Raw genomic sequence first — 273,360 nt, 5'->3', positions numbered from 1 at the left:
GCAGAGAAGAGATCGTATAGGGAACTTCTTAAATGGCCTTCTACCCTAGGATAGATGAATTAGTGTAATGATGCCCTCCAGTTCTGAGCATGAGACGTTCATGGCCAGGTTTGTGAGAGAGGTCAGAGACCATTCAGAGCAATATTTGATCATTCCAGTTTCAGGAATAATTCAAGAGAGGAGTTGACAAATCAAAAAGAGTGTGGGCAAAGCTACAAGGATAATAAAAAAAAATCTGCAAGGCAAATCACATTACCAGAACTTGTGTAAACTTTGCATGTTTTGCTTGCTGGAAGAAATCCTAGGAGATGTAAGTTTACAGCTTTCAAAATATTTATAATGATGTCAAAAGAAAAAGGAGAAACATTTGTCCACTGTGTGCTGCTGCTGGAATAAAAAAACAGGAAAAAAAAACCAAAGTAGATTTGCAAACAAGCAGTTCTTCATTCTCTCCTATTTTAGAGATTCTTCTATTGACAGCAGTTTGGAAAGGAAAGGTAAAAACGTCCTTATAGTTACATGCACTGATCATACACATTTATCTGAGAATATAAAAAGATCTGACTGAAATGTAGTTAGTTATTTATCACATTTATATGGCCACCCATTTCACCAGAAATGACTCTGGGTGGTATACAGCGGGTAGTGTACAATCATGATTTAAAACATAAAGAAACATATACACGTAGTTCTCGACTTACAATCATAACTGAGCTTGACAAATAAGTCATAAAGGTCATAAAGCAAGACATCATGTGGCCAGGCCTGATTTTACAACCTTTTTGCAGCGAACACCACAGTCATTAAGCAAACCTATTATTTTTTCATTATGGCCATTTTTTTTCTTGGAAACTGGAAGCAAACACCAGTTTCTGGGGAAAAAAAACCTCATAACAAATTGTAGTCATGTGACTGTGGGGGTGTTGTAAATGGCCATAAATTCAATACCCAAAATATGACCAAAGATTACCTGTAAAGTCTTTCATTCTATACTTTGTTACATGGGGGGAAATCCATTGTACTCAATGGGACTTTGTTCTAAATCCCACTGGGGATCAGAAACAAAACTACAAAACTGCTATTTCAATTTTATATGCACATTTAGATGAAAATAAAAACTACTGAGTTATGGATGCTCAGGGAGTTTCCAAGTTTGAAACAGAAAATCTGAAAATCCTAAAGCTGTTGAGATACTAGTCTAGGGACCATATGAATGCATCCTAAACTAAGTAAGAATGACTTGTGAGAAAAAGAGGGAACCTAACAAAGGGGCAGTCCACATTTCTCTGTAAATTCTCAGATTGAAATAATAGAAGAGATATACAATTATGAACTCTGGGTTCTTATTTCTATTCTTACCAATTAGCAAATTGACTGCCATGATTTTAATATTTGTTTAAAGTCAATCTGAATCTTGTTCTTTTAAGAACAGAATTTAGGACTGAAGGTACTGGTAATAAACCCTGTGTTTAAAATTTCTTAAAAGATAGATTCATAAGTTATTATGTTAATTCCATGATAAATGTGCAAAGAAATGCAAGAGTTCTTTGCATGAATAGCCAGCCCAATGGTTTTGTTTGCTTATGTTCCATGGAATGCCATCTGGCTTTTCAAGGACATCTTGATGTGTGTCCTCCAAGCCTTTGCATGTACACTCAATCTCTCTGCTGCTTATGATTGTTTATTATCCCATATTATAACATTCAAGGGCAAAAGAAAGATTATCCTGCATTATCTTCAATCTAATTATTATTAATACAACATAATTGGGGTACATGGCACTTTCCAGTTACGTAGCAAAATAAACAGAGCTGGGTGTTACTATTGGGAAGGACAGGAAAGTAACCTGCTTGGGAATTCAAATGCTTTAAAAGTGAATGATGTGTTTTTGCTACAATATAATCACATTGCTACTTGTAGCTGGTTTCAGTAGTAGGCCAATCACCAAAGAAGAATTGTGGCATTTTTATTTATGGCATGTATAATCAAATTATACACTTTCTTTTCTTGGGTGCTGGTCATAGGCTCTAATAGGCAGGGCTCAGCTCTGGGACCTGTTCCATTTTATTTTGCACAGCCAGAGCTCAACACAACTCAACACATGTGGGCCAATGATACAAGATAAATGCATGAGCTTCCCTTGCCTTCCCAACCAGTTTGAATCACAGACTCTAGAACTCCTGTATACTTCTGATAAAGTTTGCTCCCAACTTCCAAGTAGGGATGGGAAGATAATCTTCAGAATAGAGGCCTGAACTCTGAATTCATACATTTAAAATTAATGTTGACTTAAAATGCAATTGAAAGGTGATTGATTTAGAGAGCTACTTAGGGAACCTGTGTAAAGTGGCAGCTGATTAATTTGTTGCTTTGGAAAAGTCAGAGGCATTTTAAAGCAGTTTATGCTGTAATTAAAAGTGCTCCAATTAGGAAAAGAAGGGCCACCCCTCATTTTGTGGTGGCATTTGCAGCTAACTTTAACATGAGTTTTTCTAAATATGTCTTAAGCTCTAAGGGGAACACTGAATTTTAGTCTCTTTCCCTTTTCCTCTACTATTTCAACATTCAAAGGCACCTGAATAAGAAACCGCCCCCCCCCCCCCACTTTTATTTAAGCAGTAGGGGAACTACGGTGCGGCTTTCCAGAATTTTTACCGAGTTCCACCGAAAAGCACGCATATAAAAATATTGTATCAATCCGGGTCCATCAACGTGGCCCGACCTCTTTTCTCATTATCTGTTTATTTATTATATTTTTGTCCCGCCGTACTCAAGAAAAAACAAAAAACTTCTAGCAGATCTTCCACCGGGTCTTTCAGAAACCAAAGAAGGCAGCAGGGGTGGCTTCGCCAGAAGGTAAAACCCCGATCCTCAGATCTAAGGGAAAACTAGCGGTAGCGGCCAAGCAAAGGCAAAAAAAGGAGACTCGCCGGGACTCCCCGGATCCTAAGCTCAACCGAGGAACTGCATGGAAGTGAATGGGAGGCGGGTCATGTGACTCGCCGCCGCGCCGGGATGTGCACATGCATCCTTGCGATGGGCAAAGGGAGGGAGGGAGGCGAGGCTTCGGAGGGGTCACGTGTCTTTCCCGGCTCTCCTCCTCCTCCTCCTCTCCCCCCCCCGCCAGCTGCGGAGCCAGCCAAGCAGCTGGCTGGGAGGGCTTCTTTCACCATCGTCCAGCGACTGCCGCAGCGCAGCTGGAAAGAAAGGGGAAGGGACAGGCCGCCGGCTCCGGATCGATTGCCGGGTCCTTGCAAAGCCTCTGAAGGGTCGATGGATACCCTCTCCTGCTTGTGAGGCACACGGCGCAGTGGCGCCTTTGGAAGTGCCGCGAAGCCAGCATGTGGACTGGGTAGGAAGTCTTGAGTCTGCAGTGAATTTCCGACTGGGGTGGCGATGCTGGTCACAGTGGCACTTTACGTGCCTTTTGCCCCTCGGGGGAGGATTGTATTCCCGTAATCTGCTTTTGCAGCTCATCCGCGGGAGAGACTCCCCTTCTTAGGTTCAGGAAGCCCCGGCTGAACGTTGCGGAGGCAGCGGCGGGATCCGGAGAGGAGTCCCCGAGCGCCGGCTGAGAAAAACTGACTAGAGGGGAGGGGATGCGGTGTTGACTAGCTTGCATTTTCCGGATAAGAACTTGTGTGAGTCTGATGACGGGGAGTAGTCCCTCCAAGACAGTTCCGCGGCTGACGTGTAAATTGGAATGGTTGTGCACCGTGGTCAGCGAGGGGTCTAGATTTGAACTGGTGTAAGGTTCAGTTGGAGTGATCCAATTTTACTCCCTAAAGCGGAATATTCTGATGAATTCCAGAGGTGCTTAGGAGCCTTAACTCCCAGAACTGCAAAATCTCCATCTAACAGGGGGTTCTGGTGCATGCAGTCCCAGTGATAAGCCCTAGGTTTGAAAATGGCAAAAGTGTTGCATTCTGAAATTCCACAAATTTCCCTGCAAACATACCCAAAGATATACCTGCAGGTGTATGAAATACCTGTCCAAGGACTGACAACAGTGAGATGGATTCATGTGTGTGTGCGCGGGTGTGCACACATGTGAATGGAAATGTTGATGCATTTCCAGGTTTGGAGGAAACAGAGAAAACATTTGGGATGCCTCCAAACCCACCTGGCTACCTGATTGCTATACTTCCTCTGCTTTTTCCTCTTCCTTGTTCCCATTACCTCACAGCCACTATTGCTTCCTATTCCTTGTACTAACTAGCCAGCCACCCAGCAAACAACATGGAAAGTAAGTGTTCTGCTGGTCATCCACCTATGGTATTGCTGTACAATTTAAAGTGCTTGGATGCAGTTTCAGCCACTGGTTGACATGTGTTCTTTTGTGGGGCCCCAGACGTACATCTCATTAGACTTGATAATTGTGCATTAGACTTGATATTTGTCACTTTAGATCCAAAATCACTCTCTTCCAGAGATCCAGTTCTGCACATTGTGCAGAAGGGTACAGTACTTCTTTCCAGCCTGTTAGCTAAAGGTTCATCCCATGAACTGAAAAAAAGAGTGACAGGGGAAATCAAAGGTGGGCTGATGACATTGTCTGGATGCATAATAAAAATCTGATATTGGCATCTCTATGGGGCAGAGCTCAATTGCTAGCTTCCAGAAACCAACAGCTTTGACATATTCATATCTTCGTGCTCAGGGCCATAAAGGAAGAATTAAAGTCAGGTTGAAACTATCGGGGGTAAAGACTAGGAAGATTGATTCTAAATCTAGCACTTTGGGCTCTTCAGTATCTATTTTTGCCTGCTTACTATCTTTGAAAGGGTAAAGGACCATCTCAGGTGTGATGCAGAAAGAGAAATAGTACGCAATTGGACTCTTTTTCCTTGCAATAATGTTTTGATGTTTCCATGGGCAATGGACGTGCAGAACCACATTTATCTTGGTTCAATTGTTGCTGTGCCCTTGAAGTCCTAAGAACATGAGTGATGTGTGTATAGATCTTGAGACAGCCAGTGGTTGTAGGCTCTGCTGCCAAGGAATATGTATGTTATTTCAGGAATTCCTATGCCAGAAATCCTACTAAGTCGATCGTGTATAAACATTTTTATATATATTGTCCAGCACTTTAGATTATGTTCCAAAAAAGCTTTCTAGTATTAGTTAACATGTCAGCAGATTTCCCATTTACAATTGTGGCATCAGGTTGATGATGTGGTATTGCAGTGTGAGAAATATTATGGAAATCAAAGAGGACTTCATGAAGTGGCTTGATTCTCTCATTAAAGCAAAGCAGAATACCAGAAGAATAATAGCCTTACGAGTGTTATTTTTGTGCTAATAACCAGTGTTGTTTCTTTTATTTGTTTATATATTCAGAGAGCTTTAACTAGTCTGTGTGAAAGTGGGGGGGTGAGGGAGGGAATGATGAAGTTGTCTTGTAGTTTCCCAGTTAATAATTCCTCTCCAGGTAGGAGGAAACAGTGAAACATCTCTTTATTCTGGTGTCAGAGGAAATTTCTTTCACGGAAGAGGAAAGCCCTGCAGATTTCTTTCTTGGGCATATTCCTTGCAGAATTCTACCAGAAGTCGTCTAAAGGCATTTCATACAGGAAATTGCTCTGTCAGACCAGCTCTGCAGGGAACTCATTGGGCCTTTTGCTAAAAGTGCAGATCCGGCACATTTCTCTCTCCCCTCCTCCTGTTTCGGTAGAATTAGATTTTTTTAAAAAGATCTTGCTAACAACTTCCCATTGTGAAGAGATTTTGTGAGGCAAAGGTTGGCCTTCCTCACTAAATTGGAATGGTGGATTGCGGCTCTTTACTCGGTCTGACAGTTTCAGGGAAGAGCATCTGTAACCTTGAAGCCTGGATTGAGGACTGTCTCTTCAACAGCTTCAAATTAAAAGTCTGCTAAGAAAATGACTCATGATACTTATTGACATTTATCCCAACACTTTATTGTGTCATATTATCTTGTTAATTTCATTTAAATTTGGGAGGGAGGAGTTCCTTCACCAAAAGCTTCTTCTTGAAAAGAGCAGCTACGTTGGATTACTAAATAGCAACTGTTCTTGAAAATAAAGACCAGATGGCAATTTTAATCCAGACTAACAGCGGCAACTGCACTGATTAATGATTCTGAAATTTACCCTCAGTGTGGTTGCTTTCAAATAATTCAAATAAACATAAAGTGCTGGGATTGAGCAAAAATAATTACTGGACGGTGTAATATTCCTAGATATTGATATGGCTGAAAGCCTATTTAACTCCATGCAGGTCAGAAATGACATCTGCAAAATAGGAAGGAAACAGGATGGACTATTATATAAGCTATTGCAAGAAATGGTCAACAGACAGCAAAGACCAGAGAAAAGAGCTGTGGCCAATTTTTTTACATTGTTAAAGTAGAGGTTAAGTTTTAAACTCTTGAGTGTTATGTATATGGGTAATATAGATGGTTAGAGTTCTAGACTTTGGAGAAGCTGCTCTTTGCCAGGACAAAACTAATGTCAGATCTGCAATAATAATTATTTACCGGTTCAGGTCTTGTCTTTTATTTCCCATGATTGCTCTTGTGGGTGGGCTGTAGTTGGGGAATGAGGTTTATTGCAATGGCCTGAATGTACCGGTGTCTAGATGATGTATTTTGAAAGCCAGGAGGAAGTTCAGTACATGAGAACGTGTATTCAGGATATGGGAGCATTTAATAGACATGTTCATTCACCCCTGCTACATCCTGTAGGATACCAGTTGTACTGTTGACTGCAACAGATAGGCATTATAGAAAGGCAACTTTCCTCCTTTTATCTAATGTTGGTAGATTACCTCAAAGGTGCTTTTTCAAAAGGCAGCTGACCTTTCTTTGTTTTTCCTTGAAGATATTTTGCTTCTCATCCAAGAAGCTTTATCAGTTCTGACTGGATGGTCATGGTGGTGGGGAATGGAAGGATTTGCTCTAATTCTTAGGGTTTGGGGCCAGAACTAATCCTTCCATTCCCCCCTACCCCCATCATACAGTCAGAACTGGTGAAGCTTATTGGATGAGAAATGAAACATCTTCAAGGCAAAACAAAGTCCATTTGCCTTTTGAAAAACACTTTTGTGACAACCATGACCTGAATGACTGAGAATCTCCATATAGTAGACTATGTCCCAAGTTTATTTCTCAGCATCTCCAGAAAGGACTATGGAAAGTCTTTTATAAAGAAGTTGGAGATTTATTCATACATGTTGCAGTTCCCATGGATCTGAGCAGAATCTGGTTTTGGGCAGGGAGTGATATTGATATTGAGCTAGATGGACCAATAATGAATTGACGAGTCTTTGAAGTTTGAACTAAGCATAAAAGGCAAAGCTAGAAGAATATTGTTTTTCTTTTGTTCCGTTGTGTCTGATTCTCAGAAACTGCCTTGCACAAGTTCTTGCAATTTTCTTGACAAGGCTTTTCAGAAGGAGTTTGCTCTTATCTCCTTCCTAGGACTGAGAGAAAAACCGACTGTCCAAGAACACCCAATTGATATAGTCTCCTGGTTTCTAGCCTGATGCCTTAAACACTTCACCAAACTGGGTGTAGGGAGAGGGAAAGTGGCATAGAAAAAGTGAAAAAAAAGAAAAAGAAAATCAGTGACCGGAAAAAAGTATTTGTAAAAATACAGGAGCATTTTTAAATTTTATTCCTTTTTGTTACATAAAGGTTTCCTACTTCCTCCTGTATCCTAAGGATTTGTGAAAATTAGTTTCTTTGTATTCCCAGAATTTTTATAAATAAGCTACCCAAAACAGGAAACCTTCAGTTTGCTGCCTTAAATAAAATAAGGTTCATACTTCTACATTTTACTAAGGGTCAGATAACTGGAAATTTTCTGATTGCTGTTCATTTATCTTTGCTGAGTTGTCACTAAACAACTCTTTCTAACAGAATGCCCAGCCTTGAACTATTTGTAAATGTCTGTTTTCCTCATGAAAGCATGCAAGCGTAGTTACAATTTCTATACAGTAGGTAAATAGCAGTTCATAAGCACTTCAAGAAAATTGACAATAAAGTAGTATTTGTGGGAATAAAAGATTTTTAATATAATTCACACCTTTCTTCGTCTGATTTAGGAAATGATTCAGGACCTGAACTATTTTGCTCAACTGACAGTTGTTTTTAAAGAAACTCTTGCTGACTGAGCTCCTTTTAAACTAGACAAGCAGAAGTTTAGATGTTTCTGTTTGTGAATGAATAGTTGCCTTTTTCTGCATGTAAACTGTATATGTCAAACGTGAGTGAAATTTCATTGCACATCACATCACACTGCATTAAGTTTTTAATTAGCTGTTACACATGGAAGCAAAACAGCCAACTGGTATGTCCATCTTATAGAATGTGTGTGATGATAGAAAGAGAAAATCAGCAGTTTTAAAAAGATTTTGGATATCTTGAGCTTGAGAAGCCGAGATATAGATTCCCAGTTGTGCCATGGGTTAAATGAGACATTTTTTCTATGTTCTACTATGGCCTCTGCTGTTCCAACTAGCCTTAGAATAATAATTACCTAAGAATGTTTTCAAATGCGCTGTAAATGCTGACTCAGTGTGTTTTTTATCTGTTAGCCACACAGGAACCAAGACTTGCTGATTCATTTCTACTTTTCCAAGGGGCAGTGCAGACTCTTGCCAGCATCACCTGGCATCATACTGGAATGCAGGGCATAAATAACAAGTTATTTGGTACTTTTCTGCTCAATTTTCTGTTTTTAATGCAGCACACTAAACTGATCATAATGACATGTCTTGGACAAATATTACTTTATAGAATCTTCTAAAACATAAAAAAAATACGGAAGGCTTGTTCTGCAATTATTTAAAAAGAACCTGTTGACCACTAGTGATAGATGACCATCTAGTAAACTTCCCATAAATTTAAAAGGAAGTAATGTTTGTTTTTCTTGAAGTTCTATTAAGTCTCTTCTTTTAAATAATGCAATCCTTCTTTTTAAAGATCATCTATTTTACTCTAGACGTGCATATTCAGTCTATGCTACAGAGTGTGCTAGATGGCTCACAGCAGTTAAATTCAAGTCCCAGCTACAAAAACAAAACAAATCCCTACCATTCTTCATCTTCAGAAGGTTTTTTTTAAATGTTATTTCAGTTATTTGTAGATTTATTTCCTCCAGGACCTCAAGGCAGTGTACATAACATTCCCTCTCTTTCCCACAACAACCACCCTGTGGGGTAAGTATATTTATTTATTGAAGTTCCCACATTGGGAACTTCAATAAATTCTGCTGCAGAATTTTCTCGAAACCTCTCAAGGCTTTAAATAAGATAGCAATGGGCAGAATTTATTGGTTTGGTTCCAGAGAAGTATTGGTAGAAAGCAATTTTTCACCTCTCTTTCCAACAACAACCCAAAACCTCTCTTGAGAATTGTTGATCCCTCAGTGATAACATGGGGTGATTGAAGAGAAAAGTTTCTGAAAATCTGATGCAGGCATCTTTTGTGACTAATTCTTATTCTTCAGCATGTCCTCATCCCCAACCTCCCTTCCACCCATGCCACATATTCTGTAGCCCTAATGTTTAGGAATTTTTTTGGATAAGACAGAAGCAACCCCTTCCCAGGATAAGAGTATTACTTTCTCACCAGGGTACCAAGTTTCAGTTATGTTAGACTTTGTTTTGCTACTTATTATTTTATTTATTTGTTAAAGTTGTATGCTATCCATCTTGCTAGAGGAGATTCTAGACAGCTTACTGACATTCAATTAAAACACATTATTGAACATTAAAACAATAAATAAGAATCTTAAATTTAAAACTCAATTAAAACTAAGCAGTGAATGAGGGAGCAAAGTATGCACAAGGAGCAGGTGAGATATTATTTACTCTATTAGCCACGTCCATCCTGCCATACCTGCATGGGGCCCCAGGCCAGTTGGCACAGCTATGTCTTCAAGGCCTTTCTGAAAGTCAAGCGTGTCGGAGCAGATCTTACCTGTGGGGCATGTTGTTCCAGAGGCTGGGAGCCATGGCAAAAAAGACTCTTCTTCTGGACCCCAACAGCTGAAATACCTTGGCTGACGGGATCTGGAGCAAAGCCCCTTCTACCGGAATGGGTGGGATGCACTAATCCCATCGGAGTTAATCTTTCCATTAAAATATCCAAATACTCTTTACATGTTAATTTATATTGGTTGTACAGGTTTAATTCTGACAATAAAGTTCTAATATTTTAATTCTGACAATAAAGACTACACTGCACTCATAAAAGATTATTGTATCTTTTCTTTTATGTATACTGAGAGCATTTGCACCAAGACAAATTCCTTGTGTGTCCAATCACACTTGGCCAATAAAATAATTCTAATTCTAATTAAGTCCAAGGCAAAATCTGGTATGGAATAAAAGTATTTCTAGAGATAGTCCCATATTTCTTCTATGAGAGATGGAATAATTTTGTCCCACATTCTCTGTTCTGCTTATTACCTGGGTTGGAGCCTGCATCCTATCGACACAGACAATTCCTGAAATTCCCCAACCCAGGTCTGTTTTGAAGGCATAGGGTAAGTATCTTGGGACTCTTACTACTTCAATGTATGCTAAAGCCTCAGGGGCATCTAGTCCCAGCAAGAGCAAAATCTTGGCTTCAGGATCTAGGGCGGGAAAGTGATGAGCCATATGCTTCAGGTGAGGTATTTTGCTAGCTACCTCTGGTGTTGCAATGTGGCTGCGGTCATCTGGTATCCCGCCCCATTCCAACACGGGCGGCAGTAGAAACTGGGAACTTCCATCTAATGACTCTATACAGAGTCCAGTAGCGCTCCTCCCCGCCGTGCGTCTTGGTGTGGTGCACGTTGATATCGTGAAGTGTACTTCTTCCTTCTGAACATCAAAGAGGTTGAAGAATGCGGACCTGGCTAGTGAGCGATTGCTCTGAGGATCCAGTATTACATACATCTTCACTGCTTCTTCTAGGCGTCCATCGGGGTAGACTTTGGCTAAGCAGATCTGGTGACACGAGCGAGGGGCTGGTGTGTTATTGCACACTGTCATGCAATTGACACTCACCACTGGCTTCGATTGTGCTTTCGCGGCGCATTGAGGCGCATAGTGTGCTTTCGCAGCATGCTGAGGCTCCTTGTTCAAAGGAGGGTTAGGAGTTGTCTGCTGTGGTGGTTCAGAGTCTGGATGCAGAGCAGTTTCTCAGGATACCTTAACTACATTTACCATGATGCATTCCCTTAAGGGGACCGCTCTCAATTTCTAACTAACTATCCCAAATCCCATTAATTCTAAACTGTCTGGACAGCACATTCTCTCCTTCCCCCACTTCATTGAATACTAAAAGTCTTTCTAATGGATTCTTAATATCTTGTTTCATTGATTTTTGAACCAAGGTTTCATTTATTACTATTAAATCAGGCCTTTAACTGTGCTAATTGGGCTGCTTCATAACTGAGCATAAAATTTGGGGTTGCTAATATCTCATTAGGCTTTTCCATTCTTTTTCATGATCAACTAATTTATTCTGAGTCTTCTACTGCAAATAAAAGTATTTAGCCATTTTCTATCTTCTTATTAGCACACTTCTATTAATCAGAAAGTGGATATAATTCTTTTAATATTTCCTTGTATTAAAGTAAATACTTATTGTTGTCCCTGTTAATTCCCTCAGGCAACTTAAAACATATGAAATGTTTAATGCTGGCAGTCTGCAATATTGTACAGGCTAGGGATTATCTTTTTTGTTATCCAACAGATGATGATTAGTTAAGGATATTTGTAGTAGCTATTTATAATATCACCACAGCATCATTTTGTTAATAAAGTAAAGGTAGCTGGACAGCATGAATAGCTTGATTTGCTCTACTGTGCCATAGCGCAGGTGGGATTTGATTGTTCATATTAAGAAGATCTCTGCATATAGAAAATTAGATGTCAGGCAAATCTAGTATCCTTTCTCACCAGTATACAGTTTTCTGCAGGGACATGGGAGATTAGGGGACTGTCTGCACAGCACCATCAAATAAGACTGTCTAATGCTCTGGCACTGATTTCTTTTCTTTTCTTTTTGCCAAATCCCAAAATGCTTTCCAAATCTGTGACTTCTGTCTGGGTTGGGCTTGGCTTTTTTCTGGTACTATTAGTTTTCAAGTCTTCCTGAGAGACTTATTTTTTTATTAACCATTTTCCCCATCATGCTTAATTATTTCCCTACCTAAATTGTAAATAGTCCCTGAACTACTTAAGCTACAGGAAAAAAAAGTGCTGTTGAGGTTTTTTTTTTCTTTTTCCCAGTGTCCTCAACTTATGACCAATTGCTTAGTGGCTGTTTAAAGTTCCAATGGATCTACCTGGGGGGTACTTAAGATACAGATTCAAAATTCCAATAGCTTCCCCCTCTTGAAGTTACATGAGTGCACTTTGGGTACTCAGCAATTGGGCGGCATTTTATTTATTTATTAACATTGTATGCCACCCATCTCACTATCAAAGATTTACAGCCGTTTGCAGCATCCTGCAGTCACTTGATCTATTTTGCATCAGTTTTACTAAAAACAAGCTGGTTTTCAGCAAAACTGCACCATAATGAACCATTGGGTCATTTAATGATCACTGTGTGTGCTTAATGACCACTGCAAAAAGTCATAAAATCGGATTGGTCATATGACTAGCCTGCTTTACAACCTTCATGAGTTATAACTGTGATGGGCAGACTCTGTTTCAGTCCTAACTTGAGGACAACCCTGCATTGCTATTCCCTTCAGATTTCTATGTTCTTCACCCATCTGCATTTCAGTTCTGTCTGGTCGATTTTAAGCGTTGTGTTTTAATAAGGAACTTCTTTTTCCAGGCATCAAAGAAATGCCTGGCTTATTATATTTTCCCCTAACTTCTTTCTTTTTGATAATTGTTTTTTTTAAAAAAAGATTTTGTTAGTGTCCCATTTTCTCCCTCCAGAAGTGATTGTCCCTGCAAACCTTTTCAATATGATTTATTTTTTTTTAAAAAAAACACCTGTTCTGGAATAGATATGCAGCCAGGCCCCTAAAGAACTTGAGGGCTTTCATCCCAACCACAGAATTTCATAGAACACTTTGTTTCCCCTTTTTTCTAGATCACTGAGCAAAGAACAATGTAAAGTCAGGTACAGGACGTGTCAGTAGCTTCCCAGCTTTTGCTGCACATTGTTTTTGATGCTGAGAGGGACTTTCCTTGATTCCAGGAATGGTAATTCACATCGAACAATAGAGGGCTGATATACAGTTGATGCAGGGGTGGGGAATATTTTTTTGCAAGCAAGGTTTCCTCCTTCTTTTCACAATAGTTTGGAGGAGGCATGGGAATTATATCATCATCAGCCAACCTGGGGCTAAACTATGCCTAGTGGAGGCTTAAAGCATTTTCAGAAAGTAAGTTGGCAAACAGCTCTATTGCAAATTGGAAAATTGCCAGCAAATTTCATTTGCTTAGTCTTGGCAGGAGATTTAGGGGCTGAAAAATGGGCCAGTAGGTACTTACACATGGTGGAATGAATCTGATATCAATAGCTTTGTGAAATAAAAATAGACATTTGGGCACTTGCTAAATTCAGGCAAGCTGATTTCATGGAATACCAATGGGCAGAAGCTCCTCAATACCCCATTGCAGAGCTCTTGATACTATCTCTTAACTTTGGTTAGGATTGATGCTGATACGCCCTTTAGCAGCCTTCAAGGTGGGGAGAGGAAGCACATGCTCTATAATCACCACCAAAAGGTACATCCAATTAAATAAATGCCATTTATTTAATGTTCAGGATTAATATCTATCTCTTCACTTGGTCCTTTTGAAAGACTTTTGAGCCTCAGTGTCCCAGAATGATTTGGCTGGCTTCCATCAGACTCCTAGTCAGGCTGTTGGCTGCCTAGTATGCTATTTTACTTGGAATCAAAATTGAAGTGTAAGACAAGAACTGACAAATCAAACATGTTATTCTTATTTTGCAAAGGTTTTTTCCCCAGAGATATCCTTTATTTGTTCCTTGCTTCACATGTACTTGAACCAACCTGATTTAATTGCCCTTCACATGTACTTGAACCAACCTGATTTAATTGCCCTTGCTTGATACATATATCTCATTTATTTCTGATCTCTTTTCCAAGATTGATGTAATCAAATCTTGGCCATAGGCTAATGTTGGCTAAACTTGAGCAATTTTTTCCCCAGGATTAACCCACAGGGGTGTCTGGATAATGGCTACACTTCTGTAGTTTCCTGTTTGGATCTTTTCCATGGTGGTTTTTCTTCTCGTGTGTGGCATATTATTTTAAAAAATTAATTATAGGTAAAAATAATTATGCTTAGGATCTTTATCCTTTTTAAACAAACACAGGGATTTTCAGTGGTTCTGAGATCTTTTAGCAATAGCACTTAGACTTATATACCACCCCATAATGCTTTACATCTCTGAGCATTTTACAAATGTCAACATATTGCCCAATAATCTGGGTCCTCATTTTACTGACTTTGGAAGGATAGAAGGCTAAATCAACCTTGAGCTGGTCAGGATCGAACTCCAGGCTGTGAACAGAGTTAACCTGCAATACTGCATTCTAACCACTCCATTTAGTGATTTATTCATACATTCATTCATACACCTGCTCATCTCACATTTATGTAGCTCTAGGCTGCCTACAATAAAGCAAATAAAATACATAAACTACATAATATAAAAAGTAAAAATAAAACACCTAGAAGTTAGGTGTTATCCACTTATTCACATAGCCAGGTGATATGCTGTGCCTGATGGCCAGGGCTTCAAGCTCCAGCTCAATTTAATTTACCTTTGCATTCATTATATCTTGTGAAAGAAACAGCCATATACTACTGTTATTACTATTACCAGATCCTCGTCCCTTCCCCCTTTCTTTCCATTTTATATGAGGAAATTTGGGATAGTGTAGAAATGTTCTGGAGATTCTCAATCATCCAGATCCTGGTTGTCCCAAAGGTGTTTTTAGAAAAGACAATTGGACTTCCTTGGGTATTTTTTCTTGAAAACATTTTGCTTCTCGTCCAAGAAGCACTCATTTTTCAGAATTTGAAGAATTGCCACTGAAACTCTAAAGGAAACACCCATTCTTTGTATTGATATGTCTGTTCGTGTGTTGGGGATATGTGTGTGGAGCAGTTACAAAACATAAGCAGCTGCCTTAATGCTATATTATATTAGGCCATTGATAAGAAATGCTGAAAATGATTTTAGGCAGAAGTCTCTCTTTGTCCTGTCTGGAAGAACCAGGAACTGAATCTCAGAACTCCTGCATGCAAAACATTATTATTATGACAGAAAAATTAAATTATTCAAGAGTTTTGTTTTTTTCCATATTCAGAACAAAAGCTTGGCATAGAGAGTGGGATTGTTTTGAAAGTTCTGTGTGGTTTTGAGTGCTGTATCAGACATTTTGCTTTGTGGCTTATGATAGGTTGCCTTTCTTTCAGTTTTTCCATGTCCCTTCTGGTTGTGGGACTGCTACTCCTGGCTTGGACTGGATGGAATGGCAGAGGGAATTCCAAGGCAAACAAGCCCTTATTGAAGCACATGGCTCAGAACTGAAGAGCCATTGTGGAGTTTGCTTTAATGCTGGAAAACAAGGGCAGGAATTTTTGCCACTGTCTGACCTAGGTTGACGCTTGGGAGTGCATCACTTGGTTTCATTCATAAGCATGGCTGAAACTTTTGAAGTTGTATATATCAAGATTATAATTGTTTGGTTGATTTCTACATTATGGCTTGTGTGTGTGCCTGTGTATCTGTGTGCATGTTCTTGTATCCTGTTGATGTTGAGCTTCAGAATGTCTTTTCAAATAAAAGGTTTTTTATGTCAAATGCCCTCTGATATTCAACTTCAACAGGAACCAAGAGTATGCATGGAGCCCACACAAAATTATGCTCAGTAATCTTACTAAGTCACTCAAAAGTCTGTCAAAAGACCTCTGATTTTGTTGTGATTTTACTCTTGTATCTTTTTAATGGTCAGCTGAAGAGTACCTTGAAACTAAAAAGAATTCTAGCTTGATTTGATTGATTTGCTGAACTTTGAATAAATTCTGCTAATGTTATTCTTGATGCTGAGTTTACAGAGTGCTGTGAAATTCAGTCTTTGTTCTCTGTGTGAACACATATACATTTACACACACTCTGAATATGGTGTGTGTGTGAATGTTTGCTATAATGTTCATGTAAGACCTAAACAATAGTGGCCCTGTTGTGAAAAGTGATAGAGTTAAGATTTTGTTTCATTGGAATATAGCCAATTTAAAATGATCTTCTTTGTGCAACGTATTATTCTTCCATTGAGCTATAATCCATTTTTGGCTGTGTTATGAAAGAATATGTATATGTGTGTACATGTACACATACACATACACACGTACACGTACACACACACACACACACACATATAACACTTTCATAAAACAGCCAAAAATGGATTATAGCTCAATGGAATGTATTATTCTTCCATTGAGCTATAATCCATTTTTGTATAGCTGGAGTAGAAAATATCCAAGCAATTTGAGAGGTTGATGGAGACTGAAGTTCGGCTATATTGTAGAAGTCAAAGATTCTATGTATATCTATTTGTGCATGGAAAAGTTTGTGTATAATTTGAAAAATTATTGTCACAAATGTGGGAATAGATAAAAATTCATTACTATGCAAGGGTGAGTTTGCTTTGACCTGTATATTAATGCAATGTACAGTATCTTCCTTCCAATGGCATCTGCAGCAACTTTCACTTCAACCCCGTCCCCTGTAATCTGGACCTCTTTTCTTCCTGGTTAAAGTGAGGAAGAGCTGGGTTTCAGTGATGGTGAATGAATTCCTGAGAGAAGAGAAGCTGCCTTCCTCTTTGAAGGAGACAGTGATGTGTCCCTTCTTAAGGAACCATTGCTCAACTCATATATACTAAATAAACTACTGACCTGTCTCCAACTCTTTCTGGGGGAAAAGAAAATTGTGGTGAAAATGCAAAAAGACTTGAATGAAACACATTATTTGGACCTGTTGCAATCCGGTTTTAGGCCTGGATACAGTACAGAGACAGCTCTTGGTGCACTTGGAGGGATCTGATTTGTGGTAGTGTACTCTTCTCGACAGCTTTTGATACCACTCATTGTTTATCCTTCTGAGTGGGGAACAGGGGTGGGATTCTATTTGGTTGGACTATAGAACCGGTTGTTATAATTCTGCTCAGTTTGAAGAACTGGCAAATCGTACCACTGGCTGGCCCCTCTCCTCCCCTCCCTGCCCACTCACTCTTTACTTGGCATGTACGCCATCCAACTTGCCTGCGTTAGCCTAATTTTTGGTAAGTTGCTATTTTTTTCTTTTCCCCCCCCAACCATCAGTTGTTCCGACTATCAGCTGTGCTGGGAGATTTAGATTAGCTAGAAAGCAGGAAATCGTTGGATTTCCTGCTTTCTATCTAACCTAAAAGCAGAGCTGAACCTTCCTTAGGACAGAAGCTTCTATTTTTCAGTGCAGACTCAGGTAGCAGATTGCAGAATGGTAGATCTCTGAGTGAATCTCTGTTTCTGGGAGCAACTCAATCTGCCTGCCTGCTTTGCCTGATTTTGAGTAAAAGTTGCTCTTTTGTTATAAAAAATTCAATATTTACATACATATTTACAATATTTACATACAAGCCATGCCCACCCAGTCACATGTCCACCAAGCCACACCCACAAATTAGGCCATGCCCACAGAACCGGTTGTTAAGAAATTTGAATCCCACCCCTGGTGGGGAATATGGTGTTGCCCTCGTTCTCCCCCAAATGCTGTCAGAGTATTGTCTGAGTGTCTGGAAGCTGCTTGGATCTGGAAGGGGAGGAACAGGGAGAAATTCACCAAGGCAGAATAGCATTGGGCTTGAAGGTCTGCTGATTCCAAAGAGATGCCATCTTTAGTTCTGAATATGATTTCATTTCCCATAATCACACTGATTTGTAATTTGGAGGTATCAGGTCCTGCTTGAAAGGCATCTTGTATATGGAGAGAAGTGGTTTATAGCTCTTCTTCTACACTGGGTGATGCCAAAATAACAATACATGCCTAGTGGTGATATCACATAAATGCTGCCTTCTTTTGTGTTCTGACAAAATATTTACTGTGTGCTGCTATACCAAGTTTATATTCTTTTGATGAGCATGAGTGCACCAAAGCTAATTGTCAATAGCCTCATTTATGTTCTCAGCCAAGGAAAAACATTGAAGAAATTGTTTCCTGGAGAAATATTTCTAACTTGGCCTTCTTATCATGTGATAATTCCATTTGTAAAACTCACTGGCAGAAAACAAGCTTTATTTTAAAAGAGGAAACAGCCTGCTTGATTTGCTGTGTCTGTCTCTCCATCTTCATCCCCCACCCCCACCCTGTGTGTGTAACTATGTAATGAAAATCATGTGGTACATTCTTGAGAGGAATATACACGAGGGGAAATAAAGGACATATTGACCTAGGGTGTCCCTCTTTGTAATCCTGAACATACTAATTTCTTTCTTACAGTCAGACCCATATTGAGGAGGCAAGACCACAGCTCCAAAAGCAGCTAGTGGTGGGTCAGTGGAAGCATCTTTCAGCAACTAACAGAGGGCAAGAGATACAGCTCCCAGAGCCTTCTGTCAAGAGCTTCACTGGTGGGGATGACACCCAGTCGGTGGCACAGTTGAACGTCTCCCGCTTGCGCAGCTCCTCGGTAGAAATCCGTGAGAAGGGCTCTGAGTTCCTGAAGGAGGAGCTCCGTAGAGCTCAGAAGGTAAGCATGAGGTTAAGAAGGGACGGAGAATTTGGCCACTAGTCCTAATCCCACCTGCTGGCAAGCATAATGCATATGCTCCGATGTTGCCTCTTCATAAGTCCGAAAGCTTCATCTGAATTGCTCACCAAGAAATATTGAGTTTTTGTCCATCTGCATTAGGAAATTGACATTTTGTACTGCCGCTCTGCTTGTCTTTAGGTGTTTGTGAGCTACATTGATTCCATTCTGTCCAAAGCTATTTCATATCAATTCATGGAGTAGACAGTTGCTGAGCAGGTAAAACTCTAGAATACTATTAGGAAATTAAAACAGAAAACCGGGTGATTTATGCTATTCCATTTTTTTCTGCTAGGTTTTTACTGTATAACATATGATTCCCCTCATACCCTGTAAGTTCATACATATATTATTTAAGCTCATTTCATATTACTGATTTTGGTGATTTTCTAAACTTGGATCAAATGTCTATTTCTTAACTTGGTTTCATGAATCTTATGCTTTACAGACTCCTTACTGCTTCCTATTCATAAATGATGATATATGTTCCTTTTGAAGCAGGGATCCTTATGTTGTAATGCTTCTATGTAGTTTGGACTGCAGAACAGACTGGCTACAAGACCAGGGTTTTCCATAACAAACTGGATCAGAACTGGAATTTGGGATGACACATTACGCTGTCTCGGCAAACAAGAATTCCAGTCTGTTGCTTCTCTAGATTCCAGACACTGCTTGACAGCTGGTTTTCTTTCCCTTCTTTCCTGCTCATATGATCTGGCTCTAGATCACAGCTGAGGACTTTGTATAGTCAGCTGAGAGTCTCATGTTGCCTTTGGTTGCCTGTTGGGAAGCCCAAATTAGGGCATGCTGTTTATTGGGTTTATTTTCTTTATGCTTTTCTTTATATTTGACAACCTGAAGTTGAACTGGTAGGAAAGTGAATATGGAGTTCTATATTTTCTAAGCTACGTGTCCAAGTCCAGCTTTTGCTGTTGCCTTCTTCAGTTAATATGATTTTAGGCAAAGAAGGCCCACTAAAAGTTGTGGTTGAGATTTGTAAAACTACTTTCAGTTTTACAGGGGTAGACAATTGTCGAAAGGCTTCAGTGTATGGTAGATCTGTGTGTGCATAAGTGTGTATTTGTGTCTATCTGTCTCTCTCTCCTTCCCTCCCTCCCTCCCTCCCCCCATCTCTGTGTGTAAAGTAGAATGATTATAGAGAATCATTATATCTTGTGTTTTATCTCTGCAGGAATTAAAGTTGAAGGATGAAGAATGTGAGAGACTTTCCAAAGTCAGGGAACAGCTGGAGCAGGAACTGGAAGAGCTGACAGCAAGCTTATTTGAGGTACTGCACTTTCTTAACTTGAGCTTGGCATCCAAATCCTAAAGGTAATGGTGTGAATCCTTTAGAAACCAAGTCCAAAGTTGAGCTTAAGAAATCGGTGTACATCTTTGAAGACATCTCTTTGGATACTAGAATCCACGCATCTCTTCTCACCCACAAAGTATGCTCTGATATACTTTGCAAGCTGTTCTTGTTGAAAGAACAGAATTCTATGTTGGGGGTTTTTTGGACTGTATTCTTTCAGATTATGCATGTTTTAATAATTGACCATTAACATTTGGATCCAGGTGATTTCCTAGAGCTGTACTTCATATTTTCAGGAAAGCTTTACTGTGTAGGACCAGTAACGCTCATATTCCACTGGAAGAAATTAGATCCAACAAAAGTCACACCGTGTTGTTTCTTTGATTATGTAGGCCAGCACCAACAGGAACTGGGTGTTTGCATAAGAGCACTTTCTCCTCAGTTAGCAGAGCAACCATTTCTCTTTTCCTAAAGTCAGCAGAATCTGAGCTGGTGCATTTTCTGTCTCATTACCCTGATGTGTTGTAGTCCTCACAGGAATGGAAATTTCTCATTTTGTATGGATGCATAGCCTTTCTCTGGGGGATGAGGCTATTCATCCATGGCCTTGGGTCAGAGAAGTGTGCAATCATTCTCTTGCCATTGAACATTAGCTAGAGATGAGTGAGGAATTTACTCAGGTCCCATATTTCAGGGAATTTATCCAATTTTATCTTTCTGAATTTTTATGTAAACTGAAATGCTGAAATCTGAATTTTATGAGCCACTTGGAACTAAAACAAAAGGGGGAGATGTACACAAAAATTTGTGTGTTTTTTTTTTAAATCAAAAATGCAAACTGGTACAGAATTAGGCCTAATTCACTCAGGCTGGAAAAATGAGAAATGAAATATAATCTAAGTGGATTTGCCCTAATTTTGAGCGAACCTGAGAGTGGTTGGGTTCTGCATTCCACATCTAATTCAGATAGTCTTCCTTAACAACCACATTTAGGACAAGTAATTCTGTAGCAAGGGGACACAATCTTTAAGTGAAATATCATCTGTCTTACATCAGCACCACTGTGGACATCAAGTGAATGTACAGTGTCATGTGACTGCATCTTGCAACTTACTGCTGGCTTCCCCATTGCTTTTGCTCGTCAGAAACTGACTATGAAGGTTATAAATGGGAATTACATAACCATAGAAAGTTGTGACTGTTGTAAGTTTAAGGACCAGTCATAAACCTATTTTTCAGTACTGTCATAAGTTTGAACAAATGCTAAGTAGGGCAGTCAATATCTGACCACTGCTTGTATGTAAGTGTGGGGTGGAGGGGAGTTTGTTCTCTCTTGTTTGCAAGATCATATTGACTGAAGATACTCCAGGATAAGACAAGTGAATAATATTCACCTTTATGGCTCCAGGTGAATACTAAATGTAAATTGAATACTGAATGCCTTGTTTACTTTTAGTTTGCTTTTAAGAATATTATGTTGTGCTCTTTCAAACACATTCTCAAGGAATATTACGAAAATAAAAATAAAACAAGCAGGAGGAATTCCACATATTATAAAAGTAGTTTAAAATTGCCAGTCAAACATGAAGCTCTTTGTGGCCTTGCACACTCAAAATCATGTGAGGACCTATTATTATTTTTTTTGTATTGGTGAATTAGGATTGGCAGTGACCTTACAGCTAAGAGGATTTATATCAGCCCTATCCTCTCAAAATTCCAAAGTATTCTATGGCAGCCCCATTTCGAGCTGATAAATAAAAGATGTGTCTCAGTCCAGTATTTTTTAAATATAAATCTCATATTTAAAATACAGATAGCCCTCAACTTACAACCACAACTGAGCCCAACATTTATGTTGTTAAGTGAGAAATTTGTTAAGTGACTTTTGCCCCATTTTACAATTTTTCTTGCCACATTTGTTAAGCGAATCACTGAAGTTGTTAAATTAGCTATATGGTTGTTAAGTGAATCTGGCTTCCCCATTGACTTTGCTAATTGGAAGGCTGCAAAAGGTGATCACATGACCCTGCAACTGTCATAAATATGAACCAGTTGTCAAGCATGTCAAATGTAAATCACATGACCATTGGGATGCTGCCATGGTCAAACGTGTGAATAATAGTGATAAGTCACTTTTTTTCAGTGCCGTTGTAAATTTGAAGGGTCACTAAATGAACTCTTGTAAGTCGAGGACTACCTGTATTGGTGGCATTTTGATTGCCAGGAAGAAAAAGATCCTGAGAAGAGGAAATGTCACCTTAGAACATCCAGTACATGTTTCTAGCAGGGGAGGAGAAAATGCTGTTTTGTATGGTTATCATACCTGGTCTTTCCACTGCTTTTTATTGCAAACCACCTGTATAGCTATCACCAATTTGTAGTACATAAAAGTGACAGATATGCAGATGGAAGAGAAACCGCGAAAATAGGCTTGTGGAGAAGAAATTGGATGGAATTTCCCCCCCAAAAAAATCACGATTTAATCTCAATATTCCAACTTTCTATGTTGGCTGCACTCATTTTCCCCATTACCCTTTCCTCATGAAGTCTGCAAGAGTTCTGCATTCGGCAAGATTCACCTGTCCACATTGATCCCAAGAAAAGACTGTGCGCTTCTGCTGTGTGTGATTAAACATTCCTTATTTTAATGTGCCCTATGCACCATGTGTCTGTGTTGGTTCTTATGGGTGGCAGTTTGGGAAAAGACAGTTGGGCCTCTCTTCCATTTTCTTTAAAAATTGTTCTTGTCATTTTTGAGAACCTGATTGCCTTGGACAAAAGTATCCTTTTGCTTTCTTCTATCTGCTGTAGGAAGCCCACAAAATGGTCCGGGAGGCAAACACCAAGCAAGCGGCCTCAGAGAAGCAGCTGAGGGAGGCGCAAGGGAAGGTGAAGAAATCCATTTCATACGTTGCCTCTATCTGTACAACCATGGTGATCACAAGACCATATCTACTAAGCATATCTCAAAGTCCATGAGCCTGATGCTGAAAGGGAATCTTTTAGATATGGGCTCCCCTCATGATCTGGGTAGCAAACCTGCTTGTACTAGTTCTCAACTGTGTGGGGAGTGTGCGTATGCATACAGAAGTTCTGGAGCAGGTTTTTCTTTCAGATGTAAAGGTAGTGGGAGCCACTTAGGTGTAAAATATCTATTGCGGCTCCTTTCTCGTTCCTGGTTGGAGGCAACAGGTTAAAAAAAAAAAGGCCTTTTTATGTGGCAGAGTAGTCCAAATCAAGCTGTTGCACAGGAGCAGGAATCGAACCATACAAAAATGCTTCTGAGGTGTATTTTTCAAATGTGTTGTCAATCTGTGGCCTCCACGCTGATAACTGTAACAAAGCCCAAGCCGATGGGACACGGTTCCTCTCAGTGAAGGCTCATGGGAATTGATGATAAAGCAATAAAAAAGAATGCAGGAGGGTTGTAATAACTTCAGAAAACTGAAAACCAAACCGCTAAACATAAATGCACTGCAATCAAAAAGAGAAATCCTCTATAAAGTCAGAGACCTGAATTTTGCTGAAGCAGGAGACTTGGCTCTAGGTGTCTGAAAACCCATGTCATTTCACATGTTTTAGAAAAGGTTTTCCATGCAATTCTGGAAGTTCCAGTTCAGAAACAAATCCTGATGAGTTTACTGGGGTTTGTTTCCAAGGAAGGGAGGGGAGGGTTGTAGCCTTAGTAGGCATGAGCAAGATCATAAATAGGTGGCTTGATACCAGAAAGAGGCCTATGGCTTGATACCAGAAAGAGTTCAGAGAGTATTCAGAAGGCAAAGAAGATACAAGACAAACATGTTCTGCCTGCTGAAATGGACACCTATTTAGCAGCTACGGGAAGTCCTCGACTTACAACAGGTTGCTTAGTGACCGTTCAGTTACAACAGACCCTCGAAAAAGCTATTTGTGACCTAGATTTGAAGTTAAAATGTCCGCCCCCCACGTGATTGCATTTTGGGTGCTCAGCAACTGGCCTGCATTTACAGTCATATGCAGCATTCCGTGATCACCTGACCATGATTTATGACATTTTTGCCGGAAACTGGTGTTTATTTCCTGTTTGAGGTAAAAAAAAAAAAACACTCCATAACGAACAATGGGTTTGCTTAACTATGCTTAACAGCATTCACTTAATGACCACTACAAAAAGTCTTCAAATGGGACACAGCCACCTGATGACTTGCTTAACAACCATCACAACTTGGTTAACAACAACTTGTGACTGAAATTGCACACCAAATTATAGCCATAAATCAAGGACTACCAGTATACATTCAGAAACAATCCCTGCAAAAACAACAATAACAAACAAAGAAGGACCAAGTAGCATAATGTAGTAAATACATTGCCTCAAGGAACTGGATAAAGCCGAGCTGTTAGATCCATTGTGAGATTTCTGTTAATATCAACACTTTATCCTAATCTTCATCCCCAAACTATCCACGGTAACTGAAGCCAATTAGGTTTCATCCCATTCTCTGGAGGAGCAGAAAATGTCTTTGCTTCCAGCATGAGAAACCTTCAGGTATTTGAAGAGTCTTGTTCAACCAGTTTGTGCAGGAGAGGGGGCACCAGAGATCAGTGATACATCACTAATACTTCAGCTTCCACAATCCCTTTTTGGATGACTTTAGAAGAACTTGCTGAACTCGAACTTCTTGTATATTCAAAAATTCAAGAGAGGCACAGCAAAGGATGGGATTGAAAGGGTTTTGTAGCTGTGAACTACAGAAAAAAGCCACCATTTTGATGTGATTATAGCGCCATCTGTTGGCAGAGCTGAAGCAAATCACCTGAAAGATTTTGTGTTAGATGCTTTACCCAACCATCATGTGAGAAATATAGGTAGTCCTTGATTTACAACCACAATTTCTGTTGCTAAGCGAGACAGTTGTGAGTTTGCACCATTTTACAACCTTTCTTGCCACAGTTGTTAAGTGAACCACTACAGTTAGTAACCCGGTTGTTAAGTGAATCTGCCTTCCCCATTGACTTTCCTTGTTGAAAGGTCACAAAAAGGTGATCACAAAATCCCAGGATACTGCAACCAGCACAAATACATGCCAGTTACAAGCATCTGAATTTTGATCCCATGACCACGGGGATTCTGCAACAGTTGTGAATGTGAAAAACGGCCATAAGTCACTTTTTTCAACATTGTTATAACTTTGAACAGTCACTAAGCAAACAGCTATAAGTTGAGGACTACCTGTGGCCTTCTTTACATGAACCAGCATTTGTATAAATATTTTTGCCAGTACTTGTATAAATAAAATTATGCACCAAGAAAACCAGGTATGTAGGTAACTAATATATGCAAATATGTATGTGTTCTTTCCTATTTAATACTTTTGGTAGTTACGATGTACAGGGAAAAATCTTTGTAAAGCTTATATACTTAACATTTGGGGATTGTGCAGGGAAATAAGAATAAAAACATGTAATTGAAAGCTAGGTAGCTTCTGAACTGAACTTCTTCGTTTGCTTCAAAGAAGAGCCACGACTGATTGGCTTCATGACCCATTAAATGTTCTCCTGGACATGGCATAATCCTGGGACCAAGTTCTCTGCTGATCATTGCTGATGGCTCTTGGTCTCTCATCAGATTGACATGCTGCAAGCAGAGGTGACAGCCTTGAAGACGCTAGTCATAACGTCAACTCCTTCCTCGCCAAATCGGGAGTTGCACCCACAACTTCAGAGCCCCACCAAAACAGCCTTCAGAAAGGGACATGGACGCAACAAGAGCACCAGTAGCACCGGTGCAACGACAGTTGCTGGCCAGAGTGCACCCCAGGAATCAGTCAACAGCGAATTCAAAGAGGTGGGTAAATGTGATCGATCAGCCTGTAGCTTGAGGCTCTGGGAGGAAGCACAATATTATCAGCCATGCTGTGTTGTGTGTGTGAAAAGGGGAAACGCAGTAAGGGCAGGGATCTAGTGGAAAAGTGTTTTATCTAGTGGAAAAGTCTTGTTTTACACAACCTGCTTCGTTGCAGAAAGTGTTGAGGAACCTTTCATTTGACCTCTTTTGATTAATTCCTTGATTCTGGTTGGGTTCTTTTGATATACTAAATCAGAGTCAAAGAAATAAGCAGTAATGATCATGTATGACTACGCATGAATGAGCTTAAATATAACGAATCAAACACGAGAAGCCTCTTGTTTGATCAAGTCTTGTAGGTTTTAGCCATGTTGGACCAGAGTTCCCAATATTGCTGGGGACAGGTAATTTGGGAATTCTGGGAGTTGCAGTCCCAGTACATGTGGATTAGACCAGAATTAGATAGGGTGGCCATCTTTATGTACCTTCTGGGGTGGGATATTTGTGCCCAAGTTCTTTTGTGACTGAGGTCGTATTCTTTCTAATCTTCTGTCCCTCTCACACCATTTTCCTTTCTCTCCTTGTCTTTCTCCTCTTTCCCCCTCCTCTCTGCCCTTATCACCTATCTGTCTTGCTCTCCCATTCCTTAAAGTCTGGGGTACCCACTCTCCTCTCCCTGCTGCTCTGTATCGTCCCTGCGAAGGCGATCCACATCACCTATGAGCCAGGCTGGCGGTTCCTGGCAGCAGACTCTCCTTTCTCCTCTTCTCTCTCGCGGCAGGTAATTTCTCTTAGAGTGGGGTGAAATAGAATAGCTCTGCCAACAAAATTGCTTTGCTGGTGAAGGTGGTCATCAAATCTGAGGGAAGCGGTTCTATCTTCTGTACAGATAGTAAAGAGACATGTCCTCCTTTTCATGTTGGCTAGATTCATTATCCATAGCAGTTGTTGCCAGAAAGGGAGGGACTGCAACATCAAGACTGGTTAAAAAAAAAATCTGGATAGTTGCAATCCCAATCAGTCTAGCTGTGGAAACTGGTTTCACTTATCTTGAGGAAGGATCAGTTCTGTCAACAAGAAATACTTTTTGGATGTACTTTTAACACTTCCCCCTGTTCAGTTTTTTATTTAATACTATCAGTCCTTTATGTGCGTGTTTTTCCCCTCTAAATGTCTCCCCCCTTCTCCCATATGGGTGCTCTGAAGTGGTTTCCTGGTCTTAGGTGAGCAGTCCCTGTAGCTTAATGCTTCTACATTGTCAGTAGAGACTTTTCCTTCAGGCTGGAGAGCTGCATTCACTGCTACATTCTTTTCACAGTCTTTGGCGTGTTTGTGTGCTGCTTTTTAAAAATATGTATGGACAGGAGAGTAAGAAAAAAATCTTCCTCAAAATATTCCAATATTGGAATCTTTTATAAGCTTTTTTTTTAACGCAACTAGAGATGTCAGAAGTCAGTTATTTTTTATAATCATGGTTATCCTGTTGTGGAACTTTCTAACCCTCCAACATTTGGAAGACAACATACTGGGGAAGTTTGGCGGCTTTCTGAAAACCTGGAGGTACTCACAGGTTTTGAGGATTGCCTTTATTTAAAGAAGAAACCTAAAGGCACCAAAGTTTGAAGATTTTGAGAATTGCCTTATTTAAAACAGAAGTGTGGAACTATGGGCCCTTTATGACTTGTGGACTTTAACTCCCAGAATTCCTGAACCAGCCTGGCTCAGGAATCCTGGGAGTTAAAAGTCCACAAGTCATAAAAGGACCATAGTTCCCCACCCCTGATTTAAAACAAAGGTCTTGTCTACAGCCATGGCAGTTCCGTGGGCCAGGTTGAGAAACCGAAATTCCAAGAACAGATATTTTCCACAAATCAAATATGAGCTGCTAACTTATTTACCTTTGGAAAGGAGAACTCACAAATTTATGGAAGACTGGATGGTCAGTGGACACCAGTCATGATTGCTGCATATACTATGTCCAATTTTGGAATCAGAAATCCCAAATGTTTAGCAATTGCTAAAAGCAAAATTAGGAGGGGGTTCTGCAATTCTGTCCTTATTTGCCTTGGGTTTCCCAAAGGCACCAGTACACCTTTCTGGGAGTAATCCACATTCAAGACTTGATTCATTACAGAATGTTTTAAATATTTTTTATTCTTAAGGGGTGGTTACAAAAACCAAGCAGTGATGTTTTCTCTGTTGGCCTGGCCTGCCTGCTAATGCAAAACCATGGGTACCTGGTCTTCTTTACTTGCTTGGTTAAATATTTATTTATTTACATCTTGGCTTACTTCTTTGACAGATAAATTTAGTGCCACCCCAATTGAAAAGACTCTCTGATCTTGTGAGTTTTCTCCCTGCCATGTGGATACATGGCTAGAAGAAAAGACTCATTGCATCCTGCCTTTCCTACTTAGCATGCCCTATTTTGTAACAGCCAAAGTCTTCAGGACATAGAATGCTTCAACTATGAGTTGTTTTTGAAATTGGGCCTTTATTCAACCCAACCAAGTAGCCGTGCAATCTTTTTTTGGGGGGGGAAACCACATTTTTTTTCAACTTTGATGAAGGGATGCTTGCTTGCTGGGATCAGAAATGAATTCTTTTTTGGTGAAGGGGGGAGGCAATTAAGCTGCTTCTTTTCATGGGAAAACCATGCGCACAGTTATCTCCCTATTCAGTGGTACAAAGATGTGTGATTTAAAATGCAAATCACTTGTTTGGAAGAGCTTAATATTCATATTGTCAATAGTAATAAAGTTATAGGAGAATTTACAGTCGAGCTATCTTAAGGTTTTTCTGCCCTTCTTCTGGACCTGTTGGAAGCAGCTGATTTGTCATAAAGAGAAGCAGGAGTTTTTGCTGAGGCCCCACCCTCTCTGTCATTGGCATACTGCTTGAGCATGAATGCAGATCACAGTCCATGCGAGGCTGCTTCCCCATGGAGAAGACGGAACTGATCTTCACCTCTGATAGGGCATGTAAGCCTCTGTATGTTCAAAAATGTACAGACTAATAACTGATGTTCCCTTTGGTTCCCTTATTGGGGTTCTACTACTGATGGAGGTTACATTGTCTCCTGAGCAGTGGTGGAATTCAAACAGTTTTACTACTGGTTCTGTGGACGTGGCTTGTGGGCATAGTGTGGCTTGGTGGGCGTGGCTTGGTGGGTGTGGCAGGGGAAGGATACTGTAAAATCCCCATTCCCACCCCACTCCAGGGGATGGATACTGCAAAATCCCATTTCCTCCTCACCCCACTAACCTGCTTTTCAGCTCTGTTCTCCTGTGCAGGGCAACAAAAGAAGACCCAGCTGATCAGCTGGGACTCGGGAGGCAGAAAATAGATGGTGTCGAGGCCAGTCAGAGGTGGTATTTGCTGGTTCTCCAAACTACTCAAAATTTCCGCTACCAGTTCTCCAGAACTGGTCAGACCTGCTGAATACCACCTCTGCTCCTGAGGATGCTCTCTTTGTCATGCCCTTTCTGCAGTAACCACAGCAGGAGGCAGAACCACCTATTGCTGGCACATAAGTCACATTTTACTTCCTTGCCTCATCATCTGCTTAATAGGACATACACTGGAAAAACGTTCTGGTTTTTGTAAGGGAATATCTACTTCCTTCTTTGTGTCTGTGTATCTCTGTGTGTATGTTTTTCTCTCCTTAGTTTTCTTCAATAGACTTCTGTTTCGTGGTTTTCTGTCGCTGCAGGTGGATTCCATCTTGTTTGCAGAATTTCAGGCTTGGAAGGAGTCTCCAACATTGGATAAATTGTGTCCTTTTCTCAAGAGGATTTACCATGAAGATGTAGGCCCTTGCCTGGACTTCACCAAGCATGAAGTCAGTTTAAGATGAGTTGTTCAGAGATTTCTGAGAGATGGAGGTGCTCCTTCTTTGTTGATGTAATTCCTTGTATTTGTTTTCTTTGCTGTAGCTTTCAGAGCTGGTTCAGGCAGCTGTGGAGCAGAACACCCTTACCATTGAACCAGTGGCTACCCAGGCATTGCCTGTAGTGAAGGTGGCAGCCATTGAATGCGGTGGACCAAAGTAAGATCATAACAGCTGTCCAGCTGCTTTTTTTAAAAACTCCTGCTCTTCTTCCACAGATGCACCATTAGCTTCTAACATGCTACATTACCAATTGCCTTTCTGAAACAAGGTCTTCTATTTAGTTGTTTACGGAATTTGTTTTATTGCACCATTGTGTATCCTTCCTTTCAATTTGTACTGCTTGGCCCACAAAATCCAGAAGAGAAAGCAAAGGAGAGAAGGGATCAGTAATAGGAGAATCAGATTACATGAATGTACAAAAGTATAAATATTATTAGCAACAATCAGCAGTTCTAATGGATCTAAATTTAGCTAGGTACTACAAACTTGAAAATTGTTTTATGCTGATGCAAAGTAAGAACTTGACTGAAGGGATGCTTGTCTTCCAGGTATGGAAATTGGACATTAAGGGAGCCTGAGAGATATGATTAAATATTGTTGATGGTTATCCTCAACTACCACTTTGTGAGAGAATATGATTTGATCTCTATGTCTACTATTTGTACAGAACTCTGGGCAAAGGGTTTAAACTGCCTGGAGTTGTCAAATTGCTTTCTCCCATTAGACTGCATGGCTGATAAGGTGGTTCATCTGCTGTGCAATCCCCCCTCCCATTGGCATCAGTGCAAGGTGGCCCACAAGAAAGGGCACTTGGTTACTTTAGACCCAAGTGGTATGGTCAGTCTGCAGGGCTGGAAATAACTTATCCTTGAGACAGATATTCTCTGTGCCCCATTTAAACTTTAGGGATAGTGTAGTCCAGAATTCTGCTACTCCGAGTTTGTTCTTGTCGGTTTCTTGGTAGGTATAGGATGTGCATTGATGATGTTACCTAGTTAGGGTAATGAAACGTCTTCAAGAAAACAAGCAAGCTCAGAGAGCACTAAAGCCCCCTCATATAGGATTATAGCATAAATAATTTAGATGTTAATCTTCCCTCACTTTGAGCTGTGCTTTCTACACGCACACCACCATTAGTCCAAGAAGAATGAATGTTGCCATTTCTAGCCTAATCCTAGTTTCAACTTCTTATTTCTTCTCACAGTGGGTTCCGGTCCCAAATTATAACGTAAGTTTTTTTTTAAGCCAGTGAAAAGGTATTTACTCCATTATTAATAAGCTACTAACTCAAGTTGTTACTAACAGCTTTGTAATTAGTGTTGTCAAAATAATAAGCATTCAGGATGCTGACAGGGTACCATATAATCTTCAATTACAACTGTCTTTGAAATAGTTCTTTATTCCTGCACTTCTGGGTATATAATCCCAGAGGGGTATTTTTGTCTACTAACTGTCAACTTTCTCCTGTAATATTAACTCTACTTGGTTTTCTGTGTTCCTGGTTACCTCCCAAATCTTGCAGCTAGACTTTTTCAAAGGTCAAATTTTAATGCAAGAAATTTTGAATTGCCTACAGGTGACTTAATAGTAATAGATTCTTTTCTTTTCTCTTTTTTAAATTAAATTACTTATAAATCTACAGAAGGAAGAAAAACAAGATGCAACAACTTCAAATATTCTACACTGCTGATCTTCATAATAATTTGAGTTCATTTACTGGAAAATAGGAAGAGGTGATAGAATGGAGGCAGAATATTTGTAAATGCATCTTTATGATTTTTCCATTTCTCAATATTTTTATTTCTAGTAAAGCCAAATTCCAAAACTTTCTGCAACCTCTATAGGAGCAACACCTTTTGAGACTGAATGCCCCAAATGTACTTTTCAAACAAGCTACAAATAGCAAGTTTTGAATCAACAAAGTTTGATTCAACAGAAGTACTCATTACCCTCCAAGGTTAAAAACAAGAAGCAGGAGGTCTGTACAAAGACAATCACGCTGGAGAATTCTGGGAGTTGAAAAACACCGATTTAGATCGTTCAGTTTTAGCTGACAGAATAGGAAGATCTCCTCCCAGGATATAACAATCCCTAATACGAAGTTGACAAATTTACCCTCCACTTCTAAGAATTGTAAATTGAACTGAATTGAACTGAGTTGAGTTGAACTTCTTTGCTAATAAGTATGCTTAGCTTTATAGCCTTAATACCTTTTAGGATAAATTCATAGTATGGAGAATAACTAAAAAAAAATGACAACATACTGTGGAACCCTTTAATAGGATGCAAAAATGAAGGTCTTTTCTTGGGTTTGCATTCTGGTGACCAGCATCATGTTTTGTTCCCTTTAGTCAAGGCCTCTAGATGACATCCTGCTTAACTCTTTCCACTCCCACCTCCCTTTTTATAGGAAATGCGCTCTGAGCGGCCTGTCCCGAGCCTGTAAGCATCGTATCAAACTGGGGGATTCTGGGAATTATTACTATATTTCCCCTTCCTGCAGGGCCAGGGTAAGTTCTTATTAGTAAAGCGCCTAGCAGAAAATAATCTAATCTTTATCTGGGCACTATAAATGTGAATACATGCAGAACAATTGGGTTCAGCTTCATCTATGCCTTTTTAGGTATCTTGCATCTGATGCCATCAGAGTAATTTATCATCTTAAAGACAGAAGAGTTTACTATTGTCTGTGCTATTCGGTATGTTTTCTGTAAACGTTTCTAAATGTGCTTATAAACAGGTGTAATGTTTGTTCTCTCTTTCAGATTACAGCCGTATGCAACTTCTTCACTTACATTCGGTACATTCAGCAGGGACTGGTGAGACAAGATGGTAAGAATTCCCTTCTTTTTCATCTCTTTTGAGATGTGCAAGTTGGGCTCTTCCCTTTGTAGCTAATTCACAAGGTGCACAGCAAACATACGAGATTACAAATGGCACCACCAAATCATTCCAAGCATTTTGGACATTTCATAAGGGAACATTCGAGAGATAATTTTTCTCCCCCACCCCATTGTAAATGTTACCCAAAGCAGGTAGAAAATAAAGGTAATTTAGCTGAACTAATGTTACATTACCTGAACTAATTTAGATAATCTAGTGTATAATGGATTTAAAAGTTCATGTGCATACAATCAAACCCCAAACTCCAGAAATAAGTTCAAGAAGGTATATGTGATGTTAAGATCCAAATTGGGATTTGAACTTTGCATAATTTAGACTATTTTTAAGATAGCATTTTAATTAAAAATCGGTAGGGTTTCAACATACAGGTGCCTTCCATTCAGTGAGAAGATAAATATGTGGTTATCTTGGGCAGAAGGAATAACCTTGTGAACAGGAAGAAGAGCCACAACTAAGTTGCTTGGATAAAAGAAATCTGAATCCAGAGCAGAAATGTAATTTGAGAAAGTGAAGGGCTGATGGTGGTGGAAAAAGAAGACATCATACTGTTAAGCAAAGGACAATGGTAACACAACACACACACACACCGTCCGTCCCCCTGGCCGCCTTTTGGTCCATAGAGAAATAGCCATTATTGTAGGTCAAGGATCTTGCTTTTGTGTTAGTGGAAAGAGATGCTACACATCAATTCCTCTACCTTCATATTTTAGCAAATATTGCCAAAATATGAAGTGGCTCTTCCAAATGGAAGGGATAGGTTCCTCAAATGATTCTCATGACTCCTGATCATTTGGCTGTGCTGGCTGAGCTGATGAACATTGAGCTCCGGAGAGCACTACTCAGGAGTTGGGGAAGTTAGCATAGAGCAAACAAGTTTGCCTTCTGCTACAACGATTTCTCATTTGCTTCTCTGTTTAATCTTTTTCTTTTCCTTTAACCCACAGTGGAATTGATGTATTGGGAAGTTATGAGGCTTCGGAAGGAAATGTCCATTGCTAAACTGGGCTTTTATCCCAGCGAGATGTAAATGGAAGATGATGATCAGGAAGGATTTTTGCCTTCAGTTATTCTGTGGACATCCAGAAAATCGAGGACAGAATGTCTGCTCATTCAAGATGGCACAATATTAATGGAAAATGTAAGAAGCACAAGCACATCCTGTTGAGTGACAGCCCCAGTTTCTTGAGAGCACCTACCCCAGGCATTTTTACCGAGTGAATATGAGCTCTCTGGCATTATGGAATGAGGCCATGTTGGAACTCCTTCCTTTTTTCTATGCATTCCTCCTCAGCCAGTATATAATACTCTACTTAAAAGCCACTCTATATACACACATGTTAAAAATATTCCTGAGGCCTCGGCTGGACCTTGGGCTCATTATCTGCTTGCCACTCTGAAATCTAAATGCTGTTGGTCACTGCTGCATTGAGGATAGATAGATAAACGACTGCTCTAGCTTTCCAAAGGCTGAAAACAGCCTTCCTTGAGAGCTGTAAGGTGCAGATTCCTCCAGCATTTCTTAGGAGCTTGAAAGGGGTAGCTGGGAAAGGTTTTGCTTTTGTTTCCAATTGTAGCTCAGGGTTTTCTTTTGAGGGATCCATGGACCCTTTTTGCCACACTCTGCACACTGGTATTAAAGGCACTCCTTATCAAAAACCCCACTCATGATGGAAGGTAGGGGAAATGATCTAATGGATCGCCACTCATGACCAATGGACTTATTTTTTATGCCACAGACATTCTAGAACAAGCTCTTCCCACCTGAAATAATTTCTTCCAAGGCTTCTTCAACTGCGCTTGGTTGCATTCAACATACTAGTCATTAGTCCGTTGCCATGAACTTCCTTAGTCCACCCACATTTCTGCTGTATTCCTGGTTTCTCATTTAGAGGCTTGCATCTGGCTAAGTATTTTCTAAACTTAAACTCCCCCTGGCTTTATTCACATCCAGAGATTGACCTCAGAGACTGAATTTTCTAGCAAGTCATTAGAAGTTACACACATTCTGCAGTTTTTAAAAAGTGGGGGCTATTTGGATTTAATTAGTGAAACTTCAGTTTTGATGCTACAAGTATTGAGGAGGATCTCTTTTGTTTGTATTTTAGGGTATACTTAAAAGTAGATATTTAATTTTTAATTCAACTATCTAGATGACCTGTTGGGTGTTAATAAAATGAAAATGCCTCTCATTTTATCTGGTTAAAGAAGGAAACAGCTTTTCCTTTTGGAAAATATTTTGAAACTTCTGAGAACAACTGATACAGGCTTCCTAGAAGACATAATTTCCCTTGGTAGCCATTCTCTCCTACTTTCAGGCCAAGTGGTTTAGTTGGTGGTCACTCATTGCACTTGCTTTTAGCTTCCATCATGAATAACGACAATGAGAATCAGGTTTGGTTGGTAATCCATGAATTCACAAAGCCTCTACAACCAGAGCCTGCTGCATGGATGAATTTAACTGATCAATTCAGTTGGTGTTACTGAGGGATTGTTCCATTGGTTCCATTGGGCATGTACACCTGGTTGGCAGCAGAATTTTGCATACATTGTGGCTTCCTTTTGTCTCCTTATGATTGTACCCTCGTCCTGGATCTGTGTGGACTTTACCAGATTTTCAACTCTACCATCACAAGAGGAGGAAGCCAGAACATGACACAGTGGCTAGAGGTTATCAACTGATCATTGACGGGGTTGTTGGGATTATGTTCTGAATGTGATGTGAAGCCACATCTGACAGTTGCCTGTAATCACTGAATTGGACACTATCATTTCTATTCTTGGGGAAGTAATGTTTTCTTCAGTTTGCCTTGAAATTAATTGGTTGACTTTACTAATATGTTGTTTATGAGCAATAGAGCAAGCACTCTTTGGGGTGTTACTGGAAGTTATTGACTTGGGAGTGTTGGATAGTGTTGCATATCAAACAGTATTTTCTTGACCTAGTTGTTGGAGTGGAACTGAAGATCCCCCATTGCTTTGTTGTTCACTATCCCCTGGCTACTATCCTAATCATTTATAGTTCCACTTGAGGGCTAAAGATTGTATACATTTATACAGCAGTCAGAAACTTGTAGAAATTGTGACTGCCTTACGAGACAATCCAGTTTGTTCATTGAAAGGAGATTTAGCATTGTTTTGAGTACAAAATGAACTGTTGTGAAGAAGTTGAAATTTCATCTGCAAAAAATATTTCTTACATCAAATTCACTTCAAAGGCCTACAGTTTATTTCACACTGGCTGGAAGTTTTGCACTGTCATTATTTACTTATCAATATCTGGTCCTATAAGAGATGAAGGAAATGATTAGATCAAGGTGGCTTTGCTAGCTGCCAGTTTTCCCAAATTACAAGAATTGGTTGCCAGAAAAGAAAAGCATATTACAGCAGCTTTGAATATTTTCTCCTGGTTGCATTATTATCTCTTCCTTACTTCTATGTTCCTATTCTAATAACATATCCTGATTTCTATTTAATAAATAGACTCCAGTGTTGACATGAAGCTGGTTCTTATTGCCATTGGACTGATTTCTTTTGAAGTCTGCATGTATTCCAGTAATAAAATAAACAAGGCATTACAAGCAGTATTGATTGTGTATATATTAGTGTTGAAGCTTGAAGTACTACTGTGTTTCTCACATAATAAGGCCGGGCCTTATTTTTTTTTGACCCCCGAAAAACCGGCTAGGCCGTCTTTTCGGGGGTGACTTAATTTCCCCCCCCCCCCTGCATCCTTGGGTGGGCGGGCGGCGACAGCTTGGATGTTCGGGAGACCTTCCATCACCGTTGCTTTCCCTTCTCCCTTGCTGCCGTAGCGTTACAGCAACTGCGTTTGGCGCAGCCAACTGCAGCCAGTCAGGGCTCCTCCCTGCAACCGGAGCCCTGAGGAGACAGCCAGGCGCTCCTGTGGCCGCCTTCCTTTGCCTTCGAAGATAAAGTGAATTATTTTAAAAACCTCCGCTCATCCCATCAGGGCCGCGCCGGAGCCGTGAGAGCTGAGCAGAGCCGGGAAAGCGAGCCGCGGGTGTTTCCTGGTTCTGCACAGCCTGTACGGCTCTGCCACAGCCCTGGCGGGATGAGCGGAGGTTTTTAAAATAATTCACTTTACCTTCGAAGGCAAAGGGAAGGCGCCGACAGGAGCGCCTGAAGCCAAGGATACCAACAACAAAAGGCAAATCCTCAAGGTGGGCTGGAGGGAGGTGGCTACGTGCCCCCGGGCTGCTTCAATGCAAGGTCCTGACTTGCAGCATCCTGCCGTTGCCGCCGCGCCCCCCGCCGCCGCCTCCCTCTCCGACTGCAAAACTCGTGTGCTTCGCCAAACGCTCCGAGCAAGGCGAGCTCTTTCATACATAGAGAGAGAGGGAAAGATGCCGGCGTGCTCCGAGAGGCTGGCTCTTTTCTCTAGCCGAGGCCGTTGGAGCTGCCACCGCCGTTTGGAGCTGCCTCTGCCATTTGGAGCCGCCGCCGTTTGAAGCTGCCGCTTCCGCGTTTGGAGCACTGCTGCTGTTTGGAGCACCACCGCCACTCCAAACACAGCGGCAGCTCCAAACACGGAAGCGGCAGCTCCAAACGTGACGGCGGCACTCCAAATGGTGACAGTGGCTCCAAACGGCAGAGGCAGCTCCAAACACGGAAGCGGAGCCGCCGCCGCCGTTTGGAGCTGCCGCCGCCGTTTGGAGTGCCGCCGTCACGTTTGGAGCTGCCGCTTCTGCGTTTGGAGCACTGCCGCTGTTTGGAGCACCACCGCCACTCCAAACACGGCGGCAGCTCCAAACACGGAAGTGGCAGCTCCAAACGTGACGGCGGCACTCCAAACGGCGGTGGCAGCTTCAAACGGCAGTGGTGGCTCCAAACGGCAGAGGCAGCTCCAAAAGGCGGCAGCAGCTCCAACGGCACTCCAAACGGCGGTGGCAGCTCCAACGGCACTCCAAATGGTAAGTCCCCCACCCTTCCCCTATTTTGCATGTTTTAAACTAGGCCTAAATTTGGGGGGAGGGGCTTAATTTGATTTTATGCCTAGAAAACATGCTGGGTCTTCCTATTGGTGGAGGCCGTATTGTTGGAGAAACACGGTATTAATTTTACTGCTTTACTAAAGAGATGTCATTTTGCCAAGCATTTTTCCATACAATTACCAGCACTAGAATCCAACTCAGATCACCTAAATAATGAACTCAAAATTGCACCCAAAATGAGCCTTGGTCTAAAAGGCAGCAGTGTCTCCATCGGGGTCAGAATGACCCTTCAGTTGACGCATGACACATTAACCATGGAAAGGATGCATGTCCTGTTCAGATGAAAGACACCTAGCTCCAGAGCCCAAAACAATACCTTTTGGCTTGCATAGTTAGTTCATTCACAGTAAGACAAACCACCAAGGAGTGAAGTAAAAACAGTACACACATGGCAATACCTTGACCTTTATTTTATCTTTATTTTAGCATAAAATATGGCCTTGTTTTGGATCAGAGGAATGTCAGAGGCACAGTCTGTACAGATTAACAACTTTTTCTATTAACTGCCTGCCTGCTCAAAATACTTCTGCATCAAATACTCTGCTGTGGCATTACTTAGGTGTCATGCTTTGTAAGCATGTATTGGCCATCTGGATGAGTAAAACAAGAGCTCTTTGTGTGGGGGAAAGAGAATGATTTGAGGTAGAAAATGACACTGTCATTTCAGAACACACCCCAAAATTCAGATAGGCGTTTTCCTCTAGGATAGGGGCCCCCAAACTTAGCAACTTTAAGACTTGTGGACTTCAACTCCCAGAATTTCTCAGCCAGGTTTTCAGTATGAATTTAAACATAGCTGTTCTCTACTTCTTGGCTAATATGCTCTGCAAAGCACAGTCTGTCATCCTATTTTATGCTCCTTGGAATATTGCAATCTTTGAGGTAAAAATTAACTTATAAGTGCACACACTAATAAACAGTTGATAAGGGACATATGGGTCTCTTAGTGAGCAAATGTGATGAAATGAAATTGTTATTCATCTCTGCTGCTTAGTTCAATACGTTGCCCTAGTGAAGATTTAGTTTTCCTAGTTTTCTTCTGTTATTCATGTGCTGTATATTTAAAACTGCAGATTAATGTAGACATAGGCTTTCACACAGCCTGATGAATTAACTCATTCATAACTCTATACATTAGAAAGAATCTGCCTCCCTGGCTTTAATTGGATTTTAGCTCCTGGTGTTTTGTTTTGTTTTTTTTTAAAAATCTATACATAATCTGTGGGCTCTAGGTAATTGTGGAAAAAAAGAACTGTGAGAGTAACTGGCATTTTTTTTTTTGTGGGGGGAGCCCTGACATTGCTTTTTTTCCCCCTTACTATTAACAGCAGCCTTTCCCTTCCTGTTGTTCCTTAAGTGGATTGGGCTTCAACTCTAATTACCTAGTATTGAAACATCTATCTGCAAGAAAATAACCATGGTCGGAAAGCACCAAGGAACCCACAATTCTAATAATCTCAAGCAGATGGGTTTTGTAGCAGCTGGTCTAATGTATCCAAAGGACAATTAAGGACAATTAAGTTCATTCATTCATTCATCACATTTCTATATTTCACCTAAATTGAGTTGAGAAGGCTGACTTCTTGGTTCTGGTATAATTTAGTTGGAGCATCTGCAACACCCTTAAAGGTAATTGCTAATTCTGGGAACTAAATCTTGATTTGTTAGTTAGCTGTTGAGAGATGGATATATGCCATATGAATATGACAAATAAATGAAATAAACTATAAAAAGGTTCATTCAGTGGTATTAAGGTTTGTTTTTTTTTAACTTAAAAAGGATATTAAAACAATAATGTGACTGATTGGAAACTTGGACTTGCAGAATCTGAAGATCCATGTAGCAAAATTTAAAATGAGCCAGTCCTTGTTATGTTGATTTCAAGAACAACAATTATCAACAGATTGTTTCATTTTCTTGCTCAGGAGCAGCTGGGAAATAACTTGATACAACAAGTGTTCATGTATGCTGGATGCTTGAATAAAATGGATGCAAAGTTCCAAGGCCAGGGGATATGAGAATTAAAGTCATGGCTCAACCACACTTTGGTAGCCTTGATCCCTGAGAAATCCCAAAGGAAGGGAAAGGAGAGTTTTAACAGGTAGCAAAGTTCCATATCATACAGCTGCATTTTATTTCTTGATGAAAAATTAGTAAAAATGAAAAATAAGCTACCCAATTATTGAATTACAGAAGGAGCAAAACAAGTCTGAGTTCACGTTTGCACTGAGTTCATTGTTTGCTCTGAATCTAGTGGGATTTACTTCAAAAACTCATATACAGGATTATAGCATATATTTGCGCTGTTAAAATTCTTTATCAATCATTTAAAAAATATCACAACAGTAGAGACTACCTGAGTGTCATTGTACCCGTATCTTTGAAGGAAACTAGGTCTGATAAATGATCTTAAAATAAAAAGTATTGGAAACATCACAGAAAGAAAGCCCAAAGCCACAGTGAGAAATAACAATTTGAGCTGTCAGTAAACATTATCTACAGATGGAATCAACTATGCTCTGTCTTTTAAGATTGTGTTTAGAGAGTGCAGCTGCAGAACAGATGTTATAGCAATAACCCCCTCCTGGGAGTGAATTTCCTCACATAGAGAAGAGAGCTCTAGACGTTAATGGTCCCCAGACTCTGCTTTTGGGTCCCATTCCATGGCATTGCACAAATAAGGGCTTTTACTACAATATTTGCAATTGTTGCCTTATGTTCTAAGACAATCCTCATCTGTTCATTCCTTAGTTGGCTTGTGGAAAGAGGATGATTTAATTTATAAACTCTGCAAAAGGGCTTAAATCCCAGCGCTATTTTTAACTTCTCCCCACTGCCACAGTGAGTTTTATTCCCTTTATTCCACTCCAATTATACAATCGCAAAAATAGTTCTGGCAGAAAAGACAGGAAGCAACAACAAAAAGTATATCAGAAGTAGACAAAGGAAGAAGGGTGGGGGAGGCAAAGTGAGAACAGAAGGCAACAAGGAATTTCAGTAGCTAAATTGAACTTGAGAAAATACATACATAATCAGCTGAAAGCAAACCACAAATATGCACAGGAATGACTGCGTATAAGAATTCAAGATCAAGAATTCGGGATGAAGAATTCAAGATACAACCTCTGGATAAGGAGTTCAATACACCTTAAAAGATTTTTACTACTGGTTCTGTGGCGTGGCTTGGTGGGCGTGGCTTGCCTTGGTGGGCGTGGCTTGGTGGATGTGGCAGGGGAAGGATACTGTAAAATCTCCACTCCCACCCCACTCCAGGGGAAGGATACTGTAAAATCCCCATTCCCTCCCCACCCCACTAACCTGCTTTCTAGCTCCGTTCTCCTGTGCAGGGCAACAAAAGAAGACCCAGCCAATCAGCTGGGACTCGGGAGACAGAGAATAGATGGGGGCAGGGCCAGTCAGAGGTGGTATTTGCTGGTTCTCCGAACTACTCAAAATTTCTACTACCGGTTCTCCAGAACTGGTCAGAATCTGCTGAATACCACCTCTGACTTACAACCATTTGTTTAGTGACCATTCAAAGTTACAGGAAAACTGAAAAAAGACAATTGGTCCTCACACTTATTATGGTTGGAGCATCCCTATGACCACATGATCAAAATTCACTTGGGAACTGGAATGTATTTATGACAATTGCACCGTCTTGGAGTCATGTGGTCACCATTTGTAGCCTTCCTAGCTGGTTTCTGTTAATCAATCAATGAGGGAAACCAGATTCACATAACAACCGCATAATTCAGATAGCAACTGCAGTGATTTGCTTAAAAGCAGTGCTGAAAAAGGTCATAAATTGGGCATGATTCATTTAAACTTCCTTGCTTAGCAATGGAAATTCTGGTCTCAGTTCTGGTCTCAATTATACTCATAAATGAAAGACTTACCTGCACATCACCTTTTATGTGCCTACTGTCTAGTACTATCTCTCCTTAAAAGGGGATGATTAAATACAATTTCTTTAACAGCTTCTTAATGGATCCCCCTCCTTGATGTTGTTTATTGAAATATACTACGTTTTGCAAACTCCAACAGGGTATGTTGCCAGAATTTTACAATCTGACCAGTGGTGGGATTCAATTTTTTTTTACTACCAGTTCTGTGGGCGTGGCTTGGTGGGCATGGCAGGGGAAGGATACTGTAAAATCTCCAGTCAGAGGTGGTATTTGCCAGTTCTCTGAACTACTCAAAATTTCCACTACCGGTTCTCCAGAACTGGTCAGAACCTGCTGAATACCACTTCTGAATCTGACCATCTTACACATTGTTATTGTGCACTTCTTTCAAGGAACTCAAGGTGGTGTATTGTCCTTTCTATTCTTATTTCATCTTCACAATAATAGGAGTAGGTTAGATGTTTGATCCAAAAGCCATTATAGTAGTGGGCATCCCAGCTGAGCAAAGAGTTCAGTCAGATTTCTTTTATTGGAATTCATGCCTTAGTCCTTTAAATTACTGTCTCTTCTATCTCTAGGCATCAAAAGAGTCCAATTATGGAGAAAAATGAGTTTAGGATGATGATAAGAGAGGAAGGAAAATCAAGGACTACAGGCTCAGCAGCCTTGCATTTGGCATCTTTTTAGAGCAGTCTCTTTAGGAATCAATTTATTTCTGTTCCCACATGTAGTGCCATAGTGTTAAAGGACAATGAACACTTCTATTAGAGTTCACCATTTCATTTTTAAAAGGTTTCTAAAGTAACAAAAGGAAGCTTCTGCAGTGGAAAGCAGTTGCAAGGTTACATTAATTATGATTTCCATCTTTTAGATTCTACACAGCCTAGGTGCTTTGCTTGGAATTGTGCCCACCTGCCAAAGGGGAAAAAACCCAGTCTAAATTTGACTGATATAAAGCATTCTGGAAGGTTAAGAGTGGGTAGGTAACTGTCTCAATGATTTCCTTTCAGGTATATGAGTACTTTGAGATTGACCATACCTACCATAGCAACTGTTTCATAGCAGGAGTCCTAATATGCTCTCAAACCCAAAAGGCATTCAACAGTATAAAGAAAGGTTGTGAGCCTTGCAAAACCTGATCGTAATTCTTTTTTTTACTTTGTAGACAATCCTGGGAGATTTGCTCATTTGGGTCCGTCCATCCCCCCGCCCCCCCGAAGCGTGTTTCTAATTTTTCTGGACTTGAAAGAAAACTTCCCGCAGAATCATTGTGACTTGGTTGTAGCATTTCCTTCTGGTCTATTACAGATTCTCCACAGTTTTGCATTTAGAATGTTTTCTAAGTCAGAAGAAACTTCCCTGGGAAAAGGGAAGCTCTGGAAATCAACCTTCTTGCTCCCTCGGGGAGCTGGGTACCCTCAGAGTGCTTTCTGAAGAACTAATCAGTTGAGTCTCCAGGGGTGGGGCAGCCAAGAACCAAGTTGACTGTGGAAGAACCAGCCATTCTTCTAAATATTCTCCATGGAGGCCCCTGATGACAGTCTTTTTAAAATTGGTGTCTTTTTTTAAATTGGTGGGCTACAACTTTAACAATTCTCAGCAATGATTACCATTGGCTAGGTACAGTAGGAAATGCTATGGCAAGGTGAATGACAAGAAAGATGATAGCCATGAACACATCACTGAAAGTCCATCCCTTTCTTATCTGCATTTTCTGAGCTCCAGGGTAGTATCTGACTCAGGTGCTGAAATTTAGCAACATTATTCATGATTCTCTTATTTCATCCTCCTTTTGATCCAGCCCACTTTCACCATATATTAAAGTTCGCCCTAGCTTCCCCTGTTGTAGAGTTGTAATTGCAGGAATGTTCCAATCTCGGATGGCAAACCTCAGATAAAGAATGTTTCCAAGCAAATACAACTCAGGCAAACAAAGTCACTAATCTATGGATAAAGGAGGATTAGAGAGGGGAAGTAGACATATGTTAGACTTTAACTAGAGATAATTAATTGTATGGATTACTGTACTAAACAGTAACGAAAGTTAAGCAGTAACCAAAGTTAACCAATGATGGTGGATAACTAAATATACTCCAATAAAGATCATCATCATAATTCAGTTGTTCATGATCAAACAACTCGACTGCCTCGACATTACAACACCCTGTGCTTTTTTATAACCTAATGTAAATCTCTCTCAAGAATAGCCTGACCTGTTTTTCATAGCTTTCCTACTTTAGAATCTATTCATATCTTCAACAGCATTAAGGGAGGAAGATTTGAGGTACAGACCATTAAGGTACAGACTGGAAGATTAATGTTGAAGATGAATTACCTCATTCAGTTCCGATGTGCCACTAAAAACTTTCATTGAATACATACACATGAAGTTTACAGAGAGCTGTACTACACCTGCATACACCAAAACAAGTTATTTCATACATCTAGCAGAATCTTTTCAAATGCAATTAAATCACTAAATTAACTTTTGGTAACAAGAGTTCCAAGCTTATTTTTCTATATATTATTTTAAGGCTGCATGACTCTTTTGGTCTCAGAAATGCTGCCATATTTAGAATTCTCAAATCTGTAGTTTCAAAAAGACATAATAAAAATATAGATTGCATAAGTCCTCAACCTGGTGCCTTTCAAATTTGTTGGACTGTCTAGATAAATGGGTTATTTATTTATTATTAGATGTTATCCTCCTTTTATCAGTTTGTAAGTAACTCAAGATGGTAAACATACTTTCCTCCTCCTAGTTTTCCCCACAACCCTGTGAGGCAAATTGAAAGAGATGAATAAGATTCACTACATATTCAAGAATCACTGCTGAGACTATAGTTGAAAAAAAGATAATTTCAACCTTCTGCCTGAATGTTGCCAGGCAAGTCTTTCTTTTTCTCTTTTCTCTCATCACTCTCTTTAATTTTATAAAACACAAAAAATAAATAAAAGCGTTTTGGAGAGACAAATACCTCTATTCAAACAAGCAAAAGGTTATGATACCAGAATATAGCCAGCTAGTGGTTAAGTCCACCATTTTAGTGACTCTAGATCAGGGGTGGGCAAACTTTTTGGCTCGGGGGCCGCATTGACTTTTAAAATTTGACAGACGGGCCGGGTCAGCACAAGATACGATACATATACATCAGCAGGGCTGACCCTCCCTCTTGAACCAACATCTAATTGGGGAGCAGACCGGCCTTCAGTCTCTTGTGAGAAACTGCTGGCTAACCCTGCAAACCGCTTGCTGAGGTGTGTGTGTGGGGGCTTTGCCTGCCTTTCCCCCACTCCGGCCGCCAGTTGCTCCTTGAGCGCAGCTCTTAAAAGCCTGCTCCCAGCACCCGAGCAACTTCCCAGCAACTTTCAGCTTCCTTTTAACTCGCGGGCGCTCGCGCCTGGCCCCGAGCCCGGAGTGCCACCGGGTTGCCTCCTCCAAGCAGCCTGCCCGCCCGCCCGCCGGGCTTCCCCTCTGCCGCGCGGCTTGGGGCCAGGCACAAGCGCCCGTGAGGAAAAAGGAAGCCGAAAGTTGCTGGGAAGTTGCTCGGTTTCCGGGCTTCAGGCTTAAACTTTGCACAGGCAAAGTTTGCAGGCGGGAGCGTCTTCCCGCTGAAGAGCAGGAAGGGTTCTGCCCAGCGGGCGGGCGGGCTGCTTGAGGAGGCAACCCGGCGGCGCTCCGGGTTTCCCTCCGCCACGCGGTCGGGCCAGGCGCAGCGCCCGCGAGTTAAAAGGAAGCCGAAAGTTGATGGGAAGTTGCTCGGGTGCTGGGAGCAGGCTTTTAAAGTGCCGCCTGAGCAGGACCGCCGAGCCGGGAACGGGCACCAAGGCAGGGCAAGGCTCCACCAGCAGCGGCCTAGCTTTAGGTGGCTCCAAGCAGCCCGCTCCAAGCAGCCCGCTCCAAGCAGCCCGCCCGCCCGCCAGGCGGAACCCTTCCCGCTCCTCGGCGGGAAGACGCTCCAGCCTGCAAACTTTGCCTTTGCAAAGTTTAAGCCTGGAAGCCCCGGAAAAAAAAGGGGATCGGGGGGACTCACCTTCGGAGAGGTCGCACTCGAAGGTGATTTCGAACTCCCAGCCGAGGCCTTTGCAAAGTTCTTTTCTTTCCTACCCCGAGAGCGCTCCGCACTGTTTTGCAGCTTTGGGGGCCACGCACCACAGGGCAATACGCCACGCCCAGCAATTTTTTTCCAGGGGCGGGCCGGATTGGACAGACCAACGGGCCGGATGTGGCCCGCGGGCCGTAGTTTGCCCACCCCTGCTCTAGATAGTCATAAGAGTCATATACAAGTGTGTCATTGAATAAATGAAATTGAGTGTTTTTTTCTGAGAAACAAAAAAATGAATTCCCTTTTTTCAAGCTGTCAGTTTATTAGTCCACTTACTAGATAGATGTTCCAAGGGCACTACTGTGCCATTCCAAACACTAGACTTTTGTCACAGACAAGCTGAGGTTGCTCTTACAAATGAAGAATGAAATAGCAAAGCATCTAAATTATTTCTAAATAGTTTCTTGCGATGCTTAAGTCATGGGGTTAATATTACCTGTAGAGTTTTCATCTGTTATTGTATTTGCAATCTTAATAAAATATGTGCATTTCATCCATGATATAGCTCAGCAACAGCCTTTCTATCTTAGTATTCCTTACCACGAAATTATTTCTCTAATCTAATCAGCTTAAAGGTTCATTTTGGTTGAAATGTCAATTAGGAATTACCCTACTTCACCTCATCAGGGAAAAAAAACTTTCTTGTTTCTATCTCATCAGGAAAAAAAACTTTGTTTCTAATTGCTTTTTCTTCTTTTATCAACCAAGAAACTTAAGGAAACTCTTCTTATCCTAACAAAAGCAGAAAACAAAATCCAATATAGTAGTTACTATCCTTGGAGGCAAATATTCTTTAACTATAATGACACCTAAAATAAATTCTAATCAGAGGTAAATCCATTCTGTATGAACTATATAAAGTGCAGGCATCCTTATGATTTAAATAAATAAAAAATCAATATTTAAATAGATAGATAAATCTAATTCTTCAGCCATAGTTCTTCATATAATTACATCTCAGGTGTACTGAACAGCCAGGACTATGCCTAAACAACCAATTCAGCTGAACAAGTATTGTCTATACATATTAATCCAGCTTGATAACAGTCTCATCTTTCTTCATTGCTTATACAATGGTCCAGCACTTAAAAAACTTCCTAAAATAATTTAGTTGAAGAAGAAATGTAATGTGAAATTTGAGGATATATTTCTACTTAATTTTATTTCATCATCATCCATGACCAAGCACCCAATCAATTTAGAATCAGATAATTGGAAGGGACTTAAAACAATCCCCTGTTCAAAACAGGATCAGATAGAGCATTTCTGAGGGATGATAATCCAGCATCAGTTTGAAGACTTCCATTGAAGACCTCACTATATTATGTGAGGGATCTATGATTCTTTGTTCTTTGTGTACGTGCTAGGACAACGGAGCCTTGCGGAGGTTGGCTGGAACACGGAGCAAGGAACAAGGACAAATTGTTGCCAATTCTAAACCAGAACTGTAACAAGCTTGAACTTTGCAGCCTTGTACGCTTTATGTGAATAATTAGTGCATGTTGTGTGGTGTAATGCATTCGTGATAGGACGTTAACAAAAATTGCTTCTAATAAAAGAGGGTTTCGAAGTTCGCTCTGGGCTCTCATCCCGGGACAACCTTGTGTTGTGTCTTTTTTCCATGAGAGACCACCACAATTATGTGACAATTTTCCTTTGGCTGAAAGCTTATACAATCAATCTTCATAATTACTTCATAATTTTAACCTGTTCATTTTGGGCCTATCTTCTGGGACAATAAAAAAAAGTCCACTGAATCTGTGGGTAATTTTCATATATTTGAAGATTCAAACAACTTCCCTGAGTTGACTGATCCATTGGCTAAACAAAAGTAGAAACTTTAACTGATCTTCCAGATTCCTCACCATTTTGGTAGCTCTTCTCTGAAGTTGGCCAATGTCCTTTCTGAATTATGGAATACAGAACTAAGTATTCCAAGTAGAATCTGATCAGGGCAATGTAGAGTGGAACAAATATTTTGCATGACTTGGATTCTACAGTATATTTGCTTAGTGCAATATTTTATGATGCTTCACTAATCTAGAGAAAACACTAACTCCTTTGGAACCTATTGATTCAGATTAGTCTGATAAAAAAAAATGGTCAGAAAACCAAAAACTGAACACAAATACCCAATATTTAGAACTAATAATCATATGGATTGACATATAAATGTACCAATTGATGTGTGCATGTGATTACCAAGTATTTGGTAATATCTCCAAGAACATATACAATAAAAGAGACTTGTCTTCCAAATGCAAAAGCTTTATTTCTACCATTTATTTTCAGTGTTTTTTCACAAACAAGAAAATTTAAGTAACCATTGAGATTTTTAGTTAAGGAAGGAAAAGTAACTATCACACCATTTCCTTTCCTCTCCCTATCTTATTCTAGTGGGGCTGTTATATTTGCAAAAAATTGTTATGTACAACTGTGCATTGGCCCCTTCTTTTGTGGATTGTCCCAGCAACATTGCTGTTTATTTTAAACAATGATTCTTACCTAGAGGTGCTATCAATAGATGCAGCTGCCTTTCCCCAAACTGCTGGCAGTGTAGGGTGTTTTACAGACTTAAAAAAAAAACTGGTAAGAATAAAGCTATTGAATCGAGAAGGCTGAAATCCCAATATTCTGGGGCTCCTCCTGAGTTAAACAAATAGAAGATAGCCAAGCAATGCAAGGTGTCTGGAGTGGAACAAAACTGTAGGAAATTCCTGCAAGTTCTGATAGAAATAAATTGTTCTTGAACAAGTTCTTGAACAAAAGGTTGAGAGAACAACAAAGAAATCAGAAGCCTTCAGATTAAGTGAGCTGTCCAATTGGAAGACTACATAAGAGATGCTACAGGACCTTTATTTTTGTGCTCATTCCTGTTGCAACAAAGAAAATGAAGTACATTCATGGAACTAGGCAGGCATGACTAAGCCAAATGCCAACACTTATATGAGTCAATGCTAAATTATGTGCCTAAAACAGCTCACATTTAACTTTGGCTGGGTCATGCCCTGAGAGATTAAGACTGCCTTTCTCTGCTACCCTCCAGAACTTCAAAACTCCCATATCCCAATCTAGGAAAGCTCAAAGGCTCTGGCTCCAAACATCTGGAGGACATCAGATATGAAAAGTCTGGATTAAGGCAAAGTATTGTGTTATCCATAATTTAATGTTTACTCACTCCCTATATTATGTTTTAAAGAGGCTAAAAATATGGAATGTTTCTGCTAATTCTGGAACCAGAGATTCTCAGATTCATAATAAAAAGTTTCTTGAGTGATTAATGTTGCAACCACATTTCTGGTAGTTATATGCATAGTGGCAAGTAGGAATTCCATTACTTGCCAATAATCAAGAAGCAATGAATAGGCATTAGGAAAAAAATTGACTGTAATTTGAGATGTACTCTTTGAGAGTTTCCAGTGAGCCATCATGACAAACTGATGTTAGAAAAACATACTGTGGCTGAAAATGGCTCCCAAATGCTTTTGTGCTGCCAAAATATCTCTAAAGTAAAGAGATTGCAAGGTTACCTGCATGTACACACAGCTGTTTTTGTGAGGAGACAGCAGGAAATGCATTCTTTTTGTGGTCAACTAATTATGAGTTGTGAATTGTGGGGTTTCTTTGTGCTTATAGCCACTAACATTGTCTGTATCAGGGGTGTCAAACTCACATTGTCATCATGTTATCATCACATGATATATCGCAATTCCCCCACCTTTGCTATACCAGGGGTGGGCATGGCCAGCATGTGATGCCTATATGGATCATGTTTGACTGAGGTTCATCTCTTAATCACTTTGTATTTAATTTTTCTCCCATTTGGCTGGTTTTTCAAAAAAATAAGATTGAGAACTTTCAGTCTGGCAAACTTTATTGAAATTACGGGTGAGTTTCCTTCAATTCTTTAAAAAAACATTAAAGATTTCTAACATTTTTAGTATATAGCAAATAATAATTATTGCTGGAGTTAGAAAATGTTAAATCAAGGGATTGAGGTGACTTGATTTAAGACTTTGAATCTAATTGAAAGGGTGGATGCTCATGGGAAAATGCTCTTGTTTATACTTTGAAACTGATAAGATGACTTTGAAAGTTCAACACTAGAGGACACCAATGGTTACCTTAAAATAAATGTTTGATGAAAGAGTGAAGGAAGAGTTATTTATCTTTATAATACAGGGGTCTCCAACCTCTGGGTCATGGACTGGTACTGGTCCGGGCCCCGTGGGAAACTGTGCAGTGCAAGTGATGGGCGAGAGTGCAAAACTTCATTTATGCATGTATAGGATTAGGTTACACGCACGAAACCATCTCCTCCCATCACTGATGCCGCCGGAGCCAGAAAAGTTGGAGACTACTACTATAATAGAATCAGAAGGTGTTATTGAACACATCCCATTGAATAAAACTGAAATTGACTTACAGATGGTTTAAAAAATTATAGCCTATAAGAAAGAGATGAAAACAACGGATTTACAAACTGAAATTGAATGAAGATTTAAAAAATATTAAAAGATGTACAAATAATAAATCAGAAGAGTGATGTGGATACTTTTCTTATATTGGATTTATCAAAAATATTTGCTGAAGTTGTCACACTGGAATTACAAAAGGAGCCTGACAAAGGAGTCTGACAAAAATGAAAAGAATTTTGCGAGAAGAGAGAAAATGAACATGCGAAAGCAGATGTTAGAACTTTCTGTGATGAATTCAAAGATCGTTGGGAGAAAGAAGAATGAATACAACTCAATTTATTTGATCAAGATTAAAATAATGAATTGTTTTTGCTGGTGGAGTTAAATGGTTTTCTGAGTGGAACTGGACGATGATGGTTATTTCTGGTAACGTTTAATTGTTTTTGATTGGGACTAAACTCTGATTATTTGAATAGAGGAAAGGGGGATTTTTAAATATAACTAGATATAAATACAAAAGGGTTCAAATTGGGTGTATCAGATAAAAAATTATAATACTTATTTCTGCTAATGCTTACTGGGTTTCACTGATTAACATGGACATTTTAGAGACAGGATGGAGAATAGAGTGAGCTGTGGAATGAAGAGTTTTTTGGTTGTATTAGTGATAACTTGTTGAGTATGCTTGCTGAGGATATAGGGAGAGGTTTTTTCTTTTACCTTTTTTGTTCCTTTTATTTCCCCTTTTTGCACTTCTTAAATTTTTAAAATGTCTTTCTGTACTTGCATTAGTTTGATCTGTATAACGAAACTATTGAGAAAGAGAGTCCAACATTTCATTAGCTATAAGAAGAAATTAAATGCCTGTTTGCTCATCATACAGTTGGATTTCTTTGCTAGTAGTACCATACATATAATTAGTGCACTTGATTTATAATATTGAAACTGTTGAATTGAAATTTCTGAAAGCTTCTAAGATGCGTATTTGATTACACTTCTTAGTGTTCTGAAATGTGCAAGAACTGACTCACCAAACATATTGCATTGCCCATCACAATGTCTTTAGCATTTCTGGGGAATACATTCATATGGACATATTAATTTCTTAAAGAAGCTTTTCTTCAGAAGCTCAGTGTGGTATATGTGGGTAGATAATTATGTTCTATGTTTTAATCACAAGAAACCTATATTGTATGTTAGCCAGGGCAACTATTTCCAATGAGTTTCACAGGGCTGATCAAATTACCCTAACTGTCTAAGACTCTAACTAGATGCCAGCTTCTCTGGGACAATTTCACATATGGTCAAAAATTACATAATTAAATTATTAGTTTTAACTTTTTGGAAAACTTGAAAATATATGGATGCTTTTAATTAGCAAAACTAACAGAGGAAATTATCTATACAACCACAGAAAACAAAGTCAAGTGTCCTCTCAATATATAAGACAAACTATTAACATGAATTGTAAGTGATTAAAGTAATTCTTAAAAGGCCTCTGAAATTCCACATCAGGAATAAAACTAGAGAGAGCTTGTATTAGTTTGATTTTGGAAAATAGACCAGGTGACTGTAATCAGATTTAAGGCAATATCCACATATCACACTGTCTGACAAAGTTTGCCTACTTTTGGACCTTTTAAAACATTGGCCATACAGTGTAAATGGTTTTTTTTTTTTTAAATCTACTCCTCAATGAATTAGATATTGTAGAATAGATGAGACTAATTAAGAGGAGGAAAAAAATGCCAGTGATTTTGATTGCAATTGTATATACAGTAGTAATTAAGAATTACCATGCATGGAACCTGAAACAAATCTTTAAAAGTTTCTGTTTAAAGCAAGCATGATTCTGTTTTATGTCAGCTCTTGTAAAAATTGTGACTGAACCAAGCAATGATGCAGAAAACAAACTTGCTGGTCCTAGTGTAAAAATGTAAATGTACAGCCCATTGTTGTTACTGATCAGCTGTTTAGGCATGGAGAATGATAATAGACTTTCCTGTTTGCTTATTCTAAAATCCATTCTGTTAAAGTGCAGCTGTCTGTCTACAGCAATGGCTGGTGAACCATGCATGCACATTCATATGCACACAGTATCTCTTATTTAGTTAGGAATACACACATGGCCCAAAGTTGGTTTAGGCTGGTTGATCCAGTGCAAACAGGCATTTGTAATGTTCATTGAAGAGAGAATTGGAACTGACCTTCAGGAGGCTCAGTGTAAGTGAATCACATTAAATTTTCTTCAAACAGGATGACAAGAGGTGCGGAAAATTCAAGAAACATATGCATATGCAAAAATCCCCAGCAAGTTTTTATCAAAATTCAGAGAAAACATTTTGCAGCTCTGATTCTCTCTCTCTCTCTCTCTCTCTCTCTCTCTGTGTGTGTGTGTGTGTGTGTGTGTGTGCATGTGTATGTTGGAAACTGAGAACAGAAGCTTCATTTGACGAGACAATGCTTCTTATTTGATTTTTTAAAAAGAGAATTTAAGCATTTTCACCTGATGATTTTGGAAAAGGAGAACTGTTCCATTAGATGTCTGATAATGCTTAGTTACTTGATCTTAAATCAAATTTAAAAAATCAATATGTGGGATGGAATGCAAATTGTTTTACCTGATATTTTAGATATTATTCTCTGAATTAAATGTATCTCACCCTTTCCTCCTCTCTTGTGTGACCATTATTAAGGAGGATAATCCTTAAATGTGTTTGTTTACAGTTGATTCTTTGAAGGAACCAACTAAGCTTCCTGTATTTAATGTAGATCCAATGGATAGCTGGACTCTATGTAACCCAATCACCTCTGTAGCTTTTTTCAAACTGTGTTTTATAAAACCCTGGAGTTTCACAAGAGACTAAGAGCAAGAAAAAGATCCACTTAAACCTGTCTGCAGCAATTTTTCCATGATACAATGGAAAGGGTGGGGCTGTTTGGCTGACATTCAAAAACTCCAACCCCGTTGGGGAGGATATTAGTATTAATGATGAGTCATTGCTTTGTTTAAATTTAATTGGGTTCTGAATTGTTGTTTTCAATTGAAGGTTCCAATCCTGAAGAAATTTGAAAATCCCTGGGATAAGAGACAAAGTTGGAACTACAACAGCAAGACTTAGAAGATACAAAGATCAACTTGCTCCTTCTTTCACACCTTTATCTCTTCTCTTTAAAAGGTCCTAACCTTCTGAGCTACCCTTTGTTGAATCTTTTCTCTCTCTTTCCCCCCCCAGTATCTGACACATCTAAAATGCCTTCTGATTTAAAATAGGTTCCCTCAATCTGCCTCAACTTCAGTTTGACAATACAGTACAGGAAACTTCTTTCCAAATGTGTGTACACATACAGACTGAAATCAGACAAGAAGAATACACATTACCCCTTTCCCCAGCCCTCCCCTTTGCTAAGTCATTCTCTTCACCGAAATCCAGCTTCATTTATGGAGGTAAGCATCCAACCACAGCGCTCCAGATTTCTTTAGGGATCTAAAGAGTAAGAAGAGAGGTGTGAGATTCCAACAGTATAACAGAAGTCTGATTGTGTAAGCCGACTCTGAGCTTTCTCCCAAGCTTCAGTTTATAGTAAACACTCCCAGATCTATCAGCATACAGATTAAGTATTTCTGCACTTCTGTATGTGGAACCCATCAGTATATAAAGTTGGCTGGCTGGCATTATGAAGTTGTACTGGTGTCTCTATACTCAACCAAAAGATAAAACAGACCGACAATCCCCATTGAGTCTCTTACCCAACAATGTCTGCAAATGCTCTCAGAAGAGGTTTTTCTTCATAAGGAACTTCATACTTGGCACACAGGGACTTTACCAACGGTGCTATCTTGTGGTAGTTGTGGCGTGGCATTGTGGGAAACAAACTCAAATAAAACAGAAGAAGAAAGCATGTTCAAAATTCAGATGCTTGGCAACTAGTTCATACTTATGACCATTGCTGTGTCCTAAGTCCAGGTGACCACCTTTTGCAAGCTTTTGACAAGCAAAATCAATGGGGAAGCCAGATTCACTTAACAACCATGTTACTAACTTATCAACTGCAGTGATTCACTTAACAACTGTGGCAAGAAAGGTCATAAAATGGGGCAAAACTTACTTAACAACAGAATTTTGGGCTCAATCTTAAGTCAAGGACTACCTGTACAATAGTTTTATGTACATTGCATTTTAGTTTACTTTATTGTCACTGCATCTTGTACAATGAAATCAAACACCATCTTCAGTGCCTATCATGACCATGAAAATAAACACAAATACACATCCTTCACCCTCCACACATTGAACTGAAAACCCCCGACACTGCACCAAAACTGCACTATACAGTAGAATTCAATAGAGCTACTGCCCTGGGATAGAAGCTGTTTTTTAGCCTATTTGTCCTTGTTTTTATTATTGTGTACCATCTGCTAGATGATAATAGTTCAAAAAAAGGATGCCCAGGATAAGATGGATCTTTAAGAATGTTTTGAACTTTCTTAAGGCAGCAGGAGCTATAAAGCTCTTCCAAAGAGGGGAGAGGACAACCCATGATCCTCTGGGCAATGACGTTCACCCCCTGGAGTGTTTTCCTATCTGCCACTGTGCAATTGGCAAACCATACAGAGGTGCAGTAAGTTAGGATACTCTCTATGGCGCAGCGGTAGAAGGTCACCAGCAGTTTTCCATCCAGTTGTGGTTTCCTGAGAAGTCTCAAGTAATGTAATCTCTGCTGGGCCCTTTTGACTAGAGCTGCAATGTGAGCATCCCAGGTCAGGTCCTCTTTTAGGGTAACACCCAGAAACTTAAAACTGGCCACTTGCTCCACTCGGTCTCCATTGATAAGCAAGGGCTGGAGGTCTGATCTGTTTCTTCTATAGTCCACTATAAGCTCCTTGGTCTTATTGGTGATGAGGACTAAGTTATTGTCTCCACACCACGAAAGCAACCGGTCCACCTCATCTCGGTAGGCAGACTCATCCCCCCCGGAGATGAGTCCCAACACTTTTATTTATGTATTAAATTTATATGCTGCCCATCTCACTCTGCAAAATGACTCTGGGCAGCATATAAATTTAATAAATATTACATATCCTTGTGGCATACTGATATTCTATGGTTATTGCTTTTGGCCATCATTTTTTTCTTATTCCAGCTTCTCCAAGGTGACTATTACATCTTGTGCATGCATTTTCACTGCCAACATTCCTTCAGAAACAAATATTACATACTTACTGGTGCTCTATTTGAAAGTTCAGATGTCCACTGAACCAGTCATTGAAAAAAGACTGCTCAATATTGCAAGTAGCTACCAGCTGTGAAAGAAAGGCAATTGTGAGTCCCAATAAATCTGAATTTGAAAAGGGATTAAGTTCAAATTCATTACTTTATTTTTTTGGTAAAATCTGCCATTACAGAACTGTGGACATGCTACAATCTATTACTCTGACTGCAGACTAAAATAGTAATCTTTTGAGTTCTTCAAAATAGTGAGGTATAGCAAGGGGCAGGAAATTTAAAAATAATATGTTTCAAACAACATTCAGAACAAAGTATAGATCTGAATTATAGCCAGCTTCATGTTTTTAGAAAAATAGGTCAACTATTGTTCCTTTGTTTCAAGATGCCAGACTAAATTGATGTTTGCAGTATTAATGATGACTAAGGATTTAGCTAAATTAAAATTTTGCTAAATTAAATCCTTAACCCAGTATAGTCTGCTTTGGAAGAAGTGTGGAGCATGGAGGAACATTTTGTTAGTTTCATCTAACCTGAGATAAAGTCAGTAGGACACAGTAGGATTCCAAGCATGGTTGCTCAGAAACTCCCCTGGATTTGGTGACACTTATTCCCAGATAGGAATGAGATTTCAGTAAAGTACGTTTACCTGGGAGCTGAGCCAGTCTCTGTGCTTCTCTCTGTCAATTTCCATTGGAATATGATTCATCTGAGTAACCCAAACAAACCAATGGCTTTCCATAAACCTAAAGAGCAAGAAAGAGAGAGGGGATTGAGCTCAAATGCCCAGAAGCTTTAATCTAGAGAAACTATGGCTAACAAAAGGATCAAAATTAGGTTTATGTCCAGTAATTTAATAATAGGTCAGAACAATCTGAGCAGTCTTAAACTTCCCACATTTTATAGGCATACAGTTGTTCTCTAATGTGTCATTTGCCTTTATTTTATTGATTTATACATCAAATTTCTATCTCCAAAATTACTCTGGGTGGCTTCACAAGGTAAAAAAGAGAGAAGCATAGATATATAGACACACAGATATATGCACATTATATAACAGCACAACAATCACCTGAGAGAACAGTACATTGCAATATATATTTACAACATCCGGCAACCAACCCTCCACCCTCTCTTGAAACATCTAACTCAAGTCCTGGAAGGAAAAACAGGTTTTTAGAGTCCAATTAACAGTGGGAAAGGGTTATATGTGGAAATAGCAATAGCACTTAGACTTATATACCACTTCACAGTGCTTTACAGCCCTCTCTAAGCAGCTTACAGAGTCAGCCTATTGCCCCCAACAATCTGGGTCCTCATTTTACCGACCTCGGAAGGATGGAAAGCTGAGTCAACATTGAGCCTGGTGAGGTTTGATCTGCCAAATTGCAGGCACCAGCAGTCAGCAGAAGTAGCCTGCAGTACTGCACTCTATCCACTGTGCCACCACAGCTATTTCCATCCATCTGTTCAGCAGCATTGATTAATGTCATCTTACAGGATTTTTCTGCTGTAAAACCTAGGTTTTGGAATACCTCATCTGTCAAGATATGGTTGAACTCAACTCTGCTAAGCTTCTGGAAAATGTTGAAGTCATGAATGTTTTTGTGGGGGTCAGGAGGTAAGTCGAAGCCAGCGTAGTTGTGGTTCCGAGTTCATTGTAGATTGGCTTTTACCAATCAGCTGCCTTTCTAGGTGATTTATTTTGTTACATGTAATTGTCACTCATTTCACTCTGCAAAGCAGCTCTTAATATTAATACTGTTTTGATGTTATCGTGGATTGTGTTTTAATGCATTGTTAGCTGTTTAGACTGGTCATGATGAGATGAGCAGCCACACAAATCAAATCTAACCAAATCAATCAATCAATGATAAGTATATATTAGAACAATTGATAAAATCAAGGACAGTGCTACGAGGGCAAAATTCCAACAAAATACCCTACTGCTGGAAGGTTCAGATAATGCTTGTCTATAGCAAAAACAAGCACATGTAGAACAACCACTCATTCAACAACCAAAGTTATGATGACACTGGACAAGGGAACAGAAGACAGGTCCTTAAAGTTGCAGCCATTGCAGCATCTCCACAATCACATGATCACAATTCACAATTCACAATTGGCTCCTAATTACAACACTGCAGCATCCTGCAGTGACATGATTGCCATTTCCAATCTTCACTGCCAGCTTCCAACAAGCCAAGACAAAGGGGAAGCTGGCAGGAGGTTGCAAATGGCAATTACATAACTGTGAGTTGCTGTAACCACACAGGATTCACCTAACAGTGACAACTGGGACTGCCACAACTGCTGTTGTAAGTCAGAATGGTCATGTGAAGTCATACTTTACCAGCCACATTGCTTAGCAACAGAGTTCCCTCTTCCAATTACCATCATTAAGTGAGGACTTATATCAATCAGTCACAATGTGGTCTTTTTGTGCATGAACATTGGGCAGATTTGTTTGGAAATAGATGAATTGACATTATGACATTTGACATTAAACATGGCAAATGCTATATGCCTTTTATCTGTAGGCCAACGATTATTTTTTTCCAAAGAATATGCACAGAGAGCTTGCTTCATCGCCTCAGCTGAGATCTTCTTCAGATGAACTTATCCGGTCTTGAACTTCTCAGACTGTTATAAACCAGCAGAAGTACTTTTTAAATGTTTTAGTAGCTAACCCTACCTGACAAAGGTGAGGAGAAGCAGGGACCCAAGAAATCCATAAAATGGGATGTAGGTGATAAAGTAGCGTACATAGTAGCTGAAGGCCCATGCCAGGTCCTAGGAGACAAGGAAAACATTATACATGGCAAATGCTATATATATATTTTTATCTCTAGGCCAACAATTATTTCTTTTCCAAAGAATATGCATAGAGACTTTGCTTCACCCTCTCAGCTGAGATCTTCTGCAGATGAATTTTCATTTCATGCAGAGAAATGAAAGCAATAAAAGGCATGTGGGATTTTTCACTTACCACCCAGAACTTGTGTTTGAACATTGTTGTGAAGATTTGCATTTGGAAATAGACTGGAATAAGGAGAGGTGGGAAAACTGTGAACAAAACAACACGCATTAGGGGAAGCAGGCAACACAAAACATAGAATGGTGTCCTGGGACTGTAAAACAACATACAAAATAAATGTCTGCAGTGAAGCATTCTCTCTCTCTCTCTGGAAGTATATGGCAGTAAATGATGAGAAATGCTGTTTTGCATCTGTGTTTGGCCCAATATTTTAACCTATTAAAATAATCAGAACTTGTGTTTCCAATATATACCCACTGGGAACCAATGTACCTACAGACATCTCCCCTCTTGCCCCCATGGCTCCTGGCCCACTTCTTTAATTTTTAAAATATTATTTAACTGATAAAAAGGAAATGAGAATGCTGAAAGCAGTATAAATCTCTAACATCAACTATTTACAAGAATGCTTGGCACAGCTACTCTAGCCCTCCTTAGATAATAAAAATGGTAGGTGTGCAGCCCTGAACTGGGCTGGAAATATCCATCTGCCTTTAAAAATACATTGGGTAAGATTAAGTTAAGAAAGATGTGGTGTGGCTGAGAGAATTGTGAGAGTGCTCAATAGGTGTTTCACCATACTTTGATTTCAATTTTAAAATGTTTACAGCTTAAAATACTGTTTCCAGTTCAAAACAGAAACAGTTGTTCTAACTTTACAGGAAATGTTTCAATGCTGTTCCAATTATTCTGGAAGCGTCCCAAAGTTAGGCATCTTTCAATATTCGACTACGGTCAGAACAACACACACCCTTATTGTGAGTGTGAAACGTTTTAAATTCAAGCTGCATTGCCTGTGCCCAGCAGCAATTTGTGCTTGTCATGATGGCCATTTTGGAATCTTGAAGTTAGCCAATTCCCAGGACTGTGCTCTGACACTGTCAAATATGTCCACTTCCCAAAAAGTTTAGAAAGAGATAGGGCTTCTAACTTACAAACCAATTTTAACATATAGAGGAAAACATCAGTGAATTGATTGTAATATCTGTGTTGGGGACAGTTTATGGGAAAATATGCAGAAAATAAACATCAGCTCTGCCTTCTCTATAAAGAACTATACTTACTCAAAAAAAAGTATTCATGTTGATGATTATAAGGGAAGTATTTCAGCTTCTTCTTTCCATACTGAAGGGAAAGACAAAAACTTTTCAGTGCTGACTATTCAAGACAATAAAACTCCAATTTGGTACTATACCACTAAAATTATGTTAAATGAACAACAGAAAAAAACAAGACTTCAATGACATTGGGAAGATTAAATATATTAATTTGATACAGGCATAATTTGCTGTGCCTGTTCACAATACTTATTTAAAATTGTAGGAATTGTAGTCCTAAAACACTCATATTTCTAAATATAAATACTAGAAATTTAGCTTGGTGCTATTTCAGATGACTTCCACAGATTTCAATATTTTGAAGCAACATTATATTGCTTCAAAGAACTGAGATTTAGTGGCTACCATAATACAGAGGAGATAGTTTTGCAAATAATATACAACCATAGATTCAGCAACAGCATTGAATGAATGGTAGTTATAACTGATCCTCAAAGTTCTATTTGTCATATCAAACTGACGATCACATGATTGCAATATGGGTGCTTAGCAACTGACTTGAATTCCTAATTGTTGCAACATCCTGTGATCACATAATCATTATCTGTGACCTTTCCTGCTCGTTTCCCACAAGCAAAGTCAATGGAGAAGCCAGCATGAAACCAGAATTCACAATTATGTAAGAAGCTTGCTTAACTACTACACCTGTGGTCCTTGCTTAATAATGGTGACTGGGGACAGCTAGATCTGCCGTCACTGAGTTACACAGTCACATGATGTCTTTTACAACTGCATTGCTTAGCAACAGAAATTCTGGTCCCAATTACCATTGTTAAGTGATAATAATAAATATAATAATCATTTATATGCTGCCTGACTCCCAGTAACTCCAGTTAGCTTACACTTATTAAAAACAATTCAAAACAAAGAGCAGTACAAAAACAGCATAATCGAAAAGAACAATAGCAGTCCTAATAATATGATTCTGAAAAAGAGTAATGCATTGTATCATGGCTGTGAGTTTTGCTAATAAATATCATTCTGAGGAACTCCATCAGAGTGATGCAGATAAAGCAAGAGATGAGGATTAAGAGAGAGCACACTTGTTACGGACACTGGTTAATAGAAGCGTCTGTAGTATTCCCTTTTCTTCCAGGAATTAGTAAATTATCTATTTTTTTTGCCTTGAGGGCTAAATTTTCCTGGGTGTCTACTGCCTCTGGGATTTTCTTTGGATCTGAGGTGCTTGAATTCACATCTTTTCATCTTACCTCCACAGGTTGGGTATCTCCCAAGACAAAGAGATGCAGCATGTTCACATCTGGGTCTTTCTTAAAGATGTTTGGCTTTGCATGGTGCTGAAAGTGCCGGTGATTCCACCAATTTGCTGAAGCACCCTATGGACACATATGGAGAATCCATATTTTTTAGTAATGTTGAGGTCATCATTTGAATACCACCAAAGAGGGGGATTAACAATGTAAAACCTTCCCTTGATAACATGGTAGACAGACCATTTGATTTTCTTGGCAATGACACAGTAGTTCTCTTTTGCTTCTGAGGTTCTTTTGATTTCTTTGATTTCTACAACCCTATGATTTGCTAGTTGCCTCTCATCCAATACAAACCTAAGTCCACTTAGCCCTTTCTGAGATTAGTCAAGATTAGTGAGGTGCTGTCCCTTAGCAGGACAACCCTTTCATTACAGGTAATAATTTATATTCAAGATGATAAATATTTATGAAACAACTGAAAGAAATATAGAGTCCATTATAACTCTTTCCTCAAAGAATCTTCTGCAACCAACTAATACTTGGTAAGCTATCAAATGTAAATATAAAAATGTTGGAGTCCTGCCAAATAAGGAATTCTCCCTCTTTTGATAAGAGTTGCCAAAAAAGGCAGCATGGCACAAAGGTAGAATGTGGAATGTATACAGTACTATAGATCACTTAATAGAATTAAAAGACAAGTGTCTGGTTGTTGTTATTTGAGGATTGCAACATTAAAAAAAATCTTTCTGCTAAAATTGCAGAAAGATAACACCTTTTATTAATCCTTTGCCCTTTAGAAATGGGCTGCTAGCCAGAAAACCTTCAGAAGATTAAATATGTTTTTTACACAATAATAAAGCAGAAATAACAATTATTAGAATTGCATAGGCAAAAATATGGGACAACATAGGATCAGGTAACAACCAGCCTATGAACATGAACAGAAAAAATATTGGCATTTACTATGTTACAGATAATTATTAGTTTATATCTTTGCAAGGAAGAATTTGATAGGATCAGCTAATTTTTGAAGAGGTGCTCAAAATGCATAATTGGATCATATGATGCACTTTTTTGTTATAATGGTTCCCTTTTACACAGAAGTTGTTTCATGTATTACTTTTGTTCCAGATGGCTTATTGTTTTTGTGGCTCCTCATGTTCTTTTCAATTCTATATCAGTGGCTTAGAAACAGAAGGACAATGGAAATAGATACTGCATGCTTTCATGATTACAAAATATAATACTCCAAAGTTGGAGGACACCCATTCTTCATCAATTATACAATGACTTTAAAATGTATTCTCTTTCTCCAATTTAAAAAGCTGGATTGCCTACATTAGTTTATGGTGTTTTCTCATTTTGTAATGCTTTCCCCCCCCCAAACAATGCATTTTTTCCAAATAATATGCTTTTGTATATATAATTTTTCCTCATGTACATATTGTAATTTTCAAAGAATTATGAAAAGCAAGAAATTAGGTTAGATTTGATGCATATATCTTTATTAACTATATTGGTATTAAAATACAAAATAAACACCTTCCTTCCATTAAAAGTAAGGGCCTGAATTCAGCTCATTGTGGCTACTTAACTGCATTGTGTTCCTTCCAACTAGATATACATATCCTATATTTCTTGCAGAAGATTTAACCTGACCCCAAGAATATCTATAGACAATTGTTAATAGACCAATTGCATTGACAGAGCTGTCCTCTATGAATTGAACTAATGTTCCATAAAGCCATCGAAGGTAATAGCCATTAGGGTTTGTGATTAAAAATTCTACAGAATAGAATAGAATAGAATATATTTTTTTATTGGCCAAGTGTGATTGGACACACAAGGAATTTGTCTTGGTGCAAATGCTCTCAGTATACATAAAAGAAAAGATACATTTGTCAAGAGTCAAGAATCATACGATACAACACTTAATGATAGTCGTAGGGTACAATAAGCAATCAAATCATACTAGGAAACAGTCAATATAGATCGTAAGGATACATGCAACAAAGTTATAGATAGCATAGAATAATTATAGAATAATGATAGATAGTCCTATTTAGCAACTGAATTATGCAAATAGACTCTAAACAAGTTGCCAATCCCAATTGTGACTGCTAAATGTGTTATATGGAGATTTTTAAACAAAGCTGTTCTAAGTGTTCTTCTAATCAGTTTAAAATAGATGATTTCTGCTTATTCATTTTGTGCATTCCATGTATTATCATAAAATCACAGAGCTGGAAGTAGCCATAAATTTCATCATCTATCCCCTGGTCAGTGCAGGATCTGGAGAAACATCTCTGAGAGAAGAACATGCAGCTTCTGATAGAAGGTCGCTAGTAAAGAAGAACCACATGTTGTAGCAATCTGTTCTATGGGTTATTTAGTATGATCAGGAAGTTAGTCATCCTGATATTTAGCTTAAACTCCTTCCTTGTAACTACAGCTCCTAGCATCTCTCATTGTTGGCATGTGCCCTGTTTTGTCGTGCCTTTAAGAGTTTATTGACCATTACTATAATTAACTTATCCTCAAGTAGCTCTTTCAGCTTTGGTTTCTGAATTATAAATTCTTCCCATGCAAATGGAGATTAAGTTGGACCTGGCTAAAATGGTGACATGATAATTGCAAAGAAAGGTATGCTTTGTCTTCTTTAATACTGTTTAGGATCTATGAATGCTAGCTACCAACATACAATTCTCAACACAAACTCTTTTAAAATGGATTGCTTATTTCTTATTCAGAAGCAAATCTGGAAAGCATGATTGTAGAATTTAAGAGTGAAATATAATCCACCGGTTCTCTAAATTTTCCTGAATTGGGAAGCCCATTTCCTATGAGTACCTTCTATCATGGTTATGTGAAAGGCCTAGAGTTGTTTCAGAAATGAGTGAGCAACATAGCATCATTAGATCTTGATGCGGTTGTTCTATTGTAATTTGACAGGCATAGGCCTTACCTTCAAGTGACCAATCACAAACTTATGAACTATATGGTTCCATACAGACTTCTGAAATACAGAGAGATGTCCAAAGTCATGCTGCAACCACCCAGCCTGGGCCTGGGAAGAAAAAAAAAAGGATTAAGGAGTGCAAAGATACTTTTGAGATGGCACAGTGGGCATCTCACCATCCATGAGTTGCACATCTAGTCTCTTCACCTAAATTTGAACTACAAAAACCAGAACTTAATAAACCTAAAAAACTGCAAAGTTCATTCCTTCCCTAAAAAGAGGAGAGGAGAATTCCACCCCTGCTCCATACAGTAACATCATACAACTGATCTACATCTTACCTTCCATTTTAATTAATGGGACAACTGACTAAATTAAAGTTGCCCACTCTTTGGTTTGTACAAAAACACATACATTTATACATGTTTTCCACTCAGAATTCTGTATGCTTTTGTGGTTGAAACAAAATGAATTCAAACACCACATTGCCAGCTCATAACCCAAAGAAGTGGGTCCCCAAAGTTACTTTTAGTAGAGCTACAGCAGCCTCTGTCAATGGTTTTCGAGAGAAGGATGTTTGGAAAGTTGCTAACAACAATCTGTTAAGCAACATTCAGTAATGCTTCTCCAATATTACAACTGTGTTCAAAGGAAAGGTAGTCCTTGATGTATGACCACAATTGGGACTCGGATTTCCATTGTTATGTAAAGCAGTTGTTAAGTAAGCCTAATTTTTACAACCTTTTTTGTCACAGTTGTTAAGCAAATCACTGCAGTTGTTCAGTGAATCACAAGGTCATTAAGCAAACCTGACTTCTCCTATTGACTTTGCTTGTTGGAAGCCAGTTGGGAGATCACAAGTGGTGATCACATGACCCCGGGATGCTGCAACCATTGTAAATATATGCTAACTGCCAAGTACCTGAATTTTGATCATGTGACTATGGAGATGTGGAGATAGTGCAAGATCTGGTCATAAGTCACTTTATAAAAATACCAATGTAGCTTTGAACAGTTGTTAAATGAATGGCTGTAAGTCGAGGACTACTTGTAGATGTTTTTCCATTTAAATATTTTTTCCATAATGCAGAAATCTCTGCATTTGGAGTGACTATCCAGTACCTGACCAGCATCTTGTTACTGCCTCTTTCCTTACTCTGGAGCAGATCTGTGATTTCTGCATCTCCTCCTCCAGTTTTCCTGCTTCTGCCCAGACTCTCTTGCTTCCCGGCCTTCAATTCTTAAATTGAGATATTAAATAGTGCCAGTGGCTTTCTATGCAACAGTTGCAAGCTGATTTTCAGTCATTAACACTCAATTGTGTGGAACACAGGATATTTGGTTGTCATTACTCTAGGTCTGGGCAGTGATGAGACCTAGTAGGATTTTCTTTTAGTGGGATTTTCTTTTTTTTTCTTTTACTTGGCAAAAACCAATTTAAAAAGTGGGGTGATAAGTTCAATCAGTTTGCAAGTCAAAAGCTGACAGTTTGCAACTATTTGGGGTGAGAGCAAAAATAATAATAATTTTGAGAACAAATCATCTTTCGAATAATGACTAATTGATTTTAGTTTCTTGAATTATAATTTGTGTCACTTTCCCCACCAAAAAGCACAGTCACCTAGAAGTTTAAGTAACTTGCACATTTATTTAAAGAGTTCAATGACAGATGAACGTTGTGACCAAGCATAGATAACTTTCAGTATTTAGCAAACAAAAACTCACCTGAGAGACTGTGAGGATGATGGAAAGGACAAAGGTTATGCTCCAACTTGTCCCACAGTATGATACCATTAACCAAGCCAAAACTTCCATCACAATGATGTGAATCAAATAAAGGGAGAAAAATATAGGATTGGATTTGAATAGCTTCATGTCCTCTGCTGTCTTTCTCAGGGCACGAAAATCTTCTACTAGCTGAGGCTGAAAAGAAGAAAAAACAAGATATTGGATGTTTTATACTCAAATGGGCAGCTTTACTTTTAAGCACTACACAATCTTCACCCTGCTAACCCTTCTCTCTCAGGCCAATGCTGAATTTCACGGATTCAGTGCTTGATTGTGTAGCAAGATTTCTATATAATTTTCTGCTTTAATATATCTACTTCAACTGCCCTGTAAAATAATTAAACACCATACTATACCACACCACATCATAAACAGCCAATTTGTGTAGCATTTGAAGCTCCTGTTTAGAAATAGCTGACTGTGGGTTCTAGTCCCCCTCTTAGGCGTGAAAACTGGCAGGGTGATTTTGGGTCAGTCATTCTCTCTCAGCCCTAAGAAACCACTTCTGAAAAATGACAAACCAAATCTGAAAAACCTTGCCAAGGAAACTGCAGGACTTGTCCATACAGTTCTGAGAATTGGACACAAACTGAACAGAAGGGAAAAAATATTAATATTGATTTAGTGGTTAAGGCACTAAGCTAGAAACCAAGAGACTGAGCTTTAGTCCTGTTTTACTCATGAAAGCTAGCTGGGTGACTTTGGCCCAGTCACACTCTTTCAGCCCAATTCACCTCACAGTGTTGTTATTCTGGGGAAAATAGGAGGAGAAAATATGTTCGTCACCTTTAGTTATTTATAAAAATTATACAGGTGGGATAAAATATGATATCATGATATGATATATGGTTTATATATGATATGATGTAAAATAACACAAAACATATTATACGCATCCTGATTCTCCAAATGCTACATTCTAGATCCAAGGATGCACAGAACACAGAGTTCTACTTTTTATTTCTGAACTCTTCTTGACTTTAGTGTGGGCTGCTAAATGAAAGCTCAATATTTTTTTAATTATTTTTTATTTTTAAAGTTTTATTAAGTAAATTATTAAAAACACTGGACGTGGTGTGATCATCCTGACAATCCTGTTTGTCATACATATTATGGCATGGAATACATGTTTTATATTCATTTATACATCTATACATTTATACAGTATTTTCTAATTCTAATCATCCATTCTGCCAACTCTACTTTCTTTTGATTCTAGATCCTTCTAATTCTGGTACTTGGCAGCAAGCTAACCTTGCTGCTGTAATCACATGTATTGAAAGCTCAATAATTTGACATGACAGGTAACTATTTGGTTCAGAGCAGTAAGGATCTTTTGTATCATCCTTCAGATGTAGATGGCACAAATGTAGGGAAGTTTTTTTTTAACATGAGGTCTTTATATAAATGGTAAAAAAATAATGCCTCCTGTGAGATTCTTTGAGTTTCTGCTCATGAAGTTTAGAGGACATAAATACCAAAGTATTTTGCCATTTTAATTGTGGTGGCTGCTGTGGCCATTGTCAGGACTAATTTAATGAGATATAACATGATAAATCTTATGCTTCTCAATATTTCCACCTAGCTGTAGGCTGTAGGAACCAATTAATACCACTTAAGTGTCACCACTCTCTTTGTTTGGTAAGGAATACTGAAAGCATTAATGGAGCATTTGCAGGGTGATGTTTAGACATTGGCTTGTTGTCCTAATTGTAACCTCCAAAAATAGAAAGAGGGAATAGAAGGGCTTTTGCCTGCAACTGCTCAACCAAAGCAGAGGGGCTGAATAATTGATAGCTTGAACAGCTGGGAGTTGTGGGACTCTGAATGGCTGGGAGACAAGGGACAGATGAGAAAGAAGAATCAGGGGCCATTTTTAATGAAGCTACCTTCCAAGTCAGAGTTCAGAAAAGCTTCAGGTTACTAAAGGGCCATGCACAGGTTGCTTTCAGGTAGAAAAACCAGATCCGATCTCATGTGAAGAAGAAGGGACAGGGCTGTGAGCACTTTAGATTGGAAGATGAAAAGGTATTTTAAATCCTGAGAAAGGTGCAGGGATTAAAGAATTCCCAACAGATCCTACATCCTATGTGCCTTCCCAAATTTTTTCTTTTTCTTTTTCATTTGAAGATGGAATATATATGATTGGTTTGATAAGTAGCTAATTGAGAGAAGGTAGGGAGCAAAATCCTAGCAGGTGGAATAAGAAGTGATGAAAAATCCCTGAATATTTACTTCCCTGATAATTCCTGCTTCCTGGTACCACTGTTTCTAACTTCAGCTGCATGCTTAGGCTTGTGTGAGGAGTCGAAGCTTTGCCTCAGGAAAGATCATACTTCAAAAGCAACATAACAGTCTTTATCAAGGTGTTTCATATCATCTTAAAGCCTCAATCAACAGTTGAGATATAGAAATAAAATTTTGCACATGTTATGAATGGACAAATGCTGTTGCACTTTTAGTATTGCAACTGGAACTTCCTATTTTAAAACCATCAGAGATCCAGAAGACAGGCTTCTGGATGAAGGATGGCGAGCTAGCACATCTCTGAACAAATAGAGATGATGTCATGGTCTAAAAAGTAAAAACTGTGAAATAGAGCAGTTCAGTGGTGGAATTCATTTTTTTTTACTACCGGTTCTGTGGGCATGGCTTAGTGGGCGTGGCAGGGGAAGGATGCTGTAAAATCTCTAGTCAGAGGTGGTATTTGCTGGTTCTCTGAACTACTCAAAATTTCTGCTACCGGTTCTCCAGAACTGGCCAGAACCTGCTGAATATCACCTCTGGAGCAGTTCCATGGAAGTGAATACATGTAGCTCAGACTGGAATCTTTGTGTTTACTGCTTGTTTGTTTACAGATGTTTCATTGTCCAACAGAGTAACACCAGTGCTAGTGAGTATGGGATTTGCTCCCTGTTTATATAAGTCCCCTCAGTGGGGATGTGATTTTCTCCTTGGTAGTTCCTTGATTAAGGTATTGTTTCCTGCAAGATTGCTTGTCTAGTGTTGTTTGTCTAGTGTTAATGCTTGTCTGGGCATTGGTTGTTGGAGAGGAAGTATTCTTGTCTTTTTATTTCCATCTTAGTCTTTTTATTGTCTCCTTTGAGTGGTATGTAAGTATAGCTTAGCTCTATCTGTCTATTTATGATAGCTTATCTAGTGATTTGTTTGAATGCCAAACTTCTAGGAATTGCCTAGTATTTTTGGATTTAGCTTGCTCTAGGATGCTCACAGTTTCCCAGTTGAAACTGGTTGAGTACCACTGGTTGAGTGCCACCTCTCCAGAGGTGGGTTGTATTTTTGTTGACAAGGGGTTCACTGGTTGTGAGCGTGCATGCACACACGCCACTTTGGGGCTGCAACGCAGCTTCAGACAGGCAGCTAATAGACTCAGGCAGCTCCGGGGAGTACAGCAGGGCAGCATGGAACTCACCTGGGCAGCCTGGGCGGGAGAAAAGTTAGTTATTTTAGGGAAAGCATAGCACAAGGGTGGGTGGATGAGCCCAGCCAGAGATCACAGCAAGGAGTTTGCCCGAACCTCGCCGACCATCCAGCAGCCCACCACTGAACCTCTCCAGATAAGGACAGGAGAGCACCTACTGCTTTATTGGATTTACAAAAGAGGTTTGCTGAAACCTCAAAGAAGCCTTTGAGATGGGAAAAAATGACAAGATATTAAATCCAATGATAACATCTAATCAAATTAAAGATCAAAATTGGTAGAGACAAAAGGAAGAAGTACAAAGTTGGTTTCTTTGACCAAGGTTAAAATAAGACATTTCTATAAAATTCTGTGAATCCTTTACATACATTTTGCTGACCCTGATTTATGAATTTGCATGTGGATAAGGGAAGAAGAGATATGTATGCAATCTTATAGAGATTGAACATTACTAAATTTGTTTGTTCTTGTGATGAAAAGTGGAAGTCATTTCTTTAAATATTTCTTTTCTCTTATCTTGCTTTTTTGCTTATTTTCTTTTCTCTTGCAGTTTCTATTCTTTATTTTTCTTTTCCTTTCTGAGTTTAGTTTGCATTGTCTTTTATGGAGGAGGAGGAGGGGGGAATAGGAATAGGAGGGGAAGCAAAAGAGGGAGGGGGAAGAGGAAGAGGAAGAAGAGGAGGAGGAGGAAGAAGAAACATTTGGCTTTTCCAAAGATTGATTCTTTTGAATCTTTATTAAAATGAAGCACCCCTTCAAAGATTTGCACAACTCTATTGGGTTAAATATCTTAGACATAATACAAATGCTTTATGCATGGGTTTCCTTCAGCATATTTTGTTGCCTGAGTGGAATTCAGCTAGTAATAGGTAAGGAGACACAACAATGTATTCCCAACTTAAGGCACTTGCAATTTCTTCAGTATCTTATCTTGGTCTTCAGTTTCTCTGTTTTGTTACTTTCTTTTCCACTTTATTTTCTTGCTGCCCTATTTTTAACGTCAATGCTTCTCTCCCCTTCTCTCTTACAGATGCTTCATGTGATGCCACTTCCTTCAGGCTCTTTTTAGTCTTGCTATGTAAAAGAAAGGGAAGCCATCTCTTACTTACATTCTTTCCTCTATCTTGGCTGGGTTCTCCTGGAGCAAGTTCTCCGATTAATAATGGCTTAAGAAACTTCTTTGCAAAGGTGATATCTGGATGAAAGGCCCGAAATGCATCCTGAAATTAAAAAAGAAGACATGGATAAGCATTGATATCCTAAAAGACTTTATATACATTATACCTCTGACATTCATTTCTGATTCTCCCTTCTGACTGCAACTATTCACTATGAATTATTTACCCTTATAAAAAAGTGAGAAAGTACAGACTGAAACATAGTTAGAGTTGAACCATCTAGAATGACTTATTAATTCTCATTTGTAAACCTGGCTGTATGATAGTGGTCTTCCCTTGTTATTCCCCTTTTCCAAAGTAAAGTTTCTTTATATGCAGTTTTGGCCTAGTGCAGGGGTCCCCAAATTTGGCAACTTTAAGACTTGTGGACTTCAACTCCCAGAATTCTGGGAGTTGAAGTCCACAAGTCTTAAAACTGCCAAATTTGGAGACCTCTGGCCTATGGTTCGGGAAGCTGGGCTGTCAACTGAAATGTTGACATTTTGCAGCCCAAGTACCACATGACTGGGTAAGCTCCCTTTCTTGACTCAGCTGCTGCCAACCTAGCAGTTTGAAACATGCAAATACAGTATGAGTAGATAAATAGGTAGCACTTCAGTGGGAAGGTAATAGTGTTGCATGAGGCGTGCGCCTCAGCATATAGTCATGCTGGTCACATGTCCAAGGAAACATCTTTGTCAAAGCTGGCTCCCTTGGCTAAGAAGTGGGGATGATCACCCTTCCCCCTCCAGAGTTAGACACAACTGAGCTTTTTATGGACATTTGGCGTCATTATTTTAAAATGGGATTTCTCATCGAAGCCTTCCTCATGTACAGAAATGCATGACTGCTAACCTAGCCTAAGTTGTGTAATACACACACACACATACACACACAAAACAGTTTTTTAAAAGAAAGTCTTCCATTATATTTTATTCTTTTTAGAGAAGAACCGAAGGGGCAAGGTTAAAATGACAAGGATCATCAAATAGCTGAAGAGACGTGGGCTTTCAGGTAAGGATTAGCCTATTGATCACTTAGTTTTGAGAAATGCTTTTAAGAAAGGAACAATCTGGAGGAAAATTAGTCCTTTTTACCAGATCAATAACTTGAAGGAAAGAGTAACTCTGTATTGTCTTTGCGGAGAAAGCTGAATTATTTCTTTCCTTCCAGAAATAACAGCAACATTACACGGGTGGTTTTTTTCTCAGTAGGAGTTGAATTTGAAGGTTTCCCCCCTACCTTTTATAGGGTAAATGAAAGTCCCCCTCCTCTCTGTCAGGAGTCCACTTTTCTTGAAGGCAGCAACTTTAATATTTTTTGCTGAAATCCAGCTGAAGCTCAAAATTTCCCTCTATTTTCTCTGAATATGGAACAATTTGGAAAGGAGGTATCATCGGATATATACCGGTGGGCTACATGTGTATACATTTATGCACACACACACACATTATATAGAGAACATACCAAAGAGTTTTAGTCTTTAAGAGTACCAGATCTTGGGAGTTCCGGTTGACATCACGGCAGCAATGGCTGGAAAATAGCGGAGCCCCATTGGGCTCCATGAAATGCAGCTGGCAACTGCTTGCTGGGAGACCCTACAGGTTAAGCCACCCTGGAGGCATGGTGAAGAAAGGAGAGGGGCTTCGTCGATCGCAAGGAAACCTCAGTTTCCTCCCTGATCTGAAGAAAGCTCTCCCGAACAGCAGCAGGGACTATGGCCATTTTGGTCTGTCACAAGCTGGAACAACCAGGACATTAAGATCTTATGCTGGAGCAGTGCATGGACAGAGCAGTGAAACTGGGTGAGATAACTTCTAACTCCTACACCAAAGATTTAACCCAAGCAAAAATTATAAAAAAAATAACCTCCAAATAGTAAAAAGCGGTTATTGGATTTATTGAGAAGGAGTAAAGGCTAAAAATTAGAGATTAATTAATTAATTAATTGATTAATTAATTAGAGACTAAAGATTAAAAATTCAGATGCAAAAGAAATATCCTTTAAATTTCAAACTAGGAAAAGACTGGAAATAATTGAACAACTTGTGAAAAGTGACTATTGGGAGAAATTGCTTTTCTAAACTTTATTTTTAACTCCCCTGAATGGATGATAGGCAGCTGTTTTGATTTTTATACTGTGGAATTGGTTTACGGTTGGAATTGGGAGTGGGAGAGCCATCTACTGGAGGAAGAAGATTACTGCAATGTGATAAATTTGAAGGAAAGTGCTGAAAGGAAAAACAACAACAGCTGGAAACTATTTGACCTTGACTTTATCATTGCAGACAATTAGGAAACCTGGAAATATTTACCAAGCTGTCTGAAAATGTTTGAGGCAATTTGAACTATAAAAATTAAAACCTTATTGAATCGTTCATTGAAAGAAGAGAAAAAGAAGAAGAAAAGATAAATAAAACTTTAAAATTTGGACAATTGGGAAGGAGTAAACTGGAAATTACAAAGACTGTAAAGTAAAATTTATACCTTCTAAGGACTAGAAGCCCAGAAGTTTTGGAGGAATAATTTTGGGATTGGAAAATTTTATTAATGATTTACTCTTTTGGAGTTTTTAGATATTGGGATACTGGAATATTAAAGATACATGAGTAATTTTTAATATATTAACCTGGTTCAAAATGATTCAACAGGAGACAATAGAGTTCTATGAAGAAATGCTAATGATGGTTAAAAGTTTTTGTGAAAGTATGACAAAGAAGTATAAGGAAATGAGGGGATCATTTAACAATAAAGAAGTGAGTGTAGAAGACCCTCAACAATGGTGGGAAAAGATGAATAACATATTCAGGTAACAGATGAGAAATTAGAAGAAATGGGGGAGGAGACAAATCAAAATAAGCTACAAAAAAAATAAAAACAATGAAAAGACAATAACAATAAATACTAAGAATCAAGAAGACAATCCCCTAAAAGTTTAATAGTATAGAGAAAAAAAGGAGAACTTCCCTAAAATAATGGAAGGTATATGGATGGGTATCCAAATGATGCAGCAAAAGGAGATAAGGGGAAAGGCAGAAGGAACACTCAGTCTGTGTAGAAATGTTAGAAAGAAATATAGGATCCCAAGAGAGAAATATAAAAGAATCAGTAAAAAATCAGTAAATGATGGAATTCTAAAAAGGCCGAGAGATGATGGGTAGAGACATAAGATTTTGTAATACTATGATTGTATTAAAAAGTAATGGATAAACTGGGAAAATAGCAATACATAATGTAGATAAAAATAGAATTTATTATAACCATAAATATATCAGGTTAGGAGATGGAAGACTCTGATTAAGCATACCCAAATGTACTATCATGATTAACAATGGGTAAAAATATATTGGAACTCTTAGTTTTTAGGATTACAAATTCAGGGGACTCAGAGATATAATCCCAGGAGCGATTAAGTTTTATTAATAAGTGTTTTTTTATTGGTGTTTATAGAAAATTGAGATTTTGGAAACATGGTAGATTTTGAGTAATATTTTAAATACTAAAATATTGATGATTTAATAGGGGGTCAACAAACAGATTTTATGAAGAAATGTAATTGATGTTCAAATATAGTATTTTAAAGAGAGAATAATATTGTTTAAAGATAAAGAGGTGAATATGGAAGAACCTCAACAAGGGGAGGGGTACAAATTGGAAGTTAAAACCATGTATAAGTAATTGTATTAGTATTGTCAGCACTGTGTAAAAAATGTATTGTCCCACTCATTACACTGTCCACAAATTATGTTGGTTGTTAAAGAAAAACTGTAAATAAAACATATACCAAAAAAAGAGAGCACTAGATCTTGGGAACATCTTGGGATTGTCATAACCGAAGGACATTTAATTAAATTTGTTAATTCAGGATATGCAAATGACTTCCAACTTGGATTTAAAGGGAGGCCAAACAATTCATGAAAAATAAGCCTATCAATAGCTGCTAATTATGGCGAGACTATATTCCCCCTATTATTAGAGGCAGGGTGCTTCTCTTTATAGAACTCAGTGACAGATACTAGTGGAGCATGGCTGTTTTCAAAATGTATGATCAGACCTGGTTAGTATTTGAACGGGAAACCATCAGGGCAACAGGACAATGCAATCAGACTTAGGTATTGCATACAAAATTATACGTAGTAATGTTTTACCAGTAAATGACTTTTGTTGTTTTAATCGCAATAATACGCACGTTAACAACCACTTTAAACTCCATGTAAATCTTTCTAAACTTGACTGTAAAAAATATTATTTCTGTAATAGAGTCGTCAAAGTCTGGAATGCTCTACCTAATTCAGCTACACATTTTCAGAGTTTCAGTCACAAATTGACTTCCATGGACCTTACATCACACTTAAGTGGTTACTAGAGGGGGCGTGCATAAGTGCACTAATGTGCCTATCGTCCCTGTCATTTGTATTTGTATTTTTTTATTCTTGTTCTCATTTTTGTTTGACAAATTCTATTAAATAAATAAATAAATAGACTGGATTTGAAAATTAAAAAACAAAACAAAACAAAACTATGGGGCTACTACTACAAAAGAGATGACTGCTTGGGGAGGCAGTAATGAGGAAATTCTCTACATCTCTGCAATTATCTTGAGTCATCTGGCACTTTGCAGACCAGTAGGGTTAACCCAATGAAAGAAGGCAATGGCAAATCATTTGGAGGCTGTTGCCGAAGAAAACCACAGTAATATGTCCATGTAATTAGCAGGAGTCTCAAGGGAGTCCTAATGTTTTCATGCTTCTTAAAAATAGTTGTTAAGGAACACCCCTGGGAGAATATTACTACATTCATGTTCTGCAAATGGGCTTCTAAAACCATACATAATAACTGGCTTCTGTGGAAGCTGAATGAACAACCAAAGGGAAACGCAGAAACATTCTTTTTCTATTAGCTGAAAACTGTGGTAGAAACTATAATGGTATTCCTTGACTCATAGCCATTCATTTCGCAAATGTTCTGAGTTATAACATCAATGAAAAAAATGACTTATGAATGGTCTTTTCACTTAGGAATGTGGCAGCACCTCCAGAATCGCATGATCACCATTTGCAACCTCCCCAGCCAGCTTCCAACAAATAAAGCCAATGGGGGAAACCAGTTTAACTTAATGCAGTGATTCGCTTAACAATCAGGACAAAAAGCAACTGGGAGCAACTCACTTAATAACAACAGTCTTGCTCAGCAACAGAAATTCTGGTCCTCAGTTGAGGTTGCAAGTCGAGGACTGCATGTAATATACTTGTTCCAGCTTTCTGTCTATGCAGCTGGGTTTCTCCCACTTTGATTGGCTGCAGCACTTCAAAAGAGAGGATTCTACAACCCTGTTACATGCTTATTTTAGCTAGAGATGCCAACTTTGGATATGGGATCCCTTGTATGCCATGCTCAAATATAAATACTCCTAGCAGCTTCCCACTGAACTGTTTTATTTGATACAATGAAAAACCTGCATCCTCCATCAATGTCATCGTACTGTTTGATGTACTGATTCATTTTCAGAGATTACATGCAAAGGAGGGTTCCAGAGGTGGTATCTAGCAGGTTCTGACTAGTTCTGGAGAACCGGTAGTGGAAATTTTGAGTAGTTTGGAGAACCAGCAAATACCATGTCTGACTGGAGATTTTACAGTATCCTTCCCCTGCCATGCCTACCAAGCCATGTCCACAGAACCAGTAGTAATTTGAATTCCACAACTGGAGGGTTCCCCTTTTCCCAGTCCCCCTTTTCCCAGTCCCCCTTTTCCCCCCTACAAGACTGATAACCATTATTCAGGGGACAACATTGGATTTGATATTTGCATGGCTGAATTCGCATTTCAACTGCGAGAGGATTATGGTGGAAGTGTAAGTAACTGTGAAGCAGATATATTCTTTGAGACATCACCCTCCCCCCACTTCCATTTAGCTCACTAGTAGCTTTTCTTTTTAAAAAATCTTTTTCTTCTTCTTAGATTAGTATACTCAGAAAAGACCCTTCTTCAGTCAACCTCAAATAGATGTCGGGACAGCTGGTCTGGAAACTGGAAGTCTGGCAGAAAGAAGCTATGGAGGCCATGAAGCTATGAGTCAGAGAATTGTTCCCAGCAACTTCATATAAAAGATTCTCAGGCAAGGCAGCAAAAGAAACAAGTCTTTAGCAGATCAGAATGGCCTTTGCAAAAGATTACTGGACAGCATTATTTAGAGCCAGAGAAAATATATTCTTGAAAAGTTACCATTAGGGCCTAATACCTGGATCTTTTGCTAGTGGACTAAAGGATGTGGGAAGTTTGTTAGCAATGTATTCTAGGAACTTCAGCCAATGCATTCTCTATTTCTGCTGCGTTTTAGCACTTGCGTATACCATAATTTGCTTCTAACAGGGCATACAGGAGTTATTGTTACAATCCTGCACATTTGATTATTTTTTTTAAGCAAAGAAAAGGTAATTAATAATAAGCATGGGTCTCCTTAAGAGCCATAATACCCTGGGGTCAAATGTGTTCTTATGGACAGGCACTAGGGAAGAAATGATCAAATTTCTACTTCCCTGAAGGATGGAAGATGAAAGGAACAAGCCTGCATGGATTGGATTTCACTAGTGAAAGAAAATTGGTTCCAGCACAGGATCTTGCAGCTGGCCATCAGAAACTTCAAGACTTCACATTCCTTGGCATTGTGTTTTTAAACTGGGTTCCAAGGAATACCAGTTCTCTGTGAACAACTTACAGATGTGCTATGCAAGTGCAGGTGACATCCAATGGCCAGTTTGAAGTGTGGCCCTTCAGGCTGGGTGCCCAACTAGCTAATAGGTGTTCTATCTGTGATCTCCATCTGTAAGACATACACACCCAGGCAAATGGGCTGTGCAAAGGAAAGCCAGGTACTGAATTTACCAAGTATCCTCTTATTTATTTTGAAAGTAACAGTCGAGATATTCCTCTTTAAAAAAAAAACTGGTGTTCCATGCTTTTGAAAAATTGAAGAAACCCTATTATAGGGGAGCATTGTCTACTTGCTTTGCTGTCTTTTAAACTGCATATTTATTTAAAAAAAATAGTCTAGTCTAGTTTAATCCTAGAGTTATGATTCTACCGTATTAAGTTAAATGAAGAAGGAAGTGTGGTAGCTCATGAGGTTAGGATGGTGGGCTGATGATTGGCAAGCTTGAGTTTGAGACCCAGTTGCTGCCATGGGTGGGGGGAGAATTCCCGCCATATGCTCCAGCTCCGGCCTACCCAGCAGTTCATCAGCAAGTGACTGCAAATAGATAAATGGATTCCACTTTGATGGGCAACTTAATGGGGATGTGAAAGAATCTTTTCAACCCAGAAGTGCATTGGTGCTCTGACACAATTGTAGCAGCAGTAGTTAAATTAACATATTCCTCAACAAATGTATATAGGATTGTACATTGCAAAATAACTTGCCCATCCAAAAGGAAAACAGTCTTTTCCGCAATCCTCTTCTACTGTTAAAAACACTGAAATGGAATACAAAGGATCTGTTTTAAGAAGCTTTGGATCCTTGGATTACACACATAGTTTAAGTGACAAGCAAGCAACATTATTAGTATTTCATAATCCATTTAAGGACATGCAGCTGCTGTTGCTGCTACATACCCTTCATGTTTATGGCAAGCCATATTGCAAGCACAAAGGCTGATAAAGGTGCCTGCAGGGTATACTAGACCTCAAAGATGGCTAGCACCAGTCATACAGATTCTGTTAAATGCTGACTATCAGCAGAAGTCTGTTGCTTCCTCACCTGTCTAAAGGGACTCTTCCCATTATATTTTATGAGTCACTCTCTCCCTGTGCACTTCAGCTTGCATTTCTGCTGCTATCAATCAACCTCGATCATGGGCTCTAAGCTCACTGTGTGTCTTGCCCATTTCTACGCATCCGGCCAAGATCCATTGTTATTATCTGGATTATCCTTGAGTCAACTCTCATGTTTCTTTCTTTGACTATTTGCTTTGTTATGACTAGCAGACCCCTCAACATCTAGGAGGAAAAAGGGAATAAATCTGATGTCAGGAAAGTACTGTTTTAATTTCAGGACTCTGAACCTCAAAGATGGTTTGATAGAATTAAAAGTTGCATAAAAAGTGTGTGAACTATTGGCTGCTTTAATTAATATTCGGTTCCTTGACAGAAAGCATCTTCCAACTGAAGGGAGAAGGTGGAAACTTTATGTCATCCTCTTCTGACAGCCTCCATCCCAACTCCTAAATGGTTACACTGGAGTCAGAATTGCAAGAGCGAGGAAGAATCTTTCCCTTCCCAATTGGGCCAATTAGAAGCAATTTTTACCCTGAAATTCTCAACAAGCTTAGTTGATTTAAAAAAAAGCCTTATAGTATTGGATTAGTGGGGCTTATTTATGAATGACCGTGTTTATGAATAAATATGTTGTTAAATTTTCATCTGAAAAAGAGAATAGAAAGCAGAAAGGCCAATGCCCATTTTACTTTTCTTAACCAAATAATCAAACTGGGTTAAAAACTATTTTATCTCCTTCTAACAAATATAAACAATGCATAAATCTTAGATTCCAGGATTTGTACGTGATAGAGGAGCAGGAAGATTTTAATGTATCAATAAGGTGGAGTTTGCTTTAAAAAGACGACAAAAGGCAGTGAAAACTGTCCCTTTGAGATTGCTAAATCATTGGGAAAATAGGATTAGCAGCTGCCCCATAGTTTATGAGGGGAACCATTCGCCTTAAGAAGTCCACATTTTGTGGACTCCATCACATACCCAAAAGACTGTTTTTCTATCATTCATGTTTTGCTTCCCCCCACCACCTGCAAAAGTAAGGAAATTGATACAATATCATTCTGCAAGAGAACAGCAGCTATGTCTACCCTTATCACTTTCAAAAAACAAAACCCCCAAGAATCCTTGGATTCCCCTCAATACACAATGCCCCTCCCCAAGCTTAAACTGTTAGCTTGTGCTCATCTAGTGACAACTTTGCATCATTGGACATTAACTCTTATGGCTTCTGAAGGGCAAAATATTTTTTAAAACTCTTATCCTGACCAGGCCCCAAAGGGTTGTCTATTAGGGACATCTTGTGATGAAAAATTGCTTCCTTCCTAGAAAGCAATGACAGTATGTTTTTTAAAAAACCCTTTTTGTTCTACAGAATTCCATGGTTCAGACCTTTTAGCTCACAGTGTTTCAAGTTTTTAAAAATGTTGCCTTAGAAAGCAACATTTAGCTTGAAACAACAGAGACAATAGAACCAACCTCTGTGTGCTTCACAGGACCGATACCATAGACAAGCAGAACAAATGCGGTATAAATTGTAGTATAGAACAATTTGATAACTACAGTTGCAGATTGGTGGATCATCTGGACCAAATATATTTAATATGACACTGTTGCAAACTCTTGGAGGGGCGGAATAATTGATGAACTTGACTCCATCTTCTGATATCCTCCCTCCTCTTCACCATCATTTTAGTCTTTGAAGATTCAACTGTTTTGAAAAGATATGGATTTCTGGAACAACACAACATTCCACAAAAACTTTTACGGTGGGTCAATCCCAATGCTGACAGCATAGTTCTGGCTAACAGTTTTCTTAATTCTACTGTTGAGAAAGTAGAGGAAAAACTTAAAAAGAGCTGATTGGGAATAAGATGGTCTCTCTTTATATGGAGGAGGAGGAGGAGGAGGAGGAGGAGGGGTGATGGTGGTGGTAAAATAAATGCATGAGTCCACTCACTAAGCTACAAACATGTTCTGGCTACTCAGGCTTCTAGACAATGAATGGCTCTCTTAAATAAAAAAGTAAGTGTGAATATATTTAGGAACTAAGAAATAGCAATGCCCTCAATGCTTTTCATGGCCAGGACTACTGAATGCTAACAGTTGGTGTTCCTCTCTCAGGATTTAGTTCCAGGATATAGGAGACAAATTAAAACAATGCTTCTCAGCATACGCAGAGATCCTGTCCTTCAGCTCTCATCACCTCACATTTAGCCACTTAAAGAAGGCTCTACTGTTAGCCTTAAGCCTTTCTTCTTTTCCTCCTGGTAAGTTTGGTGCCAGGTGGCCCCTCGTGGAATGTCATAAGAACCCTGCCAAAATCGGGCTTGGCTGGATCACCTTAGCAGCCGGGCACCTCTTTGGTCTACAAAGCACGGATTCCGTTTGATCCTGGATCAAGCCCCGGTTAGGCTGCGCTTTTGTGGCTTTAGAAACCAACCGGCATCGCAAAAGACGGCCCTGGCTTTGCCAAATTTGGCTGCGTTTTATTGGAAAAGAACTCCGCTACTATTATTGCAAGGAGCTGCGGTGGGGTTTGGTTTTTTTTTGGGTGGGGGGGAGAGATGACGGTGGTGATCCAGGGTATCCAAGGCAACAAGCCAATCCCGAGCAACTGCCGGCCCAGGAGAGGCAGCCGACTCTAATGCTGACCTCGCGTCACCCCGGGATGATCATCTCGGTGCAGGAAAGGGAGAGATGCAAGAAATGGGCGGCCGCGGTTTGCTCCCGGGCCCCGTTTACAAACGCCCGCTTTTGTCCCTCAGCGCTCCCGGACTCTTGGGTGGGAAAAACTCCGGGCCGGCAGGCACTCCAAACCCTCAAAGCAGAGCAAAGCAGCTTCCCCCGCAGTTATAGGGCAACCCCATTCGGCGTGTCCCCACAGCGCGCCAGCCGGAGCGACCGGTTTCCCTGCCCCGCGGCCGCGTTTCTAAGAGCAGCAGGTGAGAGAAAGAGATGGAGCCCCGGCAAGGGACAGGAGCAGCGGGAGCAGCAGCAGCCATTTGCTCCAGGCAAGGAAGCCGCCTCCTCCTCCTCCGCCGCCTGCGAAGAGCACTTACCGTGGCATCTTCGCCGGCGTAGTGACTGATCACGCGGATTCCCCCCGGGTGCCTTTTAACCCACTGGGTGATATTGTACACCTTTCGCTCGATCACCAACCACTTGTCCGTGCGCAGGTTGTGCTTCTGGATCTCCTCCCAGGTGTACGCGGGAATCGGCGCCTCCCGTTCGCCGCATTCTTCGCCTTGCTCCCCGCCTTTCCCCATGGGCGCTTCGGTCTCTTTGTCCTCCTCGTCCGTCTTTTCTCTGGATCCTGCGGGGAGCTGGAGAAAGGGCTGCTCTAGCTTCCCCCACCCCCGACGTAATTCTGCGCCTTTGCTTTGCCCTCCTCCCTCTTTGTCTCTCTCTTTCTCTCTCTCTCTCCCCCCACCCGCCCCCCGCCTTGCCTGGTTCCCAAGCGTGTGAGATTCCCCCGACTCCGCCGCCAGCTCAGAGTGCCCCCTAGGCTGCCGCGGAGGATTTTCCTTCGCCTATAAATCCCCCCCCCGCCAGCGGGGGCCACCTCCGCCTCTCCATCCCCGCGCCAAGAAACATCAAGGAGCTTTCCAGAGTGGATCAGCAGAGCTCCTGCGCCAATCCCCGCTCTCCCCCGGCAAACGGATGGTCCGCCATTGGCTGGCGACCATCTTTCGAAGGTGAAGGCCGGCCGACTTCGGCTTACATTTTGAAGACGAAGCCAGATGGGGCGACGCGATCCGGCATTGACCGAGCCTGCCTTCCAATAAGATGCTGTGCGGAGGCTACCGCCAGGCTCTTTTCGGCAGAAAGAGAGAGATTTTGACGTTGTCTTTGGCTTGCTTCTCCCATTATTATCATTATTATCATTATTACGATTATTACTACTATTCTTATACACCCAGGCGGGTATAAAATCTTTAATTTTAAGACGGCTGGCCTTTAAAGGATGCCTTTCCCCCATCCCCCTTTCGTTGATCCTCTTGTTTTGCTGCCCTCTCATTTTCTATGAAATGAAACGCAATGAAAAAGAAACGGAGATTTCATTTCATTTCTACGATTACTGAGCCATCTCCTCGGAATGCTTAAGTGAATGACAGAGGAGCCCCCCAAAACGGCAGCTTCGCGGCCAGGAGAGAGCTTCGTACCTCCATCGGATTTTTGGATGGGCCGAATACTCCCCCCAAATGCCATTTTACTCAAAAGTCTCACCCGGTCGCCTTCCTTGTTTGTGAAGGAGCTTTAGAGACTATAAGTATGAATTAATCACAAAATGTTGGCGGATCCTATTTTAAATGGCTGATGATCCCAAATTAGTCAGCAGGCTTTCATGGTAGAGATTCTCATTTTGCTGTTACCCAAACGATGCAAAGCTGGAGTAAGAAGCACAGTGTCCCTGGTGGCATTTTTCAATTCTTAGCTCGTTGTATTCTGCACAGGGGCCAGCTGTCCAAATGTCACAGGATGCTTTTTTAAAATGATTTCTTCGCCTAAAAACAAAGCATCACTCAATGGCATCAGTTTCTTATCTAAGACTCCATCACCTGAATCTTGGGAGGGAAGGATGGTTCTGTTTCTTGATAAGGAAGAAGTGAAGATGGGATTGTGGGGTGGGGTGGATGTGAGATAACCAACATTTCCCAATGATAGAAGATGGTCATCAGCTATTCATTTAGGCTGTTTTGCGATGCTGGGATGCAGACATCTTCTAATATACTTTCCCTGCCAGTTCCAGCTATCACCCTTTTAGCTAACTGACTCAAACTTTAATTAGCTTGTTTGTATAATTAGCCTTTTGATATATAATTTGAGACAAATAATAGGCAGGCAGGCAGGCTGGCCATCCATTCCCAGAACAGCAGAGATAGCTGTAGTAAGAAAATTGGGTATCCCTTGGCCAGGATTTTTATTCTGGTAGTGCAGCCATTTCATGACCTTTGAGCTGCATGTCATCCATAAAGCTGGTTGTAAACAGCTTCTACAACCTCTGTAACATCTGGTTTCTGGTATTTGGAACATAGAAGAGGGCAGCTGCCATCTGAGACCCATCCCTGAACATCTGTAGTCACAATGGCAATGGCGATCGGAACAAAGTCTGTATAACCATGAGTGAGTGTTCCAAAGCTGCACTTTAGCTTGTTTGCAAGACAAGTGTGTGTGGACGGGTGGGGAGTGGGGTGGGAACCAGCAACCCTTCCGCTTTTGCTGAATTCTTATATCCCAGAATCTCTGGCTTTCACTCACAGTGGATGTCTGGAAGTTGTAATTCAACATCATAGAGAACCCACAGCCTGAATAGATGACTGGATAGAAAGCTTTCTCCACCAACTCAAAGTGGCTCATATGAGCAAATCTCAATTTTCTCCCCATAATTATCATGTTGTATGGCAGACTGAGCTGAAAGAAAGTGACTAGCCCCAAACCATTCAGTGATTTTCCATAGTGGAGTCCTACATTCAAGTCCTACTTGAATGTAGGACTACTTCATCATAGCTCAGTGCTTCAACAATTTATTCTTATATTTGCTTGTTCTGAAGTGTATCTTTTATAACTGGAGAAACAGGTTCAACTGATTCTGAGCCAAAGAAACTGATTCACCCTCTCCTACTCCTAAATATTCTATTTATTTTCCCCAATATAATGCAATCTTTGTTTCCCATTCAAATATACAAGTACCCATAGAAAATATACTTGTCCATAATCAGCTTTAATTCTTCTATGCACAGGTGTCAGAAAGAGAGAGAGAGATCCCCAGTTTTAGTAAAATAATATACAAATATTCTTGAAGGTCATGCTCAGCTATTTTCTGTATCTGTTTTGTTTCTCTTTTGCAAATTATAAACAATTATTATATGCATTATGCAGCCAGTTTTAGGTGTACAATATAATCTGAGGCACTTTGTGAAGCTTAAGAGATTTGGAATGGATAAAGAGTCTGGAGAAAGACAGTCAGGAACTTTGTGCATGCCACCTAGAACCTAGAGAATGAAAGAAATATTTAAACAATTGTTATTCCTTGTATGAACAGGTCTAAAGATATTTGCTGTTTAGGTAACTTTAGTTCCTCTTCCTTCTCCCGTTACCAGAATGCCAATTGATTTCCATATAATTCTCATGTTGTGTAATAAAAGGGCAATTTTGGCATCACCTTTATTACTAAAATAAACTATGCTTCTGTATACAATAATATTAAATCATTATAATCATAATTGAACAATTGGAGCACCATTGGACACTATTGGCATTAACAAAATCACCATCAGTCAATTTCAAAAGGCAGGTTTACTTGGAACAGCTTACATCCTTCAATCGTATCTGTAACAACATTAAACATCCACATGTGCCTCTCTCAGGTCCTTGGGAAGGACTCAGTAGGCAGACAAAAATGCCAGATCCAGTCTGACCATCTGGCTGATTGTACAATGAACCATAATAATAACAACAACAAAGATGAATCCCTTTTTTCCTGATAGTAGACTAAACATCATTCTCTCCCCGCCCCCCTTATTAATATAGGCTTTTATTTGCTGGGGCTTCTAACATTAAAAAAAAGATTCCTCTTCAAACAATGTACACCATGTTCCTGTTTAGATCTGTGGAGAGGATTCTGCTTATAGGATGACAATGGGATGTGGCACAAAGTGTTTGAAAAGTCACTTCACTTGGGTGAAAGTTTAAACAGAACAGTCTGTCAAACCTGCTCCATGAAATAAAGCAATTATTTTTGCTTTACTACCAATGTTGCTTGACCTTGTTTTCCTCTGGAGCTCTGAAAGCTTTCTTCTGTAGAGCTAGCCTGCCAAGAAAATCCTGATTAGTGCTGGAGAAGAGGCTTCTCCCTTAATGTTGGCAGAGACAGTTCATAGGCCAGTTTCTGCGCATCTAGTTGGCCAATCTGGCCAGTTTCAGATGTGTTCCCAGCATCTCAACTATGCCTCACGGGAGAAAGGGATTACCTTTCTCCCATGAGGCATAGTTCAGAGCACACACCAGAATACCAGCAGACCAGCAACTTTTCAAGCCAAAGGATATGTCTGGACCACATTCCCAATAAATGAGCAGAGTGAAGATAAAAACTAAATGGAAGTTTTATGTTGAAAAGTTTGGCTCTTCAATAATAAAGAGTATTATTATTATCATGGTTCATAATACAGCCAGTGTCCAGACCAGATTTGGCCTTTTTGTCCACCTATCAAGTCCTTCCCAAGGACCAATGATAGGCAGATGTTGTTTGATGTTGTCACAGGATTGAAGCTGTTCCAGGCAAAGCTGCCTTCTGCAATTGATTGATAATGATTTTGTCAATGCCAACAGTGCTCAAATGTTGCTCCAGGTGTTTTGGAATTGCACTCAAGGTGCCTATTACTTTTGATACTATCTTTACTTTCTTTTGCCACACTGTTGTTATTAATTTATAACAGTGTGGCAAAAGAATTACTTAACAATTACTGCTATTATTACTATTTATAATATATTTCATTATATACTATCACATTCTTCAAACTGCATTCAAATTAATCTCATTCATTTATATAGGATTACACTTTAAATATTTAACATTGACTTCTTATAAGATTCAAATTTATCATTTAACAGCCAATTTTCTTGTAGTTCCTGGAACTTCACCTAAGACTTAGAGAGGCACAAATATTTTTTTGTGGTACCACACACATTTCTCTTTGCTTGTTTGTGGTACATCATACTTTCAAATGCTTAGTGGGGACTAACAGAAATGTGGAAAATGTGAAGGGGGGAAAAACTGCATTGCAAACTTCTCTCTTAAAGAGCTAGGTCACATATACCAAATTATACCCCACCCACAACTGTATGGTTGAGCTCAGCTAATCTTCCAATTCAAAATACTGTAAACATCTGAAAACCTTTCTCCAACTTATTGCCTTTCTGTTAACGACCACAGCTCCCTGAGTTGGCCAGCCTAGCTGGGAATGCTGGCAGTTATAGTTTCGACACTCTTAGGGGTTGGGGGAAAAAATCTGAGCCTGGGAATCAGGGATTCAAGCAATAATTCATGATGGAAAGGCAAGTTATGTACCCTTACTCTGGTTAACACTGCCACCAGATTTAGGAGGAGGAGGATTTCCAACTTGAAAATAACATCTAGATTGGATGCCAGAATAGCTATATTGAATTTAGCCATGAAGCACACAAAGGTTGTCAGATTGTACCAAGAGCAGATACTCCAGCACTCTGTGACTTCTCTAGCCTCCCATTGCTTAAAGGTATCCTTAGGCTGTGAACATTATTATGCAGAAGACTAGTTCACCTCATTTAGCTGAGTTTCAGCTTTGGTTGCATCCCAAATAACATCTTTCTGTGGGGCATTCAACTTTGGCCACAGAAAAGAATATCAATTAATTCACCCTATTTTCTTTGAAGCATGGTGCCAGTGGCCAATTAGGCAAAAGGTTACACATTGTAGCAACAGCTTGGGAAATCAGTGCAAACTAGAGTTGCTCTGATTAAAGAAGTGCTCTGTGTCTTGGAAAGAAGGGGAGAGGTGGAAACTGAGAGGGTGGTGTGGGGGAGAAATAAGATGAGAATTACAAATAGGAAAAAGAAGGAAAAAGTATATGGCAGAAAAGAAACAAAAAGATAAAGGAATGAGGAAAATAGATGCTGGCAGGTTTGCTGTTTTTTTTTTTTTTAAATATACAGAGAATCCCCTGCAGCTCAAGTCTCCTGCAGAAATTCAGAGTTATCTATATAATTTAACATATCATTTCCTTTATTTGGAAGAATTAAAATAGTCAAACGTGGTGCTAATTTTGTTAAAAGAGGATTCCCTTTAGAAATTAGCTTAAAGAAGAGATTATTATAGACATTCTCATGTGGAGGCTGGTGTTTTTATATATTTTTAGTTACAAGGTGGAAGAGAAAGGCTGTCCTGCATTGCTTGGTGCAATAATCTTTCCAGGAAACTGAAATGAAATTTAAATAGAAATTAGACTTCTATTTATAGACATAGAAGCACAGAATCATTGGGTTGGAAGGAACCTTGGAGGTCTTCTAGTCCAACCTCTTTCCCATGGAAGGACTTCTCAGATTGTCCCTAGACCAGGGTCTTCAAACTTGACAGCTTTAAGACTTGTGGACTTCAACTCCCAGAATTCCTCCTCCAGTCATGTTAGCTCGGGAATTCTGGGAGTTGAAGTCCACAAGTCTTAAACTTGCCAAGCTTGAAGACCTTTGTCCTAGACCAGGGGTGTCAAACTCAAGGCCCGGGGGCCACATCCGGCCCATGGGGTGCTTAGATCTGGCCCTTGAGGCCATCCTGGAAATAGCAAAGGACTGGCTCATGGTGCCTCTGCCAGCAAAAATGGAACTTGCGAATTCCACCCAAGCTCCATTTTTGCTGGCAGAGAGTTGCAGGAGGTCATCACAACTGAAAATGGAGCTCAGGAGCCCGTTTTCGCTGGCAGAGCGCTTGGCCACCACAAGCGCCCCTGACACTGGTGATGTCATGCTGGCCAGACCCATCCTGGTCACACCCATCCCAGCCCCCCAAGGTCAGACACAACCCTGATGTGGCCCTTAATGAAATCCAGTTTGACACCCCTGTCTAGACCAATAGCTAACCAGCCTTGGCTTGAAAACTTCCAACGGTGGAGCCCCCACAACTCCAGGAGGCAGACTGCCCTTAATACAGGTAGTCCTCAACTTACAACCACAATTGAGCCCAACATTTCTGTTGCTAAGTAAGGCATTTCTAAAGTGAGTTTTGCCTCATCTCACCACTTTTCTTGCCCCAGTTGTTAAGTGACTCATTGCAGCTGTCAAGTTGTTAAGTGAATCTGGCTTCCCTATTGACTTTGCTTGTCAGAAGCTTGCAAAAGGTGACCACATAACCTCAAGACACTGCAACCATCATCAATATGAACCAGTTGCCAAGCATCCAAATTTTGATCATGAGACCATGGGAATGTTGCAACGGTTGTAAGTGTGAAAAATGGTTGTAAGTCCCTTTTCTTCATGCCGTTGTAACTTTGATCACTAAATGAACTGTTGTAAGTTAAGAACTACCTGTAATTCTCCAATTCAGGAATTTATCCATTTTTTTAAAATTTTGAATTGCTCTGTAAAGCTTACATACTGTGGTTCTTGCTGTATCCTCAGGCAGGGTAAAATAAATAAATCCCTGCCCTTTTTAATTTTGGCAGCTCTTCATGTACATTTTGCATAGGCAAAACCTCCTGGGTTTCGAGGTGTTGATGTGGAAATTCTTGTTCCTTATAAAGATATGGGAGTCTTGCTCTTTCTCTGGGGTGTTTGTATCTTGGCAGAGAGTTAAGATAGTTCAAAATAGTTCATAAGGTTTGCACCATAACAATAGTTTGGCATGGAATTGCTCCAAACAAACTTTGCATAATTCACTCATTCAAAATGTACTGTGTAACATTCACACAATCATTTGTACGTTCTTCTTTAACTTATCTTCTTTTTCCAAAGCTATCTTCCCAATGGCTTTAATGTGATATTTGAGCTATCCACCATCTTTTTGGGGGGAGGGGTTCCTATATTTTAAAAGTGAATCTGGATTACCAATTTAGATTGTAATATCAGGCTCAAAAGACCAGAGTCATACCAAGAACTAAGGAGAAATTTCCTGCCAGTTAGAACAATCGGTGGAACAGTTTTCCTCCAGAAGTTATGAATGCTCCAACACTGGAAGTTTAACAAGAGGTTGGACAACCATTTGTCTGAAATAGTATAGGATTTCCTGCTTGAGCAGGGGGTTGGACTAGAAGATCTCCAAGGTCCCTTCCAACTCTGTTATTCCAATACATTAAGTTCCAATTAAACTGATTTATTGCTCATGCCTAGGCACAAGAATCTAGTCAACTAACGGTCAGCATTATTTTGGTGCTAGATAAGGGTTAATGGAATTCAAGAGGAGTTGGACTTAGACCACTTGTGGGAACGTAGAGTTTGATTCCTCTTTTGACTCCGCCCCCAAGCCCTGCAACTCCTTTACTTTTTCTTTATTAAAATCCCAAAGCAAGTTTGAATCTTGATTTTGCTTTCTGCATGCAGGCTTTCTTAATTAGTATCAAGTGGTCTGTGATTGTCTAGGCATAAATACAGACTTGCCATTTCTTGTTCCAGCCATTGGTTCAAATAGTTGTTCCCACCTGCTTATGTTCCCTTTTCTGTGCTTTATGTACTTACTGTTGTTTACCCAGAAAATAAACAACATGATGGGTGTGTATGTCTGTGGTGCTCATAATTTAAAGGTGGGAAAAAAACCAAAGCCTTTTTAACAAGTGGAAACCACACTCTCTACTTTGAACCAAGTTCATTGTAACTGTACAGGGAAGAATGCTGGATGCTGTCCATTTGGCAGTGACTCTCCCACTCAAATCTTTGTACCATAGGCACGACATCATCTTGTCAACTGGAGAATGGTATTTATTTCAAAGATCTATTTTTTTTTTACTGGAAGTCAATAGAGATCCCTCTGAGGAGAACAAATGTCATGTGTTGTTACTGTTTGAACATCACCACAAAAGAGTCCATTCAGATCAAGAGTGTATATGGATGTGAGTGAGAACTGTCAGACAATAACAAATCAGGATCTCTTTGTTTCACACACTGCATAATTCCAATGGAACGATTCCATAGAGGCCCAGGGATCTATGGGGAAATTTGGGTAGATTTCAGCGTGATTGACTTCAACATGTGTGGTTTTGAGAATAGGATTGCCTCAGGTATCACTATACATTCTTATGTACAACAATGTACACAATGCACATGTACATTGTGTATTGTGTACATTATACATAACACAATGTATTTTGTATAAGTACATAATACACAATGTAATATATAATAATATAACAATATACAGAATACAGCTCCCAATACCCTAAAATGAAATGGAAGCCCGCAAGAATGATCACATACTCTGCATTAATAATACATATTAATTCCCTCTTGGAAGTGCCTTGGTTTCCATGAGCAGATTTAGTAAGGGTGATAGGGGCTAATTAGTTGTCTTACAGTGGCCTCACAGATGCTCTATATATACTGTCAAATAGGGATTTGGGAAAGACAGGAAGAAGCACCATCAATCAATGGTCTTGTCTGGTGGGGAATGATAGGAGGGGTTATGCAACAGAACTGAAAGGCACCAGGTAGAGAAAATGCCTTAAATTTGGAAGAGTGTGCCAACTTTCTTCCTCCAAAACAAAAGCATCAAATGGAAGGCAAGGCACTTCCTAAAAGGAAAATAGAATAGAATTCTTTATTGGCCAAGTGTGATTGGACACACAAGGAATTTGTCTTGGTGCAAATACTCTCAGTATACATAAAAGAAAAGATACATTCGTCAAGAGTAAAGAATCATAACGTACAAATCATACTAGGAAACAGGCAATATAAATCATAAGGATACAAGCGACAAAGTTACAGTCATACAGTCACAAGTGGGAGGGGATGGGTGATAAGGAGTGATGAGTAGATTAATAGTAATAGTAGTGCAGACTTTGTAAATACTGTAGTTGGACAGTGTTGAGGGAATTATTTGTTTGGCAGAGTTATGGCATTCGGGGGGGGAAAACTGTTCTTGTGTCTAGTTGTTTTGGTGTGCAGTGCTCTATAGTGTCGTTTTGAGGGAAGGAGTTGAAACAGTTTATGTCCAGGATGTGAAGGGTCTGTAAATATTTTCACAGCCCTTTTTTTTTGACTCTGTGCAGTATACAGGTCCTCAATGGAAGGCAGGTTGGTAGTAATGGTTTTTTCTGCAGGCCTAATTACTCTCTGAAATCTGTGTCTGTCCTGTTGGGTTGCAGAGCCAAACTAGACCGCTATAGAGGTGCAGATGACAGACTCAATGATTCCTCTGTAGAACTGAATCAGCAGCTCCTTGGGCAGTTTGAGCTTTCTGAGTTGGCGCAGAAAGAACATTCTTTGTCATGCTTTTTTGATGATGTTTTTGATGTTAGGTGTCCATTTTAGGCATTGTGATATAATAGAACCTAGAAATTTGAAGGTCTGTACTGTTGATACTATGTTGTCTAGTATTGTAAGAGGTGGTGGTGTGGGAGGGTTTCTTCTAAAGTCTACCACCATTTCTATGGTTTTGGGTGTGTTCAGTTCCAGATTATTCCGGTTACACCACGAGGCAAGATGTACCACCTCCTGTTTAAATGCGGATTCGTCGTTGTCTCGAATGAGACCAATCACTGCTGTGTCATCAGCAAACTTCAATATTTTAACAGATGGGTCGTTTGAGATGCAGTCAGAACCTGTTGGGAATGTGGGGAGGCGTCCAGAATTTTGACTTTTTTTAAAAAAGGATATTACGGTATTCTCACGAGAAAGGAAGCGCTGAGGCAAGGAAAAGAAAAGGCACGGCGTAGTTCCATCAAAAGCAACCAGCCCCCAGAGCGGTTACCCGGCTACCGCGAAGGATTCCTTCCAGGGACAAAATCCGGCGACCTTTCCCGTGCGAAGGCCGAGGAAATTCGCCGTGCAATCGGATCTCCGAGGGGCGGGCTTGGAGGCTGGCCCAGGCTGGTCGTTCGGTAGGGGACGGCGCTCAGTCCCCACGGGCCGCTGGCTGCAAGAGAGAGCAACTCTCGGTCCCTTGAGGCTGATATTGCTGGGATGGATCCCCCTCCGCGGTTCTTCAGCTGGGACGAAATCAAGTCTTACTCGAGCCGGGCGCCCGAGCGGTGGCTGGTGATAGACAGGAAGGTCTACGACATCAGCCAGTTCCACAAAAGGCATCCGGGGGGCTCCCGCGTGATCAGCCATTATGCTGGACAAGACGCCACGGTGAGAGGGAGAAAAGAGAAAAAGAGGGAGGGAGGGAAGGAAGGAAGGAAGGAAGGAAGGAAGGACGGTTGTCTGGAGGAGATCCCTCTGAGCTGTCGGGGACCTGGGAGGGACCGTGAGAGGCTGGGCGGCAGAGATCCTTTGTGAGCATCCTCTGGTTTGATGATGGAGGCTGGGAGAGCGCTTGCAGAGAGCCCGACCGGAAGCATGGATGGAGAGATGTTTCAGGGGCAAGATGTTTTGGCCTGCAGAGCAGAGTATCTGAAGCTAAATGAATGGAGCTTCTATGTATCACAGTCCACATTATGCATTCTTAGAAATAATCTCCATGCTGCACAGGTGTTCCCAGAGGAAGAGCACTGTGCTCTGCACTTTCTGTGAATTACGTTGGACGGCTTCACCCAGCCAGGCTGAAGTCCTTTTGTATGGCAGAGCTGTACCGTTCTCCTAGGGTGTTATGATCCATTTGTTATTTGGATCAAAATTAGAGAAGGGGCCACGGTAAGCTTCTGTTCTGGCAACAAGGTGCAGAAGAGCTGACGGCAGCTCCTGTGGGGTGAAAGAAAGAGCACTCTGCACATGTTCAGAAGAACAATGGCTTAATGGCTTGAGTTCTGAGGTGAGCAGTGATCCAAAGGAAGGCAATAGACTGGAGTCTTTCTAAAAATTCGGAGTTATAGAATGACTAGCAGGATGAAAGAAGTTGTTTAAGAGTTCATGTAAGGGAAACTTTTTAATGTGGCATACGTTTTCCTGGATTAGAGGAAAGCTTATATTTTCACTCCCATAGACCCTAATCCAAGAAAATCATTGCTAGAATGTTCCCTCCACTGTAGAATGTTTATGATCAAAAGTAAGATGAGAACCACAAGAACAAAGAAAACTGTGTATGTGTGGAATGTAGAAATTTACCTCCTTATGCCAAAAGCAAAAACTCAATCCCTGGATCAGTACAGTAAATAATTTTCTGCAACCACACGAATGACTGAGTAGACACTGACCAACATAGTAAAAGTCCTGAAAGGACTTGTATGGTTTTTTCCCCCCCTCCACTCCTCATCCTTCTAGAGTTTTGGATTTTACCTTAGTCCATCACTTCTGGAAGATGTTCAGTTTGGAAGCTACATTTTTGCTGGAATTTGCCCCAGATCTGTTGCAGCTCCAGTGGTTCTCTGAATGTGGTAGATCTCTAAGCATGTACAGGGAGTCTTATTGCCACCTAAAAACCTCCAAGGTAGTTTGGGCTATATTCACTGAGAGACAATAGAGGAATTGGACTATGAAGATATCTCTAGCTCTTTCTAAGAACACCCATGTAGGTAAATAGCATCTTAGACCAGGAGCCTCCATTCAATTTTCAACCAGTGGAAATATTGAGAATTCAAAGTATGTGGCATGGGCCCTTCCACAAACTGGCTACTATGGAGGGCATGATCAGTCATAGTTATCAGAAGGTAATATGCGGATGTTTTTCATGTCACCACCCACGATGCTGTCTAATATCACAGCTAACCATTACTTTTTCTCTGGGTACTGGGTGAAACAACTTTAGTCACCAACATTATTATTTTCTTGGAATGCCTGGGGTTTTTGTGGCCTCAGAGTCATTCTTAGAAATAAACATAACACTTGACCATGATAATTTACAACATCTAAAGTTAGGAAATGAAAACAATGAGGAAAAAAAATCAGTAGTACATGTTCCTGGGAAATGCCAGGGAGGAATTAGCACACATGTTAGCATCCATAGGTACCATAATCCAAGAACTTGGGGTGGGGGGGGAATGGAACTTTGATGTGATATGTGGTGACAGCAGCAAGAATATGCATAAAAATGGAAGTGTACTTTAATTCCCACAATGGATGAATGGCTGCAAAAGTTGATGAAGTTAGCAGAGATGGTTAAATTGACTTTTTGATTAAGAAAAATATTTTTCTCCACCCCCCCTTTACCCTACTCTTCCCCCTTTTCTCCCTATTTTCCCATTATGGTCATTTTCCTTTGTATTTCTGTATTTTATATTTTGATAAGCTAATAAAAGTATTTGAACCCAGGTGTCAGGGTTCCAGAAAAACAAACTCCAACACCAAAACTCTGAGATAGGCATTTCCTCAAAGTTCCATTTTATTAGAGTTGTCATACTGGCACATCTGGGAAAATCCGAATCTGAGAGTTCCGTGTTTTCCCTCAGTAATTCAAAATCACAAACCCATCCCCTGCACCCATCAGTCCATCACATGGTCCAATCACCATCCGCCCCAACTTGAGACATCCCTTAACCAGTCCTCCTCCAGGTTCAGGAAAGACATGACCTTGACTGATAGAAAGAACGCTCTACAAAATCCCCCCTCCCAATTTCCCAGGCACAGGAATTTGGCAGCGTGGAAGCTTCTGGTGTTAATATGGCTTTCAAAGCTGACACCAGGCTTTAGAATATATGTCAAAAGAAGACTGCAGTCACCTTTACATATAAGAATTATAAGGTGGATCCTCTACTGGAAAACTTTCAACCTAGCCATAAAAAGAAAGTATTTTCTCTGGTTCACACATACTTTTTTCAAATGACAAGCCTTCACAAGACCAATAGAAGGGTCACCCCTCTTCACCCGCCTGCCCCCAGTGAAGAATATTTAAGGAAATTCAACCCATTCCATGCCTGGGCATCTGTATATATAAATGTTCCCGTGAATAATTCCCCTGACATTTTTGCTCATCTGATATTTCGGAAAAGCTTAGTTATCATGTAATTTTACAATAATTAAGAGAAAGCTAGTATGTAATGCTCAAGCTAAAAAAGAGGCCAAAAAAAGAGAGATAATCATAGGAAGGCCTAACAGTTGCCTTTGGAACTAATTTTAATAGCTCTTAAGTGCATAACATTCTGTTTCTAAGGACCAAACTGTATATTATAATCAGGAAGAAGATCTTAGGCTGTGGTGTATCATTTCAGACTGCAGGCAATAACTTGTACCCTTGTATGTCTCCCCTTGAAAAAAGGCCTCTTCCAATAAAAAAAAACCCTGAATGTATCTGAGATGAGCTAAAGGCAATCCTTTCCCCTGATTTACTAAGGAAAAAAGCTACTACCGGTACCAGGAGGAGACTAAATTTTCAAGTGGTAGTTGGCCTTCATTGTCTTTCATCTTGTACAATGGCACCTAATAAGCTTCTCCTTGTCCTGAAGCAAAACATTAATCCTTCTAACTCAACTTTGTCAAATAGAATGGCAGCAGCCATTCTCAAGTGGGGATCTTCTAGGATTGACTGGTTCCAAGATCTGAATTTAGGTTGCCCACCATGCCAAATGTTGCTTTAACCGTTCAGTAATGCTCTTCTACTCCTCCACCCCTACCCCCAACAAATCTCTGCAAAAACTTCTTTGGCTTTGCTTCCCCACTTCCAGGTTGCCATATAATGCTCAATCAGGATTCTTGAAAGCAGGGCTTGTGAAACAAGCCATTGTAAGTGTTACATTCGGAAGGTCGGGTTCATTAAGACGAGAGACTTCGGCTCAGTAACAACAGCTCTTTATTTATCGGCTAGACAACACTCAAAAGAACAGTAGCCGCGGCGGCTCTTTTATAGAGCTGGCCACGGCTAAGCGGCCAATGACACCGCTTCAAATCTGCCGCGCTTGGTTTTAGCCAATCGCGGCAGACTCTTAGCGAGCCAATCAAAACTGTCCAAGCTGTCCAATCAGGTAGCGGTTAAACGGACCAATGGGAATGCGGGGTTTCAAGTCTATGGATATGGAACACCCCTCCCCTCTTGGTATCGTCCAAGGGGCGGGATGACATAGTCACGTAGGTAGGCGGGTCTTCGTACCTGCCTACTTGACTTGAGCGCTTCATTTAGTCTCTGGTCGTCGGTCAGTTTGGACGGGCTCCGCGTTGCTCTCAACTCTACTGATGGAACCGCTTGGAGGGGTGAGCCGGGCCTATAGCTGCGACTCCCACCTGGTTCGCCCGGGTTGGTCGAGTTGTGCGCTTCGCTGCTCCCACCTGGATTTTCTGGGCTGGTCGAGCTTGTCCGGCCATTCCTTTCAGGTGAAGCACCCATCTGCAACGGTTCCGAGTTTTCAGGTGAGTATGGTTGGTTTATTTTATGGTTTCTGTCTGGGGGGTGTTCTGCCTGCGTTGAGTTTTTTCCGTTTTCGATGTTTGGGGTTTCCCCCCCCTCTGATTTCTTTATTAAAGTCTGGACTGGCTAGCCTTGACCGTAGCTGGTCAATGTGGCGCTTCCAGCTTCGCCCATCAGTTGTTTCTAGGCGGTAGGACCGGGGGCCGGTTATTTGGGTGATGCGTGCAGGTACCCAGAGAGGGTCCCCGGTGAAGGTTTTCGCGAAGACGGTGTCGCCGATGTTGAATGAGCGATGTCGGCTAGTGGAGCCTGGGGGTTTCTCCGGATTATAGGTGGGATGCAAATGGTCTAGGGAGAGCGGAGCTTTCTGCCCATGAGCAGTTCTGCTCGGCATTTGTTGGTGGTTGAGTTAGGCGTGATATGTTGTATCAGCAGCATTTTATTGATTTTTTCCTGGATATTGCCGTCCTCAATTTTTTGTATGGTTTTTTCCGTTCCACTCGCCCATTCGCCGCCGGGTGAGCGGGCGATGTCAGTGCATGTCTGATGCCTCGGGCAGCTAGGTATTGTTCAAATGCCAATGCAGTGAACTGCGGCCCATTGGCGGACACTATTACATCAGGCAACCCATGTGTGGCAAAAAGTTTGTTGAGTTTAGCGATGACGGCCTCAGTGGTTGTCTTTTTCATGGTGCAAACTTCCAGCCAATTGGAATAGGCATCAACGGTTATCAGAAAAGTGTGTCCATGAGTGGGGCCAGCAAAATCAAGGTGGATTCGCGACCAGGGGCCTCTGGGTGTTTCCCATTCCAGGGGTGGTGCTGTGGGTGTGTGTGTGTGGATCGTGTTTGTTGACAACTGTTGCATGCGGCGACCCAGGTTTCAATCTGTCTGTCCATCCCCGGCCACCACGTGTAACTCCTTGCCAAGGCTTTCATCCGGACGATGCCCGGGTGCCCTTCGTGCAGCATGTCCAATACTTTGGTTTGTAATGTTTCTGGTATCACCACCCGGTCTCCCCAAAGTATGCACCCTTTTTGAGCAAAGAGTTCACTTTGCCGGTTCCTGAAAGCTTTAAAGTGTTTGTCTTTGTCATTTTCCGGCCAACCTCGTTCTACCCAGCTCAAGACTCGCGCCAGCCGCTTATCTTTCTTTGTCTCGCGGGCAATGTCTGGCGCGGTGAGGAGTGGGCTGGGCAGGGTTTCTATTTGGAGGACTTGGGAAGTGGGTGCTGGGTTGTCTTGCACGTTTGGGAGGGGTGAGCGGCTTAAGGCATTGGCATGCAAAATGTCCTTGTCGGGGTGGTGTGTGAGCTGGTAGTTATAGGCAGCCAAGAACTCAGACCACCTCGTCATGCAAGGTGATAGAATGTTGGGGGTGGCCTTGTTGCCTGCCAATATGCCTAGCAAGGGTTTATGATCAGTAATGATTGAAAAGGTCCTACCGTAGACGTATTTGTGGAACCTTTTCACTCCAGAGATGATCGCTAGGGCTTCCTTGTCCAGCTGGCTGTAGTTTCTTTCCGGCTTGGACAGGGTTCGTGAAAAGAAGGCAATGGGTGCCTCTTTTCCATCTGGTAGGGTATGACTGAGGATTGCCCCTACTCCAAAAGGAGATGCATCGCATGTCAACGTTAATGGTAGAATTTCACTATATTGGATGAGGACTGCGTCGGAAGTTAAGAGGTTTTTTATTTGTTGAAAGGCGTTTTCCTCCCATTTTCCCCAAGTCCAGGAAGTGGTTTTGTCCAGTAGTCTATGCAAGGGTTCCGCCACGGTCGCCTTTTGGGGTAGGAAAACATTATAAAAATTAATGAGTCCTAGGAACGCTTGAAGCTCTGCTTTGTTTTTCGGTCTGGGGCCTTCCTTGATGGCTTTTACGTTTTTTCTCAGTGGGGTGAATTCCGTGTTTGTCTAGGAGGTACCCCAAAAATTCGACTTTCTCGGTGCATAGTTGACATTTTTCTTTTTTAACTTTCAACCCAGAGTCTTTACATTTTTGGAGTACAGCTCTTAGGCGTTTTTCAAGTTGTTTTTTATTGGCCGCTGCCACTAATACATCATCAAAGTACGGCACTACTCCCTTAATGTCTTGCAGCATCCTTTCCATGAGGCTTTGGAAAACCCCGGGCGCTACGCTGATGCCGAATTGGAGGCGGTTGCATTTAAATGCCCCTCGGTGTGTTACAATCGTTTGTGCCTCAGCAGTTTCTGCATCGACCGGTAGTTGTTGATAAGCTTGTGCCAGGTCAAGTTTTGCAAAGACCCGACCTCCCCCCAGTGAGTGCAGGAGGTGTTGGACTACTGGTACGGGGTAGGCACTTTGCTGCAGGGCATGGTTGAGAGTGGCCTTATAGTCACCACAGATTCTTATGGAGCCATCCGGTTTGATGGGGGTGACTATAGGTGTTTCGCAACGGGCGTGGTCAATAGGTTCCAATACCCCTTGGGCGATGAGCTTATTTAGTTGCTTGTCTATTTTGGGCTTGAGTGCAAATGGCACTCGCCGCGGTTTGAGGCGGATAGGGGCAACATCTGGGTTAAGATTGAAGGAGATTGGGGACCCCTTGTACTTGCCTAAGGTGTTGTCGAAAACCTCTTGGAAGTCCCGTGCAAGTGCGGCTTCCCAATCTTCTTCGTTGGTGTGGTGGATACCGGCCACTTCTATCCCTAGCGGCTCGAACCATTGTAGCCCGAGCAAGCTGGGACGGTCTTTGTCCACGATGGTGAGTGGCAATATGATGGTGCGGTCTTTGAATGAGACTTTGAAATGCCCAATGCCGGTTACGGGGATGCAGTTCCCTTGGTAGTCTCTGAGGATCAGCTTTTGGTCGTTTAGCTCGTGTCGGCGTATGCTAGGTATTAGGCGCTTGATGGTGTGCCAGGAGACCATGGAGAGGTAGGATCCGGAGTCCACTTCCATGGAGCACGGCTGGTTTTCGATGTTTACTGTTATGTGTACTTTTCGGGCGTCTATGGTAGAAGAATGGCCGATGACAACCGTTTGATGGGTCTCTTCTTTCCATGGCGCCTCATTGAATTGCTTGGTGCAGCCATCTTGGCTCCATCGGCTGTCAGTTTGGCGGTCCTGATGCTTTGGGGGGTGCCGTCTCGTCGTCTCGGGCTACCTCCTCGACGCCGGGGGCTAAGGTTGCATTTGTTTCGGCATACTTTTGCAATGTGCCCTCGCTTCTCGCAATGCCGACAAATGGCGTCAAGAAAACGGCATTCAGATCGGGGGTGATCGCCTCCGCATCCGGCGCATTGAAACCCCGACTTACGACCCTGCTGAGACGTCAATCGCGTTCCAACTGGAGCTGGTGGATTTCTTCCTCCTCGCAGTCGCTGTCAGAGCGGGATTCGGTGTTGCCGTGGTGGGTAGAGGTGGTGTGTTTCTCTGATGATGAAGCTGTTTCGCTGACAGGGTGGCGGTTGGCTCCGTTCGATCGCCGCATTCGAGCCGCTGATTTGCGGGTTGCTTCTGCGGCAGTTGCCTCGGCTATGGTGTCAGCGAGGGAGATATTGCCCCTTGCCATCAGCTTGCTCTGTAGTGTGGGGTCTTTTAGGCCAAGGACGACCCGGTCTCGCATGGCCTCTTCTAGGTCAGTGAATCCGCACAACCCTCCTAGGTCCCTTAGATCAGCTACGAATTCGCTGATGCTCTCACCCTCACGCTGGTCTCTTCGGTAAAAGTCGTGCCGGCGGATGAGGGTGGGCACGGCTGGAGCGTAATGGTTTCGGAGGATGGGTGCGAGGTCGTCCCAGTCCATTGCCTTGACGTCTGCCAGTTTCGCCAAAGCCTTGGCCATTTTAAATATGGCGGGTCCGCAGTGTGTTAAAAATACAGCCCGTTTCCGGTTTCCATTGGCGTCCTTCAGGTTGCTGCATTCCAAGAACATCTGAAACCGATCGATGTAGGACTCCCAGTCCTCAGTGGCCGGGTTAAAGGGAGCGGGTGGCGTGGCGTTGCTGGCCATCTTGATGGTCGTTTCACGCCGTTTACCACATGCTGGATTGTCTCGTTGTCTTCTCTATCCCATCCTCGTCGCCAGTGTTACGTTCGGAAGGTCGGGTTCATTAAGATGAGAGACTTCGGCTCAGTAACAACAGCTCTTTATTTATCGGCTAGACAACACTCAAAAGAACAGTAGCTGCGGCGGCTCTTTTATAGAGCTGGCTGCGGCTAAGCGGCCAATGACACCGCTTCAAATCTGCCGTGCTTGGTTTTAGCCAATTGCGGCAGACTCTTAGTGAGCCAATCAAAACTGTCCAAGCTGTCCAATCAGGTAGCAGTTAAACGGACCAATGGGAATGCGGGGTTTCAAGTCTATGGATATGGAACAGTAAGTTTGCACGCAAGATGTGGAAAGGTGTACATATCACGCTATGGCAGAGGTGGTGAATCTAAGCTCTAGGGCAGGAGTGCCAAACTGGCGGCCCATGGGCTGATGCGTCATGTACAGGCCACACTCACCTTGGCTCCACATATGCAAAAAAAAACATCATGAGAAGTCACATGGTGCGATCGAGTTTGATCCCCGTGCTCTGGGGCAAAATGCCTTCACCAAGCCTCTTTTTTTTTTTTTTTTGCTGGAATCTGAACCACAACTGTGAAAAAGACTTGGCTTTTTATTATTTTGAGCCACAAAACACCAAAACCAGTAGTACAGGTCAGGACATCTAATGCTTAAAAAAACTGAATGGAAATCATTATATTATTTATATGTATCTTTACAAATAACTCAAGTGGCAAATATATTCAATACACCTTCCTTCTCCCATTCCCTGCCCCACCCAACAGCAATCCTATGAGGTGGGTTGGGCTGAGAAAGAGTGATCTGCCCAAAGCCACCCAGATGGCTTTCATGCCTAAGGTGGGACTAACCAGTAGATCAAACTTCCTAAACTTGGAAAAGAACTCCCCAAACCTTGATCACATCCATGTATACATACAGGCTCATTCATTTTAAATCAAGGCCCTTGCCGTTCTCAAAAATGGTCAGTGTGGACTTCATCTCCAGAAGGTTATATCATTTGAACATTTGACAAGTTCAGGCACGTAAATCATTGTTTAATTAATGGATTGGATATATTAACATGATATTCCTGATAGAAATTCTGGATGAAGTATTTTATATTAGTAACCTAGGTATATTTTTCACTTTTCTTTAAGCTACGAGAACAACTTTGCAAATGCTGGTGTATTTTTTGGGACAACATTCTGAGCTTTTTTGACACTTTTATGGCTAAACATGACAGTGAAAAATAGATTTTTGTTGTGACCCATTGGAGAGATTTTGTAGCTGGATAAGGCTCATGGTGCAGAAGACAAACCCCCCTGAATAGCTGATTTTTAGAATGCTGTATTGATTGATTTTTATTTCACGGTTGCCTCTAAGAATGGAAGCTAAAATTTTCATTCGCTTTAATGTGCATTTAAAATCCAACTACTTTGCTAAGGATAGTCACTGCTGAGCTCCCATTTATATCTAAATCAAGTCTGCTCTTCACTGATAGGATCTTTAGCCCAAATTTAATTTAAACCTCTATCTACAATTTTCCTTAATCTTACTAACTGAGGGGAATCATTTCTACATTTACTACTTAATGTTTAATTGGACTCTTGGAGGTTCTCAGATTATTTTGTGCACACAGTGAACCTATTATCAAAACCCAGACCTTGTGATTTTGCATTGCAAAAAACTTTCAATCACTCAAGAGTTTCTGAGAAATAGTAGGGCAAAACACCTCTGTATTTCTGAGATACACTTCATGGGCCTAGTTTATCACAAACATAGCAAAAGCTAAACCTGTACAAGCTTCCCGAATCATGTTGTTCAGAGGTGGACAAATTGTCTTAATAATCTAAGAAAATTTAGTTTACTAGAGAGAAATAGATGCTTTCGTCTTAATGTAGCTAGAGCACAATGCTTTTTGTGTAATCTGAAACAAAGCTGCTTATATAAAGAAAGAAAATATTGGAATAATTCCAATGTTTTAAAAATAAGATTTTTTTTTCACTGGCACGCTAAGAAAAGCAAGCAAGTTTATTTTTAAAAGAAAAAAATATATAGGATCAGACGCTCATTTGTGTCTTGCCAACACACAAAGCACTGTGATTCTAAAAAAATATATGCTGTGGAAATGTTCTGCCCATCATTGCTTCCTTCCTCTTCATTTCAGACATTATTGCCAGGTTTTACAGCCACCATTGTGATGATTGGTTGAAACTTATGGTGCCACAGTCTTCAGCTCTGGCTGTGACCCACCCACTTTCCCATTTCCAGTGTTTAAAAAAAACTGACCAGGAAATGACAGTCTTCTCGCTCTCTCACTCTCACTCCCTTCAGATAAGTTTTACCAGGGAAGGTTTGATGTGTTTTGTTTTTTTTCTGATGAGATCTGGGAGCTCAGCTGGAAGCTGCAGTATCAACAATAGGATTAAAGCTCTTTCTTGGTGCCACACCAGTTAAATGATTAATATTGCCCAATATGTACAACAGCAGGGCAGCCTGCCCTGAGCTGGCCTTTCTGGCCTTTGGTATATATCTGGAAAAATCTATTCCTATGGTACTACAGTAGGATGTTGGCGGTTTAGAGAGAGTGTGAGCTACGTACAAATGCAACAATGAAACTCTCAAGCATTTAAAGAAATTTAATCTGCCCTACGTATTCATGGACTCAACACCACTTCATAAAGCATGAAATATTTTTTGTATCACCCTCCTTTCAATTCATTTCTATCATTCACTTGTAGAAAGATTTGCCCAGGAGGTAATGATGGAGAGGAGATAATTTATTCCAAGTATAGAGAATTTGATAGTGGTGGAGGCGGTGTCAACACAGTCAGAAAGGAAGTGTAATTGGAATATATTTCTTGATGATAACTAAAGTTTCCTGTTGTCAGTAAGCTAATTGTCACAGAAAGATACATTTGTTTTACTCATTGCCAAAGGCACTGGATGGCTCTCAGTCTTGACATAAAATAATGCCTCATGTATGTATGCATGCATGCATGTATGTATGTATGTTATATTTGTATCTACATAAAAAGAATGAAATCATATTATTGATTCATGACGCTTGTGATAAAACCGACTCATTTGAACTTGTAAGGTTCAGCTATAACTTAAGATCACGATGTGCCAAAAATGAACTTAAGCAGAGGCTTTGAAGAACAAAGTCTAACTTTTATTGATCAATAAAAGGGTAAGACCTCTCCTCTCATACACACAGATATGTGAGGAAAGTTACAAAGCATATAGGCGAAAGTAACTCTTCTTATACCTTAAGATTCTTTTAGAAGTAGAGTAATTGCATTGTAAAACACTCTAAGTTAGATTTACATCTTTTCTGCAAAAAGACAAATGTCCTCCTGGCACTTGTTTATCTTTCAGTATCCTTTCTCCTATTGTCTGTTAATCAATCACAACTGACCAGTTAAGAGGGCTATTAACAGCATACTTCAAAAGGTGTATATTGCTCCAGATGTAGGGGGTTATGTTCCCAGGGAGTACATTCCATTCAGATTGATTTAGATGGGATAATCATGTATCTTCATATGAGAGAGATGTAACTAATTGCATGCTAGTTTTACAACACAAAGGTTAGAGAAATATTTTCCACAACAGCAAGATAAGAAATGCCTATAGAGATAAATACTTCTATATACATAGGAAAACAACTGCCTAACATCAAGATAAGACATGCTTATAGAGTAACTCTCTATAATATTTTTTATTTCTTTCCTTTATTTATTACCCTAACAAACTGTTTCATCAGTCTGAAGTTCTTTTGCTTGAGAATAAACACTTTATTCAAAACATAATAACCTAGGAAAACAGGTTTCTATAGCAGCATCTAGTGGCCAAAAGCAAAGAGTGTAACTTAGGGATTTAATTGTCTTGGCTTCCATTCAGATTCCTTTCGGGAACTGCCAAAATGAATGCAAAGGATTTCAAATCAAAAGGAAGAAGCCGTTAGAACCAATGTGCTGGCTGGAGACTAGTGCTTAAGATGCTTAAAATGATTAAACCAAGGCAGAATTTAAACTAAATGAGGCAAAGCAGGGAGGGAGAACTAGGCTATTTTTGGTGTTGTTTTTGTAATTTTAAAACCTTGGACTTAGGTGAAAATTATAGGAGAAACTATTTAGATAACCATGTGAATTATTTGGGGACAATGCCATTTTATTATAGGGGAAAAATAGCATGCTTCTAAAATGAAGCTAATAAAATGGAAATCTTTGACCTCCACACCCATGTTTATTCAACATTATCCTGACTCAAGAAGAGATAACAAAATCTGCTTCAGCTTTAAGAGTTGATTGGATTCCTTCAATTTTATTTCCCCCCAGGTTTATGGTTAGATTCCTTTAATATAAAGCAGAGATCTTCCGAAACAAAAACCAAAGACTTGTCTCGCTGATCATTTTGTGTACGCACCCAGCCCTATTATTTTTGCCTTGTTCTGTTTTGGTTTCGCAGGATCCTTTCACAGCATTCCATTTGGACAAGAATCTAGTGAGAACATACTTGAAGCCTTTACTCATTGGGGAGCTTGCAGCAGATCAGCCCAGCTTTGAACCCAACAAAAATGTAAGCTTTTTGGAGAACTGCCTTGAGAAAGAGATCTTTGCTGATGCTATGAAGAATCTGCAGCAGTGGTTGTATTCAGCTGGTCCACACCATATCGGGCGAACCGGTAGCAAGAATGTGGCATGGGTTGCCGAACTGGTAGTAAGTTCTGGCTGGCCACGCCCCCGACCCAGTTGCCCTCCCGCCCCATGCTCACCCCGCCCACCTGATGTTCGCCTAAGGTATTTTTTTCTTTTCCCCCCCCCGACAATCAGCTGTACATAGTTCAGCTGTGCCAGGATTCCCCTTGCTGAGGCCCAGGAAGGCAAAAAGTGGGTCAGCCCCCCTCCATTTTTTGCCTTCCTGAGCTTCAGAGGAGCCTTAGGGGAGCAAAAATGCCACCCCTGAGGCTCTTCTGAGGCCAGGAAGCTCCCAAAATGGAGCTTGAAGGGATGCTGTGTGCCCCTCCCATGCTCTGTTTTTTTTTGTCCTGAGCCTCAGAGGAGCCTTAGGGAAGCAAAAACGCCCCCCAGAGGCTCCTCTGAGGCCCAGAAGACCCGAAAAATGGGTGGAGGGCTGCAAAAAAGAAAAAAAGCCACACCCACCCAGTCATGTGGCCACACCCACCAAGCCATGCCCACAGAACCGGTAGTAAAAAATTTTTGAATCCCACCACTGATCTGCAGTAAAAACATTGGGAACAAAGTCAATGATACCTTCCTTTGGTGACCTGCCCAAAATAGGGAATAGAGAAACATACTGTAAGGAGGAGTGGGACATGTGAAGAGGCAGTTTTCAGGTGAGAGAAGACTGTGTAGTAGTAAAACAAAACAAAAATGATGAATTAGAATCTCAAAATGGGGATAAGATCTAGAAGATGTTTGGAGCAAGAAATGTTAAAATGTCTAAGAAGTAAAATGTCTCATATATTCACGTGCCGACTTTCAGAGCAAAGAAATTTAACTTGGAATGATAGCTCAGTAGGAATAGGCTTTCTAAAAAGTATATATAGATGAGTATGCACAGAGCCACACACTCTGCATTACAGAGTCTTTTTGTTATGAAACTAGAATAGGGATGGCATCCCTCTATTGAGTAGCACTAGGACAAAAGCCACATTTGTCTTTAATTTTATTAATGTAAAAGTAGATTCAATGACTTGCCAAACACATGTTGAATACTTTCTCCTTTTATTGTTATATTTTGCTCATAATTTTTGGAAGACTTTAAAGACTATTGTGGTCTTTAGAGGTGCCCACAACCCAAGGTGTCAGGTTGTCTACTTCTGAATAAAAGTTGCCTTCAGAACAAAGGAAGTATAAACACTCCGGTTTTTCATAGAAAGAACTTGTGGAGGACTTCCGGGAGCTCCGTGCCACTGTTGAAAAGATGGGACTACTGAATTCCAATCATCTCTTCTTCCTCCTGTCCCTTCTTCACATCTTGCTGCTGGATGTATCAGCCTGGCTCAATGTGTGGTATTTTGGAACATCCTTGGTGCCATTCCTCATCACCGCTTTGCTACTTGGGACTGTCCAGGTATTCTGTTATCAGATGAAGCAGAGTGGGGATTGAAGCTTCAAAAAAACTGAATATCTGTGGTAAATTTAGACCTCTGTGAGGTATCTGTTTGGATTACCCTTAATTTCTAATTCATCTTTTCTCTCAAAATAAATGAATAAGGTAATCATAAGTCTTTTCATTTGATCATTTTGGACAATTGTGCCTATTATCCTATGCTCATCTATGCAAAGAAAGCTCCCTCCAATTACATTAGTAATATTTTTTTTTCTTCAGGACTCTCTTTGGAGTCTACTTTTTCATGAAACTGATAGTTTAACTCCTCAGATCTAAGTCCACCTGCCTGTTAAACTTGTTTATTGTATTACCCAGATCTCTTCTCCTCCTCTCCTTCCCCCTTAACCTTCACTCTGTGTAATCTTCTGGGAGCAAAGACTTCACAGGTTACATGGTAAAGCCTTGGGTGCAGTCATGGCATTGAGGTCATGCTAGCTATGGCAATGTTTTCCAGGCCCAAGCCGGTTGGCTGCAGCATGATTTTGGACATCTTTCTGTCTTTGGCAAGTCTAAATGGAACCACTGGATTCACAAATTTGTGATTGGACATTTGAAGGTGAGTTTCATGAAAATGGGCTTTGCTTTTAACTATGTCATGGCATTGGAACTCAAGAATGATTGGGCCCCTTGCACTCAGGTTTTGCTCTTTCTAGTCAGAAAATAAATATCTGAAGAGGCCTCTTGCATTTGCATTGTTTTGCAGGGAGCACCTGCCAGCTGGTGGAATCACTGGCACTTCCAACATCATGCAAAGCCTAACTGCTTTCGCAAGGATCCTGATCTCAACATGCATCCTTTGTTATTTGCCCTGGGAAAGATACTATCTGTAGAGGTGAGTCTTGTAGGATTTGGGGAATGTTGTGGGAAGAGGGAAATTTTGCATGCATCCTGAAGCATCAACTCTTTAATGGAGCCCCAATACACTTTTAGTTCTTCAAAAATTGTTACCATTGTGTACTTTTGAACCTAACAGAATGGAAACATTATCAATTACATCATTGGGATAGTGACATGAATTAGAAAGGAAAATGAAATCTTTAAAAACTCACTTTTGTCCTGGGCCTCTTTACATGAGTTAATAGTTAGATACTGTTGAAGCTTATTTTGTCATGTAGACTGCTTCAGAAATTTTCGTGCAATTTCAAATAAAAAAGCACAGTTATGTAGATTTATGTGAACACTGGCCTTTTTTGTATATATTTGACATAAAAACATAGTGGATAAGATTAAGTATCATAATTGATATTGGTCAAAAGTACAGTTTTAAAACAATAAAAAGACTAACTATGTGTTGACTTTAAATGTTTTTAAATGGCTAGGTTTTAAATCTCATGGATGTAAGGATAGCTGACTTAAAATAAATGAAAATATTGGGAAATCTGAGTGGCAAATGGGATGAATTTTTTTTTTTTGACTTTAGGTCAAAGTATAAAAACAGAACACCAGAGGTGAAGATACTTTCTAGTTTACTTCATAAAGAATCAGATGTAGGAGTGTTTGTACTTTGAGCTTAAGTTGTGGGTTTATTGTCAGTGCCATGAGCTTTTGGTGCTCAGAGAACAATTTTGAAATGAAAGTTGTAGAGCTGGAGATGCTTAGACAGCCAGACACTTACATACTTTTGGAATGCAATGGCTCACTTCACTCCCAGGAGAAAAGTCTCTTTTCTTTCAGGGAGAAAGAAATAAGGGCCTGGGGAAGGAGGATGTCATTTCAAAGAAATGTTCCCAGAAAGGGGACTTAATTCTTAGACAGATGCATCTATATCTTCTCATATTGAGAATAATCCTCTGGGGGAGTAAATCCTGCTTCCCCAACCTTGCAGAATTTCTTTTTGAGAATGTCAGCATGCTGTTAACCTGGATTTGCAAAAAGCCTTTAAGAAAGTTTCTCATCAGGGACTCTTGAGGCAAACCTAGCAACTATAGATAAGAGGACCTTCCCTTTACTGGATTGCTTGTTGGTTAAAAATCAGAAAGTAAAAAGTAGGAATGAATGGGTAATTGTTTTTCAGTGGAGAGAGCTATGAAGACCTGTGGCAAACAGTGAGGTGGCCAAGGCTGCACATCAGTGGTGGGATTCAATTTGTTTTACTAGCGGTTCTGTGGGCATGACTTGGTGGCATGGCTTGGTGGGCGTGGCAGGGGAAGGATACTGCAAAATCTCTGTTCCCTCCCCACTCCTGGGGGAAGGATACTGCACAATCTCCATTCCCTCCCCACCCTACTAACCTGCTTTACAGCTCCGTTCTTCTGTGCAGGGCAACAAAAGAAGACCCAGCTGATCAGCTGGGACTTGGGAGGCAGAGAATAGATGGGGCCGGTGCCAGTCAGAGGTGGTATTTGCCGGTTCACCGAACTACTCAAAATTTCCACTACTGGTTCTCCAGAATCTGCTGAATACCACCCTTGCTGCACATCATTCTAAATTGTTCACAATAGTAAGAAATAAAAGTATTTGGGAGGACCTTGTCTTAGAAAGAAGGCAACTGAAAAGGAACATGCCTGAACATGTAAAATCATGTGTAATGTGGAGAGAATGTAGGCAGAGAGAAATTTTCTCCTCCTCTGAAAAGATAAGACCAGCAGTCATTCTGTAAAGTTGTTTGAAAGGAGGCTTAAAATAGACAAAAGGAAGCACTTCCTTGGACAATGTCTAATTAACTTGTGGAGTTCTTACCACAAGTGGCAGCTAACAGCTTGATTTAAAAAGGAATTGGTTACATTCATGGAAGACTAGTCTGTTAGTATTGAAGAGTGAATGTTATCACCCAGTTGTGTGGGCGGTGGGGGGGATGGCATACCAGGTGCAGTGACATTTAGGTTTCCATGTGCTGCTTGGAGGCACCTCAGAAAAATCTGCTTGGCCAGAAACAAACTGCTGGAGTAAGATGAACCACTTAAGTTCTCACTGTATGTGTTTATCTCCAAGTAAGTATGAATAGATTTGTTACTGCACTTTCTAATGTGTTGTTATGAATGAATTATTCATAATTTCTTTGACGACAGCAGCAGCAGCAGCAGCAGCAACAAAAACCTATTAAAGGATTCCAGTTCTTTTAGTGGCTAGATTATGGATGAAAGAAATCATACAAAGTCACACACAGTACCTCCTTTTAGGCTCATACTGCTTCGATTACTTAGGTATGCGAGAGTAGTTTGAACTCTTTCTTTGTCTGGGGGATTCCTTTCATTCATTATTATTTTTTTGCTAGCCAGATTTTATAGAGGAACCTCATTGGTTGTTAGCTGTCACTTTATTTTCCAGGATAAGCCTTATTAAAAATAAAGCAAAGTTGAAGATTTTGGGGTGTTTCCCTTTTCTTCAAATGGTGATAAGTACCAGGACAGTTTACTGATTTTAGTTTCTTTTGGGTGGAAAACATTTGGAGACTAATGACATCTTTGCAATGCTCTTTATTGAAATATAAAGGCAAGGGACAAGAGAAGGCAAACAGGGACTTAAACCTGATATAAAACAATTTGCCTCCTTAATTTCCTGTTTCACCCATCATGTGGGTTTAACTGTTTTCACCTACAGTAGAACCATATGTCATCCTCGCTTCCTTCCAAGCTGACAATTGCTCTCCCCTCCTTTTTCTTTCGTGTATATTCTTCAATCTTCTACATATCACCTACTGGGAGCCACATATATATTTACTGATCATGAGCTCTCAAGAAAATAGGAGAAGTTGCCAATGCAGTTCTCTGGAATTTTGTATGGTGCCTTCCTGTGAGACAGCTTGCTAATCTGGGAGTGTAGCTTTGTCATACAAACTGAGTGCAGATACACAGGACCAGCTTCTCTTGTAGACCAAGCGATTACACCTTCCTGTATTCTCTACCTACCTCTACCTCTTCAGACAGTGGTGTGCTATGTATTAGCAACTCCTAAATCAGATTGCATGTGGGTTTTAAAAACTGATGGCTTTAATGAAGAAACTGCAATTGCTTTTAGACTGGGTTTTAATCTCATTTGTGTTGTGCCAGTGTATATGTACAATCTTTTATAGGTCAGAGCTACAGAAACACTGGCACTGCTAAGATATCCTTAACCTCGGCTCAAATAACCTCAGCATAAATGGTAGAAAGTCATTGATAGACTTATGTTTGCCAGGACAAGTTTGTGCATGTATCTGGTATGATTTATTGAATGTTGACTTGCTATGAACCTTTCTCCCCATTCACAGCTTGGCATAAAGAAAAAGAAGTTCATGCCATACAATCACCAGCATAAATACTTCTTTCTCAGTGAGTATCACTTTCTTTCTGAAATATTCCTATTCTTATTAAGGGCACATAAGATACTAAAAAAAACCACAGAATTTTGTGTGTGTGTGTGTGGTGTGGTTTTGCTGCCATTGGTTGGAAGGAAGAGTGAAACCTTATTTATCTGGGAAATATGAGGATAACCTTTTCCTGTAAAAATGCCATCTAGTTATATTCCTATCAAGCATCATTAGAAGGAGACCTTTTTTGCAGCCTGTGTACAATATTACTGTAGCTGTTTCATTCACCCTAATATAATCTCAAATGTCTTTACCCATCAAATTATACTTAATACTCTATGGCAAACTGCATCACACCTGACAAATGAAGCTTTGTATCCCAGGGTTAACACAGACCTGGTCCACCTGGCTCAATACTATCTGTATCCCCTTTTAATAGTTGAAAATATGGTGGATGTAGATTCATATGAAGATGGAATAGAGCCACAGTGAACCAAATGGGATCTCCAGGAGCTGTGGTTAGAATACAGTATTGCAGGCTAACTCTGCCCACAGCCAGGAGTTTGATCCTGACTGGCTCAAAGTTGATTCGGCCTTCTATTCTTTTGAGGTTGTTAAAATGAGAACCCAGATTGTTGTGGGCAATATGATGACAACCACTCAGAGAGTGCTGTAAAGCACGACGGAGTGGTAAACAAGTCTGAGTGCTATTGCTATTGCTACAGACATCCTACTTATTGTGGGGGAAATGTTAGCATTATTTTACATCTGTTGGGCATGTGAGGCTCTGAGGTTTGATCCATTACAACAATTCTTAGGTCTTCCTGACACTTAGAGCCAATGAGTGAGTGCATAATTCTTCTCTGGCTTGCAAGAAAGTGAGACCACTACATCTGAATCTTAACAAAGTCCCCCTCCTCTTATTCAGTAGGTAGGGAATAGAGAAAGTGAGATCATTAAATATCTATAAAGGAGAATATTTATAGCTCAGCACTGATGATGTTACTTAGTTTGAATAATGAAATGCCTGCAAGAAAACAACAAGGCTTAGAAAGCACTAAGGACCCCTCATTTTAACCTTGAGCTACAAATATTCTATTTTGCTTTGAGTTGATTTTATTTAGACATGTAACTTCGCATTCTTCCTTAGTTGGTCCACCAGCTCTGGTGCCTTTCTACCTGCAGTGGTATGTTTTCTACTTCGTTGTTCAGCGCAAAAATTGGGTGGTAAGTAGTATTTCTACTATGGTTCCAAAAGGAGGTTGCATTACCCTTGTAGCATAATAATGGGAGCCACAGCAAAAATGTAGATGAGTTTTTAGGATACTGCAGGTGCATCTTGGTATGGGATTATACCATACTATTTGACAGAATATTTCTCTGTTTTTTGGGGGCAGGATTTGGCTTGGATGGTGACCTTCTATCTTCGGTTCTTCATAACATACTCATTTCTACTAGATCTCAAGAGCCTCTTGGGTCTCTTTCTCCTGCTGAGGTGAGTTCTATTTGATCCCACACTTTTCTTGATTTCTTTGGGTTGCCATGCCATGTCCTTGTAGGCAAAGCTCTGTGCCTTATGCAGGCACGTGTATTGGCTTTCAAGTTCTGCAATTCCCAAGACATTCTAAGAGTTGATTCTCACACATTTGGAAGGACACCAATCGGGGCAAATTGAATAAATACATACATCAATATTCAGAGCCCAAACCAGAATTTTGCTTTCTCTCTTGCTTGAGTGCTCTGATTCAGACCAGGAATGGAATGCCTTAGCCTTCCCTGAGAGGATGTTGCAGGATGGAGCATGATCATGTACAATGCCTTTTTGCATCTATAGATGCATTGTGTCTTCTCAGAGTTGCTTTTCAACAGTTGGCAACATCTAGTCAATCTTAGTTGATCTTGGAATGGCCAAGATTCCAAGCAGCTTTGGCCATGGTTATAGTACTTGGATTTTAGACTCCCTGGAAGTTTCAGGGTTGTTGGTTAGTCCTGGAAGTTTTAAAATCTTCCTGGAAAAAGAGAATGTCAAATCCCTTCTATCACATTGCCAAGATACGGTATGCATACACTCATATAGAGGTGAACTCAACAAGAACATGTCTTTTCCTTTCTTTGTCTTTTAATCAGAGTTAGGGTCAGGGCTTTCTTTTCACATCTTCCCAGCCATTATACTGACATTTTCTCAGTGGAAAACAAATGCTTAATAGGCTACATGTTGTGGTTCGCCGGCAGCCTGTGCAGACGGCAGCAGAATCGGACAGTGGGGAAAAACAGGGAGCAGTCTGGGAATCTGGGGAGGACTAGGATGAGGGTCCTGCATCCGATGCAGAGATGGGGCCAGGACCATCTGGGAGTTATGTGCTGACTCCGGAGCCTCCAGAGTCTGGCAGCAGCAAAGCAGAGGAACAAGGGGAGCCTCTTCCCAGTGTGTGGGTGTGCAGAGCTGCCAGAAGGCAAAAGCAGCTAAGACAAAAGGGGCGATTTGGGAGTAAGGTGATTGCCCCTCCCATAAGGTATAAGGGAAGTGCAAAGGTAGAGAAACCTTTGCAGGAAGCAAAGTCATTCGCTATGTTCGGATTAAACCTTGAAGCTCTGTGTGGACTTTGTATTTCATTTGGCTTTTTACAGTTAATTTGGCAGTTTAGTTGTTCACAGCAATTCAAAGGAGATAAAGGTGGGTGCTTATTTCAGGAGACTGGGGACTCATTACAGGCTGGGAATGAATATAATTCCCAGTGCTGAAATAAAACAAGAGTTGTTTCGACTAAGCATGTGCTTAATTACGGTCTCAGGAAGCCTTGGTCAGAATACTACACCCCAAGTCTATTTTTATCATGAAGGCTGATGGATTATGTGCCATCAAGTGGGTTTTAACTCCTGTGACAACATAGATTTTCTCCATGAGAATAGAGATTAATCTGCTCTAATTCACAGGGAAATCTACAACTCCAAAATGGTAATTTTTCCTCTCCTATCAAAAAGAGAACCAATTTGGAGTAATAATTAAGGTGCTGAGCTAGAGTGTTAGCTCTGGAAGCCACATTTCCTTTGGAGCTTCGGGGCTGCCACATTTAGTGCCTGCGAAAGCGGGAGCGGGGATTGCAAGGAGCAGTGGAAAATTAGCCACAACAACATTCCTTTCTCTGGGAGTCAAGGACAGTCAGCCTGTACCTGAATGGGAGTGACTGGGGGTTGTCTCCAGTTGGGACGATGAAATGATTGGACTATGGGATGGACTTGTGGGTGTAGAGGATGGATCTTTGACTTTCTTCTGGAACTCTCCTGGAATTCTCAGATTCAGGTTTTCCCAGATGTGCCAATATGACATCTCTAATAAAATGGAACTTTGAGGAATTGCTAGCCTTGGAGTCTTCTTTTGTGGAGGTTGTTACCTGGAACACTGACATAGAGACTGTGAGTTCCAGGATCCGCTTAGGCATGAAAGCCAGCTGGGTGACTTTGGGCCAATCACTTTCTCTCAGCCCAATTCATCTTTTGGGGTTGATATTGTAAGAAAAATAAGACGAAAAACATCACATACACCATTTTGAGCTGTACAAAATAAAGATGGGAAATTATTGTTAGGGTTATCGTAAACAATAAATATTATTTCTATAATTATTATTAATAATAGTAGAGGTTCTTAATATGCTACAGTTACTCTGAATAATAATGATCATGAATATTTCAGAAGCTCATTTTTTTTTTGCTAGAAAAATATAATATCTCATATTTGGTTAGTTTGCTTTTGTTTAATTTTTCTTTAGTTGCATTTTCCCCTAATTCTGCACCTCTCCTGGTGTTTCTCTGCTACTTCCAAACTGCTTTATTTATTATATAGGTTGTAAAAATTGTAATCTGCCTTTATTTTTGCTGCATAGAATCATAGAAAGTCACTGGTTTGTCTGGGTGACACAAATGAACCACATCCCAATGGCCATTGATTATGATAAGAACATGGACTGGCTTTCAATGCAGGTGAGATGCGCATTCTCCCAAACCCTTATTTCAGGTGACATTACTTATTCATATATAAATGCAATATAATAGATGGAGTGGAAGAAGGCAAAAGGGAAAAATGAAAATCTTCTTTTGAGGAAGAAGTCTGGTGTGAGGCAAGAATTGTCTGATCTCAAGTTTTGATAGTCTTTAATAATAATAAATTTTGCCCCTTAAAATACCCCCCCCCCCAAAATATATATATTTAGACATGCAGATCAAGATCTGCCCTGCAATTAAAATACTGCACGGGACTAATCAGGTACCTGCAGATCCTTGAAGGGCTTTTGGGGTTGAGATCTGGTTGAGATTTCCTGCTACCTTCTGAGATTAAGAGGCTGTATTAAGAAATATGGTTTACCATTTAAGGAATAGCCATATGTTTGGGTTTTTTTTGGCCAGGGTTAGGAAGATCTGAGTCATTGCAGCCATAACCTAGAAGTCATATTGTTAATGCCACTGCTTCATTGCTGGTTTTCTGCAGTTCAGATTGCAAGTGAGGAAGCATATTTGTTTTGTAATAGACTTGATAGCATCTATGGGTGTAAATTGTTCAACTTTTCTTTTCCTTGTGGGTGAAATTCAGGGCCAAATTAAGAGTCCATTATAAGCAGAATATTTGTAAAGTGAACCATGCTATTACACCTTATTTGCATGTCAGTGAATTCTAAGGATATCAATTTATTTAATCCAGAACAGTAAAACTTAAACCTAGCTCTAATTCAGAGACCAACCCCTCTAAATCAAGGATCTAGAAAGTGGAGACAAGTCTTAAAGTTGTGATTGTTGTAACAGCTTTCTGCTTATATGAGACTCCACCATGGAATTCTCATACTATCTTTATTTTGATCCAAAGTATAAAACTCTCTTCTTGTTTAGAGTACAGATTGAGAGATCTGCAGGAAATGTCCAGCCAGAAATAAAATCAATACATTCTTAGAGTTGGCTTTCTTCTCTTTTCAGCTTCAGGCAACATGCAACGTAAACCAGTCCTTATTTAATGACTGGTTTACAGGGCACCTCAACTTCCAAATTGAACATCAGTAAGTACATTTGTCTTAGGGGAAATGGAAATTTGGGGAGGGGGGTATCACAGTTTCAAATAACCCAGAGCCTAAGAAATAAAGGGATAACTACTTTTTAAAAAAAGTTTTTAATTTGATTTTAAGGGGATATTGCTTGATAATTGTATTTGCTAATCTTTCACTGTTGTTCTCACCATATTTGTCTTCTGAAGTTTCACATGGGCTCCTGAATGAAGAGGAACATAAGTATAATGTAGATTTAAAATTCTGCAATAAGATCTCCGAGGTTCCTTCAAACCCTATTATTCTATGTTCTAGTCATTTGTCAGACTCATTCCAAGGAATATCAAGTTGAATTTCACATCTTTCATTGTTGCTTTACCTAGAATAAATTTCCTCTACTCTCTTTCCTGAGAACTTAACCTCAATCCTCCTACTTTCTCCTACAAAGACTGTTCTTTGTTCTTTAGCCCTTAAGTCCCTTCCCCCTTTGCCTGCTTATTCTCCACATGTTCATCCTTATTTTTCCCTGAGGAAATCAAACTGCCATTCCCCACTCTTTCACTCCTCCTGATATTCCAAACCTAAAATCATAAGCAATTTACTCTCAACAAAAGTGAATACTTCAATAGGGCAATACTTGCCTTCCTCCTCTCTGACCAGGTAGGTCTTCTGTCAACCTGGTCTTTCCTCACATACAGCACCCTCTTCTGCTCTTCTCAGTGTTTTGAAGTAGTATGAATAGCTGGCCTATAAAAACTGTATACGACTCAGTCAGTTGACATACAGACTTGCCAGGCTTCAGCAAAGATGAAATGGGGCTAGAAACCACTTTTTTTTTTCCTATTGCAGGAAACAGATACTTAATTGTTTCTCATTGAGAGAAAACAGTTCTGGACTTTTCTGCACTATAGCAACTTGTTCATGCAGATCAACTTTCATAATTTGTAACCATTCAGATTTTGAATAGTTCACGCTCTCTTGCGATCCACCCTTCTTGGAGAGGAGACTTGGATTCCCTCTAACCTTCCTAGTGTCGATGATAGATGCTTGTTATATTCTCCTCATTCTAGGTTCAGATAGTTCAATCTTTCAGCCACTGAACCCTGACAAGACCCATTACAATAATCTGTGAAGATGGTTTAAGGGAAAAAGATAGCCGTAGAAGGAAAACCCAATATGCAAGCAATCTTAGATATATCGCTGCCTGTTTTGCTTAAGAACTCAATCAAGCTAGGCAAGAGATGGCAGAACTCTGCTTAGATGCTTCTTCTAAACCTTTCTGTTAAGCTCCTTTGGGAAGAGGTTTGTCATGCCCCAGTGGAGACTGACTCTGAGGGAGAGGAGGAACAGCCAACAGGGAGTGGAAGTGTGGCTCCGGAGGTTGTGGAGGAGGCTGGGGAAGGACAGAGGACAGCTGAGCAGTCAGAGGAGGACCCAAGCCCATCCCTTATCCATCCTAGGGCACGCAGGGAGGAGAGGATAAGGGAGAGACATGGTCTACTCGGGAGGAGAGAGCCTTGATCCTCCTTCATGGGCTGCAGCTGTGACAACTGAATAAGAGTATGGACCTGCGTACTGGCGAACGCTGGAAACAAAGCGTGGAAATATCTCTAGTTTATAGTTCCTCTCTGAGTTTGGCATCCTTCCCAGTGTGTGTTATCTGTGGACATCCTCCAGCCCTTATCTTGCCTGGTTTGTGTTGCTTTTTTCCTTCTTCATGTAACTGTTTGTGTGGGGGTGTTTTTGTCTTCTGTCAAAGATATTCGGAGCTTGGAAGCAAAGTGAAGGAATAAAAGGGGCTTCACCTGTTTTCTGTGACTATGTTTAGTATCTCACCCTGGGTCATCACAAGGTTATTGGGCTTGAAGACATGACTATCTCATTGTTATAAGATGGGGAGCACTAGACTGCATAACATCTTACAGGTCTCTCTCTCTCTCTCTCTCTTTTCTTTCATGTAGTCTTTTTCCCACCATGCCTCGACATAATTACTGGAAGGTGACCCCCTTGGTGAAGTCCATTTGTGAAAAGCATGGCATCCAGTATCAATCTAAGCCTTTGCTCACAGCCTTTGCAGATGTTGTATGGTAAGCATTGGTTCTTATAACAAAGTTGAACTTTTGTTGTCTCAAAGGCACGCTTTCCCCAAAAGCAACTGGATTTCTTGTTTTTTTCCTTGAAAATGTTTCACTTCTCATCCAAGAAGTTTCTTCAGTTCTCAGCTTCTTCAGCTTCGTAGATGAAAGTGAAACATTTTCAAAGAAAAAAAAACCAAGAAAGTCCAATGGCTTTTTGGAAAAGCACCTTTGTGACAACCATAACCTGGATGGTAGAGAATCTCCATAGACATCAAACCTTTGTTGGCATACCAATTTTACTGATGAGAATGCATTTTTGGAAAGAATAAAGAAAACAACTTTGACAGAAATATGTAAGAACTGTTATCTAGACAAAGGAAGTTGAAACTCAATTTAGAGAAATGAAATAACATTCAGAATCAGCTCGTGCAGATGTCACCTTGATTCATTTAACTATAAGGAAGAGGAAGAGGAGGAAGTATATTGACTTATGGCCATAATGTAGCCTGATCATCAAAATTTGTAAGTCATGACAGTCATAAAACAGGTCGGTCCCAGATATGGAATTGTTCTGTGTGGCCTGGCATTTATGCAATTATGTTAAGATGAGGCTACAGCTGTCTCTGTAATACGGGCACTGAAAAAGAGCATGTTCTATTCATTCAGTGTGTCCAGAGTCACAGGAGCATGATCTCACTGGGTTAGGAATCTTCCTATATCAGCCTTCAAAGACATCATGCCAGAGTAAATGCTCTCTAGTGTTTAGATATGATAAGTGTTGTTTGTTTCATTAATTCATTAACTTTGTTTGCCGCTAATCTCACTATGAGATAACTCTGGGTGGCTTACAGTGTTCAAAAGAATAAAACAATACAGAAACCAATGATTAGCTATAACTAAAAGATGGGAGGGAGAGAGTAGGATGAGCAGAGGGTGTTGGATTGTGTTATTAATCTATCAAGCGCCTATATTGTGACGGTCCCCCATTGGCTAAGTATCCCCTGGGGAGGCAGATTACCTGTTTGTCCAAGCTAGATGTAATTAGTGCAACACATAGAAGAATCATTGCAGCATGGATAGCTAAATGTGGATCTGGCAATCAAGGATCATACCTCTTTAGCAGAAGTGTCCTTTGGCTTGTACAGCGAAAGAAAAGATGAGGCGTGCTGTTTCTTTTGTGCTTCGGGTTCTCTTAATGCAGGAAAGTCCCCTCAGATTGGGAAGCAGATGAGGACATACTTTCTGTGAAGATACTGCTTGTCTGGAGTTGATTTTGCTTACAAGATAGTTTGTTTTGGCAACAGCTACTTGAAGTTATCTGAAGTTATCTTTGACTACTTCTGGTATGGAACTCTCAGAAGAATCAGGGCTAGGGTCACTTTTGCTGTTATTGGTGAAGAAATGTGCTGACAGCTTTTTCTTGTATGAGTCAAACGAGAGACAGCAGTGTGAGATATTTTAGAACAGGGGTGTCAAACCCCTGTCATATTGGGACTTTTCTCCCCTATCACTAAACCAAGCATGGGCACGTGATGCATCCAGCCCGGGGACCAGGAGTTTGACAGCCCTGGTTTAGAAGGTTAGTAGCTTAATAGGGCAGATGCTGGTGCTGGACGTCCATATTGCTATCAACGCTGTGTGTGTGTATATCAGAATTGTTGTTTTGATGTCTGCTAGCTTTTTTCTCGGATTTCTCAAAATGTGTTCTCTATTTTTATAGATTTAACTTCCTCTCTTAAAGTGTGTTTGGCTCTTCACTCTTGACATGGCTGGCAGATTTACTGGCATGCAGCTGCCTGCAGATTTACTGCTACCTAAATTTTTATGGCTCTTATGACAGAGTCAGGACCATTTGTTACTTTTCAGTAATGAGGTGATAGACTAACTTATCCTTAAAGACTCTGACAGTTTGGATGTCATGAGCCTGCCATAGGATGGATTTCTAGGAGGAGTTGCTCTTGTGTAACACAGCTGTAGTTGGCTGCATTAACTGCTTCCAGATGCCCTCTTGACATTGAAGGACAGACTGCCAAAATGCCCTTGGGGCCAGCTTCTGCTGCCATTTTAACCCCCTGATTGCCACTGAGGATTTGCAAATCAAGGGCTTGTTGGAAGCTGTCTACCTTGAACTGCAGTATGATTTAAATTTTGTTCTATAAAGATTTCTGCAGACAAGAGGCAGATCTCATAGAAAGGCTGAGTAATGTGGTTGTGGGAAGTGCATGTGACTTGTTTCAGGAGGATGTCTCCCCTGCTCTGGAGGGTACTTGGGCTGAGGCTTTGGAAGGCTGAGGAGGAGCCTGACTTGTTCTATAGGGATTAAGGAGATCCTGAAATTGTACTTCTGTTTCTCATATTTGGTGTTGTCTCTGTGGTGGGGAGATAGTCAATCCTCACCTGTTTCTTTCCTTATTGGAAGTATTGGACCCCAGTATAATTACTGGGGCTCGACCAGGTTCGTTTCTTCCCTCTGGCTGGCATTTTTTGACCATAGGACTGAGTCAGAAGGGTTAAGGACAGTCACAGGTCAGGAGCTTATTACAGGAGTTGCTAGTTTGTCACCACCTTTGTCCTCCAGTTGTCTTTGAGGAAGTCTTAGAGTTCTGAGATTGCATTGGTAGAGGGTAGCATATAGAAAGGAAATGCAGATGTTCTAAGATATCCCATGCATATTTGGCTGGTGAATGGCATGCAAATCGATGTAAGCACATGAAGAAATCTCATAGGATTACTTGGTTCCCACAAGTCACAAATGAATGTGTGAACTGAATATGTTGAAAAGTATAGCCTTATACTCTGGTTTCTCTTCAGATGTATAAATCTTTCCCCTTTTACTATTGAAAATTATAGCCTCAAAATGTGATGAAAACACCACCATGGCTTATTCACTGAATGGTTTATTCACACATGCAAACCTCTATTTCACCCTATAGATAGTCCTTGATTAATGATCACTCATTTAGCAAATGTTCAAAATTGTGATTGTGCTGAACGAATACCATAGTACTTGCAACAGTCCTTGAAATTCTGAGTGTTGCAGCAACTCTCCCCCACCCCGCCACCATCAGGTCATGTGATTGTCATTTGGACATTTGGCAACCAGTCCACACTTACAACAGTTGCAGCATCTGACAGTCATGTGATCATTCTCAAGAGGGAAGGTTGCAAGTCGCTGCTGTTGCTTTTTTTTGTTGCTTTTTTTCCTGATGAACCTGCTACAGAGAACAAGATCTCAGGAATCTGGTACTTCATAGCATGCACCTCCCTACAGTGTTCCCTGCCCAAATTGTGTAGCAACGCCCTTCACCTGGCTGTGTTTGTATGGTGTCACAGCATCCCTCCACCACCCCCAGCCACAATTGCTTGCACAATGCTATACAGTCCCCTCGGCTGCACTTCATAACACTCATCTGCCTGCCAGCCTGCTTGCAAGCTGCCTGAGACTTTGGATTTCCTACCAGTTTCCCCATTGACTTTGCTTGTTGGAAGTTGGCAGGAAATCGCAAGTTATAGTCACACGAGATCCTTGCTTAATGACCTGCAATCTTCCTTTAATGAAGGCAGGATTGTCATGGCTATGATGCAATTAGATAATATTGTGCTTTACAACCATATTGCTTAGTGACAGACATTCTGATCCCACTTGCTGTTGTAACTTGAGGACTACCTGTATATCATTTCATGAAGAGCTTATGTACATAAATAAGTCCCATGGCTCTCTCCAGCTGATAGTACTGCTGTAATCCCTGTAATTTAATTCTCTCCAGTCCATGTTCTTCTATCTTGGATGATCGACACATTTCTTCTCCTACCATTCACATTTGTTCATTGGTGTATACCCCAGATTTCCTTGCTCAACTGTTAATGCTTCTTTGTGATTTCTTCTTCATTGTGACTGAGCTGGCTTTACCTCTTTTCTATTCTTTCTTCTAGTTCTCTCAAGGAATCGGGGCAGCTCTGGTTGGATGCCTACTTGCACAAGTAGGAGCCAAACACCATGCCTTGTGGAACAGTTTTGGCCATCCTTGTCACCTCCGCAATTGAAGAAAGCAAGTGCCTGGTTCACTCGGGGGAGATTACTCTTATAAGCTGAATTCTGAAACCTTGTGTTGCTGCTCCAAACATTCTCATAGTTCCCTTTTTAACTTGTGCATCTCCTTTCTGTCTGAGGATCTGAAAGTTTGTTCAAAAATGCATATTGTTCAGCCTTCAGGACCAGAAAGCAATACCAGGAAAGGCCTTCATTGCCACTTCACTAAACTTGGTGTTTAGCAAAAAAACACAAAAACAAAAACACACTACCTTAGTTGCCTATTCATTGTGGAGTACAAGAGCCTATTTAGTGGAAGCAGTTGAAAGGAGAGAACCTGGAAAGAGAAATTCAGCAGCTGGGAATAGAAACTCCTGGTAGGGGAGATTCAAACTGGGCCATAGCTTAGCACTGGAGAAGTTTGGAGAAGGAAGAAACAAAGGAGACTACAGGGGCTGAGAGCCTTGATCGGAAGCAGCCTATGAAGGAAATAAATCAATGATTTATTTAAATAGAAATCAGTCAGTTCCTGGATGTAATTCACAAGCACTAGAGAATACTTAGGCAAGCTTAACTATGGGGAGAAAAACTATGGGCCACAACTCCCTGACATTCCTGGATGTACCTTACATAAAAGGATAAAGAACATAATATAATTATCCACATGCCTCTTCTATAAGTGTATAAGACAAGTTAGTGAAAGGAGACTAATGAATGTTGATGGACTTATTATTAATTATTAGTGCAAATAAATGCTTTGGGCAAATCTGCTGTTACATTTTGGAGGTGCAAAAGGAGAATAAAGCAAATCTTTTGGTATTGCTTATTTATTATGGCCACTTTCTATGCCTGAATTAAACTTTGTTCTCCAGAAGGGCTAAACTGCTAAACTTTATGACCTGTTGACTTCAACTCCCAGAATTCCTGAGCCAGAATGGTTACCAACCACCTCTAAAGTTGTGTGCTACTCTTTGATTCTCATGCAAGTTGGCAGAGACAAGTCTTCGTGCTTTTCCCCAGAAAAATGGAGACCAATATCGCCCCCAGGGGCAAAATGTTCTACAGGACGGGGCAGTGGGAGATAAGTCTGTTGCCCTAGATCCCATCAATCATATCTCTTTAACTGAAGGTATCCATAAAATACCCTCTCACCATGACTAGGTGGTATGGTTGAGGTAATTCGGGCAAAACAGCTTCTCTGGTACCATGCCTTGAGTGGCTTTAAAGATAATAACCAACCCCTTGAACTGAAAGCAAACTGGCACCCAATGCAGTTCACACAGTAGAGGTGTTATAGCACAGTCCTTGGGGCACCCAGAACGGCTCACTTGCTCACATTCTGCACCGCACTAGCTGGAGCTTCCAGATACTCTTTGAGGATAGCCCCATGTAGGGTACATTGTAGCATAGGTTGATCCATACTACTAAATGATCCATACTAATAAATGAGCACTGAGGGAAATATTGTTTCTGTTGTTAAATGGATGGATTGTACTGGGTTTTATTGCATAAACTTTATATGGGAGTTACCCAGATTATCCAAAGTTGCCCATGTAGTACAAGAGCCAAGTATCTCCCCCAATGATTTCTCCATAATCATGCTAGAAATATTGTGTCTAGTTCTGAGTAATTCAATTTAAAAAGGACAATATGAATTGAAGGAAGTGCAGAGAAGGGCTACCAAATTGGGGAAGGATCAGGAAACCAAACACTATAGGGAATGTGTAAAAGGAATATCTGAATATCTTCAACCTGGAGAAAAGAGAGCGTACAGAAGATATGATAGCCCTCTTCAAGTATTTGAAGGGCTGTCATGCAGAAGAAGAGTGGACATGTCCTGTTGCCCCAGAGACCAGGATCAGAACCAATAGGTTAAAATTACATGGAAGGAAGTTCATACAAGCTATCAAGAATAAATTTTCCAACTGGGTAGACTTAGTCAATAGAAAGCTTGTTATATGGAGTGATGAGTCCTTCATCAGAAGTATTCAAATGAAGAATGAGATGCTCAAACTGCTCAGGTGGATTCTGTATTAAAGATAGCTTCATACTTTGCATTGATTCCTGATAGCCTCACTCAAACTGTCAGAAGATGTACTGGATCGTGCAGAAAGATTTGGGTGGATGTCCCCAGATTCTGATGATGTATGAAAAATTCTTGCTTGTTAGACAGCTGAGTTCTGTGAATTCCTGTCACTTTTCATTGCTTTGATCTTGTGGTGTTACAGCTTCTTCTCTAAGTTGCTTCACTAATTTAGTCCGTGAATTTCAAAACAATTTTGAAATGTTTTCCAAAGTCATCGTTTAAATGTCTATCACATGTTCTACAAACTTGTTTGGAAATGCCATTTAATTGCTGCTTAGTTTTGAGCAATCTGTCACTGCTGCAATATAAATACTTTTTATGTGCTAGCACTGCTGGTTGCCATCAGGCAAGACAGTTAATTGGATGTCTGCCACAGTCCAGAGATATGCAAACTCAGACAGATGTTTTAGAAGTGAAGAATCCTTTTTACCTATAGTATTTGTATAGTATTTGGGTAAATATTAGAGGGGAAAAATTGACATTGCTATACATGTGTACTACAGGCCATCCATTCAAGCAAGCAAAGGAAATAGTTGAACTTTTTGCTAATCAGTTAGTTGAACTGTGCAGGAAATATGCCACTATAGTAATGGGGGACTTTTAACTACCCTGACATTAACTGGGAAACAAACTTTCTAGTGAGATCAAACAGACTCCTGACATGCCTAGCTAACTGACAACTTTGTCATTCAAAAGATGGAGGAGGGAGCTAGAGCAGGGGTCCCCAACCACCGGTCTGCGGACCGGGACCGGTCCGCGGAACAACTCCTACCGGGCCGCGGCTTGCTGGGCGCCGCCATCTTTTTTTCATGAAAAAGTGCTTCCGGTGAGCTTTTCCGAGGTCACCGGAAGCACTTTTCATCAAAAAATAGCTCGTGAGCTTTCGGCGAAAGCGCTCCAGCGCTGATGCCTTTGATGGTGCCGTGAGGTCACCGCCTTTTCATCAAAAGATGGCGCCCAGCTGATGCCGGTACCGGGCCGCAGCGTCAAAAAGGTTGGGGATCACTGAGCTAGAGGATCAGCTATGCTGGATTTGAGTCTTACTAATAGGGATGAAATGGTTGAGGGAGTGAAAGTTGTAAGAACTTTGGAGAAGAGTGACCATGTCATACTTGAATTAACCATAATGCAGGTGCAGGTGACCAAACCAAGTTAGACATGTGTTTCAAATTTTAACAGAGCTAACTTCAATAAACTAAGAGAGAGGGAAGAGTCCACTGATAGAAATCCTAGGGGGGAAACAATCCAGGATTCTTTGGATACTCATAAAAAACAAGATAAAGGTTCAAGCAAAAACAATACCACAGAAAAAGAAAAGCAAGAGATTCCAGATGAAATCAGCATGGTTATATCAAGAGTTTTCTGAAAAGCTGAGGGACAAAAAGGACAAGTATAAAGAATGGAAAGCGAGACACATAACTAGAACAGAATACTAGCAAACAGTCCGAATCTGCAAGGATGGAGCCAGGAAGGCTAAGGTTAGAATAAGCTAAGACTTGCAACAATTGGTTTAAAAATAACAAAAAAGTTTCTTTCACTATGTAAAGAACAAGAAGAAAGTCAGAGAAATAATCAGTCCGCTAATCAGGGAAGATGGCAAGAAGGTGACAGGTAGTAGGAAGAAAACAACTGCTGAGTTCCTTCTCTCTAACTGTCTTTATGCAAAAGGAAAAATAGTACAACCTATCTAAACCAGCACAGTGGGGGACAGAATAGGAATGCAGGTCAAAATAAGCAAGGAATTGGTAAGAGAACATCTATCCACTTTGGACAAGTTGAGATCTCTGGGACCAGGTAGTTTCTATCCCAGGGTACTGAAGGAGCTGGCAGATGTGACCTGGGAACCAATGAATAGCAATAGCAATAGTACTTAGATTTATATATTCCACTCTGTAGTGCTTTACAGCACCTTCTGAGTGGTTTACAAAGAGGTCTTCAACAATCTGGGTCCTCATTTTACTGACCTCAGAAGGATGGAAGACTGAGTCAACCTTGAGCCGGTCAGGATTTAACTCTTGGCTATGGACAGAGTTAGCTTGCAAAATGGCATTCTAACCACTGTACCACCATGGCTTATGAAAGAAATTAATCTGAGGGGATTGAAGGTGCCTCATCAAATCAAGGTAGGGGGAATTACTAACACTTTGGAAGATAGCCTTAAGATTCAGAAGGATCTTGACATATTGAGCATTGGCCCTATCCAACAAAATCCAGTTCAGTGGTGGGAAAAGTAAAGTCCTGTGCTTAGGCAGGGAGAACCAAACATATAGATACAAAATAGTCAGTACCTGGCTCAACAGTAGTACCTTTTAGAGAGATCTAAGTGTCCTGGACTAATAGTATAAGTCAGCAATGTGTTGCAGCTGCCAAAAAAAGCTAATGTAGTCCTAGGCTGCATCAACAGGAGGATAGCATCAAGATCATGAGAAGTGACAGTACCACTCTATACTGCACTAGTGAGGCCATACTTGGAATACTGCATACATGTGATGACCAGGGGTGTGGCACAAAGGCAACACAGTCAGATAATCAGTAGGAGTCCCTTTATTAGCTCCAACTTTGCCCGCATTGTCCTGGTTACCTTCTGGCTGGAGAAAAACTCCCAGGAACAGCCTTTGGCTGCAGAGAATCAAGTCCAAAACGTGGTCAACAAAAACTGTAACTGTAAGTCCAAACAAGACAAAATGAGGTAATTAGTCTGGCAAGGCAGGAGAAGGAATTCCAGATGTGAAGGCACGGCAATAACTCAACATGGTTGGGAGGATGCCAGGAACTCAGATAACCAAAGTAAACACAAGATAAACTCACATTTGTTCCCAACAGATGCCACATTCAGCATGCATCTTTTAAAAACTCTGTTCCCAGTTGTGGCTAATGAAGGGAATCAGGGCCCTTTCCTCCCCTGTAAGCCATGCAACCCATGTTGCTCTCTCCTCCGTTCCTCCCTGCATGCCCTAGGATGAAGAGGGGGTGGGCCTGAGTCTTCCCCTGAACTCCCTCTCCCCTGGTCTGCCCAGCCAGACTTTGCCCTTCCCCAGTTTCCTCCACAGCCAACAGGAGCCACACTCCCACTTCCTGTCAGCTGTTTGTCTTCCTCCTCAGATTCAGACTCCAACAGGGGTGTGACAATACAGTTTTGAGCACCACAATACAAAGAAGATGCTGAGACCCTAGAAAGAGTGCAGAGAAGAATGGCAAAGATGATAAGGGGTCTGGAGGTTAAATCATATGAATGAATGGCTAAGGGAACTATCTATAAGTAGCTTCTGCTGTTATGCTTTTAAAACCTGCCACTGCTTCTGGTAGAGTGGCTGAACTTCAGGGGCTGAAGTCCTTGAGAGGCTGTGAATAGATGAAGGATGCAGGTCTGCATGGTTTTGCTGGTTCTGGTCTTCAATACAACCAAAACCATCTGCTCCAGGACTGTTATCCCTTAGACCCTGGCTATACCCCTCATCTCACCCTTGCACTGTTCTCCTCCTCCTCCTTGCCTACAAGTCTAGTAGGGCCAATGACATTATGTTATCATTATAGCAGAAAACACACGCAGCATTGTATTGTATCACTTGACAAGTTTGACTTGTTTGCCATGAACTATACATAGAATAGACTTGAAATATTTCTGAACTTTATTTTTTTTTAAAAGAAGTTATGGCATTTTCTATTAAGCAAAATCAGCACTTTAATAAAGGGAACTTTGTGTGTGTGTGTGTGTGTGTGTGTGTGTGTGTATGTATACGTACTTATTCTTCTATTGGTCTGTCTGATATATGTGGCAGGGCATGATGCACAGGGGACTTCATATATGCCTTGGTTTTCCAGGTAAATTTTATCTATGGGGTTTCTTAGGATGGCTGCTATTTTTCTGTCTGTTTTGAAGGCAGTCTTGATGTGATGGCTGTGTAGTATCTTACTGATTTTGTCTGTAGTACCTCTTATGTAGGGCAGGACAGCTGTTCCATAGGTCTGTTCATCTTCTAGGTCTCTATTATGTCTCACTGTGTTTTTGTGGATCAGGCCTGTGATTTTGCTTTTGTGGAAACCATTGGCTGTCCGCACTTTAATCAGGGTGCATAGTTCAGTCTTTATGTGTACATAAAAACTGAACACATAAATAGTGAACTATGCACCCTGACTAATGTACTGACAGCCAACGGCTTCCACAAAAGCAAAATCACAGGCCTGATCCACAAAAACACACCTGTACCCGCCTGGATGAACACAAAAATACAGTAAAAAAGCTGGAACACACTTCCTCACTAGTCCAACACATGAAAGCCACAGGTCATAGCATCAACTTCAATGGTACCAAAACCCTAGCTGAAGAATTATCAGAGAAGCCATAGAGATTGAAAAAAGACCTGAAAACATGAATAGAAGAGATGACTCCACCAGACTGTCAATTATCTGGAAGTCTGCACTCACAAACAAAAAAATCTCCACACCACAAGCCAAGCAAACACCTGGGCACAAACAGACCCCCCCGATACCTCCAGCTCAAACACACCCCAACCAGCCACCCAGATGAAACCTAGCTTCCTAATAAACAATAGTTAGCCATTCACCCGAAGCCAAGCCACTCTAAAAGCCCCCAACACAGGAAACACTATGTTGCCAGCCAATCAAGACAAAAAAAAACCTGCTACAAAACAGACAGAAGATATTAGAAACACCAATCAAACAGAACACAGCAAACTCCAAGACCAATAAACACAGACCAAGACTCCCAACTAATCAGGATGAAGAAAAAACCATCCTAACACAGCAATAGGCTAGCACCAAATTTAAAACAGAAATGGCTGTGAAAACCTGACTCACAGATGAACCCAATACACAAACCTGATGATGGCAGATGAGATTCTGCCTAAACGTCGCTACAACTTTAAAAGCACAACTATAATGACGTGGGAAAATACCCAAACAGAGCTGAATACCATATATATATATATAGCACATTAGGATTTTTCTGAACTAGTATGCCCACAGAAATGTCCCAAATTGCTTCTCTAAAAAGCAACTGGATTTTCTTGGTTCTTTTCTTGAAAATGTTTTGCTTGTCTAAGAAGCTTCTTCAGTTGTGATCAAATGGTGGGGAATGGAAGGATTTATATTCTCCCATCCCCAGAGTCACCTAAATGCCATCTCTCAGAGAGCAAATGACCAACCTTCAGGGTGCTACCGATCAGATGACCGCAAAGAATATAAATCCTTCCATTCCTTACCATTCAGCCAGAACTGAAGAAGCTTCTAAGATGAGAAATGAAATGCTTTTTCAAGGAAAAAAATCAAGGCAGTTCAGTTGCCTTTTAGAAAAGCATGCCTTTGAGACAACCATGGCCTGGATGATTGAGAATCTCCATAGACATGTAGACAGACAATGGCAATGAAATAACATAAGCTCACAGAGAATAAGCAAAGTTCAGGTTGCTTCCTGAGGAATTTATAAGCTAAATTCTGACGCTATGGCAATAATGGAGGGAGGCAATAATAGGAGGAAGAAAAAAGTAAGGGTCTTTCTGTGCTGATTTATTAGTTATTAAAGAGTGTAGTAGTATTTAGTTGGCCTTGATGGATTTGACAAGGCAAACGTGGTCGAAACTGGTTAGTGGTTAGAGGGGAATTTCCTGGGAATCCCAGGGTTATATAGACTGAGATATCCCTTCACACACATCCCAAATCAGAAGAAAACAGTAAGTAACCTCCATATGATTGCTAAATTGGACCTGGAGAAGATTTCACTTTTTAAGGGAGACCCACATTTTCTGCCTGGTGCATCAACAGTAGGGGCCATCCTTCTCCTTTTGAATGCAATAAAAGACGATGACATTTTTTCCTCATTCCCAGTTCATCATAAATGCACCTCCATTGGGCTTTGAAGCTCTGCTATAAAACGGCTGTTTTCTGTCCCAAGCTCCTTTAAACCATTCTGAACAAATGGTGGGCAGCTCTTCATTTTGGTTTAGGGAAAGCCCCAACCTACAGCTCCTGGTATGGCTCCTTCCGTTCAGAAGCTGGTCTCTGCCCTGTGTGGCCATTTCATCCGGGGTTGCCAAATTCCTATGCTCACTTCTGGTCAGCAATTAGCCTTTTATACAGTGTTATTTTGTAGGTCAATCCAACAATGGCCCATTAAGCCAAGGCACTTTCCTCAAATTATTTCTCCACCCCTTCTGAATGCTCATTGCTCCATTCATTTTAGCATTTCCCAGTGGACATCCTTTTGTTTGGCTCCATACTGGGGGGAGCAAACTCACTTTGCACTCCCTACCCATAGTCCCACAAACCTTCTCTTTCTTCCCCATCCCTCACCTTTAAGTTGCAATGTAGGCAGGTGGGGATGAAGACATAAAGTATGTACGTGTTTGTGTGTGTATATACATACACATAGTTTTATTAAAAGTTTCTAAAATTGAAGATTAAAAACTACTACAAACTATATAAAGGAAGAAAAGGGAAAGGACAAATCAAGGAAAAAGCAAAAAAGGGAAAAAAGGAAAGAAAAATAGAAAAGAAAGATACAAAGAAATACCTTCTGATCTATTTTACAGTAGTAAACTGTAATTATAAATGTACTCCTTACTCTGTATTTACAACATCACTATCTTCTTTTTAATCTACTTATAGTCTATCCTGTCTAATCATCAAAACTGTAAATCATAAGTTCATTTTTTCCCATTTTGTGCAAAAAATAATAATCCTATAATGGGTCAGTCAGCAATAAATGTACATGCTGTGTTTTCTCTAGTCAGCTAATTTTTTTTTAGCCATCCTGGAAAGTTTCATGATCTTTACCAACCATTTCTCCATTATGGGCAGTGCTGAATATCTTCACCTTTGTGCATACAATAATCTTACTGCGATTAAATTTAGTCTTACAATGTTCATAACCATAAATTCTTGTCTACTTTAAATCTGTCTAATAATTGTAATAATTACTATAATTATTGTAACAATTAAAATAATAATAAGGGACACGGTGGCTCAGTGGCTAAGATGCTGAGCTTGTCGATCAGAAAGGTCGGCGGTTCAAACCCCTAGCACCACGTAACGACGTAAGCTCCCGTTACTTGTCCCAACTTTTGCCAACCTAGCAGTTTGAAAGCATGTAAAAATGCAAGTAGAAAAATAGGGACCACCTTTGGTGGAAATGTAACAGCGTTCCGTGCGCCTTTGCCATTTAGTCATGCTGGCCACATGACCACAGAGACGTCTTCGACCAGTGCTGGCTCTTTGGCTTTGTAACGGAGATGAGCACTGCCCCTAGAGCCAGAAACGACTAGCAGTGGTGGGATTCAACCGGTGTAACAACTGGTTCACTGAGCACATGCGGTGTGTTTGAAAACAGCTCTAAAACTTACCTTCAACTGCAGCCCCGGTGAGTAAAACAGCTGAGGCGCAGCAATCCACTCTGTCGTGCCTGTCAGCTGGGCTTCAAACAAAGGAAATATAGGACAGACTAGTCCAAGGGTGGGTGGGCAGGGCCAGCTGATTGCCGCAACTACTGGTTTGCCCAAACTGGTCCGTACCGACTGAATCCCACCCCTGAAGAGAATCATTGACAACGATATCTTTTTGCCACCAGTTATCCTCTTAATTTTATTTACCTAACTTTCACCCTTTCCCTCTCCCCTGCCAGTGATGCCCAGGCTCCTTCAGATGGTTGAACTTACTGCATTTGCAAAAGCTGTGAGGATGGGCTTGAACTCATGCTGAACATTGAGCTTGGCACACTGATATTTGATCAGAAAAGCCACCTGGTAGTAATTGTGTCGAGGCATGGTGGGGAAAAGGCTGCAAGAAGAAAAGAAGGTGTCAGGTGATGATCCCAGAACTTTTGCTAGGTCCAAAACATGCCAGCCCTGCTTAACATCAGCAATGTATGATCTATGACTGCCTGGAAGGCCTCCCCCTCCCACACACATTTCTGTGCCTTGGCCTCTTCTCCAGTTTATACTCACTCATGCTCAGTCTGGAAGTTCTGGTGCCCAATGAACCAGCCATTGAACCAGGAACGGTCAACATTGCATGTTGCTGAGAACTAAAGGAGAAAGAGAACAGCAGCTGAAGCCCTCCAGTTGGCCCCTTTCTTTCCAGCCACTGTTGCTTCCTATCATAGGGAGGCTCTGTAATGAGTAACACTTAATCCTAGAGCCCTTAAAAGCCAGGCTGTAGACTCCTACAGGCAGTCAGACAGACAGCCAAAGCTTGCATTTTGTTGCACAATTTTTGGCGATGACCTTTTTTTTTTTTTTTAGTCCAGGGGAAAAAGCTGCAGAAAGATTTTATTTCCTTGCTTGCTGTGTTCCTTTATTCTGGAGTCAAGGCAAGGTTTTTAAAAGGGACAGAGACTGGAGAGCAGAGTTTAGTTGTAATACCTAACTTGGGGTAATGGAGGGGGAGGGAAGTCTGTCCCTCCCAGTTTTTTGGGGGGGGGGGGAAGAAATGTCGTTTTCTTTGCGGGAGGGAACAGAGGGAGGGGATTAAACAAGGGAAAGGTTTTTGGAATTTCATTTTAAAGCTGCCTTTTATGCAAGGGCTGGCTTCCCAAAGCCAGGCAAAAAGCAGGACAGCTTTGCAGTCTCCTTATGGGCAGTTGGTAGGGGGCTCAGAAAGCAGTGCTTTCCTTCCCCATTGTTTTTCCCTAGAAAAACAGTCAGCCGTGTGGTGGGCCTGCATGCGGAGTGGGGTAGGCCTTGAGAAGCCTGAAACAAATGGTCTTCTGCCTGCGCTAGGCCTCCCAGGATCTCCCCCACCCCTCAGCTCCCACTTAATAACTCCATGTTTAGAGAATATACTGGAGAAAGCAGTGATGACTGGCCATTGATTGAGGCAATTCATTTAATGTTGTCCTGACCTTCCACTGTAGAGGGCAAGCTCCATTATGCTGGTAACGCAAGGACTGCTTATAAATGTAAATGAAATGAAATAAATTATAGGTTTTGTCCTGAGCCCTACATACATTTTTGTAAGATGAAACTTCCAGCACATCACTCAGATTCCAAGTATGGATGTCACTCAAAAGTGTTGTTGGCAACTTTCCTCTCTCTTTTCACCTAAAAGCCTTTTGTCCTTTTGCCATCTTTTGGCAAATGATGACAAACAGCTGAGGAGAAGATGTTCTCCTACTGACCCTGTGTCTATTTCTAGCCTGCCCTATGGTTAGTTATATGACAGTTTGTCTTTAAGAGATAAAAGACAGTTTTCTGATCAATGCTCTGTGTGAATTTCTTGTATTTTCCTCTCTTCAAGGGGTAATTCATATAGAAGTGAGGCTTTCTTTTTCCATAAATTGAAATTAAACAGCTGGTATTTTTGATAGTTGGGCTAAACTTGCACTGGGCATCCAAGATGATATTGAGAAGAATATTATTCTGCTATATAAATAGCAACCTGCATATTTGCATGCGTGCAAATAGTCTGCATATGTTGAGCACACCCTCTAACAAAGGGTGCCTGCTGAATTTGAATTCCCAGAAAAGTGGGGCCCTAGCAGTGAGCCCCACTGATTTCAAAGGAATTTGTTCTCAGGAAGATGAAATGTGTTACTAACATCTTAGCATTTAGTATTAATTTAGGCAATGGCTTCAGGCAAACTAATACTTTCTGTCATGTGAACTTAGTTATGCTGTCTATTCTTTTCTGTATGTATGTGAAAGCATCATGAAGACACCAATATACTATACTGCTGCTGAGTACTCTTATGCTTCTGCTTTAGCATCAGATCAGAAGCTGGTGACATAGTCAAAGTCAGGCTTTAATGTTTTCCCATTATGTTCTGCATCAGTTTCAGCATCTTCCTGCTGAAATGTTTCTGTGTACTTCATTTTCTTTCATTTTTTGGAGAATCTCTCCTATGTCTTAATAATTTCTTGCATGGATTATTTGCTTCAGTCCTTCCTTCCCCTTTCTTTTTTCCTTTGCAGCAATTTTTTCCCCCTAGCTGGTAAGGCAATGAGCAAATCCAGGCAAAGAATCAAGATTTTCTTGAGACTCTCTTTCCCAATGGTTTTGGTGACCAGAGGACCTAGTTGGCAGTCATGAAAATGCTGTATTTAGAGGTCTGGCACTCCAAAGCATTAATGGACTAAGTGAAAGATGGCACCTCTAAGCAGAAAAATAGAAAGGTTTTCACGTGAGCAGGGATATGGTTCATACAAGACATCCCAAGAAACCACATGGCTTCCATGCAGAAAGAAGTAATTATGAGAAATAAAACAATAGTAATTAGAGAATACACTTTGAGAAAACTCAATTTTCGATGTTTTTAAATAGGCTGTCTGGGACAAACCTGGTTATTTTATTAAGGGTTTTCAATAAGAGGTGATTTTTAGCCTATTAGAAAAGCTTTCCTGACAAACCTCACTTGTCTCCAGACTTCCCTCTTTTCTGCTCTCTTTTCCTTTACAAACATCCCATTTGTTACCTTCCAATGGAAGACGGGTAAGAAAATGGGAGTAAGTAACTCAGTAACAATTGCCTGTAAACATCTCCTATTCAGGTAGGTATGTATTTAATTATACTTCAAACATTTAAGGTCTGCCAATGCATAGAGAACCACTATTCCCAGGGATGGTACTGTGGAAGTCCTGATGTCAGACTTTCATTCTCAAGCCAGAGCAGTGAATCCTCTTAATTCTTTACCACTATCAGCCTATGGTTGGCTTATTGCCTATGAATCATTCATCTGCTGGTGCCAAAAAGCAGGTTTTTTTTTTAAAGAGAAGGAAGCTTTGGGAAAGTTCATTGTGCATCAAGATTTAGAAATTAAATCGTGGTTATTGATTATATGCCATCAAATTGTTTTTGAACACACAGATTTTCCTCCATGATCCCTAAAAAATATTTTCAGGTCTTCCAGTGATACATTCATTGCCAATGAAATTAAGTCCATCCAACTTGGTGCTGGTCATCCTCTTCTTCTCTTTCCTTCCATCTTTCCCAGAACTACAGTCTTTTCCAGAGAGCTAGGTCCTTCTCATAATGTGTCCAAAATAGGATAATTTGAGCCTGTTCATTTGTGTCTCTAGTGAGAACTCAAGGTTGGTTGGTTTGATGATCCATTGGTTTCTGATTTAAGAGATACTTCATTCATTGTTTTGTCTTTCCCTCTACCTTGCTGCTGAAACTGTTTATAACATTTTAGGTTGACCTATTGAAAATCTTTAAACATGTAAAATTCTGTCACCATACTGTTTTAATTGTATTTACACTACTGCAAATTTTCTTGGATCCTTCAGCATTTTCTCTAACAGTTTAGAAAAAGTCCCATTAGCTGAGAGATCCAGCTGTGGCACACAATGTTCAATCAGTTGTTTTGAAAAGTCTGTTTCTAGGCTTCCAAAGTAATTTTTGGGCCTGTTGCAATGCAACCATTTCATTAGAATAAATACAAAATAGAGAGAACAACTGTAAGGCCCTAGAGTAAACATAATCCCTGAAATAAAAATTTCCCAAGACACAAACAAATTTGATCTGAGTTTAGGTATCTGAGCAACTGCAAGATGAGGTAGTTTACTAGTGATACGTCCCCTGTCACCCTCCCTTTCCAAGCTACCAGTAAGATATGTGTTTTGCCACTATAATGCTTAAGCAAGTTCTGCAACCCAACAAGACAAACACAGACTCCAGAGAGTAATTAGGACTGCAGAAAAGACAATTACTACCAACCTGCCTTCCATTGAGGACCTGCATATTGCACAAGTAAAAAAGAGGGCTGTGAAAATATTTACAGACCCCTCACATCCCGGACATAAACTGCTTCAACTCCTACCTTCAAAATGACGCTATAGAGCACTGCACACCAGAACAACTAGACACCAGAACAACAAGGACAGTTTTTCCCCGAACGCCATCACTCTGCTAAACAAATAATTCCCTCAACACTGTCCAACTATTTACAAAGTCTGCACTACTACTACTATTAATCTTTTCATCACTCTTTATCACCCATCCACTTGTGACTGTATCACTAACTTTGTTGCTTGTATCCTTACGATTTATATTAACTGTTTCCTAGTAAGATTTGATTGCTTATTGTACCCTATGACTATTATTAAGTGTTGTACTTGATGATTCTTGACTCTTGACAAATGTATCTTTTCTTTTATGTACACTGAGAGCATTTGCACCTTGTGTGTCCAATCACACTTGGCGAATAAAGAATTCTATTCAAATGAAAACTGTTTTGAATTGTATTAGTTTATCTGTATAGCGAGTAGAAATTCTCAACCTGTGGTATTCCAGGGATGGAGAGAAGGCAGACAGAGATAAATTAACAGTGACTCTTTGAATCCCACCCCAGTCTGTTCTCCAATAATAAAGAAATACTGGCACAGCTGATTCCTGTCCTATCACTACTAGCTGGGGAGGGCAATTTTTCAAAATACAATGACTCACACCGGCCGGCAGCCTGCCCCTCCTTCGTACCCGAAAAGCCGAACTTCTTCGGCTCGGCCGAGTTACTTTTTCGGAGTTTCTCAGTCTGCGTTTGTCCCACGAGATTAGCGGCAGTGAAACTGTCGGCCAATCGAAGGCGGAGAAGGGAAGAACCTCCCTCGCAGGGACTCGCCCAGTCCGCCCTCCAGATGGTGCTGAAAAGGACAGTGCCAAGTTCCTGAAGCCTCAGTCGAGGGGAGAAGATGGCTTCCCAGCAAAGCGAAACTGGGATCAGGCGGAGAAGGGAGGCTGATCCCGAGGCCGATCTGCCCTGCCCTTCGCGGTGGTTTACCTGGGAAGAGATCGGGCTGCGCACTGGCCAGGGAGACCCGCCACGGGACCGCTGGCTGGTGATTGACAGGAAAGTCTATGACATCAGCCGTTTCTACAGGAGGCACCCAGGGGGCTCTCGGACCATCGGCTGCTACGCAGGGCAGGACGCCACGGTAAGGCGGGCGGCAGATGACGAGGCGAAGACTCGGGGCTGGCCACCATTTCTTTCGCTTCCATAGAGTGTCACAGGGAATACCATAGATTACACAATTCTGATATTTGTAGCTGTGGGCATGGCATGGAAATATCTTTTCCAAGGCTTCTGTGGTAACTCTTCTAAGTGCTAATTCAGAGGTCTCCAAACTTGGCAACTTTAAGACTTGTGAACTTCAACTCCCAAAATTCTCCAGCCAGCAAAGCTGTATACTTAAAAACAAGATGCTTGCATATTTGTATTCCTTGTTTGATTTCATGTACAAACTGTCCTACAAAGTGTGCATGTGAAAAATGCGGTAAAGCTAATCAACTTGTGCAGGGAAGGTTGGGAGTTCAAGACTACGTAGGGGCAGATGTTTCTCTCTCCCTTGGGCGGAAAAAAAACTGCTGCTGCGAGCAAAGCTGGCTGGAGAATTCTGGGAGTTGAAATCCACAAGTCAAAGTTGCCAAGTTTGAGGATCCCTGTGCAGCTAGTCTGATTTATTGACTGCTTGTTCCTTTATTGTTCAGGGTTGATTCTAAAAGACAGACACTATTTGTCATTTTCAGTATCTTCCCTGACAAAGTCATTGTACATTACTCTAATTAGTTTGGTCTTCTTTATATTTAATTTTAATCCCAGTTTCCACTGTGCTCCTTGACTTTCATTATTAAAACTTGCAGATTTTCTATATATTCAGCTTCAGGGTAGGGCTATCAGCATAATATAGGCCAGGGGTCGCTAACCTTTTGGACCTTAGGGATCACCAAACTCATACTTTTAAATCCTAATATGAATTTTGACTGACGGTGGCTTGCTGATGTTGGGGGGATGGGGGGGAGATCTGATTTAACCCCTCTCTCTCCCTGCTTCCCTCCCTCCCTCTCTCTCTCTCTCTCTCTCTCACACACACACACACACACACAGAAGCAGGGGTGGGATTCAAATTTCTTAACAACTGATTCTGTGGGCATGGTCTAATTTATGGGTGTGGCTTGGTGGTCATGTGACTGGCTGGGCATGGCTTGTATGTAAATATTATAAATATTTATGTAAATATTGAATTTTTTAAATAAAAAAATAGTAGCTGGAGTAGTGGCAACTTTTGGCAACTTTTACCCCAAATCAGGCAAAGCAGGCAGGCAGATTGAGTTGCTCACAGAATCATTCAGAGATCTATCTATCTGCCATCAGCTACCTGAGTCTGTCACATAAAATTTGCTTGCAGTGAGTCTGCACTGAATAATAGAAGCTTCAGTCGTAAGGAAGGTTTGGCTCTGCAGAGCCGAAGATCTAAATACTAGCTATAAAGCAAGAAATGCAACGATTTCCTGCTTTCTAGCTAATCTAAATCTTCCAGCACAGCAGAACAGCTGATGGTTGGGGGAAAAAAAAGAAAAATAGCAACTTAGCAGGCAAATTTGCCGGGTAAGGAGTGAGTTGGCGGGGAGGGTTCCCGCAGGCTATGTGGGTGGCACAGCCTGGATTAATTGCTTGGGTGGGCTCTGGGGATGACATTTCTCTGTGGACCACCAACATTTTCTTGCAGCCCACCGGTTGGCGACTGCTGATATAGACTACTGATGTTTCTTCTTCCAGTGTTAAAACCATGCCCATCTTCTTCTAGTCTAGTTCCCCTTAATATATATTCAGCATATAGATCGAATATAAGGGTAAAGTACACAGCCTTGTACCCCTTTGCTAACCTGGAGTCAGTCTGTTTTATCATGTTCTTCTGCCTGTACTGTGGTTTCCTGACTTGTATGTAAGTTTCTCATGAAGACAATGAGATTCTGGGGTTCTCATTTTTCTGAGCCCTTCTCAAAACTCTTTTTATAATATATGAAGCACATATTGACTTCTTTTTGCTAGTCTTTGGCTTTCTCGCTTATTTATAAAGCATTCCATTTATTCTGCTCATTGTTCAGTTTGTGGAGCTGCACTTTCAGAAAGGCCCAAAAGAGTTGGAACAGGAGCCACCAAAGAGTGATATGGTTGCCAAAGGGATTATTAAATGGAATTGTTTAGCCTGGAGAAGAAAAGTCTTAAGTGGGACTGAGTAAACAGGCTTCAGTTATAGGAAGGCTGATTCCGGCTCAGTGTTGAGGATGCAAGTGCTGTGTGAGTATGGAACCACTGATTGAGGGAAACATATGGGCTTCCTTTTTGGATGTCTACAGGCAGCCTTCCATTAGGGAGGATTCACACATAAAAGAGAGGTTTAACACGATGGCCTACAATGGTCCCTTTTAAAATCCATTATGTTATGAATCTATGGTTTTCCCAACTCTGAAGGACTGAGCCAAATCTTGCAAATCCCACTGTTAATTGTTAAATAGAAGCGAGAGAAATAAAACAGGAATCCTACCTACAAAATGATGCAGTGAAATCAGCACACAGATTCTCTCTTGCTCTTTTACATTCACACGGACATTTTATTCCTGATATACACTATGCTTTTAGAAAAAAACAATTTAAACCTATGATCTATAGGTTAGCTTTTCTTAGAATTGTTGGTAAAACATCGCAATTTTCTTGTTCTTACAGTTTCACCAAAAACAAAAGTGAAGATCAGAACCAGAAAATCCTTCCAAATATTTTAAGTGTAATTATTAAATCGTAACCAGTTATTATGGCAATTAAATAATCAATTTGTAACTTTTTAAGTAATCATACAGAACTTTAACAAGGAGCCAGTAGTTCAGTCAATGCCATACTATCCTGTCTGTCTTCCCTTTTGCAAAGAGAGAAACTGGATCTATATTGCGTGATTATTTGAAGATACACATACATCTACACCTTTTCAGTCAGTTGGGAAAATCAGTATCTGGCCTCTGTTAATACAGACTGCAAGTAGGAGCTCACAAAGAAAACACATCTCTCTCACACACAAAACAACCTGGATGTAGAAAATAAGAAGATAAGATATGTATTATGTTAAGATATGATAAGATATGTTATGTATTCACAGTTTGGTGTAGTGATTAAGGCATCAGGCTAGACATTAGGAGATTGTGAATTCAAGCGCTACCATGTGCATGAATCTGGCTATTCACTTTCTCTCAGCCCTAGGAAGGAAGCAGTAGCAAGTCACTTCTGAAAAATCTTGCCAAGAAAAATTCAGGGACTTGTTCAACAGTCCCTGAGAATTGGACATGATTGAACAGAAGAAAAACAACAACAATTTTATCATCATTTAAAAAACAAGACTGCACCCAGTTGCTATAACCCACTTTCAGAGCAGATTAGCCAATCTTTTTCTGTTACCTTTTACTTACTTTTTAATTTAAAAAAATATATAAAGATTTTCAGTACAATAGTAAAATCAAATACAAATTAAACTCAGAAAAATAAAAAAGAGGAAGAAATAAAAATGGAAGTGTCCAAAGGTTGAATGATGGCAACTGGACCAAAGGTTGGTAATCTGAGATATTTCATTGCTCATCCAAGCAGTGTTATCAGTCAGAGTAAAAATTAGCTAGGCAGAGAGTCAGACGGTCATTGGAATGTGCCAACTCTTGCCACACCAAATTCAGGTGTTTCTCCCGCAAATGAGTTGCAATATATATGTCAATCAAAACCGAATCATGCAGGCCAAAGCTGACTAAAGGTTGAATTATGGCAACTGGACCAAACTTTGTTAATCCGAGATGTTACTCTGAGAGTCAGAGAGTCAAGATTCAATTGAAATTGGTGTGGCAAGAGTTGGTATATTCCAATGATTCTCTGCCTAATTTTACTCTGACTGATGAAGTTGCTTGGATGAGCAACTGTTGAGGTAATATCTGGCGAATAGACCTCCATCCAATCAACACCTTTCCTAATAATACTACAGTACCCAATGTAGATTTACGTGTATTTACGTCTGTAGCAAAACTTGCATCAGCATATGCAGTTAAACTCAGTTCATCCTTAGGCTCCAAATATAATGCATAATGCATTGTTTGTTTCAGATATCTTAACACAAGCTTAGCAGTTTTCAGTTAGCTCAGCTAATTGGTTAAAACTATATGCTATATCAGGGGACTTCTGGTCTGAAGGGCTTCGGCGACAGACAAAAATCCACGGTCGTGCGTGGTTTCTGTCTGGGCTCGCTGCTGGAGCACCCCGAGCTGGCTGGTTTCGGGGCTAAGCCACCCCCTAGAGGTGGTGAAGAGGGGGGAGACCGCCAGCAGGTCGAGGAGAGCCGTATCTCTCCTCCTCAGCTGGCCATTACTCCCTTTCCCAAAGGCGGTTGCAGCGGTGGTCAGAAATGGCCACCACAAAGAAGAACTCGACTGGAAAAGAACGTGCAGGAGGAAGATAAGAAGTGAAAGTTTTGGCTGACCGGGTTAAATTGTAAAAGCAACAACCAAGGTACCCTGGAATTTAAACTTACAAAAAATATCATCGCTCCCAAAGAAGAGTCAGAAGCAGCGAAGGAAAGTGAAAAGGGAAAGGTTTAGCTTTTTTCTTCTTCTCTCTCCTTCCCTATACTGACAATTAAGAGACTTAAATAAGAAATCAGAAAAATCCGCTTTGACATCAATAGGCAATTAAGCTGAAAATAAAACAAAATGCCAAAGGGATAATAAAGATTTCTGGACATTAAAAACTTTCTTTTTCATAAGCAGGAAAGGGAGAGAAAAAGAATAAGGGCAGGATCTGGAAGAGGGAGGAGACTGCCTGGAATTAAAAAGAATTTAAAGTAAAACTTCGACAAGACTTCTAAAAGATACATTTTAACTGAAACTTTGCAACTAAATAGTAACCCCAGGAAGAGAAAATGAAAAAAAGAGCAAAAAATAAACAGCTTGTGTGTATTTGGATTATTTGGTGATCTTTGGATTTTTGGTTATTATATTTGAATGACTAAAATCAATCAGGTGGTTGTTTAAACATTTATACAATGGCACCACTTCTGGATGAATTGAAAATGGAACTTAAAAAGTACAAAGAAGATGCACAAGAAGGGAAGGGTTCTTTTGGCTTCATTTTTCAATTCTTAGAAATGGAGATTTGGAACTATGAGAAACAACAAGAAAAGACTGCAAAACAAGAAGACTGGGACAAAGAAGAAGCCATCTTTAATGAACAAGTAATTCTATCTGAGGAAAAAAAAGGAAAGGGGGGGCAAGAGAATGGAGAATTTAAGACTTAAAAAACAACCAAAGAAAAGAAAAATAATTCGAAAAATAAGTATAATACTGGAAAGCAACAGAAAAGGGGAATACAGAAGAGAGAAATAGAGGTAGAGAGACAAGGGGGTAAAAGGGGGAGAAAGAAGAAGAGAGGGAAGAAGGAAAGGAAAAGAAGTTACAAAGGACCGGAGCAAGATATAGAGAAACAGGACCTATTTAGAGATAATGGGTGAAAATCTAACTGAAAAAGGGATTCTGTAAAGGTACATAAGATTGTATTGTTATATTAGTAATAGAAATAACTTTAGAAAATTGGAAACAACGTATGATTAAAATGAGGGATAAAATAGTTAGTGTAATTTAGTGAAATGTTTGTGAATAAAATAAGTGAAATAAAATAAATGAGAAAATTGAATTAGGGAGGAACGGGAACATTTTAATTAGTTAATGTTTTATAAAATATAAGTGAAGGGGGGGGAATTAACTATGGAAAGCTTATAATTGTTCCCATAGAAGTATGATATTTAATTGAAAAGTAATGTTGAAGATGTTAAGACTTTAATGAATATTAATATTAATGATAGAATTGCATTGGAATGGAATGTTGTTTTAATTATATACATTTATAATTTTTTTTCTTTTTTTAAGAATACAGTGTGTATTTTAAGAATGTACCAAGCAGAATCCGAATGGAAGTTATGTATTATATTGAATGTTACAACTTTAGGGAAAAGATATAAAGGTGTCATACTCCAATCAGTCACTACAGGAGAAATTTTGTTTAATGAGAAAAGATAATAGATAATTGAAACAGGACAGACAAAAAATATAAATACAATGATTTGAATTGAGATGAGATAATTAAAATAAAATTGAGAAAATTAAAAGAGGGGAGAAGCTATGCAGAAAATGTAAAATAGTAATAAGATATGGAATAGAATATAAAAATGAGCATGAACCTGAATTTGTGTCTGTACAAAGAAATGTAACCCGGGATTATGCTACTTTCAAAAAAGATGTTTTATTTGTATTTTTTTTTCTCTTTGTGAAAACTCTAATAAAATTTACAAAAAACAAACAAACTATATGCTATATCTGGCCTTGATCAATTACTGAGATAAGATAAACTACCAATCAAGGACTGATAAATGTTCTTATCAAAAATAGGACTTTGAACATCACTATGGCTAAACTCCTAACTCATTGGTGTTTTAGCCATTGTACAAAGTTCCATTTTAAAACTTTTTAGTAATTGGTTAATTTTATCTGCCTGTGAGATTTTGTATCCTCCCCTAGTTCTATCTATCTTTAATCCAAGATATTGTTTAATTTCTCCTAACTGTTTTATCTTAAATTTCTTCCCTAACAGTGATATTATTTTAGTAGCTTCTTGTTCAGTTTTGGTGATTAATGCTATGTTATCAGTAAACAATAGCAACAATGACACTACACCATTACTTTCCTTTTTGAACAAACATGGATCAGCCATGCCAGCTACAAAACCTATCAAGTTAATTCCTTAACTATACACTGGCTGCACTCATATCCTGATTGCTTCAAGCCATAAAGACTCTTGTTACATGGGTTGAACGTCTCGGTAATACAGGGCTTACTGGTGGACTCTCCTGTTCCACCTGCTCCTGTTCTTCTATCTCCTCCTGTGCCTGTTCTTCGACTTCCTCCTGTGCTTCCTCTTTAATGGCTATTCTGGGTTTACTTATTTCATCTTTAGAGACTATTTGGGTGTCAATAATAATATCATTGCTGGATTCCTGTTCCAGTTTATCCCACCCAACGTGTTCAAGAAATTTTGCACTAGCGCTACAATAAACATGAGCTGTGCCTGGATCCCAGAATCTCAACGATCTATGGTTGGCCTCGTAACCTACAAAAAATAACTTCTTAGCTCTATGTTGCCCTTTCATTCTTACTTGTGAGGGAATATGCACCCATGTTGGAGCTCCCAATGTGTGTAGGTAACTTAAATTTGATTTTCTGCCATGCCAACAAGTGAATGGCAATTCACCAGTTGTTGTGTTCACTACATTGTTTAAAACATGGTTGCTACACATTATGGCCTCACCCCACAGTGTTTCAGGCAAACCTGAGTCAGTTAACATAGTGCAAGCCATGTTTTGTAATATTTGCCCTCTTTGTTCTACAAATGAGTTATGTTGTGGTCTGTAAGGTGCAGAACATTTATGCTTGACACCAGCCAATTTTAACATAGTTTGGAATCTCTTGTTAATAAATTCAGTCCCGTTATCAGTAAATAATTACTTTACTCCTCATTTTTCTCTCAGCAAATCTTAGCCAGTTAAAAAAATGTTGCAATGTTTCTGTTTTGTTTTTCATGAGATAGCAGAAACCGTCTCGTGAGTAATCGTCCATTATACTCAAAACATAGCAGGCACCTCCCAAACTGGGTTTCTTAGGACCAATTATGTCAGAAAAAACAACCTCTAAAGGTTCTTTGGTCTTAAACCCATTCAGTCTGTTTGCCGGAATAACCTTGCTTTTCTCCTGGCTACAGGCATTACAGTTTAAGTACTTACTACAGGGTTTTAATTTTACTCCCTCTGACAATTCAACAGTTTGTTTGAGCATTTTGAAATTAATGTGCCCCAGATGTCTATGCAGTAAATGTATATATTCATCATGTGGCTTAACATTGTTACAAACCGAGTTATCCATCTTCAACTGATCATCATGTATCACATATAAATCATTCTCTAAAGTACCAGCAACACTTTTACCCTCTTTCTCTATTATACAGTTATCTCCTCTAAAGGTTACTATATAACCAATATTAACTAAAGCCTGTACTGATAACAAATTAAATTTCAAGTTAGGTACATATAACATAGTTAAATGCTTGTTTATACAAGAACAATATGCAGTACCTTCACCAGACGCTTTCATCTTCCATCCATTTGCCAATGATACATGTTGCTTACTTGTGGACATAGTTACAAACCTCTCTCTATTTTTAGTAATGCACTGTGATGCTCCACTATCAACAACGCACAAAACATGGTTTACAGTTGAATTGCTAGACATAGCTAAACTAACATTCTTCTTAGCCTTCTGGTGATTACTAGTATTCTGTTGTTTTCCCTTCTTACAGAATCTAGCTATATGTCCCCTAGCCCCACAAGAAAAACATTTCCTAACAGTATAGGCAGTTGAACACAAATCCTCTTCTTGTGGTTGTTAGTTCCTCAGTTGGTCCCTATCCAGTCGTCTTCTTGCTTCTTCTAACAACCTTCCAGTTATGTCAGTCAATGTCAGTTTATCTAGGGTCAGGGCTTCCAGTGAAGATACGTAATCATCATAACTTCCATCCAATGAGGAAAGAATGAAGTAAACCTGATGCAGCTCTGAAAATATCAGTTCCTTTTCATGTAGCTCTTGAAAAGTTCTTTTCATGAAGTTCAAATGACCTAACAAATGTCCACCTTTCAGAAGACGTGCTCTAAACAGTTTATATGTAAGATGTATGTGTGCACCTACACTGTCACGAACATAAATCCTCTTCAAATTCTCCCAACACCTAGCAGCAGACTCTTCTCCACGAATATCGACTAGCTGCTGGTCACTCAGTGTTAGTCCAATTATACAAAGAGCTCATTCATTGTTTCGTTTAAAGTCAACTAACTTCTTGGCATCATCCTCATCACCTGGATCCCAAGCATTTACATCCGGTGGATCTTGAACTACAGTCCATAATCCTTCTCTACGCAGAAGTAGACTGCACTTCATAGACCAGGAAACATAGTTTGTTCCATCCAACCGGGTTATCAGTGATAGACTTGTTGATTGGTCTTGTGCCATCTTTACCAGGATAGTAACCCACAATTAAACAGCAAACAGCTACTGTATACGGTACTGTGTATTCACACTAACTCTCAGTTATCTGAGCCTGGTATGGCCTGGGCCCATAACCAGTGTTGAGGTAATTCCCCTTTAAGAGAATGAGTGCAACACAGGGAGACGTAGTGAGAGTGGTGAAGAAAAACAAACAACCAGCACGCAGATACACTGTATAGTAAAAATGTAGGTTTTTACTTCCAATAAACATTTAAGCAAAGTTCAACAAATAGTCCAAGTCATTCACAGTTAAAGCAGTTGGTTTTCAGTCCAGGGATAATCCAATAAGAAAGTCCAGTATCAAAAACAGTTCAGTAATAGACTCACATTAATCCAAGACTAATGATGATCAGCAACAGTCAATAGGGAAATGCAGGAATGGCAACACTCTCCAGAACAGGACAGGACAACCCAGGTTTCTGGTTCCATCTTATAGCCGTTTGAGGAACCACACCCAATTACAATTTTAGCATTCTCTTAAAGAGACAGCATTAAAATGTCTATCCTGGTTTATATATTTTCCAACCCAACTGTTAGGTGACTTACATTCCTAACAGCAACAAAATGTCTCAGATTAACAAAGTTTGGTCCAGTTGCCATGATTCCACCTTTAGACACCTTTGAGTCTTTATTGACAGTAAAAAATGAAAAGGAAAAAAAAAAAGAAAAAGAAAAGGGAAAGAAGTAGAATAAATAAAAAGAAAAGAAATATATAAAGAAGTGACTTCCAGTCTTCAGCATGCCAAGAAAAATAAATTTGATAATTCATTACCTGCTGTTGTGGTTCGCCGGCAGCAGGTGTGGATGGCTGAGGTCTCGGAGAACGAGGACTCTGATGAGGGGCCTGTGTGTGATGCAGGGATGGGGCCAGGACCATCAGGGAGTGGAATGCTACCTTCAGAGATTGTGGAGGCTGGCAGCAGTGATGAAGAGGTTCCTGAGGAGCCTGTGCCCAATGCGCCTGCACGCAGGGCTGCTCGAAGGAAACAGCAGCTGCAGCAGCAGCACGGGTGACTCGGGAGTAAGGCTGCAAGTAATGGCCCCTCCTTGAGGAGATAAAAGCCAGCTGAGAAACCGGAGTTCTTTGCAGGAAGCAAAAAAGTTTTTGCACTCAAGCCTTGTGGACGTTCGGAATATTTTGGTTGGTGTTTGGAGACTCTGTGTTTGAAATATTTCTTAGTAACTTTATCTAGTGTTCTTGCACAACCTTGGCAAGGCTCTTTCTTATCAGAGATAATTAATTTGAAACAGCCTTTGAACTGTGAAGGAACAGATTTCGTAACAAATCATTAAAAGGTTTTTCTGTTACCTCTGTTTTGTATTTGTTTCCTTGGAACAAGCTTTGGGTCAGAACACCTGCTCTAAAGTTACAAATAAATATTTATCCTTCCCCAAACCCATTCTTCTATATGCATAACAATAAATGATCAACTTTTCAGTTCTGGTGTTAGCAAAAAACCCATAAAGAATTACCAGAGATTTATAAAAAGCATTTCTTATTTTAATCCTGATCAAAGAAAACAACTAACTCTCTTGGTCTTTAATTCATTCAGATATCATCTTTCTTGTTGTATCACAGAGGCTTCTTCAAGTCTTTAGCAGACCTCTTTTGTAAATCCACTGGAAAGTCATTATCCGGATCATTATTTTGATTTTTTTATATTTCTCCTTTATTTTCAAAGCCTTAAGCAGCTTCTTCCATGTCTTTTGTTTACTTGGTCTACATATTATATTTTTAAAAGTTGTACTTTGCTTTCTTTCAGTTTATACTTACTATAAATATCTTTAGAAAGAAGTATAGTTTTTCCTCAACTTTAAAATTAACTAAAAGTTAATGCAGAACTAAGCAAATTGTGCGTGTTCCACCTATAAATAAATTGAAATGAGAGCAGAAAAGCAGGAATTCTATCTGCAGAGTAAAGCAGTAAAACTGGTTTATATTGCTGAGAAAAAATATTTATAAATACTACATTTTAGAAAGAATTAAACAATTAAATTATGTGATTTATACATTTTTCTGTCTTTGATGTTTTCTGCAAAACACTGCAGTTTCTTTGTCATCTGTTTTTCCAGACTTTGCTTGAAGCCAAAATTATTTTCTGAATAATTATAGTTTAGAATTAATCATATCCCTTCAGAGCCAATTTCTTAAATAATAGTGCAAATGTCCCAGTATCTTGGGTCAAAACACCTCCTGGGAATTACTGTATGTCTGTCATGCTTTGAATTGGACCGAAGAAAGATAAGAATAAAATATTATCTATCAGCCTAAATATGTTTCATTATCTTTTGTCTTTATGTTTTGTTTTTAGGATCCTTTTACAGCCTTTCACCTTGACAAGACTCTAGTAAGGAAGCACATGGCATCGCTTTTGATTGGGGAATTGGCCCCTGATCAGCCCAGCTTTGAGCCTGATAAAAATGTAAGTTTGGAGATAGAAAATTAAGATTGTGGTTTAATTTCAAAGTCTTAAATATTATAGGGCTTGACTCAGTGATCACCTTCATAATTGAAACTGATCTGCTATTGAGGTCAACAAGAGGGATTTTTTAAGGTGCTTCTCAATCTTTCTGCATTGTCCTTGTACTTCACCCCAATCTATTTTATAACACTACTAAAATACTACATTTAAGTAAATGTTAATGAAATTGGAATACAGTACAAATATACTCTATATATGAATTTAATATGCAAATTTATTACAATAAATATATAAATAAAAATAGTATTAAATAACACAATACTCAGTGGTTTTGTTTAAACTAGTAACCCTCCAACCATAAATTAGTATATACACTGGAGGAATTGGTGCCACCTTGTGGACACTCACAAGCTGTACCAAAATTGTGATAATAATCACAAAACACAACTGGAGACAGTAAACAAGAGCTTTATTATTAAGCTTTTGCAAAAGGGAATTCTGCTCATAGCAGAAGACATTTTTCCCCAGGAAGGCTGGCATTTATATACAGTGTCTGCTCCTTTCCTGGGTTCACAATCTATCCAACTACGTAATTCCCTACACCACACCCATAGCATACCATCTGTTTCCCTTTCCCTTGTTCTCATGGCTTCTTCCTATTATGTTCTTCTGAACACAATGGATCATTAACCAGTTCCGTTCACTTCAGAATGACCCTAGCATCTCTTACATTAGTCTTTAAGCCAAAATATACAACCCCCACTCCAGCCAAGGACATAATATTTTCACTTTACAGAACAAGAAGTTACAAAACATGATTTATTTGTTAGATACTGTTATATAAAAGTCCAGAAATCATTCTAGATCAATAAACCAATCAATTCCTCTCTCTATAGGGCTATCTCAGGGGTGGGCAAACTTTTTGGCTCGGGGGCCGCATTGACTTTTAAAATTTGACAGACGGGCCGGGTCAGCACAAGATTTTTGGGGAATCGCCCCCCCCCACCCTTCCCCCCCTTCTCCTCTTTCCCCTCCCCTCGGAGGCCCCCTGAGTCAGGAGTTGCTACGCCGGCGCGGCTCGCGCGGCTCCAGTCCCGCGTTGCCTCGGGAAGGAAAGGCAAAAAGGAAGAGCCGCGGCGGTGCTTTGCAACGGGAGCAGCGGCACCGGAGGCTCAGGCTCAGCGGCTCCTGGTTTTGCCTTTTCCTTCCCAAGGCAACGCGGGACTGGAGCCGCACGGAGCTGCGCTGGCGGTAGCAACTCCTCACAGCCCCAGCCAGACACCTGAGCGGAGCCCGGGTGAAACTGCCTGTTGCTGCTGCCGGAGCACCGCCGGGTCACCTCCTCCAAGCAGCTCGCCCGCCCGCCGGGCTTCCCCTCTGTCGCGCGGCTCGGGGCCAGGCGCGAGCGCCCGCGAGTTAAAAGGAAGCCGAAAGTTGCTGGGAAGTTGCTCGGGTGCTGGGAGCAGGCTTTTAAAGTGCCACCCGAGCAAAGTTTAAGCATCCCTTCCTGCTCCTCGGCGGAAGACGCTCCAGCCTGCAAACTTTGCCTTTGCAAAGTTTAAGCCTGGAAGCCCGGAACCCAAGCAACTTCCCAGCAACTTTCGGCTTCCTTTTAACTCGCAGGCGCTCATGCCTGGCGGAGGGGAAGCCCGGAGCCTCCTCCAAGCAGTCCGCCCACCCGCCCGCCGGGCTTCCCTCCGCCCGCGGCTTGGGGCCAGGCGCGAGCGCCCGCGAGTTAAAAGGAAGCCGAAAGTTGCTGGGAAGTTGCTCGGTTTCGGGCTTCCAGGGCTTTGCAAAGGCAAAGTTTGCAGGCGGAGCGTCTTCCCGCCGAGGAGCGGGAAGGGTTCCGCCCGGCGGGTGGGGCGGGCTGCTTGGAGTGGGCTGCTGTGCGGCTCAGGGTGAGGCGCGAGTGCCCGCGAGTTAAAAGTTGCTGGGATGTTGCTCGGGTGCTGGGAGCAGGCTTTTAAAGTGCCGCCCGAGCAGGACCGCCGAGCCGGGAAACGGGGCACCAAGGCAGGGCAAGGCTCCACCAGCAGCGGCCTAGCTTTAGGTGGCTCCAAGCAGCCCGCCCCGCCCGCCGGGTGGAACCTTTCCTGCTCCTCGGCGGGAAGACGCTCCAGCCTGCAAGCTTTGCCTTTGCAAAGTTTAAGCCTGGAAGCCCCGGGAAAAAAAGGGGGATCGGCGGGGACTCACCTTCGGAGAGGTCGCACTTGAAGGTGATTTCGAACTCCCAGCCGAGGCCTTTGCAAATTTCTTTTCTTTCCTACCCCTAGATCGCTCCGCACTGTTTTGCAGCTTTGGGGGCCACGCGACACAGGGCAATACGCCACACCCAGCGATTTTTTTTCAGGGGCGGGCCGGATTGGACAGACCAATGGCAGTTATTTTTTTTCAGGGGCGGGCCGCATTGGACAGACCAACGGGCCGGATGTGGCCCCCGGGCCGTAGTTTGCCCACCCCTGGGCTATCTTCTAAACCAGTGGTAGTCAACCTGGTCCCTACCGCCCACTAGTGGGCGTTCCAGCTTTCATGGTGGGCGGTAGGGGTTTTCTCCCCTACTTTATAAATCACCATTACTGTGGAACCGGTGGGCTGTTAGAGAAAACTTTACTACTAACAGAGATACAAAAGTGGGCGGTAGGTATAAAAAGGTTGACTACCCCAGTCCTAAACCCTTCCACACTTTAGTATTTAATTCTACATAACCTGTGCTCTGACAGATACTCCACTGGATCTAAATTCCTATCTATTAAGAGAACTCAGTTCTCTTGGAATAACTACATCATAATGTTGGAAATGACTCCAAATAACAAAACGTGGATCAGTGAAAACACAGAGATTTTATTTGGAAGCATATATCAAAGCTAACAAAAGAAAAAACAAAAAAGCTGTTTGCAAAGAGTGGTTAGATCTCAGCTTAACTTAACATGAAGTTTGAGCCAAGACCACACCTTGAGATTCCAAAACATACTTTATATACAGTTTCATCTCATCACCCAAGTTCCCTCCTTCTTGAGACTCATTCCCTTCCAACTTCAAACTCATTGGATTTGCCCTCAGGTGTTGCAGCTAATCCTAGCATGTCTCCAGGAATTATCTTCTTCCTTTATGTTCTCATCTGTACTCCTCCGTACCTCTTAGTTTGGCTGCCCACGTGGCATCTTTCCTTAGCGTTAAGGAATGTAATATCTCCTCATCAGGGCCTCTTTCTAACTTCTGAATTTTTAAAAGCTCATCATATACTGCCATTTTTCCAAACAGATTATAACAACCCCCCAAACATAATAATAATATAAAAGGCACATTATACATATGCCTTAAAAATATAAAAAGGCTTAACAATGGAGCATGTCAAAAGTATAAAAGCAAAGCATGTGTATATAGGGAAATATATTTCATTTTATAACAGATTAACAGAATTGGAAGGGACCCTGCAAGGTCATCCAGTCCAACCCCCATTTGTGAAACCTTTAAGCATCTTATATACCATTTTATTTTTGAATTTACTTATTTCTAACAATAACAACATTAGTGAGCCACTGCTTGAATGCACAAAGGCCAACCACACACACCACCAGATCCATCAAAAATGCTACTGGTTTCTTCTTCCCAGTCTATGTTTTAACTAGCAATCCTCTGGCCATGCCACCCTCCACTCCTCTCAAGAGAATTTTAACTTTCTCTGTAACATCAACAAATACTGTAATGTCCTCACTTAAGGAGAATCATATATCCACATTCACAGTACATTTTACTGCTGCCATCCTGGCTTCTGAACTATCGCCTCAAGCTCCAGAGTACTACAAAGCTTCTAATTTAAGGCATGCAATGCACAAGTCCAACTCAAAATACTGTACTTTCTAGCTAGCCAGACCAAAAGTCCAGCTCTTCCTTGAGAAGCAACCCCTTCCCCAAGGAAATATCCACTAGGCCAGCAGCTATCTTTTGCCTTCCCACTTCTGGGCTAAAATCCTCAAAAACCTTCCCTTATCCAGGTTATACTAGTCTCAAAATAGTATAAATACTTATCCCTCCGGCTACATATTGTAGTTCCTAATTCCTCTCTATTTTCCTTTTTTTACAAACAAAACAATATTCCATAGCAGGTATTCAAAATGCACACACATAAAAGGTATAAAAAAAACCACTCTCAGAAATAAAGCAACCATCCAATTCAGGTATTTTGGATCACTGCTCTGAAATATATTTGAACCAAACTAAAATCAAAATCACACTTCAGAGCAGGAAAGAAAACATATCATGTAGATTCGGATTCAGCAATGCTCCTCCCTTTCAGCAGAGAAAAGAAAAGAAATGTTTAAACGAGCAGCAGACAAGCCTCATCCCACCCTTTCCTGCTTCTATCTTTCAAAGCAAAAGGTCCTTGCTGAATGAGCTGACAGAAGGGGGAGGGGGGGGTAGAGGGAGGGAAAATATTCCACCTACACAAACTCCATTCCTCTTAACAAAATACCTTTCCATTTCTCCCTCCCTATCTCTAGCTTTATTAAATCACACACATTTCCCATAAATATATTTCCCACCATGGGGTATTTATCATAACAATTTGCCCTAATAACAACAACAGCATTGAAACCTTGCCACTTTTCAGCACAAAGGAACACCCTGCTTTATGAGCCTCAGGGCTTATCACACACTCACATTTGTACAGCAATCAGACTTTTCTTTTGAACTAATATCACATACATAAAGTTCCATTTTTCTATTTAAAACAACCATCATAATTATTTCAGGGAACTTTTCACAAGCCAATAAGCTCAATTTCTTAAACAACAATTTGTGTACTATTATCACATCCTCCCAGAAGATTTTGGGAAATAATTACACATAGATACTGTTCCATATTAGCAGGCTTGAAACCCTGCATTCCTATTGGTCAGTGTTAACCGCTACCTGATTGGTCAGCCTGGGTGTTTATGATTGGCTCGCTAAGAGTCTGCCGCGATTGGTTAAAACCAAGTGCGGGAGACTCAAAGTGATGTCATTGGCCGCCAAGCCTCGGCAAGCTCTATAAAAGAGCCGCCGCGGCTGCTACCTTCCTGAGTCTGATCTAGCCTATTAATAAAGAGCTGTTGTTACTGAACCCGAGTCTCTCATCTCTGAAATCCGTCCTTCCGAACATAACAGATACTTTCATGCAAACATATCATTATGAGCATCCATAGCCCATTCTTCTGGCAGTGGGAAAGTGAGTGGCTTTAGTCAAAATGTAATTTTGGGCCCTAACCACTACCCATTTTTCCACAGCTCCAAATTCAAGCCAATAACATATCACAATAATTTCAATCTCATTTACTTCACATTATTATTATTAGATATAATAATAGAAATGTTTAACAGAGATAGGGGGCGTGCATAAGCGCACCAACGTGCCTACCGTCCCTGTCCTATTGTTTCTCTTATTCTTCTTTTATTTTTCTTATATGTACCCATTTCATGTATTCACAACTATGTATACACTTATACTTATTATCTTGTAAACAATTGGCAAATCAAATAAATAAAAAATAAATAAATAAAGATCACAACACATTAATCAAAGGCAAAATATCTATGTCTTCCCGTTTAGACAAGCCTCTTACTACCTTCTAAAACCCGGGTGGGAAGAATATAATAAACATTATTTTTAGGACTGAAAAATGCTCAAGATTGATCTCAAGATCAAATTGTAGTTTCTTTCTAATTGTTTTCATAAATGTCTCATGTTTACTCAAAATTGCACACAGTGTTCTTAATTTTCATTAATCACAGGAGTTTTACTACCTGTCTCTAAGCATTGTCACTTCCTTCTAATGACATAATAACCTTCCCAGAGGGGAAGAGGGGGACTAAAAGGAATTTCTTTTTCAGGATCCTTAACAAAAATTCAGTTTCAGGGCCCCATATTCCACCCAAGACTTTTACTCCCTCCTTTAACTGTTTCCTTTAACAGAAGCCACTCTACATTTCCAAAAGAAAGGAAGTCTCAGTCATGCGCCCGTCACCATCAATTGTTCAAGGAGGGACAGATCACCCAGTCTGTCTAACTAAGTATCCCTTATGTACTAGTAGTCACCCGGGCACCGGTGCCCTCCACTTGGGCTACTTCCTCATTCAGCTCCTTGTTTAGGGTCTCTAGAAGTTCATTTGAAGAGCAAATCCACAATCCACCTCCAGAGGAGAGCTCTCTCACACCAGCTGCTGAAATCAGCGTGGGCGCCCCCCCCCCACAGACAGCTCACCTCCACCAGCGGCAAATTGGACGTCTTCGAGTGCCTGTTCATGCGCCAATTGCGATAATAATCACAAAACACAACTGGAGACAGTAAACAAGAGCTTTATTATTAAGCTTTTGCAAAAGGGAATTCTGCTCATAGCAGAAGACATTTTCCCCCAGGAAGGCTGGCATTTATATACAGTGTCTGCCCCTTTCCTGGGTTCTGAACACAATGGATCATTAAGCAGTTCCGTTCAGTTCAGAATGACCCTAGCATCTCTTACATTAGTCTTTAAGCCAAAATGTACAACCCCCACTCCAGCCAAGGACATAATATTTTCACTTTACAGAACAAGAAGTTACAAAACATGATTTATTTGTTAGTTATTGTTATAGAAAAGTCCAGAAATCATTCTAGAAGGTCACATCATGAACATAAATGGAGTACCTTCTGTTCTATACTTCTCAGGTGTAACTTGCAATACATATAAGTTATTTTCACATATAACAAAACTATACCAAGCTATACCATAAAATCATCTTCAGTCATACCAGTTATTTCTCTCTTTCTCTCTGTCTTTCTCTCTGTCTCTGTGTCAGTCAGTTTCCCCATTGGTACTTTTTGCCAAGATTGTTAAATCCAGATAGATCTTGATTTCTAGTATCCCAAACATGAGTTGTAAGTTGTGTAGCGGTCACTAAGAAGAAAAATAGTTTATTTATGCAACAATTTTTCATCTGTTTTCTTCCACATTTAATATTTTTGAAAGAATATTTATCAATTTTTGGGGTCACACGCTTTCCTCTTCATTTCCCTATAAAATTTTGGAAGGAAAAGGATAGTTTAGAGAGCAATTCCACCAAGAGTTCTTGCTGTTAACTGTTGATTCCACCAGCTAGCTATGCTGTATCCATAAAGTCAAAACTCCTCCAATTTTTTTGATTTTTTCCCCCCATAGAAATTATTAGTAGAAGATTTTCGCGAGCTGCTGTCCACTGTTAAAAAGATGGGACTCTTGAAGCCAAACCAATTCTTCTTTTTCCTGACCTTACTGCATATTTTACTGCTGGATGCTGCTGGCTGGTTTGTGTTGTGGTATTTTGGGATATCTATGAACTCTTTTCTTATTGCCACAGTGTTGCTGACCTTTGCTCAGGTAATATTCTTGCCTTTATTTTTAGGCAAAATTGCATTTTCCATTAGATGGGCTTCCTACCACAGAATGTCTTTCAGCCAAATTAAAATAATTTCTTTATAAGGAAAATAACCCATATTCAATTGCCATGGGCCTTGAGAAGATTGCATTCAATTGTTTGGAGAAATAAGGGTGGGAGAAGACTAAGCAATTCAGTTAGATAAAAAGGCCACTTCTGTTTTGCCCAGGATATTGGAGGCTTTTAAGAACAGTCTGGACATTTATCTTAGAAGACATGCAAGGTCCCTTCCAACTCTGTTATTCTATGTTCTATGATGCCATGTCATCTTACATATCAAACCTCCCATTCTGAAGGATAGTAAGTAGTGAAACAAGAATAGAGCATTAAAAAGCAACCATGTCTTCTCACTGTCTATCACAAAATATCAGATAAATTTGTGGAAGATATCTGTGGTTATATTGTAGAATTGCTTTCTTGTGCATATTCTGTTTGGAAAGTTGCTCTGGGTGGCTGTCCCTTTGATTGAATAAAAAAAAAATCCTAGAATGAATGAACCCTTATTTTATCTATCCCAGCAGTTCTTGCATAACTATTACAAATACCATTGGATATAAGTTGTAGGAGTGACACAAAAGGTGGTCCTTCTGTTGTGAATCACCCTTTTCTTTCAGTCTCAAGCAGGCTGGCTACAACATGATTTGGGACATCTTTCAGTCTTCAGTGAGCCAAAATGGAACCATCTTTTTCAGGAATTTGTGATGTGCCATTTAAAGGTAAGTAAGGTATATTATTCTTAGAATGTTCCACAGAATTGAAGGGAAAGAATATGGAATATTGCAAATATACATGAAAAAGTTTCATGAGTAAATATCAAGTGTGTTGTGTTATTTATAACAGAGATGTCAAATGGGATTCTCATTTTCACATTCCCATACAAAGAATACAAAAGTTCTCTGATGTTAAATCGAACGATTTGTTTGTCTATGTCATTATTAACTGCAGACCAAGAATGGAATTTCACTTGTAATAAACAAGATGTATGTGTAAATTAACCAAAAGTGAATCCCAATTTAAGATCAGAAGATGGCAAGACCTGTTTCATATAGGAGATCTGAGATCAAGATCATGTTAAATAAATTCAAGAAAGTTGTGTTTTTGATTTGAATGGGAAAGCATCAAAATGCCTATAACTGTTTCATTTGGGGTACAGAATAAAATGAAAATAACAGAGATAATAGATACCTTTGAGGGTATCAACACTGCAAAGATTGAATGAAAAGACTGAAAGAATAGAATGGAATGGAATAGCATAGCATAGCATAGCATAGCATAGCATAGCATAGCATAGCATAGCATAGCATAGCATAGCATAGCATAGCATAGCATAGAATAACAGAGTTGGAAGGGACTTTGGAGGTCTTCTAGTCCAACCCCCTGCCTAGGCAGGAAACTCTACAACACTTCAGATAAATGGTTATCCAACATCTGTTTAAAAACTTCCAATGTTGGAGGATTCACAACTTCTGAATGTGAAGCCATTCCACTGGTTTATTGTTCTCACTGTCAGGAAATTTTTCCTTAGTTCTAAGTTGTTTCTCTCCTTGATTAGTTTCCACCCATTGCTTCTTGAATTCTGATATAATTCTGATATAAATTTTGAAATATTCCTCTTCTACTGTTTTAAGGCAGAAATAATAATGAAAAAGAGCAGCATAGTCTCTTAGTTGTCCAACGAAGAGTCTGTAGAGCAGTCATACTGAAGTAAAACAGAAAACACTTTAGTCCAATTTAACTAGAAAAAGCAGGTTATGTGCTATTGTGACTTTAAAAAAAAGACTGAAGAATGTTTCTGTATGAGAAGGAGAATCAAAGTTGGGGGAGGGGGGAGCCAAGAGAGGAATCATCCTGGAGTAGTTAAGTTCCCACAAGCAGTCCAAGTCCAGCTGTCCTTGAATTTAATTAACTCTTGTCCAGTGCCAATTTAGCATGGACCATAAGGTCAATTTGGCATGGGAAAAACAGTTAGTGTTTTAAAAGTAGACATTCCATAAGTTTCTAAATAATGTAATTGTTTTCAGATGTAACAGAGTTTTGTATATTTAGATCCTTATACTATCCACCCAACCAAAGGTGCTGTATATATATCTAGATTCTAAAAACTGAATCCTACCTTCATTAATTACAAATAGGATTTTCTGTAAAGATATTCTCAGAACTCCATAGAAATGTAAAGAAGGAATCTATTTTCTGAAAATATTTTCCAGATTTTAAAACTGGAATTCCTCTCAGAATATAAATTTATTTGGTAATAACATACATTTTGAGAGCATTCACCTTTTCCCTAAAGAGTAAGGTTTATGTCAACTCATAAAATATTTCTATGGTCTTTTTAGAGTTGCCAACATAAAGGGAAGGAGGAGCAGTGCAACAGCTTGCAAAACCAAAACTGTATTGCATAAATGTTTTCAAAGATAGTAACTAGGTGATTGAAGTTTCTGCTGCACAAAATTCTAACTGGAGAGCATGATTGATGACTGTTGGCTATGGATATGTCCCATTGGAGAATATGAATTACGATACACCCAGGGGGTGGGGGAAAACTAGGGTCAAGGGCGACAATGAATTATGTGTCTCAGAGTCGGCTACACCCAGGCAGTGCCGGCATGTTAACTCCCAATAAATCCTTTTGAAGTTTTGGAAGTTTGGCTCAAGACTCATGATTTAAATGGGGGTAACTGCCAGAATCCTGACAGTTGATCCGCATTTATTGATAACTGAAGAAACACCCCTCCCACAATTTTATTTAAATTACATGTTGTATCCTTTGGTATATACATATGCTAAATAGTTAATGGATTCAGTGCAAATATGGAATTGATATTTAGTGAATGGCTAACCCAATTTTTACTTATTAGCATCAAGCCGGATTTGGAATATCATAGAATATTCTGTTATTTTGCATCAATACTAAAATAATAGTATGAGGTTTAGAAATAAAAGAATATGGGCATTTGTATTCAACTGAGTTATGTTGCACTCCATAGATATTTCTAGGTTGTCTAATAGCACAAACCAATAATTACATATTAAATATTGATTGAAGTATTAATTAATGTAGATATTAAAAAGCAAGGGTGAAACTGGATATCTGTGTCTAGTTTCTCTAAATAGTCAAGAAGTGGGGGGAAACATCATTAAAATTTATTTTAGAAGTAGATATAATATTCTTAATCCATTTTATGAATTCCAAGGGATTTTCAAATCTATTAATATAATAAACATGTATTGTTTGTGTATTTTATCAAAAGTTTTCAGCATCTAATAATGAGATTACAAGTTGATCTTTATTTTAAGTCTATTATATCTACAATGAATCGTATATTACCTGTTGCATGCCTAGTTTTTTTCACCCTGCTTGATCATTGTTAAATGGTATCACTTTGCTATAATCTATTTCCTAACACTGGTATTAAAATCTTTGTATCAACATTATCAGTGAAATTAGATGAGCATACCAGGTGTTATTTTCACCTGCTTTTGGTACAACTTTAAGCCTGATTAAATGCCATTGATAAAATACCCTGATCAATAAGCCTGATTAAATGCCAGTGACAAAGGAAGGAAAATACTGGACCCAAAGCTAACAGGGACTGTACTACAGATGAGTCAAAGAAAAACAAGAATAAAATGGTATGGAGGCAAGAAAAAGCAAGACTCATTAAAAGAGAGACCAAGCAGAATAAAGTTAGGTCTCTACTTTGTTTTATGTTTCTCCCCAGGTGAATCTCTCTAAATACACAAATAGCAGAGCAGCACCTCTTCCATGCTTTGACAGGCAGGGTTTTGAAAGGTGATAAAATTCATTTGCCACCTACTCATGTTAATATCAGAGAACTCATTACAATACTCAAATTCCCCCCAGTTTTGTCCATGTATGCAATGAATGCTTGAGATTCTTCAAAGCTAGAAAAGTGCACTTAATCTTCAAACTGTTTTAAACCTCTCCAAGATAATTTAGAGTCAGCTGATTCAACACCTCAAACTTATTTTATGAATCTGATCCAAAGGTTCAATGGAATCTCCTCTATATTACCTCTTCCAAGCAGAATACTGTTGTAGTAAATAGTCAAGCAATCTTTTAAAAGAACCTGAATGTTTTCTTTCACTCTTCCTCTACAGGGACTTTCAGCTAATTGGTGGTCTTTGCACCATTCCCAGCATCATGCTAAACCCAACTGTTTCCAGAAGGACCCAGATGTTTCATTTCATCCCATTATTTTGTCATTAGGGGAACCTCTTTCTTTGGAGGTAAGAAGCAACTGCTTAGATGACAACAGAGTTTACTGAATCCTGGCCACTCCCCTTTCAGATCAGTGTTCAGAACAGAAATTGTTAAGGCACTTGATTGTCAATGTTTAGCATTGAACATAGTATAATACTTCTAGATTTATTATTTATGTTCATTAGCAGTGTTTGATAAAACAGATCTCATAGAGATAGTAGATTAGTAGGGCTGGACAAAATGTTCACCCAAGGTGGCCACAACAAAAGTGTATTTCCCTATATGGACCCCTCCTTTCTAAGGGTAAGGTCAAGGTCACCCAGTTGGCTTTGTTCAAGGAAAATCTAGAACTCACAATCTTGCAATCTATTCTAGCCTTAACTGCTACACCAAACTGGTTCTCCTGTTGTAGCTCATAGCTATAGATAAATATTATGAATTGGACTACCGGGTGAATTATCTCACTGGATTGACTTAACAATCATGTACAAAAGCATTCTGAGGAAAGCAGCAATTTTTTATGGCCATGAGTGTAATCCAAGAAGGTGTGTTAGGGAGGCAAAGTAACAGATTGTCTGCCTGTCCAAAAACCCTGGCAGCTCAGATAGGATAGAAGATGGAGGGTGGTATGGAGTTTAAGCATCTATTTGTTTGTTCCTGTTGGCTCCTTCTCTTGTTAATGTTATGAATTGGGCTGACTATCAGGTGAATTATCTCAGTGGATTGTTTCAGATTTGATAAGCATATTCTGCCTTGGCTCTTTCTTAAAACAAAGAAAATATAGAATGACTTATGCCTCACAAGCAGAAATAGAAAATGTTTTATCTCTGATGGTTGAGGATGTGGCAGTCAGTAAAAATCTCAAAATGAAGAAGCTGCCTCTTTAGCTGAGATTCTGGATTCCCTTTTTGTTGTTAATTCACCCCTACTTAGACCAGTCAGGACATTAATTGTGGCAGCTATAGGATGTTGTGGCTGAAGAGCTGATATTGGGACAATGGAGCACTTTGAACCCAGCAGATCCAAGTCCAGATCCCAGAATGCTTTCCTTTAGAGCAGGTGTCCAACCTTGGCAACTTTAAGCCTGGAGGACTTCAACTCAGCCAGCAAAGTTGAAGTCCTCCAGGCTTAAAGTTGCCAAGGTTGGACACCCCTGCTTTAGAGCTTTCAGCTAATGGAAATGCTAGTATAATAGAATAGAATAGAATTCTTTATTGGCCAAGTGTGATTGGACACACAAGGTAGATTGTCTTGGTGCAAATGCTCTCAGTGTACATAAAAGAAAAGATACATTCATCAAGAGTCAAGAATCATCAGGTACAACATTTAATAATAGTCATGGGGTACAATAAGCAATCAAATCATACTAGGAAACATTTATCTAGTAAAAGTTTATCTAGTGTTTCTGCTATCCTGGCTAAATATATATATATCTAAGTTTAAGAATGCTCTTTCCATATTTATATTGCAGGATTTAGTTGAAAAGCTATCTCACCCTGCCATGTGTTTCTTCATATGAAACTTTGAAAATAAAGACTGTAATCTACTTTAACTACCACAATTACAGTCTATTATTGTGACAGCTGTGTAGATCTCACCTTTTTTGGTGCTTTTTTCCTGCCTGAGTATTTATTTCACAGAGAAGATGAAAAGGATGTTATAGAAATGGAGCCTTAAATTATAATTACCGAGTGAAAGTTATTTGTTTTTTCCATGACTTAATTTCTTTTACAGTTGGGTTTGCAGAAAAAGAAACATATGCCTTATAACTATCAGCACAAGTATTTTTTCTTCAGTGAGTATCTTGTTTTTTTCCCTACCTCCTGAAGTGCAAATGACCTTTTTCTTGTGTAAAAAAACAACAACTTTCACAAAAAAGCTCTGGATCATCTTTGGATTCTTATCTTTTCTACCATGAGCTCATGGACAGATTACATATGCATTCTACATAATGCCCAGGACAGTGCAGATTAATAACAACTCTATTATTAATAATAAGATAAAGAGGAGGAGGGAAGAACAGGAGCACTGGCAGCAACTGCAGAACATCGCAGAGAATAAGGATTCTGAACAAGTTTTTTTTTAAAAAAATATTCCTATAAGGGTTAGGTAGATATTTTATCTTGAAAGAAACCCAAGATATAAAAGCTGAATATGAAACTTACAAGTTTAAATGTGTTTTCTATTGCCTCTGCTTTATATTTTGTTTCTATCGCTATTTCTGTATTGCTACATTAATTACAGTTATTATAATGATTACAATTATTATACTCTATTACAATACCATGTTCTGTGGTACTCTTATATAATAATATTTTCTTCTTACAAACTGTTACAAACTGTTCTCCCTTAATTCCTCTCTGGAATTTCTTCTCCCTTTCTTCTCTATTATTGGCCAGCAAGTAGAGTACTTGCAACTTTCCTGGTTGTGTCTCTATGCTTCTTTTCCACTGCCTGGACTATTAACCCCTCCCTACTTTTGAAGGAAAAATGTCTTTTATTTGGGTGATTCCAATAGAAGAGAATATTTGGAGCTCAGGGTGGAACTGTGAGATTCTTGGTGCTCCCTGAAGTCGGTAGTTTATTGGCAGACATTTCATTACCCAATTAGGTAACATTGTTAGTGCTAGAAGGTAGTGGGGTTTGATCTCTTTGTATATACGTGTAGCTTGCCTATCTCTAGTTTTAGGTTTTATATAGTTGTAAATCACCCAGAATTGTGTTTTACAAAATGGGCAAGTTTACGAGATGTCTCTTATAAATGAATGAACACTTGAAAGCTGGTGTCACTGGATTTACCAGGGCTTTCTTCTAAATATACCTGAATAGATTAAGATAGTATTGTCCACTTATCACCAGGAATAACAGAGCTTCCTTTAGCTCATTCAAGCGTATTTTAGTCAATCGGTTCTAATGGAGCCAACACAAATAGTTGCACAATTCAGGCAGTGTCTGCCATGGACGAAGTTTTGGGGTTGACTTATTTTTGATGATGAAATTCTCAAGTACAGTTATAATTATTAAATAAAATGTTAAATACAAAACATTTGAGGAGTGTGGTTGATGCTTTCTTTATGTTTAGAAAGGACAGTTAATGGCTATATGCATCTTGTTTCCTTCTACAGCATTGCCACTGATTGTAGTGCCAACTTTTCAAGTTTACTCGTTGTACTTTATACTCCAACGCAAACTCTGGAGGGTGAGTACACAAATAATCCATAGCAAATATTAAAATATTGAAATTCTCCTCCCCCCATGATATGTTTATAGGTTTAGAATTTTATTTCCTTAAGAGGGCATGAAAAGTCTAGACCATTTTAGGCGCATATGAAAATTGGTATGGGGATATTGTTAATAGGAAAGTCAATGCCACACCAAATCTAAAGTGCTTCCAGATGAACTATTGCTGGCTTCCAGATGAACTATTGCTATCAAAAGGCCTTTTATGAAGGAGGCATTCGATTTTAGTCTGGGAAAACAAACATGTAGAAGGCATGATGGGGAAACTTTAGAGGCAATTGGACAATGGCATCGGTTGAACTAAGAATGTACAAGAATTACAATCCAGTTTTCTCAAGTTGTGATTTTGAGGGCTTTGATTCAGAAATGATTTATGGTAGCTTAATACAACTATAAAGTTATGGTTCATCTTTCTTTTTTAAAAAAGATCTAGAGGGATTGGAAGTGGGGTTGGACTTATGTTTTTCTAATAAAGAAGATGGCAGAAGAGACCTTTCCAGCCTTATTTAAAGTCGGGATCTGCCATACACTATTGTCAAGCACTCTAATTAAAAATGGCTGAAATTTTGTGGGATAATCAAAACTAACAAAATCTCTACATTCTTCTCACCTGATATATAAACATGTCAGTTACTGAAAACAATGTTTTTTATGAGCTCAAACAGATCCACATACACATCAACACTGGTGCTTACAAGCACACATGGTATCTTGTGTTGATAATCACTATATAAAAAGTTTGTCTTCCCTGGTTAATTAAAAAAAACCTTATAACAACGTGCAAAGAAACTTCTGTCCTCCATCACTTTCTGGAGTGATGTGAGCTCAAAATATTGTAGTTTTTTAAAAACAATTCTCAGACTTATTTAGTATATTTTTCTGTGACTCTTTTCAATCAGTTAAATCTGTCAATCCATTAAAAAAGCTGCCAGGGTAAAAAATGGTTTTGTCAAAATGGACAGTAAATAGAGCAGAGTTTCCAGAAGATATACATCTGGTTCTCAGTAAGATTCCATGTAGGGTGTCTACTTGGAGCAAGGAAAGATGCTATTCTAATGTCCATTCCTTTTCTTCTCTTCTGCAGGAAATAGCATGGACCGTGGCATATTTTATCAGATTCTTTATTGCCTTCAACCCCATATTGGGATTCAAGGGTGTTTTGGGATACCTCCTTCTTTTAAAGTACTGTTCATTATATGTACTATTTTATTTGTGTTTCACCATTTCTTCACAGACCCTGACTATTCTCTAGATTATCCTTTCCCAAAATTGCCCACTTCCCTATGTGTGGGCTTCAACTGTACCATTGACAGTAATGGTTTTGTTGGCTGGGGAATTCTGGCAGTCAAGTTGAATGCCCAGGCTGAGGAAGGCTGTCTGAACTTACTCCAAAAAGTCCTCCTCATTTTCAGGACACCCATTCTCATTTTTTTCCTGTTGAGGGCTGGTGCACATGCATTCATCACTTACTGACTACAGCATATATCTTTTTACAATCTGCATATGTGAATCAATGACCACATATATGCAAAGCATCAAAGAGGTTCTTCATTTTGACTGAACCTTAGATAAAGTGCCACTTCAATGTAACTCCATGAAGTGAAGCAGTCCTCAGTTCTAAGTGCCCTATTGAATTGCCTGCCTCACAGGACAGTGCTTTTCTACAGGTTTGAGTCAGGGGTGGGATTCAAATTTTTTAACAACCGGTTCTGTGGGTGTGGCTAAGTTGGTAGACGTGGCTTGGTGGTCATGTTATTGGCTGGGTGTGGCCAACTCAACATCACTCACATCGAGGCACACATCTCCTTGCCTGGCCTCTCATGACTGTGGGGATGCTGCAACAGTCGTAACTGTTTTAAGTAGATTTTAAGTAGAGGAAGGAGACTTTTGAAGAACCGAATCCGAAAATAGTAACTATAGTATCAATAATATCAGTAATGATGATGCTTTAATGGATAGACTATGTCAAAGGATGTTATTGAAGAAATTCCATTTTCAGAACAATTTTTGACAAGATGGAGATAGTATTGAAACTGGATTTACAACTGATAGGCTAAGAGATTAATTTAGAAAAGGAAGTTTCATTGGATCTTCAAAAGAAACTGGCTGGCGTTTTAAAATTTAGAAATGAAATACAAATGACAAATCAAGAGAATGAACTAGATAAACAGATAAATAAAAATTTCAACTGGAATTTAAGAAGAGCTTTGTTAAAGCCTTGAAGAATTTTGTGTGATAGGGAAAAAGAAAAAGAAACAAAGAGAGAATAAAAACTTATGGCAATATTTGAATGAGCTAAAGCAGGAGTCCCCATCCAGGCTTGAGCTGTTTGGAACTGGGCCGTGGAAGTGGTGGGCACGCTTGTGTGAGCAATGGATGAACATGTGCATGAGCTTGCTGGCTGCTTGTGCAGAACCATCCCTCTCTCCGTCCCTCTGCCACCCCCACAAAGCTTGAAAGGTTGGGGAATTCTGAGCTAAAGATTAAGTAAAATGAAGGAATATAAAATTGGTTTATTTGATCAATGTTAAAATAAGATAAGTTATGCAATAAGTTATCCTTTTTGTACTTTCTGCTGACACAGGACTGAAAAGGACAATGTTTTATCGATTTATTTATTGATGATATGGGATGAAGAGATAAATGTTTGTAATTTTACAAAGGGTGAAGAGTTATTAAAAAATTTTATACTTTGTGATGAAGATTGAAAGTAACCTCTTTATATATTTCTTTTCTCTTTATTATATTCTTACTTTTCTTGCACTTTTTATTCTTTCTATTCTCTTTTATTTCTTTAAGTTGAGTTTATACAGTCATTTAAAAATGATAAAGAGCATCATGAGGGGCTAGAGAGAGTAGCAAGCACAACCTCACCAATTTGTCTTGCTCTGAGAAGGTCACCCATTTGCCATTATACATCTATCCAAGCCACTATGTAGTTTCCATTCTGGATCAGTTTCCATGGATTCTGGTCAACCTTCCAAGTACGTCCATTGACTCAGAAAGATTGGGGCTCCTGATATTGGGTTTGGATCTGACTCATTGTCACTGGGGGGTTAGACAGGTATTGGTTTCCATAGAAAGGCATCATTAAGTCATCATTAACAAACAAACCAATACATTTTTCCCACTATTCTACTTAATGGCTTATTTGTGTAAATATAGTTTCTCTTCCTGACTTTGCCTCATTTCTGTGTCTCAGTGTTCTTGAGAGTATCCTATTTACATGGATATCGCAGATGAGTCATATTCCTATGCACATTGATCGTGATAAAAACATGGATTGGTTCTCTACACAGGTGAGAGACATCTCAAAGATAAAATTGATGGCTATACATGATTAAACGTTAGCTTGTCTGTGTAACTTTATTATATGACAATAATTCACAAATCCATAATAATCCAATTACCACAGCGTCAACTATAATTTGCATATGTGAAAACTGAATTCCTTTTTGGAAGTTATTTTTACCCATTATTATTTCTTTTACAGTGCTTTTCCTATCATAGAAAAGTTTGAAGGGTGTTTCGAAGTACCATGCCATTTCTTTACAGATTATGAGTGCCCTCGTTTTTGTTTGGACTTTATAAAAATGGAAATGAGATGAGCGGAACACACATTCTTTGCCCTCATTTTAAGATAATAGCACTAACTGAAAGAGAAACTGGCCAGTGTAGGAATCAGTTCATTCTTTTCCATTCCCAGCATCAGGTTTTCATCCAGATCAGGATATTCTTTTTAGAAAAAGGAGGCCTGTGAGTTCAAAACATACCAGACAACTTGGTGTAGTCTGGAATAAGTAAGAGGAAGATTTGAATGTAACTGTTGAAAAGAAATGTTTCACAAAATGAAAAATAAACATATTACTAGAATTAAATTTTAATTCCCCATGTTTTCAGAATTGTACAATGGTGACTATCAGAGTTGATGCCAAATCAGTATTTAAATTTTACTATTAAGGTAATATAATTTAATCTATCCAAAATTCAACATATTTGTCTAGAAATACTAGTTATATACCAATACATATACACAAACATACATGAATACAAATCATGGACATTTGCTTGGAAATTGTTCTTCCTTCATTCACAGTATGTCTGGACTAAAACTTGTCTTTCTCTCTTCTCCCAGCTTCAGGCAACATGCAATGTGAATCAATCTTTTTTCAACGACTGGGTAACAGGGCACCTGAATTTTCAAATTGAGCACCAGTGAGTACCGATTTAGGGCAATAAGACAGATATCAGTGAGAAACTGATTCATAGTTCGAATAAGACAAAAAGATAGTAAAGGATCACAACTTCTTTGCCTTCCTTTCTGCCTATAGTCTCTTCCCTACGATGCCCCGGCACAACTTTTGGAAAGTGGCTCCTTTGGTGAAATCCATGTGTGCCAAACATGGTATTGAATATCAATCAAAACCCCTCTTCACTGGCTTTACTGACATTGTGCAGTAAGTATCAGATTGCAAAGATATCAAGTCAGAGGAGGGGTTGGGGATCTAAGAAACATACAATATAGAAAGGTTAGCCAAACAGCAAATCAAATGAAGGATCTGCATGGTTTTGCTCTTCAGGACACGGGAAAGGAGAATATGCAGTGATATAGACTTACTTATATATGTGTGAATATGTCAACTGAACATTAAGTCCATTGGGTAGAGGCTTCAAAAGAGAGTATTAAACTGTTAATGAGAACAAAGATTTTAGACGTACAGGTGAAACTCGAAAAATTAGAATATTGTGCAAAAATTCATTTATTTCAGTAATGCAACTTTAAAAGGTGAAACCAATATATGAGATAGACTCATTACATGCAAAGCAAGATAGTCCAAGCCGTGATGTGTCATAGTTGAGATGATTATGGCTTACAGCTCATGAAAACAATAGAAAACTATTTCCATATTGCTAGCATGAAAATTACATGTCCAGGTCTGAAGATAGGTAGACTCTATCCTCTACCAGCATGTCCTTGCAATTTGTGTGCTTAGATAAAGTGCTACTTTATGATAATGCTATAAGTCCATAAAGCATCAATGCAAGCTAGAGATAACTATCAAGATATGTCAAATACCTAAAAGGAGAAATATCACTCACTGAGAGATTTTTGTGCTGCTCTCTCTATCCTCGATTTACTACACTTGAGTTTACTTCTCTGCTTGAATCAGAGGCATGCTTTTTCTAAATAGGACTTAACTCTCATGGCAATGAAGAGAATCTTATTTTCTGTTATTTTCAGTTCCTTGAAGGTTGCGGGAGAAATCTGGTTCAAAGCATATCATGAACAGAAAACACAAAATCCTAAAATCTGCCTTCAACAAGGGAAGAAGGATGAAGAGGCAAGATAGATCTGAGATGGACTTCACAGGCTTCAGGCATAGAAAACCTAACATAATTTGTGAATGAAACAGAATGCTGGAGAACCTTTTGGCCTCAACTCAACTTTTGGCATGTTTCCTAATGTATATAAAAAAGCATTGCAAGCAACATGTTTGTTTTCTGCTTCTGGATCTTGGGTGTATCATAAATAAAGTTTCTCAATACTTTTAATTGAATTGCTTTGTTTCTGCTTTTTAAACTTGACCTTTGTTTTGCAATGGTCATGTAAATAAACTTAATAGCTATTGCAGTAGATTCTGGATTATGATATGAGATTAAATTGCATCAGCAGATACAAAAGGGCAACTAAGAAAACAATCCATATTTCTTCTACTTTGTTTTCAACATTTGGAGGTTCCATATTATTTACCTGATGTTTTTCTCACCCAGGGCTCCCAACACCAGGAGAAATCTAGTAATTCTTCCACATTCATTAATAATAATAGAAATGAAAAAGGATCTTGCACCACTAAACAAATAATGTCACCAAGATGACCATGCATGTCTATATTTCCATGCTTTCCTTCATTCTAGGGGCTTCATTCTAGGGGCTTCTTCTTGGACTGGCAGGGTGACATAAATACAAGCTGAGAAATGGGGACATGGCAGGCACTTTTGTTGATAGAAACACAGGATAAGTGTGTGTTCAAATCGATGCTGAAATGAAAACAGAAAAAGAAGCTGGCTTTACGAGAGTGCAGAGGAAGTGGTGTTTTTCAGTGTTCGCAACATGCTGATATTTCAGTATTGCTTCACTGCTGGCATCATGATATGGCCAGGGATATGTCCAACAGCAGATGCAAGATACAATCTTGGTGTTTAAAGGCTTATAATAAACACAAGATTATGGTTGTTTTTAAATGTCCAGCCAGAACTAGAAAAAAATGGTACATAAGAAGAAAAGAAAATAAGAAAAATGTGAAATCAGCCTAATCTGAAAAGTAATGGTAGGTAGGGTAAATAATTCACCTTGGATTAAGAGTAAATCACTGAAGTAAGAGACTGAAAAGAGACTCAGATTTGCATTTTGTGTATCCATTTGGAATACCAAAATGAAATTAAAACAAAAAATGAAATAAAATAACAGTTATTATAATGGACAATCAGAAATAGTTAAAATACATTTATTCAAAAGTAGCACAATTCAATGAAGTTTGCAATTCTAAATATATTTCCTATGACAAATTTTCCCAGTTTTCCCAAAGGTGCTTTTTCAAAAGGCAACTGGACTTTCTGGTTTTTCTCTGAAGACATTTTAGTTCTCATCGAAGAAGCTTCCTCAGCTCTAACTGGATGGTGGGGAATGGAAGGATTTATACTCTTTGCAGACAGCTGGTTCATTTGCATTCTTTTAGCAAATGATTAAGGGCCACCTGGAGGTTTATCTGTGTCGTCAGGGTGGTGTAAATGGGTGTGGAGCCTTCTTGGAACTGAAAGGACTGTGTGTTGAGGTATTCCCCGTTAGGAGAATGAGTGCACTCAGGGAAACGTATTGAGAGTGATCTTGAATAACACACAACCAGCACACAGATACACTGAATAGTAAAATGTAGGTTTTACTTCCAGTAAATGGGTAAACAAAGTCCAACAAACAGTCCAACTCATACACGGTTAAAGCATTTAGTATCAGTCCAGGGCTAATCCAAAAACAAAGTCAAGTATCATAAACAAAGTTCAGTAAACGGAGTTTGCTAACAGTTGCAAGACTCACAGCAATCCAAGCAGTACGACTATCAGGCAAAAGGGCAAAACAGGAAATGCAAGAAGAAAACAAACCAGGTTTCTGGCTCCATCTTATGGTCGTCGGAGGAACCTCAGCCAATCACAATTATAGCACTCTCTTAAAGATACAACAGTATTAAATAACTATCCTGGTTTATATATTGCCAACCCAACTGTTAGGTGACTATCATTCCTAACACTGTGTTTTAGATTGGAGATATATTATGTCATATCCCTCCCCCTCTGTTGAGAGAGGGCTGTTCAATTTTGACATAGATGGTTTCATTGACCCCTCTTTCAAACCAGTGACCCTCTCTGTCCAAAATGTGGACTTTGCTGTCTTCAAAAGGGTGGCCTTTGTCTTTTAAATGCATACCAACTGCTGAATCTAGTTCTGATGGGTTTGTTCTCCTATGTTGTGCCATGTGTTTTTGAAGAGGTTGTTATATTTCCAAAGATGGGAAAGAAAAAGAACCAAAACACATCAAGGAAGCCCTCAGAATGTGTGGCTATCCCAAGTGGGCCTTCATCAAATCTGAAAAAAGACTCTACAGGAGCTCCTCCTTAACAGACAACAAAGAAAAAAATAAACGGAGCAACATTGTCATTCCATACATTGCAGGAATATCTTCAGCTAACACAACTTACATGCACATTTCAAACCCAAGAATACACTAAGGCAAAAGCTTGTCCACCCCAAGGATAAAACACCCAGACACAAACTAAGCAACATGGTATATGCAGTACAATGGAGTGAGCCATGTGCAGATCTGTACATTGGGGAAACAAAACAACCGCACGAAAAATGTATGTGCATTTAAAAGACAAAGGCCACCCTTTCGAAGACAGCAAAGTCCACATTTTGGACAGAGAGGACTGCTAGTTTGAAAGAGGGGTCAAAGAGGCCATCTATGTCAGAACTGAACAGCCCTCTCTCAACAGAGGGGGTGGAATACGGCATCATCTATCTCCAGTCTACCACACAGTCCTTTCAACAGTTCCAAGAAGGCTCCACACCCATTTGCTACTCAGGTGACCCTGATGACTCAGATAAACCTCCAGGTGGCCCTTAATGACTCCCTAAAATAATGCAAATAGCCAGCTGTCTGCAAGGAGTATAAATCCTTCCCTTCCCCACCATCCAGTCACAGCTGAAGAAGCTTCTTGGATGAGAAGCGAAATGTCTTCAAAGAAAAAACAAAGTCTAGTTGCCTCTTAAAAAGCACTTTTGGGACAACTATTACCTGGATGACTGAGAAGTTCCATAAACATTTCTCAGTTTTAGAAATATTGAATTCCTGCTCCCCTAATCTCATTTTTTATCCCGTTATGTGCTGATTGTGGGAGTTAAAATCCAAAACATCTGATGAGCACAGTACTACAGAAAATATCTTAAATAATAATTACAGTGGAACTTGATGGGGTTGAATTCTGAATAAGAAGAGTTTGGAAAGTGGAGTCCTTGATTTATGACTAGTCACTTAATGATTGTTAAAGTTATTGCCTGTGCAGAACTTCTAACCATCGTAAAATGTTGCACCACCCTCTTGTGGTCACGAGATTTCATTTCAGGTGCTTGCCAACCATCTGACATTTATATTTTTGAAATCTGATCTACATTTTTTAATCTAGGTGGCTCTTTAAGAGTTTAAAAAGATGAGATCTAGTATTGGAATTGCAGTAGCAATTTAGCTCTTTGTTCTCATCAAACCTTTATGTTGGACACAAGAAGTCAGCAAAGAGCTAGAGAACTGCTATTTAGTTTAATACATACACAATATCTGATTTTAGAAACATGTAGGACCAGGAAGGAAATTAAGATAGAGGTTTTTTTTATGTAATTCCAAAAGCAGTTTGCCATTTTGTTCATTATACTGTCATGGTGCTGCCACCACTGAATGTCAGTGGGCAGGGTGGCCAAAAGATCAGGGGTGGGGAAAGTTGCAGTATCCCTGCAAGTATAAGTGTTGCTTGGCCAGATGGGCAACTGAGGTTTTTCAGATTATGGAAATCTTATGCTGCTTTGAAGGGCTGGGTAAGTAGTAGGCAGCAGCTGAAGCTTCAGGCCAGGCAGGGTAGCTGAAGCTTTGCAATGTATGTTGGAAGTAAAAACTGGCCTGGATTTCAAGGGGCGAAAGAAAAAGACACTAATGGACAAAAGGACAAAACCTACCTGAGATAATGATAGAAATACTGGCTGAAGCCTTGGAAATAACTCAAGAGAAGATGGTGGATGGAATAGATGAGGTTTATCGAGTCTTCACAAGATATGTGATGAGAAATAGATTACCAAGAGAAGTTCACATTAGATTTACAAAGAAAGCCATTAAGATGCAAATATTGCAAGTGGCAAAAGAGAAAATATTGAAATACAAAGAGAAGGAGATTGTGGTCTTGAAACAAATACCCAGAAGAGTGAGGGAGATGAGAAGAGAATACCGATTCCTGACTAAAATGCTACTCAAAAAAGAGGTGAATTATAGATTGCTGATTCCAGAAGGTTTCATGTTCACATGGCAAGAACAGAGACACAGAATTGACTCAATTGAGAAAGCGGAATTATTTTATACAGAATTTTTTGGAAGGAAAGAGGAAGAGGCAGAAAAAGAAATCTCAATTGAATTCCAAGAGGACTGTCAAATGGCGACTGAAAAAGAAGAAGGCGCAGTAGGTGGAATGGTGGAAGTCAAAGAACAATGTGAACTAAGATCTACGAGAGCTGCCAAACCTAATTATAAAATATAACCATGGAAGAGAAAAAAAATGATCACAATTGATATAAATGGACTCAACTCAGCCATTAAAAGAAGGAAAACCTTTCATAAATTGGAGAAATTAAAATTGATATAATTTGTCTACAAGAAGTACATATTAAAAAACAATATGAACAATTGTTGGTACAGCCAAAATTAGGGAAAATATTTACTTCCTTGACCCAATGTAAGAAAAGAGGAGTGGTTTTATATATCAAAGAGACCACCCCTGCAAAATTGATTTATACTGATGATGATTGAAGAATACTAATGGTGGAAATAATGGACAATAATATGAAAACACTCCTGATTGCAATATATGCCCCGAATGATAAACAAGAAGAATTCTATAAAAAACTACATATGAAAATAATTGAATTGGACTATGCTAATATAGTTATGATGGGAGATTTTAATGGAATTGTAGACAACAAATTGGATTATACAGCACAGAAAACAACAAAGCAAAATAGAAAGACTCTCCCTAAATCCTTTTTAAAAATGGTAGATGAAATAAATTTAAAAGATACATGGAGAGAAAGAAATGCTAAAACTAAACAATATACTTTCTATTCAAATAGACACTTATCATGGTCCAGAATAGATATGATATGGATCTTCTTCTTTTTCTTCAGCGTTTGTCTCACGCTCTGGCGAGATATGATATGGATGTCAACAGAATTAATACCTAACATTCAAGAAATAAATATTGAAACAAGTACTTGGGCAGATCACAATCCAATGACAATTAAATGGAAAGGACAAAAAAGAAGATCTAGATGGAGGTTAAATAATACTATTTTAAAGGAAAAAGACTTTACACAGTGGATGGAGAAAGAATTGGCCTTTTTCTTTAGAGAAAATAAAAAAGAATATACATCCATTCAGAATGTATGGGACACAATGAAGGCATATGCTAGAGCCTTGATAATAGACTATACAAGGAAAAGGAATACTATGAAAAGGCTAGCCTCTAAGACCCTAGAGCAGGGGTGGGCAAACTATGGCCCGCGGGCCACATCCGGCCCGTTGGTCTGTCCAATGCGGCCCGCCCCTGAAAAAAAAAATCGCTGCCATTGGTCTGTCTAATCCAGCCCGCCCCTGAAAAAAATCGTGGCGTAATTGCCGTGTGCCGCGTGGCCCCCAAAGCTGCAAAACAGTGCGGAGCGATCTAGGGGTAGGAAAGAAAAGAAATTTGAAAAGGCCTCGGCTGGGAGTTCGAAATCACCTTCGAGTGCGACCTCTCCGAAGGTGAGTCCCCTCTGATCCCCCTTTTTTTTCCGGGGCTTCCAGGCTTAAACTTTGCAAAGGCAAAGCTTGCAGGCTGGAGCGTCTTCCCACCGAGGAGCGGAAGGGTTCCACCCGGCGGGTGTGGCGGGCTGCTTGGAGCCACCTAAAGCTAGGCCGCTGCTGGTGGAGCTTTGCCCTGCCTTGGTGCCCCGCTTCCTGGCTCGGCGGTCCTGCTCGGGTGGCACTTTAAAGCCTGCTCCCAGCACCGAGCAACTTCCCAGCAACTTTTGGCTTCGTTTTAATTCGCGGGCGCTCGCGCCTGGCCCGAGCCGCGCCACGGCGGGAAGCCCAGCGGGCGGGCAGGCAGGTGGGCTGCTTGGAGGAGGCGAGCCGGCGGCGCTCCGGGCTTCCCCTCCGCCGTGCGGCTCGGGGCAAGGCGCGAGCGCCCGCAAGTTAAAACGAAGCCGAAAGTTGCTGGGAAGTTGCTCTGTTTTCCGGGGCTTTCCAAAGGCAAAGTTTGCAGGCTGGAGAGTCTTCCGCCGAGGAGTGGGAAGGGTTCCGCCCAGCGGGCGGGGCGGGCTGCTTGGAGCAGGCTGCCGTGCAGCTCGGGTGAGGCGCAGCGCCCACGAGTTAAAACGAAGCCGAAAGTTGCTGGGAAGTTGGTCGGTTTTCCAGGGCTTTGCAAAGGCAAAGTTTGCAGGCTGGAGAGTCTTCCCGCCGAGGAGCGGGAAGGGTTCCACCCGATGGGCGGGGCGGGCTGCTTGGAGCGGGCTGCCGTGCGGCTCGGGGCGAGGCGCGAGCGCCCACGAGTTAAAACGAAGCCGAAAGTTGCTGGGAAGTTGCTCGGGTGCTGGGAGCAGGCTTTTAAAGTGCCACCCGAGCAAAGTTTAAGCAGCCCGCCCGTCCACCGGGCGGAACCCTTCCCGCTCCTCGGTGGGAAGACGCTCCAGCCTGCAAACTTTGCCTTTGCAAAGCCCTGGAAAACGGAGCAACTTCCCAGCAACTTTCGGCTTCGTTTTAACTCGCGGGCGCCGTGCCTGGCGACGGAAGCCCGGAGCCTCCTCCAAGCAGCCTGCCTGCCCGCCCGCCGGGCTTCCCTTCCGCCCGCGGCTCAGGGCCAGGCGTGAGCGCCCGCGAGTTAAAGGAAGCCGAAAGTTGCTGGGAAGTTGCTCGGATTTCCGGGCTTCCAGGCTTAAACTTTGCTCGGGCGGCACTTTAAAAGCCTGCTCCCAGCACCCGAGCAACTTCCCAGCAACTTTCGGCTTCCTTTTAACTCGCGGGCGCTTGTGCCTGGCCCCGAGCCGCGCGGCAGAGGGGAAGCCCGGTGGGCGGGCAGGCTGCTTGGAGGAGGCGACCCGGCGGTGCTCCGGCAGCAGCAAGAGGCAGTTCCGCCCGGGCTCCGCTCAGGTGTCCGGCTGGGGCTGTCAGGAGTTGCTACTGCCGGCGCAGCTTCGTGTGGCTCAGTCCCGCGTTGCCTTGGGAAGGAAAAGGCAAAACCAGGAGCCGCTGAGCCTGAGCCTCCGGTGCCGCTGCTGCCGTTGCAAACCACCGCCGCGGCTCTTCCTTTTTGCCTTTCCCTTCCCGAGGCAACGCGGGACTGGAGCCGCGCGGAGCCGCGCCAGCGGTAGCAACTCCTGACTCAGAGGGCCTCCGAGGGGAGGGGAGCCTCCGAGGGGAGGGGAAGGAGGAGAAGAGGGGGGAAGGGGGGGGCGATTCCCAAAAAATCTTGTGCTGACCCGGCCCGTCTGTCAAATTTTAAAAGTCAATGTGGCCCCCGAGCCAAAAAGTTTGCCCACCCCTGCCCTAGAGGATGAGCATAAAAGACTTGAAAAAGAGCTACAGAAAATGCCACAGAAAAAGGACATGAAGTTAAAAATGGATATAATTAAACACAAAATGGGTCAAATAGAAAAAGAAGAATTAGCACAGAAAATCAGAGGTGCTAAACGGAACTACTTTGAAGATGCAAATAAACCAGGTAGATGGTTAGTATATAAGTTGAGAAAGGAGAAAGAATCAAGGAAAATATTGCAGTTAATAGATGACCAAGGCCAAGTTTGCCATGGTAGCAAAGAGAAGAAGGAAATCATTCGAGACTTCTATGGCAAATTGTATATACAAGAGAATATTGATGAAGAGAGAGTCAAGCACTACTTACAGAATGCTAATTTACCTCAGATACCTAAAGAGACTGAAAAAATGTTAGAAAGCAACATATCAATGATGGAGTTAACTGAAGCACTCAAGAAGCAAAATAATGGAAAGGCACCAGGCCCAGATGGACTTCTGTCAGAATTTTATAAAACATTATAAGAATCGTTGAATCTTCCATTGCTAGAAGTTATGAATGAAGTTATGTTAAAGAAGAAGATACCTAAATCATGGTCAGAAGCCTATATTACACTTATTCCTAAAGAGGAGGCCGACCTATTACAAATTAAGAACTATAGACCCATTTATTTAATAAATGCAGATTACAAAATCTTTGCTTCAATATTGGCAGAAAGACTTAAAAAATATTTAAAATTTTTTATCCATCCTGATCAAAATGGATTTCTGCCAAAGAGACAAATTAAAGACAATATGAGAGTAATCTTGGACACTTTGGAATACTACGAGGCACATCCTGAAAAACAAATGGCTCTAATATTTCTAGATGCACAGAAGGCATTTGACAATGTGAATTGGCTATTCATGTTATTATTGTTGGAACAGATGGGTTTTGCTAGAAAATTCATCCAAGCAATAGAAGCTATATACCACAAGCAAACGGCAAAGGTAATGATAGAGGGAGAAGTGACAGACTCTATTAATATAAGAAAAGGAACAAGACAAGGGTGCCCACTATCACCTTTGTTGTTTGTGTTAACTTTGGAAGTGTTAAACAGAAATATTAGAGATGAAAAGAATATAAAAGGAATGAAAATCAAAAAGGAAGAATTTAAGCTGCAAGCATTTGCAGATGATCTGGTTTTCATCTTAGAAGACCCTTTAGAAACAGCATCAAAACTGATAGAAAAGATAGAGACATATGGAAAGGTGGCTGGTTTGAAAATAAATAAAGATAAGACAAAGATTTTGACAAAGAATATGCTATTAAGACAAAAGGAAGAACTGTCAGACCTATTGAAAATTCAAGTCACGAATAAGATCAAGTATTTGGGGATATACTTGACAGCAAAATGTAGTACATTAAAAGAGAATAATTATATTAAACTTAAACAGCAGATAGCGCTAGATTTGGCAAAATGGGAAAACTTACAACTCTCACTAATAGGGAGAATCTCAACAATCAAGATGAATATATTACCCAGAATTTTATATCTGTTTCAAACAATTCCAATTAGGCTTGGAAAAGATTATTTTGAAGATTTAAATAAAATTGTGTTGAAATATATATGGCAAGGTAAGAAAGCGAGAATAAAGTTAAAACTTTTGCAAGATGCTAGAATTAGAGGAGGATTTGGTTTGCCTAATTGGGAATTGTACTACCAAGCTACAAGTCTGGTGTGGGTTAAGGAATGGATAACACTAAGAAATGCTAGATTGTTGCCATTAGAAGGACATGATCTGTTGTTGGGATGGCATGCTTTTTTATGGTACAAAGGAACTAAAACACAGGGGTATGTTAGAAGACATTATATACGGGAGTCTCTGTGGTTAAACTGGGAGAAGGTTAAAAGACAATGTTATTTGAAAATTCCAGTCTGGTTATCGACTATTGAAGCATTTTCATATCTATAATATACAAAAAGGAACAAACAGTTAGATACGGTGAAATACTGAATGAAAAGGGTGAACTTAAATCTATGCAAAAACTAGAGGAACAAGGTATGAAGATGAATTGGTTTTCCTATGCACAAATACATTCAAGGTATGATAAAGATTCTAAAACAGAAGGTTTCTATGATAAATTGACTGACTTAGATAAGATTTTGACAGGTACTGATGAAAAGGTGATTAAAAAATTGTATGGATATTTATTAGAAATTAAACTAGAAGAACAAGTTAAAGAAACTATGATTGCTTGGGGGAAGAATTTTGGATATGGGATTGATCTAGAGAAATGGCAAAAACTGTGGTCTCAAAATTATAAAATGACAATGTCAATAGCATTTAAAGAAAATTTGTATAAGATGTTTTACAGGTGGCATTTCCCCCCCGACAAGAATAGCAAGAATGTTCAAGAATAAATCTCAAAAATGTTGGAAATGTCATCAGACACCTGGCTCATATTACCATATGTGGTGGACATGTGTGGATGCCAAAAAATACTGGACTAAAATCCACATGTAGTTGGAGAAAATGACGAAAAAACATATAGACTTGAAACCAGAGATATTTTTATTGGGAATTTTACCTGAAATATATAGCAAAGACTTGAAATACCTGATTGTAAATGTATTAACAGCGGCTAGGATTGTATTTGCTAAAAACTGGAAAAATGAGAAAATACCATCACAGGAGGAAATAATTAAGAAAATATTGGAATGTGCTGAAATGAGTAGATTGACATTTGAAATTAGAGAACAAGAGGATAAACAATTTTATAAAATTTGGGATCTTTTCTATCAATGGTTAGATAACAAAGTACAGTAATGAAATATGTAGATCTCTAGAAAATAATAAACATATAAAAATGTACTTTTTTATTATAACTACAAAATGATTTTAGGATAGATTTAGGATGATAATATGAACTGTTATACAATAAATTAAGTAAATTATGGTTATCTTGTAAAACATGAATGAATAAAAGTATAGTCAAATGATTGATTAATAATGATACTAAGATATTTAGTTTTTGATTGACAATATGAGATTATATGTAATGTAATTGTAATTGAAGACTACGAAATGGAAGCACAAAACAATTTGTAAACCAACAGGCACACTGTATGTACACCTATGGAAGACGGCTTGATGTTTTTGTTTTATTTATGTTTGTTTTTAAAAACCAATAAAAAATTTTTTTTTTAAAAAAAAAGACAATAATGGTGCTACTTGAAAGAAGGAAGTTTATTTTTCAGAAAGTCAAAATCTCTGGAAGGTAGACTACAAAATAGGGAAAGCTCTTGTAACAATATTTATAGCATTCTAAATCAGTCTCTTAATTGTTTTTCCTTGTTTATTTTTAGCATTCTTATTGAGCCTGAAAAAGAGTTGATTAAATCAAGCGATGATGGAATCACTTCCTTTAAACTATAAATGTTATAATTAAGTTTACATAGTATAAATTAAGTTTGAGGTGTTTTTCTTTTTTATAATTTAAAATGAGTGTTTAATTAATTTTTATGTTTGAGTAAGTTTAAAGGATTTTGGAGGCTGTAAATCAGTAACTTTGTGGAGACCTGAGTCAATTAACATACGATTCCCTCTACAGTATTTCTAACATAGTTATAACATTTATAAATTCTTCCCACATGTACTGCAGCATCCCTCCAACACACATACACAGACTGTGCCTGGCATCCCAGGGCTTCCTCTGCCACATTGAGGCACCCCATACACCTTACAGGGGACTCTGGTCCACTTAATGACTCAAAATCCTCTTTTAACGACTGCAACCAGGAGTGCCAAAACTGTGGTTATTGAGCAAAGTGGTCATTTGACATCGCTTGCATCAAGATTCAGTTCCAATTTTGTTTGTAAGGTGAGGACTGCCTAAAATAAAATAGTTTTCAAGGATTATATCTTCAAGTGTACAAATCACAAAAAAGCCGGAAAGGTCAGAATTGTATAGTCACTTCTACCTATTTCACAATCCTTCAGTTTCCATTTCAGTTTCTATTTCACAATCTTTCAATTCATTGAAATTTCTCCACTTTCAAAGTATCCTTAAAAAAAAAAAAATCACCATTCTGGGAAAACTTCATTTAAGGCAAAAGTAAAGATGAGAATGAGACAGAAGTAGGAAACTGGTGGAATAACAAGTTCAGTAGCATATAAAAAAGAAAGCAGCCATACAAATTCAGTTCACTATTTTTCATAGGCATATTTGATAGTGATATATTTCAATGTTACTATTTACTTCTCAAATTTTTCAAATTACTGAAAAAATTCATGGAAAAGCTAGACTTTTCAGATTTGGAACTTTTTCAAATGCTTCTATCTCTCCCTGAAATCAGTGGAAGTTTAAAATACTGCATCTAACTTTGTTAATGTATATTTTCATTGTACTTGCTCTGCAGAGCAAGGAATAGAATATTAAAATTTTTGCAAAAATTTACAAAAATTCAACAAATCAACATGTTGATTTTTTTCATTTTTAATAGAAGCCAAGCATGCATTTCTGTGATAAACCTGTGTGTTTACACATATAGTTTTTTCTCCAATAATTTGCAATAAATTGCATCCTATTTGCTTTTTATTTTCTTTAAAATGTTATAAAAGTAAATAAACTTACAGAAGTTATGAGTCTGCATCTATTATTTGAACATAATTAAGGATATATGCAGCCCAAAATCAACAGAACAGATTTAATTTGGATTATTGCTGTCACAATTGCTAAGTGCTTCTTTCCATGGCTGTGCCAATCACCTACATTGACAATACTGACATTAAATTTCTTGTCTCTATAGGTGAACCTTATTTGACTCTATTGTCTCTCTTGTTTCATGTTTTAGACATGTTTCAGTACTTCTAAGTAGATCAGACAGAACTAATGCTACGGATGTCTAAAACAATTTTTATTGGAACAGCTATAATAACAGAATCTTACAAGCCAGAATGTGCTTTTCCCTGCCTCTCTTTATTTTCATATGAACCGGGGAAAGGTTTGTCTGAGATTATTTTTTAAGTTGAGTTTTTGGCCTGGGCTCAAGCTTCACCTATCTGACCTTGTCAGTAGCTCTTCTTCCTGCCCTTCAAACCCATTTCCTGTTCCCTTTCCATCACAGCAGCCACCAAGCAATGTACTGCTGACAAAGCCTGAGAGGTTGTTTTTTTTAAAAAAAAAATATTTTGATGCTGCCCTCAGTTGTGTTAAAACAAAGAAGAAAATACTACTTTAACACTGGCATGTTACTTGTGGCTGCTTCATTCATGGGCTGCAGAACAGGCAGGCATAGCAGAAGAAACATAATGCCAAAGCAATTTTGTGCTGTAGCTAAGTGCAAATCAGGAAAAATCCCGAGACAATACAAAATTGGAGAGGAAATACTCCCCTGGAAATACTTCCAGCTGGCATGCAATGATCAGCACTTTGAAGAAATAATTAAATAACAAAGCAGAAGTGTTGAGGTATTCCCCGTTTGGAGAATTAGTGCACCCAGGGAAACATAGTGAGAGTGGTGATGAATAACACACAACCAGCACACAGATACACTGAATAGTAAAATGTAAGTTTTACTTCCTGTAAACGGGTAAACAAAGTCCAACAAACAGTCCAAATCATAGGCGGTTAAAGCAGTTAGTATTCAAAATAATCAATAATAATAATCTAAAAATGAAGTCCTTTTCTTTACCAGTATCATAAGCAAAGTTCAGGAAACAGAGTCTGTGAATAGTTGCAAGACTCACAGCAATACAAGCAGAATGACGATCAGGCAAAAGGCAAAAGGAAATGCAAAAAAGAACAAACCAGGTTTCTGGCTCCATCTTATGGCCGTTGGAGGAACCTCAGCCAATCACCATTATAGCATTCTCTTAAAGATACAACAGTATTAAATGACTATCAAAGTTACAAAGTTTTAAAATGGAACTTTGTAAGCCGGCTAAAACACCAATGAGCCAGGAGTTTAGCCATAGTGATGTTCAAAGTCCTATTTTTGATAAGAACATTTATCAGTCTTTGATTGGTAGTTTATCTTATCTCAGTAATTGGTCAAGGCCAGATGTTGCATACAGTGTTAATCAATTAGTGAGATTTAATGCTGAGCCAACTGAAAGGCACTGGCAAGCTGCTAAACATGTGTTAAGATATCTGAAACAAACAATGCATTATGCATTGTATTTGGAGCCTAAAGATGAACTGAGTTTAACTGCATATGTTGATGCAAGTTTTGCTACAGACATAAATACACGAAAATCTTCATCGGGTATTGCTGTATTATTGGGAAAAGCATTGATTGGATGGAGGTCTATTAGACAGAAACATCTAAGTTTGTCAACAATGGAGGCTGAATTCTCATGTTTGTCTTTACTGTGTACAGATTTAGTTTTGTATAAACAATTATTGATTGATATGGAAATTGATGTAACAGATTCTATTGTAGTTTACGAAGACAACCAATCAGCAATACAGATGGCTTAAAATATTGCTGTTAAGACAAGAATAAAACACACAGATTTAAGATATTTAAATGTGAGACAATGTGTGCAAAGTAAGATGATTAAGCTAGAATACTGTATGTCAGAAAACAGTATAGCAGATCATTTTACAAAGGCCCAAGGCTCTATAAAGCATAAGGCTTGCTGTGAAGATTATGGACTTAGAATGTAAGGTTGTATATATTGTCCTACCAAAAAGGGGAGAATATTAGGAATGTAAGTCACCTAACAGCTATTTGGGTTGGAAAATATATAAACCAGGATAGACATTTTAATACTGTCTCTTTAAGAGAATCCTAAAAGTGTAATTGGGTGTGGTTTCTCAAACGGGCATAAGATGGGACCAGAAACCTGGGTTGTCTTAGTCTTAGAAGAGAGTGTGTCTCAGTGAGTCTCTCTGTTTTTCCTTCTGTTGGAGAGTATTGCCGTTCTTCCTAATTGACTGATATTCTTGGATTTGATGTAAATCTGATACTGAACTGTTTTTGACACTGGACTTTGTTATTGGATTATCCCTGGACTGAAAACTGACTGATCTTACCTGTAAATGACTTTGGACTGTGTTTGAACTTTGCTTAAACCTTTATTGAAAGTAAAAAACCTACATTTACTGTACGGTGTATCTGTGTGCTGTGTGTGTATTATTCAAACACTACTCTCAAATTTGTCTCCCTGTATGCGCTCATTCTCCTAACGGGGAATTACCTCAACAACCTTTCCTAATAACACTACAATACCTGACATTGATTTACGTGTAGGTACGTCTGTAGTGAAACTTGCATTGGCATATGCAGTTAAACTTAGTTCATCCTTAGGCTCCAAAAATAATGCATAATGCATCATTTGTTTAGGATATCTTAACACATGCTTAGCAGCTTGCCAGTGCCTTTCAGTAGGCTCAGCATTAAACCTGGCTAATTGGTTGACACTATATGCTATGTCTGGCCTTGACCAATTACTAATAAGCTACCAATTAAAGATTGATAAATGTCTTTATCAAAAACAGGACTTTGTACATCACTGTGGCTAAACTCCTGGCTCATCGGTGTTTTTGCTTTGGTTTACAAAGTTCCATTTTAAAGTTTTTCAGTAATTGGTTAATTTTATCTGCCTGTGAGATTTTGTATCCTCCATTAGTTTTATCTATTTTCAAACCAAGATACTGTTTAATCTCACCTAAATGTTTTATTTTAAATTTCTTCTCTAACAGTGAAATAATTTCAGTAGCTTCTTGCTCAGTCTTAGTGATTAATGCTATGTCATCAGTGAACAATAGCAACAATGAAACTACACCATCACTTTCCTTTTTGAATAAACATGGATCAACCATGCCAGCTACAAAACCTATCTTTGTTAATTCCTTCACTACGCACTGGTTCCATTCATAGCCTGATTGCTTCAAGCCATAAAGACTCTTTTTTAATCTCCAGCAATCAGTTTTGTTATCAGTTTTTATCCCCAAAGGCTTCTTTAAATATATAGCATGTTGCAAAGGTGCATGTAGATATGCCGTCTCAACATCTAAATCAGGGGTGGGCAAACTTTTTGGCTCGGGGGCCACATTGACTTTTAAAATTTGACAGACGGGCCGGGTCAGCACAAGATTTTTGGGAATCACCCCCTTCCTGCCCTCGGAGGCTCCTCCTCCCCTCAGAGGCCCTCTGAGTCAGGAGTTGCTACCGCCGGCGCGGCTCCGCGCGCGCTCCAGTCCCGTTGCCTCGGGAAGGAAAGGCAAAAGGAAGAGCCGCGGCGGTGGTTTGCAACGGCAGCAGCGGCACCGGGAGGCTCAGGCTCAGCGGCTCCTGGTTTTGCCTTTTCCTTCCCAAGGCAACGCGGGACTGGAGCCACACGAAGCTGCGCCGGCGGTAGCAACTCCTGACAGCCCCAGCCGGACACCTGAGCAAAGTTCGGCGGAACTGCCTCTTGCTGCTGCCGGAGCACCGCCGGTCGCCTCCTCCAAGCAGCCTGCCCGCCCACCGGGCTTCCCCTCTGCCGCAGCTCGGGGCCAGGCACAGCGCCCGCGAGTTAAAAGGAAGCCGAAAGTTGCTGGGAAGTTGCTCGGGTGCTGGGAGCAGGCTTTTAAAGTGCCGCCCGAGCAAAGTTTAAGCCTGGAAGCCCCGGAACCGAAGCAACTTCCCAGCAACTTTCGGCTTCCTTTAACTTGCGGGCGCTCACGCCTGGCCCCGAGCTGCGCGGTGGAAGGGAAGCGAAGCGGGCGGGCAGGCAGGCTGCTTGGAGGAGACTCCGGCTTCCCGTCCGCCAGCGCTGAGCGCCAGCGAGTTAAACAAAGCCAAAAGTTGCTGGGAAGTTGCTCCGTTTTTCAGGGCTTTGCAAAGGCAAAGTTTGCAGGCTGGAGCGTCTTCCCACCGAGGAGCGGGAAGGGTTCCACCCGGTGGACGGGCGGGCTGCTTAAACTTTGCTCGGGTGGCACTTTAAAAGCCTGCTCCCAGCACCCGAGCAACTTCCCAGCAACTTTCGGCTTCGTTTTAACTCGTGGGCGCTCGCGCCGCCCGAGCCGCACGGCAGCCCGCTCCAAGCAGCCCGCCCGCCCATCGGGTGGAACCCTTCCGCTCCTCGGCGGGAAGACTCTCCAGCCTGCAAACTTTGCCTTTGCAAAGCCCTGGAAAACCGACCAACTTCCCAGCAACTTTCGGCTTCGACTTTTAACTCGTGGGCGCGCGCCTCACCCCGAGCTGCACGGCAGCCCGCTCCAAGCAGCCCGCCCGCCCGCCGGGCAGAACCCTTCCCACTCCTCGGCGGGAAGACTCTCCAGCCTGCAAACTTTGCCTTTGGAAAGCCCGGAAAACCGAGCAACTTCCCAGCAACTTTCGGCTTCGTTTTAACTTGCGGGCGCTCGTGCCTTGCCCCGAGCCGCACGGCGGAGGGGAAGCCCGGACGCCGCCGGCTCGCCTCCTCCAAGCAGCCCGCCTGCCTGCCCGCCCGCTGGGCTTCCCGCCACGGGCGGCGGGGCAGGCGCGGCGCCCGCGAGTTAAAACAAAGCCAAAGTTGCTGGGAAGTTGCTCGGGTGCTGGGAGCAGGCTTTAAAGTGCCACCGAGCAGGACCGCCGAGCCGGAAACAGGGCACCAAGGCAGGGCAAAGCTCCACCAGCAGCGGCCTAGCTTTAGGTGGCTCCAAGCAGCCCGCCCCACCTGCCGGGTGGAACCCTTCCCGCTCCTCGGCAGGAAGACGCTCCAGCCTGCAAGCTTTGCCTTTGCAAAGTTTAAGCCTGGAAGCCCCGGAAAAAAAGGGGGATCAGCGGGGACTCACCTTCGGAGAGAGGTCGCACTCGAAGGTGATTTCGAACTCCCAGCCGAGGCCTTTTCAAATTTCTTTTCTTTCCTACCCCTAGATCGCTCCGCACTGTTTTGCAGCTTTGGGGGCCACGCGGCACAGGGCAATTACGCCACGCCCAGCGATTTTTTTTCAGGGGCGGGCTGGATTAGACAGACCAATGGCAGCGATTTTTTTTCAGGGGCGGGCCGCATTGGACAGACCAACGGGCCGGATGTGGCCCGCGGGCCGTAGTTTGCCCACCCTGATCTAAATGGTTTATTGTGTATTTCTTCTTTGCTGCCCACACAAATGCTGCTCGTAATGTGGTAGCCTTCAGACTAGGTGCAAACACCTCATCGTAGTCGTTGGCTGACTGCTTGAACCCTTGTGCTACTAACCTGGCTTTATGGGTAACAGTCCCTTCTACACCTGTCTTAATTTTATAAATCCACTTACACCCTATGGCATGCTTACCTGGTGGTAACCTGACATTTTCATACACCTCCAACCTTTGTAAGGATTTCAGTTCCTTATCCATTACTTCCTGTCAAGCAGCCTGAACCTTAGCAGGATACAGTTTCAGTTCATTATAGTTACTAGGAACTATATTTACTTGGCATACTATACTTGCCTGATATCTATCTGGTGGTCATGTTACACGGGTTGAACATCTAGGCAACTCAGGGCTTACTGGTGGACTCTTCTGTTCCATCTGCTCCTGTTCTTCTTCCTCCTCCTGTGCCTGTTCTTCCTTTTTAATGGCTATTGATGGTTTAACTATCTCATCATTAGGGACTACTTGGGTGTCGATAACAACATCATTGTTGGATTCCTGTCCTAGTTTATGCCACCCAATGTGCTCAAGAAATTTAGCATTAGTGCTACAGTAAACATTAGTTGTACCTGAAGCCCAGAATCTAAACGATCTATGGTTGCCCTCGTAACCTACAAAAAATAATTTCCTAGCTCTATGTTGCTCTTTCAGTTTTACTTGTGAGGGAATATGCACCCATGCTAGAGCTCCAAATGTGTGTAGATAACTTAAATTTGGTTTTTTGCCATGCCAACAAGTGAATGGCAATTCACCAGTTGTTGTATTAACTACATTGTTCAAAACATGGTTACTACACATTATGGCTTCACCCCACAGTGTTTCAGGTAAACCTGAATCAGATAACATAGTGTGAGCCATGGCTTGTAATGTTTGTCCTCTTTGTTCTATAAATGAGTTATGTTGTGGTCTGTAAGGTGCAGAACGTTTATGCTCGATACCAGCCAATTTCAACATTGTTTGGAATCTATTATTAATAAACTCAGTCCCGTTATCAGTAACTAAAGTAATTACTTTACTCCTCATTTTCTCTCAGCAAACCTTAGCCAGTTAAAGAAATGTTGGAACGTTTCTGTTTTGTTTTTCATTAGATAGCACAAACCGTACCGTGAGTCATTATACTCAAAACATAGCAGGCACCTCCCAAACTGGGTGTCTTAGGACCAATTATGTCAGCAAAAACAACTTCTAAAGGTTCTTTGGTCTTAAATGATGTAAACCTGATGCAGCTCTGAAAAAAATCAGTTCCTTTTCATGTAGCTCTTGAAAAGTTCTTTTCATAAAGTTCAAATGAGCTAACATATCTCCACCTTTCAGAAGACATGCCCTAAACAGTTTACGTGTAAGATGTATGTGTGCACCTACACTGTCATGAACATAAATCCTCTTCAAATTCTCCCAACACCTAGCAGCAGACTCTTCTCCATGAATATGGACTAGCTGCTGGTCACTCAATATTAGTCCAATTATACAAAGAGCTCATTCATTGTTCTGTTTAAAGTCAGCTAACTTTTTGGCATCATCCTCATTATCTGGATCCCAAGCATTTACATCCGGGGGATCCTGAACTGCAGCCCATAACCCTTCCCTACGCAGAAGTAGACTACATTTCATAGACCAGGAAACATAGTTTGTTCCATCCAACCGGGTTATCAGTGATAGACTTGTTGATGGGTCTTGTGCTATCTTTACCAGGACAGTAACCCACAATTAAACAGTAAACAGCTATCTGTATATGGCACTGTGTATTCACACTAACTCTCAGTTATCTGAGTCTGGGCCCATAACCAGTGTTGAGGTATTCCCTGTTAGGAGAATGAGTGCACTCAGGTGAGAGAGTGCAAACATAGTGAGAGTGGTGATGAATAACACACAACCAGTACAAAGATACACTGAATAGTAAAATGTAAGTTTTACTTCCTGTAAATGGGTAAACAAAGTCCAACAAACAGTCCAAATCATAGGCGGTTAAAGCAGTTACTATTCAAAATAATTAGTCCAGGGATAATCCAAAAACGAAGTCTTTTTCTTTAGCAGTATCATAAACAAAGTTCAGGAAACAGAGTTTGTGAATAGTTGCAAGACTCACAGCAATACAAGCAGAATGACGATCAGGCAAAAGGCAAAAGGAAATGCAAAAAAGAACAAACCAGGTTTCTGGCTCCATCTTATGGCCGTTGGAGGAACCTCAGCCAATCACCATTATAGCATTCTCTTAAAGATGCAACAGTATTAAATGACTATCCTGGTTTATATATTGCCTACCCAATTTTTAGGTGACTAGAACTGTGGACAGAAGCTTTTTAATGACAAGGAACCAAGATGAGTGACATTCAGCTAGGCTTCTTGGCTAGCTAGAAAGATTGACATTCAAATGTGAGTTTACATACCCTTTCTGAGTTTTGGTCTAAAACTGGTTTTTGATGAAGTTTAATTCTGTGCTTGGTGACATTTAATCCTGTGTTTATTGATGGGATAATTTTGTTTGGAAGGAAAAAGATTAATCTCTGTTCCTGAAAATAAACTGGGTTGAGAAATTTGACTAGTTCCTGTGTCTATTTGTTCTGGTAACTGGTTTAACAAGCAACAGCTACTTTGTGATTTAATTATTTGTATTGTGTTTGAATTTCTTCCTGCCTCATGGTTTCTTTTTCTATCTGGGGAGGGGGTCTTCCTTCACTGCTTTAGTGGTATCTGGCACTGTCCTTTTGGGTTGTACTTCCAAGAGGCAGGATGCAAGCATGGCACTGATTTTTTTACTGCCTTTCTGGGGGGCATGTGATCTTTCTTTAAGTCTGGATGATTTCCTTAGGATATCTTGTGAGGTAAGAGACCAGCTGGTGTCTTTAAGTGGTGCAAATGGATCTAAGGATTGCTTTTCCTGGGTGTGCTCTTTCTGGAGAGCTTAAATGACCTCTCTGCTAAAGGGTTTCACTTTACAAGCAAGAGTTGGCTGCTGATAGTTATCATTGCATTTTAACTATTTTAATTCCTCAAGGTGCTCTAGCACCCTGCCTGATTTGTAACTTCAGCTTACAGGTATTTTTAATCTAATGATTGGTATTTAGGGCAGCTTTTTGCAAGCAAAGAAGCTTTTTGTATTGTACAGGTAATCCTTGACTTACAACAGTTCATTTTGTGACCATTCAAAGTTATAATGGCACTGAAAAAAGTGATCTATGACCATTTTTCACACTTATGACTGTTGCAGCATCTCCACTCTCATGAGAGACCAGTGAGAGGAGAAACGCCCCTTGACGTGAGTGATGTCAAGTGCGCCACACCCACCCAATCACATGACCACCAAGCCACACCAACTAAACCATGCCCACAGAACTGGTTTGTTAAAAAATTTGAATCCCAGCCCTGAACATAACTATTGAACAAAGAAGAGGCAAGAAAACCCATCTGCTCCATAAGTTGTGTCTCTGTATCTCCATACATTGTGGTGTTTAATGTTTGAGGATGATATGAGGACATGGAATCCAATACAAAATATTTTGCATCATCTTGTACCAGCTCTCAAGAGACAGATGAACACTTTGCAGCCTTTTTAGAGTCAATTGTGGAATCAGAAAATGAGGCTGCTGTTCAAAGAGTCCTCTCTTTTGTCATCCTTAGATATCCCTGTGTGAAGCTAATTAAGATGTTTTTCTCATTACAGAGCTGTATGTGGCTCCCCCGCCCCCCCGCCCCCAAGGCCATTTAATTAAATGTCAGATAAGTATTTGGATACACATGTAGAGAACTGAGATAAATATAATACCTTTGTACTCAGAGTACATAACACAAAATAATATGCTCAACATCATTGATTAGTATCTTAGCCCTTTGTCTTAGAGAGAGCAGAGGCCTGAATTCATAAGTATGTTATACCATATCTACTAATCCTGTTCTAATTTATGTTACAAGGAGACATGTGCAATGGACAATAAACAGGTGCCTATGATAATTTTTTTGAAATGTGACATAGTGATTCATTTATGATTAGTAATTAATACACATTTGTAAACATGAATTTAACAAACGAATGAAAGGAGTTTGTGAATGGAAAGGAGAATCTTATGGTGTTGTATTTCCCACAACAAAGAGACAACACACACACATAAACATTCATGAATCAGAAATAGCATAGAATGTACAACCTTCATTGTACAATGTACAAAATTCAGAGGAATCATAGTCTACTTGAGAAATCTATACATAACCATATTAAAACTGTTCTCAGCATTGAAATAAACAACAGCTAGATTCTGTTTATTTTAAATTATAATGAATGCTTAATGAAGAGTTCTCTTGTAGCATTTTTTAAAAAGTTTTGTTTTATTAGTATAATATATAAAAATTCTATTTCAATTGAACAGTGTGTGTCTGATTATTTTTAGACAATCATAAATCAAAGTGTTAACAATAACATATATCACAATAAAATTAATACTGTAGTAACAATATTTCGTTTCTCCATTTTAACAAATTTCCATTTTAACTTTTATCAGTTTTATGTCCCTTTCTTTCTAAATTCTGTTTTTATCGTCTAACCATCAATAAAATAAGTCTATGTCAAAAAGTATTTAGTTTCTTCTTTGTCCTTAATGGTGTTAGTCTACCCATTTCTGCACATTCTAATATTTTCTTAATTACCTTCTCATCTATCAGGATCTCATAAACTTGTGGCATTTTGATGGCATTATATGAATCCAGTTGGGTGGACAATTTTGAAAAAAGAAACCTGTAAACCATGGACTCAAATCAAAGTTAAAATCTTAGCAATTACATTGGTCAAGGGAAGAGACTTATAACTGAAATATGGTACTTTGAAACCATTACTTTCTGATGTAACACAATACTTCAGTTAGTGAAGGCCAAGATTATTATTTTCTAAATCTCCCTCATACTGGCTCATATTTGTTTGTTCTGAATATATCATCCTAAATTTGTACAAAAATAGAACTGTTTAGCTAATCATGTTCTTCAAGGTTACATCCTAATAGATGAACACCCAAAATAGCAATCCTAGCATTTATGTGCAATATCATGATTTCCAAACACCTACTCATGCTATTTCTTTGTAATTTGCAGATCTTATCTTTCAACAGAAGTTGATTTGCGTTATTATATGAGCACTATCTGCAATGCTATGATTTTAATTGTTAGGTGGGCGGATTGCAATGTGTTTTATTGCAAATACAGGTGTACAATAGATGATACAATAGATGCCTGTGTAATAGAATTGTCCTTATTTCTTAGCTCTTGCAAGAAAGATTTCCTGCTTGCTTGAAGCTGATCAAGATCCAAGAATATCCCGCATTGATGTCCCCATAATTATGTCATTTTCTTAATTACCTTCTCATCTGTCAGGATCTCATAAACTTGTGGCATTTTGATGGCATTATATGAATCCAGTTGGGTGGACAATTTTGAAAAAAGAAACCTGTAAACCATGGACTCAAATCAAAGTTAAAATCTTAGCAATTACATTGGTCAAGGGAAGAGGCTTATAACTGAAATATGGTACTTTGAAACCATTACTTTCTGATGTAACACAATACTTCAGTTAGTGAAGGCCAAGATTATTATTTTCTAAATCTCCCTCATACTGGCTCATATTTGTTTGTTCTGAATATATCACCCTAAATTTGTACAAAAATAGAACTGTTTAGCTAATCATGTTCTTCAAGGCTACATCCTAATAGATGAACACCCAAAATAGCAATCCTAGCATTTATGTGCAATATCATGATTTCCAAACATCTACTCATGCTATTTCTTCGTTATTTTCAGATCTTATCTTTCAACATAAGTTGATTTGCGTTATTATATGAGCACTAACTGCAATGCTATGATTTTAATTGTTAGGTGGGCGGATTGCAATGTGTTTTATTGCAAATACAGGTGTACAAGATGATACAATAGATGCCTGTGTAATAGAATTGTCCTTATTTCTTAGCTGTTGCAAGAAACATTTCCTGCTTGCTTGAAGCTGATCAAGATCCAAGAATATCCTGCATTGATGTCCCCATAATTATGTCATTGGAATACTGTGTCCAGTTCTGGGCAATTCAATTCAAAAAGGACAATGATAATTGAAGCAAGTGCAGAGAAGAGCTAGGCTTGATGATCAGGAATGTTCAAGTGGATCCTGGGATGAGCAGGGGGTTGCACTCAATGACCCTTCCAACCCAATAATTCTATGAATTCATACACACACAGAAAAAAATTCCTTAATTCCCTCCATAAAAGTGACATGAAGCAAAATAACATTAATGCTCCACAAGCTTACCATTTTTCTAAACAGTCTTCTGGAGAAGCTGCATGGATGAGTGAGGAATAAGCTTTTGAATGCATAAAGAAGACCCCCAAAATGGGCTCCGATCCGAAAGGGTGCGGAGCAAGGCTGCCCTGCAGGGGCAGCTGAAGGTAGGGGGGATCCAGGAAAGGGTTTGGGGGTGCTGCAGACCCCCTCCCTAGCCGGCAGAACCTCCTTTTACCAAGACGGTGCAGCGGCGGTCCGTAATGGCCGCCACAAAGAAGCCGGCAGCTGGGCAAGTATGCGCTGGAGGAAGAGGAGAAAGTTTTTAAAAGTGAAAGTCTTCTTGGTCGACCCAGGACTCTAAGATATATTTAATTTAATTCCTGAAAATGATGGCTTTTTGGATGATTCTTTCCACAAGAGAAAATAAGCGGCAATTTTGAGGTGCTGAAAGGAAAGTTTACTCTCCCCCCCCCGACGGAATTAATAAATGGATATTGAGAAACCTGTTGTTTTTTTCAGGTAAAACTAGCTTTTTGGGATAAGTCGGAAGGGAGAGGACAAAAAAATATATTTATCTGGTTGGATTTTGTTGGAGGAGATGCCTTAAGGATTTGAAAACAGAAATAAAATCTTAATAAGGCTTCAAAACACAGATTTGAATTTTCTTTTTCCTTTGTCTGATACTACCCCTGGAAGAGAAAGGGGGAATTTTGGCTTGGCTTGGATTGTTTGAGGATTGTGGACTTTGGGATTGTCTTATTTTTCTTTTGGAATATTTTGGTTGGTGTGAGAAGAAAGAGGGAAAAAAGAAAAGAAAAGATCTATAATGGCTTTTTCTTTTGAGGAACTGAGGGATGAATATGAGCAAACAAAAGCAGCCTGTAAAGATGGTATGGAAAAAGCTTTTCTTTTTTTAGAAATGGCGTTGGTTAACTATGAACAGACAATACAGATGGAAGCTGAAGAACAACAAGAAGAAGATGAAGACGCCATCTTCAATGAATCCCAAAATTCATCTAAGAAAGAAGGAAGGAAGAAAGCAAGGAAAATGAAGGATTTAAGATCTAAAAAAACATTTAAGAAAGAGAAAAATATGATGCAAAATAAATACAATGATAGCAAACAAGAGAAAAAGGAATACAACAGAGAAGGGATGCCGGCAAGACAGAGGTTAGAAGAAGGGGGTAGGAAGATTTGGTGGGGGAAGAAAGAAAGGGGAAAGGCGGAGAAAAGCCACAAAGTTTTAAAATTAGATGGGAAAAGAGGAATCTTTTTTAGGGATAATGGGTAAAGCATAATTTTTTTTTAAAAAGATTCTGCAAGGTACACAAGATGGTATTGTAACATTTGTATTAGAAATAGAAAATTAGAATGGCTTAAGAGTTAATAAGAAATTAAAATGTTGAAATGTTTAATAATGATTGATTTTTAAAATGTAATAAAATATTGAAGGGAAAGGCAATGAGAATGCTATAAGATTTATTATTTAGATTTATTACTTAACTACGTATTTAGGAGGATATTATGTATTTAAACATTTTTGATTTTTTATTCTGTTTTTATTGTTACTAAAAGTAAAAATTAGTAGATAGAATGTACCAAGCAGAATCAAATTGGGTATTAGGTGTTATTTTAAATGTTAATCTAATTAATTTAGGGAGAGGATAGAAAGGCATCATACTCTGATTAGTGATTTCAGGAGAAATTCCTTTTTTTTTTTTTTTTTCATTATAAGGAATGAGATAGAGGGATAATAAAGGATGGGCAAAAGATACAAATATAATGATTTAAATTAAGATGGATTGAATAAGATAGAATTATGAAGAGTGAAATGTGTGGAGAAGTTTATATAGAAGATACAGAATTCTTCTTCTTCTTTTTCTTCAGCGTTTGTCTCGCGCTCTGGCGAGGTCCGCTAATGTCCTTGAGTACTGCTTCCACGCCTCTCTGTCTGCCACGTATGTCGGGTCTGCCTTCGCGATCTCTAGATCGGCCTTGATCGTGTCCATCCAGCGTTGCTTAGGTCTACCACGCGGTCTCGCTCCTCCGACAGTCACCTTCATCGCAGATTTGATGAAGGATTCTTCCTTGGCACGACTCACATGGCCGAACCATCGTAGCCGGGACTGCCTCATGACCGTGGGGATGGGCACGACGTTGAACCGTCTACGCACTTCTTTGTTCCTGACGCGATCGAGTAGGGTGAGGCCTACCGACCATCGGAGCATTCGCATCTCCATTGTCTGGAGTCTGCTTTCGACTTCTTTGGTCGTCAGCCAGCACTCTGCGCCGTATATGGCCACGGGGCGCACCACAGAGTTATAGATTTTCGCCTTCAGGCGCATCGGCATCTTCTTGTCACAGAGGACGCCCGTGACGGACTTCCATTTGCCCCACGCTGCGTTGATCCTGGCTGCCACCTCAGTTTGTAGTAGGCCTTCTTCCCCAAGAGTAGTTCCCAGGTACTTGAAGGTGGAGGCGCGCGGTAGCTCCTGCCCGTTCACGTGGATGGAGCCTGTCGTTTCATTGTCAGTGGTCAGGTATTCGGACTTCTTTAGGTTCAGCCGGAGCCCGAACTGCTCGAGGCGGTCGTGCCACTGTTGGACTAGGTGCTCGAGTTCAGCCTTGCGCAGGTTGGCCAGGAACACATCATCGGCGTAGAGCAGCGTCCATGGGGCGGGCGTGTACAGGTTGTGTGTAATTGTGTCCATCACCAGAATGAACAGCAGTGGTGAGAGAGCAGAGCCCTGGTGTACGCCGACGGTGATATTGAACTCCTCTGATATCCCAGCTGCCGCTTTTACACGGCTTTTGTGACATCTGTATAGGAGTTGGACCCATTGTACGAGCAGCTCGGGCACGCCGTGATCTCGCAGTGCGTACCAGATGAGATCGTGCGGGACTCGGTCGAAGGCCTTTTCCAAGTCCAAGAAGGCGGTGTGGAGCGGGATTTTCTTCTCTCTGTGAGCCTCCATCAGCATCCGCACACCGAAGATGGCGTCGGTGGTGCCGCAGTTCTTGATGAATCCGGCCTGGTTGACGCTGATGTCGACGATGTCCCGAATGCGCTTATCGAGGACGCGTTCGAAGATCTTCATAGTGTGTGACAGTAACCTGACCGGTCTGTAGTTGGAGCAGTCCGCTGGGCTGCCCTTTCCCTTCCAGATCGGAACAGTGGTGCTGCGGTACCAGTCGTGTGGCACTTTTCCCGTGGAGACGATGTTGTTGAACAGCTCGCACAGCCACAATGCCGAGCCCGGTAGTGCCTTTTTCCAGAGGTCGGCAGGGATGTCGTCTGGTCCTGTTGCCTTACCATTTTTCATGGCCTTGATGGCGTCGGTGACCTCGCTGGCGTGAATGCCTGAGACTAGAATGGTAGATACAGAATGGTAAATAAAATAAGTAATGATCTGTAAGATGAGCAGGAATATAATTAAAGCCCATATAAAGAGAGGTACCTGGGGCCAAGTTACTTTACTAAAAGATTTTTTATATGTATGTTTGTGTCTGTTTATGTCTTTGAGAGTATTGGTGAAACCTTGTAGAAACATAGAAAGAGAGTGACGATAATCAAGTCAGAAAGAAATAGATGAAATAATATAGAAATGTATTGTATAAGATAAGGTTTTATCTGACTTGTTAAATCTATAATGGAAAAAGGTTCAAATATGTAATGGTTGATGATGATTTGTTTGTTTTTTGAAATTAATAAAACTTGCTTAAAAAAAAAAAAAGAAGACCCCCAAAATGCAGTAGCAACTTTGCTCTGACATAACAGTAAACAAGGATAAAACAGGCCCTGTTCCTTTTTGGCTAGCCAAAACGTTTTCGCTCTCCACTCCCTGAGTTTCATGCGCCAATTGATTGTGCCTATTTACCTTGGCAGTTCTGTGCTTTATTCCTGCCACATGCATTGGGATTATTGATGAATGTTTTTTTTTGTGATTTATGTACCATGCCATAATCACAACAGTGGTATTGTAACATTGTCTGCAGCAGGCAAGAATTTTTCAGATATGAAATTTTAATATTTAGCATCAGACAATAAAAGCAATAAGAGCCAGGTTTTTTAAAGCTGTGTTTTACAACCAGACAATCAGAAACTAAAACATACAGTGTAGAGTTGTAATTGCAGGTATGTTCCAATCTCGGATGGCAAACCTCAGATAAAGAATGTTTCCAAGCAAATACAACTCAGGCAAACAAAGTCACTAATCTATGGATAAAGGAGGATTAGAGAGGGGAAGTAGACATATGTTAGACTTTAACTAGAGATAATTAATTGTATGGATTACTGTACTAAACAGTAATGAAAGTTAAGCAGTAACCAAAGTTAACCAATGATGGAGGATAACTAAAAATGTATATAAATGTATACTATACTCCAATAAAGATCATCATCATAATTCAGTTGTTCATAATCAAACAACTCGACTGCCTCGTCATTACAACAAGTGGCGCCTGAACAGGGACCCTCTTACTTCATCCAGCAAGGATTTGGTGCACCTTCAACCCTTTGTGGTTTCTTCAACCTTTTGGTTTCTGTAAGTATGGGGTCTTCGCTTTCTGAGGAACAAAGGAAGCATGTAGATGAATTAGGCTATTTGTTGAAGAAAAATAATACCGAGGTACCACAGAGAAATCTCTTAAGGCTGGTCCAGGAGATTGCAGCTCAGTGCCTATGGTACCCAGAAAAGGGGTCTTTAAAATTAACTGATTGGGAACGTATTGGGAAAACATTGCATACTGAACCTCGAGCAAAAATAGAAGTTTTGCATGTGTGGCATTTATGTAGGCATGCAATTGAAACATTTGGTCACAATGAACTTTCTCTTTTAACACCTCCACCTTCACGTTATACTAACACTGTCATTTGTCCCCCTTCTTCACCTGAATATATGTCTTCAATTCCTTCAGCTCCTGCAGATACAGGGCAAAAGCCTCCTGACTCTATTGTTCAGTCTTCTTTTCAGAAAATGGTAGAGACTTGTAAAAGGGATGCCTCTGTCTCAGGAACAGAACTTGCAGAATTATTGTCTGTTTGTCCAGTACAATATCATCCTGGTCAGGGGCCACAGCTTGGACTGCAAGTAGCAGAATGGGAGGGTCTGCCTTATCAGATCTTAAGAGAGTTAAAAAAGGCAGTTACAGACTATGGGTGTCAGCCTTCAAGATCTTTTCTACTTTTCTATTGCTTTCTACTGCTTTGCATCTTTCGGCTGCCATGAGTAAAAGGGGGAGGAGGGGTTGCATCTTGTGGGAAGAGAACTGGAGGTATTACATTCTTGTCTTGTATAAATAAGGAGTCGGGGGGAGTATAAATTCCTGCTCTTAAGTTTCTATTTCCTTGCTTAGCTTTCTTTCCTTTGCGCAGCTGCGAAGTTTTATCAAAATATGTCAAGGTCAACGGACAGAGGCCTCATCACCCCCTGAAGATGCCCACATGATCATATTCAGAACTTTTAATTGGAAGAGTATTTTGGACTTTGGGGGGTGGGAACAATTCCATCCCTTTGTATATGTGATCTGCGCGCCAAATTCCTTAGATTCAGAATTCTACCTGTAGCTTCCACTTTGAATTTCAGTAAAAGAAAAACTTTGCTCAAATCTATGGAGTCTGAGTATTTCTTTCTTGGATTTTGAATGGAGCACAGACTGACATTGGGATTAGTGGTAATTTTACAAGAGGACTTGTAGAAGGAATAAAAAATGGTTATACAATGATCCCTGAAGATTGGAAGCAAATATTTCGCATGATTTTAACATCCATGCAATATGTGGTTTGGGAGAGTGAATATATGAGACATGCTCAAGCTGCTGCTTTAGGAGGAGGAGGAGCATATACAGTTGAGCAGCTATTTGGTTCTGGACCATTTGGTACAATTCCTACTCAAGTTGTTCTTCCTCCAGCTACGTTAACTATTGTTTCTGAATGTGCCTTTCATGCTTTTCTTAAGGTACCCCAAGCTAGAGCACCTAGAGCAAATTTTTCAAACATTCGACAGAATGCCAATGAGCCTATGCTGACTTTGTTGAGCGTCTGTCCAAAGCAATTAGACAGCCGTTTGATCATCAGGAAGCTGCTGGTGAACTTCTTTGCCAGTTAGCTATTGAAAATGCTAATGCATATTGTAAAAGAGCTTTACAGCCGTTAAAGGCTACTGCTCATTACACTCTGGCAGATATGCTGCGAGTCTGCCAATGTTGGTTTCGGTTGGGAAACTTGCCAATGGGTGTGGCACCCACCCAGAATCCAAAGCATGCCTTTCCCATCACTCTGACTCATCCAGCAGTCTCTCTCACTCCTCCCCAGCCACAGCCGGTAGCGCTGGGATCGATTTAATCACTCAAGAGGAAATTGAGTTTAAATTTCCCATGGAAGTTAAAATAGTTCCATCTCAATTTAAAGGTCCTCTTCCTTCGGGATGAGTTGGCTTAATTTTGCCTCGTTCTTCTGCACACAAAAAGGGCTATTTTGTTGTGCCCGGGGTAATAGATTCAGATTACACTGGTATCCTCATGATTCAGATTTGGGTGAATCTTCCTCAAGTTCTTCCTTGTAATTCTTCTGTTGCTCAATTGCTTCTTCTTCCATATGAAATTCCATCTTCTGGTATAGGTAATCATGGGGATGCAGGATTTGGATCAACTTCTTTATCTGTAGGCTTACTACATCAGCTGAACTCCTCTCGTCCTTTGTTAATGCTCTTCCTTAATAAACAACCATTTCAAGGGTTATTGGATACTGGAGCTGATGTTACTTTCATCTCCTCTTTACAGTGGCCAAAAATGACAGCTTCTTCATTGTGGGGAATAGAAGGTTCTACAGCTGCTTGGCAGAGTGTTCAAGAAATTAATGTTACAACATCTGCTGGTAAGTCCTTTTTCCTACAACCATACATTCTAGATATTCATACTAATATTTGGGACCGTGATATCCTTTCTCTTCTTAATGCCCATTTGATTCTTGATGATGGCTCTTCCACTTAAATGGCTCTGTTCTATGCCGGTTTGGGTGGAACAATGGCCATTATCAAGGGAAAAACTCGCTGCTTTACAACAGTTGGTTCAAGAACAATTGGCTGCTGGTTATATAGAACCTTCTACTAGTCCTTGGAATACTCCTGTTTTTGTTATAAAAAAGAAAAATGGGAAATGGCATTTCCTTCATGATTTAAGAGAAATTAATAAATGTATCCAAACCATGGGTCCTTTACAATGTGGTCTACCAAATCCTAACTTAATTCCTAATTTTTATAAATTATTGGTAGTTGATCTTAAAGACTGCTTTTTTACTATACCTTTGTAGCCTCAAGACAAAGAAAAATTTGCATTTACTGTCCCAGTTTTTAATAATAGCATGCCCACAAAATGATATCATTGGCAACTGTTGCCTCAGGGAAGGCTTATTTCCCCTACACTTTGTCAATATTTCGTGGATAATGCCCTTCAACCCTTTCCTTTTTATTTAGTCTATCATTATATGGATGATATATTGATAGCAGTCCCGGATTTTGATGAATCTAAATTTTTAAAAGAGTTAACAGATATTGTGGCACAACAGGGATTGTATATAGCCTCAGACAAAATTCAAAAGGTAGAACCTTATACCTACTTAGGACATAGAATGTTGCAAAATTCCTCCATTCCAATTCTTCCTGAATTACAAGTACAGAAATCATATACATTAGTACAATGGCAAAAATTATTTGGCATTATTAATTGGGCATGCCCATTCTTCTACATTGCAATTGGTGATATGTTGCCCTTATTTCAGTCTTTGAAGGGAGCACAATCACCAGGAGATCTAGTTGTATTAACTAATCTTCAAAGAGCATGCCTTCAAGAAATATTGAGTAAGTTTAAGCATTGATATATGGACAGGATAACATCCTTAACAATAGGACTTTGCTTAGCTATTCTTCCCACTACACCCTTACCCAAGGGATGTCTTTATTCTAATGCGTCCCCACAAGCTATCAACATTCATGAATGGATTAATTTGTCAGCTACTCCACCTAGAAACATTTATCCTTATCAATCAGCATTAGAGGATTTGATTATTAAAGGTCGTAAACGAGCCTTACATCTTACAGGACAGGATCTCATTAGCATAGCTTTTACTCGTACAAAAGTTGAACATGAGCATTTGATGATGATTTCAGAATCATAACAGATAGCCTTTTCTCAATATGTGGGAAACTTGTTGTATTCTTTACCCAAGGATCCTAGAATAGTGGTTACTACTACTTTAAATCCTGCCTTTTGTTCCATTTTTGTGTAAAATCCTATTTCTAAAGCTCTTAAAGTCTTTACTGATGGATCACCTACAAGGGGTGTGGTTTTCTGGCAGATTCAAGAACAATGGTATTCTAAATTTACTGCCACACAGACTTCAGCTCAACGTGCTGAGCTGACTGCTGTGATTTTGGCTTTACAATTGTTCAATGACCAACCTATTAACTTGATCGTTGATACTCAATATGTGTATTTAGCTATGAAATCTCTTCCCTTTTCTTATTGTGCTCTCTCTTTGGATAAGAATTTCTTATCCTTGTTTTTATCTTTAAAGAATAGTTTGGAAACTTGCTTGTATTCTTTGTATTTAGAACACATTTGAAGTCATACTCCCTTTACTAATGCCTTGACTGAAGGAAATCGGAAGGCAGATGAATCCTTAAAGGATGTTGCATCTTTGTTTGCTGATCCTATTGCTAGTCATTCTTATTTTCATCAAAATGCCAAATCGCTTGCAAAAGCCATTTAAAATTTCATTATCTCAAGCCTGGGATATTGTCCGTGCTTGTCCAGCTTGTCAGCAACTGGCAGTTCCCTTTCCAGTGGGTGTCAACCCACGAGGAACCCAAGCTAATCAAATTTGGCAAATGGATGTAACTCAATTTTCAACCTTTAAGCCATACTGTTATCTTCATATGTCTATTGACACTCATTCACACTTCCTTTGGGTTACTGCCTCAAAACATGAACGTACTTCAGATGTTATTTCTCATTGCCTATCCTCTTTTGCTGTAATGGGTCAGCCTTCTCAGTTTAAAACTGACAATTGCCCCGGTTACATTAGTAAGGAACTTCAAACCTTTTGTCAGAAATGGAATATTACTTTAGTGCACGGAATTCCTTACAACTCTCAGGGTCAAGCTATAGTTGAGCCAGCTCATCGTACTTTTAAGGCATTGCTTCAGAAACAATTACAAACTGAGTCTGGCCCTTACCATCTGCGAAAGATTCAAAATCTCATTGCTGTAGCATTATATACTTGGAATTATTTAACCTTTTTAGATTCTCTTGCAGACTCACCTGTTAATTTGCATTTTTGAACTACTGAATCTTTAGCAAGGCCTTTGGTAAAGTATCACCAAGCTCCAGATCCAACCTGGAAAGGCCCTACACCACTGATCACCTGGGGTCGCGGTTACGCCACCGTGGAAGATCCTTCTACTCGACAAGCAGTGTGGGTTCCAGCACTCTGTGTTCGTCCGTATCATGGCATGGCATCAGGGCCTTCACAACCCAATTCCGGATTTCAATCTTCATCTGAACACGGAAGTCCATCTTCCAAGGTCTACGCGCCTGCAACCCATCACTTGGGGCCAGGTTAAATCTACTACATATCAAGCTCAACAACAATTGCAACAGGCCTCATTACCTCAGACTCCTGAAAATCTTGTTGCTGCTCTTTTTGCTATTATTACTGCTAACTCTGTTACCATTTTACTTTGTATTTTCTTGTTTATGGTTAATGGTGTTTCTGCTCAAAATGACACTTCTGTGGTTCATCTTAACCCTAATTTGTGGGTTCGTCATGCCCAATACATGTTTATGACCCATGGCACAAATATTACTTTATACTATGAGCCCCCAATGGCATTTGGTCAAATTTCTTTTACCCCTAACTTGATCATGTCTTCTACATTTATTGTCTCACAACTACAATCTATTTCACACTCCTGGCTATTTTCTACACCCCCTATGCAATTGAATTCTGTCCGTTGGCATTACTTGAAAGTTAGTCAATTTACAAGGGGTCTGTGTTTCTGTTGTCACGCTAAACACACTTGGCTACATAATTGGTCTGATTATGATGCTGCTCAGCACATATTTAAAAAAGCTAGGGAATTATAGTTATTGTTCTGACTACTATTGGTTGTCAGGTACCCTTAATTCTTCTTTGCATGGAATTAATATAGCTCCTGATATGTATCCTGACAATTTTTCTATTTTTAGTGCCTCTGATCAATCTAATACAGGATCGATATGCACTGGTTGGCAGCTTAAGGATCCTAATATGTGGTTCTTTTTTGATAAATATGCTACTAATGTTCATCCTCAGAATTATCAATGTGCAGCTATAGATTATTTTACTCTACCTGTTCAAATAGGTATGCTCCCATCAACTTGACAGCGGTGTTCCTCTCTGGGGCCTACATGTAATGATGAAGTCATTATTGACACACAATTGTCTTCTGGTTCTACATTTGGGCGTGCATTGGCAAGGGCCGTTACAGGAGTCCTTACTCTAGGCTCTTATCCTGGCATAATTGCTCAAGAAAAAAGATGATCTATTCTTGGTCTCACCTGCAGACTTGAAAAATCCATCAATGCTACCGCTGCTATTATTCGTGATTTGCAGCATGAAATAGAAGACTTAAATCAAGATGTCTTACAGCAGCGTTTTGCCATAGACTATCTTTTAGCCCATCAGGGAGGGTTCTGTACGTTAGTTGGATGCCGTGGATGTGCTGTGCATTTTCATTCTTTGAATAAAACCATTGAGGATGAGCTTGCCAATTTACAAACATACATTCAAAATAATATCCATGGTCATTACTCACCTTTTGAGTGGCTAACCAATTGGCTCCCTGATTGGTCTTGGCTCAGACAGTTTTTCTTTTATGCTATAATTATTATTATTGTACTAATTGCAACCTGTTGTTTTATTCAATGTATTCCAAATTTATTCGCATTGTTTCATCCCGCTTCCCCCTCTCTTAACCCTCTACAATTGCGATACATTTATAAATCTTTGAATCCTCCATTTAAAATAAAAAACAAGGATATGTAGAGTTGTAATTGCAGGAATGTTCCAATCTCGGATGGCAAACCTCAGATAAAGAATGTTTCCAAGCAAATACAACTCAGGCAAACAAAGTCACTAATCTATGGATAAAGGAGGATTAGAGAGGGGGAGTAGACATATGTTAGACTTTAACTAGAGATAATTAATTGTATGGATTACTGTACTAAACAGTAACGAAAGTTAAGCAGTAACCAAAGTTAACCAATGATGGAGGATAACTAAAAATGTATATAAATGTATACTATACTCCAATAAAGATCATCATCATAATTCAGTTGTTCATGATCAAACAACTCGACTGCCTCGTCATTACAACAATACAGTATGAAGAACAGTTTGGGATTTGAGTTTGGCTAGTCTAGAGAAAAGAAGGACTAGAGGGGACATTATAGTACAGCAGTATTCCAGTATTTGAGAGGCTGCCACAAAGAGGAGGAAGTCAACTTATTTTCCAAAGCACCAGAGAGCAGGACAAGAAACAACTGATGGAAACTAATTAAGGAGAGAAGCAAATATAATTAAAGAGAAATTTTCTAATAGCGAGGACAGTTAACTGATGGAACATCTTGCTGTCAGAAATTGTGGATGCTTCATCACTGGAGATTTTTAAGAAGAGACTGGACAGTCACTTGTCTGAAATGGTATAGGGTCTCCTGCTTGAGCAGTGTTTGGACTAAATAACATCCAAGGTACCATCCAGATCTATTCTGATGGATTGATCATGGTGCAGTGAGCATGAGAATAAAGGAGGAACTGTCCTACATTTTCCATAATTTAAAATTAAATGAAGAATTTCAAATATAATGTTCTGGTTGATAGTGAGATGTTATGTGGATTGGAGGAGTGGTTGCTAGCCTGAATGCAGTGGGAGCTGGCCCCTTAATAGTTGCTTCCAAATTGTAGCCATGAGTATCTTGATAGTAATAGCACAGTTGACAAAGTGGTAGCAGAGGTATAGATTAGGGCTGGGCTGTGTTTCGGGATTAATTCTGGAAACATGCTTCAGAAAATATAAGTCCCTGCTTTTTCTATAATATAGTTGGCTTTAATGAGCTGCTGCTTTTTTTAAAAAAAACCTCCTCTAGATTAAATCCAGAGCACAGAAGTATGATGTACATCATTTTGGAGATATGGATCAGAAAAACTTTCAGTGGAGGATGGATTATGTAGGAGGATTAATCTTGCTGTTTGAAAGTAACATCTTATCTGCACTGTTGATTGGACACTTCAATGCCATACATTTCATTATTATGGCACAATATTCAAAGTAGAGCTTCATGGATTTCATGACCTTATTTAAAGGAAAACTAATTCTATGAGGGTGGAGATTATGGTTGCAGGTTTACAACAGTAATCATAGCAACTACAACACCAGCTGGTGTGTGAATACATGTTTGCATGAAGATTCATTTGTCCAGGATAGCCAGGACCTATGTTTTTAGCTTGGGAGCATGCAAATTAATCCAACCATTTAAAAAAAATCATGTTCCTGTTTCTCTCCCATCTGACCAATATGTCTTGTCTGTCAATTGGAATGAAAATAGTCACAATTCCAGACACCTTTTGCACACTAAAAGGAGAATTGGCTCTGATAAGTCCTCTTAAGCATTTCCTTTCTCCGAATAAATATTCCGTCTATGTGGGGAAATGCAGGTATATAAAAATCCATGAAACTAGTAGAAACAGCTCCCTAAATATGGAACATTAATGCCAATTCCATTCTTCTGAGCCAATTACTTTCTGGGAATAATTGTTTAATTTCATGTTTAGGTTTGTCAGCTGTTGGTCATTGTATATTACTGGATAGAAAACAAAAGTCTTGCTGTGATTGAATTTCCTATCTTATATAAGTGTTTTCTAAACTAATCTTTAGTCTATTCATAATTCTGATCAAGCTATTTTCTCAGGATCTGGGGCAGGACCCGCTGAATGAAAACCCAAAAAGGATCCAAAAGGAATACATTAATATGTGCCAGGAATGTCCACATGGTATGGCCAAAAATGATTATGTGATCACAGGCAAAGCTTTGTCTAGTTTTTATCTAGGTCCTGTGATTGCACTGTTGTGAACAGCTGCCGTGAGAGATAGACTTGATAGTCCTCACACTGGACCTGCAGAGGACATGTTTATGAAGCAACAAGATTGGTGAAGGGCCAGAAAGGATAATCTCTGGGATATTTTTAGCGTGAGCACCAATGCTCATTATAAGGTTCAATTTTATATTCTTATGTTGCTTAATTTGATTTTATCTTAATGACCATTATTTTTTTTATCAAGGCCTATAACTCCCTCCGAAGAATGCTGGTGTACCTAGGCCAGGCCGGGCTCACCACTGTTAAAGGGATAGAAGGACCTGATTGCCAATTACCCTTTTGGGGGAAGCACTACAAGTGAAGGCTCCTCCAGGATTATTTCTACCCCTTTCCCAAGAGTTATGACCACACCCAGAGAAAACAGACAAGCAAAATGAACCCCATCACAGTTATTAAATGGTCTTAGAAACAAAATAGCCAGGTGGAATCGAGCGCAGTGATTGAATCCCTATGGACACCTGAACAGAAGAACAGATCCTCTAAACAGTGATGGTGCTGGTTCCAGATCAGCAATTATTCATACTGGACATGAGAATGGATCAAGACATTTCTCACTCTTGTGCATTATTAGAGTGGAGAGGAAAAAATCCCAGGCCTGTTTCTGTGGCAGAAGCCTTCAGCTAATGGAGGATGCCATCTACTTGTCAGAAGATGTAGTTCACCCAAAATCCCAAGCCAGCAACTCAGGGAGCATGAACCAGGTCATGCTCTTTGACATGACCTTGGCTCCTCAGAAACATCTGCCTCAACCTTATGACCATTTGCACTCAGGCTATCAACAGTTATTTGGGGGTTGGGGGGTGGAGGATAGTTACAGAAAGTTGAGAATTTTCTTTGGGGCACAGCCTGTACCAGCTGGGGAAGAGAGGTATGAAACCTGGATGGAACAAGCCATGTGAGCAGTGAAAGAATGGGATGTTCCAGAGGCTCAAAAGAAACAACAGATCACTGAGAGGCTGAAAGGTCTCACTGTAGAAGCCATCAAAATTTAGACAGAGGTCATATCCAGCTTATGGCTGCCTCAACATGTGGCAAGAAGAATTTGGGCAAACAGAGAAGGCTTCTGTCCTAATTTACTAGTTCAAACACATGTACCAATGAGGTGATTGATGTCTATCTGGGTACATCAGATATCTAAACAAATTATTATATAAGATTTTGCTGAAGAAAGAATGGAGCCTGCAAAGATGATTAGGTCAGGATGAAGCAGATCTTGCAAGGCACCCTACGTATGAACCCACTCTGGATCCAGTTAAAGACCTTAGAAAAGGGAAGCCTCTTTACAGAATCCTGGACTCATTAAAATGGTGAGAGAAGAAGCCATGGGGATGTCAAAAGAGCTATGGCCAATTCATCATCAGAATTGTTTCTAGGTGTTGGGTGGTGAATGCTGTGGAGGTTAATGCAGAAATTGCCACTCCGAAGGCTCAAAATTCTTAGATGATGGAAACAATGACTTTGCTGGCAGCAAGGGTTGCCCCATCCTCAGGACCGAGGGTGACAAGGAGGAGGAGACATCTCCTGTTGCCTCAGCAGAAAGGTTATTGAGACCAGTGATTTTGTATAATTGTGGAGATGAGGAAGCAATTGTATGAAACTGCCAAAGTCAAGAAGTCAGGTGGCAAAAGGGCTGTCCTTGACTCAGGTTCACAAGTGACTTTATTGCACAGGGACTTTTATAATAGGCATCTAAAGTGCCTAAAGAGAATTCTTGGAATTGAAGTCTACACATCTTAAAGAGAAATACTGCTCTACTATCTCAATAACCACTGAGTTCCCAGTCCTATATGTTAATCCCTCATTGTCCTAGTTATGACTTACCCTATCTACCCTTACACTTGCAAGGTTCTTTATACAGAGTATTACAAGCACTTAACTGGAGTGATCATTTAGCAGATGGCTAAATGAGCAGATTTTCAATTTAAGTCAAAGAATTCTACAGGTACTCCTCGACTTATGACCATTCATTTAACAACTATTTGAAGTTACGACAATGCTGAAAAAAATACTTACAATCAGTTCTTGCACTTACAACTGTTGCAGCATGGCCACACGATGTATTTGTACATCATGTGTATTCAACATTATGTATTCAACACCACTGACAATACTGCTACCCTTCAAAAAGACCTCAACTACGTGTCAAACAAGTGGCAATTTCAAGTCTCAAAAAACGAATGCTCTGTCTTACACATTGGTAAAAAAAATAATCAGAAAATAAAATACAGGCTGAATGGTCAAGAACTTGTTGATGACCCCCACTATGTCAAGGACCTTGGAGTACTCATCTCTAATGATCTAAGTGATAGAGTCCACTGTAACTACATAGCCAAAAAGGCATTAAGAGTTGTTAACCTAATCCTACATAGCTTTTTCTCTGGTAATATTACGCTACTAACTAGAGCATACAAAACATTTGCTAGACCAATACTTGAACACAGCTCATCAGTCTGGAACCCACACTACATATTGGATATTAATACAGTCAAGAAAGTCCAGAGATATTCCATGAGAAGAGTCCTCCACTCCTCTACTCACAACACAATATCTTATGCCACCAGACTTGAAATTTTAGGCTTAGACAACCTAGAACTATGCCACCTTCGATCTGAATTTTATGTAGTACATAAAATTATCTATTGCAATGTCCTACCCATCAATGACTACTTCAGCTTCAACCACAACAATACAAGAGCGCACAATAGATACAAACTCAAGGTAAACTGCATCAAACTTGATTGCAGGAAATACAACCTCAACAACAGAGTGGTCAATGTCTGGAATACACTACCTGACTCTGTGGTTTCTTCCCCAAACCCCAAAAATGTTAACCTTAGACCATCTACTGTTGACCTCACCCCATTCCTAAGAGGTCTGGTGCATAAGCGCACCAACATGCCTACCATCTCTGTCCTAATGTTCCTTTTTTTCCGTATCTATTTCATACAATACTGCTACCCTACAAAAAGATCTTGACTATGTATCCGAATGGTCAAACAAATGGCAACTTCAAATCTCAACAAATAAATGCTCTGTCTTACATATTGGCAAAAAAAAAATCAGAAAATAAAATACAAGCTGAATAGTCAAGATCTTGTTGATGACCCAAGCTCTGTAAAGGACCTTGGAATACTCACCTCTAATGATCTAAGTGCTAGAGCCCACTGCAACTACATAGCCAAAAAGGCATTAAGAGTTGTTAACCTAATCCTACGTAGCTTTTTCTCTGGTAATATCACACTACTAACCAGAGCATACAAAACATTTGCTAGACCAATACTCGAATACAGTTCATCAGTCTGGAACCCACATTACGTATCTGATATTAGCACAATTGAGAAAGTCCAGAAATATTTCACAAGAAGAGTTCTCCACTCCTCTACTCGTTGTAGAATACCTTATGCCACCAGACTTGAAATTCTAGAACTAGAAAACCTTGAATTACGCCGTCTTCGGTCTGATTTAAGCATGGTATATAAAATCATACATTGCAATGTCCTACCTGTCAATGAATACTTCAGCTTCAACCATAACAACACAAGAGCACACAATAGATACAAACTCAAAGTTAACCGCACCAAACTTGATTGCAGGAAATATGACTTCAGCAATAGAGTGGTCAATGTCTGGAATACTCTACCCGACTCTGTAGTTTCTTCCCCAAACCCCAAAAACTTTAACCTTAGACTGTCTACTATTGACCTCACCCCTTTCCTAAGAGGTCTGTAGGGGGCGTGCATAAGCGCACCAACGTGCCTACCGTCCCTGTCCTTTTGTTTCTCTTATTCTTCTTTTATTTTTCTTATATGTACCCATTTCATGTATTCACAACTATGTATACACTTATACTTATTATCTTGTAAACAATTGGCAAATCAAATAAAAAAAATAAAAAATAAAAATAAAATGTGTTCATAATCATGTTTATACTTATACCAGTTATCTAATACTTTCTTGACAAAACAAATACATACATAAAATAAATAAATATTGACCCTTCTTTATTTTCTATAATATAGTTGGCTTTAATGAGCTGCTGCTTTTTTTAAAAAAAACCTCCTCTAGATTAAATCCAGAGCACAGAAGTATGATGTACATCATTTTGGAGATATGGATCAGAAAAACTTTCAGTGGAGGATGGATTATGTAGGAGGATTAATCTTGCTGTTTGAAAGTAACATCTTATCTGCACTGTTGATTGGACACTTCAATGCCATACATTTCATTATTATGGCACAATATTCAAAGTAGAGCTTCATGGATTTCATGACCTTATTTAAAGGAAAACTAATTCTATGAGGGTGGAGATTATGGTTGCAGGTTTACAACAGTAATCATAGCAACTACAACACCAGCTGGTGTGTGAATACATGTTTGCATGAAGATTCATTTGTCCAGGATAGCCAGGACCTATGTTTTTAGCTTGGGAGCATGCAAATTAATCCAACCATTTAAAAAAAATCATGTTCCTGTTTCTCTCCCATCTGACCAATATGTCTTGTCTGTCAATTGGAATGAAAATAGTCACAATTCCAGACACCTTTTGCACACTAAAAGGAGAATTGGCTCTGATAAGTCCTCTTAAGCATTTCCTTTCTCCGAATAAATATTCCGTCTATGTGGGGAAATGCAGGTATATAAAAATCCATGAAACTAGTAGAAACAGCTCCCTAAATATGGAACATTAATGCCAATTCCATTCTTCTGAGCCAATTACTTTCTGGGAATAATTGTTTAATTTCATGTTTAGGTTTGTCAGCTGTTGGTCATTGTATATTACTGGATAGAAAACAAAAGTCTTGCTGTGATTGAATTTCCTATCTTATATAAGTGTTTTCTAAACTAATCTGTAGTCTATTCATAATTCTGATCAAGCTATTTTCTCAGGATCTGGGGCAGGACCCGCTGAATGAAAACCCAAAAAGGATCCAAAAGGAATAGATTAATATGTGCCAGGAATGTCCACATGGTATGGCCAAAAATGATTATGTGATCACAGGCAAAGCTTTGTCTAGTTTTTATCTAGGTCCTGTGATTGCACTGTTGTGAACAGCTGCCATGAGAGATAGACTTGATAGTCCTCACACTGGATCTGCAGAGGACATGTTTATGAAGCAACAAGATTGGTGAAGGGCCAGAAAGGACAATCTCTGGGATATTTTTAGCTTGAGCACCAATGCTCATTATAAGGTTCAATTTTATATTCTTATGTTGCTTAATTTGATTTTATCTTAATGGATTTTATCTTAATATCATTTATCTTTGATTTTATCTTAATTTTATCTTAATTATTTTTTTATCAAGGCCTATAACTCCCTCCAAAGAATGCTGGTGTACCTAGACCAGGCCGGGCTCACCACTTTTAAAGGGATAGAAGGACCTGATTGCCAATTACCCTTTCGGGGGAAGCACTACAAGTGAAGGCTCCTCCAGGATTATTTCTACCCCTTTCCCAAGAGTTATGACCACACCCAGAGAAAACAGACAAGCAAAATGAACCCCATCACAGTTATTAAATGGTCTTAGAAACAAAATAGCCAGGTGGAATCAAGCGCAGTGATTGAATCCCTATGGACACCTGAACAGAAGAACAGATCCTCTAAACAGTGATGGTGCTGGTTCCAGATCAGCAATTATTCATACTGGACATGAGAATGGACCAAGACATTTCTCACTCTTGTGCATTATTAGAGTGGAGAGGAAAAAATCCCAGGCCTGTTTCTGTGGCAGAAGCCTTCAGCTAATGGAGGATGCCATCTACTTGTCAGAAGATGTAGTTCACCCAAAATCCCAAGCCAGCAACTCAGGGAGCATGAACCAGGTCATGCTCTTTGACATGACCTTGGCTCCTCAGAAACATCTGCCTCAACCTTATGACCATTTGCACTCAGGCTATCAACAGTTATTTGGGGGTTGGGGGGTGGAGGATAGTTACAGAAAGTTGAGAATTTTCTTTGGGGCACAGCCTGTACCAGCTGGGGAAGAGAAGTATGAAACCTGGATGGAACAAGCCATGTGAGCAGTGAAAGAATGGGATGTTCCAGAGGCTCAAAAGGAACAACAGATTACTGAGAGCCTGAAAGGTCTCACTGTAGAAGCCATCAAAATTTAGACAGAGGTCATATCCAGCTTATGGCTGCCTCAACATGTGGCAAGAAGAATTTGGGCAAACAGAGAAGGCTTCTGTCCTAATTTACTAGTTCAAACACATGTACCAATGAGGTGATTGATGTCTATCTGGGTACATCAGATATCTAAACAAATTATTATATAAGATTTTGCTGAAGAAAGAATGGAGCCTGCAAAGATGATTAGGTCAGGATGAAGCAGATCTTGCAAGGCACCCTACGTATGAACCCACTCTGGATCCAGTTAAAGACCTTAGAAAAGGGAAGCCTCTTTACAGAATCCTGGACTCATTAAAATGGTGAGAGAAGAAGCCATGGGGATGTCAAAAGAGCTATGGCCAATTCATCATCAGAATTGTTTCTAGGTGTTGGGTGGTGAATGCTGTGGAGGTTAATGCAGAAATTGCCACTCCGAAGGCTCAAAATTCTTAGATGATGGAAACAATGACTTTGCTGGCAGCAAGGGTTGCCCCATCCTCAGGACCGAGGGTGACAAGGAGGAGGAGACATCTCCTGTTGCCTCAGCAGAAAGGTTATTGAGACCAGTGATTTTGTATAATTGTGGAGATGAGGAAGCAATTGTATGAAACTGCCAAAGTCAAGAAGTCAGGTGGCAAAAGGGCTGTCCTTGACTCAGGTTCACAAGTGACTTTATTGCACAGGGACTTTTATAATAGGCATCTAAAGTGCCTAAAGAGAATTCTTGGAATTGAAGTCTACACATCTTAAAGAGAAATACTGCTCTACTATCTCAATAACCACTGAGTTCCCAGTCCTATATGTTAATCCCTCATTGTCCTAGTTATGACTTACCCTATCTACCCTTACACTTGCAAGGTTCTTTATACAGAGTATTACAAGCACCTAACTGGAGTGATCATTTAGCAGATGGCTAAATGAGCAGATTTTCACTTTAAGTCAAAGAATTCTACAGGTACTCCTTGACTTATGACCATTCATTTAACAACTATTTGAAGTTACGACAATGCTGAAAAAAATACTTACAATCAGTTCTTGCACTTACAACTGTTGCAGCATGGCCACACGATGTATTTGTACATCATGTGTATTCAACATTATGTATTCAACACCACTGACAATACTGCTACCCTTCAAAAAGACCTCAACTACGTGTCAAACAAGTGGCAATTTCAATTCTCAACAAACAAATGCTCTGTCTTACACATTGGTAAAAAAAATAATCAGAAAATAAAATACAGGCTGAATGGTCAAGAACTTGTTGATGACCCCCACTATGTCAAGGACCTTGGAGTACTCATCTCTAATGATCTAAGTGATAGAGTCCACTGTAACTACATAGCCAAAAAGGCATTAAGAGTTGTTAACCTAATCCTACATAGCTTTTTCTCTGGTAATATTACGCTACTAACTAGAGCATACAAAACATTTGCTAGACCAATACTCGAACACAGCTCATCAGTCTGGAACGCACACTACATATTGGATATTAATACAGTCAAGAAAGTCCAGAGATATTCCATGAGAAGAGTCCTCCACTCCTCTACTCACAACACAATATCTTATGCCACCAGACTTGAAATTTTAGGCTTAGACAACCTAGAACTATGCCACCTTCGATCTGAATTTTATGTAGTGCATAAAATTATCTATTGCAATGTCCTACCCATCAATGACTACTTCAGCTTCAACCACAACAATACAAGAGCGCACAATAGATACAAACTCAAGGTAAACTGCATCAAACTTGATTGCAGGAAATACAACCTCAAAAACAGAGTGGTCAATGTCTGGAATACACTACCTGACTCTGTGGTTTCTTCCCCAAACCCCAAAAATGTTAATCTTAGACCATCTACTGTTGACCTCACCCCATTCCTAAGAGGTCTGGTGCATAAGCGCACCAACATGCCTACCATCTCTGTCCTAATGTTCCTTTTTTTCCGTATCTATTTCATGTGTTCATAATCATGTTTATACTTATACCAGTTATCTAATACTTTCTTGACAAAACAAATAAATACATAAAATAAATAAATATTGACCCTTCTTTATTTTCTATAATATAGTTGGCTTTAATGAGCTGCTGCTTTTAAAAAAACCTCCTCTAGATTAAATCCAGAGCACAGAAGTATGATGTACATCATTTTGGAGATATGGATCAGAAAAACTTTCAGTGGAGGATGGATTATGTAGGAGGATTAATCTTGCTGTTTGAAAGTAGCATCTTATCTGCACTGTTGCTTGGACACTTCAATGCCATACATTTCATTATTATGGCACAATATTCAAAGTAGAGCTTCATGGATTTCATGAGCTTATTTAAAGGAAAACTATTTCTATGAGCGTGGAGATTATGTTTGCAGGTTTACACCAGCAGGTATGTGAATACATGTATGCATGAAGATTCATATGTCCAGGATAGCCAGGACCTATGTTTTTAGCTTGGGAGCATGCAAATTAATCCAACCATTTTTAAAAAATCATGTTCCTGTTTCTCTCTCATCTGACCAATATGTCTTGTCTGTCAATTGGGATGAAAATAGTCACAATTCCAGACACCTTTTGCACACTAAAAGGAGAATTGGCTCTGATAAGTCCTCTTAAGCATTTCCTTTCTCCGAATAAATATTCCGTCTATGTGGGGAAATGCAGGTATATAAAAATCCATGAAACTAGTAGAAACAGCTCCCTAAATATGGAACATTAATGCCAATTCCATTCTTCTGAGCCAATTACTTTCTGGGAATAATTGTTTAATTTCATGTTTAGGTTTATCAGCTGTTGGTCATTGTATATTACTGGACAGGAAACAAAAGTCTTGCTGTGATTGAATTTCCTATCTTATATAAGTGTTTTCTAAACTAATCTGTAGTCTATTCATAATTCTGATCAAGCTATTTTCTCAGGATCTGGGGCAGGACCCGCTGAATGAAAACCCAAAAAGGATCCAAAAGGAATACCTTAATATGTGCCAGGAATGTCCACATGGTATGGCCAAAAATGATTATGTGATCACAGGCAAAGCTTTGGCTAGTTTTTATGTAGGTCCTGTGATTGCACTGTTGTGAACAGCAAACTTGACTTTGTTTACCACAGCTTGCAGTGCATATTAACTTGGGAACGGAGAGTGAAGAGAAAGTTAGGAATCATCTTTTCCCTATAGCCACCTGATCAATTGCCATCCATACCAGTTAATGGTGTACTGAAAAAGTCCACTTCTGATCTTTTTAACTTGGATCTCCATGCCCCAAAGTTTGATTCTCCCAGTGGATATTGAAATGGAGCAAGGCAAGTCCAAAATTCCATTTTAGAAATACAGTTTTGGAAAAATGTAGGATTTTGATCCCCCAAGAACAATGGTGGAAACATTCAGAATTTAAAAAAGGTGACTTGTCCCTTATCTGCAAGGACCCTTTTCTCTGAATCTGAAAGAACCTTAGGCAACTAATTAGACAACCAGGCTTATATGAATATAGAACTTAACATAGTCCTCTTTATTTCAGAAATTAGCTGGATGAGAAAAAGTATTATTACAATTCAGTTGTGGTTTGTGGTTTAATTTATGCTTATGCTGATGTAACATCACCTTCTGTACTTTGTAAATTCTGCTACAGAGAAGTTGTATGTGAAAGAGAGACACACAGAATGACAGGCAGGATTGCCTGACAGGATTTCTTCTCAGGATTTAAGAAAAATCTTAACAGGATTTTCCTTATCTTCTGCTAATAGGAGGCAGATCAAGAAACTAATGAGGGTTTCGCCCCCATTCCTTGTCCGCCTTAGTCCACTGCCTGAACTGGTTGCATCTTTGGACTTAATAAGAAGGTAGCAATGCACAGTTTCATGCATGTCGCTTATGGATGTAGTATGGCTGTCAGGAGTGTACCTTAAAATAGCTAATGCAAAAATGGGTAACACCATTCTGAGGATATTTTACAGATTTAATAAAGGCTGATTTCTAAATTTGTGCCTAAAAGGCCTGATGATATAGCATCCCAAGCTCTTTTTTTGCTTCATCATTTGTTCATTGGTAAAATATTTCTCTCATTTGTCTTGCCTCCATTTCTTTATTCTGTAATGAAATGTCTATTTCATTCATTTAAGATAAAGGGTGCTGTTGTATGAAAAATTATACTATATTGTAGGAAAAATTCTTATTTCTGTTTTTGAGAGAATAGACCAATATGGTTATAGTACAAGTATAAGAGTTATTCTATAGTGAAAATTATACACTAGGTGATGCCATCTATCTCAGAGTTGATGTGACATATCACAAAAATTGTTTTTCATCTCTGAATATGAAGAAGTAGTCAGGGTAATATCAGCATTTAAAAGGGTTCCTGAAGAAATTAGAAGGTTACAGACATTAGCCTAAGATTTTTGATGGATAAGCAACCAATGCTGACCTTTTAGATTATTTGGGCCTTTCAGGTATTCTTTTCTAAGGTTTAGACCCCGCTAGAAAAGTTTCTCAAATAATCAAAATATATGCTCAAAGGACTGAGTTTCTTTTGTTAGGTGTTATTTTGTTTCCATTTAAAGGGAATGTAAATGACTTGATTCTTATATAGAAATGTTAATAATCTCAGAAGACACTGGCAGCATTATTCTTATATCCTCTTTTTAAATTAACTTTACCTGTTTACTTAGTTCCCTTCGTAGTTTACACTGGAAAACTAATATCATGGACCAAAAAAATAAAGCCAAGATGAATTATAACAATAATAAAAACCTATCCAAAATGAGATGTTTTCAAGACCTTTTGAAAGCAAATAAAAGATTAGAACTCTGAACTGTGCTGGGAGTATTTCAGGAAAGACTGGAGCAGCTGCAGAGAAGGTTTAATCCTGACCTAGCATGAGACACACTTGCAGAAACTGTTGGCAGAGCTATCCGATGACCTCAAAGTACAGGGGATGGCATTTTCTCACACAAATCAGATCCAAGCTTTACGAAGCTTTAAAAATAACAACCAGATCTTTTAACCTTTTTTAGAAACAAAAGGGTGCACAAATCTTCAGTAAAGGATAATTTGATCTATTTTTTTAGTATTTATTTGATTTGTCAATTGCTTACAAGATACAGGTATAAGAATAAACATAGTTTTGAATACATGAGATAGATACTTATAAGAAAACTAAAAAGAAACAATAGGACAGGGACAGTAGGCACGATTGGTGCGCTTATGCACGCCCCCTACTGGCCTCTTAGGAAGGGGATGAGGTCAATAGCAGGCAGACTAAGGTTAGTTTGGGGGGTTTGGAGAAGAAACCACAGAGTCAGGTAGAGTATTCCAAACATTGATCTCTTTGAGAAGAGATCGGCTTGACTGCTGTATTCTGATAGATGTTCTTAGAGATGTTTCTAGTACAAACACAAGATAGCTGTATGAAATGCATTATCAAATCGAACTAAGACAAGGAGTGCATGCAAGGTTTTAGGTGATTTTCTTCATAGAAAGGTTATTGGTTCATTGACCATATTGCTAGAAGGTGCCCCTAACTGTCACTTCAACCTATGAAGCCATGCAAATGTTTGGTTTCAGAAGCAGCCAGAAACTTCATAGATCTATTGCTAGATCTAGCGGCAGATCTACCACTTTCTGGAACAGTCATTTCTCACAATGAGCACTTCAGGTTTGTCTGGATTCAACCTCAATTTATTATCCCTCATCCAACATGTTATCCTTTGCAAGCAGGAGAAAACATGACCACCTGGAGATATCACAAAGAAATAGATGTGGGAGTCATCAGCATAGTGATGACTCCCAATTTCAAATCTCCTGAAAATATCTCCACCCCACCCCACCCCCAGAACTCCATGTATTGGAGACAAAATGAAGCCTTAGAAGACATCATTTTTTTAAAAAAAAACCCTTTTCTTTGCATTGACCACCAGGGGGCAATATGTATCCAGTTCTTTTTGAGAATCAACAGAAATAAGTAGCTAGATATTATTTTATGGGGTTCAAACTCTCTATCATGATTTCAACTTATAGTCCATTGCATGTAGGATGGCATGTGGGAATGATTTGAGGGGGGGAGCAAGAGGAAGACCTGCAGACTAGGCAACAGTTTGATATAGGACAGCTCAGTCTACAGGTGAAGGGAAAGCATGGGAAGCATTTTAGAAGAGACCCTCCCTAGTTTTCTGTAGAGTAAAATAAAGAGTAGAGGAGAAATACTTTGAGCTTTGCAAGACTGATGTTAATCCTTCAAAATGGTCCAGGGCGCGCACACGACCAGCGAACCTCTTGTCAACAAAAGTGCACATCTGAAACTGGCTCTTTTGTTTACTTTTGGCACTTATTTCTCTTCTCTGACCCTTTTGCTATATCCTATGTCTCAACTTTTGAATTTGGGGGACCAATTGAGTACATCTGAAACTGGCAATCCAGACAGCCTTTCACAGGCAAGGTTGGGCTGGGAACACCACTGGTCCAACTTCTACAACCAACTTCCACACCTTTTGCTGGGGCCTCCTGCTTTTGCACCAGGCATTGGTACACTGTCCTCAGTGTGGGATGAATGTCCCCTGGCATAGGGTACTTGTTGAAATGAAGAAGGTGAGCAATTATTTGACCAGGTCATTATTCATCCCCACAATCAGGGAATTCAATAGCCAGGGTATACAACAGCCAGGGTATCATATGTTTCAGAACACCCAAAAACTGAAGCGCCAAACATTAGCATAATGGGTAAATACACATCATAGGAGAACTTCTTGGTACCGATTCCCCAAAAGCAGATTCCAAGTTTCCAAGATTGAGAAACACAGGGCTAAAGAAATGTTGCAGCTTCAGATGCAGTTTCTTTTGACTCTTTAACTAAAGGGTGCAATTGCATCCATATCCTTTATCCCTTTTTCACTTTATTGCCATGCACATTACCATGCATATGTGGTAAATTAATCAAAATCAAATTAAACGTATATGCATATTAAATTATATTATAATTTTCCTAAATCTATAGAGAGGGAGTGCCTCTGCTCCCCTTTTTAGACTTGTTTTTGCCTCCAGCACTGAATAATAAGACATTTTATGCTTCCTTGAAGGTGTGCTGATGTTCACTTTAAATAAATTTAAAAATAGTCCCACAATAGTATTCCCTTCTCCAATTTTCCTGACTATAGTCCTTTGACATAGTTTAAGTTAACAGAAAGTGATTGGTCTAAAGTCAACCAGTGAGCTTCCATGACAGAAAAGAGATTGAATCCTGGTTCTTATCCAACACCTTACCTACTCTCAGGTACAGGCAACCAGAGCACTTCCCTGAATGGCTAAAGCAATTCCTTTATTGTTGAACACCTGTTTACAAGAATGTAACCAAACTGACTGCCTTCCTTTGGGAAATGGCAGAGTTTTTTTTTTATCTCAGATGTTTCCTCCCCTGAATCAACTCCATGCTGGAATATCTCTTTACTCTCCCTAGAAGAGCCCCCTGTTCTTCAGCTGGTAATACCATCACACCCACTACCACTACACTGGTTTTGTGAAAGGACCACAGTCCAGCCTGTATCCTCTGAGAGACTTTGTGTTCTGACCCAAACCTTGTTCCAAGTAAACAAACACTAAACAGAGATAAAAACAAAACCTTTTAATGTTTCTCTGCAAATTCCATTAATTTACGGTTAAAAGGTTATTAAAACTAATTGTCTCTTATAAGAACAAGCCTTGCCAAGGTTGTGCAAGGCTGCCAAAAGCTCTAGATTAAGTTGCCAAGAAATATTCCAAACAAAAAGTTTTCAAACACAAACCAAGATAGTCCTAACTTCCACAAGGCTTGAAGTGCAAGAACTTCTTTACTTCCTGCAAAGAATACTGGTCTCTCAAGATGGCTTTTATCTCTTAAGGGAAGGGCCATTACCTTGCAGCCTTACTCCTGAGTCACCCTTGTTGCTGCAGCTGCTCTTTCCTATGAGCAGCCCTGCATGCACGTGCACTGGGCACAGGCTCCTCAGGGTCCTCTTCATCACTGCTGCCAGCCTCCACAATCTTCGAAGGCAGCATTCCACTCCCTGATGGTCTGGCCTCATCTCTACATCACACGCAGGCCCCTCATCTGAGTCCTCGTTCTCCGAGACCTCAGCCGTCCGTACCTGCTGCTGGCGAACCACAACTCTTTGAGTGAAAGCAGTCCTGATGAATGGCTGCCTACCCTTTGCTTGAACACATCCGGAGAAAAAGACCCCCCCGCCCCCACAAGCCTGTTTTCATAGATGTTTGTTATTTAGCTGTTTGGTCTGTTTCCTCCAAACCGTTTATTATTTTTGTCAAAATATTAAGTGAAGGTGGACAACTCTCTAGCACCTTTCTCAGCCCATGTGCAGGAACTGGATGCACCCAGACTGAGGCTCCCTCTAAAGGATCAGGCAACTTGGCCTTTGGAAGGTCAAGGCAGCAGGGGTGGGATTCAACTGGTTCAGACTGGTTCAGTAGAACCAATTGTTACGATTCTCCGTAGTTCAGAGAATTGGTAAATTGGGCCTCTGGCTGGCTCAACCCTTCTCTGCCCACTTCTCTGCTCCCTGCCTAGTCAGTCCTTATTGCGCATGTGCGACATCACACACATGCATGATATCACTGCCTGCAGCCTGCTTTTGCGCACCTGCCAGGCCAGCCATTGCTGTCTGCCTTCCGCTGCAGCCCTAACTGAATTGATCTCCCTGGGTGAATGAGGCTCTGCAAGCCCCGGTCACCTATATGCCACTGCCAGTCACCTTCCCCCCCATACCATTTGCCTTTTGCCGCCGCCACCAGTCGCCTTTCCCTTACCACTTGCCTTCTGCCAGGGAACACGTGGAGAGGCTCATATAGGCTCTGGCCAGGTCAGTGGCTGCTTCCCTCACCTGCTGCTGCAGCTGGGAGAGCAAGAGAGTCTTTCCTGGCACAGCAAAAAGCTTGCAAATTCCACTCCTATCGGAAACAGCTCCCGGGCAGCAGAGAAGCAGCCAGGTTGAATCCTGCTTCTCTCTGCTGCCCAAGAGCCTTTTCCAAGGGGAGGGGGACTTGTAAGCTTTTTGCTGTTCCAGGAAAGACTCTCTTGCTCTCCCAGCAAGAGCAGCAGGAAGGAATATGTGGAGAGGCTCATATAGGCTCCCACCAGGTCAGCGGCTACTTTTCTCACCTGCTGCTTCAGCTGGGAGAGCAAGATAATCTTTCCCAGCACAACAAAGAGCTTGCAAGTCCGTTCGCTCTCCCAGCAAGAGCAGCAGGAAGGAACACGTGGAGAGGCTCATGTCAGCAAGGCGCCCCTTGATCGAGTCCGGGACAGCTGATGCTGGCTGCGGGGAACAGAGCCTGGAAGCCCCAGTACACCATGTATGCAGCTGCATGGATGGTGGGGGGGGCTGGTCCCAGAAGCCCCGATGCCACCGGAATTGCCATTGCCACCTCACTGCCACTGCATCCCCCACACCCTGCAGGTATGGTGAGCATGAGCCCCCAGATGGGTGACTGACCGCCTCCACTGCTGCTCCCACCAACTTTTCTCCATGCCAAGAGTGGAGGCGAGAGAGAGAGAGCAGCCCCCTTGGCACAGAGAAAAGTCGTGCATCTACCCATATTCCTCTCTCAGTGAATACCCTCTCGCAGCACCTTTAAACTTAGTGCACTTCACAAATGAGGAGGAGGGGACGAGGCTGCTCACGGAGAAAGGAATATGGGGAGACGCGTTACTTTTCTCCGCGCAGAGCTGCTCTCGCCAGTGACTCCAGACTGTTTTTCCCAACTAAGAGTAGATTATCAAGGAAAAGAGAATGACATGCAGCATATGCCTAGCAAAATTTAATAATACTGCAGATTGGCTGTTTACATTGAAATCAGGTGCAAGATAGTGATGGTAGGTAAATTATTGGGCAGTTTAGTTTGGTATTTATTTCAGTAGGCTGATTTTAGAAAGCTAAACAGGATCAGACCTGGGAAGCCAACACAAAATTGGGTGTGGGGAGGAATGGAGTTGGGAAGGAAAGAAGGAAGATAGGATAAGATAACTTTTATTGTCATTTTTTTACTGTAAGTACACTGGCACACATTAAAAGTGAAATATATAAACATTTCCATACACATACATAACACATGCTACACACACACATGCATATATAATCATTGCCCATTTTGAATACATAGCGGAAAGAAAGAAAGAGTATTGGATACATATGCACAAATGTGAGTGAAAAAAACTGCAAAGAAATAAAATTATAAAAAAACAGCTTCCAATCTTGGTGACAAAAACCATAGATATTCAGATAGTTTTAAAAAGTTAAATATTTAGGAATACAGTTGACAGCGAGATGTGGAACAATTAAAGAAGGTAACTATTACAAACTGAAACAGCAGATTAAAACAGAGATAGAAAAATGGGGCAATATGCAACTTTCACTAATTGGAAGAGTAGCGGCGATTAAAATGAATATATTGCCCAACATGCTATATCTGTTTCAGACAATTCCGGTTAAGATAGAAGATCTTAATAAAATGGTGTTGAAATATATATAGCAAGGGAAAAAAGCAAGGATCAATATTAAAATGTTACAGGATGTTAGAACTAGAGGAGGCTTTGGCCTACCTAATTGGGAGATCTATTACCAGGCTACGGCCCTAACATGGATGAGAGAATAGATATTATTGAGAAACAAAGGACTATTAATGTTGGAAGGACATGACCTGCAAATGGGATGGAATGCATTCTTATGGTATAGAAAAGGGAAAGCACATGGGTATTTTCAAAGACACAGGGTTAGAGATGCATTATTACGTATGTGGGGGAAAAACAAAAGAACAACATTATATGAAGGTACCAGTCTGGATATCAACAACAGAAGCACTTGCATATCCAAATGTTTGCAAAATGGGAAATGTTACTAGATATAAAGATATTTTAAATGAAAAGGGTGAGCTCAAAACAAAACAAGAATTGAATGAACAAGGATTAGATATAGAATGGTACTCATATTTGCAGATACAAACAAGGTATAAAAAAAAGATATTAAAGATGAAGGGATTGATAAAGAGTTGACAGAATTAAATAAAATATTAACAGGAACAGAGGATAAATTGATTAAAGAATATATTGCTATTTATTGGGTGTCAAATTGGAAGAAGAACAAGTTAACGATTGCATGTGCAAAAAACTTCTGATACATTATAGAATTGGAAAAATGGCAGAAACTATGGGATAGGAATTATAAATTGACAATATGGACAGCATATAAGGAGAACTTGTATAAGTTGTTTTATAGATGGCACTTAGCACCAGCAAGACTAGTGAAAATGTTTAAAGATAAATCAATGAAATATTGGAAATATCATCAAACACCATGAACATATTATCATATGTGGTGGACTTGCACAGAGGCTAAAAGGTACTGGACTAAAATACACATGGTTGGAAAAAAATGATTAAACAACATATAGATTTGAAACCTGAAATATTCCTATTAGGAATGGTACCAGAAGGTTATAGTAAAGAAAAGATTTACTTAATTATACATGTCTTAATAGCAGCTAGGATTGTATTTCCCCAAAATTGGAAGAGTGATAAAATACCGATGGGGGGGAATAGAAAAAATATTTGAATGTGCAGAAATGAATAGATCGACACTAAAATTAAAGAAAAAGAAGAAACTGAATATTACATGGTATGGAATATGTTTTATCAATAGATAGAGAATAGAACCAGTTAAAAAAGATTTGATGTACTGTATTTATAGAGCAATTAGAGAAATTTAAGCAAAGTTATAATGTGTGATATTATTATGTATATGGGAATATATATGGGAACATTGATGTATTGTTAGAGTTGAGAAGAATATCACGATTGAAATGGAATGATTTGTTGTATATAAAATCAACAAAAAAAATTATTTTTTAAAAAAAACTAAAAAGGCTTCTGAGAACTGATAATAGCTTCACGGCTTTAAATTTCTTCGCCAATCAGTCTGCTTTCTGCTTTATATGTGCATGCTAAAACAAGTTGAAAGAATGAGCTGTTACAATTTATCATACACAATAATTGACATTTTGGGGGCTTTGTATAACTTGCTTTGCAACCTTTAGGACAGAAAGGTGGGTTATGTAATTCTCAACAGAAACAAGGAGATTAAAAACAGGCAAGATTTGATCAAGGACATGAAGGACATATTTAGACATCAGAGATTTGACTGTCTGACTTTGACAATCACAGTCTGATTGTGACTGTTATTATACCCTACTCCTATTTTTTACCCTCCCCCCCAAAACCAATGAAACCAGTGCAAAAGCAGTTAAGCTGTAATGTAGAAACCAGGTGACCGCTAGTCACACCTTAGGCAAATCAGCTGGACCAATCACTTTATCTCAGCCAAATTCGCTTCACGGGGTGGTTGTTGTGGGGAAACATAGGAAGAGAACAAAGGAGTATATATGTTTTTCATTACCTTATTTATGGGGGGGGGAAAAAAACAGTAAAAGTGAGATAACAAAAATCTTTTTAAAATCTTGCTGAAGAACTCATTCTTGTTGATAATCAACACTATGCAAACTCACCTATAGATTCACCCTTATGTAGCCTGCTCTATTAAGTAACATTCCCTAGTTGACTGTCTGGTTGGGGCCTCTTCCCTGGAATTGGGACAGGAAGAGGTCCTGGAGAAGATTTCTGAGAAATGTAGTCCCCATCAGGGGAAGTTAAATGCTGAGGAGTAGGATTCTGAACAGCTCAGAAAAAAAAAAGGACTGAGAGAGAGTGAAAAGAATGAAACCCCTATGAGGAAAAGAGCTGGACTCCTTTGGAAAGAGAGAGACATTGCCACCCCTAGGGAAGAGGATGGTTGTATCTTGGCCTGGAGACTGTATGCTGGCTGCCATGAGAGATAGACTCGATAGTCCTCACACTGGATCTGCAGAGGACATGTTTATGAAGCAACAAGATTGGTGAAGGGCCAGAAAGGACAATCTCTGGGATATTTTTAGCTTGAGCACCAATGCTCATTATAAGGTTCAATTTTATATTCTTATGTTGCTTAATTTGATTTTATCTTAATGGATTTTATCTTAATATCATTTATCTTTGATTTTATCTTAATTTTATCTTAATTATTTTTTTATCAAGGCCTATAACTCCCTCCAAAGAATGCTGGTGTACCTAGGCCAGGCCGGGCTCACCACTGTTAAAGGGATAGAAGGACCTGATTGCCAATTACCCTTTTGGGGGAAGCACTACAAGTGAAGGCTCCTCCAGGATTATTTCTACCCCTTTCCCAAGAGTTATGACCACACCCAGAGAAAACAGACAAGCAAAATGAACCCCATCACAGTTATTAAATGGTCTTAGAAACAAGATAGCCAGGTGGAATCGAGCGCAGTGATTGAATCCCTATGGACACCTGAACAGAAGAACAGATCCTCTAAAGAGTGATGGTGCTGGTTCCAGATCAGCAATTATTCATACTGGACATGAGAATGGACCAAGACATTTCTCACTCTTGTGCATTATTAGAGTGGAGAGGAAAAAATCCCAGGCCTGTTTCTGTGGCAGAAGCCTTCAGCTAATGGAGGATGCCATCTACTTGTCAGAAGATGTAGTTCACCCAAAATCCCAAGCCAGCAACTCAGGGAGCATGAACCAGGTCATGCTCTTTGACATGACCTTGGCTCCTCAGAAACATCTGCCTCAACCTTATGACCATTTGCACTCAGGCTATCAACAGTTATTTGGGGGTTGGGGGGTGGAGGATAGTTACAGAAAGTTGAGAATTTTCTTTGGGGCACAGCCTGTACCAGCTGGGGAAGAGAAGTATGAAACCTGGATGGAACAAGCCATGTAAGCAGTGAAAGAATGGGATGTTCCAGAGGCTCAAAAGAAACAACAGATCACTGAGAGGCTGAAAGGTCTCACTGTAGAAGCCATCAAAATTTAGACAGAGGTCATATCCAGCTTATGACTGCCTCAACATGTTGCAAGAAGAATTTGAGCAAACAGAGAAGGCTTCTGTCCTAATTTACTAATTCGAACACATGTACCAATGAGGTGATTGATGTCTATCTGGGTACATCGGATATCTAAACAAATTATTATATAAGATTTTGCTGAAGAAAGAATGGAGCCTGCAAAGATGATTAGGTCAGGATGAAGCAGATCTTGCAAGGCACCCTACGTATGAACCCACTCTGGATCCAGTTAAAGACCTTAGAAAAGGGAAGCCTCTTTACAGAATCCTGGACTCATTAAAATGGTGAGAGAAGAAGCCCTGGGGATGTCAAAAGAGCTATGGCCAATTCATCATCAGAATTGTTTCTAGGTGTTGGGTGGTGAATGCTGTGGAGGTTAATGCAGAAATTGCCACTCCGAAGGCTCAAAATTCTTAGATGATGGAAACAATGACTTTGCTGGCAGCAAGGGTTGCCCCATCCTCAGGACCGAGGGTGACAAGGAGGAGGAGACATCTCCTGTTGCCTCAGCAGAAAGGTTATTGAGACCAGTGATTTTGTATAATTGTGGAGATGAGGAAGCAATTGTATGAAACTGCCAAAGTCAAGAAGTCAGGTGGCAAAAGGGCTGTCCTTGACTCAGGTTCACAAGTGACTTTATTGCACAGGGACTTTTATAATAGGCATCTAAAGTGCCTAAAGAGAATTCTTGGAATTGATGTCTACACATCTTAAAGAGAAATACTGCTCTACTATCTCAATAACCACTGAGTTCCCAGTCCTATATGTTAATCCCTCATTGTCCTAGTTATGACTTACCCTATCTACCCTTACACTTGCAAGGTTCTTTATACAGAGTATTACAAGCACCTAACTGGAGTGATCATTTAGCAGATGGCTAAATGAGCAGATTTTCAATTTAAGTCAAAGAATTCTACAGGTACTCCTTGACTTATGACCATTCATTTAACAACTATTTGAAGTTACGACAATGCTGAAAAAAATACTTACAATCAGTTCTTGCACTTACAACTGTTGCAGCATGGCCACACGATGTATTTGTACATCATGTGTATTCAACATTATGTATTCAACACCACTGACAATACTGCTACCCTTCAAAAAGACCTCAACTACGTGTCAGAATTGTCAAACAAGTGGCAATTTCAATTCTCAACAAACGAATGCTCTGTCTTACATATTGGTAAAAAAAATAATCAGAAAATAAAATACAGGCCGAATGGTCAAGAACTTGTTGATGACCCCCACGATGTCAAGGACCTTGGAGTACTCATCTCTAATGATCTAAGTGATAGAGTCCACTGTAACTACATAGCCAAAAAGGCATTAAGAGTTGTTAACCTAATCCTACTTAGCTTTTTCTCTGGTAATATTACGCTACTAACTAGAGCATACAAAACATTTGCTAGACCAATACTCGAACACAGCTCATCAGTCTGGAACCCACACTACATATTGGATATTAATACAGTCAAGAAAGTCCAGAGATATTTCATGAGAAGAGTCCTCCACTCCTCTACTCACAACACAATACCTTATGCCACCAGTCTTGAAATTTTAGGCTTAGACAACCTAGAACTACGCCACCTTCGATCTGAATTTTATGTAGTACATAAAATTATCTATTGCAATGTCCTACCCATCAATGACTACTTCAGCTTCAACCACAACAATACAAGAGCGCACAATAGATACAAACTGAGATATGGATCAGAAAAACTTTCAGTGGAGGATGGATTATGTAGGAGGATTAATCTTGCTGTTTGAAAGTAGCATCTTATCTGCACTGTTGATTGGACACTTCAATGCCATACATTTCATTATTATGGCACAATATTCAAAGTAGAACTTCATGGATTTCATGAGCTTATTTAAAGGAAAACTATTTCTATGAGCGTGGAGATTATGTTTGCAGGTTTACAACAGCAATAATAGCAACTACAACACCAGCAGGTATGTGAATACATGTATGCATGAAGATTCATTTGTGCAGGATAGCCAGGACCTATGTTTTTAGCTTGGGAGCATGCAAATTAATCCAACCATTTTTTAAAAATCATGTTCCTGTTTCTCTCCCATCTGACCAATATGTCTTGTCTGTCAATTGGAATGAAAATAGTCACAATTCCAGATACCTCTTGCACACTAAAAGGAGAATTGGCTCTGATAAGTCCTCTTAAGCATTTCCTTTCTCCGAATAAATATTCCGTCTATGTGGGGAAATGCAGGTATATAAAAATCCATGAAACTAGTAGAAACAGCTCCCTAAATATGGAACATTAATGCCAATTCCATTCTTCTGAGCCAATTACTTTCTGGGAATAATTGTTTAATTTCATGTTTAGGTTTGTCAGCTGTTGGTCATTGTATATTACTGGATAGAAAACAAAAGTCTTGCTGTGATTGAATTTCCTATCTTATATAAGTGTTTTCTAAACTAATCTGTAGTCTATTCATAATTCTGATCAAGCTATTTTCTCAGGATCTGGGGCAGGACCCGCTGAATGAAAACCCAAAAAGGATCCAAAAGGAATACCTTAATATGTGCCAGGAATGTCCACATGGTATGGCCAAAAATGATTATGTGATCACAGGCAAAGCTTTGTCTAGTTTTTATGTAGGTCCTGTGATTGCACTGTTGTGAACAGCAAACTTGACTTTGTTTACCACAGCTTGCAGTGCATATTAACTTGGGAACGGAGAGTGAAGAGAAAGTTAGGAACCATCTTTTCCCTATAGCCACCTGATCAATTGCCATCCATACCAGTTAATGGTGTACTGAAAAAGTCCACTTCTGATCTTTTTAACTTGGATCTCCATGCCCCAAAGTTTGATTCTCCCAGTGGATATTGAAATGGAGCAAGGCAAGTCCAAAATTCCATTTTAGAAATACAGTTTTGGAAAAATGTAGGATTTTGATCCCCCAAGAACAACGGTGGAAACATTCAGAATTTAAAAAAGGTGAGTTGTCCCTTATCTGCAAGGACCCTTTTCTCTGAATCTGAAAGAACCTTAGGCAACTAATTAGACAACCAGGCTTATATGAATATAGAACTTATCATAGTCCTCTTTATTTCAGAAATTAGCTGGATGAGAAAAAGTATTATTACAATTCAGTTGTGGTTTGTGGTTTAATTTATGCTAATGCTGATGTAACATTACCTTCTGTAGTTTGTAAATTCTGCTACAGAGAAGTTGTATGTGAAAGAGAGACACACAGAATGACAGGCAGGATTGCCTGACAGGATTTCTTCTCAGGATTTTCCTTATCTTCTGCTAATAGGAGGATTTTCCTTATCTTCTGCTAATAGGAGGCAGATCAAGAAACTAATGAGGGTTTCGCCCCCATTCCTTGTCCGCCTTAGTCCACTGCCTGAACTGGTTGCATCTTTGGACTTAATAAGAAGGTAGCAATGCACAGTTTCATGCATGTCGCTTATGGATGTAGTATGGCTGTCAGGAGTGTACCTTAAAATAGCTAATGCAAAAATGGGTAACACCATTCTGAGGATATTTTACAGATTTAATAAAGGCTGATTTCTAAATTTGTGCCTAAAAGGCCTGATGATATAGCATCCCAAGCTCTTTTTTTGCTTCATCGTTTGTTCATTGGTAAAATATTTCTCTCATTTGTCTTGCCTCCATTTCTTTATTCTGTAATGAAATGTCTATTTCATTCATTTAAGATAAAGGGTGCTGTTGTATGAAAAATTATACTATATTGTAGGAAAAATTCTTATTTCTGTTTTTGAGAGAATAGACCAATATGGTTATAGTACAAGTATAAGAGTTATTCTGTAGTGAAAATTATACACTAGGTGATGCCATCTATCTCAGAGTTGATGTGACATATCACAAAAATTGTTTTTCATCTCTGAATACGAAGAAGTAATCAGGGTAATATCAGCATTTAAAAGGGTTCCTGAAGAAATTAGAAGGTTACAGACATTAGCCTAAGATTTTTGATGGATAAGCAACCAATGCTGATCTTTTAGATTATTTGGGCCTTTCAAGTATTCTTTTCTAAGGTTTAGACCCCGCTAGAAAAGTTTCTCAAATAATCAAAATATATGCTCAAAGGACTGAGTTTCTTTTGCCAGGTGTTATTTTGTTTCCATTTAAAGGGAATGTAAATGACTTGATTCTTATATAGAAATGTTAATAATCTCAGAAGACACTGGCAGCATTATTCTTATATCCTCTTTTTAAATTAACTTTACCTGTTTACTTAGTTCCCTTCGTAGTTTACACTGGAAAACTAATATCATGGACCAAAAAAAATAAAGCCAAGATGAATTATAACAATAATAAAAACCTATCCAAAATGAGATGTTTTCAAGACCTTTTGAAAGCAAATAAAAGATTAGAACTCTGAACTGTGCTGGGAGTATTTCAGGAAAGACTGGAGCAGCTGCAGAGAAGGTTTAATCCTGACCTAGCATGAGACACACTTGCAGAAACTGTTGGCAGAGCTATCCGATGACCTCAAAGTACAGGGGATGGCATTTTCTCACACAAATCAGATCCAAGCTTTACGAAGCTTTAAAAATAACAACCAGATCTTTTAACCTTTTTTAGAAACAAAAGGGTGCACAAATCTTCAGTAAAGGATAATTTGATCTATTTTTTTAGTATTTATTTGATTTGTCAATTGCTTACAAGATAGAGGTATAAGAATAAACATAGTTTTGAATACATAAGATAGATACTTATAAGAAAACTAAAAAGAAACAATAGGACAGGGACAGTAGGCACGATTGGTGCGCTTATGCACGCCCTCTACTGGCCTCTTAGGAAGGGGATGAGGTCAATAGCAGGCAGACTAAGGTTAGTTTGTGGGGTTTGGGGAAGAAACCACAGAGTCAGGTAGAGTATTCCAAACATTGATCTCTTTGAGAAGAGATCGGCTTGACGGCTGTATTCTGATAGATGTTCCTAGAGATGTTTCTAGTACAAACACAAGATAGCTGTATGAAATGCATTATCAAATCAAACTAAGACAAGGAGTGCATGCAAGGTTTTAGGTGATTTTCTTCATAGAAAGGTTATTGGTTCATTGACCATATTGCTAGAAGGTGCTCCTAACTGTCACTTCAACCTATGAAGCCATGCAAATGTTTGGTTTCAGAAGCAGCCAGAAACTTCATAGATCTATTGCTAGATCTAGCGGCAGATCTACCACTTTCTGGAACAGTCATTTCTCACAATGAGCACTTCAGGTTTGTCTGGATTCAACCTCAATTTATTATCCCTCATCCAACATGTTATCCTTTGCAAGCAGGAGAAAACATGACCACCTGGAGATATCACAAAGAAATAGATGTGGGAGTCATCAGCATAGCGATGACTCCCAATTTCAAATCTCCTGAAAATATCTCCACCCCATCCCACCCCCAGAACTCCATGTATTGGAGACAAAATGAAGCCTTAGAAGACATCATTTAAAAAAAACCCTTTTCTTTGCATTGACCACCAGGGGGCAATATGTATCCAGTTCTTTTTGAGAATCAACAGAAATAAGTAGCTAGATATTATTTTATGGGGTTCAAAGTCTCTTATAGTCCATTGCATGTAGGATGGCATGTGGGAATGATTGGGGAAGGGGGGAGCAAGAGGAAGACCTGCAGACTAGGCAACAGTTTGATATAGGACAGCTCAGTCTACAGGTGAAGGGAAAGCATGGGAAGCATTTTAGAAGAGACCCTCCCTAGTTTTCTGTAGAGTAAAATAAAGAGTAGAGGAGAAATACTTTGAGCTTTGCAAGACTGATGTTAATCCTTCAAAATGGTCCAGGGCGCGCACACGACCAGCGAACCTCTTGTCAACAAAAGTGCACATCTGAAACTGGCTCTTTTGTTTACTTTTGGCACTTATTTCTCTTCTCTGACCCTTTTGCTATATCCTATGTCTCAACTTTTGAATTTGGGGGACCAATTGAGTAAATCTGAAACTGGCAATCCAGACAGCCTTTCACAGGCAAGGTTGGGCTGGGAACACCACTGGTCCAACTTCTACAACCAACTTCCACACCTTTTGCTGGGGCCTCCTGCTTTTGCACCAGGCATTGGTACACTGTCCTCAGTGTGGGATGAATGTCCCCTGGCATAGGGTACTTGTTGAAATGAAGAAGGTGAGCAATTATTTGACCAGGTCATTATTCATCCCCACAATCAGGGAATTCAATAGCCAGGGTATACAACAGCCAGGGTATCATATGTTTCAGAACACCCAAAAACTGAAGCGCCAAACATTAGCATAATGGGTAAATACACATCATAGGAGAACTTCTTGGTACCGATTCCCCAAAAGCAGATTCCAAGTTTCCAAGATTGAGAAACACAGGGCTAAAGAAATGTTGCAGCTTCAGATGCAGTTTCTTTTGACTCTTTAACTAAACGGTGCATCCCTTTTTCACTTTATTGCCATGCACATTACCATGCATATGTGGTAAATTAATCAAAATCAAATTAAATGTATATGCATATTAAATTATATTATAATTTTCCTAAATCTATAAAGAGGGAGTGCCTCTGCTCCCCTTTTTAGACTTGTTTTTGCCTCCAGCACTGAATAATAAGACATTTTATGCTTCCTTGAAGGTGTGCTGATGTTCACTTTAAATAAATTTAAAAATAGTCCCACAATAGTATTCCCTTCTCCAATTTTCCTGACTATAGTCCTTGGACATAGTTTAGGTTAACAGAAAGTGATTGGTCTAAAGTCAGCCAGTGAGCTTCCATGACAGAAAAGAGACTGAATCCTGGTTCTTATCCAACACCTTACCTACTCTCAGGTACAGGCAACCAGAGCACTTCCCTGAATGGCTAAAGCAATTCCTTTATTGTTGAACACCTGTTTACAAGAATGTAACCAAACTGACTGCCTTCCTTTGGGAAATGGCAGAGGTTTTTTTTATCTCAGATGTTTCCTCCCCTGAATCAACTCCATGCTGGAATATCTCTTTACTCTCCCTAGAAGAGCCCCCTGTTCTTCAGCTGGTAATACCATCACACCCACTACCACTACACTGGTTTTGTGAAAGGACCACAGTCCAGCCTGTATCCTCTGAGAGGACTTTGTGTTCTGACCCAAACCTTGTTCCAAGTAAACAAACACTAAACAGAGATAAAAACAAAACCTTTTAATGTTTCTCTGCAAATTCCATTAATTTACGGTTAAAAGGTTATTAAAACTTATTGTCTCTGATAAGAACAAGCCTTGCCAAGGTTGTGCAAGGCTGCCAAAAGCTCTAGATTAAGTTGCCAAGAAATATTCCAAACAAAAAGTTTTCAAACACAAACCAAGATAGTCCTAACTTCCACAAGACTTGAAGTGCAAGAACTTCTTTACTTCCTGCAAAGAATACTGGTCTCTCAAGCTGGATTTTATCTCTTAAGGGAGGGGCCATTACCTTGCAGCTTTACTCCTGAGTCACCCTTGTTGCTGCAGCTGCTCTTTCCTATGAGAAGCCCTGCGTGCACGTGCACTGGGCACAGGCTCCTCAGGGTCCTCTTCTTCACTGCTGCCAGCCTCCACAATCTCCCAAGGCAGCATTCCACTCCCTGATGGTCTGGCCCCATCTCTACATCACACGCAGGCCCCTCATCTGAGTCCTCGTTCTCCGAGACCTCAGCCGTCTGTACCTGCTGCTGGCGAACCACAACACTTTGAGTGAAAGCAGTCCTGATGAATGGCTGCCTACCCTTTGCTTGAACCCATCCGGAGAAAAAGACCCCCCCGCCCCGCAACAAGCCTGTTTTCATAGTTGTTTGTTATTTAGCTGTTTGGTCTGTTTCCTCCAAACCGTTTATTATTTTTGTCAAAATATTAAGTGAAGGTGGACAACTCTCTAGCACCTTTCACAGCCCATGTGCAGGAACTGGATGCACCCAGACTGAGGCTCCCTCTAAAGGATCAGGCAACTTGGCCTTTGGAAGGTCAAGGCAGCAGGGGTGGGATTCAACTGGTTCAGACTGGTTCGGTAGAACAAGTTGTTATGATTCTCCGTAGTTCAGAGAATTGGTAAATTGGGCCTCTGGCTGGCTCCACCCTTCTCGGCACACTGCTCTGCTCCCTGCCTAGTCAGTCCTTATTGAGCATGCGCGACATCGCACACATGCATGACATCACTGCCTGCAGCCTGCTTTTGCGCACCTGCCAGGCCAGCCTTTGCTGTCCGCCTTCCGCTGCAGCCCTAACTGAATTGATCTCCCTGGGTGAATGAGGCTCTGCAAGCCCCGGTCACCTATATGCCACTGCCAGTCACGTTCCCCCCCCCATACCATTTGCCGTTTGCCGCCACCACCAGTCGCCTTTCCCTTACCACATGAGCAGATTTTCAATTTAAGTCAAACAATTCTACAGGTACTCCTTGACTTATGACCATTCGTTTAACAACTATTTGAAGTTCACGATGTATTTGTACATCATGTGTATTCAACATTATGTATTCAACACCACTGACAATACTGCTACCCTTCAAAAAGACCTCAACTACGTGTCAGAATTGTCAAACAAGTGGCAATTTCAAGTGTCAACAAACGAATGCTCTGTCTTACGTATTGGTAAAAAAAAAATATCAGAAAATAAAATACAGGCTGAATGGTCAAGAACTTGTTGATGACCCCCACTATGTCAAGGACCTTGGAGTACTCATCTCTAATGATCTAAGTGATAAAGTCCACTGTAACTACATAGTCAAAAAGGCATTAAGAGTTGTTAACCTAATCCTACTTAGCTTTTTCTCTGGTAATATTACGCTACTAACTAGAGCATACAAAACATTTGCTAGACCAATACTCGAACACAGCTCATCAGTCTGGAACCCACACTACATATTGGATATTAATACAGTCAAGAAAGTCCAGAGATATTTCATGATAAGAGTCCTCCACTCCTCTACTCACAACACAATACCTTATGCCACCAGACTTGAAATTTTAGGCTTAGACAACCTAGAACTACGCCACCTTCGATCTGAATTTTATGTAGTACATAAAATTATCTATTGCAATGTTCTACCCATCAATGACTACTTCAGCTTCCACCACAACAATACAAGAGCGCACAATAGATACAAACTCAAGGTAAACTGCATCAAACTTCATTGCAGGAAATACAACCTCAACAACAGAGTGGTCAATGTCTGGAATACACTACCTGACTCTGTGGTTTCTTCCCCAAACCCAAAAATAGTTAACCTTAGACCATCTACTGTTGACCTCACCCCATTCCTAAGAGGTCTGGTGAATTAGCGCACCAACATGCCTACCATCCCTGTCCTAATGTTCCTTTTTTCTGTATCTATTTCATGTGTTCATAATCATGTTTATACTTATACCAGTTATCTAATACTTTCTTGACAAAATAAATAAATACATAAAATAAATAAATATTTACCCTTCTTTTTTTTCACCACTATAGCAATCCTATCAAGCCTACTTGTAATAAGTCTGAAAATTTAAATGCAGATCAGAACTATGTCATAGCGGGTTATACAAATAAAAATATCATACAGGATATAAAAATAGGGATATTCACACAGACCCTGAAGGGGGACGGAAATCATGCAAAATCTTGTACTCTGGGAGATGACATAAATTAGCATCAGTATGAGGAGGACTATAGATATCTTTCTGACAGATCAACTTCTAAGGTAGATTGGACTAGAAAGGGAGACTGATGGATTTGTGGATTAAAGTAGACTTAGGTCTCCCTATGGCAGGTTCAGCATCTTATCCACTGTTTCAGACTCATTATATGTGGTATCAACATGTATTTCTTGATTTGAACCTGTGGGCAAAACCTTAGTAGTGTAATATAGAGACAAGCCCTTTGTAGTCAAAAAGCAAAGCTTTTCAACATTTGAACCAGAAAAGCAAAAGTCAAGAAGAAGATTTAAAAGATGAAAGGAAGGACAAGATGTGCAAGGCTTTAAATTACAGGCATAAGGCATGCAGGTAAGTTTTGCAATTGCAATGATTCACCAATAGGTTGGTTTAGACACAAGAAAAAAAATGTTACTTTAGACATAGAATAGAGACATGCAGATTGAGGTCATTTTGAAAGTGAGTAGCAAATTAATAGATGGCAATGTCATCCATTTCTACCCTCCAAAAGTTACCTGACTATTCTGAAATGGGGCAACCAGGCAGTGTAGATAAGGTTTTAGATCACATCCAAACTAAATGTTCCCTGGGTTGTTTTGCTTGATTTAACAGCCTAGGCATCTCCCAGAAGTCTAAGTAGAAATCCTATGCACAATATTACACATCATAAAAACAGAATACTTGTAAATGATCTCCAACAAGTTCACTCAAGGCCTTTGATAAACAATCCTCAGATCGTTATGTCAGACTATAACTTTATTTCCTTCCTTCATCAGGGAACTCAGTTTGGAAACAATTCACATCTTATAAGCGTTAGCGCTTTTTAGAAATACTTGGATTGTTCTTTCTTTCTGCAGTATTTTTCTCACTAAGGCTGCATTTTTGAAAATATTAATGACAAATGTTTAGGTGAATCAAGCAAAGCACATTCATAAATCAGGAGTGTTCAGGGAAGAGTGTGTCAAAATCGCAACATCGCAGTCAGAACGATGTGAACAAGCAAGTACAAAAAGCTTGCATCACAATGACCTGTCCCTCATCATCTTGCGAGTTTTCACACACACACACAAACAAACCCACACCCACCCACCCACACATCCTCTCCACATGAATCAAATCAAAGGCCCACTTGGAAGTAGCAAATTATAGTCTGGAGAGTGCAAATGGATTTGACAGTTTTTTTGAAGCACTTTGCATCCCTTTCTATTATTCCAGAAGTCATTTTGAACAAGATAGTGATACGAATTCATTTTCAAAAGTAATGAATCTTAGTGGAAGGGGTGTGTCATCAGTGGTATGTTGAAATCTGTGATAGTGACATGAGAAGCCAGCCAATGAGTTGTACCACCTCATTCAATTTCCCAGGAAACTTGTTTTGGGGAGACATGGATGATAATAAGATAACACATTCCTGTGGAAATCTCACCAATATACTGGAAATTCAACCTATCTGTCAGCTCTCTTAATGGTTAAGGCTGTACATTCTTTATTTCAAAATTCTGCTTGTTTGGGCAGAATTACATTTGTTGGCCATGCATTAATAAATACTAGCCAAATATCTGCTGTTTTAAATGTTTACAGTTTTTTTTTTTTTTAAAGAAGTGGTAAAGCTACAAATGCTATTTCTTTCTGGATCAGCTTAATTTATTTTGGCCTTTCTATCTCAGGAGCATTGTATTTCATTGTATTTTGCTAGCTAACTAAATAGCTTTGGGTATTGCCAGCAAACCATATTTCTGACATAGTGATGTGCCTTGCCAGGGATGATAGGCCAAGTTTCCTTTCCCTTTCAGATTCTTAATATGTTAACCCTCCTAACATCTTATGAAACATAGTAGTCAGAGACAGTACAACTACATTGCCTCTTAATGGCAAGACAGTTGCTTCCTTGTCTCTCCATGTGGAGTCAAGAATGTGAACAGCCCTTTTGTCACCCAGATAATCACTGACTGAAGCCAGCAAACCTTATTGTCTCAACATGCCAACCTTGTTACTACAGATGAGCAAATAGTAGCTAAACCACCCCCACCCCCCTGAGTTGCTTGACAGTGGGATGGATGGCGTATACATTTAATAAATAAATGAATAGTAAACAAATAAGTGGGATTTTTTTAAAACTTGAAGTAAGATGCTTTCTGCCTTGGTTCAGTACATTGGAAAATTTGGCAGCTCCTTTGCCTTTCCTCAACCTTGGGAAAGATATACAGTGTAAGAGTATTTCAAAAATTTACTGCAATGAATCTCTCAAAGGTATATGAAACCTGGCAAGGTTAATATTTTTTGAAGGGTTTATCACTGGGGTGTCAAACTCATGTCGTCATGGCGGCGTCACTTGAAGTATCAGGACTTTCCTCCCCCCTCGCTAAACTGGGCGTGGGCATGGCCAGTGCATGATGCATCCAGCCCATGGGCTGGGAGTTTGACAGCCTTGGTCTATCATCCCTGAATCCTTCATCCCCTACTGTTGAAAAATGAAGCAACTGCAGATGCAGTTGAAAAATGAAGCAACTGCAAAGCTTTCAAAGCTTTGCCATTATAGCCATCAGATCTTTTTTTAAAAAGTTTTAAAAGTGTCCACCTCTTTTCTATGACTCACTATCCTTTGCTGGCTGCATTCCTAGGAATATCCACCACACCTTGCATCATATCTGGCCTAATAGTAAAAAGTGACACAAAGCTTGCTCTTTTTGTCTCTTTCCCAATCTTCTCAGTTTTTCAATCTCCACCATTGAACTTATAGAATATTTGTAGCTCAGAATTGAACTGTGAGATCCTTGGTGTTCTCTGAGCTTGGTTTTCTTGCAGATGTTTCATTAGCCAACTAGGTAACTAGGTACATCAGCCTAGCCCTAGTTAGATGAATATGATATGTCTGATTAAGAAATTTGAGGTATTAAATTTAGGAATTAAACTCTACATCCAAACATAAGTTAGAAGTGCCCCCTCACTCACACACACAGAGGCATACACACATTTCCCATGCTTTTCTGGACTATAAAATTAAAATTTAGAGGTACTCACCTTCTTTCCAAGCAACACTCAAAACCCCTTGAGCTTATAGAGAGGGTCTTCTATTGGTAGTCTCCAAAAGCTTGGTCTTTATAACTCTTTGGAATGCCACAGATGGAACCACCAGATATCAGGGGGAACCTCTGATAGGCTTCCTGGGTCTTGATAGGTAGCACTGTAGAATCAAAGGAACCCAAAGTGCATCAGCCCTGTCAGCATGAATCAGCAAGGCAGATACCACAGAAGTTAGGCAATACCTCAAATAATTAACATTTATGAAATAAATAACATTATGTACTATAATCTGCACCATGAATCACACTTGAAGGTGAAATTACAACCAGTGCAGTTTGCAGAGCAAAGATGTCACGTAGACATACCAAGGCATGTCCATAACTGTTTCATTCTGGACCAGTTGAAGTTTCTGAATGGTTTTAGGGACATTCCTATGCAGAAAGCATTGTAGTAGTCAAGTCATGAGATAACCAGAGTAGCACAATGTCTGAAGAGACTCCTGATCCAGGTAATGGTGCAATTGTTGTACCAAATGAAGCTGCAAAGGACTTCCTGAACAGAGTTGCCTTCTGCTCATCAAGCACAGCTGTGAGTCCAGGGAGATTATCAAGATTGTACATCACCCTTGAATGGAGAAGTACAATTCCATCCAAGATTAAAGATGGAATATCCCTGGAACCAGGTAGTCTCCAAATCCACAGCCACTTGGTCTTGGTACAACTGAATCAGACACAGTTCTTCTGGGTATTTGGTGGAGCATTTTATCTTGAAAATGGCAAAAGGGCCACCAAGTACCCATGATAAGGCTGCAAACAAGGATGCCTGGACATTCCTAAACACAGGAAGATCCCAGCTTCCACTCTAGCATAGCTAGCACTGATTAGTTTTGATTTTCGTGCCAGCTTTCTTTGGAATAATTATGTATGTGCTAATTAACTGTGGCTAGATTTAACTTTGTAATTGTATAGTTTTTTACCTCCCAGTTTTCTGACTCTCCATCAGGGGTGGGATTCTACCAGTTTGCACCTATTCGCTAGAACCGGTTATTAACATTCTAAGCAGTTTGGAGAACTGGTTGTTAGAAGAAATTACTGGCCTAATCCTGTAAGGAAGGCAGGAAGGAAACATTCTGATGTTGCTTACAGAAACTGCCTCTTCATTAACCCTTATTACATTCTTGGCAGGACTAGACTTCCTGTCTCAGGGACATCTCTGGAGTTTTTTCCCCCTCCTTTGCTGGTACTTGACCATTCAAAGTTACAGTGGCACTGAAAAAAGTGACTTATGACCATTTTCCACACTTACTTCTGTTGCAGCATCCCCACAGTCATGAGAGGCCAGGCGAGGAGATGCGTGCCTCGATGTGAGTGATATTGAGTTGGCCACACCCAGCCAGTCACATGACCACCAAGCCACACCCACCAACTAAGCCATGCCCACAGAACCAGTTGTTAAAAAATTTGAATCCCACCCCCTGCTCTCCATCCAAAGGAGTTCTCAAAACATAGGGTCTATATTTCAATTTGAATACTGAAATCAATAGATTTTCAGTTTTGACTCCATGTATTGTAGTTTATCATTTATCTAGTAATTCATTCTGTGTAGATTCATTCTTTGTAGGATAATATTTATCCTTGCCCAGAGCTTTAGTTTAGTTTCTTAAAAACACATACACACACACATTCACATACACACACACACACATAAAGACAAATACACATGTCCTCAAGTACTACAGGGGAGACAAAATTGGACAGGAAGCAAATGGAAAGCAGGGTGTCAGCGTTCCAGCAAACTTCCATTCCAATGAATAACTCCGAGACAGATATATCTCAAAGGTACCTTTATTTAGAAAGTAAACTGGCACATCTGTGGATTGCCAAATCTGAAAGTTTTCAGGCTTCCTTGCAATATCCAAAACTGCAAATGCATCCCATCTTGGCCGTCATCACATCACATGGCCCAATCATGATCCATCCTAAAATAAGATCCTTATTTCATTCTGCGCCATACTCAATGACCTTGAACTAACAAAATTTTATTTTATCTACTTAGAGCTACTGTTAGGAATAACAAGGTTACCTAACGTAGTTTGGGTAAAATAATATATATAAACTATGATAGTGAATTTAAGTGTGTGTCACTTTAAACTGCAAAGCATGTAATTTTGGGTGCGGTTGTAAAATCGCCATAAGAGGGAGCAAGAGAACTTTGTTAAGCCTGGATTCCCCAACGGGTGTTAAGGAAAACAAACTAAACAGAACGTGCAGCGAAGTCAGATAGGAAGACAGGTAAATATGTGAGATAAGTTTTCTAGTTAACACGCAGTAAAAATACAGATACGCTTGTGCTATCAAGAATATAGTTTATTCCATTTAAGAATTATAGCATAGTCATTATAAACAGTCCATTAGTCAAATACCAAATTCAGTCAAGTCTTGTCAAGGATACTCTAATTGCAAAGTCCGTGTCGAATAGCCAGTGTCAGTACAAATATAATAAATCTGTCCAAAACTTATCTTCTCTCCGTTGAGAAATATCTTCAAAGTAATCCAACACTTCTTCTCCTCCCCGATCCAGCAAGAATGCAGTCTTCAATAAGCCAGCCAGTAAGAGCCAGAGAGTGCCTTGCTGCTTATATAGTACTTTTACAGCTGCACCCTTAATTACATTCCTTTAGCTTAAACTCACATACACTTTATCTGACAAACCATGATTCATCATTTTATTATCTTTACCCAAAACAGTTAGGGTAAAACAATGTTATCCCTAACATTCTTGATTGATTGATGGCTTACTGGATTGCTTGCTGACGATGATGGATTGATGGTTTGATAACTGCGTGTTTTCCCTGCTGTTGCTGAAAGAAGAAAGGAGGTTTGACTTCTTCATATCTCTACTGCGAAGAGATATATTACTGGACTGATATTTGTAAGTTTACTGACCTCTTTTTCGACACTGGACTTTGCAACTGAATAATCTCCGGATGGACTGAACTAGTGTATGATATATGGACTGTTTGACTATGCTAAAACTATTACTGGAATAAACTATTTAACTAGCACAGTGTATCTGTTTTTACTGAGTGTAAACTACAAAAACGTTTGTCTCACATATTTGCCTGCCTGCCTGACTGCCGTGCAGGTTCTGCTAGGGTGTATATCCCTAACACTGGTTATGGGCCCAGCTGCACAGTCAGACTAACCAGGATATAACAGGCTTATATAAAGTGAGAGTTTGTGTAGTTACACAATACTGTAAACAGACAGCTGTGTTTTATTAATTATAGTTTAATATCCAGAAAAAGATGGCACAAGTCAATTTACCAAGTTTGTCTCTAATATCCAAACTGGATGGAACAAACTATGTTTCATGGTCTATGAAATGCAGCCTACTTCTACGCAGAGAAGGTTTGTGGAGTATAATTCAAAACCCACCAGAGGTAGATGCTTGGGATCCGGAGGATGAGGATGATGCCCAAAAAATACAAGAATATAAACTAAAGAATGAGCAAGCTCTCTGTATAATAGGACTGACACTCTGTGACCAGCAGCTTGTCCATATTCGTGGAGAGGAAACAGCTGCGAAATGTTGGGAGAATTTAAAGAAGATTTATGTTCGAGACAGTGTAGGAGCACATATAAAATTTACACGGAAGCTGTTCAGAACACATCTTCAAAAGAATGGAGACATGTTGATTCATTTAAACACTATGAAGAGAATTTTTCAGGAACTGCATGAAAAAGAACTTATCTTCACAGAACTGCATCAGGTTTATATAATTTTGTCTTCGTTAGATGAGAGTTATGACGACTATGTAACTTCACTGGAAGTACTGCCAAAAGATAACCTCACATTAACTGACATTACTGGCAGATTAATTGAAGAAGCCAGGAGAAGGCTTGAAAGGGATCAACTGAGAAGGGAAAAACAACCACAAGAAGATAAAGAATCTACGACAGACTATACAATTAGAAAATGTTTTAATTGTGGAGGAAAAGGACATTTGGCTAGATTCTGCAAGAAAGGAAAATGCCACAATGCCAGCCAGAATGCTAAAAGGCATCAAAAGGATGAAAAATGCTTAGAGTTATCCATGTATAGCAACGAAACTGTGAATAATAATTTATGGGTTGTAGATAGTGGAGCATCGCACTGCATAACGAAAGATAAGAAAAGATTTGTTAAGATGTCCACGAGTTCACAGCAGATATCGTTAGCTAATGGCTGGAAAATGAAAGCAAAAGGTGAAGGTATTGAACATTGTTCTTGCATAAAAGAAAATGTAAAAATGTTATATGTACCACAACTTAAGTTTAATTTGCTTTCGGTTAGAGTTTTGGTTAAACTAGGTTATGTAGTTACCTTTAAGGGAGAAAACTGCATAATAGAAAAAGAAGGTAAAAAAGTGACTGCAACTTTAAAAGGTGAATTGTATGTGTTAAGTGATAATTCATCAGAGGTAGTTAACACAGTGTATAATAACGTTAAACCTCATGATGAATGCATACATTTGTTACACAGATGTTTAGGGCATATAAATTTTAAAATGCTCAAGCAAACGGTTGAACTGTCTGAAGGTATAAAACTGAAGCCTTGCAGTAAGTATCAGAATTTCTTTAATTGGTTGAAGTTTGCAGAAAGAAAAACTAAAAGGAAACTAGTAACTCTTGTAACTGATAATGGTACGGAATTTATAAATAATAAATTCCAAAATAGACTGAAGATGGCAGGTGTTGAACATAAAAAGTCTGCACCATATAGGCCACAACATAATTTTTTTATAGAAAGACGAGGCCAAACAATACAGGCAATGGCTCGTACTATGTTGTCGGATTCAGGATTACCTGAAACTTTGTGGGGAGAAGCAATAATGTGTGGTAATCATATATTGAATAATGTTGTTAACTCAACAACAGGTGAATTACCATTCACACGGTGGCATGGTAGAAAACCTGACCTAAGCTACATGCACACATTTGGAGCACCAGCATGGGTGCATATTCCTACACAACTGAGACATAAGGGGCAGCATAGGGCTAAAAAGTTATTCTTTGTAGGTTATGAATCTAATCACAAATCATACAGATTCTGGGAAAAAGGTACATCTAGAGTTTACTGTAGTGCTAGTGCACAATTCCTTGAACATGTAGGATGGGAAAAACTGGAACAAGATTCAAGTAAGGAAGTAATCATAGAAACCTACAAAAGACAAAAATCACATATCAGTAATAAGAAGAGTACAATTAAAGAGGAAGTACAGGAAGAGCACATAGGACCAGAACAGGAAGAAATACCAGAACAGGAAGAAATAGATAACCAGGAACAGGTAGTACATGAAAGTCCACGTGTAAGCCCTGTAATACCTAGACGATCAACACGTGAAACCAGACCACCTGACAGGTACCAAGCAAGTGTAGTTTGTCAAGTTAGTAAAGTTCCAACTACTGTTGAAGAACTTAGAATGTATCCAGCAAAGGAACAAGAAAACTGGCATAAAGCAATGGAGAAAGAATTAAATTCATTAAAACAAATGGAAGTTTATGAAAATGTTAAATTACCTCCAGGTAAAAAGTCCATTGGCTGTAAATGGATATTTAAATTAAAAACAGGTAAAAATGGGACTGTTACCCATAAGGCTAGGTTGGTAGCTCAAGGATTTAATCAAACTGCATGTGATTATGCACTGAGTATTTGCACTGAGTATTTGCACTGAGTCTAAAAGCAACAACCTTGAGAGCAGCTTTAGTGTGGGCAGCTAAGAATTATATTATAAATCACTTAGATGTAGAAACTGCCTGCACCATTGCAGCACACTATATACCTAAAGAAACCTGTAGGAATTAAGGATGATAAAACAAATAATGACTGTTGGAAGCTTAAAAAGAGTCTCTATGGATTAAAACAATCTGGTTACGAATGGAACCAATATATTGTTAAAGAGTTAAACAATATAGGGTTTAAAGCAGGTTTAGCTGATCCATGTGTATTTAAGAAAGAGACAAATGGAACAGTGTCATTATTATTGTTGTTTACAGATGATATTGCCTTAATTACAAAAACTAATAATGAAGCTACTGAAATAATATCATTATTAGGTAAAAGGATAAAATTAAAGCAATTAGAAGAGATAAAACAGTATCTAGGATTGACAATAAATAAAACCAAAGGTGGCTATAAGATATCTCAAGAGGATAAGATTTATCAATTAATAAAAACATACAAGATGGAACTTTGTAAACCGGCTAAAACTCCAATGAGTCAGGAATTTGGCCACACTGATGCTCAAAGTCCAAAATTCGATAAGACTATTTATCAATCACTAATTGGCAGTTTATCGTACATTAGTAATTGGTCAAGGCCAGACATTGCTTATGGCGTTGCTTATGCAATTGGCAAGATTCAACGCTGAACCCACTGAACAACACTGGCAAGCAACAAAGCGTATATTAAGATATCTTAAAAGGACAATGCACTATGCATTGTATTTGGAGCCAAAAGCTGATCTGATTTTAAGTGCATATGCTGATGCAAGTTTTGCAACAGACATAAACACTAGGAAATCAACTTCAGGTACGGCTATACTGTTAGGAAAAGCACTGATTGGTTGGAGGTCAATTAGACAGCAACACATAAGTATATCCACAATGGAAGCAGAATTTTCATGTCTATCTTTATTATGTACTGATTTAATTCTGTATAAACAGTTGTTATTAGATATGGGAATGACTGTTAATGATTCCATTGTAGTTTATGAGGACAATCAAGCAGCCATACAGTTGGCTACAAATATTGCTGTGAAAACGAGATCTAAGCATACAGATCTTAGATATCTGAATGTAAGACACTCTGTAAAAAATGGTTTAATAAGATTGGAATATTGTATGACTGAAGAAAATATTGCCGACCAATTTACGAAAGCCCAAGGTTCAGTCAAACATAAAGAAAGTTGTGATGACTATGGTTTAAGTTGTGTGTGTATATATATATATATATATATATATATATATATATATATATATATATATATATATATATTATATATATTATTATTATTATTATTATTATTATTATTATTATTATTATTATTATTATTATTATTATATTACCCAAAAGGGGAGTATGTTAGGAATAACAAGGTTACCTAACGTAGTTTGGGTAAAATAATATATATAAACTATGATAGTGAATTTAAGTGTGTGTCACTTTAAACTGCAAAGCATGTAATTTTGGGTGTGGTTGTAAAACCGCCATAAGAGGGAGCAAGAGAACTTGATTGATTGATGGCTTACTGGATTGCTTGCTGACGATGATGGATTGATGGTTTGATAACTGCGTGTTTTCCCTGCTGTTGCTGAAAGAAGAAAGGAGGTTTGACTTCTTCATATCTCTACTGCGAAGAGATATATTACTGGACTGATATTTGTAAGTTTACTGACCTCTTTTTCGACACTGGACTTTGCAACTGAATAATCTCTGGACGGACTGAACTAGTGTATGATATATGGACTGTTTGACTATGCTAAAGCTATTACTGGAATAAACTATTTAACTAGCACAGTGTATCTGTTTTTACTGAGTGTAAACTACAAAAACGTTTGTCTCACATATTTGCCTGCCTGCCTGACTGCCGTGCAGGTTCTGCTAGGGTGTATATCCCTAACAGCTACTCAATTGAATTCCTCCTCCCACTTTCTCAGGTTTGTGGCAGCATGGGAATATCGAATTTCAATATGGCTTCCAAAGTTGACACAGGGATCAAAATAGATAAAATATATATGATTTCCATTTAATGCATTTGAACATAGTTACTAGTCTGCAAGTTCCAAAATCAGCCATTGTAAATGGATGTTTTTATACAATGTGTTGCAATTAATATAAGACAAAAGATAATACAAATGTAATTAAAGGACTTTCTAAATACAGGCATACTTACATATCAGATTGGCATTCTTTAATCCCAAACTTGAGCAATCCTACACTTCCTGTGGGACTGCTGTTTTCGGATTTGATTCTCTTTGACTCTTTGCCATCTGACAAATCTCACTATAGGGAGACTTTGGGTCAAATTAAGTATTATGCAGAAATCCATTATAAAGAACTTGGTTGTAAGTGTATTGTTTTGGGTGGGGGTTTTTATGGCTAGGAGTAATCCAATTGCATGGGAAACATTGTAAAGGCATAATGGAATAGCAGTCTATCTCTCTTCCTCCAACTTATCAGTTAATATCCCTCTTCAAAAATAAAACAAAACAAAAGACAAGACAAAACTTTGCTCTCTTGCTCTCTGTGTATACAGGCCAGATGTAGGCTAGATATTATCTGGGATGGATAATAATCCTTAATAATCTCCTCAGAAAACTGGCCAGAACTACTGTTACTCTACGAATGGCTGCCCTTACATTGTGTGAGAGGAAGACAACTAAGCCCTAAAGTTGGTGTAGGCCTCTGCTTAATTGAAGGCCTCAAATTAACAATATATAATAACATCAGCTGAGCTGATTTCGCAAGCATGGTAAACTATTTGCAATCTGCTGAGCTGAATTTTCAGGAACAGCAATATGTTTGCTATCTGCTACTTCTGCAAAAAGCATATATTTGCTGAATACAATCTAGATTTGACAAAGATGTTAAAACAGAAGGTATTTATGATAAGTTGATTGATTTAGATAAAATTTTGATGCATACTGATAAAAAGGTAATTAAAAAACATTATGGTCACTTATTAGAATTTAAATTGGAGGAGGAACAAGTTAAAGAAATGATGATTGCTTGGGGGAAAATTTTTGGATATGGGATTGATTTAGAAAAATGGCAAAAATTGTGGTCTCAAAATTATAAAATGACAATGTAAACTGCATATAAAGAAAATCTGTATAAGATGTTTTACAGGTAGAATCTACCCCCGACGAGACTCGTGAGAATTTTAAGAATAAATTGGATAAATATTGGAAATGTCATCAGATACCTGGTTCATATTACCATATGTAGTGGACATGCTCAGACGCAAAGAAATATTGGAGTAAAATCCACACATGGTTAGAAAAATGATAAAATAACATATAGACTTTAAACCAGAGATCTTTTTATTGGGAATTATACCAGAAATATACAACAAAGAGCTGAAATATTTGATTGTAAATGTATTAACAGCGGCTAGGATTTGCTAAGAATTGGAATGGGATTTGTTTTACCAATGGTTGGAAAAAAGACATGGCAATGTAATAGACTAGATAATTCTGTGATAGAAATTTAATAGGTTGATATAAAACATAATATAGACTTATATAACCATTGGTTGAAAGTATAACATAAATTTTAAGATAAAATTTGTAATATCTGATATAAAATGATGGAATAAATAGTTTAGTCATGGATGGTTAATAACTGATAAATATATAAGCATATATTAGTTTGACAATGTGAAAATTGATATAAACTGTGAGTAATGACTACAAAAGGATAGCACAAAAGATTTGTAACCAATTGACACACTCTATGTATATAAAATGGAAGATGGTTTTATATTTTTATGTTTTGTATGTGTATGTTTGTTTTTAAAAAAATAAAAACTCTTTTATAAAAAAAAGCATATATTTGCTGGACACTCAAAACTAGAGCTATTTTGGATCACGAATGTCTGGGACATTGAGAAACAGGCCAATTGAAAGTAGCAGATGGTAAGCGAGTTGGCAAAGAGTTGGCATACAAGTGGGTATTAAGTGATGGTCAGTATGAGGAAATAGGGAAGTACATCCAGTTAGATTACATACTACTGGGTGGGCTTCAGGAGAAGAAGGGTATAAAAGAAGGAGTAAATCTCAAATCAGGGCCACTGATAATAGCTATCCTTTCTGGAGTTAGCTACTGTCTCTGGACCTAATTGCAATGGATTATTGATATAAGTTGTGTTATGATCGCTTTTCATGTTCCAAATTGCTCATGAAATAAACCTCTGATCTCAAAGTAAGATTTATTGCCTGTGATTTGTGTGTGTATTTCCATTACTGAATTATTTTTATAACAATTGTGTTACTGGTGGGAGAGTATACCTGCTCCATTTGGGACCAATCTGCACACTCTACACAGGTGGAAAGACACATGCTGCATTGTTATTGGATCTCTGCATCCATGCAACTTGATAAACTATATATCTTGGTGAGAATACCGCCCCCCAGGGATCAGAAGGAGTGTGGCACAAGTAGTGGTTTATTAACCATTAAGCAGACTCAACACGTGCTTAGGGCACCAGGCCCAAAGGGGGCACCACAAAAACTTTTATGTAGCCTAAGCTTGGCTTCATTTGTACAGTATGTACAAAAGAGGGGAGCACCAAGATTTATCAGTGCTTAGGGCACCAGTGAGCCTTAATCTGCCACTGGGCACAAGACATGGAATATGGAAAGTTGCTACATGATCCAGCATACCCATTATTTGTCCCAAGTAACCTCTGAAAAAAGATGGAAATCAAGAAGGGGTATCTTAGATTATGCCAATGAGATTGTTACTATACTTCAAACAGAATAATTAAAAAGATGGAAACTTCAAATTAAAATCTCCATAATTGGATAGAACCACTTGAGGAGTTGCCTGGGGGTTCAGAGGAGGAGTGGACACTTTGGAGATGTTGAAATAGACTGTCCACTGGTTTGGTTAGAACTGAAGACCACATGGAAAAATTAATGTTTCTCCCAGAGAACAAGCATATTTACTGAGAATGTGGCAGTATTCAAACAATTATCCAACTTTTATAATGCACACAGGGGACTGACATGCACTCAGAATAAGTTGCTGGTTGGAAATATCCCTGCCATCAATGTGGGCAAGCATTGGGCTAGAAGTATATGCATTTATGTTTTTATTAAAGTTTTAAATCTTTTTAATTTAAGTTAATAATTTTCCATTTTCTAGTTCCTGCATTTCTGACATGAGACGAGATTGTACAGGTGTACAATCTCAAAATCTCTAAAAGTAAACAGAAGAAAACAAAAAAAGAATATTCTCCTCTACATTTCTAGGCAACATTTCAGGTTCAGAAAAGAGGTTTGTCTCCCCCTCCCTAAGTACCTTTAAGATTTGTTGCCTCACTCTCTCTCTCTTTTAATTCCTAAACCACAGTCTGGAGTAAATGTAACTATTAAAACATGTGAAGAAACACATGTACCGTGCTGGCCACATGACCATGGAAACATCTTTAGACATTGCTGGCTCCCTTGGCTAAGAAACGGAGGTGAGCACTGCCCCTTAGAATCGGACACAACTGGGTAGGGAAACCTTTACCTATGCCTCACTTTTTTTCTAAATTCCTAAACCGCTATCTGGAGTAACCATTACAAAAATGTGAAGAGACACATGTATCACATGTTACTTGACTCAGGTTTAGAAGAAATAACTTTTTTTTGCATTTGGAATTTCTCTAAGCATAGAACAGATCTTGTCATAGTTTTGTATATTTTCTATTTTTGAGAACCCTGAGAGTTTCAGGCTCTCCATCAGCCTCTGCAAGGAAACTTGGCAAACATACTACAGGTGATGAGGGAAGAGTAATGCAGAGTAGATTGGCTTTATGAGTTTTCCACCATATTCTAGAACTACCCCCTCAGTGTTTTACATCTACAAATCCAAAGCAACTTTATGAGACATGCTCAATCCATTCTACCAGTTCTGAATTGCAGAGATTTGCTTTCTATTGTGAGTAGTTGGAACAGTGGGAGTTATCTTGCTGTATTACCTAACACAATCTTCCTTCCTGAATTAGGTGGAGTAGTGGTTGTGTGGGTTCCTCTTAGGCTTTTTTGTATGGGGAGTTTTCAGCGTTCACTGCTCAATCAGATGGGAATTTTGCACCTGTTCCCAACTAGTATTTGTCTTTATGCAAGCAGTAGGTCACATTCTCTCATCAACTTATCAAAAGATAAGCCATGGGGGTGACAATATGAAACTCTGTGGGAGTAGAAGATCAGTTAAAATGTCTATCCCAATTTCCTAATAGAACTGAATGAATTCTGGGATGCACTTAAAATTTTTGTTGCCTTATTTTTTGGTAATGTTTCTGAAATCATATCCAATTTATGGAACACAGAAACTATCTATAGTAGACTCCTAAATGCCCTTTTGGCCCTCACAGAATCAAATCAGCATCTTGATTTAATAGGAAATTGAAAGCAATGAGGTGGGTGGAATGATCATTTGAGTACTATTTGAAGAAATCTCAAAACAAATCAGAATGAGGACAAAATAGAGACTCTATTTCTCTGCCTCTACCATATTTTCATAGAGCAGATCATGGTTATTGTTTTATAGTATTTGGCAGTTTATCACCCAGGTAGGAGGAACCAGAAGAGTTGATGACCTGCAGTGAGGAATTTGCATCAATTTTGATTCATAAAATCAATCAGATCCATCTGAAATTTAACTTTAGTACAACAATAGAGTAGGTAACTGTATGTCCTTTTATGTTAAATTCCTTCTAATTGTGAAAAAATAAATAAAAATAACATGTTGATATTCAAGCATTATCCTACTTGCTGGTTAAATAAGCCACTTTGGGACTGGCTGCATGGTTAAGTTATCCATGCTTTTTTGCCATGCCATGATCCCCTCTCTTAAGAGGGAAAGCTATAAAAACATTCCTTTGACCTGGGAAAGCTAAAAGACTGCATACCTGTAATTGTCCATTGTCATTGACCATGGTGATTGAGCAGGTAGAATCCTTGTAATTCTATTAGACCCTGGAAGATACTATCTGGACCACTTTCAATTGAATCCAAGGATGGGATATGGGACCAAAGTGGCCTAAATTGCCTTGACAGTTGTCCTACCTTGTGAAGTGTGGTATTGTTCATTCTCTTGAATCTCTGAGTGATTCTTAAGATTCACTTACCATGATAATGCTTGGATTAACTGACATCCCATGTTCCTTCTATAGATCCTGAAGATGGAATTGAAGGACCTGTTCTTTGATATCTCAGGTGTTGCCCAATGCTGTTAAGTCATAGGGTTCCATTTAGTTTTCTTTCCTATTTAATATTTACCTCAAATTGTTGAGAATTGAAACTTGATCATGTTAATCCAATCAAATTTAATATTCCTTGGACAAGAGTGAACAAGGGTGAAGTTAAATGCAGATACAGTGGTATCTTGGTACTTGTTAATTGGTTCCAGAAGGCACGATGAGTACCAAAAACAAGAGGTACCGAAATTTTGTTCCCATAAGTGTGACCCTTTGTTTTGGCTGGAAAAGGTAGTGAGTCATGAGGTAACTGATACCAAGTTCTGGCTTGGCACTGAGTATCAAACAAACAATAAGTACCAGGACAAAATTTTCATGTCAAAATGCATCATGTACTAAGTTTGATAAATTTCAAAGTAGTTGATTACCAAGGTATGACTGTATACAGATTGGGACAACTATAGACAGTAGTAAAAGTGGGGCTGCCCCTCAAATCACTGTCTATAGATCTTTACTTTTCTATACATTCAACCTTTCTTAGTTCTTCAAATATCTCCAGTTCTTTCAAGGAGCTTTACTCAGTTACATATTTTGTTAGATTTATATGGTGCCTGCAAGAGCTCAAGATATCCAAGCAGTTTTTCAACTTTCAATTTTACCCCAAGAATTACCTTGTGAGCGAGATACACTAAGTAAGAAATACTGGTCTAAAGTCACTCAGTGACTTGAACCTGAACCTCCCCAATCTTATTAGCTCAATACTCTCACTGGCTTATACCTTTTGTCCTGCCTCTTCTGTATGTTTCCAGCAAAAATAATCAGTGGGGGGGAAGTCTTAGAGGTTTTTTTTAAAAAAAAAAAAAAGAGGGAGAGGACATCATCTTTTTAGAAGGATTTTTATCTTTTTTTTAATTTAAAAAAAAACTTTATTAAATACAAAAAATTAAAATATACAAATAAAAAACAATAAAAAGAAAAAGAAACTTTCTGACAGTGAGAACAATCAACCAATGGAACAGCTTGCCCTCAGAAGTTGTGGGAGCGCCATCACTTGAGACTTTCAAGAAGAGATTAGACTGCCATTTGTCAGAAATGGTGTAGGACAGGGGTCCCCAACCACTGGGCCCCGGACCGGTACCGGTCTGTGGATCATTTTGTACTGGGCCACAAAGAAGGGGAGGGAGGAAGCCAGTTTCAGATCAGCCCCCCGATTGCCACCAGGTCCCCAAAGGGCCTGCCGGCCCTCTAGCAACCAAAGCCTGTCCTGCTCTCCGGCTCAGTGGCTTCGGTTTCCTCCCGCCTCGTTCCTCTCTCAGTCGCTCTCTCGCTCCTCCACCAGCCCAGGAAGAAACTGCTTCAACGAAGCCGGCAGGGTGGCTTTTCCTGTCGGCGCAGCTCCTCCAAAGAGCCCGTTCATCCCCACAGCGGAGCAGCGGAGACAGAATTACCGTGGCACGTGCTTCGACCCCTTAATTTAGGCGAGAGAGTCGGACGCAGATCCGTACCTTCCAATTGGTAGCTATCTCAGCTTAAATGGTCGAAGTCGTTTAAGGAAAATTTGGCCCTAAAGGCACCCTGGAGGGAAAGAGTTTGGTGTGAAAGGTTCAGAACACTGTCCTACTTTTTCTTATAAAACTCTTTGGGGTGGGGTGGGGGCGAGCCACGAATGCCTTTCAAAAGTCACATCAACAATTCTCTGCCTAGGTTGGATATGTGGAATTCACCCTGCTCGGCCGATCTTCTCCTGTTCCCCCTCCCCCCCCCAACTCGGTTTCTGGACTTTCTCGTTTGCTTTACTGCATGGTTTATATTTGGCACATCCGGAGCCAAGAGTCTAGGGAGCTCTCAGCAAGAAAGCCAGTGCTGGGGGTCGCTGCCGCCCAGCACTCAGTTTTGAAGGTGCTCCTCAGCCAGACGCAGTTCCTGAATCTGCAGCTGAAACCCTCCATTTTAAATGTCCCAATAGAAGAGAATATCTGTTGCTCAGGGTTGCAATGAGGAGGCCTTGGCGCTCCTTGAACTTGGTGGTTTGCTGGCGGACATTTTATTACCCGACTAGGTAACAACATCAGATGTTACCTAGTCAGGTAATGAAACGTCTGCAAGCAAACCACCAAACTCGGACTCCACCACCCCTACCCAGTCCTTGGAAAAGTGTTTCTGCGTGAAACTGGTCCCTGGTACAAAAAAGGTTGGGGACCACTGGTGTAGGATCTCCTGCTTGGGTGGGGGTTTGGACTAGATGTCCTACAAGGTCCCTTCCAACTCTGATTATCTGTTATCTGTTATCTGTTAAATACAAAGGTAAAAAACACAAAATTGTATAAATAATCACGACAAATTCTGTAGTGCAACCAATCATGTTATCCTCTACTACAGTTTGATAATGATTTAAGTATTCTATCTAGATTATTAAGTGGCGGTTACTTTCTATCCCTTGTAAAATACCTATGTTAGTAATATATATTATGTATTAATCTATTCTTACTCCTGCATTACAACTATATAATTTTATAAATAGATCATTTATTTGGCTTGTTCAAAATGAGAGAGGAATAAAAGTTCGTACTCTATGATATCCTGTCCTTTAACCTATATATGGTAGTATATTTCTTAAAGTCCTTATTTCTTTTTATTTTATACATTGTTTTTCTTTACGATCTACCCACTCATACCATTTATCCCAGATCCAATAATATTCCGTATTATCTTTATCTTTTAATTTAATTGTAAGCCTTTTCATTTTGGCACATTCATATATTTTCTGAATAACAAAAAATATTGGTGGTAAGTTAGGCATTTTCCAGTAGTATGCCAGTGAGATTCGTGCCGTTGTTAAGATGTGAATGATCAGATACCTTACTTTAAGTGAATAATCCCCTTTAATTATACCCAGGAGAAACAATTCAGGTTTCCACTCCAATCCATCCTGGATTATTTCTTCTATCCATGACTTAATCCTGATCCAGAATTTTTTAACTTCTGGACATTTCCACCAGAGATGGAAGAAGGTACCATGGTTTCCCTTACATTTCCAGCAGGTTGGGTTTGCTTTTGGATACATTTTTGCCAATCTAGAGGGTGCCAGATGCCATCTATATAACATTTTGTATAAATTTTCTTTATAGGATACTGATTTTGTTAATGTGAGGTTCCTTTGCCAAATCTCTTCCCAATCATCTAAATCTATATTATAGCAAAAAAAAAAAAAAAATTGCCCATGCTATCATTGGTCCTTTCACAATTTTCTCGGCTAGGTCATATTCTAATAGATAATTGTATAATTTAGATATCATGTTTTTTTTTCTGGACCCAGGAGTATTTTATCCAATTGTGTATTTTTTATTTCTAATCCAAATACTTTTGAATCCCTGTCATATCTCATTGCTACTTGGAGATAGGACCAATGGTCAATAGATAGTCCTTGAGCTTCTAATTCTTGGATCAAATTAAGTTTTTCTTTATTGTCTAAAATTTGATGGTATTTAAGTTTTTTACTAATACCCATTGTATTAGAATGAAACATTGCCTCCATTGTTGATAACCATGTCGGGATTTTAATATAATGATTTCTCCTAATACCTGATCAAGTTTTTATCAAAGATTTACGCAGGGTGTGTCTATGAAAATATGTGTGACTTTTAGTGTTCGGATTCCACAAGAAGGCATGCCACCCTATTTGTAAATCGTGACCTTCTAATATTAAAACTCTTTTATTTTCCAATTTAATCCAATCCTTTATCCAAACTAGCACCGTCACTCTATAATAGGTCTCCCAGGCAGGGAGTCCAAAGCTGCCTCTGCTTTTATTATCTTGTAAATAAGTCTTTTTAATTCTTGCTTTTTTACCTGCCCAAATGAATTTCATAGTAATCTTGTCCAAATCTTTAAATAAGTTTTTGTCTAATTGTATAGAAATTGTTTGGAATAGATATAATAGTTTAGGTAGGACACTCATCTTGATGGTGGCAATTCTACCTAGTAATGAAATTTGCATTTTACTCCAATTTTCCAAATCTCTACCAATTTGTTGTAGCATTTTTGTATAATTGTCTTCCTTCAAAGTTAAAGTTTTGGCTCTTAACCATATGCCTAGGTATTTGATCTTGCTAATAATTTGCAATCCCATTATTTCTTCTATTTCTTTTTATCTGCTTTCTGTTAAATTTTTAACTAACATTTTGGTCTTTTCTTTGTTAATTTTCAACCCTGCTAATTTGCCGAATTTATCTATTTCCCTTAGTAATATTGGTCCTGAATCAATTGGATATTCTATAATAAATACCAAATCGTCCGCAAATGCTTGTAATTTGTATTCTTGCCTTTTAATCTTTGTTCCTTTAATTTCTTTATTCAGTCTAATTCTATTCAATAGTGTTTCTAATATTGTTATGAAAAGCAGAGGCGACAATGGGTATCCCTGCCTAACACCTTTCTTTATCTCAAATGAACAAGTAAAATCGCCATTTATCATTACCCTAGCCTTTTGTGTGGAATAGATTGAATTTAACATTTTTACAAAATTATCCCCAAATTCCATCAAATTAATCTCTGTTTCATAAAATCCCAACTTTTTGCGCATCCAGGGAGACAAGGGCAAGTTGACTTCCTGGATGGATCTCATAATATTCTAGTACAGTGTTTCCCAAACTTTTTCAGTCCACTGAAAAAGTTACAAACTCATCCTCAATGCCCCCCACCCAGGGGCAGGATTCAAATTTCTGTGGGTGTGGCCTAATTTGAAGGTATGGTTTGCTGGTCATGTGACTGGGTGGGTGTGGCTTGCTGGTCATGTGACTGGGTGGGCATGGCTTGCTGGTCACATGACTCTGGGTGGGCATGGTTTGGTGACTGGCAAACCAAATACAAATGGTCGTCACTTAATGGCCGGTTGCTTAGCAAGTGTTCTAATTTATGACTGGCCTCCCCAGAACTACTTGACCTGTTTTTGGAGTTTTGACAGCCATGCACGCACACGCACACACACACACACACACTCCCTTCTAATCCTGCTGGAGCAGGTCATTGGACTAGAATCGACAAAGCATCTCTGATTAGATTCTAGTAGTGAATAGAATCTAATCAGAGATGCTTTGCCAATTCTTGTTGATTTTTATTTGTATTTCTTTATGTTGCTGAATTGCATTGACACGTGTGTCCCTTCTTGTGCACAACCCAGAAGCTTTTGTGATTCTTTGCAGCAAAAATTACTGACCTCTGGCTTTGCTCTACTTTTCAAACGCACCGCCACTGCCGCATGCTAGGTGCAAGTCCCACAGGTCCACCCTGTTGAGGTAATTCCACATTAGGAGAATGAGCGCATACAAGGAGACGTAGTGAGAGAAGTGTTTGAATAATACACACACCACACAGATACACTGTACAATTAATGTAGGTTTTTACTTTCAATAAATGTTTAAGCAAAGTCCACACACAGTCCAAGTCAAGCACAGTTAAAGCAGTCAGTGTTCAGTTCAGGGATAATTCCAATATCAAAGTCCAGTATCAAAAACAGTTCAGTAACAGACTTACATCAAATCCAATAATAACATTCAATAGGGAAAAATGGAGGAACGGCAACTCTTTCCAACAGAAGGAAATAGAGACTCGCTCACCTCACTGAGACTAAACAACCCAGGTTTCTGCCTCCATCTAATGGCCGTTTGAGAAACCACACCCAATTACAGTTTTATCATTTTATTAAAGATACAGTATTAAAATGTCTATCCTAGTTTATATATTTCCAACCCAAAAAGCTGTTCGGTGACTTACATTGCTAACATTCTCCCCTTTGGGTAAGATAATATATACAACCTTACATTCTAAGTCCATAATCCTCACAGCATGCCTTATGCTTTATAGAGCCTCGGGCCTTTGTAAAATGATCTGCTATATTGCTTTCTGCCATACAGTATTCTAGCTTAATCATCTTACTTTGTACACATTGTCTCACATTTAAGTATCTTAAAGCTCTGTGTTTCGTTCTTGTCTTAACAGCAATATTTGAAGCCATCTGTATTGCTGATTGGTTATCTTCATAAATAACAAAAGAATCTGTTACATCAATTCCCATATCAATCAATAATTGCTTATACAAAACTAAATCTGTACAGAGTAAACATGAGAATTCAGCCTCCATTGTTGACAAACTTAAATGTTTCTGTCTAATAGACCTCCATCCAATTAACACCTTTCCCAATAATACTACAGTACCCGATGTAGATTTTCGTGTATTTATGTTTGTAGCAAAATTTGCATCAGCATATGCAGTTAAACTCAGTTCATCTTTAGGCTCCAAATACAATGCATAATGCATTGTCTGTTTCAGATATCTTAACACGTGTTTAGCAGCTCTCCAGCGCCTTTCAGTTGGCTCAGCATCAAATCTCGCTAATTGATTAACACTGTATGCAACATCTGGCCTTGACCAATTACTAAGATAAGATAAACTACCAGTCAAGGACTGATAAATGTTCTTATCAAAAATAGGACTTTGAACATCACTATGGCTAAACTCCTGGCTCATTGGTGTCTTAGCTGGCTTACAAAGTTCCATTTTAAAATTCTTTAATTTTAAACTTTAATTTGTGATTAATGTTATGTCATCAGTAAATAATAGCAACAATGAAATTAAACCATTACTTTATCTTTTAAACAAACACGGATCAGCTATGCCAGCTATAAAACCTATCTTAATTAATTCTTTAACTATACATTGGTTCCACTCATATCCTGATTGCTTCAAGCCATAAAGACTTTTTTTCAATCTCCAGCAATCAATTGTATTATCATTTTTAAGACCTAAAGGTATCTTTAAAAATATAGTGTGTTGCAACGGTGCATGCAGATATGCCGTCTCTACATCTAAATGATTTACAATGTATTTTTCCTTAGCTGCCCACACTAATGCCGCCCTTAATGTAGTAGCCTTCAGACTAGGTGCAAACACCTCATTTGCTGTCTGATTGAACCCTTGTGCTACTAACCTGGCTTTATGGGTAACAGTCCCATCTACACCTGTCTTAAGCTTATATATCCATTTACATCCTATGGCATGTTTACCTCGTGGTAACTTAACATTTTCATATACCTCTAACTTTTTTAATGATTCCAGTTCTTTATCCATTGCTTTCTGCCAAGCAGCCTGATCCTTAGCAGGATACAGTTTTAGTTCACTATAGTAACTTGGAACTGTATTCACTTGTCATACAACACTAGCCTGATATCTATCAGGTGGTTGTGTTACTCGGGTTGAATGTCTTGGTAATACAGGGCTAACTGGTGGACTTTCCTGTGCCACCTGCTCCTGTTCTTCTACCCCCTCCTGTGCCTGTTCTACTACTTCCTCCTGTGCTGCCTCTTTAATGGATATTCGTGGTTTACTTATTTCATCTTTAGGGACTATTTGGGTGTCAATAATAATATCATTGCTTGATTCCTGTTCCAGTTTATCCCACCCAACGTGTTCAAGAAATTTTGCATTAACACTACAATAAACATGAGCTGTGCCTTGATCCCAGAATCTAAACGATCTATGGTTGGCCTCGTAACCTACAAAAAATAACTTCTTAGCTCTATGTTGCCCTTTCAGTCTTACTTGTGAGGGAATATGCACCCATGCTGGAGCTCCACATGTATGTAGGTAACTTAAATTTGGTTTTCTGCCATGCCAACGAGTGAATGGCAATTCTCCACTTGTGTTAACTACATTGTTCAACACATGATTGCTACACATTATGGCTTCACCCCACAGTGTTTCAGACAAACCTGAATCAGATAACATAGTGCAAGCCATGGCTTGTAATGTTTGCCCTCTTCATTCTACAAACGAGTTATGTTGTGGTCTGTAAGGTGCAGAACGTTTATGCTGGACACCAGCCAATTTCAACATAGTTTGGAATCTTTTGTTAACAAACTCAGTCACATTATCAGTAACTAAAGTAATTACTTTACTCCTCATTTTTCCCTCAGCAAACCTTAGCCAGTTAAAGAAATGTTGGAATGTTTCTGTTTTGTTTTTCATGAGATAGCAGAAACCGTATCATGAGTAATGGTCCATAATACTCAAAATATAGCAGGCTAAACTTGATTTCTTAGGACCAATTATGTCAGCAAAAACAACCTCTAAAGGTCTTAAACCCATTTAGTCTGTTTGCTGGAGTAACCTTACTTTTTTCTTGGCTACAAGCATTACAATTTAAATACTTGCTACAGGGTTTCAATTTTACTCCCTCTGACAATCCAACAGTTTGTTTGAGCATTTTGAAATTAATGTGCCCTAGATGTCTATGCAGTAAATGTATACATTCATCATGTGGTTTAACATTGTTATAAACTGAGTTAGCCATCTTCAACTGGTCATCATGTATCACATATAAATCATTCTCTAAATTAGCAGTAACACTTTTACTCTCTTTCTCTATTATACAGTTATCTCCCCTAAAGGTTACTACATAGCCAATATTAACTAAAGCCCTTACTGATAACAAATTGAATTTTAGTTTAGGTACATATAACATAGTTAAATGTTCATTTATACAAGAACAATATGCAGTACCTTTACCAGATGCCTTCATCTTCCATCCATTTGCCAATGATACATGTTGTTTACTTGTGGACATCTTTACAAACCTGTTTCTATCTTTAGTAATGCTTTGCGATGCTCCACTATCAACAACCCACAAATCATGGTTTACAGTTGAATTGCTAGACATAGCTAAATTAACATTCTTCTTAGCCTTCTGGTGATTACTAGTATTCTGTTGTTTTCCCTTCTTACAGAATCTAGCTATATGTCCCCTAGCCCCACAAGAAAAACATTTCCTAACAGTATAGGCAGTTGAACACAAATCCTCTTCTTGTGGTTGTTCCTTCCTCAGTTGGTCCCTATCCAGTTGTCTTCTTGCTTCTTCTAACAACCTTCCAGTTATGTCAGTCAATGTCAGTTTATCTCTGGTCAGGACTTCCAGTGAAGATACGTAATCATCATAACTTCCATCCAATGAGGAAAGAATGATGTAAACCTGATGCAGCTCTGAAAATATCAGTTCCTTTTCATGTAGCTCTTGAAAAGTTCTTTTCATGAAGTTCAAAGGAGCTAACATATCTCCACCTTTCAGAAGATGTGCTCTAAACAGTTTACCTGTAAGATGTATGTGTGCCCCTACACTGTCACGAACATAAATCCTCTTCAAATTCTCCCAACACCTAGCAGCAGACTCTTCTCCATGAATATGGACTAGCTGCTGGTCAATCAGTGTTAGTCCAATTATACAAAGAGCTCGTTCGTTGTTTCGTTTAAAGTCAGCTAACTTCTTGGCATCGTCCTCATCATCTGGATCCCAAGCATTTACATCCGGTGGGTCTTGAAATACATTCCATAAACCTTCTCTACACAGAAGTAGACTGCACTTCATAGACCAGGAAACATAGTTTGCTTCATCCAACCGGGTTATCAGTGATAGACTTGTTGATTGGTCTTGTGCCATCTTTACCAGGATAGTAACCCACAATTAAACAGTAAACAGCTGTCTGTATACAGTGCTGTGCATTCACACTAACTCTCAGTTGTCTGAGCCTAGTATGGCCTGGGCCCATAACCAGTGTTGAGGTAATTCCCCGTTAGGAGAATGAGCGCATACAGGGAGACGAAGTGAGAGAAGTGAGAGAAATAATACACACACCACACAGATACACTGTACAGTTAATGTAGGTTTTTACTTTCAATAAACATTTAAGCAAAATCCACACACAGTCCAAGTCAAGCACAGTTAAAGCAGTCAGTGTTCAGTTCAGGGATAATTCCAATATCAAAGTCCAGTATCAAAAACAGTTCAGTAACAGACTTACATCAAATCCAATAATAACATTCAATAGGGAAAAATGGAGGAACGGCAACTCTTTCCAACAGAAGGAAATAGAGACTCGCTCACTTCACTGAGACTAAACAACGCAGGTTTCTGGCTCCATCTTATGGCCGTTTGAGAAACCACACCCAATTACAGTTTTATCATTTTATTAAAGATACGGTATTAAAATGTCTATCCTAGTTTATATATTTCCAACCCAAATAGCTGTTAGATGACTTACATTCCTAACACATCCCACTGAGGCTGCTGCACTGGAGGGACCTGCCCAAGCAAGTCCGAGCAGAGCAGTGCACCAAATCAATGGGTTGAGCCTGGGAGAGGGAAAGAGAGAGAGAGAAAAGAAAGAGAGAAAGAGAGAAGCAAGAAAAGAAAGAGAAAAGGGAAAGAAAGAAAAAAGGATAAAGAAAGAGGGGGGGATGGAGGGATGGAGGGGGGAGGGGGAGAGAGGGAGAGAGAGAGACCTGATGCATCAGATTGAAATGATGCCTAGTTTAAAGGGCCTTTTCCACATTGAAACATCTTTGCCAGCATCTTTGCCAGCACATTGAAACACCTTTGGCTTCTATTAATTAAAAGTTTTGTGGACGAAACATGGCCAAGACTATCAGGAAGCTCTCCCATTTTGTTGAGGCTTTAAATAGGATCCATTGGACCAGACCTCCACCCTAAAAAATTACTTTTCCCCAATGTATTACAGTCCCAATTCTGAAGAAGGCAAAACCAAAATGTACCGGTAAATTACAAGGAGAACACACACAAACACACACACACTCTTCTAACCCTGCTGGAGCAGGTGATTGGACTAGAATAGATATCTCATTATATATTTCTCCTCCCTCCCTCTTTATTTCTTTTTCTTTCTGTCCCTTCCTTCCATTCCCTCCCTTTCTTTGTCTGACCCATTTTCTTTCTGTCCCATTTCTCTTTCTCTTCTTCCTTCTCTCTTTCTCTCTCTCTCTCTTTCCTCTCTCTTTCCCTCTCTCTTTCCCTCTCTCAGGATTACCGCATTGACTTCATGCACTGTTCCATTCAGACTTGCTTGGGCAGGTACCTTCCGGTGCAAGGGGCTCAATGGGGTGATCCTGCAGGGCCTCACCCTGAACGCAGTGGTGGCGGGATGTTTGAAAAGGAGAACAAAGCCACTCTGGTTTGCTCTCCTTTCCCAGTGCTGTGTTCAGGGCGAAGCCTCGCAGAACCACCCCATTGAGTCCCTTGCACCGGAGTGTGCAAGTCATTGGGGTGATCCTGTGGGGCCTCGCCCCGAACACGGTGGCGGCGGGATGTTTGAAAAGGAGAGCAAAGCCACTCTGGTTTGCTCTCCTTTCCCAACACTGCATTTGGGGCGAGGCCCCACAGGATCATCCCATTGAGCCCCTTGCACCAGAGTGTGCAAGTCAATGGGGTGATCCTGTGGGGCCTTGCCCTGAACACGGCGGCAGCGCAATGTTTGAAAAGGAGAGCAAAACCACTCTGCCACCTCTTAGCACCCCTCTGCTGGCCCCCTTGCCTCTTAGTGTCCCCTAAGGCATCTCACCGCACCCAGGGGGTGGTACCACCCACTTTGGGAACCACTGTTCTAGTGTATCAATTATGGTTCTTGTGTTATATCTGATCTGTCTTGTGGGGAGAAATCCATTTTGGTCAGGGTGAATCCTATTGTTGAGAATTTTCTTCAGTCTTTCTGCCATCACATTCATAAAAAATTATAATCTGTATTCAAAAGTGATATTGGTCTGTAATTTTTTATTTGGTTGGCATCTGTGCCCTCTTTAGGGATTAATATGATATAGGTCTCCTTCATGATTCCGGTATTCTCGCCTCTAATAATACCTCATTGCAAATCTCTAGTAACAAATTTTCTAGTGACTCTCCTATGTCTTTATATACTGTACTTCTCCTGGGAGACCATCTGGGCCTGGGGTTTTATTACTTTTTTGTCTTTTTATTGCCTCCTTCAATTCACTTAGGGTTATTTCCTTATTTAGTATCTCCTTGTCTTTTGATAGCAAATGTAATGTCCCTTCCTTCAAATATTCTTCTATTTTATTTGAATCTACTGTGTCTTGATTATATAAATTTGCAAAATACTCTCTTATAATTGTTTTCTTTTTTTCCAAATCTGTTTCTAATATCCCAATGTTGTCTTCCAATTGATATATGGTTCTTCTTTTTTTTTTTTCCAGCATATAAGCTAGCCATCTCCAGGGTTTGTTTGCATACTCAAAATGGTTTTGTTTTACATATTGTAATTTCTTAACTAAGTCTTCCGGGTCTAAAATATTCATTTCATGTTTACATCATGCCAAGTCATTTCTTACTTGTTCATATCCTAGGATTTTTGTTAATCTATCTTCTAAACTTTTTATTGTTTTTATTAAAATATTTTGTTTCTTCCACCTTTCTTTATTTTTGTTAGCCATATAGGCTGTCAATATTCTCCTTAGGTATGCCTTCATCGTGTTCCAGAGAGTTTGCAATGAGGTATCTTGTTTCTTATTAAATTTAAAAAATACATCTAATTCTTCCCTAATTTTTTGGATGTACTCTTTTTCTTTTAATATTTGTGGATTGAGTTTCCACCTATTTTTCTTACAAATTTGATCTTTCCAAATTATCTGCAGAGGGTTATGATCTGCCCAAATATCTGGTAATATCTCTATATTTTGAATATCCCAAAGTATATCACTATTCATCCATGCCATGTCCAAATGGATTGGAGTAAAAAGAGAATTGAGTCGTCCACAGGTTCAATTTCCTCCAAGCATCTACTAGATCTAATTCTTCAGCCTGTCAAAAAAAAAAAATTGGGTAATATATTCCGATTTTTTTTTGCTGTTTTTGGTCACTGGCATAGTCCTGTTTATTGTTAGTAATTGCATTGTAGTCACCAATTATACAAATCTTAGAATTGCCTATTTCAACTAATTTGTCATATAAGTGTTTTATAAAACTCATTCTGATTTATATCCCTACTAATAGAATATTTTTATTTTGTATAACCACCTCTACAATTAGTATGCTCCCCATCATATCATTATAAATCAGTTTCAAACTTATTTCTTCTTTAATATATACTACTACTCCTTTCTTTTTCCCCTCTGCTAATGATGTATACAATTTCCCCAATTTTTTATTTTGTAAGTATATCTGATCTTGTAATTTAATATGAACCTCTTGGATGCATATAATATCAAATTTCTGTTTCTCTAATTTAGAAAATATTCTTTTCCTTTTGGATAGATCATTTAATCCATTAATATTGATCAATATTAATTTCAATCCTTTTTCCATTATTTCTTATTCTAACCTCTACCTTTCGTTGGATTTGGTTGCTGTTTGACTTCTGGTTTTAATCCCTGATTCTTCTCAAGTGCCTAATTCTTCCCTAGTTTCTTTATCTTGATTTTTCTCTTTCTCCTTGACTCTTTGCTGCATTTCTTCTTGACTTAAAGTCTCAAGCTCATCTCTGCTACTGGTTTATTCTTCCAACCCACCTATCTGTTAAAAAAAAATCTTGTGCTTTGTGTAGATTATCAATTTTCACTCTTTTCTCGTTCTACGTCATCAGAATGCCTTTTGGGGTAATCCATTTGAAAGAGATATGTTTTTTGTTTAGGTAGTTAGTAAGGAACCGATAGTCCTTCCTCTGTTCCCTAATTCTTCTTGGAATCTGTTTAAGGATTATTATCTCTCTCTCTTTATGATTTATTGTTTCCTCTCTTGAGATCTTATAAATTATGTCTCTGACTTTTCTCCTAGCAAATCTAATATGGACCTCCCTGGGTAGTTTATGCCATCTCGTGTAGCTCGTATAGACTCTGTGGATATCATCTATTTCATTTATTATTCTGGTCTTATCCCTTTGTAAGAGTCCCACTAGAAGTTCAGCCATCACCAACGTTAGATCTTCCTCTTTGGCTTCCTCTATGTTTTGGAATCTTAAATAATAAGAGGCTCTGTCCATCTCAGGATGAATTAAGGCTTCTTCTGTCTCTTTGTTATAATCAGTAATTTTTTGGTCCATATGTTCTAATTTTTCCTCAGCTTGATCAGATCATTGTTCTATTATTCTAATTGTTTCTTCATTCTTTTTGATTGATTCCTGAATCAATCCCATTTTTTCATCCAGATTCCTAATTTCAGCCTTCATTTCCCCTATTTCGGTCTTCAGTTCAGTTTTCATCATATCCCTATCGGCTCGACTTTCAATATGATTCTTTGACATTGACTCTTGCAGCATCAACATCGTTCCTTGTATTGCTAATAGTGAGGCTTGTACTGACTGGGCACTAGGCGTAGTACTCAGTTTCTCAAGTGCCAACATCCCTTCAATCGTACATTGGGTAGATGGTGCAGGACTAGATAATGCCACCGTTGGTACTGGTTTTTTTCCAGTCTTAGTGGTAGTGATGCTGGTCATATCTCTAATGATCTTATATTGCTCATCCACAATTCTATATATATTATCTCAGATTACCATCAACTATGTAAATGGTTAAGAACTTCTAAGTATTTTGAATTAATTAATTGAAGATTTCTTTTATTATTTAACTAGTTAAATTAATTCTCTATCACTACTAAAATTAATAATTATTATCAATTAATCAGGTGGTTAATCAATTAATGTTTCCAGAAAAAGAAAAATCACTTTTCAATTGTCAAATTTAAAATTGTCAATGAATTATCAATAAATTATCAATACATTATTAAACTATCACTAGTAGTTACTAAATTTCTACTCAGAATTAATCCCTACAATCAAATATATCTTATCACTAAAATCGCAGGTAGGTGTTTATATTTATATTTCTCTATTAATCTGTTAGGAATAACATAGTTACCTAACGTAGTTTGGGTAAAATAATATATATAAACTATGAGAGTGAGTTTATGTGTGTGTCACTTTAAACTGCAAAGCATGTAATTTTGGGTGAGGTTGTAAAATCACCATAAGAGGGAGCAAGAGAACTTGACTGATTGCTAGCTTACTGGATTGCTTGCTCACGATGATGGATTGATGGTTTGTTAACTGCGTGTTCTCTGCTGTTGCTGAAGAAAGAAAAGAGGTTTGACTTCTTCATATCTCTACTGCAAGGAGATATATTACTGGACTGATATTTGTAAGTGTACTGACCTCTTTTTCGACACTGGACTTTGCAACTGATTAATCCCCGGACGGACTGAACTAGTGTATGATATATGGACTGTTTGACTATGCTAAAAATCTTACTGGAATAAACTATTTAACTAGCACATTGTATCTGTTTTACTGAGTGTAAGCTACAAAAACGTTTATCTCACACATTTGCCTGCCTGCCTGACTGCCGTGCAGATTCTGCTAGGGTGTATATCCCTAACACTGGTTATGGGCCCAGCTGCACAGTCAGACTAACCAGGATATAACAGGCTTATATAAAGTGAGAGTTTGTGTAGTTACACAATACTGTAAACAGACAGCTGTGTTTTATTAATTATAGTTTAATATCCAGAAAAAGATGGCACAAGTCAATTTACCAAGTTTGTCTCTAATATCCAAACTGGATGGAACAAACTATGTTTCATGGTCTATGAAATGCAGCCTACTTCTACGCAGAGAAGGTTTGTGGAGTATAATTCAAAACCCACCAGAGGTAGATGCTTGGGATCCGGAAGATGAGGATGATGCCCAGAAAATACAAGAATATAAACTGAAGAATGAGCAAGCTCTCTGTATAATAGGACAGACACTCTGTGACCAGCAGCTTGTCCATATTCGTGGAGAGGAAACAGCTGCGAAATGTTGGGAGAATTTAAAGAAGATTTATGTTCGAGACAGTGTAGGAGCACATATAAAACTTACACGGAAACTGTTCAGAACACATCTTCAAAAGAATGGAGACATGTTGACTCATATAAACACTATGAAGAGAATTTTTCAGGAACTGCATGAAAAAGAACTTATCTTCACAGAACTACATCAGGTTTATATAATTTTGTCTTCGTTAGATGAGAGCTATGATGACTATGTAACTTCACTGGAAGTACTGCCAAAAGATAACCTCACATTAACTGACATTACTGGCAGATTAATTGAAGAAGCCAGAAGAAGGCTTGAAAGGGATCAACTGAGAAGGGAAAAACAACCACAAGAAGATAAAGAATCTACGACAGTCTATACAATTAGAAAATGTTTTAATTGTGGAGGAAAAGGACATTTGGCTAGATTCTGCAAGAAAGGAAAATGCCACAATGCCAGCCAGAATGCTAAAAGGCATCAAAAGGATGAAAAATGTTTAGAGTTAGCCATGTATAGCAACGAAACTGTGAATAATAATTTATGGGTTGTAGATAGTGGAGCATCGCACTGCATAACGAAAGATAAGAAAAGATTTGTTAAGATGTCCACGAGTTCACAGCAGATATCGTTAGCTAATGGCTGGAAAATGAAAGCAAAAGGTGAAGGTATTGTACATTGTTCTTGCATAAAAGAAAATGTAAAAATGTTATATGTACGACAACTTAAGTTTAATTTGCTTTCAGTTAGAGTTTTGGTTAAACTAGGTTATGTAGTTACCTTTAGGGGAGAAAACTGCATAATAGAAAAAGAAGGTAAACAAGTGACTGCAACTTTAAAAGGTGAATTGTATGTGTTAAATGATAATTCATCAGAGGTAGTTAACACAGTGTATAATAACGTTAAACCTCATGATGAATGCATACATTTGTTACACAGACATTTAGGGCATATAAATTTTAAAATGCTCAAGCGAACGGTTGAACTGTCTGAAGGTATAAAACTGAAGCCTTGCAGTAAGTATTTGCACTGCAATGCTTGCAGTCAAGAAAAAAGCAAGGTAATACCAGCAAATAGAATAAATGGATTTAAAACTAAGGAACATCTAGAGGTCGTATTTGCTGATATTATAGGTCCTAAAAAACCAAGTGTGGGAGGTGCTCGTTATATACTAAGCATAATGGATCATTATTCTAGATATGGTTTCTGTTATTTAATGAAGAGTAAAACGGAAACATATCAGAATTTCTTTAATTGGTTGAAGTTTGCAGAAAGAAAAACTAAAAGGAAACTAGTAACTCTTGTAACTGATAATGGTACGGAATTTATAAATAATAAATTCAAAAAATAGACTGAAGATGGCAGGTGTTGAACATAAAAAGTCTGCACCATATAGGCCACAACATAATTCCTTTATAGAAAGACGAGGCCAAACAATACAGGCAATGGCTCATGCTATGTTGTCGGATTCAGGATTACCTGAAACTTTGTGGGGAGAAGCAATAATGTGTGGTAATCATATATTGAATAATGTTGTTAACTCAACAACAGGTGAATTACCATTCACATGGTGGCATGGTAGAAGACCTGACCTAAGCTACATGCACACATTTGGAGCACCAGCATGGGTGCATATTCCTACACAACTGAGACATAAGGGGCAGCATAGGGCTAAAAAGTTATTCTTTGTAGGTTATGAATCTAATCACAATTCATACAGATTCTGGGAAAAAGGTACACCTAGAGTTTACTGTAGTGCTAGTGCACAATTCCTTGAACATGTAGGATGGGAAAAACTGGAACAAGATTCAAGTAAGGATGTAATCATAGAAACCTACAAAAGACTAAAATCACATATCAGTAATAAGAAGAGTACAATTAAAGAGGAAGTACAGGAAGAGCACATAGGACCAGAACAGGAAGAAATAGGTGAACAGGAAGAAATAGATAACCAGGAACAGGTAGTACATGAAAGTCCACGTGTAAGCCCTGTAATACCTAGACGATCAACACGTGAAACCAGACCACCTGACAGGTACCAAACAAGTGTAGTTTGCCAAGTTAGTAAAGTTCCAACTACTGTTGAAAACTTAGAATGTATCCAGCAAAGGAACAAGAAAATTGGCATAGAGCAATGGAGAAAGAATTAAATTCATTGAAACAAATGGAAGTTTATGAAAATGTTAAATTACCTCCAGGTGAAAAGTCCATTGGCTGTAAATGGATATTTAAATTAAAAACAGGTAAAAATGGGACTGTTACCCATAAGGCTAGGTTGGTAGCTCAAGGATTTAATCAAACTGCATGTGATTATGATGAAGTATTTGCACTGAGTCTAAAAGCAACAACCTTGAGAGCAGCTTTAGTGTGGGCAGCTAAGAAGAATTATATTATAAATCACTTAGATGTAGAAACTGCCTGCACCATTGCAGCACACTATATACCTAAAGAAACCTGTAGGAATTAAGGATGATAAAACGAATAATGACTGTTGGAAGCTTAAAAAGAGTCTCTATGGATTAAAACAATCTGGTTACGAATGGAACCAATATATTGTTAAGGAGTTAAACAATATAGGGTTTAAAGCAGGATTAGCTGATCCATGTGTATTTAAGAGAGAGAAAAATGGAACAGTGTCATTATTTTTGTTGTTTACAGATGATATTGCCTTAATTACAAAAACTATTAATGAAGCTACTGAAATAATATCATTATTAGGTAAGAGGATAAAATTAAAGCAATTAGGAGAGATAAAACAGTATCTAGGATTGACAATAAATAAAACCAAAAGTGGCTATAAGATATCTCAAGAGAATAAGATTTATCAATTACTAAAAACATACAAGATGGAACTTTGTAAACCGGCTAAAACTCCAATGAGTCAGGAATTTGGCCACACTGATGCTCAAAGTCCAAAATTCGATAAGACTATTTATCAATCACTAATTGGTAGTTTATTGTACATTAGTAATTGGTCAAGGCCAGATATTGCTTATGCCGTTAATCAATTGGCAAGATTCAACACTGAACCCACTGAACAACACTGGCAAGCGACAAAACGTATATTAAGATGTCTTAAAAGGACAATGCATTATGCATTGTATTTGGAGCCAACAGATGATCTGATTTTAAGTGCATATGCTGATGCAAGTTTTGCAACAGACATAAACACTAGGAAATCAACTTCAGGTACGGCTATACTGTTAGGAAAAGCACTGATTGGTTGGAGGTCAATTAGACAGCAACACATAAGTATGTCCACAATGGAAGCAGAATTTTCATGTCTATCTTTATTATGTACTGATTTAATTCTGTATAAACAGTTGTTATTAGATATGGGAATAACTTAATGATTCCATTGTAGTTTATGAGGACAATCAAGCAGCCATACGGATGGCTACAAATATTGCTGTGAAAACGAGATCTAAGCATACAGATCTTAGATATCTGAATGTAAGACACTCTGTAAAAAATGGTTTAATAAGATTGGAATATTGTATGACTGAAGAAAATTTTGCTGATCAGTTTACAAAAGCCCAAGGTTCAGTCAAACATAAAGAAAGTTGTGATGACTATGGTTTAAGGTTGTAAATAGATATATATATATTATTATATTACCCAAAAGGGGAGTATGTTAGGAATAACAAGGTTACCTAACGTAGTTTGGGTATAATAATATATATAAACTATGATAGTGACTTTATGTGTGTGTCACTTTAAACTGCAAAGCATGTAATTTTGGGTGAGGTTGTAAAATCACCATAAGAGGGAGCAAGAGAACTTGACTGATTGCTAGCTTACTGGATTGCTTGCTCACGATGATGGATTGATGGTTTGTTAACTGCGTGTTCTCTGCTGTTGCTGAAGAAAGAAAAGAGGTTTGACTTCTTCATATCTCTACTGCAAGGAGATATATTACTGGACTGATATTTGTAAGTGTACTGACCTCTTTTTCGACACTGGACTTTGCAACTGATTAATCCCCGGACGGACTGAACTAGTGTATGATATATGGACTGTTTGACTATGCTAAAAATCTTACTGGAATAAACTATTTAACTAGCACATTGTATCTGTTTTACTGAGTGTAAGCTACAAAAACGTTTATCTCACACATTTGCCTGCCTGCCTGACTGCCGTGCAGATTCTGCTAGGGTGTATATCCCTAACATAATCTATTAATCTATTTGACAAAATATATTAATATATTAATTTCAACATGCAATTTATCAATCCTAGTTTTTTAACAGACAAGAGAAGAAAGATATACAATAAAATTTAAGTATATAAGTCAAGGTGTACAAATTCAAAGAGAACAACAAAATAATGCAAAGAAAGAGGTAGAAAATCCTAGGAGGATCTAATAATAAATAATTAAATGAGTTCAAATATTAAATATGATATTAAATGTTAATAAATATAGTAGATATAGTAGATATAATAAGTATAGCAATTAAATATTTTTCAACATTTATTTAGGTCAGATTTTAGCAGCTTATCTTATATCAATTCTACTTCTGAACACTGTTCTATGTGTCTCTTCCAAACACAGTGACACCAGAAATTGGCATTCACAATGGCAGCCTCCAAGAATTCCACAGTCACTCCTCGTTATTTTATTAAACTCCTTTTGGGTCACTCTCCTCAGCTGGCCCCAACAATCTCAGTCTAAACAGTTAAAGGGTTCCTTCAAGTAGTATCAGATAATAACCTCTCGATTCTGTCTCCTCGCTCCATTATTTATCTCAGCATTCTCTCGAGCCATCAGTTCCACTGTCCTCCCAGCATTAGGGGTGAGAAGCTAAATCACTGCCGCTGGTCTCCACCTTCACCCCTTTCACCCTGTTTTTCCTTAGTACCAGCAACTGTCCATTCCAATATTTCAGTTATAATCCAGAGAAATTCCCAGCATTGGTAACTTGCCAAAAACCAGTTCACTATCGTCTCTCCACTTCCTTCTTCAATAGCTCGTCACGTCTCCGGATCTGCTCATTGGGAGCAGACTTCTTCCACTTTGGACTTCAGGCTCTCTTCCTTATTGGTTCAGGATCACAATTTCCCAAATTAACTCTGAGAGTTTCTCCTCACTTTGCTGATCCCTCTGAGACCAAGCGCTACCACGAACGGCTGTCCAGAAGTGAAAAACCTGGTGCAGGAGAACAGACCGAGATTCTCCTGCACCGCCATGACACGTCACCCGGAAGTCCTAGAAGGATTTTTATCATTCCAGATCTGAACTGTATTAAGAATTGAAACTGGAAAAATAATGATGGACTCATAATCTTTTAATGCTTATATTTTTGCTAGTGTAGCACCCACCCCTCTCCTAGAAGAATGAAATATTCTAGGAAATATTAAAAAGGCAGAATATTATATTTCCCTGGATGAGAAAAGTAGAAACATGTTTTTAAAGACAAAGCAGCTCCCTGCAGCTCCCTGCCTGCCCCCAGCTCCAGGGTGATGGGATTAAGACATGGCCCTCAGGACATGATAGGATTAGCCCTCTACCCTTCTCACCACATGGCACCTGAGAAGACTATATCACCCAGCAAGATTCAACCAAGCTACCCCTGCATGGCCCCATGGAAGTCTGACAACCAATCAGGATACATTTCTTGCCACAGGAACAGGAAGCAAGTTCAAAGCCCAACAGAGGGGTGGGATTCAATTTTTTTAACAACTGTTCTGTGGGCATGGCCTAATTTGTGGGTGTGGCTTGGTGGTCATGTGACTGGGTGGGCATGGCTTGGTGGTCATACAACTAGCCAGGCATGGCTTGGTGATTACAGGACCAGATGGGCATGGCTTGGTGATCACGTGACCGGCTGGGCGTGGCTTGGTGATCACCTGACTGGCTGGGAATGACCAACTCAACATCACTTCTTTGCCTTAATGACTTTTTTAAGTATAAAAAAAAGATATACCAAAACAAAAGGTAGTTTATTATTTCATGTCTAATGCTTAAATAATTAAAAAGTAGATTGTTATGTTTTAAAATATTAATCAAAAATTATTACATAACAAAACTTTACAAAAAAACAATGAAACTTATTTAAAATACTGCCAAATTCCTTTTTTATTGGTGTCCTCAGTTACAGTTTTCTTTTGTTTAACACGAGCATTATCAGCTGTTATGTGCCCGTAACCATTTCTTTACTATAGGAACAGGGTCCCATTCTTGCAGAGGTAAGCCAATTAGATTGATTGTCAGCAGGTTTGTTATATTGGAAACTATCAGGGGACTTCTGTGAGAAACTTCTGCCCTCTGAACATATTATGTTCATCTGCGAGAAACCCCTTTCCACCTCTGCTGAGCTGACTACAATGATCCTAACAATATCTCTAGCCTATTTAATGCTGCAAGGAATTGTATATTTTTCCAAATCTTTTAATACATTTTCTATGAAATTGCGATAATCATTAATATTGATTTCATAATTTTCACCAAATGCAACCAATTGTTTGTTCATCAGCTACTTTCCATGGAACCACCACTTCTTCAATGTTCCAGTAATCTGGCTCCAAATAATTTAGATATTTTAATTTATCAGTGTCTTTAAATTGGCAGCCTGACAACAATAGAACTCAGAAGGTCATCACAAAGCCCATTACCCAGGCATTACAACACAGGAGATTACAGCACAAGACCCAGGATGTCAAACAATAGAACTCAGAAAGTCATCACACAGCCCATTACCCAGGTCGTTACAACACAGGAGGCTGATAGACACACAGCCAGCACCTCAGCCACACAGGTTCTTATGAAAAAGCCAACCAACCTGCAAACATCAACTCTTTCAACCAATTAAGAAATAACAACACAGCCAACTAATAGACTTTTGCTGACATCAGGAGTGAAACGATGGTGCTTTATGGATTTGTTTATAGAAAAAGGATGGGATATGGGAAGAAGAGATTATTTATTGTATTTTGAAAGAAGATAATGTTACTAAAATTGTTTATACTTTTGATGAAGGTGGGAAGACACTTTTTAGTGTATTTCCTTTCTTTTCCTTTATTATATATTTACCTTTTCTATTTCTTTTGTTTTCTGCATCTTCCACTTTCCTTTTATTGT

At 39.6% G+C, this 273,360-nt stretch overlaps 4 protein-coding genes and 1 long non-coding RNA gene across 18 annotated transcripts; 3 read left to right on the top strand and 2 right to left on the bottom strand.

The window, feature by feature from the left end:
* Window positions 1-3,140: 3,140 nt before the first annotated feature.
* RAB3IL1 (RAB3A interacting protein like 1) lies at window positions 3,141-36,328 on the top strand. 10 transcript variants are annotated; one of them, XM_087950647.1, is made up of 12 exons: window positions 3,141-3,352; window positions 18,503-18,752; window positions 20,005-20,100; window positions 22,936-23,013; window positions 25,733-25,951; window positions 26,655-26,732; window positions 29,664-29,792; window positions 29,887-29,999; window positions 31,048-31,071; window positions 32,254-32,353; window positions 32,609-32,675; window positions 33,692-36,328. In XM_087950647.1, the coding sequence occupies exons 1-12, from the start codon at window positions 3,342-3,344 to the stop codon at window positions 33,772-33,774; spliced, it is 1,248 nt and encodes a 415-aa protein (XP_087806773.1). In that variant the 5' UTR covers window positions 3,141-3,341; the 3' UTR covers window positions 33,775-36,328. The 10 variants fall into 10 exon arrangements, with proteins under 10 accessions (XP_087806773.1, XP_087806771.1, XP_026542095.1 ...); XM_087950645.1 differs by having other exon boundaries at window positions 26,604-26,732; XM_026686310.2 differs by lacking the exon at window positions 26,655-26,732.
* A 13,869-nt stretch (window positions 36,329-50,197) lies between these two features.
* Window positions 50,198-81,339, bottom strand: LOC113424551 (acyl-CoA 6-desaturase-like). Its single transcript, XM_026686299.2, has 12 exons — window positions 80,963-81,339; window positions 70,087-70,197; window positions 65,473-65,670; window positions 63,754-63,855; window positions 60,786-60,911; window positions 59,521-59,581; window positions 58,409-58,485; window positions 58,115-58,212; window positions 56,069-56,165; window positions 55,417-55,496; window positions 53,943-54,068; window positions 50,198-53,679 (listed from the first exon to the last, which is right to left on the bottom strand). The coding sequence occupies exons 1-12, from the start codon at window positions 81,167-81,169 to the stop codon at window positions 53,628-53,630; spliced, it is 1,335 nt and encodes a 444-aa protein (XP_026542084.1). The 5' UTR covers window positions 81,170-81,339; the 3' UTR covers window positions 50,198-53,627.
* Window positions 80,527-121,577, top strand: LOC113424550 (acyl-CoA (8-3)-desaturase-like). Of its 2 annotated transcripts, none has more exons than XM_087950644.1 (12): window positions 80,527-80,685; window positions 104,281-104,391; window positions 105,712-105,909; window positions 106,403-106,504; window positions 106,652-106,780; window positions 110,138-110,198; window positions 111,327-111,403; window positions 111,574-111,671; window positions 114,058-114,154; window positions 115,139-115,218; window positions 117,165-117,290; window positions 121,215-121,577. In XM_087950644.1, the coding sequence occupies exons 1-12, from the start codon at window positions 80,548-80,550 to the stop codon at window positions 121,264-121,266; spliced, it is 1,269 nt and encodes a 422-aa protein (XP_087806770.1). In that variant the 5' UTR covers window positions 80,527-80,547; the 3' UTR covers window positions 121,267-121,577. The 2 variants fall into 2 exon arrangements, with proteins under 2 accessions (XP_087806770.1, XP_026542083.1); XM_026686298.2 differs by lacking the exon at window positions 80,527-80,685 and adding an exon at window positions 91,118-91,715.
* On the bottom strand, window positions 119,497-135,946 carry LOC113428781 (uncharacterized). 3 transcript variants are annotated; one of them, XR_015746618.1, is made up of 4 exons: window positions 135,824-135,946; window positions 131,356-131,435; window positions 130,756-131,188; window positions 119,497-120,496 (listed from the first exon to the last, which is right to left on the bottom strand). It is a non-coding gene; the product is annotated as an uncharacterized LOC113428781 (long non-coding RNA). The 3 variants fall into 3 exon arrangements; XR_015746616.1 differs by having other exon boundaries at window positions 135,794-135,889; XR_015746617.1 differs by having other exon boundaries at window positions 131,068-131,188; window positions 135,794-135,889.
* A 74-nt stretch (window positions 135,947-136,020) lies between these two features.
* LOC113429456 (acyl-CoA (8-3)-desaturase-like) lies at window positions 136,021-168,169 on the top strand. Of its 2 annotated transcripts, XM_087950642.1 has the most exons (12): window positions 136,021-136,278; window positions 147,604-147,714; window positions 154,891-155,088; window positions 155,761-155,862; window positions 159,269-159,397; window positions 161,106-161,166; window positions 162,497-162,570; window positions 163,696-163,793; window positions 165,814-165,910; window positions 166,747-166,826; window positions 166,943-167,068; window positions 167,854-168,169. In XM_087950642.1, the coding sequence occupies exons 1-12, from the start codon at window positions 136,036-136,038 to the stop codon at window positions 167,960-167,962; spliced, it is 1,428 nt and encodes a 475-aa protein (XP_087806768.1). In that variant the 5' UTR covers window positions 136,021-136,035; the 3' UTR covers window positions 167,963-168,169. The 2 variants fall into 2 exon arrangements, with proteins under 2 accessions (XP_087806768.1, XP_087806769.1); XM_087950643.1 differs by lacking the exon at window positions 154,891-155,088.
* Window positions 168,170-273,360: the final 105,191 nt, after the last annotated feature.

Source organism: Notechis scutatus, chromosome 1 (genome assembly GCF_049901735.1).
Source record: "Notechis scutatus isolate UNSWTSFEM ecotype Mainland chromosome 1, rNotScu1.2, whole genome shotgun sequence".
Taxonomy (NCBI): Eukaryota; Metazoa; Chordata; class Lepidosauria; order Squamata; family Elapidae; genus Notechis; species Notechis scutatus.
This window is presented reverse-complemented; position numbering and strand designations above follow the sequence as displayed.

What these genes read in the sequence shown, in the direction of transcription:
- RAB3IL1 (XM_087950645.1), top strand. An exon ending in TGACAGCAAGCTTATTTGAG is followed by an intron (nt 20,101 to 22,935) that starts GTACTGCACTTT and finishes TATCTGCTGTAG; the next exon opens with GAAGCCCACAAAATGGTCCG. An exon ending in GGGACTGGTGAGACAAGATG is followed by an intron (nt 32,676 to 33,691) that starts GTAAGAATTCCC and finishes TTTAACCCACAG; the next exon opens with TGGAATTGATGTATTGGGAA.
- LOC113424551 (XM_026686299.2), bottom strand. Translation starts at nt 81,169, where the DNA reads ATGGGGAAAGGCGGGGAGCAAGGCGAAGAATGCGGCGAACGGGAGGCG. An exon ending in ACATGAATACTTTTTTTTGA is followed by an intron (nt 58,486 to 59,520) that starts GTAAGTATAGTT and finishes TTTTGTTCACAG; the next exon opens with TTTTCCCACCTCTCCTTATT. An exon ending in CTTCTCCTCACCTTTGTCAG is followed by an intron (nt 56,166 to 58,114) that starts GTAGGGTTAGCT and finishes CTTGCTCTTTAG; the next exon opens with GTTTATGGAAAGCCATTGGT.
- LOC113424550 (XM_026686298.2), top strand. Translation starts at nt 91,545, where the DNA reads ATGGATCCCCCTCCGCGGTTCTTCAGCTGGGACGAAATCAAGTCTTAC. An exon ending in GCTTTGAACCCAACAAAAAT is followed by an intron (nt 104,392 to 105,711) that starts GTAAGCTTTTTG and finishes GGTTTTTCATAG; the next exon opens with AAAGAACTTGTGGAGGACTT. An exon ending in TGGACTGGCTTTCAATGCAG is followed by an intron (nt 114,155 to 115,138) that starts GTGAGATGCGCA and finishes TTCTCTTTTCAG; the next exon opens with CTTCAGGCAACATGCAACGT.
- LOC113429456 (XM_087950642.1), top strand. Translation starts at nt 136,036, where the DNA reads ATGGCTTCCCAGCAAAGCGAAACTGGGATCAGGCGGAGAAGGGAGGCT. An exon ending in TCCAACGCAAACTCTGGAGG is followed by an intron (nt 162,571 to 163,695) that starts GTGAGTACACAA and finishes TCTCTTCTGCAG; the next exon opens with GAAATAGCATGGACCGTGGC. An exon ending in TGGATTGGTTCTCTACACAG is followed by an intron (nt 165,911 to 166,746) that starts GTGAGAGACATC and finishes CTCTTCTCCCAG; the next exon opens with CTTCAGGCAACATGCAATGT.